General features: G+C 40.1%; 1 protein-coding gene across 1 annotated transcript; it reads left to right on the top strand.

The window, feature by feature from the left end:
* Nucleotides 1–50,121: 50,121 nt before the first annotated feature.
* LOC119656035 lies at nt 50,122–177,613 on the top strand. The gene is made up of 2 exons (XM_038062305.1): nt 50,122–50,703; nt 174,895–177,613. The coding sequence occupies exon 2, from the start codon at nt 174,895–174,897 to the stop codon at nt 175,693–175,695; it is 801 nt and encodes a 266-aa protein (XP_037918233.1). The 5' UTR covers nt 50,122–50,703; the 3' UTR covers nt 175,696–177,613.
* The last annotated feature ends 110,745 nt before the right edge of the window (nt 177,614–288,358 follow it).

The following is a 288,358-nucleotide window of genomic DNA, read 5'->3' as shown; positions in this document are numbered from 1 at the left end:
TATAGCTACTCTCACAATTATTCTTGTTCTATCCAAGTATCATCAGGTGAAAACCTTTGGAGTATAAATGCTTCTCTTCCTGAGAAATGCTTCATTATACCGACCCTATCTATAATGGATAATAGGATAATGGCCCCCTTCCTTTAAGCCTGAATTTTTAGCTTTTGCATAACGTTAGTCCAACCGTCATGTACGTTTTAATTTAGCGTCAGCTCCTGTGGCGGCGCTGGCGTTTTGGACATTGTTTTCACACCCACCGAGATTTTAGTCCCGCAAATTGGAGGCGCCTTTTCGTTTTTTGGGAACCTGCCGGCTTCGCTGAACCCTATTGTTTCTTCGCCCACGTGCCAGTATTTGGTTAGATATCACCCGTGTTACGGTCGATAGAGTAATTTTAAGGCTTAAGGCGCATCCTCCTCTGAATGATTGTAAAAGTCTCTAATGGGGCTCATCATTTACTTGATTGCTTGGTGCACGTTGTGCTTGTTTTTATTAAATTCTGATATTCCGAAGCAAATTGAAGTCGAACTCTTCAAAGTCACAATTCTGTTCAACAATCTTTTCCTCCAGAGTGGCCTCCATTCCTGTTTCCATACATTGTAAAACAAAACCTATAAGTTAAGAAAAGGACTAGGTGTGTTTTCTTACACTGTAAATATTTTTATTTTTCTCTGTATGCAGTTGTTTGGAGACCACATGCCCCCTTCCTCAGTCTTTCGGGCCTAAAAACGGGACAAATTGTACCAATCGGTCTTCAAGGTCGGGGGTTGGGTAGGGCTGACAATCCCACACGGAAAACAATTTGTTACGAAGCCACAACAGGAGCCTCGGACTGGACGGATAATAAAACCCGGCAACGACAACGAAATAACGATTTGCGCTCCCTGTACAGAGACGAAGTTGCTAAGCAGCTAGCCGATACCCTGTCCCAACATAGGGCTGAAGTAACAGCATTACAGGAGAGAGAGGGGCCGGTTTCTTGGAGAAGAGTCACTACACCATATATTATAGTGGCCATCCAGTAAACCATGTGCTCGGAGTAGGTTTCTTAGTCAGCCAAAAAATGAAACCTACTGTTATCTGCTTTGAAAACATAAGCGAACGGCTATGCACTCTGCGCTTGCAAGGCAAATTTAGAAATATAAGCCTCATTAACGTTCATGCCCCTACAGAGGAGACTGCAGAGTCGGAGAAGGATAACTTCTACGAGGCAGTAGAACGAACCCTCGAAGCCTCTCCCAGATATGATATCAAAATCATACTTGGGGATTTTAACAGTCAAGTTGGGAAGGAGCCCGTATTTAGGCGACACGTTGGCTCCCATGGCTTACACTAAAATACAAATGACAACGGACTGTGGATCATTCAATTAGCAGTGCCACACGAAATGGCAATACCTGGTTTGCGCGCAAAGCGGTGCACAAACATACGTGGGCCTCTCCAGATGGGACCACTTCCAACCAAATTGACCACGTGTTGATCGGATGCAACCGACTCTCAGCCTTGATGAATGTCAGAACACATAGGGGGCCAATATAGACTCTGATCGCTATCTCGTTGGCATGGTGCTCCGAACTTGAATAACAACACCACCCAGAATCCCCTCTGACAATCAGGTGAGAGTTAACACTGAAGCCATCCACAACACAGCCCTCCGCAACACCTATAAGAGGAAAATGAATGCCTCAGTAACCGCAGTCAACGGAGATCCTGGAGATGAAGCATCAACAAATGCTCTTCAAAATCACCTCAAGAATGTTATCATAAATACTGCCACAAACATACTTGGGGCCCAGCCGCAAAACGAGTCAGAACGGTTGGTTTGATAATGAATGTAAACTAGAAACGGAACGGAAGAATGCCGCATACCAAGTAATGCTGCATTCTCAAAGAACGCGGGCACGCGCGGAAACTTATCATGTTGTTGGAATATGGACATCAATTGCACCATCTTTTCATCGACTTTAAAGCCGCCTATGATAGCATAGCCAGCGTAAAGCTATACACGGCTATGAGAGAGTAGTTCGGTATCCCAACGAAATTGATAAGACTGATTAGGCTGACCCTGACTAATATGCGAGGCCAGATAGAAGCAGCAGGATCCCTCTCAAGACCATTCGACATCAATAACGATCTACGACAAGGTTATGCCCTATCATGCGTCCTTTTTAACTCCGCCATGCTATTAACATAGTATGCTGGCCTAAAGCCCAGGTAAAGGAGGAGGGTTTGAGGCAACGTACTCTGTACTATACCCAGTAAAACAACAATAAAATTAATAAAAATGAGATCAGGGAAAGAGATAAATAGAGTATAGTTGGAGTTATTCCACTATGCTAAGTCCTACCTGATCTCTCTTGGTGACAGGCCCCGCGACAGGTCGACCAAGAAAATGCATACAATGTCGTTACAAACATGATGATCGCATTGAGTCACAAGCCTCGGAGAAATGCTAGGGCGTCCACCTCAGTCGACGCGGCAGGACGGGCCCCGGTCCTGTCGAGAAATGGGCAAGGGTTCTAGACGCATGGACGGCGTCAGGACGTAAGCAAGTAAGTCCGCACACAACGAACAAAACAAATACGTGTCTACACGCTAAATGTTGGTACCCTAATTGGAAAGACCGAGGAACTCGCAAGAGCCCTTCGGAAAAGGTGCATTGACATCTGCGCTCTGCAAGAAACCCGATGGTCTGGTGCCAAAAGCTGCGACTTTGAACGCGAACGCGGTAAAAATGACTGCAAACTTCTCTATTTTGGTAACCCACACACTCAATATGGTGTTGGCATTGCCATCTCAGAGGGTTTCCGTGATGCCATTAAAGAAGTTGAACGCACTATTCACTTCTTCACCGCGTATGCACTGCAGGCAGGTCGACCTGATGCCGAGAAAGATGCCTTCTGGCAACTTCTCGATGAAAAGACTTGTCACGTGCCTGCTGACGATTACATAATCATTGCCGGCGACCTTAATGGTCATGTGGGTGAAAAGGCAGACGGTAACAGGTGCCATGGGGCAAAGGGGTTCGGAGTGCGCAATGAAGGTGGTGAGCGTATAATCGATTTTGCGGACACCCATGACCTTGTACTTATGAATACATGGTTCATTAAACGATTGTCGCATCTTCCCACATTTTATAGTGGGAACAATAAAACGCAAATCGACTATATTCCCATAAGACGCCAACATTTTACCACTGTCACTGATTGCAAAGTCGTTCCCTATGAGACCATCGCACCTCAACATCGGCAGTTGATTGCCGTCCTGCGAATTAGCCACCGATAAAACAGCGTGAGGAACGCACTGGCCCGCCGCGCACTAAATGGTGGCGATTTGGTGAGAAGAAAGAAGAAACGGTCTCACTCATACGATTGCCAACCATTACGGATGTGGAAGAATCATGGAACCAAATTAAAGGAACGATCCACAAAGCGGCCTCTGCAACCCTCGGCGTCACCAAGCCGGGTAAGCGGTACGTCAACCGAGATACTTGGCTTTGGAATGATGATGTTGAAATGAAGGTCCGTGAAAAGAAACGCCTCTACCACAAATTTCTCGACGATAAAACGCCTGCTAATTGGCAAATTTATAAGAATGCCAACCGGGAAGCAAAGAAAGCGGTCGCTGTCACCCGAGCGAACCATTTCAAAAATCGATAAACTGGACACTCGGGATGGCGAGAGAGATCTGTATCGACATGCTAAAAGCCGTGATGAACGCACACAGGATATTGAACACTTCTGTTGTGTTAATGACAAGACCGTCGAGCCACAACGGATAGATGGTGAGAATACTTCGAGCAGATTTCAACTGAAGAATTTGCTCATCCTCGACTTCCACAATCATTGCCGACATTTGGAGCAGTTCCACCAGTCAGCGCAACTGAAGTCGAGGAGGCAATAAAACAAATGAAATCGGGGAAAGCAACAGGACCTGACGACATCGCATCTGAGCTCTGGAAAGCGAAGAGCTGGGACCCAACACTGTGGCTCAGTGAATTCTTTGACCGGGTTATTCAGGAAGGAAGAACACCATCTGACTGGCAAGAAAGTACTACTGTTGCAATATGGAAAAAGAAAGGTGATCCAGCAGAATGATCAAATTACCGTCCGATCCGGTTGCTTTCCCATCCATGAAGATTTTTGAACGCATTCTTGACAACCGTATTCGCGAAATCGTTGAAATAACCGTGAATCAAGCCGGATTTGTCAAGAACTGCGGAACTACTGACGCAATACATGCTGCGCGGTTACTCATGGAGAAACACCGTGAGAAGCATCGCCCTTTTTACATTGCCTTTCTGGATCTAGAGAAAGCGTTTGGCCGTGTACCACACGAACTCATCTGGTATGCTTTACGACAACACTTCGTGCCAGAAGAACTCGTGCGCTGGGTTCAATTGCTCTACCAGTAGTAAAAGTAAAAGTAAAGTAAAGTTCGAAGTATGGCGGGTGTATCAAAACCGCTTCGTGTCTCTGTTGGTGTTCATCAAGGAAGTGCCCTCGCACCACTCCTCTTTGTTCTTGTTATGGACACCGTCGCACGGGATATCCAACGTCCAGCGCCCTACACACTGCTTTATGCAGATGATGTTTTCCTAGCATCTGATAGCAAAAATGATCTCGAGCAACTTGTTCAAAAATGGACTGATCGCCTCATGCAACTCGGTCTCAGATTGAATTTAAACAAAACTGAATTTTTGACGACCGATCCCCATGAAACAGGCACAATCACTGTCAGCGGCAGTGATCTGCCCAGAACTGAGCGATTTAAATACCTCGTGCCAACGCTATCAGCCAATGGAGAACTGCGTTATGAAATTGCTTCACGCATTAACGCAACCTGGATGAAGTGGCGTTCCACAACTGGTGTCCTTTGTGATCGACGTATCAACGAACGTCTCAAATCTAAAATTTACCGCAATGTCGTCCGTCTAGCCGCTCTCTATGGTCCTGAGTTTTGGCCGACCATAAAAGACAATGAACGGCGTCTTGCGGTAATGGAGACGAAGATGCTACGTTGGACTAGTGGCGTCACACGTTTAGATCACATCCGAAATGAGGATATCCGCAATCGTTATGGGGTTGCACCGATCGTGGAAAAGTTGTGAGAGAGTCGTCTTCGATGGTATGGTCACGCAATTCGTGCAAACGAGAATTCACTTTCCAAGATTGGTTTGAACATCGTCGTCGATGGTAAACGACCAAAGGGCAGACCTAAGCAACGGTGGCTTGATACGCTGGATGGGGATTTGAAAGCCTCGAGATTGCACCCAGATCAGGCATTCGATAGAGCCAAATGGCGAAGCCGATCACGACGAGCCGACCCCGCTTGTGAACGGGACAAAGGCTGAAGAAAAAGAAGAAGATGCGTCCTTTTTAACCTGGCCCTCAGGATCAGCCAAGTTAGTTTTATTAATTTCGCCAGGATACCGAATTCTCTCATGGCCGTATAAAGTTTTACCCTGGCTATACTAACATAGGCGGTTTTAAAGTCGATGGAAAAATGGTGCAACTGATGTCCATGTTCCAGCAGTTTTTCCATCGCTCGCCGCAGCGAGAAAATCTGATCTGCTGATTTGCCTGGAGTGAAACCTCTTTGGTATGGGTCAATGATATTCTGGGTGTATGGGGCTATCCGACCTAGCAATGTAGCCAAGAATATCTTATAGGTGGTACGCATCTGTTGATGAATCGCTTGTTATAATTGGTTGCCTTCTATTTAACCAATTCAGTTGTAATTCCATTGATGCCTGGCGAATTATGGTTTTTAAGCCGGTGGATTGAACGGACGGGGTCACGTGCCCGCGTTCTTTGAGAATGCAATATTATACGGTATCCAACATTCCCCCCTTATAGGTGTTACGGATCCATTTCTCCCTTATAGGTGTTACGGAGGGCTGCGTTGCGAATAGCTTCAGTATTCACTTGTTTGCGAGGATTGCAGGTGGTGTAATTCAAACTCGGAGCACTATGCCAACGAGATAGCAATCCGAATCTATATTGGCCCCCCTATATGTTCTGACATCCATCAACGCTGATTGGTGGCGGCCTTGAATCAACACTCAATTTGGTTGAAAGTGGTCCCGTTTGGGGAGGCCCACGTATGTTTGTGGGCCGCTTTCCACGCAAACCAGGTACTTCAAACAACCATTTCGAAATTATTCGAATTATCCGCAGTCCGTTATCATTAGCATCCCAATGTAAGCGACGTAGCGCCTGAATACGAGCTCCGTCCCTACTTGACTTTGAGATCCCCAAGCATGTTTAACTTTCTTTACAGTTAATTCCTATGAGAATTATTAAGCCAAACATTGTGAACATGAATCATTTTAATAGAATTTCTTTAAATGAACTTTGATCATTTGCATGCGCGTAATATTTAGACTTTTGTATTTTAACTTTAATATTTTGTGTCACCGTATGCTCGTTAGAGGCAGAAGAGAATCTCGCTTCATGTGTTTCTTTTCTGCCCCTAACTCATGGCACACTTTTCTCGCCGGTCCTCCACTCCCGTGGCGAGCTCCGCAAAGTGGATAGATCCGCGCCATCTATTCGTTCGCATTCGCAACATTCGAAATAAATTTCGAATGCTGCGAATCCCGCCGCGCCACATCACTCCGCCCCCAGATGAAACCTAGGGGTTTCGGCGACTGATCCCGGAACTTCGTTCGCCGTCAATCCACAAAACGGACACGACGCTGCTTCGGGGCGGACACGGGTTTCAGTCTGGACAGAGAGACCGCCTTCCTGCATCCACCGATCTCGAGCTGGAAGAAATGTTCTCCCCGCTCGAGAACGCGGTACGGGCCCTCATATGGAGGCTGCAGCGGCTTCCGGACGGCATCCGTCCTGATCAGCACGTGCGTGCATGTGTCCAGTTCCTTGGGCGAACAAGCAGGTATGGACGAGTGTCGAGTGGGTGGTGGCGCTTTGATGCGTCGGAGACTGTCCCTCAGCAGACGCACCAACCCCGACTCCGTGAGACCCGATCTCTTGTCGAAGACCGGATCGCTTGGGAGTCTTCGGTTCTCCCCGTATACCAGCTCTGCGGGGCTGGCAGCAAATTCCTCTCGTCGGGTTGTACGCAGGCCGAGTAGGACGAGAGGCAAGACTTGGGACCAGGACGGATCGTCATGTGCCATAATGGCGGCTTTCAGCGTCCGGTGCCAACGTTCTAGCATCCCATTGGATTGCGGGTGGTATGCAGTAGTCCGCTGGCGTTTAAAACCAAGGAGTTTGCCTAACTCGGAGAAAAGGGTGGACTCAAATTGCATTCCCTGGTCAGTGATGACCACTGCAGGGACGCCAAAGCGAGGTATCCACTCTCGACAGAGGGCTTCAGCACATGAATGCGCCGTAATGTCTTTCAGAGGTATTGCCTCAGGCCACCGCGTGAACCTGTCGATGATTGTGAGGCAATACTTATAACCGTGCGAGTCTCGCAAAGGCCCTATTATGTCGAGGTGTATGGTGTGGAAACGCTTGGTAGTGCGGGGGAATGAGCCCACTTCTTTCCTTACATGCCTGGAGACTTTACACTTCTGGCATGCGATGCACTCTCTGGCCCAGGAATTGACATCCTTATTCATAGACGGCCAGAGGTATTTCTCGGTGACTAGCCGATTTGTTGTCCTGATGCCTGGATGCGCTAAGTCGTGAACTGCGTGGAACACTTCCTTGCGAAAGGTGGCCGGAATGTATGGCCGAGGTCCCTTTTCCGAGTCTTCGCAACAGAGAGAGACGTTTGAGCCGAAGATGGGCAACTCCCGAAATTTGTATTTGGGGTTGGATTTGAGGCTCTGAAGTGCTGCGTCATCCTCCTGCGCCTTGGCAATAGCCGAGAAATCGAGTGAGGCGGGGATGTTAACCTCGGAGACACGAGACAAAGCGTCAGCAACTATGTTGACCTTGCCGGACACGTGCTGGATGTCAGACGTAAACTGGCTTATAAAGCTCAGATGTCGAAGCCGACGAGGGGACGCTTTGTCGGGCTTCTGTTTCAAAGCATACGTGAGAGGCTTATGGTCCTTGAACACTGTGAACGGCCTGCCTTCTAGAGAGAAACGGAAGTATTTGATGCTCAAGTACGCGGCGAGCAGTTCGCGATCGTAGGTACTGTAGGTGTGCAGGAAACGACGGTAGAAGTTTAGCATGCCCAAGAAGCTCCTCAACTCCCTCACTGTCTTTGGACGCGGGAAGCTTGTTATCGCTTGCACCTTGTCTGGGTCGGGCTGTATTCCTTCAGGGGAAATCAAATGGCCGAGGAATCTCACCTGTTTTTGGAGAAATTTGCATTTCTCAACGTTTAGGACTAAACCGGCCTCAAGGAGACGTTGAAAAATGCACTCGAGATGGGTTAAGTGCTCAGACTCAGTGGAAGAAACGACCAAAACATCATCCAAATATACGAAACAGAAGTCGAGGTTTCGCAGGACTGAGTGAATGAACCTTTGAAAGATTTGCGCCGCATTGCACAATCCGAAAGTCATTCGGGTGAACTCAAAGAGTCCAAAGGGTGTACATATTGCCGTCTTTGGAATGTCTTCAGGAGCTACTGGGATTTGGTGATAAGTCTTGGTTAAGTCCAAGGTCGAAAAGATGCGACAATTCGCGAGGTGATGCGCAAAGTCGTGGATGAGTGGAATTGGATATCGGTCAGGAACAGTCTGTGCATTCAGCCTTCAGTAATCGCCACATGGGCACCATGCGCCGTTTGGCTTAGGGACCATATGCAGTGGGGAAGACCAACAGCTGTTTGAGGGCCTGCAGATACCCTGTTGAACGAGTTGTTCAAACTCTTTCCGTGCAATTGCCAGTTTCTGAGATGGAAGAGGACGCACCTTCGAGAAGATCGGGGAACCGGTAGTGATAATGTGGTGCTGCACATTGTGCTTCACTGGTTTGGAGAGACTACACTTGGTAGTAATCTGGCTGAACTTTTGGAGAAGTGCCCGAACACGAGAGTCGGTAATGTCTTCTAAAAGAACGGAAAGATTATTGCCTGGGTGAGATACCATATGTCCCGACGAATTAAGGTTGGTCGAGGAATCTATAAGAGACTTGTTTTGCAAGTCCACCAGCAATCCATAGTGACACAGGAAGTCTGCGCCTGGTATGGGGAAGCTGACATCCGCCAGGATGAAACGCCACGAAAACGTCCTACGCAAGCCAAGACTCACGTCCACTTGCCTATACCCGTACGTGTTTATGCGGGAGGAATTTGCTGCCGCAAGTTTGAGCGGTTGTGGGAAAAGTTGATGTTGCCGAGGTACGGGAAGAACCGAAACCTCCGCACCAGTATCGATGAGGCAGCTGCGCCCGCTGAGGGGGTCGAAAATAGTTAGGCGACGTGGCGCTGCGTTCTGGGTGGCCGTCGCCAAGACCCCCCGCGGACCTAGTTTTTTGCGGTAGGAGAGAATCTACACGGTAGCGTACATCTTGTCGCTTTATCCCCGAATCTGCGGTGGTACCAGCAAATCCCTCGGTTCGCGGACTGTCCTGACGACCTGCTACCTGATCGCCCTTTTCGGGTGGCAGACCGCGAGCGTGCTCGCGATCTGGCGCGCGAACGCTGAGCGTCCAACGTCGCCCGCATCTCAGCCACACTGGCTGTTAAAGCGGCTATCTCGCGGCTCAAGTCACCCACCTCATCCGACGGTGGTTGAACGGCCGCCAAGGTTGGGCGTACGTACACCTCCTGCACCTGGTCGGCCGTCGCTGCCAGTTTCTCCAAGGAACCGGAGACGCAAGCGAGGATCGCCTGGGTGCCCTCCGGGAGCCGTCGCAGCCAGAGCGACTTGATCAGGTCATCGCCAATCTTGCTCCCACCCAATTGCCTCATTTCGCGAAGCAATTGGCTGGGAGTTCGATCACCCAACGTTAAACCCGCCAGCAAGTGGTCTAATTTTGCCGACTCGCTTGCCGACAGGCGCCTGATCAACTCGCTCTTGAGCTGTGTGTACGATGCCGACTTGACTACGTCGGACACCAGAAGAATAGACTCCTCGTCCAGGCCGACCACCGCGTAGTTGAAGCGGGTCGCGTCCGATGTGATGCCGGACATTTGGAACTGCGCTTCCAAATGCACGAACCACAGTTCCGGGTTCCGCCGCCAAAACGGAGGAACGCGTACGGCGAGGGCGGTCACTTGCGGGTCCGATGGGCCTGCCGCGTCTTTGCCATCAAACGACATCTTGTTTCACAAAAAGTACGAGTTGTAATGCAGACGCGGTGAATTTAAAACGAAACGCGGTGAATTTTACTCCGACACGGCAGGCCGCACCCACAAATGCACGCACGAACAGAGAAATGACGACCGAAGCGGACGCTCTCCAGCGCAGACCAAAAACACCACCAAGGAAACGGAGAACCCGCGATGTGAAACACCTAACGCCGTCTCTTGCAGCGATTTTCGATTATTATTATCACAATTTTTAAATTTTAATACTATAATAAACAATTAGTGCACAAATTCAAAACTAAGGATAATGTCGTCGGATCGTAGCGCTGATGGGTTGCGATGCGGCGTCTAGTTCATTTGGCACGAGCACTCAATTGCAGGGAACGATACGATGGCACCAAACTCAAACTAAACCTGCGAGTTGATTGAAGCGAACTTTGATCATTTGCATGCGCGTAATATTTAGACTTTTGTATTTTAACTTTAATATTTTGTGTCACCGTATGCTCGTTAGAGGCAGAAGAGAATCTCGCTTCATGTGTTTCTTTTCTGCCCCTAACTCATGGCACACTTCTCTCGCCGGTCCTCCACTCCCGTGGCGAGCTCCGCAAAGTGGATAGATCCGCGCCATCTATTCGTTCGCATTCGCAACATTCGAAATAAATTTCGAATGCTGCGAATCCTGCCGCGCCACACATGTCTGCAGTTTTTCATTAAGAAATTAGCGATCATCATGTGAAGGTGGAGATAGGGTTTGGTAGTAGAGCTGTTGCTGTTGGTTCAGCAGGTGTTCTCCAGGTTTTATGCTCCATCGGTTTTATGCCGCTTTCGCCCTGGGACCTGTACTACTTTTGACCACCGAACTAGAAATTTAGAAATAATTTAATAATAATAGTAAATTTAGAAATTTACCCCAAACCCTCGTTAAGTTCATCCTAGGTGCACAAAATTTGGTGCGGTAAATGATAACGCGTATAATTTTTCAATGTTGAAAAGTCTAACTATTATTAACAAGGTTATAGAGGGTCAAGCTTGTGTATTCCACGCGAATTTATCGCGCTCTAAGCAGTGTATGACGTCACCATCAAATAAAGTGAAGTCATATGAACGGCGGTCTTGGAGTTTGGAAATACATATGTAAGGTATATTTTGAGTTTGAAGTATGTATATGCGAATGGCAAAAACGTAAAAAAATTAAAGTGCAAATATAATCCATAAAAAGTAGCACAAAGAGACTATATAAGTCTTACTATTACTGTTAAGGTTTAGTTTTTAAGTTTATTGCGACTATCCCGGGCGCGTTAGGTTTTAGTGATATAGTCCCCGCTCTTATTAGTCCGTTTGCAAGTTTAGCTCCTTTGGGATTGAAATTGACGATGGTATCAATCGGCCTGGAGACTTCACTTCTCTATTAAAATAGTTTACCCCGGGTGGTTTTAGTTTTTTTGACTACTGAGTTAAGGTACGTGATAAAGTCCCTGTGCCCTGTGATAGGCATGTAATATTTGAGAACCAAGAACCTTGGCCCTCATCTCGGGTTACCTACAGCACGTGGGTGTTCACGACTGATAAACCAGTCCGGGGTGTGTGGTTGATTGACAGGCTTGGTGACTGTGTTGTTGCCAAGGTGATGCAACGCCATTCTCTCATTTCAACAGAGTTGGTGCCCAATGTGGGGCCACAGTTGTTGTGTACATAACCAAGGAGCTGGAGCGCAAATTAAGTTTGAGTCTGAGTAACTGTGACGCAGTCATTTTTTCATTCTTATGAAAAAATTCGTATGTTCGCATTTGAATTTTAATGTGAATGCGTAATTCCTTTAAATGAATGCTCTCCATTTTTTTGCAAAAAAAAAAATATTGAAAAACTTGTTGTGTGGAGGGTCTTCCCTCCTTGAGGATTTCAATGTTGTTTATCAGGCATCAATGGCGGTGGTATCGAATCAGCAGAAGTGTCAGCATATGACCAAATTAAACCACCGGGAACAATTTTACATTTATTCGATCTTTATTATCGATCACCCTGAAACCGCTAAAAGTTTTCGAGGGCTCACAGGCAGATAGGTACACGGATGAACGTTGAGGTCACTTGAAACAGGTTAATATCTACTGCAAATTTTCTTGTTGACATGGAAGCAGACATATTAATTAAATTTCTGATATTTTGAATTATAAACTTGAAAACTTAACCAGGAAAGAAAGTGGTGCAAATTTTTAAATCGTTTGCGACATTCCTTGCCAACAGGTGGAAGGCATACATTCCTGAAAATCTGGGTTAAAAATATTTTTCTGAAAATTTATCAAATCATGTTGGCTATAAATATTATTCCACTCTTCAAAGTGATGTCTTTGCCAGGCTTTCCAATACCGGAATGCTAGTCACTATTGCATACGGGCATTCTTCGAATCCAATTATAGTCGACCATAAAGTGGTATCGCACTTTATAAATCATTGCTATAGCCGCAGTCATAACGTTTCTAGTAGTCGCGGAGTTTTAAGATGCATTGTCACGTACGTGAAGTGCTCTTCACTTTAAAGCGTTCACTTTTACCGCATTGATTAAGTAGTCTTAGTTATTCTTATTCGCATTTCATTTTTATGGCGAGGCAGCATCGATGTTTGCTTAGTTGCGTTATAGAATCACTGCAAACATTTGAGTTTCAGGTTACTGAGATGGTAAAGTGTTGATTAGTTTCACAACGGCGGTTTAGTGCCACAAAATTGAAATACAATTGAGTTAGTGGAACAAATTTTCCCGAGTTATTGAAAGAATATTCAGAATACTTCCATTTAGTTTATTAGTCAGTACATAACTGGATGAACTGGAAATGCAATGACTTATATTCGCCAACATGCTTAACACCTCAAACATGTAAGATGTTGAACTTGCCTTCGTTGTTATTCGTCAGATGCGATAGGATGAGCAAGAAGTGGAGAGGTTGAGTTTTGTAATGGCTATACCCTAGACTTAAGAAAAGAATTTCTCCGTTTTTTCGAAATAATTGGGTGAAATAACCGAAAATAGTTTAATTTGAGGGTTAGCGAGCTTATCCTGTGTTGAAATAATCAATCTGCTAGTTTGAAATTGGGATACACCAGTTCATTCAACAGCAATCTGCAATTAGGTTATCAGGTACTATCACTAAAGTGTTATTCCTTGTCACTGCGGTACGGAACTCAAATGAATTCATTTCCAACCCTCTTTGACAAACAGCTCCATTGACTTGCTAGGAGATAAGGATCAAAGGGAAGCTATGGTCTGAATGCTGGGAAAGGTAGAAAGAAAGACCCAGATTTATATAGTAGAAGGCAGAAATAACTCTATTGTGGCGCTTGAAAATATGTTGTAGTATCCACCACGCTAGGCTATGGCCAAACTTGACCCAATTATAGTTTCCTCGATCGAGACTCATGTGCAAAACAAAACCTTAACAAAATCGGTTTACTATTTATCCGTCCCTCTTTTTTTGTAAACTTGGGAACTGAAAGCATAATTCTTCATCAGGTATTCCCGCGGAGCGGTCCTCATCTAATCCATTTCTTCACGAGCGGGAAAGCTGACTAAAACCTTAAAACCTCTTCAATGTTCCCCCCGACTTGAGACACCGCTTTGCAGGGCAGGTGAGAGCGCCAGTATTCCAGGTCGATTAAGGGAATACCGCCTTCCACAGTATCCTTCTTCTCTGTTTCACTTCCATCAGTTCATTTTGAATACAGTTGGTGATGTTATTCACTGGATTCTATACGTCGACCCTAGTGTTTTTGCGATAAACGTTTCCGCTCTCAATGCGTCACTAAGCACCGAGCGCCATTCATCTCTATCTCTCGTAAATGTCAGACAAGGGATGAAGATATGCTTTGGATCCTACCAAACATCCGCAACATTCCATGTTTTCATGTTCTATGCAATATGCTCATATGACCGCTATTCCTAGTGATGAACTGTGTGAGGCAGTAATTTATTTCATCATGGCTGCCCAACGGATTATTGAGTAAATAACTGACCTTTACCAAAACTGATACCCCGTAGAGTGGATGTAACAGATCTACGAGTATTTCGGCGTAAGTAGCGAAATAGCTGCAAAGAATTGATTAAAATTAGATAGAACAGTTCACTGTCCTATTCCAGCTTAGATATGTTGCGCAATTGTAGTTGATACCGTCGTAATCTGGGCCGACTTTGCCCTTTGGCCTATTCTTCAGCATTATAATGGTAGTAGTAATGTTGTGTGAACACTTGCAATGTTTGATGTTTTAGTGATTAAGCTATTCGCAACTGAGGCTCTGCGGTTGAATCTATTTCGCTTCTCCACTCCACACGTCAGAGTTATTAGGATTTTAAGGGGCACGAATCCATCTCTTATATAAACTACATAAAGTTACAACATAGCTATTGTGGTCATCATTATCATCAACGGTGCAACAACCAATACCAGGTCTAGCCCTGACTTAATAAGGAACTCCAGACATCCCCGTTTTACGCCGAGGTCCACCAATTCTATATCCATAAAAGCTCTCTGGCGTCCTGACCTACGCCATCGCTCCATCTCAAGCAGGGTCTGCCTCGTTTTCTTTTTCTACCATAGATATTGCCTTTATAGACTTTCCAGGCTGGATCTTCCTCATCCATACGCATTAAGTGACCCGCGCACCATCACCTATTGAGCCAGATTTTATCCACAACGGGATGGTCATGGTATCGCTTATAGATTTCGTTTTTATGTATGCTACGGAATCGTCTATCCTGAAGTAGGGTGTCAAAAATTATTCGGGGGATTCTACTCTCGAAGACGGTCAATAGTTCGCACTTTTTCTTGCTAAGAACCCAAGTCTCCGAGGAATACATGAGGACTGGCAAGATCATTGTCTTGTACAGTAAGAGCGTTGACCCTATGGTGAGACGTTTTGAGCGGAACAGTTTTTTTAAGCCGAAATAGGCTCTGTTGGCTGACAACAACCGTGCGCGGATTTCATCGTCATAGCTTTTATCGGTTGTGATTTTCGAACCTAGGTAGAAGAAATCATCAACGACCTCAAAATTGTAGCCTCCTATCTATATTCTTCCCGTTTGACCAGTGCGGTTTGATGTTGTTGGTTTAGTACTGACATTACTGCTAAATATTTTGTCTTGCCTTCATTGATATGAAGTCCAAGATCTCGCGCCGCCTGCTCGATCTGGATGAAGGCAGTTTGTACGTCTCGAGTCGTTCTTCCCATGATGTCGATATCGTCAGCATGACCAGTAGTTGGGTGGACTTAAAGAGGATCGTACCTCTCGCATATAACTCACTTCATGACTTTCTCCAAAGCCAAGTTAAAGAGGACGCATGATAGGGCATCCCCTGTCTTAGACCGTTTTGATGTCGAATGGTCTTGAGAGCGATCCTGCTGCTTTTATCTGGCCTTGCACATTGGTCAGGGTCAGCCTAATCAGTCTAATCAATTTCGTCGGGATACCGAATTCTCTCATGGCCGTGTAAATTTTTACCCTGGCTATGCTATCGTAGGCGGCTTTATAGTCGATGAAAAGATGGTGCAACTGATGTTCATAGTCCAACAGTTTTTCCATGACTTGCCACAGAGAGACAATCTGATCTATTGTTGATTTGCCTGGAGTGAAGCCTCTTTGGTATGGGTAAATGATTTTCAGGGCATATGGGGCTATCCCACCTAGTAACATAGAGAAGAATATCTTATAGATGGTACTCACCAATATGATACCTCTAATAATTGCTGTATGAGATAGATAATGCCTCTTTGCCAGTCGTCAGGCATTGATTCGCTGCCCCACACCTTGAGCATCAGTTGATGAACCACTTGGTGTAATTGGTCGCCTCTATATTTAACTTATGATTTTTAAGCTGTTGAATTGCACGGACTGTTTCTTTTATGCTTGGTGGTGGCAGTATTTGTCCGTCGTCTTCAGTTGGTGGCACTTCCTGGTTGTTCAGTAGATTATCAAAGTTCTTAACCCATCCCAGACTTCCCTCTTTGTCTCGACAGTTCATAGACCTGTTGGTTTTCCCGGGCTTCTTTTTTCCGTCTGTGAAGTCGTTTCTCCACTCGACGGAGTTCGTGATAAGTCTCCGCGCGTGCCCGCGTTCTTTGAGAATGCAACATTACTCGGTATGTAGCATTCTTCCGTTCCGTTGCTAGCTTACATTCATCGTCGAACCAGCCGTCCCGACTTTTCTTCCGCGTGAATCTAAGTACGTTTGTGGCCGTATCAATGATAACGATCTTCAGGTAATTGTGAAGATGATTTGTTGATGCTTCATCTCCAGGATCTCCGTTGACTGCGATTATTGTAGCATCCATTTTCCACTTATAGGTGTTGCGGAGGGCTGTGCTGTGGATGGCTTCAGTGTCAAGTCTCACCTGATTGTCAGAGAGGATTCTGGGCGGTGTTGTTATACGAGTTCAGAGCACCATGCCAACGAGATAGTGATCCCAGTCTTTATTTGCCCCCCCATATATTCTGACAATCATCAACGCTGAGAGGTGGTGATGTTCGATCAACACGTGGTTAATTTGGTTGAAAGTAGTCCCGCCGAAAAAGGCCCACGCTCGTGTGTGCACCGCTTTCCGCGCAAACCAGGTACCTCTAAGAACCATTTCGTGTGATACTGCTAATTGCATAATCCGCGGTCTGTTATCATTTGTATTTTTATGTAAGCTATGGACGCCGATATATCGCTTGAATAAAGGCTCCGTCCCTACTTGGCTGTTAAAATATGATTTTAATGCCTGGGACAGGCTTCGAGGGTCCGCTCTACAGCCCCATAGAAGGTATTCTTCACCGACTCTGCAGTCGCCTTTGTAGGTTCGTGAAAGTTAATGAAACTTATGTTTCTAAATTTGCCTTTCGCTCATGTTTTCAAAGCCGATAACAGCAGCAGCATTTGTTGACTGACTAAGAAACCTACTTGGAGCATATGATTTACTGTATAGCCACTATAATATATGGTGTAATGACTCTTCTCCAGGAAACCGATTCCTGTCCATCGCATTTCCTCCAATGTTGTTACATTAGCCCTATATTGGAGCAGGATATCGATTAGCTGGTTGGCAGCTTCATCTCTGTACAGGGAACGCACGTTCCATGAGAAAATGCGTAAATCGTAATTGTATTGTTGTCGCCAGGTTCGTCGTTATAAAGTCCATCCTGTCCGAGGCTCCTTCTGTGGGTTCGAAGCGTTGCTTTTCGTGTAGGGTTGTCACCCAACCCAACCCCCAACTTGGAGGACAAGTTGGTAAAATTTGTCCCGTTTTTAGGCGCGAGAGACTCGCCTTTATCCCTCTCCGTCTGCAGCTTCTCGTTAAGAGAGAGTTCTCAGCGGTCACCACGTGGAGGTGAAGATAGGGTTTGGTAGAAGAGCTAGTGGTGTTGGTTCAACAGGCGTTTCCCAGGTTTTATGCTTTATAGTGGGTACCAATCCACGTTTCGCTCAGACACCTACACTACACTTTGATCACCTTTTTCACTGCAATACCTCCAGAAATATATCCTCACTAGGTTATCTTGATGGCCAATTTGTTTTTGCTCTCTTCAGTTCAGTATTTATTGTTCTGGGTTCGATATCAATGGTGGTATACATATAGCGCCTTCGGATCACTATCCACGATGGCGATGCTTAGGCAAAAAAACACTTCGAGTAGGATTCTTTCCCTATCATTTGTTTTCCGACTTCCCCACTCCACTGCCCAAACATTGAAGTCGCCCGCAGCAGTCGCTGTTTGTTTAGCACGTTGCAATACGCTGGTATTGCCATATTTTGTTCGGCATAATAGCTGCAAATGTAGAGGTTGTCGATCTTAATTCCCACAAAGTCGTGTTCGTGGTGCTCTATTGTTTGTTGGAAATCTCGATTTCCCCTGGCCATAGCTAAACCTTTCCTTTTGCGTCCTTTTCCCAGAGGCCTCTTTGGAGGTTCTCGTATTGTTTATAGACAATAGCAACATCAATTTACTTTTCAAAGACTTTTAATGACAGCAGGTCCTAAGCAGCTTGGCGGTAGTTTGAATTCAGTTAGATAACTCTCATTTATGTAACCGATCCTCTAGAATGGACACCAGGTACTATCTGTTATGTGGTTACAATTGCGATCTTAAGTTTCTCTTCAGAGGATAGGTAGGGCCTGCCGGGTAATCTTTCGCCATCAAAAATGCTCTTTTCCCCGGAGCTACGCATTTAGTTGGTTACGTCCCCAAGATATGGTACAACATCTAACTGACTGGGGCTCTGACTGAAGGCTCTATTGACCGCTGCCAGCAATTGAGGCGTGACGGGTTTGATCTGTGATACCATGCAAAATCCCCCGAAGTTCAACATAATGTGCGCTGTGACAAAATGGAATTTGTTATTGCGCTGGGCCAGAAAGCGGAAGAAGCCGCAGGGTGTGATGATTTCAGAAGTGTGCACCGCATCACAGAAGAACTTGCATCAGGTAGAAAACCTGTCAATTGTCGTGTTAAGGACGTTAACGGTTGACTTTTCATCTACATACGATGACGGGCGACTGAAGAGGTGGAAATATCACTTCATCACGGTTCTTAATAGTATCATGTCCTGTGAAATTCACCCTTTGTGGATGACATGGCTAATCAACCTAATATACGGATACGGACTGTTTCTTCGAGGAGAAGAGAAATGATTTCGGCCACTGATGGCTTGACCGCATCGCGGCTACTTCCATTCATAGGGAAATCTTGGAAATCCGAGTCCTTTCCTAGACTGTGGAAGAAGGGAATCATCGCTAAGATTTGAAAGAAGCGAGCCCATTGAGTACGACAATTAGAGGGGGTATCTGCGTGTTTCCTGCTGTTGCAAAGATAATCCTGGAACGTATTAAAAAACATCCCAAAAAGTTGATCCACCGACAGCATTTCAGGACCGACAGGATTTCCGATCCAGAATCTCTTGCATTGACCACATTAAGTTCCTACGTTTAGGTCTCTACTTCAACTGCCCTTCATCGATTTCGAGGAACCTTTCTATAGCGTGAACAGATACGCTCTGTATTTGGCGTGATCTCCGCAGTAGGGGCATTCCGAAGAAATTAATAGCATCAGAGCGACATATGATGGCGCAAAATGTCACGGTATAGTGTCCGGATGGCTCAAGTGGTTGGAGCGCGAAGGTCACGGTTCAAATCTTACTGGTGGCAGAGGGATTTGTTATCATGATTGGATGTCGGATACCAGTCGACTCGGCTGTGAATTAGTACCTGAATCAAATCAGGGTAATAATCTCGGGCGAGCGCAATGCTGACCACATTGCCTCGTACAGTGTACTGGAGTGTACCTTTACGGTCTTCAATGAATTGCTCTAACACATTTCAAGGCCCTGATCCAATTTGGATTGTTGCGGCAACGATTATTATTATTAAAATGTCATGGGGTGCATCGAAGTAAAATCTTAGGGGAATTTGGCGTTCAAAGTAGAGTTCGTCAGGACTGCATCTGTCATTGATGTTATTTCTTTTTGTTACCGGGGATATTCTTTATGCTGCTTTGTCCGAAGGACGTGAGGGGCTTGAATCGACAATGATTTCTTTCCTCAAACACCTCGACTACGCAGATGACGTTTATCTACTCTCTCACGGAGACAAAATGGCCAAATGTCCCTGGATTTGGAAAGAGAGAAAAGTTGAGTTGGACTGGACATCCACAAAGCCAAGGTTCTCAGCCAAGTAATGACAAGTAATCATTCTATCGCTATATGCATTAATGAGCAGAGCATCGAAGCTTTCGATCAATTTGTATATCTAGTAAACGTGGTTTCTGCCGACAGTTGCATCGAATCGTATCGTACTAAAATCGCCCTGTCTGAAATCAGGAAATACTTCAATCTCATTGTATTTGTAAAGTGCACCCAAAAGCTCCAAACCTTCGACGTATCATAGGGGTGCACTTGACTGGATACTATTACAAAGAAAGAACTTGGTCGACGCGCAGACCAGTTACCCGTGGGCGATAGGGCACACAGTAAGAAGGGGCAGTTTATCAGAAAGTGGTCGATGAGTGAGTTCCTCCAAGAGCACATGGCGTAGAACAGTGGAGAAGAAGTGCGGGTGTCTGAGGAAGTCCTGGAAGGGGTTGAAGCGGATCTCGGCGAACTGTGAACGATCGCGCAGGAGTGGTTAACGCACTATACTTCAGTAAGAGGACGATGGCCTAAAGGATTTGAACCATACCTAAGGAAAGGAAGAAAAATGGATATCGGTTTTGTCCAGACTTATAGAGCAACTTACAATCGTTTTTAAGGTTTTGTGTAAAACAAAACCTTATTAAAATCGATTCAATGTCTGTCTGTCTGTCACACGCATTGTGAAATTTGGTGCCAGATGAACTATGAAATCTCACTCATACAGTGAGTGGCATAAATTTAGGTGGAGTTTAAAGGGGGCTCCCCATACATGCAAAGAGGGATTAAAGAAAAATTTTCACTGGATATAGTCGTGTAGGGTATCAAATGAATGGTCTTGATTTGTACTTTCGGAAACTGGCATTAGTTTTGGCATGAATTGCAAAGTTCGTGAGTAAGAACTCAAAATGTACGCACTTAAAGTGAGATAGGACTCATTTTCGGAAACTATCCAGCCTAAAAATACGAAAAAAATCAGGGTACTGCGCTTGGGTGAAATCTAGGCCTCAAAATATATCCCATTCGGATATCTGCTCAAATAAACTTACTAATAGTATATTACTAACTTTTAGAAATTTACTGAAAAGCCCCCCTTAGATTCATCCTAGGACTTCCAAATTTCGTACCAGCATAGAGGATAATATTTTGTATAAACGTGCTAACGTGAAAATCTGGCAATTAACGCCAAAGTTATAGCAGTTCAAATTTAGCAATTTTGCACGAATTTACCCGGAATAATTGACATTCGTGTGAAATATTAAAGTCGCATTTATGAAGAATCTATTTATCTGCAGCCTTTTTTAAGGTTTTGTGTAAAACACTTATGTGAAATCTAATCTTCGAGAGATGCCCCTCTCCGGTATCTGCTCAAATAAATTTAATAATAGTATATTATCAACTTTCAGAAATTGACTAAAAAACTCCCGCTAAGTTCATCCTAGGTGTACTAAATTTTTCTTTTTGGTTGCTTACCATTGACTTCAATGCTCTGACCAATACTGCTTGTTGAATTCTCGTTAGCGTGAATTACGTGACCACACAATCGAAAACGCCTCTCTCACAGTTTTTCCACGATCGGTGCAAACCCATGTCGATTGCGGATATTCTCATTTCAGACGTAATCAAAACGTGTCAGGCCACCAGTGCAATGCAACATCTTCGTCCCCATTGCCGCAAGTCCCGTTCATTGTCATTTATAGTCGGCCAACACTCAGAACTAAAGGGAGCGACAGACGGACGAGATTGCAGTAAATTATAGATTTGGGACGCGCGCTGATACGTCGAGCACAAAGAACACCAGTTGGGGAATGCCACTTCATCCAGGTTGCGTTAATGCGTGAAAAAATTTCATTACGCAGTTCTCCATTGGCTGATAGCATTGACTCGAGATATTTAAATCGCATTGACCCGAGATATTTAAATCGCTGAGTTCTGGCAATGGCAGTAACCCGCCCCTCGAGATATCTAAATCGCTCAATTCTGTCAATGGTAGTAACCTGCCCAGAACTGAGCAATTTCAATATCTCGGGTCAATGCTATAAACCAATGGAGAACTACGTCATGCTCCTCACATAGGGAAACACAAAACCTTTTACACCTGAAGCGTCAAGCTTCCGGTTTGCCGACTTGTTTTATGTGGTTCACGGACCCTTCCTTTTTGGCATATCACCCAAGTATTCAAAAAAGAAGGAAAGAAGACTAATGGTCCCGTCGTCGTCATAAGTTGCTCTCCATTTGGTCTTGTTCGAGATCAAATAGATGTATTCTTAGGATCCCTCATATCCCAAATTAAAAAGTACCTAAAGGTAACCTCATTCCACGTAATAATTAAAGGGGACTCACGTAGACGGAGAGATGGGCAGAAATCCCAATATGCGTTCACTTCAGCTCTGATGTCTGCCATTTCTAAGGTTCTCATACTTGCGTGTCTTAAGAAAAGTTCATTAAAAGTTTGTGCTCCAAAGAATGTTAGAAAAGCTACATCATAAAGGGGAGCCTATTTTCTTGGTGTGCTGAGACTTTAATTTTATTCAGAAAATTTGCAACAATCTTGTCTAGGCGTGGCTGATATGAAAACCATCAGCCACGTCTAAACATCCAGCTAAAATATATAATTACCTATTTTTCCGTTTATAAGGTGTATTCACTTTTCTCAGTGGCTACTTTACGTCAAAAAGAGCCAGCAAAACACATACTTCTCAGTTCCTTAAATATTTACCAGACTTTCCTTTGTATATTTCCCAATCAGAAATATTGAAAACATTTTTAAACGCGCCATCAATTAATAAGTATGATCTCAAGTGTTATCTACAGCATTTCAAGGAAAGCTGACCCCCCAGTTACAAAGAAAACATGCGTCAGCAGGGGCCCACATAATGTGGGTAACTTATTGTAACAATTATTACGCGGCTCAATTAAACCAATGATTGACAACCGTTTACTCTTGAATTTCGAGAAGTGCAGGCACACTTGAAAGTTTCCTCTCAATGGCCAGCATACGTAGCTGCTGTATCTCAATCGTGTGAATTTGTTACATAAAGTTAGTCTAGTTCAAATCCAGCTGATTAACGTAGTACGGTATAATGCACTAAGTTCAGCCCAAAGGTTAGCGTCGAGTGGTGCTTACGGCTAAGCTAAGAAATACGAACCCAGATGCAAAGTTTCATTGGAAAGTAGTGCAAGGTTGCTAGGCCAATATGCCGATAGTATTGGAATTGTTTACAAAACACCACGTCTCTGTAGCAAATTTGAATTGAACGGTTATGAAAGCGGAAAATACTCGCAGTTCGAGTTGAATAATATTTTCCCAAGTGTATGCTAGAATGTATAATTTTTCTATTGCATAAGTGAATTTGTTAGAACTTCGATATGGGCTATTATTAGGCATGATGAATCACCTAATTAGCGTAGACTAACTTAGGTTTCGGTTTAAATATTATTAAATTTCTGAGCGATTTAAAATGTCCTCTAAATGCCTTTCATTGTGGAGGGTTGTTCGCTCATTATTTGTCAGATTTAATCTCTCTTCTGTAGTTAGATGAAGTCAATTTCAAATGTAAACTTCCACAACGGCCGTAATTATTGCCAACATTGGGAATAAACACTACAACTTTCGAAAGGCTTAAATGGCTTCATTTCGTCCAAGTTTTAATACAACTTCCAAGTTTAGGCAAATATTTTCGAGTCCACATGAAAACAGATTTCAGATATTCTCCGTTTGGTTCTAACTCATCCTTTTTACAAAATACAGGAAAGCACGTACTTTTTCTTTGCATAGGACAGCGCGCTGCTACATTCTACTCACTTTCCAACTCGAGTCCTTACAATTCTACTTGTCTGAAAAGCCTCTCAAAACTTCTAAAACAAATTATACGAAAGTTTTCAAGACGTGTCGGCATTAATGATGCCCCGTTTCGACGCGAGATGGTCCTTAGTCCTTACTCAGTCTTGGCTTTTACGCTACATGAAAGGCAGCTAGCGTATCCAGCTCGGAGCCCAATAGCGAATTACGGTCCATTGTAAGCACCTCACCCTGGAAGAATAGTTCCAGGAGAGTTTCTTTTAAATTGGCTTCGTACTGAATGAGGATACGACACTTCATCGATCAACAAGTCCTCTGATGAGGAGAGAAAACTACTTCGTTTTCCACGCCAACGGTGACTACGGAAAGCAACAGTGTTTATGTCACGTTTTCGTAACTATTCATTGCATTTTTAAAAGTGCAAACAAGGAGTGGAAAGGGAATTCTTGTAGTAATAAGGTTAAAGTTTCCCTAAGGGTTGAAGTGCACGAAGGCATCTTTTGAATAGAATTGGTATTAACTTTTCTTCAAAACATTTTCAGACTTAAGATGTGAAATGATGTCAAGAAATGTAGGTGCGTGCCTTCGAAGTCTCAAAAACATACTTAACAGGTGAGTTTCAATGAGGTAGGCCCATCGTTGCTTTCGGTAAAGAGTTTTTTGGATTAACGAAGGTTAGAGATCTTATAGGGAAAATTTCTATAGATTCATGCTATTAAAAGGTAGTGCCATTACTGTTACTGAAAGATGAAAAGGTACAAAGAATTAAAATAGTTCCGATTCTCATTGCTCGTTATGTATTTTGACGATGTAACGGTAAATCATGTCAGAAAGGAGGCGCTTTGTCACTTTTCGCATTCAGGTTTTACCTTATGCTCTGTTTATATTCAATAATAACAACAGTATAAAGAAAATTGCGCCGCGTTAAAAGAACTAGTCTGCTCTTCGATAATTACAGTGTTCCCATTAACTATAGTATATCTGCTAATTCTATAATCCACGCAAATTTTAGGATGTTTTCCACTTCTATGTATTTCGAGGTTATAAGAGATTCTACCGGTGTTTTTTCCTACGTTACACAAGCCCCGAACATTGTCCCAGAGTACGTATGAAAGTTTCAATGCCCCCACAAAATAATAGTTAATTAGGACGGGGAACCGCAGCTCCAAGCATTTAGAACATTTACATTGTACTATCCTCGGAGGTAGCCTATTCAATGGCCTCCCGCCTGCAGCTTCTATTTTATCCTCGGAGATAGCTTATTCAATGGCCTCCGGCCTGCAGCTTTCGCAGGCCATTGTGGAACTAAAAACAATCTCAAGAGGCAGAGAATGTGCAGATTCTTCGCTGAAGATAACCTTACGCAGCTTTCTTTTTCTGGGATATATGGAGACCAGGCAGGGCAGTGCAGGGTCGTCTACTCCTCTTTCTCAAATTGGCTGCATATAGCGGAGACCGCCACTCTAAATTTGTGGTACTTTAAGGAGCACGGATTAATTTGGGGACCCACAATTAAAGCCCCGCTATGACTGGCACACCAGTATGGTTTTATACTGGATGCAGGCTTATCATTCATATCAGTGAATACCCCTCTGCTGCAATTAAGGGGTACGGCGACCGAGTTATACAGTGCAACTCCATGCTTGAGCCCACGAGTAGCTTTTCCCGCGGTATTGGCACAAGCACAACCACCATGAAATTCCCCCAACCACAAATAACTAGACCGGGAGCACATCCCCGGAAATCCCCTGGAACATATGCTTTCAGAGGGCTACCACATAACCTCCGGTGAAGCTTCGTGGCAAGAGCCACATCAGATGGGTCCTTTGCACGGTACACTTCTTAAGAACAAAAATACCTGCAATTTGGTCCTCATTTTTCCGAGAGATCGGGTCAGTTACATAATCCAATTTCCGGAGGAATTTCCGTTTCACCTCCAAATCAAGAGGGGGGATTCAGGATAGCTTCGAGTTCAGCGGTTGGTGCAGTACTGAAGTAACCAGTAAAGGCGACAGTGTCTGCAAGAGCAGGTTGCTGCAGTTAACAAAGTTTAGTCTCAACCACCAGACGATGCATGTGCACATGAAAATGTGATGAAAATCCTCAGGTCTTCCCTGTTTCAGTCGTATAGAGAATTTCTGACAATGTTCCTGGATGTGGTGTTTCCACGTTTTCTCGGAGTCGAGATGTACTTCTAAGCACTTGACCGCGTGTACAAGCTTGATTTTCTCCTCCAGCAAGGACGGTAGGGTGTAGTTACCCCACGTAACGTTCCTAGTGAATATCACTAATCCGGTCTTGCGTTCACTGTGAATCCGTTACGGGGACACCAACGGTGGATTACATGCAGAGTTGCATTCAAGTGGTCACATACTGTGCCTGCAAACTTGTTGATAATTATTACGACTAGATTGTCAACAAATCCTTGTGCGGAGATCTTAGTGTCCTCTAGAAGCAATAGCGAGGTGCTCATTACCAGGAGCCATAGCAGAGGAGAAAGAAGTCCTCCCTGTATGTAGACCCTAAGACATCGTGCCTCAATAGACTTTCGTCTGACAAGTATGTGAATCTTCCTCCACTCCAGTATGTGAAACATTCAACTGACTAACAGCGAATCGATTCCATATTGTCTTACCAAATCGCCGAATGGAGCATGACTGAAGGCACCTTTGATGTCCATGAATTTATTTGGTTGTTGCAAATGAAATGGCCGTTTTGGTACTAAAATTTGAAACGACTGTAAAGCTTACAAAAATTTATTTATTTAATCAAAATAGGTGCCAGTCGATTGAAGACACTTCTCCCAGCGAGATTCAAGAGCATGTACTTGAGGTCGTGCATTGTCGTGAAGAAATATCGCACCATCTCTGTTGACCAATCTCGGCCGTTGAATATTCAATTTTTGGTGCATTTCCTTGAGTTGGGCACAGCATTTCTGTGCATTTATCGTTTCTCCAGGTGCCAAAAAAAGAATAGTGGATAACTCCAGCTGTAGACCACCAAATAGTCACCATTACCGTCTTCGAATGGAGGCTCGGTTTCGGCATATGCTTCGGTGGCTCATCAGCATCTAGCCATTGTGCTGATCGGCGACGATTGTCGTATAATATCCACTTTTCATCACATGTCACTATTGTGTTCAAAAAGGGGTCGCTTCTATTGCGGGTCAGTAAAGAACTGCAAATTTTCATTTGAAGCGCCATGTTTTGCTCCTTAAGGGAGTCGAGCTTTTTCACCTTTCCAAGTTGTTGCAAGTGCCGGAAAACTGTTGAATAGTGTATGCCCAGTTTCTCTGTAATGTCTCCAACAGGCTGACGTGTGTTGGATTCAACTAGCAAACGCAGCTCGTCGTAGTCAATCGATGGTCCTGGATGTCCACGTGGCTCACTTTGAAGGTTTACGTGCCCTGACCGGAATTTTTTGAATCACCGCCGTGTGGTTCGTTCGCTTACCGTATCAGCTCCAAATGCGCTGTTAATGTTCTTGGTCCCCTCCGCTGCTTTATGGCCGAGTTTGAACTCATACAGGAAAAGTATACGTTCTTGGCTCTTTTCCATCCTTTTTTACTTTCTATTCACTGTTATCACAACGATGGTCAAAACTGAAATGACTCCCTGATTGAATGAAGGAGTATTTATACTTCATCATCCTACACCAACAGCGCTAATTGGTGATGGTTTGATACAACAAAATCGCAACTATCTTCAATTGATTGCCAAATCGGCCATTTCATGTGCAACAACCTGCTTAAAGCGTATTCTTTTTTGTACATTTAATTTTTGCCGTGAACACATGGAGTACTGTCTCTGTGGATTTGCCTTTCTGGTTGCCTACAATGAAGTGGTCACTTAGGAGTGAATGTATGCTTTATGAATAGATCTACTAACTTTTCCAGTTTAAACCCCTGAATTCCCCACCAACAAACACATAGTTCTTGTATGTGGTACATAAATGTCTTGCAGCTATTAATTCGACAACCTTCAGATGAGGTTTTATAAAAATAGTTCCTTTGTTTACTATAATTCTTTTTAAGAAAAACTATTAACAGAAAAAGTTTCCAGTTTAACTATAGATTTTATTTAAGGATAGCATGCTATGCTAATTTTTATAAAACTAGTGCCGAAATCACACCGAGTTTCCATCAAGATAGGACTCCCTAACCGAATTACCGGCAAACATACCAGAACACTCGAAAGAAGCCTCATTAAAGAGAGCATTACATCAAAGTTCTCAAAATTGGACAGAATCACTCTTGGCATATGATACCCACCTAAAATTAACGTACGAGATGTCAGCGCAACATATCCCAATAGATACCATACTTTTCAAACTTCACCGAGCATACGAATGCGAGCAAGATCGAAAGAAGAAGATACTTTCGCAGAAACTAATGTTCCAGAGAAAAGTGACCGGAGCATATAGGACAGAAAATAGTCAACAGAATATATAGCAGACTTTGTAGCTAACAAATCGTCGAAAGTTTTTACAAATGATGAATTGATTTTATTGAATAAAGGATTCAACTACGCGACACCGCACTTGAAGATGAACGTCGAAGAAACGATTATAGACGTCGAGGGAGCTATTAAGTTTTTGGAAAAGGATGATCGGGAGAAGGCAAAGTATCTCGTTACAAATATTATTCAACAATACAGCAAAGGGATAAATAAACAACATAATAAGAAAGAACAGATCATTAAAAACTAAACCAGAAACCAGTTGTCTACCTCAAAACAGATAAAGGTAACAAACTGGCAATACTAGACTGAACCATCTACGAAGACCTGGCACTCCAGAAACTAAATAACGGCAACCTCTTCAAACTATGACCAAATCCTCTACCAGAATCGATAAAAAAAGTGGAGAAAACACCTTGACACACGTCTAATCCCTCTTTGCCTAGGTTCAGAATACAACCCAAGGTACATCAAAATGGTAACGAAACACGGGAAGTTATCGCGGACACTAATTCCCCCACCTAAAATATTAGAAATGGTTACTATAAGAAGTCAACGCTATAGGTGATTATCGTTGCAAATGCGTCGTAAAAAACCGCTTCCAGGTGATGGAGAAGCTGAAGGATGCTAAAAGTAGGCAACATGAAATCCTAGTTTGGTTTAATATGAAAGCACTTTTCCCGAGTGTACCCGTCAAACATGCCCTACACAACTTCGAACGTGGCTCAACAAACACCGCACCTCAACCAAGGAAAAGGGAGAGAATCGCCAATATACAAAGCTAGCGTCAATATGTATAAGTGAAACCTATTTCACCTTCCGGAATGAATACTACAAAACCATCGCTGGCATGGCAATAAGTAACCCCGCGACATGTTTATGACAGGTCTAGAGGAACTAATGAAACAACGTGGGATAATGCCCACTTGTTGGGTTAGATATGTTTATGATGTACTAGCCATTGTGGATAAATCGCTCTTGAATGGATTGCTAGGAAAAAATAATCAGCTCCATTAAAAATATTATATTCACCATGGAGACTGAACAAATGGGAGAAATACCATTCGTGGATATCAAAATAATTAGAAACGGGGAAGACTTCGAATTCGATATATTCAGGAAGCCCACAACCACCCAACGAATCATTCCTAGCAGCTCTTTCCATTCCACAGCATGGTACATACGATGCTAATCCTCCTTACCAGATCGAGATATATTGAACAGGTACAGCATCGACATTATAGACGCTATAATAAGGAGGAAACAAGCTGTCAATAAAAGGAAACAATTGACAAGACAGCAGTGAGATCTAACATTACATACGCCTTGTTGTGGCCCAGGACTAATAATGCGCTTAAAGAATTTAAAATAGAGGCTGTCCCAACAAGCAGACATTCGCAACTTAAAATTCGACTTAGGAATGTAAAGGACCCGAAATCCAAGAAGGAAGAGAGCGTGATCTATAAGATCACATGCCTGGAATGCACCATTATATATGCAGGGCAGACTAAGCGGATGATAAAAAATCGATTCGAAGAACATGCCAAAGAAGCGGAACTAGCGGCAAAAAAACCCACTACGGCATGTCAAGTCTGCAGTCGTAAAACACATAGTAGATAACGGCCATAACATTTCTTGGGACAACGTGGATATTATACAAAAAATAAATACAATCCCCAAACTAGACGCCGCACAAAGTAACGCCAGGGTGTTGATCACCGATATGGGCTCCTTCCCGAAACTCCTTAATATCCGATTCAGGAACCCCGATAGTAACGCCTCTTTTCTGCTTTGCTGCCTATTACCATCCAAGTGAAGTTGTTGAGGTTATTTTTGATACCAAGTTGTTTTAGAACCTCAGCCCCACAACGCTCTTTTTGAACGCAGGCAGCTCAGAGACCCTGTTCAGGGTTAGTAGTGTACCCTCCTACATACCGTAGAAGAAGAGTCATTCATTCATACTTTCGTCGGAAAAGTTTAGCCTTAATATTTTACGGTATATACCTACCGACTCAAAGCGAAGCCTAATGCCTCGCGAAGATGCAGTCCTTACAGCTAGAAGGAGTCTACTCCTGAGCTGTCTGCACTAGGCGGTATCGTAATCATATGGACTGAAATGAAGACTTAGCCGTTGCTGCCTGAGCCCTTTTACTGCCCTTTGCGCGGAGGACTTGGGATCATTAGCGGACGCTCCTTTCCCTCTCAACTTCCTGAAGACAGATCCTTACTCGTGGGCGAGACTTGCAACTGCTGGCAGAAGGGGCCTGGTTCGGCTAATCCGGATTAGTTCTTACCTGAGTAAGTAGATAATCTAAGTCTAGACTCAGGTTCTCCATCGATCAACTCAGGGTTGCCTCTTCACTCAACGTGGGTTCGTTACAATCGAAATTTAATGCTCGTTTAGGTTTTGCATTTTAAAGTTTTTCAGATTTAGCTGCCATGGTCTTAGTTTTACTTTGGAAAAAGTAGATCTCGGTAGAGCGTCTTTTTGGCAAAACGAGGCTAGTTGAAACTAGGGGTCACCTGGTACCCAGAATTCACCATACATAGCACCATCTTAATAATAATAATAATCGTTGGAACAACAATCCATATTGGATCAGGGCTTTGAAGTGTGTTAGAGCACTTCATTCAAGACCGTAACGGTACACTAGGAGGCAATGTGGTCACCATTACGCTCGCCCGAGATTATTACCCTGATTTGACTCAGGTACTCATTCACAGCTGAGTTGACTGGTATCCGACGTCAAATCACGATACAAATCCCACTGTCACCAGCGTGATTTGAACCGCGATCTTCCGTACGACAGCCTTGTGCTCTAACCACTCAGCTACCCGGACACACAGCACCATCTTAACCCCTATAACCATTCTGTCCTCGGTACTATGGTCACACCTTCGCTTGTGGTTTTGATTATCGGTTAGCTTCAGGCGCCAATTCTGGTTTCCTAGAGGATGTTCCTTACTGAGCGTCCTTACCACGAAAAAATAAGTATGTAACCGTCGAGGGAATCACTATGCTGCTAAGGCTCCTTTTAGTGTGATTGAAACAACCATGTGAGCGTTTTGGTTCATATTTCAACACAAACTGCCTGGGCTATTCCAATCTTAGTAAGTTCGTAAAAGATCCTTCAATCGTTCCTCTTTGTTCCTTAGTATAATGACTATAAACTCATTTTGCATTTCGTAGAAACATTGTGATCCATTTGTCGGTATTTTTGCTCCTTTTATCCGCTGTTTCATTGCTTTTTAACTCCATCTAGAGTATTCAAACCTTAGTTTCCGAACCAATTTAATTAATTAATTTAATTTACCAAAGCATTCCCATGCTGGTCCAGGGTTTGGTTAGACTTTAGAGAATGGATAATCGACTCTCAAGATTGCAATGTTTTACCCTTTTTGGTTACTTTAAAGATTGAAGTAGGCACATATATCTGATGCGTACATTGCTTCTGAAATATACTGCCACCACCAATTTATTCGAAATAACTTTCTTTCAACTAATGATTGTTGGTTCCATTCCCTTTACTGTGGGGCAAATGTCGGCAAACCAAGTAATCACTTTAGGGTTTAATCAAGAGGTAACTGCTATACTTTCCTATTCTGCCCTTTTGCTAGACCGTGTTTTGTCCTACTATATCAGGAGGGCTACTATCTAGAAGGAAAGCGTACACCCCTCTGATAATCCCGGACATTCAGAAGATGGCCGTCGTGGCCTGGATTTATATGTGAAAATGTAAAGGAGTAAATCCTCGACAGACCTCAAGTGATATCGTTTTTGAACTCCCTGACTCTTGTTCAAGTTTGGCTCTATCCAGCCAGATTACCACTCCATAGGTAATCGCAAGCCTCACATTGTATGTTAGTCAAACTTAGAATTTTCGGTCTGTACCCCGCTTTCTTTCTTGTTGTGGACCTTCAAATCTGAAAAATCTCTAGCAATCTACGTATATTTCCGAAGTGCGTCTTCTAGAGTAGGTTTTGGTCTAGTATAATAATTCCTCTGCTTTTTGTTTAACTTTTATCCCATTTAATCCAATGACTGTTAGGGGATCAGGCTTGTTCTTTCTAGTGAATGCTACTATCTATTACTGTCATCCCTAAAGATTAATACCACATCATTGACGTAACCTTGCACCTTTACTCCACATTAGCGGAGATAGTATCTTACTCTGTGGGCAAGCTCAGGTTGTATTTATCAGAACAGAAGTGGGGGTACTTTAACTTCTCCTATTGCAAAACTTTTGCATACCTAGAAGTCCAGGGTGTAAGGCATAACATCTTGGATACCTAAAAACGAAAGTAGACCTATTTCCTTGGTGATTATTGCACCGCATTGTTCATTCGCAAATTGGTCCCGCGCCGTTTCAGTTGATGTCCCTGTTCGGTATAGATATTGGCAGGGATGTAAAGCATTACACGTTAGAACGTTAGTTCTTATGTATGAGAACCTTCTCCACTGCTTTCAGTATGACGGATTTCAGGAAGATTGGTTTAAAAGGTTGGAAAGGATTGGAAAGAATCTTTTCTGGCTGCATTCGTAATAAAGGCCACTTTTGCCTACCTCTATGCTCGTGGCATGTCTGCCAAGAGTATAAAAGCCTTGGACCCTCATGAGCGAACCCAGTATGAGGACCCTTTATAGTAGTGCTGGGAAGATACCGTCCATTCGGAAGACACTGTCCTGTCCTTGGCTAAAGCCTTGCCTGCTTCTGTAGTTTGTTCCACACCTCCACAGAAGTTCCTGATATTTTTCCGCTTTGCTTTTCTGATCGCGTTAATGTACGTCGTTATTTGATCACCTCTGTTCTATTCCACCAGCATATGTCGCTTGATGAAGCCTTAAATTCAAGATCATTCCTGATGACATCAGTTTAAGATCATGCTTGCTGTCACCTTGCACAGTCCATTCATTGGAGTTTCCATAGAATTCAGTCTATCATGTCTTGCTTGGTGTTTGGTGAATTTCTGGTAAATTCAAAGAGCCATTAACCTCTTCGGTTAGTTTTGCTGCTTCCTCAAATCCCGTTATGTGCATTGGTATCGTAGCTGAGAAGAAATTCAGTCTACGGACTTGGTGAAATGAGATCTGGGTATTGTATCATCAGTCGGATGCTATGACTGCCTCGCGGGTTCTCTCACAGGCTTCCCGTGGGACTTGGACAATCACGAGATCTCCCATGATGTACGTTAACAAATTATATATATTCCAATTAAGATTTGAAAATGTTGTAAGCACCTGGTTTTTTATAAGAGACGTCCCAAATTATTTGCCCACTTCTTCCTTGCAGACCACGAATTTATCCTCGGTATTCCTAGGGATTCTGAGCTAGTACTTTTCCAATTTCATCGTAGGAAGTTTCCCTTGCTATTACCGCATTTTTTGGCGTAGTTGAGGTTTGCCTGACATAGTTTTAAGTAATACGCGTCCTCTTGGATAGCATCCTAAATAAAGCTGTCAATATGTTTGCCGAGCTATTTACCGTATGCCAAAAAAAAGAGTATTTTGCACAGAGTGGAAGAAGCGGAGGCCAATTCTCATTTTTAAGTTGCACATGCCTTTGGTGTATTTTCATCCTACAGGTCGATAAGCCTTCTAAATAACGCTGCCAAGATTACTACTTATTATTGAAAAAGAAGGTGGTTTCTGTCAGAATCAGTTGGGTTTTCGAAAGAAAAAGTCTACAACCCATGCAGCTAGTCGGACGCTAGATTTTCCTAATGGTGTGGCATATAATATCATAGCACTGAACGCGAGAATAGTACCAAATATTGGTGGCTCACGACAAGCCGTCGACTCCTTACTTTAAGGGTGGTTAAGTGGATTATACTATATAAAGCGCCAGCGTGGCCGGATGTACTAGAAAATAAAGCAAATAACAGAAAATTGGGGCTGCGTATCGCATAAGTGCACTTCGAACATCCTGAACAATATCTGAGGAAGCGGACTGCGTAATAGCAGGAGCGACCCCGATTGAAATGCTCGCGAGAAACACGACGTCTTTACAGTTGAACGTATCTCTCCGGAGAATTTTCTGTTTGCCGGCGGCAGTTTGCCCGAGGTGAAACTGTCACTGAATGGCAGGAGAAGAGGAATGAGTTAGAAAAATGCCATGGACACACAGAATCACATGGAATATTCGAATATAGATCGAGCTATCCCACGTGAAGTAGGTTTCGATCAGGCACAAGTTTTGAGCGGATTCCGAGGTTATCGAGGATACCTCTATCGATTTCAACATGCCGATTCGTCATACTGCCCGAAGTGCTCGAACATTGCAGAGGGCGCAGAACAAGCTTTATTTCAACGTCCGAGGCTCGCAGTTAAAAGGGTTGCATTAGAAGCTACAGGCGGGGAGTTTTTCACAATCGAAGACATCGTCGAGCATATGTATAAATGAAAGGGGATATGTAATGAAATATAAAGATAAGAAGCTTAGGCAGAGTGAAGTCAGCCCGAAGAACGAACGAGTACATGAACATGAACACGAGTTCAGGATAAATTCTGGTTCAGCCTCGTGACATGATACCATACAGGAGTTCCACGGAGAGAGTGGAAGGAGATGAAGGTGGTTTTAGTGGGTAAGAGTAGCATGTAATCATCTGGTTGGATCCAAATTTTTTTTTAAGAAACGATTATACCGATTGACTCAAAGATGGGAGAGAGGTTGGAGCTGTCAATGCCCCCGCGTGCATTGAGTACAACACGGCATTCCCTCAAATAAAGTTAACAGTGTGGTATACTACTATACTGTGGAAATTTAGAGAAAAGTTCCGTTGAGTAATTGCTTTATATAATCAAATATTCTTTTAAAAAAATCTAACTTTTCATACCTGAAGCGTCGAGCAAATGGAATTTTTTATTTGTTAGATTTAAGGTATGAAATACGCTAGAATGCATGGTATATTATCTAGGTGGGTACAACTGGCGCTTTTCTTCAGGCCAATATCATTGCTCCGTTTTTCAAATATATAGCCATTTTGCAAAAGGGAACATCCCAATATCTAATTCATAATAGCAGTAGAAGGATATACATATGCATTGTATTAACAAAAGTAATCTATTTCCATTGGTAATTTGGGAATAGGTCAAAAGGCAGCGTTTGTGCTTTCAAACGAAGATCAAGGAAAGCATCAGTCAAAATATGTCAAAAATTATAACCTACAGTGTAGAATTCCCCATTTTTTATTTCCGCCAACAAATACGTATTCAAAAAAGTTTAGTCTTCCATTACCCGTTGTGTTTTATGACATTAATAGCATTTTAAAATTATCCTTGAACTGTATGGTAAATTCAGAACATAAAAACTTTGCCTAACAATAATAAGCCCATTCTCTTTCGCTTTTCATATTTTCAAAAACCTTCCCATCTTCTCACAATTTGCCTTTCATCCAAGCAGGTCATGTTTGCACCTTTCTCAAGGAACTTAGCAGTTCCGTTCTTACTTTTCTGTGGGCATGCTATAAATACTTTTCAAACATGGGAAGGGAGACTCCGACAAACTTTCACTTTTACTCCTGAGATGCGGAATAATACTCTGTCACAACTTGAGTATTTTATTAAGGACTTTTGACTTCTGAAAGTGTGAAGCATCATTCTTCAAACTGCACAGTGGCATTACTATGACTTGACCCCTTTTATCTTGATAGAGGACAAAGCACTAATTTGTGAGATTCCAAAGAATCGGTTTAAGTTGAAAGTTGTAAGGACAAAGTTGGGTTGAACTAAATTCATTAATTAATTTCGGAAATAATTCCAGTGATAGTTCTTGGATTCCTAATTTCATTTGCACTTCAGGACGGGATCTTTGCGAACCGGATTATATATATTTTATAGGATGGATGGATATTTTATACGATGGATTTTTTACAGCACCCATTCTATGTTCCGAAAAACTTCCTCAAATCGTGCAAATTTGTTTTGAACTGAGTATAATAGATGTGCAACAATTTTGAAGTTGAAAGCTGTTTGAGAGACCCTACAAGTTCTCAAAGCACCTTGGCGAATTTGGCCAACAGCCTTCGCCCTTAGGATTGAAAACCAAACTAGATACACCAAAATGTGAATCTTTAAGGTAATTTACAATGACTTTCTAAACCGTTCCGTAATTAGAAAGATCGATTTTTCTCAACTAAACTTTCCCTACTTTCTCATCCATAGTACTGCTGTTTACCCATCCTTTTCAACCACCCAGAAGCGCCTGCATCTCTCGACACATCTTATAACAGTGTCTTTGTCAACAAAGCAACGTGTACACATGTACACATAACAAAAGCTGGTGGCAAAACACGAACCGTAAGAATTCTGAAAGGACACTTCTTTCCTCCTGCGTAGGCAATAGAAATAGGGTTAAGATGACTGCATGCAATCATACATACCTACTACCTGAAGACTCCTCAAGAGATGCTAAATGGATGGATACCACTTGGGCGTTGTAGACAAGATATCATCTCGCCCACATTTCCACTCTTCAGGTGTAGATTTTCTTTATAGGCAAACTTTTCAGATTAATTAAGCGCGGAATCTGAATATCGTCGTTTCGTGGTGATGCCGGTTGAAAAGAGTGCGGAAGGATTTCCACATAAAGGATCTTGTTTAGTGATTTAATGAGGGTTGAACAAGATGGGAAAGTTAAGATGTTTGTTCTCGAAAATGGTTACTGGATGGCATGAATTAAGTCAAAATGTAGATACTTGCTTTGAAGAAAATTGTTTGGAAATCATGGGGAACTTAAGTAGAAGGTGAAATGTTAATGTGATTGAAAAACTTAGTAACTTGGTTAGACTTGCTTAGATTTACCACAGACTTTAGAATGTAGAACAGACTTTTGAATTTGAGAGAAATACTTGTAGCAGGGTATCTATTTTGATGAAAATTTTGTATAATTTAGTATTCCATGTAATCGATCTTCTACTACTATTTTACTCCACCTGGTCCTCGGGATTGAACAGAACACAGCCCCACTCTACCAAGAGAAAAGGTCATCACCTTGCAGTTTGTCAGAATTCATTTTGGGACGAACCGCACTAATGACATAAGATTGATATTGGAACTCTACTTTGCTTTACAAATTTCGGAATTATTTAAAGAAGTTGCAAACTAACACCGTTTAATGGAGTATGTATGCCTTCAGCATATTAATCTACACCCACGTATTAGCTCCCATCGTGACCGTGCGCCGCTGATGGTACCTTTTTAATTTCAATCTTATTTTAGGACATCAAATCAACGATAATTCGCTCGGGGTCACCTTCTAAAGTTTCGAGGAGGCCAAAATGGCTTATAAACTCATTTTGTGCTCTTTGCCTCTGATGGAAGTTTGGTGTCTTTGCTAGGCTTCGGATTTAATCAGACTGGACAGGAAAGTCGCATGGCTAAGGATTTTAGTATCGATGCAACTCGCTTGAAGATTATCAGCTTGGAAAGGTTTGTAATATGTTTGAAGCTCAAAATGTGTGTCGTTACTTTGTTCATGAAACTTTTTGACAGTAAAATTAAGGGTTATTGCTTGGGAAGTTGGCACTGTTTATTTATTATAGGACCAGGTCCCAGGAAGGGTACCATTCTAAATGTCTTACATATAGACAGCGCAGACTCCGTAGTTGGAACCGGCTTCGGCAGCTACTATTTTTTTTTTTGCGGGGACATGATACGTGTGAGCCAAGCCGGTCATCAGCATCTTTTGGAGCTACCCAAGCGCTGTTCTTACCAGCCCTACTCCCGCCGCCCTCGCTAACAAACTGATAGCTTCCTTGAGCAACTAGTGAAGTGGAGCACATAGATCCTTCATGCCAATCTAGATCTTGTCGGTTTTGTGCTGAATACTTTTTGCATGGATGATATATGCGCAATGTTATGAAATATCATGCTGATCCCTAATCGCGGTAAAGGGGGACGGTTTGATGTAACATAATGAACAAAATCATCAGTAAAAGAATCAGTTATCGAGAAAATTGAGATAGGATAACTTTATCGTACTGCGTACTATTTCATCACATACTTTCGTGAATGGGGTCTTGTGCAATTGACCTGGTCCTCCATATTGGGAGTTCGGAGCAAGGGTCCTACTACCTTGTTATGTTTTAGTGCTGAAGGCTAGCAAAAACAACACGCGTTGAGTAACTATTATATTTAACTAAAGCATCACAATGATCACAAGGACTAACTATGCGTCTGATGAGAAGTTCGTTTCGCCTCGATATGCTTTGCTCAGCATCCTCGGCTGAATAATCCTGAATGCCAAAATACAGCGATTCGCCCACAATACCTCCTCTTGAATGAAGTTATCACAATTAAAAGTTGTCACGTCGACATTTCCGAGGATAAATACGTACGAATGTATTGAGGATGAGAATTCAACGGAAGCAGAATGTTGGCTGTCGCTCGCTGTCTGTTGTGTCCTGTTATGGAAACTGGCATCGATAGATTATAACCATATGGTGACAAAGGTGTCTGTGATGAAAAACATCGAAGGTAATGGATTCTTAATAAGCTGGGATGTAAATGTCGATGATAGAACACCCAGTGGAAACTTCTGTTGACGATGGTCTTGTTGGATTTGCGTTGGATGAACCTTAAGTAACACATCAGCGACGTCAGGCAGCAGTTCAATTGGTGATGGAGATGATTGATGCTGTAACGGATTGCCAAGATCGATTTCTGTGAAGCTGGTTTCAGATTTCAGTTCAACTCTGTACAGTGTGGCTAAGATCCGTGTGATGACGCGGTGAGGTTTTGTGAATGGTAATGACAACGGCCTCTTAACAGGGTCCAGTCTCACGAATACGTGTGGACACGACCTGAGCTCCTTGTTTACAAACGGTACCCTGTTGTTGCGATGGACTATAGCTTTTGGTCGATTCTCCCTCAGATAAAGTCGCAATTGGTTGAGGAACCCTTGCGAATCGCTGTCGCCGGCAACCTTAGGGAGGTGCCGAATAACATGTCGGCAGAAGAAGCATTTAAGCGCTCTTTTACGCTAGTGCGAAGGCCGAGTAAAATCATAGGCATAACATCGACCCAGTGTGGGGTTCCTTCACAACAGGTGATAGCAACCTTAAGGAAACAGTCCCATCTTTCATTTGCGCCATTTGATGCAGAGTGATATAGTGAAGTCCTGGTACGTTTACAGTCTAATAGTTCAGCTAGAGCTGTAAAGAGCGCTGACTCAAATTGGGTACCCTGGTCCGCGGTTGTAACGCTTCATGGTCCATATCTCGAAATCCACGTCGAGGGAAAGACTTCAGCAACGGAGTCCGCGTATTGATCGACTATTGGCGTTGCTTGCGACCAACGAGGAAGCTTGTCTAACATGGTTAAACAGTATCGATAGCCTTGGAGGGTGGAAGCGATCCCACAATGTCCGCATAGACTTGTTGAAACCTCTTGTCAAGAACATCGAAATGCTAGTACACGTTCTTGGTAAGCCTTTCCGTTTTGGACTTCTGACAGGTAATGCATGTGCGGGCCCAAAAACGTACATTTTTTCACATTTCAGACCAAATGAATTTCTTTTGCAGCGCCCGCAATGTCACACGATTTCCTGGATTGGAACGATTGGGATAAACGCCGGATTATCGACGTCGAGTTATCGCCGAAAAGAGTTTTTTTCACTTCCAATGCTGATGGGTTGCAGCGCTAGATATGAACGACTGCTGTTTGCAATGAACTTACGTAACTTATTATCCTTTCCTTGCTCAGTTACTAGTTCATCTGTATCGACGTCCGTTGGTAACGTCATGACGTCTAGTCGAGATAACGTATTAGCAACAATCTTCGCACCGCCCGGTATGTAGACTATTTCCATTGAAAACTGCGAAATGAAGTTCAAGGGTCTGTTTTGACGTGGGAATGCCTAATCAGTCCTTTCCGAAAACGTCAATTTTGATTACAAATTGTGGGCCTTTTAGAATGCGACGGAAATGGCGAATGTTGCAGTAAATTGCCAGCAACTTTCGGTTGTATGTGGAGTCATTTTGTTCTGCAGTAATTAACTTCTGGATAGTTGAGTGGTTAGAGCACAAGGCTGTCGTACGGAAAGTCGCGGTTCAAATCTCACTGGTGGCAGTGGGATTTGTATCGTGATTTGACGTTGGATACCAGTCGACTCAGCTGTGAATGAGTACCTGAGTCAAATCAGGGTAATAATCCCGGGCGAGCGCAATGCTGACCACATTGCCTCCTACAGTCTACTGTGGTGTACCGTTACGGTGAATGAAGTGCTCTAACACACTTCAAGGCTCTGATCCAATATGGATTGTTGCGCCAACGATTATTATTATTAATTATTATTAGTAATTAACTTCCCTTGAAAAGAGGCGATTGGTAATCAGCGATTTCCTTGCAACTGTTCTAAAACTGAGTTAATTGCGACGTGCGAGGCATCGCTCGAGAGAGCGAGTAGCTGATTCGGTTGGTAATGAACGACAAGGGTGTGGTCTGATAAACTTTTTGTACACGCGTCGAACGCTTGTTCGATTTGCCTTTCTTGCAGCGTCGAAAGTAATTGGGCAGCGGGACTTATAGATTAGCAGCAAATAACAAATAACAAATGTCCAATAGTAAATCAGTACTCCAAGAAATCGACGAAGTTTCTTTGGAGTGGTTGGCCCCTTGAAGTTTTGATGGCTTCCACGACGGTTGACGGTGGGAGAATGCCATGTTCGTTGATTTAATGTCCTAGAAACTCAACCTCATTAACACCAAATATGCATCTCGTAATGTTAATAACGACTTGATAGTCGCTGAGTCTTAGGCCTAAGTGTTCCTTGGATGCGTCACTCGGGGTAACGATCAGCGGTTGTAATGGAATTTAACCGGCGATAATCGCCACACGGTCTCCACGTTCCATCCTTTTTAGGCACCAAATGTAGGGGACTCGCCCAAGAGCTGCCGGACTTTTGGCAGTCAAACTCCTCCTCTACGACGGGAGGACCGGTAGCCACGATGTTATGTCTAACGTTGTGAGTCTTGTTTGCTTTTTGGCATGACGGTTGGTGATTTCTGCACCTGTGTTATTTAGAAAGCGGTGGCCAGTTGTACGGTCGAATATAAAAAGACGTGGTTTGTTGATATTATTGACGTCTGCCCAGTAAGGCAACGATGCCACTAGTTTTTTTCAATAGTCCTTGGTATTGAACCAGGCGCACGGCGGTTTGCAGTTTCGTGCGGTGGCACCAAATCTAATGTGAAAGAAGGATAATTTCCCGTTTGCATTTCAACGTCTGCGTGGTGACAGTTCAGAGACACGCGGATGGCGGCTAAGCCTTCCTTGATTGAGTTTAGAGGGTCTGGTGCTGGAGAGGTGATGTCGGAAACATTAAGTGGTTCGCGAACTTCTAAGATATAGTTGACCGTCTCCGAAAGACGATCAAGATTGACTATTTCCCAGATGCTGAGGATTGTCTGGACGTTGGCTGGCAACCTTTAAAACCAGAACGTGCGTAATACGTTATCCGACACTTTCGTATCATCTTTGAGTTTCATTGCTCGTAATAACTAGGACGGATTTTAATCGCTTAATTCCTGACCAATAAAGAGCTCGCGTATATTCACCTCCTCAGAAAATGTTTTGTACTTATCTGACGCAGGTGGTGATTTCACAATGTCTGCAATTTGCGCCAAGATGTCAGGATCTAGCTCACTGATGATCTTGTAGAACATCATTTCGGCAACGTTGGCTGCTTCGGCGGAAATGCCAAGTTCATCGCCATTTTCAAGATGGGAAAACTTTTCCTCACTTGTCATTATCTAAGAACTGTAGTAGTCAACTGGGTAGTAAACAGCGTTAAATGTCAAAAAATGAACAAGGAGCCACCACCCTTAATATGAATGACTCGACCTTGAACTGAGTTACAAAGTTTATGTTTCGCTTCCACTCCTTCTTGAACTCGGTCTTGTTACCCATAAGCAGATGAGTTAATTCTTGCAAGTTTTGTAAGTGATGATAACATGGTCACGGTTATCGTGGCGTTCGTGATCCTTTAAATGATTACAGCTCGAAGTGTTGCTTGGAGTTAGCGATGAGCGGGTGGAGTCCTGATTGTTTGGCTTGCTCCTCCGCTTCTTTGGTGGAATTACCTTGACTGTACGATTTTGTGATGGTTCTTCAACGACACATTTGGTTTTCATAGACGGGACTGTAAATCAAGGTTAACCATTAATAAGGGATTCTCTGTGATTAACATCTCGATCTATGCTTCTTGTTCTATACTCTCTCGAACTTTGGAGGATTAGAGAGTCTTGAGGGCAATGCCCTGAAATATCAATTGTACAGCTCCCGATATCGATCTGCTGAATATGATTATTGATTCGCGTGGCAAAATTAGCAAAGATCTTATAGATAATTTTTATTAGGCCGAAACATTTTTGTAGGAAACCGAAAATTACTTACCAAATATAACTATGTTGGGTTCTGTACATTTTTTTGCAATGAATCTTCTGTGCATTGTTGAGACCTGCTTCGTTGATGATTATGGCAGAGTAGCTCATACCATGACTCGAACGTGAGTGTCAGAAACAAAGTCTTAGATGGGGTGGGGCAGCTTTGAGAAATATTTAATTGTTTGTAGCTTAATTGCGCTGCACCGGCAATCCCATCTTCGCCGCTACTGAAGTAACTTTTACTGAGGCAGATATTTAATATTCAAATATATTCTTATATTGCTGGTATATTTGTATATTGCATTTATTTCACAAATAATCAATACAAACTGAGGCGAGTGTACATCAAAATCGCTCAGTGTATCAGTCGATATTTCTCAAGGAAGCGCCCTATCATTACATTTCGTCGTTAGTATCTGTCCAAAGTGATCCTCTCATGTAGTCTACGGCTAAATTTGTACTGGAGGATAATCATCAGTAACTGCTATCTACCCAGAACTGAGCCATTTAAGTATCTCGGACCCGTACTCTCAGTCAATGGTGTGAAATTGTTTCGCAGCTCAATAGATAAACTGGCACTCCACAAATGACGTCCTCTGTGGTTGATATATCAAAATATACTATAACGTCGTTCGCCTTGTCACACACAAGGCAAAGTCCATATCCTGAAATAGTGGTTCTGAAAAGAAGATAATCACGATCGATATAGTGAATTCGCGAGAAACTGTCCTTGTCTAACTGTCACATGACATTACCACGAAGTCAAGGTCAAGTGCTTCTCTCTGATGATAACTGGCTGGTTTCCATACCTACAGAAGTCAGGTGAAAGACTAATTATGGAGTTCACTAAAGCTAATTCGGTTCTTTATGTTCTTTACATACGGTTAGATACGAGACTTGCCTAACAAAATTCCATTCGAATGCTATAGTCAAACATATGAATTATGTCCAAAAGGACTCCAAAATTGTCGTCATAGAAGTTATTTAAGTATATCAACTATGCCAGTCTGTACTTAGCACGTAGACCATATGTACTTACCTAGTCATGCCCTTTGTTCATGCGGCTGCCGCAGCAATGGACTGACAGAGACCTACGGCACTCTTCCGTGACTGCGCTAGAAATGAATATAATTTCAGACTATAAGATGCAGATATCTGGGGCGTTGTCAAAGTTCTTGGCATCACCGATATGACAACTAAACAAATAATTTTCACCACTGGCTAACTACCGAATCGATAGTGGATTCAACTAAATATATTCCTGAGGTAAGTAAGCAATTAAATGAAATGTAAATAATGGGACGCTTTTAATTTCTACCCGCTAGTGATACACTGAAGCAGGAAGCAAACTGTTTCCGAAATATCGGGATGTGGGTACTAGAATAAAAATAATCACCAGCGAATAGATGATGGGTGGTCCTTTGAAAACCCTTGATCCATCTCAGCGGCCCCCTTGTTCTCTTCGGGTAGAATATTGTAAGCCTAGTGTTTTCTTTGGTAACTAGTGTTTTCTTTGATAACTAACATTAAGTTTGTTGAAGGTTGATCAACAAGTAATTGGCCCTGCGCCATCGTATTGTGTCTTTTTACTGGAGAAAGTAGATAATTTCTACAGTGACGAGTGATGACAATTCCAACGGCCGACTTCTGACCTGATTTGTCCCATATTCCAACCGACGGTATATGCTGATGAGCTTTTTGTTCCCCAAATTGCCGATCCAAGGTAGGGCCTTGCTAGTTCTAGTTCTTTGAGCTCCACATGAGTCTATAAACTGGCTCTTCAATAAAGTCTGGAAAATCTATGCATTTCTCTCAGCGTGGAATTCCTTGAGTGTTTTAAAAGAGCTCTGCTGGGTCGTCGCATATGCTGCACTCTAAAGAAATAATTCTCAGTGTGTTCAGAATTTTACCAACAAACCTTTTGCTGGGGATGTCAGAGTTTTGGAAAACTCTTTATAATTTATTTTTCACCCGTCTGCCTGTGTTGTCGGTACTGATTTAAGCCTGAGTAATGTGTTGCCTTAATAAGTCGCGCTAACGTTGTATAGGGATGTTCTATATTGGATCTCTTCGGTCACACAGAACAATAACAGAAAAGCAGGTCTTCTGATCGTACAGTCTGCACCAGCAATAAAATATAGGCCAAAATACACATGTGACTGTAGCTGCACTAGTGACAAGTCAGTACAAAAGCTAGACACAATCGCTTCATTGAATTGAGAAAGAATTCCCAGAGTTACTGGGGATATGTAGAACCCGGTTTATGCAATGGATCGGTGAAGTAGTGCGCTTCGCTAGTACTTAAACTATTCGGTGCGATGGGAGCTGTACTCCAATCGTTCCTTCAGGTCATCATGCCACCTGATGATGGCAGGGATTTTACCGCTGCCTGCGATAAGCCAATAGTTACCTACAACTCGGTGCATGATTGGGTAATACCTAAGATTTTTGCTGTAACAAGTGTTGGTATGATGTTGTACTTGCCCCGTGGTTGTGATTTTGTAGAAAGCCGATGGTAAAGAGGTGCATTTCCGCCGTCATTCGGTGCCAGCCTGTGGAAGTAGTCTCTATAGATTGTGGCAAAGCATATGTAGCAAGTGGAATCATGCTTGCTGTCATGGTGGATTACACTCCACGATTAGCGACGATCAGCACTTCATACCGTCGCAACCGATTGCATATGACAGAATTTCAAATACAGACGTTTCATCGGGGATGACATTGTTGCAGTAAACGCTGTGCACTGTATGCTTTACCCGGTTAAGTGATTATAGTTACAGTAGCGGCACAGAATAATATAGAAATATCATTCTTGGAGTTACTGGAGATACTTAAAGTCTAGAAATACCTGATATATGCAAAGGACCTATTTCCGAATATTCTATTCTATATTGCTGCAACAAGGGCCGGTAAAACAGAGGTTCCTTTCATCAGTCCACTTCATTCGGCAACTTACTGAAGTAGTCGCCACAAATAATGGACGGCACATTTACATCAGGCGAAGTCATTACGGGAACCTGACTCAGTTACCAAGTCAGACAAGTCTCGTTATCCGTACCTAACGTTCAATTTCTCCTTCTCCTCATAGCTTGATAGCTTCCTCAATGCGATTGCCAATAGTCATTCAGACTGAAGCTACCCATCCTTTCTCCTTTCACAACCGAGCTCGGGACCGACTACATTATACCTGCAAATTTTGAAACTCTACTGTTATCGAAACGTCGGACTTAAATGTGCGCACGATCCTCGTACGGAAGCAGGGATCCTCAGAATGCTCGTTTTCTCCTACTTGAGAGGAAATTAGCCCTAAGCGAAGTAAAATGGTGGGACTCAGGCGATAACCCCTCTCCCTCATGTGGCAATGTGCCTTTGCACTGAGAAAAGCGTAGTGGTAGCAGACGCGAGTCCGGCATCAGGTTGCTTTCAATACCAAGCGCAAGGCGCGCTCTTTCGATCTGGGTCAAGATTTCGGTCCCGGTTAAGGAGCATCACAATTGTACAATGCAACCCACCAACGAATGCTTCCAATGTAGTGGAGAAGGTTGCTTTCTCAAAGCAATTTAACCCGGTTCCGGGGAAGCTTCCTAAAAGTGATATCGTGGTCGTGATGGGTGGTCTGAACGCCAAGGTGTTATCTAACAATACCTTACTCGGATATGTGATGAGGAACCACGGTCTTGGCGACCGTAACTGTAATAGTGGAAGGTTCATGGATTTCTGCAATTTACATCGCCTCGGCATTGATGGCACACTGAGTACGAGGTGAAAGGCGACGATATATATTGCATGATTTTCTTTTTTCATTTTAATCCTCCTATTGTTATTTTATCAGCTGTAACTTTACTTCATTCTTTTATTATTGATAGTGTTAATTGGTTCGTTTTTATTAAATGTGCAGAATTGGCAATATCAGCATTTACAGCACAACAACCAACCTAGGCCTGCCTTAGTAAGGACCTCCAGAAATTTCGGTTTAACATCGAGGTCCGCTAATTCGCCATCCACAAATGTTGCCTAATGCTCTAGTTTATGCCGTCGCTGCATCTGAGTCAGATCCTGCTATGTCTTCTGTTTCCACCATACTTCTCTCACCCATACGGTTTAAGGGACACACCCACCGCAACCTATTGTGACGGCTTTTACCCACAACCAGACGATAGTGGTATCATCCGTAAATTTCACCATTTTATAGGTAACGGAATCGGGTACGGTGAATTGGCATGAAAAATAGAAATTGAAAAATCAAATTTGAAGACTTTTTCTTCTTCCTTCAAACTCCCAGTAAAATTGGTGTTGTCAGGGCGAGCCACTCGTCGGCCACCTTGCGAGAGTGAATTTCAATAGCCCAAACAGGTGCTCCCGAATGCTTCGAGCTTTTTAGTAACAGTGGGATTCACTTCCCATCTGCTACTCCTACATAGCAACACAGAAAGAATACTGTCAGAGAACTGTCTTAACTTAATCTTGGTATGGAGATGACTGCATTTCTAGATTTTAGACATGGTAGCCACAGCCAATAAAAACTACGCTTCTTAGATACACAAATTGATCATCACCTTCGATACTCTGTCGATTATTGCAAATAAGGAGAGTGCCATTACCCGTCAGATTGGTTTTGTTAGTGTTTTTTCAGTTTAACTCTACTTGCTCCTCTTCCCAAATTCAAAGCCATTTAGCCAAAGCCCATGACGTGATGGGAGAGCAAACAGATGTCATCAGCGTAGTCGAGGTGGTTGAGGAATGATGTCATAGTCTATTGAATTCTTTCACGTCCTCTGGAGAAGAACGTCATCTGAACTAGACCGTCACCGATAATAAGAAGAAATAATATCGACAACAAAATCCAACTCTGGTGAACTCCGTTTTCAACCTGAAAATCGTTCGGGATTTTGCCTCGGTACAGCATGCTCCCCCTGCGTAAAGCACGCTAAATACCCTATCAAAAGCTTTCTCGAAATCGATAAAGTACAGGTTCCAAAATGATCTGAGCGGTGTTCATGTGGTCAATGCAGGAGGATCCCGAGCGGAAACCATCCTGCTTTCTGGCGATCAATCTTTCAAGATTTTCTTTGATGCGTTCCACGATTATTTTAGCTATTATTTTTGCGACGGCAGAGAGCACGCATCCCTTCCAATTGTTACAGTCAATTTGGGTGCCTTTCTTTTAATGATCATCTCCTTCTTCCATTGTCTGAGATGGATATCGGATCCCCACGATGTCTATATGGGTGGAAATAGCAGACCTGCTGTGACTGCAGATACTACGATAAACTCTGCGGGTATGCCGTCAAGTGCGGCGGCTTTACTCCATTTGAGTGCATTAATGGCCGAAATGATTTCTTTTCTACTTGTACGAATAGTCCATATCTGAGTATTACGGTGAGTAGCCATTTCATATGCAAGCGGAAGAATCTTATCGAATGTAATACGGTTAAGAATCGTGGTGAAATGTTTTTCTCAATTTTTCATTTGCTCGCCATTGTGGATGAAAAGTCGACCGTTGACCTCCTTCACAGGATCATCGAAAGATTTGGAAGAAATTGCAAGCTCTCTCGTGATCCGGAATACATTTCTGAAATCATTGTTGTTGTTGAATTTTTCGCGGAGTTCGAACGTGTCACGGCCGTCATTTCTCGCCGCGGTCAATTGAACCTTCAACCCCTTACGTTTATCGATCTGCTTCCATGATTCCGCAGTTAGCCAGATCTTATTACTCCCCTTCGGGACACGTGGTCGATGGCCGGCGTCGAACCCCAAGCGCTTTTTGATGCTCATCGATATTCTCAGGCGGGTTACTCAGTATAGCCACCGTTCGATCAGCAAGATAGTTCCTTGTTATCGAGGGACAGCTGTTTCGTACAAACGGTTTATGTTGAACTTGGGGGTCACAGCTGCCCAAACCTGCAACATGCAAGCGAACATAAGCGACCGTCAGTCGGTGATCCTTTTCGAGGTCGATGTCAGCGCCTCTCTACGCTTGAACAATGTGTTGTCAGATCCCACCTTAGCATTCAGATTCCCCACCACGATCAAAATGTCACCTTTAGGAAGCTTCTCCTTAACTGCGTGTAACCTAGAGTCCATCCTTTTCTACTATATCGAAAATCGCCGTTGGTGCATAGCACTGCGCTGCGGTGATGCTCCTTAATCTGGATCGGAATCTTCGAGTTAGAAGTTCGTCTGAAACCAAATCTCAGGCCAAGAGAGCGATAGAAGTCAGCAGCAATACGACACTGGATTCGCGTCTGCTACTACTTGGGTTTGCAGAGTACAAAAACACATTGCCCCAAGAGGGAGAGTAGTATCGTCCAGAGTCCCACCATCTTACTTTGGTTAGGCCCAGAATGTTCAGCTCATATTGTTGGAAGCCTCGCTCAAGTTGGAGAAAGCATTTGGAGGACCCTCGCCCCCGTTGTCGTGCAGTGTGTGCACATTCTAGAAACCAACCATAGTCTGCTTTCTATCACTACAGGTCTTCGGCGTCAGGTCAGTCCCTATCCGAGGCGATATTGATATCTCGGTTGCAATAATGTTTCAAAATTTGAAGGTTGTTAACCTACAAATTTTAATCCCTTTCAGTCGCCTCTTATGACAGGCAGTGTATTCTTAACCTGGATCTTCATTATCGTGCAGAGAGATGTACACATAAAAAACAAGACAATTGAATGTTTCTCAGAATATGCAGAATGATGATCCACTGCAATGTTAAAATTATCGAATGGGTCATTTCATATTATGAGGGAAATGACAAGGATCTTCTTTCACCGCTTTCAAATACGGTTCGCGTGAGAACAGATAGCAAATATTAACACTTCAGAAGAAGGGCAGGCAAATGTGGTAGAAATCACTGAATATATATATTTTCTATGGTTTAAGCCGTGTGGCTGGCTGCACAGAAGACGTCATATAAACATTTTAGATTTAATCAGTTTACTTCTGACTATCTTAATGTTGACCATAAATTCAAGATGGTATAGCTATTACCATTCTGAAAATTGGGTAAGTACTCTTGTAACCATCATTTCATTTTATCTTCTAGAGAACTAATCCTTCGTGGTTAATAACTGTTGCTACATATTACTAGTTCCGTTTTTAGAGAATGGTGGCTACTGCGTACTTCGAATCATTTTCCGAACATTTTTCAAGAATCAAATTATTTACGCTAAAGGCAGCAGCATCATCTTGAAGTTAATTTTAACGACGGTTTTATTGCATTCTGGTGCGTTCCACAGTCGATGTGTAATAAATAATTTGATGATGATACGACCTGCAGGTTTTTAAATCTGGTTGTTTCTAACCAAACCGATATGTGGTTGTATTAGATGCAAATACACCTTCAAGATATTCAAAACCAGTTCTGTTGCAAAAAAAGATTCTTTTCGAATCTTTTCTCCACAAAACATGGCAACGTTGGGTACTTGAAACCTAAACTTTTCCCCATCTTTGAGCAACAATCATATTGGAAGCTCGCTCTCTCTCACGAACAGTATCTAACAAAACCTGAAATTTACACGAGCATAAGATTTAACCCTGCAGTAGACCAGCTCTGAAAGTTGCACATGCACAGTGCCATGAGTCCAGCAAAGTAGCTTTTCTTGTGTTTATCTTCATTTCAGTACATTCTTCTTTCAGATACTCGTTCGTATGTTATTTTCAAGAGGTTCAACACCCACAGCAGAAATCCAGCGTTCACATTTCGTCAGTATCTGCTGTCCGAAAAGGTTCGTCGTGTTCGTCGTAGTACGAGTTTTTATCGCGGGCGCGAAAAGTATTTTTATTTTAAAAAATTTGAATTTTCAATGCGATTTTGATTTTGGTTTCGTTAAGTTTATTTTTTAGTTGGTATTTTTATATAAATCGATCGAAGTATTTGAGTTTTTACTCTACGAAAAAGTGCTGAAAGAAGAGGATTAAGAGAACAGTGTAAAGGATGTTCCGGTGAAAGGAGATTTGGAGCGATTGTTTTGGTTTTTGAAATTGAATATTTATTACTGTTTATTGTAGTGAAATTGCAGTTAATATTTTATTGAGTGAATATTGGAAACAAAGTAAAGTGGAAATCACTCATATATAGTTGGGTTCAGTGTTTTTGATATCTGTAGTAAGCAAAGAGTATACAAAGGGATACATTTGTGAAGTGCAACTACGAAATTCAGTGCATTACCAACAAATTTTGAGGATTACTTATTCAACCTATTTGGGATCTAATCTTTCAGGTGTTAAACTTAACAAAGTGAGTAACCCTTACTACTATTCATGTCTTAATTTTAAATTTTCCCAAATTTATTCTGTTTTGTCAACGTTCAAAAATGCTGACATGATTCAATTTGTGGTGCCTTTTGAGATATCGGAGTCCCGGCCAGGGATTAGTCAGCTTAACGATATTGTCAGGAATGTGAAGTCATAAAATCTTCTAAATATGGGCTAAAGATATAGTGATAGTCAACTCTTTTAACAACAGTCATATTAATTACCCAAGATATGGTATCCCACGTTGGGCGCTTTTTGTAACAAAGCATCTGTCGTTGAGAGCATCGAGGCCGGATTCTGTTTTTGATTAATATGGTGGCGTCCATCACTCCTGCAACTCACATATCCGGTTTTGTTGAAATTTGGGATGTACCTTATAATTTACTCCTTTTGTTGACAAATTTTCAGACAAGAGTCCTTTCGACAAATAATTATTGTATCCGATATACTAATATTATATAAAATAATTATAATTATTTATCAATATTTCTCAATAATGAATTTTTTATCAGGGATATTTTCGAATATTCTTGTGGCTTCCTGTCACCCAAGTTATATACATAGTTTCCACTGACCTCTGGGGAAAGCATGTCAACCATGCCTACGCCTCATCGTTGGCGGTTTGCTAAGATACAGTTCTGCTTTCTCCAGGATATTCCAAGAAACTTGCACTTCTCATCCATTGCTCTCGATGATGTTTTTTCGGGCGATTGATTCGTCATCTATCCTGGAGGAGTAGACTCCATTGTGGGGGAGAGCCAAAAATTAAGCAGCCGTCCTTTCCTAATGTTCACTAATGTTGAATCAGTGAAACCCATTTGCTTGCTTTTCACGAACCTAACCCGACATTGACCGACAGCATACTCTGAATCTTGCAGAATCCTTCCGAACTTATGAACCCTATCCAATTATCCTACGAAGAACTTTACTTCAGTTAATATTCCATGTCGCAAGCTTCCCTTTCGCGGAGCTCTAAATATATTTCTGTCCTCCAAGCCTTAGAACATTACGGCACAGTATCCAAAAACACCACCGTATATATATAAACTTTGACCTGCCACGCAAGTCAACAACGGTGATGAATAGGGCCTTATATGCTCGGGCGAATCCATTAAAAACTTCTATTTCCACCCTTTTATTTTGTGTGCTACCAAAACTGTGAAGAAATAGAGGTAGTTTACTCCTTCTTTGATCGTCGCATTATTACTGGGTTGATTATGAGTTCCTTTTTGTGGTCGGTTAGCCAATTAGCGTACGTAAATTGCCTCACCAATGAAAAACTGCTGATATTCGCAGAGAGTCCTTTTACTTTTTCAAAATTCTCATAAGTATTTTATTTGGTTAGAATGTAGATAATATTACACTTTTTTCGCAGAGAGTGGTGACTATTATCCAATGAATCAGAACAGATGGCTGATTGTGCTTTAAAACTTTTGTACTCTGTCTGACAAGTTGGCAACCGGAACCATCAGGAATGTATTAACCTTGTGATTTCATTTCGCAAATTTCTTTTTTTGGCCCAAAATTTATCCATCCATCATTCAAACTTATGTTAGAGCTGGTAAAGTGGCAGTGACTTGGCTGCATTTGAGATAATCCACTTCTAGTTCAATGATATAAGTAATGTGGGTTTTATGCTTTTTATCGGTGTGGCAATAATTAACAGTTAATAAGACATAGTTCTAGAGTAACCAGGAAGACCATCTACCACAAAGAAATATAAGCAATACAGCTGTAAATAGACGGTATTTTGTAGCACATTCAGACCGCACTTCAAGCGCTCCCAAACTCTATTTTCCTCGAGGAGCCCCAGAAGCAATGATATGATGAGCGATGAAATAAACCAACAAAAATCAGTGCATTAGCTAATGTGATTCGCTGATTCTACTCGATCTCCTTAGTACTTTTCAAGTTCACTGAAGTCGTAAAAAAGTGGCCCACAGTCCTCGCTGCAGAGTCATCAGCTAGCCAAAAGAATAAGATAAGAATCCTTCTTATTCAGCAGATTTCCCATTTCGTCCTCAAATAACATAGTTTTTCGGCATTGCATCGGTCCAAACAGCTGGTGTTACCAATTTGAACGAAAGTTCAGTCAAAGTTTTCCGGAGCCGTTATGAAAATGCGGCATTAAATATATCGATGTACGATGCAAATATTTTTGACATAATTTATTTTACTACAAGGGGGGCTCATGTATTAAGCCGATTCTAATTCCTGCAACACTACAGGGGGAAGTGGGCATTTTCCGAAAGCCTAAAATAGCGCAGGTTCTTTATTGGAGAAATCTATTCCGAGGTGGCATTATCTTAGGTCTGAAGTAAAAAAGAAACTGAAATTGAAATGTAGGGTTCGCCCCTTTCCTCACTTTGGCTGAAGGTGCGCGAGTTATTTTTTCGATTTTGCACAGGCCATAGTTTAGGAAGCAGGTGCTTATCAGCTGATTTAAAAATAATTCTCAAAAATTTTGAATAAAGATTTTAAACCAATATAAAAGCCTGACTTTAGATCCGAAAATATTTTGGAATAGGAATAATATTAGTTTCATGGAGGTCGTTACGCCCGGTCCACATGCTTATCGAACCTCAACGAACACTTACAAACCCAAACGTGTGGGTAAAATTTTTGGCTTGGTTCAAAGGGAATTTTCTGTAAGCGCTAGTGGTGCATCCACACATAACATAACCTGTCTATCACGCCTACCTTCTCAAAGCACACGAACGCATTTGCACGCGTGTGGTGGTCATGGAAAACGTTATTAGAGGTTTGGAGTTTGCGGCATGCCAAACGTGTAATATCACGCAGTCGAATCAATATAAAAATTGAACCTGAAGCTCGATGGGTCACCTCAGAAATAGGAAATGCTAAGTTTTAGACAAAAAGATGGGAAGAGTTACGATGGGAACACTTCCTCCAGTGCCAATTATATATGGAGCTAGGTCACCACAGCCATGCAAAAGTGCATCTTTATGAATGCAATGAGGCATTGGCGAGTTGGATTCCTTTTCCCACGCAGAAGTGAAAATTTGGCTAAGTAAATCTGCTTTATTTAGTTCTGTTATCATGGCATGACAATGAGTTAATCAATCATCGCCGGCTCTGCGTTTAATGGAAAGGGAAAATCAGAAGCCGCTGAATAATGAGGCTATCTTGATCGTTAGCTGGCATCCCGTTGTTGGTCAGACCGGTCTTTTCGACTGTTAGTTTCTACTCAATCAATGTTTTTCCGCATAAAACATTCGTTAGTGATATTATATTTGTATAATCCGCGTACACTACTATTTTTTGGTTTGGGATCTTTACGTTAGCGTTAATAAAGCTCTATTCATACGATCTAGCAGCAGGAGTTCCTGATTCAGCGCGGAGTGTGTCCAGCACAGCACTGCACAGAATAGCACAGGAACAAAAAAACTGTTCCATGCATTTACTATGAGAGTAACGAAACTGAAAAGCGTTTCTATTCGAAGCGAAGAAGCATAGACATGTGCATGAGCTATTTTAGAAATTGTTCTTTCGGAGACTATTCTAAATCTCAAGAATTCAAGCATAATTTTTGGAAATATAAAATGGTTCAATGTGTAGAGTGCAATGCTAACTTCTATTTGATCTGTAGTTTCACGAAGATAACTAGTAGTAGTGCGCCAAATGCGCTCGTTTTTCAACTGTCAATTTATCACAATCTTGGGTACATTAACGGATAATTGCAATGTCATGCAGAAAGAATGGTAGTTGCATTTTCCGATACATTAGTATTGAACACACACATTCTATCGGAACTATTGATGTGAACGAAGTAGTTTCACAAAGTCCCACTCGGATCCGCAGGACGCCGTATGTCCGCAATAATTTTTTCCTGAGGGTTTTTGGCTTCTTCGATGCAGTGTCTGATACGTTCCGTGCTGCATCGTATGAATACTCTCATAGTAAGTGCTGGACTCTGCTCCTGGGTCGTATGAATACATTCGTCTGTGCTGTGCAGTGGGTGTTGGATCTCTACTGGATCGTATGGATAGAGCTTGAAGTAGATTACGTGTCTGGTTGAAGAATGCTCTGAAAACTGTATGAAATAATCATAGAAAGAGAGCACCTACTATTGGTTAAATGCCGCTGAATTACAATAATCCGCCCACATAGAGCAAATTCATAGTGACCGAATTTCGAATCTAGCCTTTAGAAGCAGAATTTAAGGAAACCCGAAAGATAGAGCATTCTGTTGACGAGAGAACCTCACAGTCATGTAACAATGACAGACCTCGATATCCAATTGTGAAAAAGGGGCCTTAATCATGGATTGAGGCATGCTGAAATTGGTTTTGGGGTAATTGCATTTGGTTATCTTTGTAAAACCTGCCTGACGCCTACCTTTGAAAATATAATAAAAACCAGAATATCTGTGATGGCCGTTTGTTATCCAGGTCCTACCAGCCTATGATTTCATTTATTCTTGGTTTGTCTATTCTTTTATTTATAAATTCATTGATTTATTGATTGTGAGGAATCAACATTACTGGGTCCCTTGCAACTCTTTTTGACAGCTGGTGGGAAAGATCTTCATCGCGAACAACAGCGAGAGCAGAGATCATAGATGCTCTTATCTTTGAAACGTATGATTAACAGAATGAGAATAAAGACAATTTTGTTTTGTTGACAAAGATGTATGCCTTTCACTCCTTTGTAAATTATAGCGTATTCACACAATCCTTAGTTTTTTGTTGTTATTTTTTAATATTTTATTTCCAACGATATTGTGTTTTTGTTTATTATAGCAGAGGTATATCGTCAGACACTGCTCCACCTCCGCCCTGGAAGCAGCGTGACCGAAGCGGTTCGCAGATGTTAAATGCTCCTTCATATAATTCACAGAGCACAACACGATTACGAATTATATTGAGCGTAAATCCGCCCTACTGACCAGAGCTTAGCCAGAGCTGAGAATATTTGTTTTTTTTTGAGAATTGCCGGGTCCTAAGAGAGAGTTTGGGTGCTAAGCCCTAAACGAAGGATTCGTGGAACAAAAAAAGAGGGAGTAAATTGCTCTCCATTTGGTCCGGTCCGGCATCAAGTTGATGCGGATTTAGAACCCGGCAATTCTCAAAAAAAAAATATTATGTTTTATTATTTCTGCACTTATTGGTAATCAAATGATAAGTCTATAGTCGAAGGCCAGCACAAAGACACACCACAATACATCGCGATTTGAACCCGGAAAAATTAGATCGAGAGGCTGACCCCCAATCAACTCGACCATCGCACAACATTTTCAACAAAAACTTTAACGTCGAATGGAACTTTGCATATCGACTTATTTTTGAATGTCACTAGCATTTATAAAACCAGCTTCAAATATCGAGTCACATAACTGCTTTGTGATAAATTTCTCGATTATGCTAACCACGAGGTCAAAGCTTATTCCACTAAACTGCATTTGGGGCTTGCATCAGGGTGGATCGTAAAATTCAAGTATCTGTCTATATTTTGGAACCATATAACCTGGACGTCAAGCGGAAAGGAATGCGGAAAATAAACAACAAGGCTGGGTGCAAAGAGCCGGATATTTCGCTACCGGAATCCCATTGTTCTAAGAACTAATATGTATTTCATATTTCGCCTGAGGATCACGTTGAAAGCATAACCGAGGCCTCTTGAAGGTTTCGTGTGAAACCCAATCCAAATCGAGAATGCACTATTTTGCCAATCTCTATTTGCTCCCATCAATCCAAATCTATCTCGTTTATAGTCCACTTCAGCCATCAAATGACGGCATATTGATTACGAAAGATTGCTTCAAGGAAGCTTCAATTTCTGCATTGAAGTTTTCGATGTTCATCTTTTCCACTATAGGCTTCTATTACTCTTCTTATACATATTCCCCGGGAGCAATTTCCGGAAACTTTGACTTCAATCCCAGGCTATTAGTAATTGCCGTCTGATCAGTATCAACGATTTCCTGAAAATTCATTCATGAATAATTTAGATATTTATGAATTCAATGAAGAGACCTAGATAATAACTCCCTACAATTTACAGGTAGTCAAAATTGTTCGATAATTCCAAGGAAAATTCTCAAAAGTTTGCCTTAGTCCTTCGTTGATCTTAAGAAATTGTTTCGCTATTATTTTTGCTACCACGTAAAATAATTTAGCATGCACATATCAGCCGGTACATCCAGTTGTTCCAATAATAACATGAGCATAATAGCAGCAAGCTATGTATAAAAAACGTCATTACAAATTTTAGCAAGCGGAGGAGGTTGTTCAGGGTAATTGATCATAGGTAGAAAAATTGAAAAATGGCAAAGTGAATAATTTTCAGCCCAAAATGTTGAAATTGAAGATGTATCTCGCAGTATCAATTTCAGTCGGAATAAGTTTCAGTTTGATCATGATCACACTTAAAACCGTGAAGGTGATAAGCCTACAGCAGCAGCACAGCATAGAAAGGAACACGAGCATGGGATTCGAACTCAGGGTAGTTAGGTCGAGTGGCTAACCCTCAACGATCTCGACTACCAATTTGGTATAAAGGGTATGTGAATCCGAATAATCTGGAAACAGAATGGGATGAGAAGACCGGGGCGAACTTTCTTTTCTTAGCGACGATTGAAAAGCAAAGATTCGGTGTAGACACTATGAGTTCCAGATACTGCAGGTTTACTTTGCCTTTACTAATCAGCACTCCTTACTATAATGGTGTGAGACATCTGTTTCTATATCAACGCGTTGACTAAGAAATCTGGCTGTTATCTTCATATCAGTTTTGACGCCCGCCGAGTCTTTGATTCCAAAGTTTCCAAAAGGGGCGGGATCTCCATCCGTTCATATATAACCAGCTTGCATCGGCACCGCCTACTTTCAGTGCTCGTTACCTCCTGCCATTTATGAAGTGAAATTTCTTGTGGTTTTGTATTTCATGAGCCTTCTCATTTCTCATGTGCAGTTTCGCAAGCTTTAATTTTTTTGTGTCTGCCAGAATATAATGCCATATTGCGAAAGGGTTTTCCTGCGGTCTTTAAAGTGCTAAAAATAAATTTTCAATTGTGTAGGCGGGTCCGGTTCTTATTCAGCAACAACACATCATCTTGTCGAGATGGAAGGAAGCTTTTTAATTTCGTCTGTACAGAAAAATGAAACAAAGTTTGAAGGGATGAATTTAGGCTTAACTTAAGACATTTAATCCAGCCTTATTTGGGCGTAAACGTTATTTTACTGTATTTTCAAATTATTGAATAATTTGTCGGAAAGCACATCCGTTTGCTTAATGGTCGGTTATAAACTTAGTATTTCCTTTGAATTCGACAGTGAGAGCATAAGACTTCCTTCAGGGAGTATGTGTTCGAAGCGAATGCTAAATTACTATTATTATTACTATGTTGTTATTTTATCTAACAGCGAACTAAATGTGTCAATGTGCCACGTTTATAAAATCAAAAAAAAATTCTACAAAGTGGTGTGTAACTTTATACCTAACGTTGTTACTGATATTCGTTCCTATTCCGCCAACGACGCTACTCTCTTTATCTTCAAAATTGCCATTTTCCGGAACCTAAAATCTTTTTCACCTGCCGCCGTTGCAGCCTTGAATGTTAAAGATTTATTGTAACTTCCTGAAGAAATTCGCCAACTACTGAGTGTGAACTTTCTTTTTCGGGTTTTGGCGGTCATTATCAAAAAGATGTTAAGGCTGGTTGCATATGTTACTAACGGGTGACAGAAAATGAAATTTTTATATAACAAGGTAAAGCGGTGACTTTGATTTTTTTCGTGTTTTGATTATTGAGCGTTTTTGAATAAATTGTCGTTTATTTATACGATGGCGGTCATTAATCTTTTTTTCAACTTTTCTAGAGCGCATATTACCGTAATTATTTAAATAGTATACTTGGTTATTACCATCGAGATTTCATATGCCAAACGCCTTTAGGTAACATGACCAACAATTATATCTTTAAGCACAATGTTATTTTCCCCCTGAGTAGGTTCTCAAAGTTTAAATCCAACAAACATTTCCTCCCACTATAAATCCCTGCAGTCTTGCTTGTGGTCTTGTAATTCAATGGTGTCCCATCCATTCTGCGCCCACACATATTTACCCTATTGTTAAGCTGAAATGAGTCCAAAGTTGATTTATTCGTTCTGAAACTTGTACGTCCCAAATGTGTTCCGAGTTTCCCACATCCTTCACGATTGATTGGATATTTTGTATCCGACCTTGAAAGGAAAATGTGTATATAGTACGTTTTGGGATTTTAAAGTTTTCTTTTGGTCGGAAGCTGTTCATCCTTTTAAATTTAGGGAGTGATGTATTTCATCCGTTTTTCATAACAGGATTCCGTGGACGGTAAAGCAGAAAATGGATGGACTTTTTTTTTCTTTTTCTTATTCCTCAGCTTTTAGAAGTACAGATGTAATGATTGTACTATCCACCTAGCTTTGTGAATTGTCCCAGTCAATTTTCCCCACCTTAGTTTTCCCTAAGTGGTTTTAGTGCCATAGTTTCAATTTTTTTGAAATAATTTTAAATGCTAATCAAATAAAATTCTCTTCATTTCATTTTGCTTCACTAAACGTGATTAATGCTATTATATTACTGCCATTCTTGGAATGCGGAATCATATATTTCAAATGAATCCAAAAAAATCTCTTGAGCACCTTATCTTATCTTCAACATTGTAGAAAGTATCTCATCAGAAAGGTATTTCGGGATTGATACTTTAATAATAATAATTAATGAAGCCGACGTAATGCTATTATAAATATAGGACAAAAAATTATAATCGAGGAGCTTTGAACAATTGGAATATTAAGGATTATTTCTTGTCTGAGCAAAATTAGTAGCAATTGCGTTCTCAGATTTTTAGATATTTTCGTGGAACTTACTGCTCTGATTTTGTTCTTAACTTTATTTCAAATAACAAATTGAAATTGCAATAACACTTTATTGCAGACTTGTCCCTTTGGAATCTTTTACGGGTATTAAAAACGCAGCAGTATTCTTCTTCGTCGTTGCGCTATAGTCCATCTTGAATTTTGGATTTCTAGATACGCTGCCTCCAATCTTTTTATTTCAACAACCGTACTTGTCCTCTCCTTATATTAGCGTAATACACTAGTACTTTCAACTGATTAATCCTCTCAAGACGTCCTCGGTTTGGCAATTGATCTGGTTCCATTAATTTTCCCATTGAATATCGTCTTCAGTTTGACTCGTGTTCATTGAATGGGGGCTGCATACTGGAGCTTTTTTCATCAATTTTTGTCATGGGGACTTCTGCCTCTTCATGTATTTTTTCCTACAATTACCTGTTAAATTTAAATTACTATTTAATGCATTATTCAAAAAATTCCTCCCGTGCCCTTTCTTTTAAACGCGTTTACTAATTTTTCAGAAGTCTGAATTTGGGTCAAGTTCTGGAAGCAGCCGCCAAACATGTGTGTCTGCCCAGCGCTTTCGGGGTTTTCCTACCGGTTTCCGTCCTTCTCCTTCGAATACACTTTTATATATTCCAGTGTCGTCAATACGTTGGATGAGGCCAGCCTATTGCAGCTTTCGAGGTTTTTAATTTGGAGTTTCAGAAGTTTGTGTTTGGGTCCAAGTTTCACATCCTATGCTACACGAGTTTTATTATCGTTTTGTGTAGTCGGAGCACAAGTAACTTTCGTATAGCCTGCTCCAGCGGCGGATCAACCCTGATCTGCGCTGTTGCGTGGTACTTTGCCATTCTGGTCTCGCATATCAGTTTTGCTTGAATTTCCAAGTCAAGCCATACTTTGTATGGTACATTTAGGTCAATACTGTCTGTCATATGCTAGCTTGAAGTTCAGGAATATTTGAGGGACATCGATCTTGAATTTGATCGTAAATAATTGAATAATTGTCGATCCTCCAGTCTCAAAACTTCCTTGAATTTTCGTGAAGATTTTGTAGAATGTATGATACAAAGTAGTGAGATGCTTCTGTAATTGTCGCACATGTCAACTTTTCACCGTTTTTGAGGATAAGGCATATTACACCTTTTGACCATTCTTGTGGGATCTGTTCGTGGCTGCAGATGGAGACAACCAAATTATGGATAGCTTTCATGATCCACGGGCTACCTTATTTGATGAGGCTAGTGGCGATGTTGTTAATTTTTTGACATTTGATTGCTGACTCTGTTTCTTCCAATATTGGCTTATGCTTATGCTCGACCATAATTCCTGTGAGTGCTGGTGATTGGGTTGTGTAAGAGGGGTTGAGGAGTTTTTTCAAATAAGATGCCCATCTTTCACGTAATTCATTTTCGTTTCCAATAATTGCTCGGTTTTTGTTTTTACAAAGAGTGGGTTGATATCTACGCCTCAGACTCTTCACTGTTGTTTTGATAGCGTATTTTAGATCATACTGGGTGTCGTATATAGACTTCCCAGTGAGATTCTGCAAAATAGGACCAAATCGTTCTTCCAGTTTTACCTTGCACTTTCTCTCAACTAGTAGATCATTTCTCAGCTTGCCCAATTCAAATTTTCAAAGTGGATTGGTTTTTATTCTGCGGGTCTGTGAAATTCGGCATCTTTAGACAGTCGGAGTCATAGTTTGCTCCCTGATATGATCTCACGTAGAGGATGCTGGATGACCATCTTTTGATGACAAGAATGTAGTCTATCTGGTTGGAGGTAAGGTCATCTGGAATTTGAAGATTGTATCGGCCTTGCCTGAGACCGATCTCAATTTAAAACAGGAAACTCGAACTCAGGCCCAAGCTGTAATGTAGAGTCTGCCAGGGTCGATTACGTTATTTACTACATTTATTGCAATGCCAAATTTAAAAGTAACTTGTAATGATTCGAATTACTATGGTCAGTTACGAGATCCTCAAAGACAGAAGAAAACAGGCGAAGGTAGATCGCGCGAATTCTTCAGTACCTAAACTTAATTCTGCTGATGTATTTCTTTGACATGTGCTTGGTCGCTTTTTTGCTAGGCAGGCCTAGAAAGAGTCCTTTCGATACTTCAATCTCTCTCACATCTTCGACAAAAAAAAGTGCCTTAACATAATTCGTTGGAATCTCATCGAAATAAATGATGAAATTTTGAGACAGGAGCTAAAAATCTGTACAAAGCTAAAATCTAACAACAACAAAATAATGAACCCTAAAATAATCAGGTAGCAGCCGCGATCGAAGAGAGAAAATTCAGGATGAATCACATTCTCATTCGGTATAATATCCAACTCCGTTCTTGTCATCTACTCGTCATTGTATATGGAGATGCCACTTTTGATTTAAGAGAGATCTATAAGGAGTTACGAGAAGTAGCGTCGTCGCATAACAAAAACCCCCGGCTTCACTTGCCTTGGCAGAACAATGATTAGCTGACAGTTGCTTATTTACATTTGCCCACACCCTGCAGCTGACATAAACATTTCTGTATTGTCTAAGTTAACCTTTTAGGCATGAATGAATGTAATTGCACGCTTGAATGGGCAGACGCTTAGCACGGTGGTGCTTATTATATGGGAAGGAACGGTCAGTGGCCATAGTAGTGTTCAAAAGTATGTAGCTGTGCAATTATTTAGTATAATTTAGGGATTGCGAGAAGCTTTAAGGTTGGTGAATTTTGGATAGAAATTTTAAAGAAACTAATACTGTTGGTATCTCGATAATTTATACATCGATAATTCGTATTTCCATAGAATAGGACCATAGAGTTAATTTTATTTATTTTCCACTCCCGATAAATGGTATTCCCGATATTTCGTTCTAAACCATCAGTTTCTTGACCATACGAATTATCGTGATTCTACTGCATTAATAATATCTTAATTTTTACTAATGTGGAGTCTGAATGGGAGTAAAGGAATGTGGAATGACGCGATGGAAATGATAAAAGTTGCTAGATACTTTCTACAGTATGCTGCATTCATGACTATTGCATGCTTGCTTAAAACTAGCCAACCAAACCATCAACGCAGCCCAGAATGTGTTCGTCGCATCAGGGAATGGGAAGCTATTCGCTCTAGCTGAACTTTAGTTATTTTTTATTTTTTTTTCTTTAGGTTGTATACCCGTTATCTGACTTTTCAAATGTTGGCTATCATTTATAGTCGCCCGAAATAGTGGTACCCTTGACATATTATACCATTGTCGCAAATTTTCCTGCTATGATGTTTGTCTTCCTTCGGGTTTTCATTGTCCAGCGATTTTGTCTTTCCAAATTAGGCGATGTAACTGATATTATCTCATCATGCCGTAATACCGCCTTGCGTCTGTATAATCAAATTTGGAAGTTTAATTATGTTTATTTAATTATGTTTTTAATAATGTCCATATTTCCGCACTATACAACGCACAGAAAATACATATCATGTAAATATTCGAACACGGACCCCGACTAGGACCGGACCAACATTAAGGGGGTAATTTCGGACCATGCTCTTAACTTTAAAAACAAGTCGGAATACCGGAAGCTCGCGCTTCGGATATAAAGGTTTTGTGTTCATCTTATGTAAGAAACTTCAACGCACATTTTTCTATTCGTATATGGCCACGAATCCAACATAATCGTTCATATTTTTCCAAACTACGAGACATACGTACATATTACAGCCATAGATATTATCCTCACCCTAAACAAACAAACTACCTATTTCCGAATACTGTACACTTATAAGCACGTATATAAATTGATCGTACCCATATTTTCGATTTATTTCTTATATTTATCTGAATTAGGCACTATCTGCAAAGTTCATTAGCACCCATACACTATATACCTACATACACACGTCTGGTTGACAAATAACTAAAAAATTAAAACAAAATAATTCTCTGCAACCCAATTCATAGGAACTCATTTCGTTGTGCTATTGATGAATTGATATGTGATGATGACGTCATGCAGGTTGTAGAGTGCACGAAATTGACAAAAAATTGTGAAGTTTTACTCCCTATAACTTTGTTAATAATAGTTTGATTTTCTTCAAACTTGACCAAATTGTGCATTATGTTCTTCGTTATACGCATGTCAAATTTTGTACTTTTAGGATGAACATAAGGGGGGTGCTGGGTAAATTTCTAAAATGTGGAAATATACTATTATTACCTTTATTTGTGCAGATATCGGGACCGGATATATTTTGAGGCCTAGATTTCGTAGAGATGCACTACTGCGATTTTTTTCAGATTTTTCGGTTGGATAGGTTCTGAGAACGAGACCTGTTACACTTTTTGGGGGTCATATTTGGAGCCCTCACACTCCCCTATGTTTCACCCAATATTAAAAATTCGTTTCGAAAAGTACTAATTGAGACCTTTCGTTTGACACCCCACATTGCTACATTCTGTGAAAAAAAATTTTGCACCTTGCTTTCACTTGTATGGGGAGCCCCCCCCTTAAACTTACCGCAAAATGGCGTCAGTTGTTGCATGTAAAGGGAACGGTAGATCACATACTTCTACCAATTTTCGTGACAATCGGTCCAGCCGTTTCCGAATAAATCGGCTGTGACAGACAGACAGACAGAGGGACAGACAGACAGGCAGACAGACAGACGGACAGACAGACATCGAATCGATTCTAATAAGGTTTTGTTTCACACAAATTTTGCATTTTATCCCTTAGAGATGATCCTAGTCGTTCGTTAGCCGATACCCCCGATATGTCATTTCATGCACTTACCAATAGTGCATGTTTCAATTTCAGTTGGTTTGAAATTAGCTTTTTTGCTCATTATAATTTCATTTGCTACCTCACGTTCAGATTTAAGCCCTGGTTTTCTTTGATGCGACTTACTTTATTACAATTTCAAAAAAAAAAAATTATGGTGGTCAATGTTTACATCACTGTTTATCTGAAAGGCTAGAAACTAGTATTCAATATATATTTTCTGAATTTTCCATCTACTATGAGCGTTAATATCAAGTTATCTAGGGTTAGCTCCATATAAGAAAGTGCAAGGTAAAGTGGTATAATTTTTATATTTATTGAAATATTGTGAAGCGGCCATTATACGAGTATTTATCAGTCGTCAGATCAATAATTGCAACCATTTAACTGGTAACCTCATACAGGGGTCACGCGTTGTTCATGCAGAAATTAACCATGCCAACAGAAGTATTAAGCCTCGCTTCTCAGTGGGGGTTTCAAAAGATTTAAACGGCTCTCTTGCTTAACGGCCTAGATACGTATATGAAGGCGACAATACGAAAGTGAAGCCAATCATGAAAAGTTAATATAATTCTGTGCTGCACTACTGATTTCCAAGAGCAGGCATGGTGGTAATAGTAGGCTTCATTGTTAATGCCCACCTTTTGGGAACTATTAGAATACCTAGTAGGGATTGAATTGCAAATCCTTAATCTGGGTAATGATGAAGTTCTCAGCGAAACCGTCGCGAAACCGGGCGAGGAGTTATCGACAATACCGTAGCCTCACATGCGATTCCAGCCGAAGAGTGATAGTTATTGAACAATATCACATTCTCTGTTCATAGACGCATTGATTTCGTGATGGGCATGGAACCACCTCCACGCTCTTCTTTCCGTTATCTATGGAAGACAGATTGGACGGGGTATAAATTAGTGGTGAACGCCCAAGGTACGGCCCTATGAGCTATGAGACAAGCCTTCGAAGAAAGCTGGAAGTTCTGCATGCTCAGGAGAAGAGAACGGCGAGGGTATTGCTCAAATGGGCTCTGAAGTCTGATTCAGTCATGGGTTCAGGTCGGTATCAAGAGTCTTAGGCTCAGAAGGAGCATTAATTTGGCTAACCGATCATGGAGACGCTTTTGCAAAGCGATTAACTCACTCGAGGCGACAATGAAGTTGAAGTAGATAGATTGTCACAGAATGTAGCCAGCAGTAGGGTAAACTATATTTAGATAAGTATCTGCGCACTTCCTAAGAAGCATTCAAAATCGCAATTCTCTACTCAGAGAAGAAGAAAGGTCTCCACTGTGGCCGGAGAGCCTCAATTGACTTGAGGTAAGATGTCTTAATATTATAAATGTTCATGGTCCTCCCTTTCTGTAGCCCTGGTCCTGGTTTACTTGGAGATGATCTTGCCTTAATAATTATTAATTGAACACAACTCTGCAGTAATACATGATTCTTTTCACTGAAGCAAGGTTAGTTGAAAGTGAGGGTCGTTTGCTGCCCAGAGTTTTTTTCGAGTAAGCTGTCATCGACATCGAGTCAATTTAAATAAAGTTTCGTTTTATACAAAACCTTAAAAAGAGACTTTAGAAAAAGATATGTTTTCAGCTTACACTCGAGGTAACTTGTAGCGAACAATTTAATAGCCAAGATCAAGATTACATGCTATTATTGAGAATTCTGAAAGCAGTCCAGCCCGTTTTAATATTTTCATCAATTTATAACTCAGGAATAGGATTTTTCCATGATGTCATTGAGTGAGTGTGTGCATCCATCCGTAAATAGTAATTAATTGTTTTTGCTCAGAAAAGTGAGTTTTATACAAATATAGATCCTTGTATGGTATATGTTAAAACGCATGCAGCAATTGTCCTCATACAGTGTTAACCCCATTGGGGACGAAAATATTTGTTCAATTATGTATCACCCAAAAGGTGATTGAGCGATATTCTCAATAATTGCAAGCGTATGGATGGGCTCCATTAATATCTTCAATATATATGCATGACATCATCGGTTACGCATACCTGCTAACATTCTAATCTAATCTACTGATTGTACAATATTAAGTACCATTAGATAAACCACATAAAAAGTTTATGTAGGGTACATACATTCGCATATTTGGTGTGAATGATATTTTGTGATAAGAATATGACAATCAGCACAAATGTGGTAAATGAATATTAGATGTTCATTGGGGTAGATATAACACTTGCATCGACCCTGTGATAACCCTTAAATTTCTGTGAAACCTAATTAGTTCGTCAGTGGAAGCATTTTATAATTTGCGATAGTACAAGTATTTCCGATCGGAAACTTTTATTATCGCTTGCTGCAAAAAAGAAAAAATCCCTACGGGATAGAGTTAGTAATGTATGACAAGTTTCGTTCTTTCCATAAAATTGAAAAGACCCAATGAAACCAAACTAAATGACAAATCCTTCTTATCTGCAGAAGTTTGAGAAGGTTTTATACGAGTTGTTTACAAACAGAGTTCTCCGGATGTATGTATATCGCTAGTTTTCTTTTGGATTATTTGTAGGAACTCTGCGAGTCGTACTCTGGGAGTAATTGATTAATTGTTGGGTTTTATAATGATTAGGCGAAGAATGTAGTTGAATTTTTACTCCGTTTTTTTATATCTTTAAAAAACAATCTCGAGAAATTGCTATTTTAAAAGAAGAGATTATTTTACCCATGGTTTAGATAATGGTATGCGATTATACTTAATAAAACCGAAATATATAAAAGAACGCAGATATTTAATAGTAAAACTGGCTAACGCTGTTGACCTGATCCACAAGTGTGTGCAATTCGGACAGAGAGTCCAATGAATTTGAAAAGGAAGCAGAATGGGCATAATTTGTGTATGTATTTCTGATTCACAAACCTCGAGAGTACCTCTGTCAGAACTCAATAACGACTACACACTACAGGAGTAGAAAATATTCCTAAAAAAGCTTCTCCCATGGTTAGGCATTGTAGTTGGCACTTAATCATCAGATCGAATTTTGTGAGCCTGTCCTAGTAGTAATTACCTGGGAGTACAGAGGTACAACTCAGGCCAGATGCTAGGAAATAGCTTTTAGGATTCTGAAAGATATTATTGAAATATCACATTTACTGAACCATATAGCCTAAAATGTATCAAGGGTAATATCTGGGTTTGCGTATATGCAAAGAGGGTGTAATACTGCTCAAAGAAGTTATTGGTCTTCACATCAATTGCAAAGGGAAGAAATGGTTAGACAGTGCTTACTTATTTTAAGAACCCGTTCCCAGAATTCACCCACACGAAAAACTTGCAAAAATTATGCTCTTGCGTGCATATAATATACAGACTCAAAATACTGTTCATCGATACCTGCCTAAATAAAGTTATTATTATTATTAGTTTCTTTGTATCTCTTACTTACATATATCAACAATTAGCTCATACTAACAAAGTTCTTTGTATTGATTGATCACGTATACACATATCAATCTTGGCGTCGTCTAGTTAGTTATTCCTAGTTAAAAATTTTATTCGATTTTAGGATTGAATGCTTAAATAACGCCATCCAATTTTAAAATCAACATAACTTTATTAAAGTCTTAATTCTCAGGTCCACTGAAAAAACTCCGGCCCTATGGGTATCAGCCTCCTACGCACTCTCTCTCAACGACTTCACCATTAAGCAGAAGTATTTCAAAGCCATGGCTTAGAATTGTTATTAGACGCCCTAAAAAGCAGGAAACTGATGGTCGCTGCTTATTCTGCTAAAAATTGTTGCCGCTGTGTGATTGTGACTAAGAGGTAGGATGCGGAGGATCAGGTCAGAAACAGTTTTCTTGTATCCAAATCGTGGAAATGTTGGAACATTTTTTACTGGCTGAGTCAAGCTTAGACGTAATGACAAACAATGTCTTTTAACAAGGACCCACACTTCCGTATTTTAAGCACTTCACCAAAGTGAAAATTGAGCGTTCCTTGTAAAATTGAACAATAAATCTATTTTTATCAGTCTCCTTATTCTGGTCACCAAGGAAACTTCGGGGGCTGACGGACGGAATTGCCTGCATTTTCCCCGCACTTCTGGATAGGTCTGCTTTCAAAGAATCTTTTGGATGTTCAGTTCGTGTTTCTCGAGGAGTTATGGTTGACACTTAATGACCACCACATCGGGGTAATCTTGTTCTATCCCAGGCTAGTTTTCTTCTTCATCTAAAACAATGTCGGATTTTTATCTTCAGAATCTAAGTTGACTACAGGCTTAATATCACAATTTGTACGTTCAAAGTTATGCATACCTTGAAAAAGCAGACTTACCGAGCGAGAGAGGGGAACTGCCGAACGGAAGGTTTTTAGGGGAGCATGAATGAATTTCAACATTGCATCTCGTTTATTGGGAAAATGATGTTCCTTCTATAGCCGGCTAGGTTGGGTTAAAAAAAGGAGAAATCATAGTTAAAGACAATGAGGCGATAATTGGTTAATTGTATTGTTTTCTGGAAAAAGAAATTTCTTACCTTCGTCTGTCGCGGTCTTTTGTGAATTTGACGACTTTCCTGATATATTCTCGTATTAAGTCTGAGAAAACTAATACTTTGTACAAGAAATGCGGAGCTATCTACTGCGTATTCTCCCTCCTTCACTAAATTTCTTAATCAAATACCCTTCCTGTAATCTATATCTAATCATTAGCTTACTACATCTAATCTAACCATCTAATTTGCTAAAAGTTAAGAAATCACTTGTTTTGGCTGAGCATCCAGGGAGGGTTCTGTTGACGTTCAAAATCGGATTGAGAATCTCAAGGTTTATTTTCGTTTCTCAAATAGGTATGTTCAATTCTCAATTAAGATATTTTTCTTTGAATCAATAGTATGGAAGGACGGAAACCCCAGCGATAACGAATCCCAATCATGTACTACATTATTTTTAAGCTTTTGCACAAAGTCTTATGGGATAGCCGCTTGGAAATGCGCTATTTTTCGACTGTGAATCAAAATGGTAAAGTCCTTTCAAAACAGTTATTAAAAACGTTCCTGGTAACTTCTTTCTCCCACAGAAGAAGATTTTTTTTTAAAACTTTCCTTCTTTTGCTTGCTTTCGAAGATTATTGGGCAGAGTTATATAAGAGGGATCCACCATGCTATTTGTTACGTTTCGGTGGAAAACAAGCTTTTACTTAATATATTTAAAGGAAGAGAATTTGTATAAGTAGCCACCCATTTTGTACCTTGCTAAAAAAAGTTGTGAAATTTCAGCTCCACCGTCAAGTCTATCTATGTATATACTTCCCTTTAATACCGGCAAAAAACGTTTTGAAACTTGGTTTAAATAGCCATGCTAGTAGTAGTAACAAGTCTGCCACATTTTTCTGTGTCTACTGAGTTTGTTCATAGTCACTTCCCTGTACCTTTTTAGGTCCTGCTGCCATCCACACTGTCTCCGCTTGCAATGACACTGTGCTTCAGTTTTATTTTCATCATACTTAATACTGAGCGAATGATAGTCTACGGCAGCAGGACAGTACTAAGGCGAACCAGGGTTCGAACCCGAAGCAACTAGATCGAGAGCCGGGTAGTCGACCAATTCGTCCATCATGCCGCCAATAGTATAATTTTGAAGCATTAAATGCTCGCAACTTGTACAGTTTCGGAAGTGTTTATTTTGTATTTGTCACAGTTAAATTGAGAACATTCTGTCCAACTAAATATCATATTACTCATGGATCCCGGAATGTTCAACTCCTGTAAATTAAGCTATTATAGCTCCAACTACAAAGGAATTCCATAGTATTCTCTATGCAAAGCGTTAATCATGAAGTAGATTCGAAATACCATTCTTGAATAGAATAGAAGACAAGTTGGCGCGGTAATTACAATTTCAATTCAAAACAAAGGTAAGCAGCTTATCAATACTGTATTATCAATACTGTTCCCCTGACCAAGAGATTGGTGGGAAGCCCATAATCAGTCGCTCTTTTCCTCTACATTCTGCTTTCTCAGTTGCAATTGCAAATGATTGTTGACTCCCTTTCATACTTCTTGCAACTCTAACATTTTTGTAATTTTTTGTCCCAATTTTATTTCTGAATACATTATCTGAACCCAGCGTGACCCTTCTCTCTCCCCATAACTTTTGGCAAAAAAGGGAAGACATTGTCCCGAAAACACACAAAAAAGTACTTTCAACTAGGTCACCACCTGGGAGTGCTAGACTCTTTTGTCAAACTACTAACACACCTCCTTCTCCCACTGGACTCTCCAATCTGGAACCATTTCGCATTACTTAATGGTGGCTCCATTTGTAAGCCTGCCGCGGCTTTGCCTTCTAATCTTCCCGTCCTGGCTTTTGCAGTTTGGTTGAAAACTTTGAAGCGAACCTTGCGTGGCTGACTTAGTCTTCATGATGCTTCACGAAAGCACTCTTACGTTTCCGGAAGAAGATTTTGAAAATATTTTGTATTATACTCCAATGTACTTCGGTTTGTTGCTTACATTACATGCGCCAATTTTGGAATGTTCTCCCGCATGCTCAGCCTTATTTATTTCTGCATCAGCCAAAGTTCTGAGCTCGGATGTTCTGCTTTGCCTATGCGTTGAAGGTATTTGATGAAATATCCGGAGAAGAATTGTGTTAGCCTTGTGTTAACCTCATCAGAATTTCTTCTTTCTGTGTAATACTCTGGGGTTTTCTATCGATTTTGCGTCAGAAGTAAATTATAATTCTTACCGAAAATATACGCTTGCTCTACGTAGTACCATAGTATGTTGTTTAATTAGCTGTTGGCAACTTTTTCTGTTTCGGTTACCATTTATTTCATTTGAGCCTACAAATTTTGCTTGGAGTGAGTACTATGTCTAGAAAATTAAACTTTTGGTTAACTAACATGTCGTCCTCTACCTCAACTTCCAACGACATTCTTTATTTCGGTAGAAGTATATATACGATTTTTCTGCAGCAAGTTTCAACCGGTCCTAATCAAGTCTTTATTAACTCCTGATTTAGCTTTCGCGTAGGGTATTCTTATTATTAAGACTCCAATATTATCGGCATATGAGTATCATCGAACAACTTTAGGCGTGGAATCTCATCGAGCGCTATGCTCCAGAGGTCTGGAAATGGATTCCGAAGTAATACTAGATGTTATTTGCTTTCTTCGGATGTCACTACTTCTGAAAAATATAAGTCAATGGTTTTTTAGATACTTTTATAAATATCTGGAGACCTCAAAGGTACACTTTACTAATCAGATATAGGCTGTCGAGAACGGTACAGATGTCCAGTGTTGTAAGAAGGACTTCCCGTTCTGAGAAGTGATTTCCACGTTGAATGTGGTCTGCGCTGACCATTACATCTTCGTTTTCCCCCAGAGTCTCAGAGAGCCCACTAGAATTTCGAATTGCGATTAATGATTAACGACGGCTTTGTCATTTAGCAAAGTAACTTGGCATTTTAATATGTATAAAGAGAGGTAAATTTGTTTATATATTTTCATTATTGCGAATAGTTCTTTCCTGCGAACATATCACTGCGGGGTTCTTCGAAATTCACCATTTAGCTTATGAGTATATTTAGCTTCAAGCTCTTCTTGATCAGCGTTGAAGTAAATATCGAAGCTGTATTTACTTCGGGTGAACCCTGATTTCTCGCTTCTGCTAATAAAAAGGGAGATTCAGTTTCCGCTGAAACTACTGAATGCTCTCAGTCTGTTAGATAGAAACTAATACAACAACAAAGCAGATCCGAAAAAGTCGATTCGGTGTTGATCAGGTGTTCCAATTCATCGCTAAATTAGGCTTTGCCAGGGGACCATTCTTTCTTATGTGGCGGTTTAATTTGGGCCTATATCCTTATAAAACCAAGTGAATGTAAAAATTGGAGCCGGATGACGATTGACAACTCTATAAGTTAGCTAACTGGGCACTGAATTCAAATTTTTGGCATCTTCTCGACGAGGCGCATTTTTGGCCCAGCGGTCATGTAAACCAACAAAATTGCCGTTATTGGACCAATCACAATCCATAAATATTAATGCATTCCCAAAGGTTGACAGTTTGGTGCGGCTAATGACAGATGACATCATCGTAGCTTATTTCTTTCGAAACACAGTCACTGGTTATGATCCTCGGTATAGAGCGACCCTCTTTTTGTGGAAAAGCTCATATCCCAGCTGTGATTCCAACAAGATGGTACTGCATTCCATATAAGTGACGCAATGCTCGATGTTGTAAATGAAAAATTAGGCGACTGGGTCCTCTTGTGGCGAGCGTTCATCATTCGGCGACATGATACCCTTATATTATTTTCTTTAGTGTTGCTGCAAATGTTTAGCCTACGATAAGAAGCCAACCACTGCTGGAATAACGCGGCACGTATTGGAGTCATCAAAAGTTAGAAACCGAGACTCCCGTTTGAATTGAATGATGTGGTATTCCATGCACAATGATATGAATGTACCTTCTATAAAAAGCTAGAGTTATTCTGATATCTCACACACGTTCTTATCTGGTCAGTCAGTATTTTCTCAGTCTCCCGTTTTCTTTGGAAACGGTATTATTCTTTCAGACGCTGTGCTCCTCTACCTTCGCTCCGAAGTTTGGCGTTTTTATTCTGCCAACTACGTTTCCCTCAGGTGCTCTTCGACATGTGCTTTCATATTCCTTCGTGTCTGTCTGATATATACGCTATTGCCATTTGTGCCGAAATTTTGCATATTCCGGACTTGGCCATTTGGTCGATTGGGTCCTTGATTGATCCCAGAACATTTTTGAGCTAGCTGTTCCTGACGGTCTGAGCCTAAAAGGAGTTATTTCCAATTAGTCCGGTCGGCCATTAAGTATATGTTCATCCAGGTTCGTTCAACTTTTAAACAGAAAAAGTGATTTGGGATAAGTGGTTGAGTTAATTTCAAGTTTGAAATTTATTTTAATCATTATAAATCTTATTTTAAAAGCTTAGCATTAGCTTCAAAATTCATTGACGCAGTTTCCGATGCACCAGTAATATTCGATCAATCCTTTGGTGAGATACTTAGTGATTTGGATGGATCTTGGTGATCATAGAACACTGTGTCTAAAAATGTTTACCTCATTCAGATGAGTACTAGCGCAGCTATTATTCTTCTTTTAGGTGCCAGGATCATAAAGAAGGCAGTGAAAAGAGAGTCGATCAGTCGCCTCAAAAAATAAAATTTTCACATTGCTTCCCTGCAACAGCGATATTTGCATAAATCCTGGTAAATAGCACTTCCTTCATTTCTCATGGAATCTGATGATATCATCAGTTTTCATATTTTTTTAATGGTAAAACATTTCAGACAACCTTTATGATAAGCCAGACTTTTCTAATTGACTCAGCACGAATCCACGTTTCAAGTTTCATATCATCAATATTCCAGCTTCCATTCCAGATAGATCTCAAGTCTAATTTCTCAGAATTCTATTGATCACTTGTATTTAATTATAGGCGGCTGTTCTAAACACAGAACTTTACTTCCTTAGCTACATATATGTGATGACTGTGAGTTGCCATGTTTATTGTTTTTTCCAACACAACGCAGTTTTTCGTCCGTTAATTGACGTCTATTAACACGTTTCAATATTTTTTTTTACACACAACACCACATAGAAAAACGCTTGTTTAAGCAAACTTTTATTGTCGCACTTGAAAAAAAATAATAAACTTACGATACAGATACAACCTCGTCGTTAGTGTAAGCGTGATGTAATGTTTGTCGGAAAAAAGTTAGATTTGTTGAACTGAGATTAAGATTTGTGTGAGTAATTTTTTTGAATATCTACTGATCGCACATAATGGAAACATAACCTTTGGTTACGTCGGGGTTAGGTCATAAATTCAAAATTTAATGAAAGGAGGAATGAGTAAGCAATGAGTTTCGTCTTTTGATTGTATCTGAAGTTCAAAGTAAACGCCTTCTGAGCTATAAAATTTTTCACTTCTGCACGTTATGAGTAGAAAGGATTTTCGCAGACTCAGCCAGTATCTATAGGAAACATTTAAATGTGGGGAAGTCGATGTGAAGTATAATCAGCCTCGACCTTAATGACCGCTATTTGAAATCGATACGTGGATACACTACCAAAAATACACCTAACTTATTCAATCTTCTAGATGCCTTTGCAGTCTAGTATACCTTGTAGATTTTAGATAATGCACGTGACACACCTTTTTTCTACTATTGGAAAATGACTTCAGGGTCTATAATTTTACATTTAGATCTTTGAAGGAGATTTCAAAATTTCGGTACTAGCTCTCGGTACGAACCGAAGTCTACAAACTCAGCGTGAAATTAGCACCATTTATTAGCCAAATATCTTATTTTACTAAGATTTCCATTGTTAATTTCTAAGCTTACCTCCCATATAATCATGACGAATTTAATTGCGAATTGAATGCATGGCTTGAGCGTTTATTACAAAAGCATGTGGGAGTGCCGGCAGGTGAAAGGAGCAACCAAGCTATCATGTTTTATAAATAAAGAATTACCAATAACTTGAACCGGTACTTTTCGTAGAAGTATGATGTCAATAATGGCTGGAATCGATTTTTCAAGAGGTTCAGTTTACTTGAAGAAAATAATGAAAATTACTTCATTTTGATTATGTGTAGATAGATGATTTGCGTGAGAGCAACTTGTACTTAAAATTTATGCAATTACCTTGATTAATCGTGATTTTATTTATGCAATTAATTTGCAAATTTTGGCTACTTGTATGCCTATCAAATGCTTGCCTAAGTGATGACGAATGCAGATTGGCTTAAGCAATGGACATCAATGCGGCATCAATTTTGCAAGTGTTGAATTGGAAGTTAATTCTACAGACCGATTTTAGATACGTATGAAAGATACAAGGCATTATTATTAGCCCACTTTTGTCTGATTTGAAAGATGGCAAGCAAGCAAGATGTGCTAGAAAGATAGTTGGACGAGAAAGGATAGTATATGAGTTTTATGTTTAATAAGCTCACACATGCTGATTACCAACCCAAATTGCTATGTCCATACTTTAAGTTTCCCTTGAGGCGAAATTTATTAAATTCTAATCATTTCAGAATATTTGATACAATCAGAGCTGTTCTACTTGTTGGATCGATATTTTAATATTCTGCTATTTACGTGCTCACATATTCATACGTGTGCACAGAGGTAAAGACGAAGGATTTCTTGGAATTTGGTCACTATGATATGTATATGGGTGAGATAAGCATGTTGGAGAAAATATCTGCATAATCTTTAATCCAAAACGAGAGCAGATGAAAGGTTGAATTAGGTACTTCGTCCCTTTTTGAGAGGAATTGCCAGGAATGAATTGTAAAATTATCCTTTACGAAATTCCTATGGGTTTTTGTTTAATCCTTTCAGTCCTACTCGTTCGCAGTAAACCTGGCTTTAAAAATTGAGCAGAAATTACCAGGTTTTTCTCACTACTTTTAGCACTTTTACTAAATTGTATGCATAGCTTTCAATTTATATAAATGGAGGGTCTACCAGTTTTTGACGAACGGTCTCTTATTCCTGACGTATAGAAGAACAGCAGTAGAAATGAGAACCGTGGCCAAGCGTAACTGTTACTTTGGTCAATACCGAAGCTGGGTGGAATGCTCTAATTAAATTTGTTGCTTCGGTATCAGAAGCAGTACACAGTTGCCAGCATTAGGAATTAAAAGAAGAGAAGATGGTGTGTAAATCGTTACGTCCAGTTTAGCAATACTGGTTCTTATGCTTACTCAATGGCATTTAAAGGAAAATTATAACTAGCCCTCGACGTCCTCCAGGTAATTTGATCTTCGCCTGCATTTTCTGGTTTGAAGATTCCACCCGCCTTTTATTGAACTAGTCTACCAAGTCTACCTATTATTTGTGCAACTTTCCAAACTTTAAGAAACTGAATCTCCTCAGTGTGCAAGCGAGAGCGCGGGACAAGTGATAGAAAGCCACGATGGGCGCAAGCGTCGAAATTTATCTCTCTTCTCGCGTAACGTCAGAGCTAGCAGTTTGTCTCCACAACCATGTATTCGATGTATAGCCTCAGGAATGATCTCCCGTTATTCTGGCTAGGGCTGGGGGAGGAAACCGCGTTAGGAGGTTTTCCAAATCGACTTTTCTAATTGCATAAACCATTTATTTTACTATTCTAGGCTACGCTGCAAAAATTTTAAAGCGAAATTCGTGTTCCTTTAGATGTTATAGGGTACAGGCCTCAGGTTCTTATGTAATCTTGTAGATGCATTTGAATAATATGTTTATAAAAACTTGGCATCAGTTTTGACGTAGCCTTGTACGAGCGCATTTGTATCTGTTGTAATTATTTTTTGCTTGTAATCAAGCGTGCAAAACGTCTTCATATCCGAATGGTGGCTTTTCAAGCAATTTTTTTTTGCTTCGTGATGCATTGCTACCATTCCTAACCACTCCCCTATATGCAAAGTGGGTTAACTACATCACCACGCTATCGCTGTCAGTTTCCAGCAATGAGGATCAATTTGCTCAACAACTTTGCAAGAAGTTTGTACCCTTCCTTCACTGTTGTACACTACACAGTTTTAAGGCAGTCCACTTGTCAGCCACCCTGTGGTAGGAAGTTCCGTAGCATCGCAATATCTGACTTATTGATTTGTTTCCTGATCAACACGTTCACAGGTGTCAGGATTGTACGTCGACCAAGTTGTACAGTTCTTGCTTAGGTTGATGACACGGTGTAGGCATAATTTGATAAAAGCTTGGTAGTTTTGAGTAACAGTGGTCACCACTTTCCATATATCATTCCCACAATATATATAGAAAAAATAGAATTCGGACGAGGACCACTCTCAGCTTGATGTTAGTGTTGAGATAGTTTCATTTTCAAATATTGAACAAAATAGCGGAGACGCATTCAGCACTGTTAGTGCGTCGGGGAATATCAAGTTTAATACCTTCATTGATAGAAGCAACTCTTCCAACATATAAAAATTGATCGACGACTTCGAGGTTCAGCCTATTTATGCGAATAGGAACAGTGCGATGACGATCAGATTGAGAATGCCAGTTTTATTGGCATTTATCTTTAGTCGAACACTGCTCGCCTCCTTTTCCAAATCTATAGCCATTTAGTCAAGGTCCAGTTTTAAAGTTTGTGTCGTTTATCGAGGAAGAAGAAAAAAATTTGTCCACTACTGATCATAACTGGATCACGGAGGCAGCTCGTATTGAATTTTGGTGGGAGACTCTCCATTCACCTGCCTGCAGATGCAGAAGCGATATGCAAACGAAGGTAAGCAACAATCAGATGATGTTTTGCGGCGAATATCAGGGCACGAAATTCTCGATCGAGTTGGACAGAGGGAGTCTTCTGAAGATACCGCTATCGAGGAGCGAGGAGCACATAGAAACCAATCATTAGTCGTTTTTGATAGCTAGAGGTTGTAACCATAATCCCGTATCCGGGGTCTTGTTGACTATTTGGTATCAGTAAAATTTTGCTAACCAACAAATTTTTATCCTTTTTAATTGTCATCTACGGTAAGTACGGAATACTTTAAGTGTTAAACTCTGCGGGTTTCGATATAAGAATAAGAGTGGGAAGTTAAACAATTTTTTGTAATCGGAGTTACCAAATTGGACAAGGAAGGGAGATACATTTTAGGTTATATCTAGTCAACAATTTGAAACAAAGAGAGCAGGAGATATTCCCAATTCTAACCAAATGGTGAATGAAAAACTTGTAATGGTTGTCAGTCTATCAAATATATCTCATATTTTATGCTCCTTCATCAAAACACATTCGGGGTCAAGATATAATGATGTAATTTTCGAAGAGGATTCTCGTCATAATCCAACAGAGAGAAGTGATTGAAATTACGAAAATCTGCTCCAATAAGGAAATTCTGCTTCCAGTTACTTAAAAAGCACTTCAAAATATTTCAAGGTTAAAGTACAAGAAAGTAGTCGCCATCGTATCAGGGTCACCTACTGACCGCTAACTCGGGGTGAAACAATATAGTTTTTCTCATAGACTGTTTTCTTTGCATGAAGCACCCATCTAATACTTATGTAGCTCTTGCCTGAACTTAATTGAATGTACTTTCAATGTCTAGGGAGGCACTTCAAGTATTCTCAGTGAGTTTGTTCGAAAAGCATATAACATGCTTGACGCATGAAAAGCATATAACATGCTTGATACATGAAAAGCTATATTGGTGGTTGATGGTACTTCTCGTCTCATCAGACAGACGAAATATCTCCATGTTAAAAAATCCATGATTGAAGAGGATATAGCTTTTAAAAACCACCACTTGTTACATTGCTAGGATTATTCGAAGCTCTTGAGGATATGTCCTTACACCGCAGTTGGGAAATGCTTGGCTGCAAACTTAATATGCTAAATATACATCAATGCATGAGGGATTGTAAAATTTTGTAAAACTCTTTTGGTTTTTCGGTACGTTTAAAATACCTTAAAATAATAAAAGATGATATATTAACGCTTCTTTCCATATTTTTACATTGCATTTAAAGGGATAAGGACGTCAAATAAAATAATTTAATAGCATTTCATACCATTTATTCTAGGAAGATGCTATTTTCCTTAATTATTAGCTTTATTCATTTTCACATTTGCAAAGAATAAAACGAGTTCAAATTGGTGTTTCGAAAACTCCTTTCATACCTGACTAATGATTGAGTGTTTCCTGTTATTAAGTTAGTCATAACGAAAATTGCCAGCTGACCACATCAATTGATTTGATCATTTCAATCATAGCTTACTTTGTTTAATAATAGGTAAGCGATGATAATTACTGCTAACAACATTCCGGAGCCATCTTTTGATGTAATGCTTCTTAGCCTCAAGCAATTTTTTGCTTCCTCAAATGGTCTTGGGTCATTTTTCTGTTACTCATGTTGCATCCATTAGTGCTTCTATGTATAGAAATTTATGTTTTTGGACTTGATAGACTTGAATGATTAGTTTTTCTTCATGTTTACCTTCACTTTTTTTCTGATCAGAAAACTCGAATTTTTACAATAGAAGTATCATTCTATAAGTAAAATAATAATGCAAGTTCTGACGGAAAATTTACTTTGGTTTAATACCAGCAGAACTGGAATCTTTTAGGATAAATGCTTCTTTAAAGTCGAAAAACTTATGGACGAAGGCCTCTTATTATATGGGCACAAGGCTTTCAACTTAGCTAAATTCAAATGTTATTTCTACACTACTTGCGATATTACCTGGGACTAAACAAATACTCTGATTTCTTGCTTAGGAACTTCACTAGAGCATAGTCGCTCCACAAGTGATAAAGTAACCCAAGATCATTTCCGATGCTTTTCGGCGCTGCTATTCAAACAAATTGATCTCTGTTTTGCATAGATATGGGAATCTAAATCTATTTATGTGAGTACTCCAAAATTACCTCTTATGAACAAGAACAAGTCAGTAAGTCTTAACAAACCATGAATTTGCATGAATATAAGTTCATAAAATTCTTCTCGTAGACATTTTAGGGTAACAGAAACAAACAAATCTCTGAATGAATTCCGGTAATTTCCGAAACCAAATTTAAACAAAAATCAATTAATTGGTGATTGTTTCAATGTTTCAAAGAACTTCATGCCTGTCAGGAAAATTATATGTATATGTTTTTGTTGCCAAACTTAATTGGTTATTTACACTCAACCTTCGTGATTCATTCTAGAACGTCTCATCTGAAATGAATCATGATCATCATCACTGCCAAGCTATGCAGACACAAAATTTTAGTTAGCAACATTATAAAATCATTCAACTTTTGTTTACACTGACAACAATATTTTAATTCGAAGTAGCAACGTATAATGCATTTGGTAAACACAATATACTGTTTGCAGTCTTCTTGTTTTCAAATATTGTCCTTTATTATGCGTGGTAGTTTCATTATCAGATCCCCAGTGTTTGAATACGAAATTGCATTTTGAGAATTTGAGGGAATATTTTTGGTAGCGTTGAACTTTTTGGTAACATATATGAACATTTGAATCATATTGCATATACGTAAATTAATCACTGTAATCGGATTGGTCAAAACTTTTTTGGTAAAATGGAGGTTTCAAAGAGGCCTTTTTCTAGATTTTCCTGGAAGAGAAAAAATGAATTGAGCTCAGAAAAATTGTTTGTCTCTTCTAACTTACACAACAGTTAAAAAATTGTTTCCAGTCAAAAAAAAAAAACCTCATGACATTTGGTTGGCATGGGAATTTGTAGAACGCCACAACGCTGGAGTTTCTCAATGGCGTGAATGGTGTGAAAAATCGAGTTTTCATTGTTCTAGGTAAACTGAAAATAAGTTGGGAAACCAGAAGCTGGATGCGTCAGGTATGAATGGTTTTGTGCATTTCTTATATAAATATATTTGAGTGGACATCCCAATCAATTCCTAGCACGTAGTGTACATATATGCATATATTATGTCAAAATATTCACTTTCGCGTGCTACTGACATTCAACGTTTTAGAATTTGCACTGAAGGGACAAGTTTGACCTATTATAACTTTGTTAGTAAGTGCGATTTCCACCAAACTTGGTAAGATTACATATAATGAACTCAAGGGGGATTTTGCAACCAAGTGCTAAAAATTATAGTAACACACTATTATTAACTTTATTTGAACAGATATCGCTATTCCGGAACTTAAGCACCATATAGTGGCAGCTTCACGATTGTTTTCAGATTTTTCGGTTCAGATTTTCTCTGGGTTTGTGAAAGAAATGACCAATTTCCGGCCCCCTCCCTTCGTTTTGCATTTAATGTCGGAATTGAGACTAGCTTTGAAAAGTACTAATTGAGACCTTTCATTTGATACCCGGCCTGACTACATTTTGTGGAAAAGAAATTTGCATCCCTCCTTTGCATGAAAAATTCCACGTAGAACGATGTAACTTACTCTATTCGTAGGCATTGACAGTTCCCTCCTTTCCACCAATTTTGGTGTCAATCGGTATATATATTTCTGAGGAAAATGCGTGTGACAGACAGTAAATCGATGAGGTTTTGTTTTACACAAAACCCTAAAAAGAAGTGTCCGGATAGCTGAGTGGTTAGAGCACAAGGGTCTCATAAGGAAGGTCGCAGTTCAAATCTCACTGGTGGTAAGAGATTTGTATCGTGATTTGATGTCGGATACCAATCGACTCAACTGTGAATGAGTAGTTGAGTCAAATTAGGGTAATAATCTCGGGCGAGCGCAATGCTGACCACATTGCCTCCTACAGTATATTGTAGCGTACCATTACGGTCTTGATAGAAGTGCTCTGACACACTTCAAGGCCCTGATCCAATATAGATTGTTGCGCCAACGATTATTATTATTAAAAAGGAGACAAATCCAAATATTTAAATAACTTTTTGGAGGTTTGAACAGAACAAATGTATGATTTTTCAGAGAAAAAGATGTAGTTCGACTTGATCCAAAATGACATTTTTTTTCAGTTTAAATGGAAGATAAATTAGTACTTAAGAGAACATTCCATTCCATTAGTTCCTTTCATATTGCTCTTGTCTGTTTGAAGAAATTGACTCTGAAGCTTTCGATAATTCCTGGTGGATATAATGTAATGGGTCATTTGACAAAACTGTGTCCTTAACCGATGCATGGGCTCCCAACGGAACCTTAAAAAAAGGACTAACACGCGCACAAAGCTTGAAAAGTACAAAAAAAAAAAATAATGACTCGTGAGGTTCCCTCCCTGCCTTGGTATCCTCAGGTCCTTATATTGGAAAATTGATTGTGATTATAGTGAGTTTTGTGATGTTAGCGAGAAAAAGGAAATCCTCAAATCAATAAGAGCTTATCCAAACTTCATTACAATATAATTATAATTTTTCATGCAAATAAACTAACAAATTTAAAAGAACAATAAAATAGAAGTGATAAAATAACATAAAAAGGAAAGATAATGGGATAAAAAATAAAAGGATAAATAATAAAAAAAAGACACTGAAAGAAAATAAAGGAAAATTCTTAAATAAAAATGACTATAAATGATAAATTATAATGGAATTAAAATTAAAATTATAATTTTGAATAAAAGTACCCACTTGAAAACAAAATGCCATAAAAATATGTATGTGAAAATAAAATCGCCCCCCCCGCATCTAGAATTCTAAGGGAAAGGTTTTACTCTCATGAATCAAAAACGTATCCTGTAACATTTGAGGAATGATACTAATAAAGAGATTTCTAAAACTACTTTGCTGCTCTATAATGCCTGATTATACTTGTAGATTAAAAAAATAGTTATACAATGAGGAGAATCAGACATAAATATTCATAGAAAGCCACAGATGTTTTTCTTTTGATTTTCGTTAATTTTACAACACTAAGATATTCCATCGATTTGGTGGCATTCTTGACCATGGACTTATCTGCAACCAATAAGAAGTCGGACTTGCCTATGTAGTCAGTTCGGTTTACGGAGTATATAATCTATTTAAATAACAACGCAGCATCAAACTGGTAGAGTATTTTTAAAGCCAACGAAAATTATTGACGTCGGGAAGTTTCTGTCTTCTCCGCTCCAAAGGTTTCACTTGATCCACTATCTGCAGGCTTGAATACGTTGCTTAATTGTTTTTGGGTTTTCGCTGAATCATAATGAAGTTCGGATTATGTCATCCAAAAATGGTCCCTTTTCAGCGCTCCTCAAAATCTAAAATGAAAACTTTAAACACATCACAATCGGCAAATGGCAATAGCGTTCCTCTTCTGATGCTAAACCAATTTCTCGGAACTCTCACTCAACCGATAGGAACAAAATTTAATAGGAAATCTTACTTTACTTTTGCATTTTTATTTTTTTAAATTCCAAACCCCAAAAGAAAAATTATCTCACACCCATAGCGGCCTCGAACCAAGTCCTTGATCACCAGTGCACCCTCATAAGCCAGTTCAAGCCCAATTAATATTTGCTTTCGCTGACCCCGACCTTGAACTTCAAATTCGATGCCGACGATGGCAAAAGCGAAAATTACATTAAACTTTTCACATTACGAAAACAAATTTAGTCAAAAACAAACGATGATATGAATATGAATATGTGCACTTAATAATATATAGCATGAACAAGCTTGAATAGAACCAAAAGCTCGACTATCTTTTCGTAATATTAGAATTATAAAAATCACAACAATGTCCCAGCCAAAAACAAACAAGTACAGATTTCTAAGGCACTCACAATTACTGAATATCCGTCATTAAATATTCCTGCAGCCATAAAGGTGGCGATTTGAATTATTGTTTTGCCTGAATGGGGACATGCGAGATGACGGACTCATTTGAACACCTAAGCACCTTGTTAGAAGTTTAGCATTGCAAAAGTCTGCACATATTGGGTGGACATGTCTCTCGACATCGTCATCGATTAATCGATGCTTGCAAAATTTCAATGTTTTAGAGGGTTATGTTTGACAGAATTCGCGCCAGCTATCGGCTCCTGCCGAACAATTTTTATGTCAAAGAGATTCGTCTGCAGGGCAATACTCATCTAATGTTGTCATTATCGCTTTTTTCATCTCTTGGACAGAATTAACATTCCTCCTAATAGATCGTTCACTTTTTGATGAAACCTTCCATCAAGCATTTCTTAACACCGAGCTTTTCTTGCTCCTTTTTGTTTCGCAGTCGTTTACTCCCACGTGTCTGTATTCGCCCCATACACTCATTTTCCGTAACAAGGTAATGGTCACTACATGGCTTTTCTTTTCAGAATACCCGCGGAGGTTGTAGAATCGCTATCTTTGATACAATTATAATATTTCACGCCAAATTGTTCTTCGGATTTCAAAAACATTTCCACAATAGAATCCACCTTCCCTGCTGACACTTCGTGATTTGAAGAGCGTAAATCTTCATGTCCTTCTTACCGTTTTCGGGAGTCGTAATCATATAATTACTTTACCACAGTTGTGTGCAATGAGGGTTTTTACATTATACGGAGAAATAAACCTATGTCAGGAATTATTACTCTACAATTCCAAATTACCATTTTTTGTCCATTGGACGGTTTTTTTTGTTAATCAACTTCGCTGTGTGAAGATGCTGCACGATCTTATCGTATATTGATTTTGACATACTTTGACATAGATTCACCAGACCATCCAACCCATTTACGCCTTCTCATTCGATACCAAGAAACCTCATCATGTACACAACTCGTCTAAGTGCTTCATTGCCGGATTTATCAGCGGTCCTGAATTTATTTCCCTTTGATCGCATATTCACGACAAGATCATTTTGAAACCTAGGCCTCGCTGCTCAGTCTGTACCTATCAAATACACGATTTGAAAATCAAAATATCAATCAAACTGGGAAAAATGTAATTATCCTATAACAGTGGAGTCGGTTCATGATATTTTCGGGGCTCGCAGTTGACAATTTCTTGGCACTCCCACTTGTGCCCAATTCTTCTTCGTCTCCTCAGTTGTAAATCGATTCTTGTCAAACCTTAGTTTACGCGGCTTCGAAGCACAATAAGGATCCGATTTTTCGACTTTCGGAAAACTTTCCGTGATACGTAACTCACCATTGATGATGGGAACTCTAATGTAGAGCCATAAACAGATAGGTATTTTATGTGGTATCATTTCAATCCCGCGACATGACGATGGCACGAACTTTATCTACTATATCAAACGTCCGTTATCCTTTCAAGTGAAAAATCCCGGCTATACTTTTAAAAGGGGACGAGCGTGCTACAGTCTAGCCATTCGGCTGTACCGTAACTACCTGATATTCGTCTACTTCTGGTTTTGCATCTACAGAAACATTGCCGATTAGATTCTGTAACTTTATGTATATTCTCTGTCTCCATTAGGAATCGATTGATGCAAAAAAAATCGACTCTTCCGACGTCATAAGGCACGCTCCCACCTTCAGTCTGAAAAATGACAGAAATATTCTTTCGAAACAGAGTTCACAGAGAAACTGTTCTTTTCTTGAGCTTAGCGATAAAAGAATACGCATCCTTTGAGATGAGATGTGAATCTTCCTAAGAACAGAGTGGTAGTCATATGAATTGCGGGATGACCCCATTTTAGGAAGAATTTTCATATAGAATTTTCATATTGGTGTAGAGTATACTTTCAGCTCTTTACAATGAGGGAAAAGGTTTGATATCTGTCGATATCTGTGAACAATTTTTTTTTCTTCGATATTCGGGCAAACTTGTTTGGTTAATAATGGCAGGATTCCAATTAAACTTACCAAAATTATGTTCTATTTATACTCATGTAAAATTTTATACCAATTAGATGTAATTTAAAGAGCTTTCCTGAGAATTTCAAAAACAGTAATATACTATTATTGACTTAAATTTGATCTAATTGAATTATGAAACTTGTTAGAGCACATCATGCAAGAGCGTACACGTCAACACTACAGTGTCTAATACACGCAAGTGCAAATTGCGGTGACCATGACATCGAAAAAGAATTTCTGGCAGCGAAAATTGCTTTTCGGTGTCAGTTAGGAATGAGTCAGGGCAAAAAAGAGAGTTTATGGAAAATTTTAAAAAGTTTAAATTTATCTGTTGGCACAATATATGGTTTTATTTATTTCGTGTTTCAAAACGAAAATACTTGACGAAAGTGCGCCCTGGAGCTTCCAAATGTGATTATGCATGGTGACTTCCGGCCCGTCGTACAGTAGGTGCAACTAACTTTTGTATCACATTCGCCACCTGCCATAGAGCTTCACTGACCCTAAGATTCTCCTCAGACTGGACTCCCTGGCCTGGTTTATCGTTCTCGTCTCGTTGCCCTAATACAGGATTGGCGAATTATTTCTTAGAAAAGGAAGTACAATTTAGAATATTCCACTTGCGAGCATAACTCGCCCGTTAATATTGTCCCTTTCCTTGCTATCCTTTGTGAGAGTTGCTCAACGGAGTTTGTCACCTATTTTAAAAATGGGGTAAATGGTACAGCATAGCTTCGTTAGAGCAAATGTGTTTATGAGTGCAACGGAGCTCATCGGCCTTGGTCGCAATCTTCAAACTCCTTACTTTTAGTAGTTTCGCAGATATTCAATCCATATACGGCGATTTGTTGTTTCTAAGCGTTTTTATAACGTCCTTCACTTCCTCGAATTTAGGTGGTGGAACCGGTGCCTGAAGGCTCTCTAATCCTTTGATGTACGGACGTTGTGTTTTGACATTAAGTAGCTTCTTGGCATATTTTACCAATCATTTTTTAACTGCCTTATGCCTCCCATAAGATTCTAGCGTCCCACCAAAATATGGTTCTGGGCTGTAATCCTGCTATCATTCGTCTCTTCAAGCTGGAAGCAGATCTTAAATGATGTTTTTCAAAGTTACCATGGAATCCGCAGTTATACTGGTATACTTGCTTGCGTTTCTTTCTTGCGGGTTTTGTCAGCGGTACATCTAAATTCTACAGATTTCGCTCATTTGACTCTTGTGGGTTGCTCCAGATATATCCAATACTTTCCTCATCTATGACGTGGTAACATTATTCGTCTTCTTCGCCTGCAGCCATCTTGAGTGCTTTTTTTGCCAGACCCCACTGCAGGTCAATATTTTGGACTTCCTGGTGTCTGCGTTTCGACATATATTGGATTCGTGTTTGAAAACTATATCTTTAATTACATAACTTGTTTGATATATAAGTTATCTTCTCCTGTGGGCATTTATTGGATGTTAATTTCAATTCAGCGGTTTATAATCAACGTTGAACTTGAAGATGGTAGGAATGACCACAACGGTAGAATCAGAGAATAGAATAGGGATGTTATATTGAGGACAACATAGGCACCGAATGAGTCAGCTGCCTCCGAATGCAGTAAAAGTTGCATCGCAACCATCGCTTTGCCCCGACCAAAAGGAAAGTATGCCCCAATTTCTTCAAATTGATTGCACAAAAAGATTGCCAGTACATAAAAATTCCTACAAATCCAGAAACTGTTGGAAGGGAATTACCTATGTGACTATAAGTTTAAAATGAATGTAAAATCACAAGCTTTCGAGTTACGCTGATGAAAAAATGAAAGGGAAAACTCCACAATTTTGGGGAGAATGGGCTCTAGAAACTCTTGCTTTATTTGAAAGAAGTGTATAGCCAAACATTTAGAATACGAAATTCAGAGCATATGAAGCCAGAAACGAAACTGCGAGATTTATGTAAATATATCCAATACCCAAAACAAGGTTAGGCGCCGTAATAGGCTATCCTTCACGGGTTCCCTGTTTAGAAACCAAAAAAAAAAATGCTTTACCCACATTGGGCGCCATTTGTAAAATCATTTAAGTAGGCTTTCAAAATAGGTGTCCAAATGACTCTTCACTTTCCCGAGCCTGGCCATCACAGAGGCGTGTAAGTGCAGGCCAACGGGACACAGTGAAGCTGCACTTAGATGCTGGCAGACCTGCATTGTCAACTTTCGCTCATTCTTTTATTGTTGGTAAAGCTCTACCCTAGTCATTAGCGACAGTCAATATGGATGGTCAAAATGTCCAGAGGCAAATATGTATTACATGCATACTTGATAAATTGTGTTTTGACGGAATTTTCAGGTAAATATTATTGAGCTTGAATCATTTACCACAGTAGCACCTTCCGGTTAATTCTGCAACAAAATCTACGAAGATATGATGAGGTTCTTTTACGGTGTATTCCCAAACACTATTTTTTTATTCCCTGAGGAATATTTACCACATAATGGCAAAACCACCGATAATGTTATCATGTTTACACTTGATTCATTTTAGAAAAGTTTTCATGCTGCAACTTATCATCCTTATCGTCAATTAGATATGATAGAAGTATATTAGTAATACAAACAAAAATAAGATACAATTGAGTAATAAAGAATGTTTACAGAATATGTCAGCGGACTGCAATTAAGATATGATTTTAGGAAATATTATTAGTTTCACGAGGAATTACGAACAATCGAAATGATTCATGGATACTACAACAGAGATAATTTACTCGAACGAATTTCTTGTCACGTGGTTTTCCAGAGAATCCCACCATATTTTTTCACTCAAAAATGGATAACAACCTTATCTATCTCTTCCCTATGTAATAATTCAAGTTATATTAAGTTTTGATTATATCTATAGCTCCGCTTCGCCACGTGCCAACTTCACTGATCCAAATCACCTTTTTACAGAGTAATTATCGCTCTTTCTTCCGCATTTCATAGTAAAATATATGCATATCCATTCATGAAGTAATGATCATGTAAGAGATATTTCCTTAAAATATACGGATATATCAGTCTCGTCAAAATTGGAGTAACTGGGTAGTACGTTCTAAAACGTTTCCGGAAGTATTCATTTATCTGTACTTCTTCATTCTTCAGTTCTAGAGGTCCTGTGTTAAATTTTAGCCTCCCGCCTATGTTTTGTGTAGAAATGAATTTCTTTTTTTCACACGTCAATATCATCTAGATTGAATGGTTTGCCACAGCCGTCTATAGTATAATATATTAAATCGCAGTTTCACTTTTACTGATTGCGACTAGGGGGCTAACAGAGCGGTTAGTTATCAGGAGTCGGGGATAGCCTTCTCTTAGGCTCCTCGCCAGTATATGTAGCTTTGCGCAAATAAGGATTCCATCGCCCTTCCCTCAACATAATGTACCAAAGGATTGCACATTTTAACTCGATCGTAGGTCCAGTTTGGAAAAGGTGCGCTATTTGGGAGCAGTGTTTCCGCCTGGAGGAGACAAAAGCATGTCATGCTCGACATATGTACACAGAAGGCAAAATATTACAAGGATTCGTACGGAACTATATCAAAAGTGTTAAGCTGCGTGCTCTTGGTGGATTTTCTTCAGAGCAAGGCATCAGTCATGAGAGTGCCCATAGAGTTATTAAAGCATATTGGATTTATCAAATAGCGGTCAGAATACGAACTATCTAGAGATATCATGGTCAACTCCGAGGGAAATTAGGGAGGCGCAAGTGATAAGCTCACAGCAGCGAGACCAACACAAGACAAACACAGACATCTACGATAACTATGATTCGAAGCCAGAGCAGCAACATCGAAAAGCGGACGCTCTACCCCCTCTACCACCGCGCAGTCGCTCATATCCGACTGGAAGGACCATTTATATTAGCTCGTAGTATATATAAGTTGAATCTACCCGATATTCATTTCGATGTAGTAATGATATTTTATCTCTTAGGGAGTAGTAATTCAGCGCGAAAAGGGCAAATTCGACTACCATAGCTTTGTCAATAACAGTGGGATTTATACCATATTTTTCAGTATGACGCCCCATATTAAAAGCCCGTAAAACCTCTAAAAGCTAAATACCATATGCGTGGATCACGGTTGTTGAGAGCCAAGGACGCCCTTGAAATCGGCAGTATAGGTTCCGTAAAGCTCGATCAATCGTCGATGTTATCAAATGGATTACTGGCTTGGCTAAGAATGCGATTCACGGAAATGATTGTACCAGCAAATATTGGGTGGTAGTGACCCTGGAGATGAGGAATGCATTCGATTTGGCCAATTGGAGCCATATTTAGGAGTCCTTGAAGACGATTAGTATTCCCTGTTATTGTCGATAGCTACTTGAAAGAACGAACACTGCCCTCCGTACTGGGTCCACTAGTGTGAAACATAATGTACAACGATGTACTTTATTTGCTCGTTGCAGAGGTGGATTAGGCAGACAACATAGCACTGGTTGTGGTGGCAAAGCATCCCGAAGATGCTGAAATGTATTTATGCGAAGCAATCGGTGATGTTAAGACGAAAGCGGTGTTCATTAGAGTTGAGAATCATATCATCACTTGTAAGCCTTTTTAGCCGGCGAATACGGATGGCGATAGATACAAAGCTCAATTTTAAGCAACGCGTGGAGTATACTTGCGAAAAGGTGCCAACCCTAGCAAGAACAATAACGAATGTAGAAGGGCTACTGTATCCATCTAGATTGCTTATTGCCAGTGTGTTGAATTCACTTATACTGTATGTGGTCCCAGTTTGGTAAGCAGTGCTCTACATTTTATACCCAAATAAACTGAGTGCGATCTACAGAAGAACAGCCCTACAAGTAAGTTTTGCTTTCAGGATCATCTCAGACAATGCGACGTTCGTCCTGTCGGTAATGGTACCGATTGACCTCTTGACAGACAAGATGGCGAACATATTTAACGTCGAGCCCATCTCTTCTCGGTTGCCATCGGGGATGGTTTCAATGGGTAAAAATCCCAGCCCGTGACGTGTCCAGACCAGTGCCTTTTGAAGATTTCACCTCCTTAAAAAAGATTGATAGGCGGGCAAACAGATAGACAGACAGTCAACCGGTTTTGCTAGCAATTTAAAAAAGGAGGTGTTGCTGGGGCAGTTTCATTTGATCGGCGCTCCTTTTTCTGTTTGGAATTCGATTTTTTTGCAAGCGGAACAATGAAGTCCTTCTTCCCGCATAAAGATTTTGATATATATAACTCGTTTACTTAGGTCTCAACTCTTTCTTGTCCGTCTCATTCGTAGTAGTGGGTTGGGTCTTATCGCAATGATCCCAGTATAAATGGCCTTGGTTTTCTTTGGAGTTTCAGTCAAAATTATGGAGCCAGTGTTAAGATTATCGGATAAGTTGCGATGTGATTGGTATTCGTCATAAAATTCTACTCTAGTTAAGTAGGAACAGATCAAGTATTTAATGCACTAGCGAATCGCATCATGAAATCCGATATGCGGCTACAATTTGGAATCCATATCCACATAAATAAAATCATCCAAAAAGCATGTATGTATATAAATATCTTCGAATAATTTTCATACTGATATTATCATACAAAATTTATAAAAGCTCAAATTTCAATAAAAACTTTCACCAGAATTCTGTTTTAAACAGATCAGTATAATCAATAAATCATGAATTCATCAAAAAGTGAGACTTATAAGGCATAAAGCTGAATATGATATCATATCAAACGAGATCCGATCTGTATTCCATCTTAAAGATATTTTTATTATTTAATACACTAATCAACCTAAGTACTCAAATTTTGATGATGCTCGTATATATTATACATATATCGATTTTTAATTGCTGTTGTTATTATATATCCGCATTGATAGTTATCTGGGCTTGCTTTTGTACTCTTTTGGAAACTTAAAAAATTACAGGTGAAAAATCGTGTATCACACGTTTAAGAGTCACCCCACACAGTTTCTTTCACTGAGTTCCGTTTCAAAATATGGCATATATACGTCAGTATGGTGTTAATAACAATCTTTTTGTTTCTTTTCAGGTAAGTGCGGATAAGTATTATTGGCTCCTTTGGAAGATTTTTAGATGTCAATAGGTTTGGACACGTTTTCAAACAGGTATTACGACGTAAGTTATACAAGTGATCGAACGTGAGAAAGAAAGTGTTACGTAATTAAAATAATGTTACCTTTATTGGTTACCGATACCGATCTATAATAATCCATGAGAAAATTATAATACCTGTGCACCAAAAATGCAAAGATAGAAAAACTTAATTGGATTGTGAGTTAGCGTTCAATTAATAATATATATATGTATATAAAAATAAATATATTTTTTTTCGTTTTTTATTTAAAATCACACTATAATCCCTTCACATAACTTTGAAACAATAGAAAACTTGATTATAACTTATAGGTCCATTTATGTGTGTATATATCCTTTGATTGCATGCTTGACTACTTTTGTAAAAGTTGATATCTAAGTATAAGTATACTCTTCAACCGCATTGTTCCACGTTTTTATACTTATCGATTTTTCCGACTTTTTTCTTTATTCCCGCATTTCTGTAATAACAACTTGAATAGTAACTCAGAAAATTAATAGAATCCTCCAACAAAATAATTAGTAGAATATCTTTTTCAACATAATCGTGACTATAATCGCCGGTTACATATCTTAAACTATATTCTATACTAGATAATCAAATCAAAGTTATATAATGTTAATAGAACGAGTCCCTTGCATGGTAATTCGGTTCTAGTTCGAATTAATATTCAAAACATTCTTCCCACCTAATTCTATTTCCAGAGCGCATTGTCGTGAATAATTTCTCCATTTCTGGAATATTCTCCATATTATTGGATAAAATAAATTCCTGGAATTGTATTGCTAGCGCCGCTTAATTCTAGACTGTTAGGATATCATCTGATGAATTATGTTAATTAATAGGGAATATTTAATGGCGGCTGTGAACGTGAGATTGGTTTGCAAATTTTATGCCTGGGGTGCTATTATTTCGAAAGTGCTTGTGATATGTTGGCTGTATGTGATAGGAAAATTTACGAAATTTCATGTCAAGCCAAACATAATCGTGTAATTGTTTAATAACGAATTTTTTCATTCAAAATATCGCCTCTGGTAGAATTTCAGGATTAAATACCGATCCCTAGGTGAAGGATTTTTGTTTTATTTTTTCACCAAAAAGGGAAATTGATAAAATTGGATCGGGATTACATTTCATTTTATTAAAGATGCTTGTATTGATTCGTGGGTGGCTTTAACAGTTGTTTGGTTGACTCGAATTTCGATGTATCTTCATCTGAATTCTATCATTTGTGCCGATTTCTAATGCATTGCGTCCGCTCGTTTTGGTTCTCAATTGTAGGTGTGTATCAAAATTCGTCCTTCGAAAATGTCACATTTTGTCGTGGTTTTCGTTAAGCAAGTGATGCATTTGAAAGTCGTACAGAATTGACCTTCTCATGACCTTAAAGAGCTTAGGCCTACATTTTTACGAAGAATAGAGTAGAAACGACTTACTGCACTAAAGGTTGCAAATGGGAATAGATGGGAACTAACCATCACAAATTTATAAACATTTTCCAATCTTTGATTGTGCATAGTTTGCCCTCACTAATGTGTACTTTTGGTGCTTCTAGCGAAAAAAGTAAATAAATTCAATTTGAAACCGGCACTAGTGAAGTTTTTTGCTTTGCATATGTTAGTAGGGAGCAGCTTGAGAAAGAGAGTGTGTGTGGGAAATTGAACCCTCTTTTAGTAAAGAATCCGAGATTTCATTTCCCTTTGAACCACAATGACCCGGTACCCAAAGTAGTACGAATCTAGAAATAGAGTTCAATCAGTTTTAACATTCCTGAACGATTTTTGAAGTGATCAAAGGACTGCTTAATGCCCTCAATGCAGGTTGACTACCGCTATAGATTGCGATGCGCCTGCCCTTCAACCGCTCGTAAATCATCCAGGATCGCATACACTTTAACCTGAGAGGCCGTTGCGTATCGTCAAAAGAGAAAAGCTCTCCTTTCGTTTTTATTCGGGAATTAGACTGCGGCTCCAGAACCCTGTTCTGTTTTGGAGCCATCAGTGTAAAAAATGTCAGCATATTCTGACATGCATTCTTCCGGTTGATCCTAGTTTCCTCTTCGCTTCAAGATAATTCAATCTTCTACCAAACAGATATATAGAGATGGAAGAATCAGAAGAAATTGCAAAAACTGAATTCAGTTTTCCTTATAACTCTCCCAATGCTTTGTGCCTCCCGCGTTCATTATTTTCCTCTAAGACTAATCGAATTAGTTTATGGGCTCTCATTGCTGTGGTCTGAATAAATCAATCCAAGGGTTCTGATGGAGTAATGCATTTAGAGCTAGGGCGAATCTCTTCCCACCACACTACGGATTCCTCATCTCTGGAAGGTAAAGACAATTCAGTTTCCTCCTTTTTGTAAATAATTCTATTGCTAATTTATTTGGATTTACCGAGTCTATTCCTGAGGCACCAATTGTCAGTTATGTATTCCTACACACGTTATGTATTCCTACTCACCGTTCCGGAAGCGGCGATAGCACACCTCCTTGAGGGCAGCGTTTCATCGCTTCTGTTGTTAAGTACTCACTCACTTCAGCACACAGCAATCCTTTGGAAAGGTGCTCAGTCAAAGGCCCTTCAATGTGCACTAACATCCCCATCGCGTACTCGTCTTTCAGAGTTGTATCCTCTATCTTTGAAATCAAACAGTTGGTAAGCATATTGGTTTTCATTTAGTGGGTGCGACTTTGCTGACTTCTTGCTAATGTGACGCTCAACCAGTCAGACATTTCAGCAAAAATGTTGTTTCCTGAAATTCCTTGGATTCAAATAGTCATCTTTCCCAGCCTTAGGTATGCATCACTTAACCTTAACCTTCTGCCCAAACTGAGACTTCCTTCAAAAATATTTCTGAGAAGCTGCTCTAAGTGCTTAATGCCCTCCTTTAGCATCGCTGGATAGATGCTATCCCTGTCAGGTGCTTTGAAGTGTTCAAATGTATAGCAGCTCTCTCTTTTTCATTGGCAACAACCGCTCTCGTGGTGTTCCAATTTCCCTTGGTATACTTTTGTGTTGAAGGATATGTAGAAACCGACAATTCCCTCCCTCCTTCTTTTGTCATCTGTTCTCCCGGACGGTGTACTTCCAAGAAAATGTGTACATACTCAACTCTGGAGTTCATGAAAGTACTATCCGGTTTTCTAAGAGAATCTATTTTTAAGGACTCTGCACAGCCTGGAAGTATAATTTTCTCCTTCTAGTTCGTCACGCTACGCCCTAAAGGAGGCTCGCTTTGAACGTTTTATGAGCCTATTACATTTGCGCTGCGAATTCCGGAAGTTTAACCAGTTTTCATTGCTTTTGCAAGCACGATTCAGAAGTTGTCTGGTTCACTTTATGAGTCTTTACAGCTCTCGATTCCACCATGGAACCGTTTTGTCACTTAGGCCTCGGCAAACAGGACAAGCCTCTTCAAAGTGCTCTAAAAGTGTGCTATTTTGAGTTTCCAATTGATCTTTTATCGCCAAAAGAGTCTTGAGACGCCTATGGAGCTCCACTTTACCGCCAAGAAGTTCACTGAACTTTATGCAATCTGTTTTCCTAGGATTCAGTCTTTGTATAACAGACTGTTCGCCTGCAATATTCAGACTAAATTCTAAGCAAACGCGATGTAGTCTAGCATTCGCCAGCCTCTAATCAATTCAACATTTCGTTGTGCAGATTGTTAGGTCAATTACTTAGCTTCTTTGTGGTCCCACCAACGTAGGGGCGCCTTACATTCGCTGTCATCAGACCAGCTGTAGTGAAAAAATCAAATAACTTCCCTCCTCTAAGATAGCATTTGTTACCGCTCTAAAAAATCTTGAGCGTTCGCATCAAAATCTAGGGGTTCAAGGCTACATGATTCTGCATACAGTACCAAATTCCTTAGTTCTTTCGTCGACGAACACAAAGAATCATAGGGTAAGCAGGAGGAGGGAACTATGACATTTCTTCTCTTGGCACTAACGTGGTATTGTAAATTAACTGCAACTGCATAGGTCTTGGGAGCAGAATTATCTTAGGTTGCCTCAAACAATTTTGACATCGTTCGGTCTCGAGGATTTATTCCCGAAGAAGATTCTATTCTCCTCCTGTCCAATACCACAGATTTTGCTAAAACGAATTCGTGGCTCTTATACCAGAAATATATAAGCAGAGTTCTTGTTTTTCTTTCTAACTTTGCCAGCCTTGCTGCCAGTAGATAAAAGAGATTTTGGCATGCTGCATATTAATTTGAGTAACCTTTGTGTTTGTAGACATAAGTGTAGTGTAATGTGAAAACCGTTGCTAACTGAAAAGTCTGCTGCATTCAGTGCGGATCTCACCGGGGTTACGAGCATCTCCTCACCATTCGTCAAAAGTTCCACTTTCTTGCGTCCGATTTCTCTGGATATCGTCACACTTGTTGATGTAGGACCGCTCATTCTCAAGAAACTTCGCCTTCTTTCAAAATGCCTTCCGTTGTCGTCGGCTGTGAGTCCTCCCAGGTTCACGGTATCCGGGCTGCCTGGATCTGTTTCCACAGGACGGATATAGGACAGTCCATATCACTAACTTCCCTTTCTCCCGCTTTTCCTAGTAGTATCGGAAGGGAAGTTTCTGACAGGCATAAATGTAGTCCCCTATACTTTGCGGCTGAAGTTTCCTTCGACCGAGCCGCCCTCTTTCCTTTTTTTTTTCTGGAACAATTAGGCAACAGTGTTACCCACACGCCGGCCGAAGCCAGGTTCTCAATTCCTTTCATTAATGGAATTGCTGTACAATCCTTTCTGAGTGCGCTATACACAGGGTACAGGTTTTCCAGCGAAGTAGAGAGCCTGCTGTCTGCTTCCACAGATTTCTCCTAACTTCGTGCGTCGGCACCTGATTTCTCAAAGTCGCGGGTGGGTTCATTCAGGTGTTTTTGGACACCTTTAGTGTAGTAGTCAACTACTACGGGCTGGTCCACCACAAGGTGGTGTCAGAGGGGAAGTACCAAGAGCAAAAAACCTAAATTCAGTAGTAAATGGGAGAGACCTATATTATTTGAAATTGTGGGAGTTACTAAACGTTTTACAACTTTATACAGAGATCTCCAATAGGATAAAAGCAACCATTTACTGGACATTCAACCATTTCTAAAAACAGGCCATTGATAATGTGAAATTATTAATTAAGTTGGAAACTGATCGTTCAGAACGTGAACTGGTATGAACTACATCAATCTCCAGTGATATCTACCGAACCGGAAACCCATATCATTTCCGTCCTGAGAATAGAATTTCTTTAAATAAGTTTCCAATCCCTCACCTTTCAGCTCATATTTTGTGAATTAGACGCTTTTAGCGAGATCAGGGTCCATCTCACTTATCCACTGTCGACTTGGTGTTGAAAGAATTGACCCATGCATGCAGCTCATTACAGAAGACAATTACTTTGAAAAAATAGTCCCAGATAAGTAAAATTGTAAATTGTAATATGTCTAATGAAGAATGTTGGTATAGTTTAAGGTCTGCTTTAGTTATAATGAGAATGGTATTTTCAAGTAAGATAGATCTGAATGTTCATTCAATCTACGAGACTATCAATTCCTTCCTTAGGACACAACAAACTAAAATTCAAACTGAACGTCCACCGAGACTTTCACATCCTTTCAGATGTTGATCTACCAAAATAAATTAAACCAGAAACGTCCCTTCTGCATACTATCCAGTAAAGTATAGTTTTCATGAAAAAATAAAATGTCCCTCAAAGTGCCTCTCAGATTTCACACTTTTTCACACAAGACTCCCGTCAACCTTTGAACCCGCATATCACTTGAGAAATAACAAAAAAACTCTTATAAGAAAATACTATAATAAAATCCTTAACACATGAGAAAGTTTCGAAAGGCAACCATCCGTGCTCAGTCGAATACACAGACGCGCTCCAGACATCAGGACATGATAGCATTGAGCGGCGCGTGTTTTTAAGTTTTTCCGCTCGTATGCCCTAAGAATTTTCCTGGTTTTTTGCCTTAAGGAGTCTGTGAGCGCATCTTGTGCCGCAATCGTTGTAGACGCTGTTAACGACCTGCCAGCGGATGCTGATGGCAATACTGCATGATATCTTTCGTCGTCTCGGTTGCCGGTTACAGCAACCTGCGAGGGTGATAAAAAATAATATGTACTTTTTGTGATACCGAGACTGTTGAAATGGATATTGGCGGTGAATTGTGCTAGAGATGTGGGGTCTATCGCTTAGTATGTCTGATGGATCCTGGGAGAGACAAGTAAAAAAACTTTGGGGAATTTAATGGTGTTTTCTCCCCGAGGAAGATATGCGGGATTCATAAGATTACAGGTGAATATAGATAGATTTCATTCTATCCCAAAAAGGATGGAATCGTTCAGCTTCTATGAAAACAATTTCCATCAAGTCATATATAGGAGTACACATAGATGTAGATGCACATACAAATTTATAAAGACTAAACTACACTACACCAAGTTGCCAGCAGCGTAACCTCTGTTAGAAACATGATACCATACACCGGGATTATATTTTTCAGTACCATTTCGGGGAAAGTAAAATACGTACGCTAACAGTTACATTGAGGATAAATTCGCTTCAGCAATCCTGTCCCTACAAATGTTCTAATTTCTATTTATAGTTCCCAGAAATACAACATCCTTTGCTGACCCGCGGGTTAGGATATTCATATAATCCAGAATAATATTCAGATGTTCTCAGCATATGAATCCTGAAAGTGTGAAAGAAATACTTCCATGTCAAACGATAGCAATCATCTAGGAAATATTATGCGGGATATGGTTTATACTCCACAACCGCGTCTAATAAAGTCGCTCTAATCTGCCAAGAGGTTAGAGAAGTAGTATATAGTATAAGGTTTCATTTCGTTCTTGGACAAAAGCTGCTGACACTGTCGGTAATTTGGATCGTAAAACCAGAAAGAAGTTTTTATGTTCTCAGATGATGACTTCATTTCAGAGGATGATATGCACATCTGTGACAAGGGAACATGTTTGTGGGGTAAAATGAATATTTTATAATTTAGTAATGAGAGAAGATGGGAAAACTTAGATTATCTTGAAACTGTTTAGAGAATAACAATTTGGATTTTTAATTAATCGTAGATACCCTTGAAAAGATATGCAAGAGCTCTTTGAAGGCTTATGATGCAGGCTAATGTACTATGAAGTTTTTTAGCAATGTATTTTGCATATTAGTACACCTATTTCTATGGCTGAAAAATTTAGATACGTTCGAGGGTAGTATTTGACTGAAGATTCTGAGAAATGGAGAAAAATATAATATATGTAATTAACAGCTACTTATGACGAAAGAAGATTTCGCCCTTCTTCAATTCGAATTGTATCGTTTTTTTCCGTTTTTATATCTTCTTTCTTACTTTTGGGGATGGTAGATAAGCTCAAATTATATGCTGATGGGGTTGGTTGTAGTCCGTTGAGCCCTCGTCACACTGGGAGTTTTTTCGCTTGGTGCGGTTGTCGGATCGATTGCAGAGATTAATTTGCTTCATATTTCGAACAATGTAGCCTCGAAGTATGCCTTCTTGAGGCGTTCAATAGAAATCTTGATCTGCCTTCCATTGAAATCAATTCCCGAAACCAATTTTATATGAGGCGGGAAGATTCTAAGTGCGTGATTCTAAATTCTTCCTTCGTTGTCAATTCTGTGTGTACTAGTCATATCCCAAAATCCTCTCCGAGAAGTTACCCTCGATTAATGTAGCTAATTAAACAGTAACATCCAGAAGGTGTCCATAATCTTACTGGCAAAATTAAGGGCATTCTTGACATTAAGTGTCGTCAGCGCGCAGGACTTACCAACCGCGTTTGCCTCCCAAGCCACATCCACGACTATTGCTATCACATCAGTAGAAATTGTTATTCGGAGGGAACCAACTCTGCCTTCCACTGCAAAGGAATAAACAATCTGCTATTCAAAAGTGCTTATGAATCATTTGGGCCTGATCTGTGCAGTCAACTTGAGAACTTTGTTTCAATCCCATAATGGTCCATTAATTCCAAATTCGCTTCACTTTTCGATGGATATCGGAGTAGGGCATATTTCTCTTCTTAGAAATAGTTATTATTTCTGGGAGGATCATTTTTTTTCTTTGATAGCTTTCTGATTCTCAACTTGATTTATTGCGTGGGTTGTACGAGTTTTCAATTGTTCCCTTTTTATTGGCTTGTATTACAGCACTCGGCGATTTTTCAACTCTCCCTGGTATTTCCACCGGCGCAGCTTTCTTTGGTGAACGGGTTTTTGTCTTTTTGGAACCGAAATGGATCAATAATGTCCTCCTTATTCCGTTTCCCATTTTCTCGCTTGCCTTTTCTTGAGGGGATGTCATCCACATAACTTTGCCTCTTGATGCTAGAGCGTTTTTCAAATTCCAGTACTTTAGTAGAGAACAACTTAAAGTTCCTTATCTAAACCCATTTTTTTGTGGTCTCGATAAACTCACACAGTTCATTTATGTATCCTCTGATTTGTTGCCTTCTACATTAACCTTTGACATCAGTAATGTCCATGTCAGTTAGGGAGTCTGTTATATCCTTTTTTGAGTTTCGCAATGGATCTCAGCTTCCGAGGGGCAATAAAGTTCTCGGTGGTGGCCTTTTAAATTCTGAGTTCATGTGGAAAGTGTCACTTCACTATTATCTCTTCCAGCATGAAAAAAATGGAATGAAATGAATGAATAATGAAGCTCTGCTGTCACTAGATTTCAACGGACGGGGGAATATTTGATGGACTGCCGGTACTGAGTTTCCGAGGTCCCGCATCGTTAAAACTCCCCTTTTTCTCTTCCTGCAAATTTTATCCGTAGGTAAACGTTTTGTTTCCACCTCCTTAACCCATAGTACGCATGTCCACGCAAATAGGTCTCCGGGTCCGCAAATGTGTATCTTCGACCCTTTCTTATTGTCACGAAGGGACGTGCCTGATGGGGGAATTGGCAACTCCACACTATGGCGTGAATGAAGGATGAAAACTGAGCAACACCCTCAACGTAGTTATCGGATGCCACAATCTTGTGGAGGAGATGTTGAGGTTGAATCGAGCCTGGAACGCACCATGGAACGTAATTTGATCATTCTGCTGTGATATGAGCGAAAAATTAAGTGAATTTTTAGTAGGTGCGGATTCCACATAGTGCTGAAACTAGGCGCAACAGTGTCTTTCTCACATATTTACGTTACCTCATAAAAAGTATTCTGGCATACTGGCGAATAACGAATATTACATTTTATTCGGTATAGTATCGTTCCAGCTCATCCAGATGTGAACCTAAAAATAAGTTATTAGACTCACACTGTACGCCCACGCTACATATGAAGTCAAAAGGCCTTTTATTATATGATGTCCTTGTGATACTCGAATTTGCCATTATCTGAAAGTTCACAAAAATTTTCTTTCTCCCATTTTTTCCAGCTCTACACCGAACTTTTTGTCTTGACGCAAGTCCTTAATTTGGAGTCTTATAAATATACAATCCCTTATTTAGGTGTCGCTACTTCCGGGGATCTTATTTTTTTAAATACACGAATCCGCGACCATTTTTATCCATGCCTTTGACGAAATTTTTCAATTTTATATATGAAGAGAGAGAGAGGGAGAAAGAGAGAGAAGGTGTCCTTACACTTCAGGTGCATTTTTGGCTAGATATCTATCAATGGTTCAACTGGTGTAGAAAGTCATTAATTATATTTTAGTATGCCAAGAGGTGGATTCTAACGTGGCTTCATTCCATTACTCATTTATCATAGTGACTCGAAGATAGGCAACTTCAGCTTTCGATCATAAATATTTGTTATAGGAATGCAGACTAGTTTCTCTCCTCTCTTCGCTAAAAGAAGTTTAATACCGTTCACACCATTATCCTTTATTATTGACTGTAAGGACGCATTAGGATGCTCCCATTGTGAGAAAAATATGAACAGCCTCAAGCTCCTTCAGGGAACTATTATGGAAGTAATAGAAATCTTGTTGAAGTAAAATTTAAATGCACATTCCCCTAATAAAAGTTAGAGCCGTTTATGTAATTAGTGCTAAATTACATTTTAATGTATTTTTCTGGGCGTTTCGCCGTCCAATAGTTTTTGACGCTTTCATATAATATCTCTGGAAAGTGAATGTATTTCTTATTTCTCGAACCATTAAATCTCAAACCAAATTGAATGCTTTTTAACGCCCTTTCAAGAAATGCCGCCTCTATAAAACATCTTAGCATACGAGTCAGGTGTGCTATCACTTTCTGTCGATTAAAAAGATTTTACTGGGCGGCAAAAGTACGCACACATACAAAGTGGCGCCGAGATATAAAGTGGCTGTGAAGGAAAACCCATTACAGTTTGTGCATACCATAATCAAATTGAATCACTCGTTCATTACGGTCATGAAAGCGATTTCAGTTGGGCGCTTTGAGGGCCCCACTGGGAGACCTTTACTTAATGGCTATACGATAAAGTGCCGCTGCTTGATCCTCCCGTTGGTATCATTTCGCCAGGCAATGTCAGGAAGGCGGAAAGATACACCCGGATGAGTACACAAAGTACCAGATATCTACATCTAGTTCAATTTCCCTTCGTGCGTAAACACGAATACTTAGCCCTGAGAAAATTTTCAAGTACACCATCATACATGAATATTACGTTAGGTTTTAGGTACGAGCATGTGAAACAAGAAAGCGGAACAATTTTACGCTCCCGTGCAAATTGAATTAAGGCGAGAGATCCGTACCGGAATATGTACGGATAGTAATTTTTCGGTGTAGTTATAGCCGCAGTTAAGGCAATTTACGCGAATTTAATTATATACATATGAATTTTCGGATCAGAGAGATGGATGCCTAATTCTATATGAGGTTGCCTTTTCTGAAAATTTAAATGATTTACTCCAGACCCAAAGCATTCAGGAACTTCCTCGCGTTCAAGTGCTGCGTTACTTTCAACTGTATCGTTAAACTTAATTTGATTCAAGTCACAGCATGCGGTTAAATATCTTTCCTCATCTTCACTTTTGCTCCGGTTTATTGCTGGACTTACTTAGATTTAGGTTCTGAATACATAGTGGAGAATATAAATTTTCACTGCAGTACTGAGGGAAGTAAACAAAGTCCTTGCATTAATGTGTGTTGCTATGAATCTTTTTTTCCTAAAAGGATTGATTAGTGTTTAGTCACATTGAGCTTCTATTCCCCGTAATATATGGTATCGAAAGCGGGCCTCGTTTCCCACACAAATCAAACGTTTTGCTCAACAACGTCCCGTATTGAAAGTTTAATTTAAAAATTACGGTAGCTTATTGCGTTCACAGATTCATTATGTCTCGCCTTAAAATCACTGAAATGATTGGCATTTTCCTTGGCTATTAGTGACGGCTATTAGGTTTCTAGCTGAGACGTACAAGTGCTCATGTACTCCTAGGTAAGCACGTATATGGTCCGCATGAGTTACCTATATCTGCTAATTAGTTTCGTATTAAGCATAAGATTTTTGTTTGAGCCGGTGAGCACTAATTACTGGTTTCATGTTTTCCAGCCGGCGTTCTGCAGGAAGAGCTTATTAGCTGAATTAGGCGTAGTTTACCTTCATTTAAACACTTTATTATTTGGAATTTAACGAGTTCTCAAATTAGTAGTCTCGCTTTTTATAGTCGATGGGTAAGACCTTTTTACGTTTCGGCTGGGATCGAGGAAATAAGACCGCCTTTCAATAGCATGTTTTTCTTCATTCTGTGTTAGATGGAGTGCATAATTTATTGGGGTATGGAATGTGGACCGTGAATACGTTCTTAAAGTTTCTATGGTTGGTCTGGTTTTATTTTGTTATGAATAATTGTGCAGTTGACGTAATGTCCATGCAGCACAGAACTTGACGATATACATATAATGGTTAAACATTTCAAAAGTTTTGCTAACTAGCCAGTTTTCACTGATTTTTGAATAAGATTAAAAAAGTAGAATTGTAGGACATGGTTTCATGTTGCCTTTTTCTTTTCCTGTTTGTCTCGACCTAGTAATTATTCGTCTACAGTATTGTTAAACTTAGAACACGTATACCCTATGTACCACTGATCATTCATCGCAGCGGGAATGCAACTTGCTCCTAGAATCACTTTATTTTCGGCAAATAACTCCTTTAGATTAAATAATGTACCCGAATTCATTCTGCAATATTTGTTATTTCTTTTGTTTACAAATCATTTTTTTAGAGAATCTCATTTCAAGGCAACCAAAAATTATAAAGATCTCATTTCAATTATCATCGTGTGATCCAAAGACTCCCGTGAATGTTTGAATAAATCATGGTACTAAGAATTTATTTAGAAGAATACTGCACAATAAATACTTAAACACAAGATGTCGTTTGTCAGTTTTTTAGGGTTTTGTTTGGGTTAAAAATTATTAAAATCGGCTCAATGTCTCTCTGTCTGTCTGACTGTCATACGCACTTTTCTGTTATACCGATTGACACGGTATTTGGTGAAAAGCTGAAAAGTGTGAACACCCAAACGTGCATTCAATTGCATCTTTCTACGTTGTGGTTAAGGGGGGGAGGTCCCCATACATGCAAACGGGGGATGTAGCATTTTTTCACCGAATATAGTCATATTGGGTATCAGATTAAAAGTCTGGATTAGTACTTTTCGATGACAGTCCTATTTTTGACAGTGCTTGGAAAGACGGGGGGTGCGGGATCGAAAGTGATGATTTCTTTAACGGAACCATTCTCAGAAAACACCCAACCGAAAAAAACTGACAAAATCATGAAAAAGCCTCTATATAGTGTCCAGGTCTCAAAATACTCTCTATATCGACATGCGCTCAAAGTAAGTTAATAATATAACAGTATATTTTTGGAAAGACTAGAAACCCCCTTTTCTTTATCCCAGGGATATAAAAACTTGCAGCAATATACATTATACTATGAAGCATGTTATCCACAATTCCCCAATCCCCTACATTTCATCCCACATCGTTATATTCTGTGAAAAAATGCACCCCCTTTCGCATGTGTAGGGAGCTCCCCCTTAAATTCAACACAAAATGACGCCATTCACTATATGCAAAGGGATTCACCGACCACACGTTCTCCGAAAATTTCGTGACAATCGCTCTAGCTGTTTCCGAATAAATAGGGTGTGACAGCTAGGCAGACAGACATACAGACATCGAATCGATTCTAATAAGGTTTTGTTTGACACAAAACCTTAGAAAATCTGCTCTTTCTCTCGTGTTTGAGAAATACGTTCAACCATAACTTTTGAGAGGAAGAAATCTTCTAAAGATGACTGGACTGAAAGTAGCTTCGCGAAGGTGTCAGCCGACGTAGCCAAGTGCGACCCTATATTAGCTAAATTAAGAGGGTTCCTTCCCAAAATTCAGCGTTATGAAACTAAACATGAATTTATCTTATAGATATTGCCTCCGCGATTTTAAATGGTTATGGTAGAGGTTAGACATGCTAAAATAACCAAAGGAGACGACTGTTGTTCCCATGGCAGAGATGACGCATCATCTGATGACTTTCCTCTGTCGACAGTTGTCTATTTTGGAAGAATAGATACTAGCCGAAATCAGAGGGATGCGTGGACCACAAACAGTACAAATTGTTTTCCAATTGGACACAGACTCTCTCAATTCAAGTGGATTTCGAAATTACTTTAAAGTTTGAACAGTTACATCTTCGAAGTAAAGGTGATCTTTGCGGCTGGTAAAATATCCATTTATGACAAATATAATTTCCGAAAATGGTATCAAATCTGGAATTAAATTATTGAAGGAGTGGAAAATTGTAATTTTGTTTGGAAGATCCAGCTTTTGACACTTTTTACGAAAAACGCTATAACTCTGTAAATGTAAAATATAGAGTACCCATTCCAAGGACCAATTTTCCTCAAATAAGAGGTACTATCCACCATTAAAAGTTCTATCATCGTGAACGCCCTGTATAGTAAACGACGATCCTTAATCTGACTTTTGCATATTTTTGGCGGCTTCCTTTTGAAAGAAGAGTGGTGTAATTCTATGATGCCATACGTCTTCTATCACTTTGTCTAAGTCAGCAAGCGATATGAGTTGCTACTTCATGGGGGGATGGGGTTCATATCAGGGCCGATTTTCGTTAAATAATCACAAAAGGTTAAAGAAATATTAGATTTCATTACTTTCTTTTTTGATAAGCCATCAACAAAAAATAGAAGCATTGGTCAGTTTGCTCCGATGGCATAGCATTATGTACAAAATTCGTCTCATTTTTTTGAAAATACAGCCCTTGGATTGATGGAATTAGTTGGTTCCTTTTATTAGTGCCTATTGTTCAACACCGTAATTGTTCGAAAAGCGATCACTCGACTAACACCTCACCCCGCCCTTCCATTGAATCTAAACAAATTTAATTTGGATTTGTTGTAGAATATTATCCCTCCAAACTCGAATGCCGTCCAATTTACATACTTTTACGCCAAAACCTCTCTTTGTTTTTTCGGTCGAAAGTAGGTTTTTGACACGTTTTTTTTAAATACATAAGTTATCCTTCCTCGATTTTCGTGGAATCTTCCGTGTGCTCCATTCTGCTGCATCTTTCTCCACAAACATGTACTCCACAGTTTGGAGTCGGCCCTTAAATTCAAGGTAGAATGATGTAAGTCACTGTATACGTAAGTGTTCACAGTTTCTATCTATCTACCAAATTTGATTTCAGTCGTTATAATCGTTTCCGATAAAAATGCGTGTGACGGACAGACAGAGAAACAGTTAACCGATTTTAATAAGATTTTGTTGTACATAATGCCAGTAAACGAAAGTTAAAGATTTACGAAAAAAGGAATAAAACCTGAAAAAAAAGGTAAAGAGAACAAAATTTGGGCTTACGGTTATTATAAATTATCTGAAAATAATACCAAAATTAAAATTAAATATACCAAAACAAAAGGTACAATAAAATCAACGAACACGAATCTACAATTAAAATAAAAAAAATCTAAATTTATAGAACCAAATATTTTTAGGAACAAATTGAAAAAAAATAAGATTAGGAAGTGAAATAATGAGCAAATTACCTAAAATTAAATCATTTCTTAGGAACTCTGACTGTCAACAAGAATGTTTGTTCAATCATATATAAATGCATGAGACATACATAAAAACAAGGTCCTGGACAATTATTTTTTAACATTTATTTTTTTTATAGAGAATGAAATAAATAACGTAAACCCCAATTATGTATATATCGCCCTCTGTAGCGGGGGAAACGAAAGCCCTGAACCTATGCTTGCTTAAGGAACCAACAGTGAAAAAGGTATGTAAATCGAGAAAGGTTCTACGTTCTTGTAGCAGGTAGAGTTCAAGAACGCAGCGGGGGTTGGGAGGGAGGAAGGTTTCTTAAGGGAGAGGATATGGGGAATTTACCTTGCATGTTTTCTAGAGCAAGACAATCCCAGTTACGAGAGGGTGACCAACTCACGAGCAATACTCGGGGATACTTCTAACGGGCAGTCGAAGAGAGTTAATGAGCGTTGGAAGAAATCAAATTCGAAGGGCGAATGTATTTTATAGCTCGGCAATTTGTCAGCCCAGTTGTTGACTCCGAAGCAGTGAAGGTCATTGATAAAGTATAAAAATAATAGGTGCACAGAATAGAGCATTGTGGGGGCCATAGAATTTGGAAAAGTAACGGAGTATGTAACCATCGAAAGAGACGTGGATCGGTTGGAAATGTAAAAGGCAAGCCATGTTACAAGTGATATGGGAGCCCGAAGGCAACGTGCAAGAGTGCAGTTAATCACTTTTCTTCCCTTGGTGATATAAGGGATCCTTACCTAGAAATCACAGCTTGCTACAACCCAACGCATGAACCCCTGTACACAAAGTACCGAACAACAAAAAACCTTCTCGCTCCTCCTTTATATGTGGTAAGTTTTCTCCTCAGAACGAAAAACATGTTTTCTCCAGCGTTCTCTCAGCTACTTTTTAAAGTGACCTGAAAAATTCCCTTAAACGATGGTTTCTCATTTCATTTGGTACATGATAAATCGAAAAAATTTTCCTAGCGGTCCACCACCGCCTACATGCGAAATTTTGTTACTTGCTTATATATATTATATTGGAAACTACAGATTCGCGATCTTTACTTAGAGGTGCTTCCATCAAAATATTATTTTGAAAACACTTAAAATGAACTCCAATTATCCTGTAGATGTTTTATTAAGCTTTTGTAGCAGTACTTGTAGCAATCACGTGTCTGCTAAAAGATCTCCTCGATAAAACGTCAACAGCATAATTTGAATTCACTTTTAAGTGTGCTCATTATTCAACTGTAGAAAAGAAAATAACTTTTCTTTGTAAAGCCTAGAACAGTATTTTTTACATACTCCGACGAACAATGCTATCCAGGACAAAATTTCAGTGAAACAATTGTTTCGGGTAGTTTAAGGAGGCTGGAAAAAAGACCTAAACAAGGCTTCCTTTCTTGACATACAAGACAACTTCTTCATAGCGAAATTAAATCAATTGAAACATTTGACTATTAAGTATGTGGCAGGAGAGTTTTATACATTTCTGATTAAGCATCTATCTAAAACAAGAAAAAATAAACGCCTAGATCAAACACATGATAACGAACGTCTTTGCCATGGGGATTATACGTTCAAAAGAGCGAAATACAACGATGAATCGAAGTCTAATATGATACCTCTTAGCCAAAGATACGAGGCGCGGCCTTGGCGATCCTAATTTTTATTGGAGCTGTTCCTCGCTGAAAACAAAAAGATAATGTTGTATAGACTTCATTGTTGTCTTTACATTATTCTTAAATTTTAAAACCAAAAGAAAAACTAAGCAACGTTGAGGTGAGGGATAGACAAAATTTAATTGGAATTAATTGATTTGCATTTATTTTACAATCCCATACTCTTCCGACTCACAAAAGGTAAGCAAAGCTATGCATCTTCAAAAGAAAATAGACACAAATGGCCACTGCCTTTTGAGAGGTCTTTCCTGTCTTGTTGCTATTTAGCAGTTCAACCATCCGTTTGGCGCCCAGCGTGGGATCCACCTCCAACCTTATGTGAAGATCTCCGATCTCCGAAGAAATCCGCTATGCAAAAGTATCGAAAAATGTTTGCTAAGACTTTTAAACTTATTCGAATATTTGGCCATGTATAGACAAGCAATAAGGAAAGTTGATATTATTAAGGATAAGGATGGACCGAATAGCTGAGTGGTTAGAGCACAAAGCTATCGAACGGAAGGTCGCGGTTCAAATCTCACTGGTGGTAGCGGGATTTGTATCGTGAGTTGACGTCGGATACCAGCCGACTCAGCTGTCAATGAGTACCTGAGTCAAATCGCAGTGTTGACCACGTTGCCTCCTACAGGGTACTGTAATCATGTAGTGTACCGTTACGGTTTTTAATAAGTGCTCTAAGTTGCAGTGTCAGGCTCTGATCCAATTGGATCGTTGCAGCAACGATTATTATTATTATTATGATGGACCGAATAACTAAGTAGGAGCAAAAACAGATTCTTGCTCATGTACAAGTAATAACAATATATTTGAAAAATGTTTGACCGATCGGTTTCGATCGCAAAGCAGAAGCCGACTCATCAGACGCTGCGTCGCGCTTCTGCGGCTATGGATCTTGTTTGCTCCGTTTATGTTGAGTTATACCAGGTTTCGGCAGAGGTATGCATTATATTCTTCGAAACCATCAAATTTTTTAAAAACATTTGGCATCAGCCCAAGGCAAAAAGTAATCCGTGCCCTACAACGAAGGAGCAAGTTGTTTGTCAAAAAAGTGTGTCTGAATTATAATGAAGACAAAGTTGCCTTCTAAAATTCACGTCTAAGCCGGCCGAGGCTAACCTAAAATTTTGTTCGAGAAGGTATTTGTGATACATCCGTTTGTGGCATATGAATCAATGTTGCGGTTGCTTCTAATGTATGATGGATGTGGATATCGATAAGGATGTCAGGGAAAACTTTTGGAACGGAATATTGTATAAACAAAGCTACTCTTCATAGCTATAAAATATAATAGTAACCTTTAGCATGTCTACCACCAGATAGTTGTTGTTTACTATTGATAGCGTCCAAAGTGGAACTAGTCCTATAATTTTAGTTTAAACTGGCTCTCATTTGACCGACAATCCACCCGTCTTAGACTGAAAATTTACCGAAGAAAAAGTGACTTCGTTTTCAAGAATGAAAAGTGCACGTATGTATGGTAAAGTTCCCACTAATGGGCCTATCAAAGACATGCCAGAAAAATATCAAACCTTAAAGCCTTCTTGAGGTAACGCCGCTAGAAAATCGTCATTTTCTTCAAAGGGAATGTAATGGATGCGACACTGAAACAAGGAAATCTTAACTGTTCAGGTTCGTAGACATTTAAATGATATCCCATCGAAGTGATTGTCAATAATCAACTAGAACGATCATTAGACTACTCCCCAACTTTCGCGTTCGTCATAAATGGGAGTTAAAGTTGGATTCTAAAAATCTGGACTTCAACCCTGGTTTCAGGTCATAGAGATAGCACCAATCTCTCAACTTGATTCCCGGCTTGGCTTTACAATCTCCAATCTCTTGTCTTATTTTTGTAACTTCCTTAATTTCACGTTTTACGCCACGAGCAAGTGCCATTTGCTATCATACCTAGCAGAGTTGCCAGTTGTTTGAGGGTATTGTCCTTTGCGAGTAATTCCTTTTGAGGAGGATTTGGGGATAAATGGCTTCCCAGTTAAATACTTAAGGGTACTTTTCGTACGGACTTCATAAAATTGTTTTTCCTCGACTTTATTTTAGTTGTCGATTCTGCCTCATTAAGAATAATGGAATCAGTCGACTAATGCCATGTCTTTCCGTTTCACATACTTCAGTTTCATTCTGATTTGAAAGCGAGCCTGTTTTTATTTTAATTTTGCGCAAATTTGATATTAGTAATTTTTGAATTACGTGAAGTTGTTGAATTCCATTGGCTTACGTAGGCAATTTTGATATTTTATGGCATTTACTTCAGTTATTTTCGTCTGGTCTTTACACAGCTTCAATGCTTCACTTCTTTTGGCATTTCCTTCATTATTTGATAAAATTCATTTTTGCTTGTATTAGCATTTACGTTCTTATTTTGGTTTGTGATCAAACCTATACGTTTCTTTATCCTTAGTTGGATTGGAATTATTATTAGGCTCGTACTAAAGATATTCCCGCCCTACTTAGAGCTAATTTGGCGTAGTTATGTTCAACATTTCCAGACACACATGTGCTGATAAACGCCTATGGACAGGCTGGGGTTCTTCCGGCCTAAAGAGCTCCACGCATATTCGAAAAACTCTAGGAAAACCCCATGGGTGGCAATCCAAGGACAAGCATCAGTATTAGAGGAGAAGCAAGAGATGCCAGAGTTGTGGCTTACTTTATCTTAGGCTAAGACGAGGGTCAGATGAGAATGATCATCCCATTTATATTGGCTAGGTTATTAGCTACCATGAAGTTAAACATTTGCATTTTGTGATCTTTTTCCACAATGTGCCGTGCGACTGCAGAATTCATTTATGTTCTTCCCCCCATTTTATTAAGTCAGATTCTTTCAAATGCTCCTTAAGCTGAGTGTTGACTAAGCGTTTGGTTTGCCCTATGTAGGTACGTGAGCTATCCTCGAAACACAAGCGACTTATGTCGCATTTTTTCCTACCCGCAAGAGGAGCTTCAGACGGCCTTTTTTGATAAGAATAACTCTTTGAGCAGATGATTCATGTTTGATCCTACCATCGGGTATGTTATACTCGCTCGTTTTGTGTCCTTCTTCATTCTCGCTTTCTTTAGCATTATTGTCAGGCAACCAGTTCCATTCTTTCCTGCTTCCTCCTTATTAAACTATTGGTTAAAGGTGGCCTTAATCCTTTCCACAATATATGCTACTTAAGCGGCCACTTTATATTGGTGTGTGATGAGATGTCCTTTCGTCGTCTTATAGTATTTATCCCTGAATGCGACGTAGTTTTTCGACATGCTGGTCGCGGTTAATTTTATGTAGTTTGGCTTCCCTTTTCGCGTCTCTGGAGTGTTGTCGTGTTTTTCAGTCCATTCTTCTAATTTCCTGAAAGCATCTTTCACCATCATGGCACTATCTCGATGGCTTCTAATCAGTTTTGTACTGGTGTAAACATTGATAATTTTCAGGATTTCGCATATCAACCATTTGTTTTTGTTGTACATCGTTCAGTTCGCCTGGTTTGTTCATTTTTGGTTTCCTCCTAACTTTAGAAAAGGCCGGGTTAGGCATTCTAAGTGTCTTTTCTACTCATTTCATCGAATCAGGCATCTTTCAGATTTTAGTTTTTCATGTACTCGCTTGTCATATTCCTTTCCATGATTACTAATGCCTTGCCTTTTCCCGCTTTTAGACAATATGCATCCTTCTTTTTTAGCTGTTTGACCAGTTTCATTTCCTTGGAAGGCTTTACTACTAGCCTCAGTTTTTATAACTCTTGTCACTTCTCCCCAATATTGTGTTTTGTATCTGATTCGAAATATTTTATCTTACCTTCAATGTCCATCACTGTTGTTTCAATTGGTGTGTGTGTATGGTGGGGGCGAAGCTACAGCTCTCATACTTTCCTGTACCTATTTTTACCAGATAAACCAATATCGGTTCTCTATCTTTCTGAATGACTCGCTAATTTTAGGTCAGCTTCATTCGCTATTACCATTGTTGCATTCAGCCTTGGGTATAATTGGCGTACGTCTGTTTTAATAGCGTGGCGTTCTCACTTTTATCCTGTTCTATCCTTTTGGTGTTATACTAGAGTGTATGTATCCATTTTATCAAGAACCTGATATCTTCCAGCCATTTGCCGTTTAAGTAATTTTTTGGAGGATGCAGGTTTAGTTGCCATCTAAATAGTATAGTAGTAGTATAGTAGTGTTGCGCGCAGCTGGTTTACACTGATTGAACCCGTGGATTCCTATTAAAACTTCTTTATCGGGAAAGAAGATCGGGAGCGCCTGATATTGGAAACTAGTGCGTGGTTGGTTGGTTGTTTCATTGCCACCATACACACGACAGTTAAATTAAGATATAATTAAGGTTTAGTAATTAAGGCAGAGAAGAGATTAAAAATTTAGTATATATTTATATTAGGAGTATTTCTTGTTTCATTCCGCTGTAGGAGGCGGAAGTGGCCGCCGAAATATGTAGACGGTTATAAATAAATTTTCATCGACTATAAGAAAGTTAGAATTTTGTTTTTACTTTAAAAGTATGACTTCAATCAGAGCAAACAGTGCGTCAGCCGGGTGTCACACGCAATACAAAAAAAAAATAAAAGTTTGAAGGGAAAACTAAAGGAAGTCAGTATATTTATTCGAAACTTAAGAATAATAATAATCGGGAAAAATCCTTCATATTGTGATAACAAATCGCATTGTATGGCGGATCTTCTATAAACTGTAACATTTTTTCTTTCCAATAACATACTCTTTTTTGTAGAAAAGATATATGCTATCACATTTACCTACCAATTGCCCCCGCACTTTGGTAAACAGGGCCTATTTAATATACTAATACATATATATACATATATTAATATATACCTGCCATACATATTATGTATTGTAGTATTACAATAATTTTGTTTGTAGGTAAGTTTTAACTTAAAAAGCCTACATCAATTTAAAACTTATTGACCGTAAATATATGTGACATTATGTATATATATAGAGCGACCGCTCTGCAAACGGTCCATTGTACAATTCCCTCAACATTCAAACCTCCCAGCTACATATGATTTATTATAACTGCCGAGAGGACCGAAATACTGCTTGGACAAGTTGGAATATCTTGTACGACGTGAAAAGATTAAATGCTGCTGCGAGTGATATAAATTTAAATAAAAACTAAAAAAAAAGTTGGAACAACCACAAATCAGATGGACAATGGTAAAAAATTAGCATCGTTAAAAGAGCCACGATAAAGTACCTTTAAAATATGATCAAGTGCACACGTAACGTGGGCAAAAAAAGGGTGACCTGAATGAATTTAATTTAAAAGCATTTCATCTATTTTGCGTGAAGTTAAGGGCTCTTGAATTTTTTTGATGTAGCGTGCTTTTATTACTAATTTTTCAAATGCGAGGATAGTTTGTCATGAACCCAAGGTAAACTTTGTAGTTATATCTATAAGGGAGTACTGAACTAAAAGTTTTATTTCAAACTTCTAATATTCAATTGAAACTGTTTTCATATTCGGTTATATCTCGTCACATAGAGGTGAAATATATAGAATCCTTAATTAATTCTCGGCGTGTTACCTTAGTTTTCGTTGCTAGTTCTGCGGTTTTGATGTTCGGTACCACGTCATACGAGAACTGAGCCCTTGCAAGTTGGGACTTTTCAAATTTGCTCGGTTTCATTGGTTCTAAATGGTGAAGTATTATGCTTTTCATGCAGGTACTTTGGAATATCGGATAGTTTTCCTTCTTAAGGTTTTATGTCGATCTAAATTTTATTAAAATCGGCTTATTGTCTGTTTGCGTCTTTGTCCGCCATTTGTATCTCCTCCTAATTTTATTCTATATATACATATATATAAAATTGTATACATATTTATAAATATTTAAGCCACATTCGAAACTTTTCACACCTAAAACCCTTAGCTCTGGTTTCGATTTGTTTTATTATTTCGTCCATTAAAAGTGATAAACAGACTCTATTGCTTGGTTTCAATACACTCAGGATGCATCAGTTTTTAAGGTTTTGTGTAAAACAAAACCTTAATCGGTTTACTGTGTGTCCATTTGTCTGTCTGTCGCGCGCATTTTCCGCGGAGAGGGTTATAGTGGTTAACACTAAATTCGGTGGAAAGGTGGGAACTGTGAATGCTCACGCATACAGTAAGCTACATCATTCCAGGTCGAACTTAAAGGGGGGTCCCCATACATACAAAAGAGGGGGAGCAAATTTTTTTTCAACAAATATAGTCATGTTACACCAACATCAAATGAAAGTTCTCGACTAGTACTTTTCGAAGCCGGTCTTGGGTTTGACATTTCTTGGAAAGGTGGGGAGTGCGGGAGGTTGAAAGTGATCATTTCTCTAACGGACCCATTTTCAAAAACTACCCAACAGAAAAATCTGAAAAAACAAGACAAGAGGCTGCCACTATATCGTTCCTAGGTTCCGAAATACCGATATGTGTTCAAATAAGGTTAATAATAGTATATTACTATAATTTTTAGTAATTGGCTGCAAAACCCGCCTTAAGTTCATCCTAGTACCACGAAGTTGCAGAAATATAGGCTATAATATACAGCATGGTCCTACCAAGTTTGGTAGAAATCGTACTATTACTAACAAAGTTATAATAGGTCAAATTTGTCGCTTCTTTGCAAATTCTATAACTTAAATGTCAATATCACTTGAAAATGGATATTTTCATATAACATATGCATATATCACGCGCTACGTACTAATGGGGTAAATACACACTTAAATCACTTTATAAAAGACATACACAAAACCTTACATACCTTAAGCGTCTAGCTTCCGGTTTCTCGCCTTGTTTATCTTTAGATTCAGCTTTTTTTCTTCTCTGTTTTTCTTCTATTCGGACCCTTATTATGGAGCTTTCTGTTCAGAATCTGTACTTATTCTGCTACTGGACGCTTTGGTATGTGCAGAGTTAACTGCTTAAGATTTATCGCAGGATTGATTCAAAAACAATATTGTATTCCTCCATCGATATCGATTATATTCCGAGAGCACATTGAAATAGAAATCTTCTATTATATAAAAATGGAGTGGACGGAGTATGCAAGAGAAAGAGGAAGGTCTCCCCTCTAATTCCGTTAAAAAATTCTTAGGACCATCCCCGCTTAAAAAGTTATGGCACCCAAATTTAGGGCTAATTTCATGTCAAAACGATTTAACTGGGAACCGCATTCCCCATGTGGAAAAGAGATAGAAGAGCGGAATATCCTCTCTTTCGAAGCCCGTTGGAAAAATCGCAGTGGTCACCTCCCCTTAAAAAGTATTTTGACATTATCATGGGAAAGTTTGAGCGCCGCCGCTACAGAGGGAAGGAGTAAATAGAGTACACAGAAGGAAGAATACGGTCGCCGCTTTCATACATCCTTTCAGAATTGTGTCAGTCATTGAAAGATTATTACGCCCCGAAAAGGGCCTACTTTCGTAACAGTAGGGATTTCGTAGGACAATCATCGTCGCTATATGCACGCTATAGGACGTTACAATCGATCCCTATGAAACAGCACTCAATTATAATGAAGACTACGGTTACAAAATGCGCTGAAATGGCACCGTTGTTGGCTATATTGTGTTTATATTGACGTCCTCTGAAGTTTCAATAAGAAATCCTGGTATGAGTTATTCCGCTGGCAAGATCAATTGGCCACCACTGACTGAGCCGCCAGAGCCACTTCTAATTCATATTACTGGAGCTCCTTAAGAATTCAAACAATTTTTACGGCATATTAGGAAATACAATGCGTGCCTTCAAATGACAAATGAAAACACGTGGCTGAGGATGAAAACTATACGGATATGAGGTGAAAAATATATGGGGCAATTATTAATCCTTTCTCTCTCATTGAAATTTATATTCCGGGCGCCGAGAAAACTTCGGACCAGGGGGAATCCTCCGTTTCCACCCCTCTCTCGTCAGCCCAAAAATGACAATTCCCATGGCTGCACAACAATGACTTTATATGAAATTATAATGGCCAGCACAAGATATAGACAATTTACCGACATCAATTCTACTTTTCTCGCCATTACTTTTTGACATTGAATACTTCTCAAACTTTTCGCTTTACATATGAAATAAGCAAACACACATTTTTAAAAAGAGGAGCGCGATTATAGCTTTAGAATTAGATTAGATTAGAATATACAAGAAGTTGTGGTTGGGATGAATTTAGCTGACAAGTTAACTGCCCTAGGGAATCAAATCATAATAGATATATTTTCGCAATGCATCCTGCTACTACGAGTATTTTGGCCACAATTTATCATCCGTTTCCTATCGCATTGATGTGCCTTTTTATTCAAAAGCAAAGCGCAAAATGGATGGAATCTTTTCCCCAGGTGGTTTCATTAGACAGGTAGCTTCAGTGGTAAAGTCTTACTCTAGTGGTAAAATAATGTAATAATATGGATGAAAACGTGGTTCGATGGTTGGTGTCAGTACATTGCTAAAATGTCACTGCTCATCTATAAAAACAGATTTCTTTGTAACTGAGTTTGAAACGCGGAAAAGCTCTGGCATCCAGAGCTTTGCAGTATAAAAGAACAGACGACTGCTTCAATGGATACTGAAACAGGCATTATGAATGGAGCGCCCCGGATCCTATTTGTATACGTTTCATTTTATTATACAATTTTGGCTTAGATTTTTTGGTAGTGACACCTGCAATGTTGCCTCCTTTCCTGAATATCCCTTGTCAGAGTAATTCAATATTTTTCTTGTGAATCTTTTGCCATTAATTTTTTCACTGTGTCACTCAAGTTGAGCAAGTTGTTTCACATTTTCTGAAGTTGTTACAAAGTCGTTGTCTTTTTAATATGGAAACAGAGAAGGATGAAATAGATTGGCCTTTCATAATAGCTTACCTTGCTTATCTTTATTGAATATCGTTTCGCGTAAAACGGATTCCTAATAGAATTCGTCTGTCTTTGTTAAGGAGTTGAAAACGTTCGAAAAACATAAGTCCAGACGAGCTAGTCTGTGGCATATTTACCTACTAAGCCATCCCCAACCCTCATCCGGGGTTCAGTTAGGTTTTTGGTTAGATGTCCTTTCTTCTATACGCGGGGCTCACATGGCATCTTCACAATTTACGTTGGATAGACTCGATCATAGAGCATTCAAACCTCCTGGCGTGCTAGCATTCTCCGCAATTTCACCTAAAGTTTCTTCTAAATATTTGCTTTTATCTATGAATGTCGGGTAGTGGAAAATTACGTGGTCTGAATCCACTGGGTATTCTTCGCAGTTTTAAAAATCGAATGAGGTGTTCAATTTAAACTTGTAAAGGTACTGGCAGCATCCTTCGTGCCCCGTGAGAAATTAAGGGAGGTTATAATTAATCTGCTCAATCTCCCTCTCCAACCATTCCTTCATTGCAAAGATCAGTCTGTGCATCCACAGGCTTGTCTGTCACATGCAATTTTCTCGAAAACCCTTCAAATATTGACACGATATTTCGCGAGATATTGAAGCTTTGAACTTCGCAGTAAAATAGGTCATAACATGGAGATTATACTCGAGTTTTGTGAATGCTTTGTGGAAGTCATGCCATTATTAACTAAGTTATAAATTTACTCCACCTTACGACATATGTTGAATGGTAGTAGGATTAATAGCACGAAATATTAAGTGCATGTACACTACGAATATAGAAACTTAAAAAATGCAGACTTCAAAAATACACGGAACCTTTCGTACGCCTAGTTTCCGGTATCTGACTTGTTAATGAGTTACTTTCATTATGTATTGAATCTTTATTATAGGAAATCTCACAGCCTTTTGACATCAAAATGATAGTCTCGTTCAGCTTTTCTTACTATTGAAATTGACCCATTCCTTCACGGTACTATCTGCATAAACTTGATTCTATCAACAATCTTCCCCTACATTTCATTTAAAATTTGCTTAATGTTTATTATTCATTCCCTCATGTCACTGAACCAAAGTTGTGTCTCTCTTATGGCCTCCATTGCTCCAAGGTTCCATCATGTGAAGTTCGTCATACTCTCATAATTAATAGTTACCGAGCGAGTGAAAAAAGGGCATGTTAACGTTATTTTTTCTTTAATTAATCAATTTGACCTCAAAAAACCGACGAGCATGGGTATCCGCTGGTCATGATAGTGCGAAGAGTAAAAATATCTTAATTTATGTTAATAAATAGATCAAATAAATTCAATGCTGGACTATTTGTTCATTTCACACGGAGCTGATTAAGTGAGTATTATAAATATGACGTTCATTGTATGATGATTGCTATTTATGAGCTTCTGGTAAGTTCAATGGCGCCATATTTTACGAGTGAGGGCTGATAAGCTTCAGGGTAAACCAGAGAAATTGTCTGAAATCGGTTGGATTGTTAATGGAGAGTTTAGTTTATAGAATACTTTAAGCGATGTTTCAATGAACTTTTCCAATCAATATTATTGTTTACTTGGTGTGGATTGCAACATAATATTAAAGATAAATTGATAACATTATCTGGTGTTTATTAAGCAATGGCTACAGATTTCGTAAGGTTAAAAACATGCTGTCAATTTTATGATGACTGAAGAGTAATACAAGTAGCAATTCATGGTTTTACGATAGCGTCGGTTTCAAAGAAAGAATCTAATCTTATTTAGACTATAACATGACAAGTGATACATTGTCGAGCTATGAGCATAGGAACACAATTAAAAGGCCTAAGTTCATAGATAAATACTTAGAATTATAAACTTCCCTTATGAACATATATCCTGCTTATTTTATGTTTAGTTTGATCTAAATCTTAATCTTCAAAGATGAAGGATTTTCAGATTTTAACATTCGGCCGTTGCTCCTTTTTACAAAGGCGAATAATGCGATTATTTTAATTTAAACTATTTTACAGATCTTTTGAAAAAGCTTCTTCTCTCTTTCGTTCCCTTCTATTATCCTGGTCTGCGTAATTACCCTATCTAGTTCACTACCGAAGTCTGTATTACTCCTCGTCAAGAACACAAAGCTCGTCTGAAGTTTGAATGTTCCGATAATGCCGTAAGTAGGGCGAAGTTTATAATCGTTTTTTCGGCTGCGAAAATTTTAATCAATACATGTTTGTAGTATTTAAATAGTATCGAGTGACTGGAACTCAAACTCTTCTGGCCACACGTTTGTAATTTACACTTTACATGCACTTCTCCCACTAGCAATTGATAAAAAATTTGATGATCATACTTCTTATTCCCGCTTGTGAACTTCTTTGAGATAATTTTTCCTTAGTTTTTACTCCTAACCATTTATTTTACCTTCCTTCCAACATCACTGATGTCTCTTCGGCTAGTATGTATATCCTCTATTCCTCTTCTGAGTCGTTCAATTGTCGTATTCTTTCTGAGAGACGTTAACTTTAGTGCCGGTTGTGGTCCCGGTGGTATACCGAAGGGGAAGGTACGTATGTATATATGTAGGCAACATATGTACCTTCCTCCTAATATCATTTATAACAAGAATTTGTTCGAAGGTATTTTTCCGGATATGCGGAATTTAGCTTGAATTATCCCCTTTCACAAAAGAGGTAACAATACCCAGGCCGAAAATTACCGGCATATATCCATTTTTTCCTCATTCTGTAAAATTTTTGAAAGATTCATAAAAGGCTGTCTTTCATCTCATCTCAGTTACTTCATTATGAAAGACCAGTATGGGATTAAACTCGGTCACTTGACTGTGACCAGTTCGTTAGAATTCATCAACTTTACTACGAACTCTCTAAATACCAGAAACAATGCCCATACAAGTTTTACTGATTTCACCAAAACTTTCGATTCAAACTTCGACCGTATGGATTTCCAGGAAGTATTATCTCCTACTTAAGTTCTCAACTAGATAGTGGAGTAAATTGTGTCTTCTTCAATGGTTGCATCTCGTCACTATTTTTCCCCTCATCAGGAAAACCTCAAGGTTCATCCTCAGTTAATTTCTATTTTCATTTTTCGTTAATGATCGTCCTTTCTTATTTAATTGTCGCGGCCTTTTATATGCAGATGATACCTTCTGTTGTCAATTTGTCCACTAGTCAGTGCAGCCTTAAGTCAAACCTTGACAAATTATCTCAGCAAGTTACCATTTCATGTAGAAAGTTATTATTTTGATGGTTAGCCTTTAATTGTGATTGCCTCTTAAAAGGGCCTAGATAAGACCTTTAACAGCAAGCTCCGATTTAATTTTCATTATGTCGATGTACTCAGCCGCGTTTTCAAAATGTCTGGCTTTATCTTTCGTTTCACAAATAAATTCATGGATATCCATTCCTCAGTCATCCTTTATAAATCCTTCGTCCAGTACCACGTGTATAAATATGAAACCGCCCTTTCAAGGTTTAAAGATTTTGTTTTACACAACACAAAAACAAAACAAAATCTTATTAAAATCGATTAAATCTTATTAAAAACGTTTTACTGTCTGTCTGTCCATCTGTTTGTTGTTTCTCGGAAACAGTTGTAGCGATTGATATCAAATTTGTTGGAAAGGTGGGAACTGTGAACACTCACGCATATAGTAAGTTACAGGATTCTACGTCGAATTTAGGGGAGGGGGGGGTTACCATACATGCAGAAAGGGGTGTAAATTTTTCTTTAACCAAATATAGTCACGTGGGTCATGAAATGGAAGGTCTGGGTTATTACTTTCCGGTCTTAGTTTTGACATTTATTGGAAAGATGGGGATTGCGAAGGGGCGAAAGTAATCATTTGTTTAATGGACCCATTATCAGAAACTACTCAACCAATCTGAAAAAAATCAGAAGGTTTCCACTATATGATACTTAGGCTCCGAAATGCCCTTGATACCAAATTAAGTTAAATACATAGTATATTGCTATAATTTTTTATAATTGACTGTAAAACCGGGGGGTTTTAGGTTCATTTTAGAATCATGAAAGTATCATAATATAGGCTCTAATATAGAGCATGATCCTACCCAGTTTGGTGGAAATAGCACTATCATTAACAAAGTTATCATAGGTCAAAATTGTCACTTCAGTGCAAATTCCAGACATTTTCAAAGTCAATATAATGCGAAAGTGTTTTAAGTTGATAGAACACGCATATTTTTAAAAAAAAAAAACCATCGCTAACTACTCAGTTTTGCCATCTTTCAACTAATTTGCACATACCGTGCTAGTAGAAGCGTTAGTTTTTTGAAGCGCACTATACACCGAGTCATTCTTTGCCTCCTTCGTAAGAGCCGAAGTGCTGCTCAGCAAGCGCGTATCCCATTGATGCAAACAAGTGGAAGTCAGAAGGCGCCAATTCTGGTGAGTAGGATCAAAGCAAAGTACAGCAATGTTGTCCCTGACGTCTTTGTTTCTCAAGTCGAAATTGCCACTTTTGTATGGTCGAAATTATTCATTCCACCAACAAACGATGACTTTCAGCAGCACTTTTCTTGAAATGAAAAAAGATTCATAATGATCTCTGCAAAACGACATTTTTTGGTGGTGGATTCAATATTTTGAAAGCAATGAAAAACTGTGTTATCGTATGAAATCACAACTAGTGTGTGTTATGTGTTGTCTATGTTTGGAAGGCGGTTTCATGTTTATAGACCTGATATGTTTCGTAGTGTGGTCCCCTTGCCATAACTGTGATCGGCATGCAATTGAATATGTGCAAAAGAGCTTTGCTCGATTCATAACTTTTAAAAAGAGCGTTCCCTACTCAACATATCCTGATCATCGGGTTTTCCACAACCTGTCATCTCTGTAATCCCGAAAATTCTTGGTTGACGCATTTGTCCTTTTCAAACTATTCAATACCGAGCAATCATTACATGGCAATCCAGGACTTCATTCGGCGGCTACGATCGCTAATATTTTGTTAATTCTACTTATTTGCCATTACAATTCCAATTTTTTTTTTTTGTCGTTGTGTTCTTCTCCTTCATGCGATTAAACCGCATTTGGAACTTGTCCATCGTGCCTTGTTCAATGTTCTTGGTCCAATGGTTCTTCTGCTTATTCAATGGCATGACAGACCAAATTGGCCCTTGGTCCCCAGTACCAGAAAAAGTGGTAGAAATAACCGAAGTGACGATAGCTAGGACTAAATCCCATGTAAAGGTAGCATCGTCTACTCCCTTGTAAGTAATAGCGACGACCTGTTAACGCCGAATGTATTTATCTCAAAAAAGAACAATCTGTGAACCACAAAAGTAGAAGAAAGGTTCTTCACAATTAATTCGATCCTTATAAACTGGTTGCGGACTTAGGACTTCACAATTCTTAAACAAATTGGCTTTGACTTTTTTGTTGTTTTAGGAACCTCGCCTCAAATGACATTTTTGATACATTTTGTGACAACCAGAGAAAAGTAATAGACCAGTAGCTTACTCCAAACTACAATTTTATTTTATAGCGTGTGCTACTAAAGTAGCTTTATACTGATGAAGGGGGTAAGTTGTTGCCGAAATATATATATACACTATAAAATAGAATTATAGTTTATAGTAAGCTACTGGTCTATCAATTTTAGACTTAACTACAAATAGAAGACAATATCTAACCTCTCAGAGAAAAGTAGTTTTGTAGTTGTAATGTAATTTCAAATAAAAAGATAATGTTTATGATTTTTATCGAAATAGGTCCTATGATTCTTAGTTTTTAAACTCATATCTCGGCCATTATTATTGAACTTTTCCAAGTTTTCCAAGTTGCGAAAATTATCTATAGAACTCCGACATGGTTGAAACCATCTATGGTGACTCCGCGCTGTAACAGCTGTGATTGATTAGGAAACACGTGTTGGTTGGTAATTAAAGCAAATCAATTTTAAGGTCAATTTCAGAAAACGTCGATACATGTTGAAGTAGTTAAGCTGTTCAAAAAGCTTGCCACAATGCCATTTTTCCTGACAATGATTTTTGAGGAGTTAGTCTTGCATATGTTGCCATTAAATATAAGGAGAAAACTGCATATACAGCAAAGTGAAATTTGCATCGTTATGACCAAGTGTCTAAAATCTGTATATCTTCATCGCAAATTGAAACAATGTATGTATGACTAAGACGGTATAAATCTAACAAGAAACATGAAGCATTCAAAGGTCCACACTTAAGTATGTGTATCATAATTTGGGGTGAAAATGAGCTTCTTGCCTAACAGCATTGACTGCAGTCGCTAAAATTTGAAAAGGATGTGAAACTCTGAGATTATTGTTAGAACTGACAAATCTGTAGGAATAATCACGATGACATTCGTCAATCATACTGGCAAATGTAATGAGATATATTGTTTGATTATACGAATTTAACATCTGTCTTCAATAGCTTTTTCCTGTGTTAAAATGTAAGGAGTTACCGCTAGTCCAACCAACTGTTAGTGTCCGTGACGATGCACTATTGGAAGAGAGATAAGGCTACCTCAAAAGGATATACGGACATCTCATTGTCGGCTTGCTGTCAAGAATGCCACGTGACGCGTCTAGTTATTTTGCGACACAAGGCCCAGTAAGAACGGGGGCGAATTTTGTTGAGAAATTCATTATATTCATACCATATATGTACTGCCCTACTTTGGCTTGAACATCGAAGTTGATAGAAAACCACTAAAAGTCAGATCGGAGCAGCAATGGCTTGACAAGCTAGATAGTCAAGAGGCCCTCTCTCGGCCGGACAAGACCTCAATTTGGGGTATCAACCTCAGCTAGCACCAAGCTATCATGACGGGGCAAAAACTAAAATAACTGCAATTATATATGGTATATATAGTGGAATTTCGTTTTTCAGACATAGACTGGTCTAGATCCATATGGCCCAGAGCAGTTACATTTACAATTTGAAGGTTACACTATATAATCCTAAATAATCAACACCGCTAGATAGTATGTGAACGTAGATTGTGAGGGGCAAAAATTGTATGGAAATAACTATTCGCTACATAAAAAAAATATCCTGGCGGCGTTTCAAATTCCTGAACCCAATCTGTGTTCTGACAGACATTATCATTATAATAAGATTTATTGAAAAGGTACACGTCAATCAAGTTACGAATAAGACTAACCAACCGTGCGCTTCCCTTAGACATCTTCTGCTGTTGTCTTTTTTAAGGTTTTTTTTTTTTTTAAATTGACAACTTGCTACTTGGTACCTCCATTTGAAGAAGGAGAAAATGTGCAAGAGAATGCGTCATCAATAAAATTTCATGTAGAACGTGGTGAAAATGTGGAGAACAAGCAATGATTTATGTATTCGTTTTGTTACATGTAGCTATGTAGGAATCTTGTGTTCGTATTTGTGTCACTTTGATATTTTTGACACGCGAACATAAATTTGAATATGTAATAAAAGTTTTACTGTTTTTGCCGAAGGGGGTTAGCAATAATACAGGCTTGAATGCATGTATTATTTGCTTAACTTTGCTTTCTGAGCATACATCTATCTCCATGCAAACGAACTTCCTTCCAACTTTATCGTACTTCCAGATGTGAACACGGTTACGAGATACATTCGTTGGAAAAGGAAGTGCAGTTTGCTATATAATAGATAAATCGGATATGGGGAAGTGGAAAAATTTATATTATTATTTTATGAGCTTTTATTACTGAAAAACTCGACAAAATTTTATGTTATCCCTTCAGACGTTCATACATGTCTTCTTTGTTGTAAAAGTTTGCCTCTATAAGGCATCCATTCAAATACAAATGAATATACTCCTATATATGACATTATTTTATTACTTACAGTTTCTCTGTAGCCCTTTAGTTTTCAAGTCATAACTATATAATTACAGTCATGATAGCCTAATTACAATATCGTATTTCTGAAATTTGGGTGTATCAGTTGGCGTGATACCACCAACCCTTCTATGGGTCATGTCCATATCTGCAAAGCCGAGCGCACCTGTTCGCCTACCCCGATAAAAACTCAGTGAGCAGTAGGAAGTGTTATTTGACCTTCCTCCCAGGCAAGAAAAATGCATCCCTTAAAACATAAATCATGCAAATTATCCAATTGTTGTACTATACCATATGTAGGTAGAAAAAGGCTAATGTTAGTAATGAACCTTTGTTACTTCGTTTCTTTTTTCGAACCAATTCCATTAGTGTCAGTGAAACAGGAAGCAATTTGTCACCCCATTAGGCGAGTCATTATCTTCCGTGAACGGCCCTGTGCACTTGTAAGAGGAACAGGTATTCGACCTAATTGAACCGAATATGTGGGTTGAGGAGAATTTTATCCTATTATGCTTTGAAGTATGTACTTGTGTCTATCATAAGAAAAAAAGGACAACTGCAACGAAGTGTGTTCAAATTTGTCGATACAATGGAATGTAATCAACCCTAAATCCATGGCTCATTCAGAATTCAGGTATTTGCCAAATCATCCGGGGAATGCTTCGGGAACATCATATTTCATGGGAACTCGAATTTCTTTTTGCAGACAATTTCGTACGACTTGGATGCGTCAATCTTTTTTGCCTGATTCGTTTCTTAGAATCCCTGGGAGTTTGTGTGTTTGTCGGAAATAATTTTCAAGGGAATTCGATTCACTGCAAGATTATTTTCTAAAATGCAAACCGTTGTTCTAGAAACAAATAAGTTCGCGGAAAAAGGGATATACATTAGAACATATAAGTGTTTAGCTTGGTCTGGAAAGCTTCAAATATCCAAAGTAATAATTATTGTTCTGTTAAGGGAAAGTCGCGCCGCATCCTTAAAGAAGTAGTGTATCCCCGTAATAAAGTTGAATGAAAGTTAAATTATAGTGAAGATTTTTTGAATCACCCTACATTTTCTTGAAAAGTTGATACTAGGTTTTAGTCGGTTGGCGCTAAGTAATTTCAGGTTATAGCCAGCGTAATTCGCATTACATTACATTGTAAGCAAACAAAGCCGTCCTTCCATGGCCTATGATCTAGCAACTATCATTTTAGCCATATTACGCTGATGCAAATTATTGCCACTTTATTTTTTCTCATTATTCCACGAAATATTGATTTGGTGTTTTCTTTAAATAGATATATTCTAGACTCAAGCGATAGAAGTGCGTCTCGGTAGCTCTATTTCATCTTCTCTTTTCTTCACCGTTCGTTACATGTGAGAGTGGCGCGTCTGGGTCGGACTCGCTACTTCTCTTCATCGTAGGCCGTGGTCCGTGTTTGTAGGACATTGCTTAGCTTATCAAGAAATCACTGTTTGGAGCGACCTTGAAGTCATTTGCCTCCGATTTGAATATTCGGCCCAATCTTACATAGCTACCGAGTTATGCGTAAAGTCAGCTAATGACATTTATGTTAATGTGGTTGATACACGAGGTCCTTCTCAATATTCTGGCAAAATATGAGGCTTGTCAAACTTTTAAATTTATAAAATAGCGACTAATCCCTGTTTAACTGAAATTGCTTTTCCTGTTATCTGTTGAAGTTCTCGAGTGGCTTAAGGTTCAGAAAACGGTGGCTACAGGCAAGCAATATGGTTTTCAATTTAAAAGATGGACGCCTGAACGAATTCGTAATGGATATTAATATTGGGAAAGGGGGAAAATAGCCATCCAGATCGACTACCATCACTCACCAGAGCAGAGCTATCCCAGCGTCAAAATGCAGCTACATTAAAGTGTCTAGTCGAGGCGCACTGTGGAGTTATATTTAGGTACTGGCGTGCCTGCATGGTCAATCCCGAGAGCTATTTCAAAAGCTGGCGAACAGCTTTTGAAATAGCTCTCGGGATTGACCGTAGGTATGTAAGTACGTATTAGGGCGCCGTGGTGCGCCATTTCAATGCCACAAACTCATAAGACTCTAATTGCTTTGGTAAGAGAAAAGGGAGCAGAGTCCAACTGGCTCAGATCTTCACAGCCAGCTCATAGCTTTCACCAAGAATAGAAGCCTGGCTCTAGCTTGAACGGGCCGATCTCAAAGAAGTGCCTCAGGGTTTCACTCTACTCTTCCCATATAGGTAGACCAGCACCCCGTGCAGACGTTCACAATTGCATATGATTTTGCACGCGTCTGGTACAAAAGCTCTTGTGGTAAGCCTTCGACAGCTGAAATCAGCAGTTGGCAGGCTTCCAGTATTGCCGGTATTTGCACTCGGAATGCATTAGAGACCGTACGACCTGGCTATGTTGTGTGTATTAGAAAAAACTATGCAACAACTCCACAGACCATCTTTGATTCGTCGGTGAAATGTACTTTGCAGTATTTCACCGGTCTTCCATTCTACCCTGGTTGGAAAATTCACAGCAAAGATAAGCTACACTTGTGTGTGGTGTAGTCCGTAAGGAATTCCCAGAGGTGTGACAATTGCTAATCATCTCCCCATCCCCAAGCATTTTATTTCCTTTTTTCGAGAACACCTCTTGCCCGTGCCTGTTTTCGTAACTTTTTACGGTTGCTTTAAATTTTCATGAATTTTACATTCACATTGTCAAATGCATATGACTTAAGGTGAATGAAAGTGTTCAAACAGTTCCTCGCGCATTCGCAAGCTTGACTAGCATATCTGTATGTATGCAAATTTCAGCAGAACTACTTTTAAAGACTGATGAACCTGCGCTATCAACTTTCGCTACTTTTGCATTTTTTTGTCCGTATAAATGTCTGAATTTTTTCGGATTTCAAGGGACATTTAAGTATTTCTGCGTTGGTTAAATACTACAAGCGTATAAGAACCGGCTGTCGAACAACTCCTTATTTTGTAAACTAGCTAAATTATGGATTTGGGTAAATGTTTTTTCTGTTGTTCTCGCAATTCCATCCTCCAGTTTGAGCAGTCTTCCTTCCGCTTGCATGGCTTCTCGGATAGCTGAATTCTTTTTAACTACCCTCAATTGTTCGACATTCGTTGCAACTCTCGAAGTTTGATTATAAATAAAATGGTCAGCTTGTTCGAAGTTAAATTTGCCCATGAAGATATTCTACCAAGCTAGATTAATTTGGGCATCTCAACTCTGTGTATTAAATCGCTTTTGTTTTCTTAGAATCCCATTTCGAATGTTGCTAAGCATACTGCGCCACAACTATATCTGTCACTTTGAATACAACGCAATGATTTTCTGTCTGCATCGATATTATAAAGCTTTTCTGTTGTGTTCTTCTAGAAACCTGGCCTTTTATAGTGCATTTGAAAATTCTTTCCTTCGATATTTGCTGGGATTGGTCAAATCATCAAACATCCGTAACTTAAATAGTATTAATACAGCTGGTTGGTCATATATTTTTTAACGACTTATGATTGCGTCTTTAATTTGTACCCTACTTTATTGGTCCCAGTATACAGGACTATCTCGGTTTTCAGTTCTGAGTTAATTTTGAAATTCAGTTTATTGTAGATTTTGTTTTCAAATTCGGTTTCAGTCATTGTGCCTGTGGATGTTTGAATCTTATCCCTTCCCAAGTACCTGATTAATTTAGAATATTTACATTGTTGTAGATTATATGGTCCTCTCTCTCAAGACCTTATAGGACGTATATAATAGCGAAATAATTCTGTAACGATCACAGCGAAGCTTGTCCTTTCATATATTGGACATTTAGGATTTTCCAATAAGCGTAGGTCGGTGCTGACATGGAACCAAACAACTTCTGTGTGAGGCATTGACCACATTCTTTGTTTATTTAAAAGAACCATGTTTTCCAATATGCATCGTTTAAAAGTCTGACGCTACTTCACACCATAATACGGAGCAAAAATGGCTACATAAATCCGACTAATTTGAGGACTAGGCTTAGTTATGCTGACTTTGAAAGCATTCATAAATTAAGGTTTATTGATGAAAATCTCCGTGTATAGAAACCCTCTCAAGAAAAGGTCTGGCGAGGTGAAGTTACACGATCTTAATGGCCAATGTCCGTCACTTTTGCGAGAGATAAATATATGTACCCTCAAATCGGTCATGCTGAATGCCCATAGTGTGTAACCCATAGTTTCATCTTCCTGAAATCACATCAAAGTCATATAGTTCAATGTATGTTGAAAAAAATTGGCTACCATTGATCTTTAGCACTCTTCATTTTGAAGAAGTATGGATAATGATGGCGCGACGCCAAACAGTAACCTCTTGTGGACGTATCGCTGTGTGGTGAACAAAGCCGTGGATTCGCGTTGTCCTATATACGACAATTTTATCTGTTTACAAATATATTCGTCTAGAAATATGGCTTGTTCTTAAAATAAAAAATATTTTTTCAGTTACAATTGGGGTTCCTCTCCAACTCTGTTGCTCCGAAGTTCAGTAAGCGAATAAACGATGTTGCCTATGGTTATTAACTTTGAGCTCTTGGGTCAACTGATCTTGCATGAGAGCAGGCACAGCTCCTGATGTAAAATTCGTCAAGCTGAAACCTGTATCAAGACAAATTTTAGTAGCTACCTCAGGTTTGCCACAGTTTCACGGACACGTATGTTATTCTTTTCCGATATGGTAGTTGTCGACCATTTGACTTTTTGATGCGAACATCTGACAAAATTCAGGGTGCGTTTAATGAAAGCAATGGACGTGATGATATGCCCCAAGAGTAGAAAACCTAGAATTCGTAGCATATGGCCCTTCAAAGTTTCATAATTGTGCTATGGTTGTAAGAATCGGAAAGCTACTCTACTGTTTGTCATTCATGCACAGCATGCCTTTTTGGATATCATACAGGTTCTTTCGACGGTTGGTATATACTGTTGACTATTCTTTCATTTATGCTGAAGTCAGCTGGCAGATCCTACAAGTTCGGGCATATTAGCAATGTCAAAGTGGCTTAAGATCAACTGAGAAGGTTATTGATTAAATAAAATTGCTGTCCAAGTCATCAATGGACAACTCAGAAGCGTTTCTGTTCGCAGATTTCACTTAGGTTGAGTCCACTGTAGATTATATTACTTATGATGCCCATATAGAGGATCTATCTACTGGATGACTGTCCAGTGTATACTGGTATCAGTTGGTCAAATTTGGTCATGGAAAATCATTGAGGGTTATTTGATCGCATGGTAACCATGTTTTTCATGAGAAATTTCGTGTTAGTTGAATGAATATAATACGAATCTCGTTTGATCAGTCTTCCTAATCGAGAGAACACCCAGCTTCATGCAAAATCTACGCATGTAAATAATGCGGTCCACGAAAATTGTCAAAATCGAGTTTTTCGCCGGTTTATGATCAGCAAGATGCAGTTTTTACTTTAAATGTTCGAACCTGAGATGGCGAAAACATCCATCTTAACATTTCGATTTAGATCTTCTCTAACTGGAGTAAGTAACTTACTAAGATTTGCATTGTTCTTCAGGCGACTTTTGGATGATGTTCCCATTATTTTCGCTTCAGATTGTTACCTGAAATCTTACCAAAATTCCAGAAGTACTAAGTTATAAAGGAATATATTTCGCTTTTATGCTGGAATTCTCTGGTTTATTGAAATAGTCTTGTCTGGAACGTGATAGATCCCAAGTCTATATCGATTAGATATCCAAATTAAAGGTTTTTTATTTACTTTCTAGGCTTCAACTAGGCGGCGCTCAACCATTTCTTTCAACTGCTGCGAAGTTTTCATTTCTTCACTCCCTCACTTCCCATTGACGCTTGAATTCTCTCTTTAAATAAAGATTGGCTTTTGTTTTTTTCCCTTCTCAATTAAAACATTGACAGAGTTATGGAGTTAAATTGATAAATATATGTGGTTACCAAATCTTTGTCAGGAACACTTTTACTTTTAAAATGTGATCTCACATCTCTCTCTGCATGACTTCTACTTTCCCTGGCCAAAGCTGAAGTTTTTAATATTGTGGCAATACAACTCTTAAAGCCACGCAAATCTTTTTCGCACAACTGTACCGCATTGCATAAAAAATCCAGAAGAATTTCCATACCTGTTTCTTTTCTTCGCTATATAAAACTTATCGCTTGAGTCGTGGAAGGTGTGCTTGATATCCGATAGACATCTTCTTGCATATTTATGAAGTAGCCATCCACAATCATATCGTAGCGTTCCATTTCACTGACCTGCTTCCTCGGAGTGGCATGGTTCCATATAAGAAACAATTCATGTTCAATTTCGTTTTCCCTTTTCGATGGTAATCACTGGTCTAGAGAGCATTCAACGAAAAATCAAGTTCAAGTCCACGAAGGGAAAGAGGGAGGGAGGAAATCAGTCAGGTGAATAAGAGCCAGAGAAGACTTAGTCAGGTGATATGAATAATGGGCTGTAAGAAATTATGAGGTATTGCTGGTGCCTGGCTGCTTACCTTCCTAGATCGGATTCTATGGTAAGAACGGTTGTAGTGTGGCTACCACTCCCTGCTGTGTGATGCACGCATGAATGAACATTTCGTCATGGTTTTTGAACAAACACTAGTTTGGTTTCGTTTTCCTCTAAACTGAATAGTATATTTATAGTCCATTGAACCGAAGAGTGGGGATGTTATTCAAGTGCTACGCTTGGATTATGACGCCCTTTTCTATCAGCTGCTCGCTTGCGCTGCTTTAAATTTTGCGATTCTTTGAAATAGACAATGCCAGAAAGGCTAAAATATATCAATAAGAAATTCCCTAAAAAATTTGGGACAATTGAAAAATTGTAAATTTAGGTACCTGTAGTGTTGAAATAAAAGTACCCAAATTTATAATTTCATCGTAATTTTTATCGCTTTTACTGACTTCATTTGGAATTCCTTTATTAATATTTATCTTTTTTTGTCTTCCAGGTAAGTCTTCGGAAACATAATTCTCCTCTCCTGTCAATTCAAATCAGCTATATATCCGTACTTCAATATAACAACAAGGCAGCGTTAAAAATTGAACATTACTGGTAAGAGATCCATGAGTACTAGTTGATTTAGGCATGGATATTTTATGACAACTACAGGTAGAGTTTGAAATTGCAGCAGGCACAGAAGCTTTTTGTACTTTACTTTTGTCACAATCCAATTTCAGATTTAACGAACGCAACTGAAATTACGCATGGTGGGAAAAGTTAACTTTAACCTTAACGCACGAACCAATTTTCTCACCTGAAGCACATAGAATATATAGTATATTTCTACCTTTTCTTTGTGAAAGCAATGTGTCAGAGGATGTACATATCTATTTGCGAAGATTCGGAAAATGAAATGCAAATATCTTTTTCTTGAAAAACATCTGCGTCATCTATGTATGTTGATGAAGATATTCTTTCGCTATCCTGTAAAATAATGCGGGTTTCGAGGGATTCGAAGCATTGACTTTCGAATGATGGTCCACTTTTTCATTTTTAATGCTTTTGGGTGGTGTTATCAATAAACCTACTTCATTCCAATATTTTAGAGACCTTAAATTTGGAGGTAGCTGCATGATTCATGCTAAATAGTAGTAGGTTACATAATTGAGTACTAGAATAGAGGCTTCGATATCCTCAGTGTCTAGTTTGTGATTTCCATATCAGTTCTAGCTTTAAACTGCGTCTTTACATCATACAATGTATTCTTCTTCCTGTCCATTACATAAATATGGCTAGTCGTTACGAAATCTGCTTGAACCCTTCAATATACATAAGAATGAAGTGATTCTAGCGTAACATCAAATCCTGTAAACAGTTTATGATATTTTTTATGTGAGTATCTTTGGTTATCTCTACACGTACTTTATGAGTCCTGAATTTATGGTTTGTTGTGGGCTACATTCGTTGGGCCTCCTTTGCTCCTTCTGACAACAACAAGAGAAATAAAGAAAACAAGGCAATTTGATTCCATTGCAAAGGTGATATCTGGCCCTTGGAATTTTAAAGCAAAATTTTTTGGGTTTTCTACAGATAATATAATATTAAAATTTGAGTCTAAGGTAGCGATTGGTCCAATTTTTTCTCACCCACGTAATACTACTTGAACTTTGTATGGTCGCTCCATAGACGTTCATAATCCTGAAAGTTTTCTACATGAAAGAAATCATAGTATTCAATTTCTTCTAGGCAATTGAATGATTTGATGCAAAGCTATTTGGACTTACACTAGTTTATTATAAACCGGAAACCTCTTATAGTCAACGCAGAACAAAGGCATGGTCCTTGAAATCGAGGTTGTCTTCAATGTGCTTTATGTGTTTGACACAAAAGTTATGCACGATTTCTTTTCTTGAAGTATGTAGGAGGCTCATATCCTCATATTTTGTAAATTGGAAGGAGAGCAGCCATGCTGATATCTCCACAGTTGGTTACAGTCACATTTGTCTCTCTTAACAGTTTTATTTCACTTTGTTATGAGAGTATATAAAATACAAATAAGAAAGGAGTTGATTTGTAAAAAACTGATAGTATGAAAAGGTTATGTTCTGATGGTTTTACATTAGTGCCCGTTGGTTTTTAAAGATACGGATTGATTTTGTGACCACAATCAGGGCCCCGCTTTGACAAGCAACAATGATACCAATCTGTACTGAGTGCAGGGCTTAAACCTACCTAAATCTCTACTTAACTAAGGAGTACGGCATCCGAGTTGAAATGCAGCTCCACAGTCCGATCACCCTAATTAAGCCTTGGAGCATTCGCTTACTTCATTACGACCAGCAAATCAAAGTGAGTACAGAGTTTCCCTTTACCACCACGTGCAGATTCTTCTCGGCCACTTCTATCTTCCTCCTCGCCACCTCAGAGCATCAGTGTTAGGAGGTGAAAACCAACCGTTATTGTCTCGGCTCATGAGTGAGAAAGTACATGTCTCCACAGTTCGAGGGATTATAATAAAATCTTCAACTGTGGAAGAGACCTGAAGTCAACCGGCATATTGCAGTGGTTACAGTCCTAATTAGAGGGTAACCCTTGCCTTTGGATGGTAGAAAAAGCTTCCCGGAGGCCATAAGAAGGTGGAGAACATCATCAGTAAATAATCTTTTGGGTTGTGGGGAGGATTGTTTTAGGAATAGATCGAGAATGCAGCTCTTACCTTGATGATTTCAATATCGTGAAAACCGTTGAAGTTAAACGCCAAAAAAACTGGTATTTACTTTTCAAAATATGGGCAGTCGAGGTTATAATTTACGGAAGCCATAGGCCTCGCAATGCTACTTTCAGAACCGAAGCTTATTTAAACCTAAACCAAGTAGGGACCGTGTTTTCCGAGTGCGGAAACGGAAAAATTGTGGCATTAAAAATTGTGACAAAAAGGTACTTAATAGTACTTTTATATGAGCTTACTTAGGATAACAGAAGGAAGACAAAGAAAATTACCATAACCGAGCACAACTAAAATATTAACACAGCAAGAAAAACGAATCGATTCTAATTAAAAAACAACTAGGTTAAGGTTTGCCGATTGGAAACGCATATAGAACATTATATAATAGCCATTCTCGCACCGAGAAGGAAGTATGCTAGGGTTGTTGTAAGGTAGAGTTTTGTAGCAAATTCAAGTATAGCACATTAGAGTATACTATCGTTTCCTATTCTAGCTAATAAATATCAATCTATCCATTGAAGCCCCAATTCAACTAATTCCCAATACCAACCTTGACGGTTGCATGTATATCGTGAATTTAAAGCTCCTTATTGGCCTACGGCGAATTCAAAACAGCCAAGTGAACCTGTCTGCAATGTCGTGACGCTCTTGATCAAGCTTTTGCGAATTGCGAGTGACGTTTTTCAATCTGCCAATCAACGTCACTCGCAGTTGGTAGTCCCATTTTATACCCAACTTCGTGTGTTGTTTTATAGCTTTTATAATATGATGGAATGCATTTGTCGAAATCGCTACTTTCCTCTTGCAATTTTACAGGAATTTTCAAAACGTACTAAAGATGATGAAAAGTACTTAGGTACTGATGAACCTCGAGGGGTATTAAATTTAGTACCAAAGGTACCAATAAGGTGTTACTGGTTACTCACAAAGGTGATTTCTCGTTATGGATTTCACAAATCCTTCGCTTTCTGAGAATTTAATATCTTCGGCAAAAATCAGATGTTTCCGGGAGATTAGATCAAAACCAAAGTAGAGCAAGGGTCAATAAGTCGAAGCCAAGCGAGAGTTAGATTAGAAACAGGTAAGGATTCACTGGAATCATACAAGAATTAGAAAACAGACTAAAAGTGTGTTGGCTCCGACATCTTTTTCAAGTTTGCCTCAGTTTATCGTTAACCAATATTGTGATCGGGATATGAAGGATCCTAAGTGCACATCTACTTGATGTTGGACCGGACCAAATGGAAAGCAACTTATTCTCACGTTTTATGCTCCACGGACCGCTCTTTTGATGCATAGCACCCAAATATACAAACCAAGACGACTACCAGCTTCTTCCAGGGCAGAGGCAATTCATCAGAGCAGCGAGACCAAAAATGGTATAACCCAAACAAAAGTCTAAAAGTCTAAATTATTTCCAGTTTAAACTAATATAATTCGCACCCTTGTGGTATTTTTTTCCGATTATAGAAAAGAGAGTTTTCCACCTGTTGTCACTTTCGATCACGTTGCTCCCAGGGCAGAGGGGAGGCTACGTCTGATGAATTGCCTCTGCCCTGGACGAAACCCACTTCTGATCCACTTATTTGCGATTGTATGCTTATGGGAGTTTCGTCCCGGCTGTTGCTTTTGTCTCATGCATCATGAAGTCCCAGTTTTCCTATTTTCGGTCATTTCTGGTAATAAATTTTAACTTAGATAGGAACCCATTAAAATCTCCCGCTTTCGGTTGCACTGGTATGCGGTATGTACTGCATTAGGACTAGTACACCATTTTTGTGAAGATCCATAAGTGGGGTCATGAAGAAAGCCTTGAGAAAGTGCTTTTAATTTGCCAGGAAAGCTAACCTTCGCTTATCTCAGGTGAATAATTATAAGCAGTTAAGCTAATCCCCATTGACTGAAAGATATTCGAGTATGTTTGATGTACCTTACAACGTCTAACGTTTGCCGGACACAATGAAATGTTGATTCAAATTCAAACCATACGCCCACTATATAAAAGACTCGTGGGAGTAATTTGTTATACATCTATTAGAAAAAGCTGACATGTTGCAAATTTCACCTGAACTGTACCTGATAATGCAGAGGAATACTGCTTGACTGAAATCCAGGTTAATAGCCTGACCTGTAAAGAATATATAAGCATTGTCATCAACTGCGAAAGCCACAATCACGCCTTGCGCAACTATACTGAAATGTCCAACGTTCTCCATTGACCAAAATTCCTAGGGATTATAGGAAGTTGATATGAATAGGTCTCTTCAGATGGCTTATTGGTTTGTGTAGTGAATCAAATTTTCAGTTTTTCTATTGGACGGGGCGCACTTTCTATAAAGAGTCTAACGAAGAGGGAGAAGGGTCTTCATACATCAAATCAAAGCTTGCAATTAGTAGTTTTCGATGCCAGTCTTAGTTTTGACATTTGTTGGAAAGGCGGAGAGTGTAAGGGATCGAAAGTGATGATTTCTTTAAAGGACCCATTCTTAGAAACTACCCAAAATCTGAAAAAAACAACTGTCCAACTTCGTGTTTTCACATAAATCTTATTTAGGTAGACTACATAAGTTTCTGAAAAGTATTGAATTCCCTTTCAACAGATCTGTCATAGAGCCTAGTTTATATTCCCTTTGGCTTCATGTGACTAACCTTGGGCTGGCTTCAATTGAGAATTGGGTTTTAAGTAATTATTTAGAGGTTGAAGCCATAGTTATTTCGGCCGGGCAATTTCAGCCAGTAAGGTAAGACCAATTCGCGCCATGCCCGTGTCATCAATGAGGCTTCTCGCCCAACTTTCCAACCCTGGGCTCAGTGAGCTTTTCGCAAGGAGCACTAAGGTACATGTATCCCGTATGTTGTCCAATACGGCAAATCATGACCTTATTCACATCAATTTTTTTCAAGTTCTTTCAAATTAAACTGGCTCCACGAATCTATGTATGAGCTAGTTCTCCACACTGCACAATAACTTTTCGTCCCGGAAAGGAAATTTGACCGTGATTCTGTGGACGTAATATTGAAATTTACTTCGACAAGTTAATTGCATGACTTAGGCTAGCGGCGTCGTTTCCAGGCCAATAGCCAACATTCTAAACAAGGGTTAATTTAACCGAATTCCTCAACTCAATACATGACCTTTGTCCCATGATACTGTGTCACTGAAATAATAGATTTGTTTTCCCAGTTATAATTCATGTTACAGTTTCTTAATTGTATCACGTTCGCTAAAAACTGTGTCACCTCATATTTCATACTTCTCATTCTTGAACGCTCATATTTATATCACAATGGAGTGAATAAGCAAATAGTTCATTAGTACCCAGTGCGTTCTAGAATTCGCATAAACAATGGAATCGTTAAGCAAATCCACGCCACTTCTCATCTTATATCATTTGCACAATTCATACTTCAGACAAACTAAAGATAAGCAGAGTCTCACAGAAAGTTCATCTACACGTGAATGACGTGGATATATGAGCTGCCTGAAGACATCTTAGTCGGAAAACTAAAGAAGTAAAATTTAATGCAAGAAAGAGCAACTTAGTCCGCAGAAGACAATAGGCAAGGTGAGAAAATTGCTGATGCTGATTAAACAAAGTAAATAACTAATTCTCATGTTGGTTGAATAAATTAGAGGTGAAGTTATACCCTCCAGATTGTTTCTCAGGCATAGCAGACAGATAGTATAAGTGTCTCCAGAGGAACAAGAATACTTCCTGGATGGAAATGCAAATATAATTTGCAGGGGTTTATCTAGGGTTGAGGGTTGCGTGGTTACGGATATATGCAGTTACGATACTTTTTCGAAATTTATATTTACAACGATCAGGAATTGTGGATCGAGAAAAGGGAGGACTAAAGGAGGCTCTTTCGGGCTTGCTTTTCCTCAAGCTTCTAACTATTGACGAAGCTAGGCTCTGTTGGCACATTTAATTGGTTTTGAGACAAAAAAGTTATACCTGGTTTTCTCAAAAAATACTTGGTTCTGGCTGAAAATATGATCTCAGAGTGGTTTGACTCTTTTATTACGGCCGACTTTCCTGTCCTTTAAATGAAAGACACACCTTTTTTGAGCAGCAGCGCTTGTATTGAACTACTGTTCTAATACCGAGTATTGTTCCTACTAGGCACTTTTATCTTTTTGTAAGATTTAGATCCGAAGCATCTATTATACTATAAATTTACTTCCATAATTGCAAAGTTGCTTTTGACTTTATCAATTTTAATTCCCGGCGACGTTTAGGCTTAATGGAGATATAGGTTTCCCAATAGACAAAATTTGGGGTGAATTCGGTGTAGTCTTGGGAGGATCATCTAGAAGAGCATCAACCGAAAAGATAGGCAGGCCCAGGCAAATCAATGAAAACCAATTGAGTTGTGAGAAAATCTCACTTAGCCCCAGAGTGTGAATTTCTGTCAACCTTACTCTTAAACTGTAACACACGCTACGATGAATCGTTTTATAGAGGGAAGCTACGTTTCCAAATTTTGTATTACACTTACGTCTTCCCTCGAAACGTTTTCGTCAATTCAGCAAATATTTGAAAGTGACTACCACGATTTCAGTTGTTCAAGAGGACCTATAAGAGATTCTCTCGGTAGATGCCCTTCAACATCCGCCACCCAGAAAAGTGGATTTCATGTGGAGCCTTGCCCGCACAATTTGGAGTTGCACACCACAGAGTTAACGCGCCCTACGAAGGCACCTTTTCTTCTTTATCGTCAGAAACGTTGTCTCTTTCGAAATCATACCTACCGGGTTGTATCTGTAAATGTAACTTTCTCTTGAAAATGCTCACCAGACTTAAAAGGAGAACTTTAAAAGTTGCTTGCGACACCTTGCGTCCACATTTCAGTGTTTCTTCAACCTCCTTGCAGTCCTAATCCAGCTACCATGGACTTTTCCTGTTTCCTCGTTTGATCGGAGGAAGAGGAAAGAAAACCATTTGGACACACTTTAAAACTTTCAGGGTAATATAACATCAACTTTACAAGACAACTCGGGGAAGGTTTTCCAGAATAGGTCTGGAAACTGACTTCTGGATGTCTATTGATGTATAAGGGTGCAATTTGTTAATTTTTTAAATAATTATACGAAGATGATTTTTTATCAATTTGACCGCATCACTTACGGAGTACACCCTCAATTTAATTAACGAAAACTTGAAGTGATTCGGAAAGGAATTGGGAACGGTTTTCAAAACTGGAAATTTCGTCACATATAACCAATTTTTGGCATTGAAATGTTTGCCCATCGTTGAGAGTCGAGTTTCTAATTATTGAGAAAACTAGGTGCATCTGAATATTTCATGAAAATATCAAGATGTAATTTTCTGAAGTTATTTTGAAGTTGTAATTGGAATATTTCTAGGTGAGAAATTCTGATAGTGACGCTCGAAAGATTTTGCTATAATTTCAATTTTTTAGATGGAAATTTTGTTATTAAATTCAATTTGATTCACTGGAAGGGTTTAGTTGCTTTCCTGAAGCGGGAGTGCACATTCGACAGTAAGTGCAGAGGCTGGCAATGAAAAGATCGCTAGATTTCTTGGCTTTTTTTCCTGATCACGAAATCTCCCATTTCGATCTATGTCAAAGATTTCTGGCCATTATACTGACCAAGGAGATGTCTTTTCTGGGCTTATAGTCACTTTTAGTGAGACTTGGTTCCATCACCACACCCTTTAATTGAAACAAGTGAATAAAATGTGAATCTCACCAATAAAGGCAAAACTCCCTCGAACCACTTATTTGTACATAATTAATCAGATATTCAACTTGCAACCTTTTGGGAGGGGAAATTAGGAAACAGTTCTTTAAAAAATATCTTTCGGAACAGCAAAACTTACTTTAAAATCGCGAGTATATCATATCATATATATAAATATATATACTGATAAGTTATTTTAAAAATGCTTTGTTAAATTTGACTGGTCATCGTTCTTCTTTCTATTTTACCAAGATCTTTCCGAATTTCAAATGTACATTTACCTTGTGTTATAGTAACTTATAAATTTTAAGATTACACATACGCATTCTAAGGCTATCTACGCCTCGGGTAAGGAAGAATTTATCGACTGCGTCTTTCATCTATCTATGGACAAGAAGTGGTTATCATTATAGTAAAAATGTTGAGTTTCTTCAAAATAGTCACCTTATCCAATTTAAGCAAAAATTACAATATTACAGAAATAATATTAGAGAGTTAGGCAAAATACTGGGATTTTAAAAGCCCTGTTTTCCCTCATGTGAAATAGCACTATACTACGCCAGAAACAAACTTTCATCCGCAAGGGCAAATAATTTCAGACAAGATGATAACTGTTATGTGCGCAACTAAGTTCTCGTTGTTTGTAAATAGATGGTTCTAGTTGTAAGTGCTCCTTGATTTTGACATATCCAAAACATCATGAACCAAACTTAGATATATGGCAAATAACCCGTTTGTGATTTTGTTTTGACGTCATATATTTATGGTTCTGTCAAAATATCTGATTTTATACCAAATAATCGTCACTTGCGGGAAGGAACTTGGATTCCCTATAATTTGAAGTCAAGGGGTGTTGAGCGGCGTTTTTTCTCCCTTGAACAAATGCTCCCGCAACAGAAAAGAATGGATTTTCTTTATATCGTCGTACCGGTTGACAAAAAATGGATTTATTACAGCAACCCAATTTCGTGGGAACTGCCACTTCAATTGATGCGATTTATCCGGCCATAATACGAGCAATGGTACGAAAAAGTGATTTTACAGCATTACAACGCTGGATGGCACATTGCTGAAACCGATATTGGGCCGTCTGATTATTACTTGCTCCGTTCAATGGCACATGGTCTGGCTGATCAGCAGTTCCCCTCATATAAAATCATGAAAAAATAGCTGGATTCGTTGACAGCCTCAAAAGATGAACACTTTTATCGTAGCGGCATTCGAGCTCTGTCAAAAAAATGCAAAAAGGTAGTACGCAATGAGCAATACCTTGAATGATTCATTTGTAACCATTTTTTCACAGTAAGATTGGCTTTTCATAAAAAAGCAGTGCGAATTTAGTCTCGTTGAAAATGAAGAGCATCTTAACAATAAAGCGCTGAAAAAACGAAGGTTTCCGATGTAGAGGAAAAGAGAGTTTTCTATACCAGACTGAATACTTTCCAGAAAGATCTCACTAAAATTTTTAAAACACGATTGTCTTTTGATAATGGGAAAACTGTTGCGTTGGTTGGACACTAGATACCGCAACTGCTGAGTGATAAAATATTGACGAGCGCTTCACCACTATTCTGTTAAGAAAAAGTCGCACCGCGTCCTTGAAGAACTTTTGCGGAAACATTGAATATATTGACGAATGTAGGGAGCTGAAGCCTTAATAATCATTAAGTGCCGGGTGATATGCAACGTAACAGATAGAAATTTGCCACACCGACGGTCAGGAAAGTCCTTTTTTGAACGGAGATGCTTCACAAGATGGGACACACACTTCCTAAAAAAATCACACTTTCCTCCTGGTTTATCCAAGCGGCGTTACTGTGAAGTGTTATCTCGCGGGGATGGCTCTGACTTACCCCAGTATGCTCATTTGACCCAAATCGTCTGGCATTATTTTACTGCTTGAAACTTCCTTTAAATCGCCACTATTCATTATCTTCAGGTTTAAGCACCCTTCATGTCCTCTTTGAACCTCAGATAAAGAGGAAACAGCTGGTAGTTCCATCAAACTGAAATCTACGCAAATACTTCTTATTGTTCTTGAAATTGAGATAGTGTTTTCAAACGGCCCATCTCTTAATACCTGGGATCAATATATAGGCCCAACGGCTTCTTCAGGGTTGTCCTATTGTCGCTGCCATCTGCTTAATGGTTTTCTGAAGTTTTAAGATGCATCAATTAGACGGTACACCGTGTACACCCTTTACGGTATACCGGGTACACTCGTCTCTAATTTACGGTGTTGGTTAATACTTCCGACTGAACTGAGTACATCACACCACTTCGGTCACGAGCCGTCTACAGCTGTGTCTTCGTCACCTGATGTTAGGCATTATTCCTTCTAAAAACGAACAACCCGTTGACATCTTCCCTTGAGGATAATCCAAATACCCTTAATGTCGATTTCGAAATGACCTCGTGGTGGTCAACTAACTTTGATAATATTGTTTTTTCTCCGATCGACGATATGGACTGCGCCCGTCTTTTCTTCCGCCAAGTTAAGTTTGATCGCTTGTAACTATGATTTGATAATATGAATGCTTTCAGTTGCATATAGCTACATGAGTTCGTGTTTCGTTGTATTACCACTAGGTCGTATTCAAAAGCAATTATCGTTGGGTCCCGTGGAATGCACCTATGGCACATTCCATTGTATATGACGTTCCATAATAAAGGTGTCCACAAAATATAGGGAAGACCTTTCATCCATTTTGTAATATAGGAGTTTATTCCAAATATAATTCTCTATTAGCCATGGTAAGTAGTCAAGTATACGTACTTTTGCTATAGTGGCTTGAATTCTACTCCCGTTCTCAAATTCATCACGCTTCTGACGTTCAGCATAAATGCTATTTAACTCTCGCTAGGATTTATGTTTCGCACTAGATCCATGACAATTGTTGCTATATTGATCGTATAATGATCTCAACTAGTTTCTCTCTGAATGAGACCATATAACCCTGTTCATGCAGGGAGTATATAGAGAGTGTCTATTGGGGTGTTCACTGAAAAACCAATCTCAATCTTTCCTACTAGACAGTAAATGTCCCTCCCACAATGCATGATTGGGCCTGCGCTCAGTTATCATTTTGAAAGTGGAATTGTTATTATTGGGGGTAAGAGCCATAGGTTAGTCATGCGAGGTGATTTGTGCCTAACTATCTTCTCCATAACAACTTTGTGGAAAGGTACTGAAGATTGGCCCTTGCTGTATTTCAGTTTCTAGCGTCTCAGACGGAAAATCAGGCAGTTTGAAGTGACATGAATAGTGACATCGCACTGCAACTACCCTAATTACGCTGACAGCGACTTACTCTGTGCTATATACCATAAGAGTGGCACGTAAGAAGTAAGACCTGTTGTTATCCCGTCATCGAACATCATTCAGCAACTTAATCACACTTATTTATATTAGGAAGACTGCCTGAAGCCACGAAAAAATTACAAAGGCAAATATAAACATCTGTGCTTTAACAAGGATTAAAAATAGAATATGGAGAGGTGAACTCTGACCAGAAGATACACGTAAAGTAACGGTGGGTAAATCACATACGACTCTGTTATGACGTGCTTCCCTGGAAATGCGTGATACAGCTCAGCAGAAAATAGGTGTGGCGTCATTGCCAAATACGTGTCACAAATCCTCACCGAAGGTGTGAAGACATGATTAATGTCCTATGCCTAACATAGAAGTTTGTAGGAACACATATATATGTGTGAAGAAGCGATGTGTTTGTAGTTTCTTGATTTATTATATAAGTGAACTTCTTACTTATGTAAGTAGGAATTAGTCTCATGACCTCCTCTGAACCCACTTTTTATTTCAACTCATCTAAATCAATTTGAAAAAAAATTGAGACTACAACAAAGATTGGTCATTTTTAGAAACGTTTTGGGAAACGACCATCTGGATTGACTACGATCAATTTCGAACAAGGGCTATTTCGGTAACAAGAAAGTAACGAACGGGACACTTTAACTGCAATTACCCGGTGGCAGACCAATACGAGCCACTTTTGCCGACAGCATAGTTCGATTGGATCTAGACAACTAGAAGCACATTAAACGCTTGTCGATTGGGTGATTTTCTAGAAAAGTCAGGTAGCAAACGAAGGGTTGTGAATACACGCTCTGTCATCCTATTTCTGGAAATAGTTGTTCCGCGTAGTCTACTTCGGATCTCAACACACGGAGACTACTCTTCATGGCCAAGATGTTTATTTGCAAGGTGTTCCTTAATCTGAGTTTGAATAAGTGATTCAAGAAATGTTGCCTTTGAAGAGCCAATGGTTGCGCTTGTAATATCATATTTTCTGCTCAAGGCTAATATTATACTATCGTCGCCCTGGTTAATGTTGCATCCAGTGAAAGTTAGTTTATTTACAGTATATGAACAGGTCTTTGAGATTCAGGCAAAGTTAGGTTTCATAGATTCGAATCTCTCTTGGACAATGTGGGTGTACCGGGAACTATGAACGCGAAATTAAAAGTTTTTAGATTCAACTCCACCGACAAAGTGGTAGACACATAATAATAAACTTTTCTTGTCCATAGGAAGCTGAAATGAAAGCGCCAACTAATTGCTTCATATAAGTAGGAGATGCCATTTATTAGAATGGAATAGGTTGGTAATAATTTTCACAGTCAGTATTCATCATTAAACCAATTCCTAAGTTTTCCCTTAGGTTTTTGACTGTTAGCAAGTTTTACTTCTACATTTTCTTTTATCCAGACCACCTTTGGTGGTTAAATTTCTAATTTGACTGCAATTAACAAATTCTACGGAACAACAGCATACATCCTAAAGCCGCCATATAGAACATATCTATATAGGGTCAGATTCTTTTGCAAGATTTGCTCAAAAATATACAGTTTTCAAAGGTAATGTCTTCCTTAAGGCAGTCCCTCGAAAGTGGGAATGAATAAATCAGACTGCGACTTGACTTCGGCAATTTCTTAGAGAGCATTCTGTTCTTACAGATCACAATGTCTGAGAATTTACAACAACGGAACGAGTAGAATTTATTTTAGTTAATACTTTCGAAGGGTTGATTTCTCTATCTATGTACACCACAGACGAAAACTTAGATCTGCAGTAAGGATAGTGTTGATCTTCTTTTTCTGGTGACCACGCCGCATCCCATTTTATATCGATTGGCAGAAGCAACCATTCCGTAATCTTCCTAAATCTTTCGTCTCAAATCCAACATATGTACATACATCTCTATGCATTATGCATGCCCCTATCTTCAGCTACATAACCCTTTTAAGTAGATTCATGGAAAAACTCCTCCACCTTAACTGTACAAAATCTGCCAGAAACTTGAAAACAGCATGAAAGTAATTAGACATTGCATTAATTTGTATTGTAAATTGCTTCATGGTTAGCTTCGAAGGGTGTCCCTTCGCAAATTGCAGTCGGAAGTGAAAGACAAAAACTAAATAAATAGCTCGGAGATATTTTTCATGTTCGTGTGCTTCTGCTGCAAATGAAATGAAAAAGTTCTTCCCTGCACAATACAAAGTATTATCGTCGCTATGTCGTCCTCGTGTTGTCTGAAGTTAAGATGAAAGTGTAAGATTGTTCTTAAAAGTTGGATGAGATACACCATCCTTGTTTCCCTCGTTTTGTTTTATTGCAATTTGCAATTCGAAATGTCCTGGGGATGTTAGCGAATTCTGTGCAATATGGTACCAAGTACTCTTGGGTTATTGCATGTTCTGTTCGTTGATATCTGTATTGACTCTGTTTATTGAATTTGAATATTTCAAACAAAGGCTTTTGGTTGGGTAAGGCAATAATTACGTTCAGAGCAGGGGCATTGTTCCAGAGCTTCAAAGTTGATTTGCAAGAGAATATGTATTGTCATATTCAAGAGTAGGGGGAATTTCATCGATCACAAATGTAAGAGATGCCAAAAAAACAAAATCAAGTTCCACAATGCAAAAATTAGTCCTTCGTGTGATATTGCGATCAATATAAAAGTACGGGCACACTCCGACCAGGATAATTGATACAATATTTATTTTCAATACAATGAAAGTAAATAACAGAGGGATATGGACATATTTTCAATTAAAACTGTAATTTCCAGGACTATAATGTTGGAGATATTGGAAGCGGTCGTTTTCGGTATTGTGATGCAAGGATGAGATTATACTGATAGAAATGTTTTTCGTATTTGATGTGATGCTTTACAAAATTGGAGACGTTTGTAGAGTTTTTGAGTTTTCGAATTGTAACCATGAACTTGACGTGAAAGAATAGCCCAATTATTCTCTATGACATTTACACATGGAATTCACGCAGACCAATCTAGAAAATGCAATTCAATTTGGGAAAACCAATTTCGATTTGATTGAGAAATATGGATTGTTGCGTTATTTTAATTCACATCCAGGATGAATATTTCTCCAAGCGTAACCATGTGATGAGGCAAACACCACGAAGTCGTCCTATTTCATAAAGAGGTAAAGGTTGAGTCAATAATCCAGGCAGCCCAGCCGTCGTGTCCATTTCATTTTTTTGTAAATTTCGTTGAATTATGGAGCAACAGGTTTTCATGTCAAATCAACAGATAGATTTGTCGCGTAGAGTAACAGTGTAAACTAGCATCCTTATTCTCTTTTCTATTGATTCAGTCACAGTCAATATATCTACCCAATGTGGGAGATTAATTCATTATAATTTAACCTCCCACAAAAACGTCGTAGAATTTCCACCATCCACAGAAATTTTACACATTTTATTTGGGAGACTTTGGGGCTCTTTTTGGAAAGCTGATTTCGCATTTAGCTTCCTCTTTCCGTCCGCTTATTTCGCAGAATCATGACAGCTGTTTCTGGCACGTTATTGAATTCCGTTCTTGTAGGCAGGCAGGTATTATAAGACAATTTAATAATTTATCCGAACCGAATTGAGAAAAATATTTTCTTTAATCACCGTCCCAACTTAGCAATCATTTCAAGTCAACATGACAACATGACAACATCATCATTTGAAAAACGGAGACACTGTGTGGGATGAGCCTATGGATGCGGAACCCAGATCTGCTTTTTGCTCGACTCCACATTGATGATAACGCAGAGAAAGCTTTCGTTCTTTCTATGTGTTTAATTATGTATTCGATCCTTTAGAAAATAACGTAGGTTGACATTATAGACTGTACATACGACATACAAGATACTTATCGGAATCATTCTTGAAGTAGTGGGATCGGCGGCTCAGAAACTTCACCCAGCATATAAGCATGAGATTGGCGAAGTCCAAGGTTGAGTCTGCTTAGCAATAAGGATGATCTTTTGTCATTTCTTTTTCACGGAAATGATTAATTTTTCTAGGCGAACTGTGCATGACAGTTCTTGGTAAGGATTCAATATATACTAAAAACTTGGCTTTATCAACCTCATTTCATTGTGTCAGAATTTATTTTTCAGTGAATATTTGAACATATTTACCTAGTACTCTCATTCTACCTCACCGATTAGGAGCCTATAAAACAGTTGAAACAAAGAGAGAAAAATCCTATCCATATTTTAGATAGACTAGCGATTTCAGGGTATTACATGGGGTAAGTAGGGTAAATAATGTACAGCCCAAACTAGACAGCTAATACTGTTAATCCATAATTTAAATCATTCAAATAATGACCTACGCACAAATATTGGATTAAGAATCAGCCAAATTTTGGCGTAAGGTGCGTACTATAAGAGTATTTTTGTTATCTCGAATAAAGTCGTACTATTGGTTATTCCCAATAACAACACATAATAAAACGGTGTTTTTGGAAAAGAAAAAGAATGCCTTAAAGTAATTTCTCTGGGATCAATTTTTGTCCTGAACGTGACAATCTTATGTTATCACCTCGTACGCCTCTTGTGACCAGGTGGGAACTCGATGTTAAGTTAGTCCTAATGCTGAGTGGGATTTGAATGTTAAGTGTAATTTGATAATAAGATATGATCATATGTATTTCCTTTCGATTTATATCCGCAATTGTTCTGCTTTTTAGACAACTGAAATCTTTAAAAATTTCCCAAGGAATTGCACAGATGTTGGCTACTGCCAACACTGATTGTAAAGAAGTCTGTGCTTCGCAAAAAATCGAACTTATTAATGATCCACTTGAGAGAGTTAGCAACAAATTATACTCCATGATAATGACCTTATTGACAGAGAGATCAGATGATCTCATTGTTGGGTTTCGCGACTGGAATGATACCAAATAAGCCCTTTTGGTTTAATATCGAACATCAAGTATTAAAATGAAGTAGCTAGGTCCTCGTTTCCCCTTAGATCAGTTCTAAATGTAGATTCAGACTACCGCATTAAAAACACTGAAAACATTACCGGACTGATTAACGAGCAATAAAAGAAAGACACAATAATATTAGGAAATCAATCTATTTCTACAACACAATTCTCGGCCACATGTTGCTAAGCCCGTGGAAGCACATTTGGAAACTGTGAAAGTTGTAAGACGAATACTATATTGTGAAATACACTAGCAGAGCTATTGCCAAAACACAAGAAAAGTGACCGGTCAGGTCCACCAAAAGACAGTAACTCGCTGAACTGTTCTGTATTACTTCTGATACAAGAAGGAAGAAAACTCGGAACCAAAAATTTTGTAGCAGGATCAAGCAAGGGAGGATCCATCAGGGACTGCATACTTTTCTGATGCTTGGAGTAAATCTAAGGATTCCAAGATGCAGCCTCTGAGGTAAACACTTGTCCTTTGCATTTCACCCCCCAATTTACGAAGAAGCCCCAATATCACTATTGACAGTAGATGTCCGTGATCGCCGCAAGCTGCGACTAATTACGAAATTCCATTTGGATGGCTGATGAAGAAACTGTAGCGTGTGACGTATATTTTGTGTTTCCGATGCAATTTTCATAACGCTTAAAATTAACCGGAAGGTTCTAACCAAGGAATTTGGCTGAAAAGCATGCATAAAATTGGCATCATTTGTCATTGGCATGGAATTTCTCTAATATGTGATATCTGTTGCGTGTCATCCAAAACTAGTTCATTTCCTTATATTCCCCCCACATTCCACCGAATTTCATTCGTGGTAGATATTCATGGGTGCACGGCCTTGAACCCTTAATATTACCACCCATTTTCAGGAAAATTATATACATAGGGCGTGGGTCGTCGAAAATATGCTGGTGAAGAGAAATATTCACTATTTACTGAAATTGCCAACAGTTGAACTAGCTTTCCTGATGGTCGCCTTTCTTGCGTTTTTATTATTACCCTGTTAAGAGAAGTTGCCCTGCGTTCTAAAAGATCTTTTATTGATTATAGTGTACCTGTTAACTATAATATGTCAAGCGAGCCTATAACCGCCAGGTATTTTTATATATTCCCTCCTTCCAAGTATTTCAGCTTGACATCTGGTATTAAGTATTCCTCCAGATGCATCGACTTAGCTTGCACAAGTGCCACACACTGTCCGAGAATGTGTATGGAAGTTTCGTTTCATTCCGCACAGAATCTGTAGGCAGTGCACTTGCTTCGCCAGGTGATGGTTTAGTCGGCAGTGACCAGCCAGTATTCCCACTATAATCGTGAGATTCTTTTTGGAGAAATTTAAACTGTCTTTTGTGTGCTCGGGTTCGTATCCCCCTATAAGAACCTGGACTGTTTCATTCCTTGTAGGTTCACCCAGTGTAGTTGCCTTCGCCGTTTTTCACGAACCATTTTCCGATTCCACAGAAAGGTTTTGATCCGTGTAAAGGCGTCTTTGAAACCCTCCTTTGAAACCGCCCGCTGCCTCATTGCCTTCTAACCTGGAACCCAGAATATTCAGACCTCGTTGAGCCAGCCGAACGTGTTCTCTTAAGACATTTCCATACAAATTTGGAGTTCACCTGGTTGGACCTAAGTGTCTCAATTGCCGCTTGGCTGTCGGTCAGAATAGCAATGTCGCTCTATAATCTCTTTGTAGATTGAAGGAGGCAAATCTGTCTATGGGGTATATTTACGCCTGGAATATGCTAGTGTGCTTACCAATGACCCCGGCACCCGCTACCTCTGCTGTGCCTAAAAAGAATATCAATTTTCCTTCGATTTAGGCAGCTCCCCACGTGACTGATACTCTCGGCTATTCTGAAGATCGCCGTCTTTTTCTGTATCTGTACGTACAGATGGACTTAAGATATGTGTTTTCCAAAGTAATTTTTGACCGACTGTAATCCCCAAATGTTTGCCTCTGTTTCTCCTTTCAACCCCATGTCATGTAGCCTAATCGTTTTCAAGTGATCGAACTTGCGCTTCGTAGTGTATGGTGGCTGGATTGATACGCAACCCCACCTTATGCAGAAGGCACTATTAACTCTTAGTCCAGTTTGAATTCTACCACAGGATATCCTCATATTTGTATCTATAAATAAAAACCAAGTACTTAGCGTAACCATGGACTTGTATTCCAGTATTTGTTAGCTCTCCTAAGAGTCGATTCGCTATCATACTTCACAATGGCGGTGATAATACCCCATGGAAAGCCAGAGTGTTTTACACTCCCTTGTGTATCAGGGTACTTTGTATCTTTGTGTTCGATGTGTTATTGAAGACTTATTCGATGTCCAAAATGACACACGGTGCTATTTCTTTTGTTTTTTTGGCATCCCGTAATATATCCGTCAGATAATACAGAGCAGTTCCGATTGACCGTCCTGCTCGGTAGGCGTGTTCACACTGATATATGGGATAACGCATTACAACGTTAGTTCTAATATAGTTGTCTATGACCATTTTGAGAAAGATCGATGCTAGGCAAACTGGCCTGAGCGATTAGCTTGAAAAGGATCGCTTTTACCTGCTTTCGGAATAAAGACCACTTTTAGCCCCTCCATGCCCTTGGTTTATACCCCGAGGCTATGATGCCCGTTACTTCCCTTAGAAAAGACGATAAGATGATTGCTAGTCCTCTCTGGAGTAGAGCGTAGAGGCTAACAGTTCGGACGGGATCCTAGGGGCTTGACAGATATCATTTGATAGATTTGGTTAATCAGTTGAACTAAAAAAGTTCGTGAATTCGATCGTCCTTACAAAAAATGGTATGTCGCTTTTACTCCCAACACCGAAACTCATACTTCGTCTTCACTTCCATTATCATCGCCAAGTTTAATAAGCTTGTCTTTGCTATATGCAGTTTTGCCGCCTTTTCCTGAAAGCATGAGAAGGCTTCGAACACTCCCCATGGGTGTCCAGCAATCATTCTAAACTCAATGGATTACTTCCTCAGACACTGAGTATAAGTGTACATCATAAAACTTATATCTAAATCGTTTCATTTTTGGGACCGTTATGAAGCCAACAATGCTAACTTATATAACACTGAAATCTACTCTCACCCCAGCTTGACCTTTCTTGGTAGAGAATGACTGCGTTCAACGGTGTCTACGCAATCATAATATACAATATATCGAATTTGGGGGCAAGATTATTGTGATTTATGATACTTTAATACATATGGTGCAGCATTTGACATATTATATAGTGTCATCCCTAAGTGCCACTCTGCAACATTTATCACTTTCAGACCGCCTTCTTGGGCCTTTTGGGCACTAAAAATGGAGTTCCTACCTGAAGTAGCGGAGGAACTGTAAAGAAACTGAAACCTGAAGGGATTAGTTTAGCAATATAGATCCTGGTAGGCAGTTAATTTGGCTGACTGGAAAAAAAGAAATTTGTCAGCACGGAATCGAGGCAGCAACCCTAACCGCAGATGAAAGCGGATTATAAAAACATACCGAAGATTTGTTCAAAGATTAAGAGCGTCCTGAATCCACATTCGATGAGGAACTAAACAAATTAAGGAGCAACTATCTCGGACTCCAAGTTTGAACAAAGCAACGAAATTTGAAAAAATAGGGCGGATCATCAAACACTCCCTTACCGGTTACCACGTGTTGTTTGTTATCTTATATGTATTCGCGATATAAATGTGAACTATGTATATTGAGGGCAAATCCGCCTAGTTAACTGCTGAATTTTTTGTTTCCACTCATGTCGTGTTTGTGATTATATATAAATTGAGCGATTACCACCTGTCGCTACTCTCGGTCACACTCCTCCCTGGGCACAGGTGAGGCAGCGTCTGGAACGTCAGTCAAGATTGTGGATAAACTTGGATGTTTAACCCAAAAGTAGGAGTCTGTGGACCACAAATGAGGAAGTAAGTTGCTTCCCAGGCCGGACTACCGTCATGTAAAAAGTAGTTCAGTGTGTGATACATATAACTAGGACCTCATTGCTGAAAGGTTGCTGGGCATAAAGTGGCACATTATAAAAATTTCTACGTGCGATCAATAACCCATAATATGAGTTTGGTCAGAAAGCATAAATTTTGCAGCCATGGTAGGGTAATGCTTTGTTTGGGTTTAATCAGCTTCTTTGTGCATCATTTGAAGTGATAGAGGCCGGTACTGACGCAAATTTTGATAAAGCAATTTGTCTCTCTGGCGCCACGTGTGTATATGAGGCAGGGGGTGTGATTAGTATTCCAAGTACCCTGCTGAATTCAAGATGGTTCCACTATTAGGGTAATAGATCCGATCGTAGCACAACTAACCGTACATGGCCTATGCTGTTCGGTCTGTTTCCAATGGATAAGCCGTTTTCCCAACTACAAATATTCAACCTTCTGTGTATTTCAATTCCTGACTTTAGTCTCCCCATCTCAATACAACAGCGTTTTAATTTTATTCTAAAAGGAGAAATTAATAATTTAATTTCAAGGAGTTTGCGATTTCCCATAGTGAATGGATCATCTAAGCCCCGCAAATCGGAACTGATTAACATCTACCTGTCATAAGTTTCTCATTTTACAGTAAATTGCATTGATTACAGTAAACCACAATCGACAACGAACAACTCTACTATCGAGTATCTTTTTCTTCATGTCGTGGCACACCTTGAAAGCGATACCCAATGCAATTTATACCAATGAAAGACTATCGACTTACGAGCGCTTGGAGGTTTTAATCTTCAATCCAACTAATGCCCTCCATAAAAAATGTTCAAACTCAGTTATATTACGAATGAACTTTTTGCTTCTAATTCATTACCTTTGGCCGGAAAATTTGTTTACCTTCAATTAATCGGACTCTGACACCAATTATTTCGCGAAATCAAATAGGCAAACCGTAACAGGTATGGTGCAGCCTACGAATATATCACCTGCGAGTGGGTTTACCTGTTCAGGTTCTTCGCGTCAGGTGAAACGAGTTCATATGCGAGATACAGATTAAGATTGAGATTGAGTGGTTTGCTGTTGTTCATTGGAAAGAAAGATTGCGATTGAGTGATGTGCAAATAAGATGATTTCATGTTTGCACTCCAATTTATAACCGGAACAATCGCGTCTTAACCTAAACTTGTCCACCTCGTTATTATCGAGCTAGAGGCTGGTAGCCAAGGCTTATACGCCGATAAAGTTGTACGGAAGAAAATCATACACAGCATGAGTATGGTAGTTGATGCCTGGGCCTAGGAGCGTGAATATATGCTGATAGACTCAATTCGTGGGTAGCCTGAATTGGAGATAGTTTTTTGCAGTCGAGGTAAAAGTGTTCATTAATTCGAAAAGAGGCGGCTTCTTGTGCTCTGCAAATTCCGCAGGCGTGTAGGAATAGTACTTTTGTGAATTTTTTCGGTTCATTTTGCAATCCACCCGAGAACTGGGGTTAACATCATTTTTACCATTCAGCGAATATTTAATCTCAGTTATTCATCTTGAACATTTGCTTCATTTTCGGATACAGCTATCGAGCTGAATAACGTCTGCCTTCTATTAGTAACCTACTGGCCATGCTAGGAGTTTTTTTTAAGTTTTAAGTAAATCCATTCTATTTATAAATTAAAATTCCTGAATTTCTCCGGGCACGATTTCAGATAGATTTAGATAATTAAATGCATGCTTTATACGATCCAAATATAGTAAGATTGTACAAAGAATGCATATAAACGTGGATAAATGAAGGTAAATGTTTAACTAAGTTGCTTTTATAATATATTGCCGCTGCCGTTAAATGAACGAGGGGTATCGACACCATTCAAAAGCGTTTTAAAACGTATTTCCTGACAGTAAAGCCATATAGTAACAGGCCAATAGATTTAAAGGTCCATGCAATGTCAACGAAGGGGAACCGGAAGAACGAGTCATTATGAGCACTTGTTAAAATTGATAGTTAAGCTGTTCTTCCAAAGTAACCTGGTGACGATTGTGCAAACCAAAGATGTCGTGTCCAAACATAATGTGGACTTATCTCTGAATGCAGTCATATACAGACTTCCTGAAAATAAAATGATGCACAAATGTAGTTATGGAAAACTTGTCGTCTCAGGTGCAGAAAAGCCTGTCTTCCACCATTTTAAGTTTTTCTGCTCAATGTTAACAATTGATACCAGTTTTATTTGCTTACGCCAGTTCTACTCAATTTGGTACGGGCTCTATCATCGCACTCTGGTCAACAATTTCGGACCATCTCAATGCATGTCCAGCGACATTTTCAAATAGTAACAATTGTATTGAACCTTTCGTGTGCTTTGCGGTATTTCGGCTACCATTAATTACAATAGTAATATTTTTTAGAGATCTTCTGTCACAGTTGTAAGAAATTGGATACCTTTTGCAGTTGCACCATTAATTTGGGCCCTTTGTTAGTCAAACTGAACCCCAACATGGTGCGATTATTTTATTTCGCTTCTTGGTCAAATTGCACTTATATTTAACGTAACTTCAGTTTCTTTATCCTTTGGGCTTTGGGCTGCAGCTAGATATTCAGTTGCTAACTCCAATGACTTAAAGTTTTTCGATGTAACCCGCGACTAAAATTGGTTGGCGATGGTAAAAAATTATGCCTATGTGGTTGGAGTCGGCCTAGAAGAGAAAGATATCGCAAACCCTAAAAAATTGAAGAAATTGATCGTGAAGGCCCATCGGCAAATATTGACGCAGCTGTTTCGTCTATACACGCTTAGGGGACATCGCGCGAACCTAGCGGAAGATATCAAGCAACGTCCTCGATCGATACTTCTCCAGCCTCAGAGCTTCTCTGGGATCCCACTCTGTTTTGGCGTGAAATGAAATTGTCTTTTGGGTATTGTGAACTTTGCGGGAGTTAGGCAGGAGAAGGGGAAAAAGTTTTCAAATAGAAAAACCTAATTCAAAATTAAAACAACATACCAGAAAGCCAAGAAAAATAATGAATTAAAAAAAAACAAACTAAAAATAGATTGAAATAAAAAAAGATAGGAAAATAAAAATGGTGAACAAAGTAATTAAAATAACGTAGTGGAGGGCTCTTCCTGATAGAGCTCTAAAAGGTGGTTTTACAAGGAATTATCCTATGAAAGGGACGAATTATTTCTATCATCAAAATTGATTTTTACCTCTGTTAAAAATGTCTAAAGTTTACATTAAATATCTGGTTATCTTGTCAATTTTTTTGTGATCTGATTTAACCAATGAGAGATTATCATGGAAATTAAAAACTCCCTCATTAAATTTGAATAAATTTACATGGATTTGCACATATTGAAGTGCTATAGAAACACGAAACCTAATACATTAACAGATGCGCAGAACGCACTGCAATTGTGACTCAAAGCAGGTGATTCATTTTTGACCCCGCTTTTTCTTACTAGCTTCACTTTCTCTGTGTAGCCTTCTTCTAAGTAATTGCCTCGTCCAAAATATCGGAAATGCCACTTCAACCTTTTTAAGGTTTTGTGTAAAACAAAGCGATTGACACCAAACTTGGTAGAAAGGTGGGAACTGTGAACGCTCACGCATATAGTGAGTTACATCCTTTTACGACGAATTTAAGGAGGGGTCCCCATACATGCAAAAGGGGGGTTTAAATTTTTTTTAAATCACGGATCTGTCCCTAAACGTTTTCCAGGCCTGAAAATACTCTCCATATCGATATCTGGTCAAATAATAGTATGTTACTATATTTTTGGGGAAATTGAGTAAAACCCCCCTTAAGTTTATCCTAGAGTTATAAAAATGTGTTGTAATATAGAATATGATATGAAGCATGCAAGCCCCAAGTTTGAGCAAAATCATACTATCACTAACAAAGTTATAGTAGGTCAAAGTTGACATTACCGTGTAAATTTACTGCAACTAAATATCAATATCACACTAAAGAGAGTAGTCTGACATGCTAAATGCATATACATAACGGGCTACGTACAAATGGGATAGTTCCGCATTCAAAAATACTCACAGAAGAAGCAAACAAAACCTTTCATACCTGAAGCGCCGAGCTTCTGGTTTTCCGACTTGTTAACTAATATAGTCATCGTTGCTATAACTGAAGCTGCTTCCGCAGATATTAAGTTCTAACCTTCAAGTCATCATCAAATCGGCTTTGTCTTCTTTTGTCTCTGTGAATTTACATGTACGAACATTTTCCTTATACTGATGTATACAGCGGTGCGTATTGTATAATTTCAGTTACGAGCTTGGCCTTGTTTCCTCTAATATTTGGTAATATTCTTGTCTTTCGATGGATCAATTTTAGAACAGTTTTGAAGTTTACATCAGTATTGATCACCATCCTTAGATATCCGGCTTCCGATGAATATATGTCCTTCGATTTTGATAGCGTTCCTCTTCTTGCGCTTCGTGGTCATTATCGCTCTAACCTTCACTTCAGTGAAAGTTAAACTACTTCTACTCCACAGTTCCACAGTTTAACTACGTACCTGCTAACTACGTATTTGGTGTGTAACTTGAGGTTCGATAGCAGTAACGGGGAAGTTACCTGAAAAAACAGCAACCATAGCTTCTACTAGGACAGAAAGTGTAAGAATTCTATTCTTCGTCATACTGTGCAGGAGAGATCCTAGTGCTGGGTCTTTTAGTACCTCCATTGGGGTGACTTGGGTTTTCAAGTAATAATCTATTCTATACAGCTTAATTGCCTTTGAATGGTAGTTCTCTATAAGCTTCGCCATGGAGTGGGTTGAAAGCCATACTGTCGGTCTGGTAAGTCACTGTCATTCGCAATGATTGGTGGGAACGTAATGTAAATGACTATTTCCATGAAATTGTTTTCAATAACCCAATAGTGCCACATCATGTTGGGTATGTTCTTGGCTGGGGTCATGGGCAATATATCTTCGGCAGAGCTTGATCAGGAATGTCATTTGAATTCGATGACTTGTGATCCTACAGGTGTACCAGAACTATTTCTCCTTGCGTACATTTGCTTGGAGGCTTGATGACCCCATGCCAATAGCATCTCCAGTTTTTTAAAGTGAGTTGCACAGGATGTCGTTTCAACTTCCTTAAGGTTGTTGAAGCAAAAAAATCCACCGCTCATTGGGATCAAATGAATGAAATGAAACAAGTTCCGGGCAGTATGCTAGATGTATTGTAAATTCGATTCTGTCCGGTTTTTGGGATATTTTCCTTGATCTATCTGGCACGTTTTAGTTTGAAAAACATGCGCTTTCAATTAGTTGGTGGGGGACGTAGAAGTCGTTATCAATCCTACAAGCACCACGAATCCTAGAGAATCACTCATCGGTCCGAAATTTTTCCAGATTCTGACTAATAACTAATATTGCAGTCATGTAGAGATGAGCAGTGAATGGAATGGAATGGAACAGTTTGACATTGCCTTGCGATAAGAACAATACTTGAAAGGAGGCAATCTGCGCAGAAATATAATCCAGGCCGTCATAGACATAGTATATCTTTTAAGTAGAGCGGAAGTGTCTACTGAAGTTACACTCCTCCACAAGTTGGTACTTGTTCTCTAACATGTGGTCTTTCTTCTTTTTTCCAAAATAGGAAAAATACATCCAAAGTTTGTCAGTTCAGTAGTGTAACCTTATTCCAAAAATTAATGCAATACGCGTATCCGCATATTTTTCCAAAAATACATTCGCAGATATTCCACCTTCGCAACTTTTTGAAATGTAAATTCTCGATTACTTATCAAATCAATTGAATCAAGTCCAAGGTGAACACTGCAAAACTCTTCCTCAACAACAATTTTGACCTCCAGAATCACTTCAAACTACACCACGTACATGTTCATATATAATTTATAGTCAATAACATTCCACTTTTTACCCAAACATCCAATAAATCGAATCGAAAATGGTCAGGGCCAGAGAATAACTTTACCGGCCGTTCCACCCACCATCATTAATTTGTTGTTAACAATCCAGACAATCGCATGATAATATCGACGCGTTAATTGGAATCACCTGTTTGATGGCTGTTAGCGAGCTTGATATGCAGTAATTCAGAGGCTCGCCAGCGATGAATATGAAAATGAAATAGAAAGTTATCGTTTGGAATTTGTCGGAACACGGAAACTTTGCTATTGATCTGTCGTCAATCTCTCAATCCATCGACAAGTTATTCAAGGTTTGCATTGTTTGCTGCGTGTATGAAAGATACTTATCCAATTAGAAATAAAAAATAAGGAAATAACAGTATTGCTTCCGTCAATTCGCCTATACCACCAATTAATCGCCAAGCATTTCTTTAAGAAAAATCCAAATTGCAGGAAATCTTTTCAACTAATTGGTGCTTTTGCAGACCTTTCTCTTTCACGACTGATGTAGGATCGACCGAAGTAAGTACTTATAAACCGCGCCATTAAATCTGACTCCGATGAAACTATCTCCTTCGTAGTTAGCCACTAGTTCTTCCGCATCTCCTTCATACTGCATGGTTTGTTTGAGCAATTTTCGGATTAAACGAACTTTTCCATCATTTTCATTTTCTGCTCAACATTAGAGCATTGGTCCTCCTATCTCTTCTAGAGCTGGCAGATAGCGTGCGGTCATTGATTTTAACAACCCGTCCAAGAAAATGACCGTCATGTCCGTGCCAATGCCAAGACTAATAATGCTGGTATGGGCGACTGACGGTGAAAGTTATTAGAAGCAGTGATTGGATGCCATAGTCATGCAATTCGAGATCCCAAACAATTCGGTCAGAAGAATATCTTTTTCAACAGTTTAATAGATTAATTGGATGGTACAGATTGATAGGTATGCGGATCAATTCATGGAAATTATTTATTCTAGTTTTCAGTTTATTATCTTCTAAGAAAAATTTCTAATGAAGTGAAAATGAAAAAATGGGGCATTTCTCAAACTAATGATTAGATACTCGGTAAGAAATTCGAAAATATTTTTACCATTCAAGAAGAACTGAAACGAAAGCCCTAAGAACCGAAGCAACGCTACAGATATTTTATGTTTATGGCTGTATTCAAACCATTCAAATAGTTTTCAGTTATAGCAAGCCTTCTACAGTAGCACTGGTTTAGCCACGGGGATAATCGGTATTCCGTAAGGTCCATCTATCTATCTAGATCCCATTCCAGCAATATTAATGGAGCTGTCTAGTTTCCTTTTTTCAAAAAGTCAATATTCTAAATGCATTTTCTTTTACAGTATATACCTATAGAGATGAGCTCAATAAATGGTTCGGTGACACTTATTTTGAGAGCGAGCGCGTATTACGAATTTCTAACTATATTTTTTTTAAACGCATTTTGGCGAAGCTACCTTTTTTGAACAACATAATCGACATGGTTGCAGGCTTGCAGAGGGTGGTGGAAAGGCGAATTCCTACCCGAACTCAGAGTTGCTCGAAGGTCCGGGGTAGAAATTTCGATGAAAAAAGGATTAATTGGCGGGCCGGCGTAATTTTTATTCCAAATATCCAACAATATTTTTCTTAAGCCTCGCTTTTCACATACTGTTTTTATTGTGAAAAATCTATTCGACCAGTTTGGCTAAAATTTTGAAAAATTGTTGTACAAATATTTAGTTGTCGCCCGTATCTTTCTTCTTTATTCATATTTAACTTTTTTTTTAACAATATAACAAAAATTAAATTAGTATCAATAAGGAGAATGCGGCCCGCTTTGAGACAAGCTGCTCTGAGTTGCTACTGTCTTCCTCAGCGTTTGCGCCATTTGATAGTAAGATCTTCTTTTCCGGATCAAATCCACCTCTTCTTTCGCTTAAAAGCTTGATCCGAGAGGTGTACAGCTGTTTTCAGAACGTGGATTAGCATATCAAGTCATTGCTTTCCCAGATTTTCCCTGCATCGATCTCCTTTGATATGGACATTGAGGCATATTTTGGTCAAAGAGTTGGCAGCACTGTAGATGATATGACCGCATAATCAATATCTTGCAACTTCTCGACAGTAGGCGCAATGTCGTACAGGTAACAAATATCCTCATTTCGCACGTGATGGCAGCATTTACACTGTCAATTCCGTCCGGATGTCCGGATGCCTCAAGTGGTTACAGCGCTGGACTGTTGCAGCGAAAGACAGAGCTTTTAACTCTTTCTTTCTCTCTCATGGAAAACGAAACTGCAACTTTTCCCTAAAAGTTTGCCATTTGGAGAAAATCTGATACCTTCCAAGCTTTTGTACCCAGCTTTCGGTCTTTGACCAAACTCGTTTATTGGAGTCATGATACTACACTTCAACGGCTCAAATTAGCCTTCGCTGCTTTAGAATCGTATATGATAGAGTAAGAAAAAGAGGACTGACGCTTTCTATTGGCAAAGGCCGTACAGATTCTTTATTGAAATCCACGAATTCAGGGCGGACTCCGTATCTTTCTTGCATTAGCTAGAAATAGCAGCCTTCTCCATTTTGATTTTAACAAAACCTTATTGAAATCGGGTTACAGTCGGACTGTCTGTCGGTCCGTCACACCCATTTCCTCAGAAAACCTACTTAAACGAAATTTGTTGGAAAGACTGGACCTGTGAATTCTCTGGTAGGCAGCGAGTAACATTGCTCTATGTTCAGTTTAAGGGGTAACAAGCAAAAGAGGAGAGGGGAGGGGTCGTCGAATATAGTCATATCGGGTATCAACTTAACGGTTTCGGTTACCACTTTTCAAAGCAGGTTTTCATACTGATGGTAAAGGGGGAGTGCGGGGATCCAAAAAGTAACAATTATTTCAAGGACCCATTCTCAGAAACCACCCAACCTCAAAATCAGAAAAAATCATATTGATCCGTGCATATAATATATAGGTTTGAAAGTACTTCCGTTATATTTTCTCATATAAAGTTAATAATAATATATTATTATATTCTCTGCGAAGCCCCCTTAAATTAATCCTAGATCCGTGAAATCGTCAGCCAAATATTCTTACATAAAAAGTCATCTAGCTTCCGGTTTCCCGACTTGTTCATGTCTACAATGTAATCAGAAATTCTTCTTCTACCGTGGAGCTCGCTTCACACTTATCCATTGACCATAAGAATGCCGTTCTGGTGAGAAATATTTTTGCATGCTAGCAGATTGCAATTTTAATTTGGATGAATTTTCGCGACTTCTTCTTACGAAAGAGCCTCCGTCGCGGACGATATGTGGGCACTCTGTTCTGGGACTTTTGAAGGTGTGAAGGTCTTTTCATTCAGCCGGCTCACTTGCTGTAACATAACTTAATATTGTATCATCAACCAATGCTATTTCTTGACAATTCGAAAAGACTCTACCGCAGCTAATCTTTAGCCGTTCTGCGTTTGAAATATGGTATCCATTTTGTCGAAGGACGTAGTCAGTATCCATTTTCAGATTTTCCGAAAATACTTATAGTGTTTCCTGTTCATTCCCTAGTGGAGTATAGAGGCATCCCCACAGTCATGCTGTGTTTCAGTTTTACTATCATCACACTTAACAACGTGCAAGTGATAGGCACACAGCAGCGGTACAAATAGGAGACAAACACAGATACCAGTGACCACTAGGATTTAAACCCAGAGCAGTGAGATGGAAACCCCCTCAACCACCGTGCAACACAAAATATCTATGATTGACTCTTATTCTGGATTTTGATACCTGTGATATCAAAGATATGCGACAATCACCTTGGGAGAGTGGATTCCACTGCATAACGTACCCCACAATGCAATTGTCGCCATTCCCTTCACAGTGCGTACTAGAGGCAGGCCTGTGCGTCGACCAAGTTCTTCGTTTGAGATAGTGTCAGGCTAGCGCACTCCGATGATATTGACAAGCTATTGATTGAGACAGGTATTGACGTAAGGTTGGAACAGTGGAGCTTAGGTAACAGTGGAGTTCACTTTCCATGTGCTACTCCCACATAGCAACACAAAAGGAACACCAACACAGAACAGCCTTAACTTGATCTTGGTGTTGAGATAACTACATTTTCAGATCTTAGACGAGGCAGCGAAAACGGATCCAGCATTGTTAATTCATCGGGGCAGCATCCAATTTGGTCCCACCGTCGGCAGAAACCATCCTCCCTAGATATACAAATTGATCGACGCCTTCCATGCTCTGTCCATTAATTCAGATAGAGAGAGTGCGGCGACCCGTCAGATTGAGAACCTTGGTTTTATTCATGTTTATCTTGAGTTCAACTCTACTTGCCTCTCTAAATGCAGAGCCATTTGGTCAAGGCCCATGATTCCGTGAGAACGGTGAGAGACCAAGCAAATGTCATCAGCGTATTCGAGGTGTTTGAGGACAGAGGTCATCGTCCATTGAATTCTTCCACGTCCTCCGGACAAAGCAGCAGCGTGATGTTCTTGCATGTATTCAATGAGTTTAAACATGCAAGAACTGACAAATAACCCGAAAATTTCAAGAGCTAGCACTATAAAAATGTCAAGCGATGACGGCTTTACGGTTTCTTACCAGGGCAGAGGCAAATCGTCAGACGCTGCCTCACCCTAGGAGCAACGTGACCGTAGCGGCCCACAGATGTTGAGTGCTCCTTTATATCATTCGTAGAACACGACATAACTATGAATTATATTGAGCGCAAATCCGCCTTATTGACTAGAGTTTGGCCAGAGCTGAAAATATTTTTTTTTATTTTCAGCTAGCGCTATATCCAAAAATCAATGCTTCGGTGTTGTTTATAAGCCAGCGGAATCTTTGGTCCATATCTCTTCAAAAATCGATCCAGAAAAAAACTTAACTGTCAACGAAGACCGCTATTGAATCATGACAGCGGATTTGTTACTACCTGAAATTGAAGTCCGTGATCGTAATAAGTTTAGGTTTCTACAATAACTTATCATACAATGAGAGAAATTATGAACTTATTAGGAAATCATTATTTTTCATCATATGATGGACCCTAGATTTCATATTTTGGTTCGCTAAATTGTCCGCCTAGATCGGGCATCATCACTTCTTTGGGCCACTTTCTTCGGAGATTATGTGAAGTCTCTGGTCTTTAGTGACAAGCCAACCCGAATTGAAGCTTTGGAAGTCAGAATTTGTCTTGACAATCAGGATGCAGCCGTTAAAGCGTAGTCATGCGCAAACTTTGAAGAAGATTAATTTTATAAAATACGCAGATTCTTCTTTCCAATCATAAAGAAAATCTTCACCATAAATTGCAATTTCCTGTCTTTTATTTGAATTTAAAACAAGTTGAGAAACCAGAAGCTGGTCGCTTCAGGCATGATAGGTTTTTTGTATTTCTTTTATAAAAACATTTGAGTTTGTCCCCAATGTATATGCATGTATTTTGTCCGAATATTCACTTTTGCGTGCGATTTACATTCAAAGCCTTACAATTTGCACTAAAGCGACAACTTTCATTATCAACGGTACAACAACTGGTATCCTGTCTAGGCCTGCCTTACAAAGGAACTCCAAACACCCCGCTTTTGCGCCGAGGTCCACCAATTACATATCCCTAAAATCTGTCTGGCGTCTTGACCTACGTGATCGCTCCATCTCAGGTAGGGTCTGCCTCGTCCTTTTTTTCTATCATGGCCTGCAACTGATGGCCATATTCCAACAGCTTTTCCATCGCTTGCCATAGAGAGACAATCTGATGCTGACGGTTCCTGGCGGCTTATTATTCTTCTATGCTTTATTGTTTGGCTGTTGAGCAGCTCATCAAAATACTCAACCCATCGTTCCAATATGCCCATTCTGCCGGAAATCAGATTTCCCTCTTTGCTTCGGCAGGGTAAGCATCGAGGTGTATAAGACTTCATCCTCTTGACTTGTTGGTAAAACTCCCGCGCTTATATACCTGACACCATCTCCGATTATAATTTTCAAATCATACTTGGGGCATGCTTCGAGGGTCCGCTCAAGCAGCTTGTAGAAGGTATCCTTCTCCGACTTTGCAGTGTCCTCTGTAGGAGCGCTATGAGGCTTATATTTCGTTTATGTTTTCAAAGTCGATAACAGCAGGTTTTATTTTTTGGCTTACTAAGAAAGCTACTGCGAGCACATTGTTTACTAGATCGCCGTTATAATATACCGTGTAATGGCTCTTCTCCAGGAAACCGATCCCTGTCCAGCGCATGTCTTGAAAAGCTGTTACATCAGCCTTATATTGGGACAGGGTATTGGCCAGCTGCTGCGCAGCATTGGGTCTGTACACGCACGTCCTATGAGGAAATGCGCAAATCGTTATTCGGTTCTCGTTGCCGGGTTTGTCGTTTTGAAATCCATCCTGTCTGAGGCTTCGTAACTTCAGTTTTCCGTATAGGGTTGGCAGCCCTACCCTACTCCAAACTGGAGGACCAGTTGGTACATTTTGTACCGTTTTTAGGCCCAGCAGGCTCGCCTTTATTCTTCTTCATCTGCAGTTTTTTAATTAATAAATAACTCCCAGCGATCAGCACGTGAGATAGGATTTGGTAGAGCTGTTGTGTTGTTTCTAGCAGGCGTTTCCTAGGTTTTATGCTCCATCGTGGCCACCAATCCGCGTTTCACTTTTGGATATATACTACCTCGTGATCGCGACAACTTTGGCCTACAATAACAGCAACTTTGATCTACTATAACTTCGTTAATAATTTTGTGATTTCCACCAAACTTGGTAGGATCATGCTCTATATTTCCATATATTGCTGAAAAATTTTATGATTTCAGGATGAACTCAAAGGGGGTTTTGCAGTGAATTACTAAAAATTCTAGTGGTATACCATTATTATTATGTGAACAGATACCAGAATGGAGGGTATTTCGGAGCCTAGGCACCGTACAGTAGTAAATTCTTAATTTTTTGAGATTTTTCGATTAGGTAGGTTCTGAGAATGGGTCCGCCCTCGTCCTCCCTCTTGTGATTTAAATGTTAATACTGAGACCAGTCTCACAAAGTACTAATCGATGCCTTTCACTTGATACCCCACATGATTATATTTGGTCAACAAAAATTACAGCCCACTTTTGGCTGTATGGAGACCTCCCTTAAATTGCACGTAGAACGATGTAACTGACTGTAGGCGTGAGTGTTCACAGTTCCCACCTTCAAAACAGATTTGGTGTCAATAGGTATAACCGTTTCCAGACAATAAGATTTTGTCTTACACAAAACTTCAAAATAAGTCTGAATGAATTACCCTATGTGAACTTTATTTGATATTAGTTGAAATAATCCATTTCTCATCAAAACTGAACTTTATGGAAGCAGCAAAGTTCAAAGTAATCCGAGCGCATTATCTTTTTGACGAACTGACCGAATTCTCTGCCCTATTTTCACATATTTTCATGCTTTTTCATAGTGATATCTTTCCTGATCATAAATTTTCCCAGACACAAAATCTGTGCTACAAAGCTTCCACGTTTATCGTATTGTTGTCTTTTCTTCAGGTTCCCCTAATCACCGAAAAAAAATCTGAACTATGCACGGCCTTACTGACCTCATAATCGCTTTGTTTGTCACAACACACAATAGTGGCTATCAACCTGTTTAATGTATTCAGTCATCAACAAGAAAATCTGTCCACAGTTATGCGATACCAATCATTAGTGGACACAACCCAACCATGAATACAGGTGTAAATAATAAAACAGAAATTCCGGAAAAAAAGATAAATATTGTGAACCGGAGCACAGTCGTGATTACCACTAGGAATTCATTTAGGACTGGAATGGTATCTGCTTTTAGAAAGTGTTGGAAACGTAAACGAATATGATTAGTAAAGTATGTCTTCAATGCCGAGCGCACATCCAGCACTTTTTTCCATGGATATGGGACATAAATCACAAAGAACCCATTGGATTTATTGCTCCTGCTTTCACTGTAACCATGACTGTTGTCTCTATCAACCAACAGATATAGTTAAGCTGAACCTTTTGTTACAAGTTATGACCATTAACGAGTCCGTCTCAGAAGATAGCCACTGCAAACAGCTAGGAAACCAAAATAACCGCAAGATAAATAGAATTCAATTTCTAGCTCTCGGCGTCAATGAATATATTTAGTGCGGCAATAAAGCGAAATTTCCGTATTAAAATGTGGCCAACAGACAGTAATTCACATGGAGATATGCGGCAAGAAGAAAGGACGGCCGGATCGGTCCATTCTCTTCTCATATCCGAAGCTATTTTCAGGCTTTAACTGCTCTTAGTCAAAAGTGTATCTATTTAATGTAGGGGTGTATGTATGCCCATGATACTTTGCCTGTACGTAGGGCAGGCAGAAGATCTCATTAATGACCAGGCTCCGTCCAGAATGCGGTCCAGTCATCGCTTGGCCGGAAGAAATCCTCAACTATATTTTGAATAGACCGCAAAATGACTATTCCGTATTATCAGTGGGCTTGATTCTAGGTTAAATGACTGGACAGTCCCGGAGGTGCTTTATCTTGTTCAGTACAAAATTACTTTTGCCCAGATATGACCGTTCATAGTCGTCCTTGTTTCTAGAAGGTTTTCGACAATGGGCCAAGCGAAGGATGGACATACACACAATAGGCAATTCATTCCCATTGGAAGCAGTTTTTCACACAATGTGATAGCTGTGATGTAGTTATGGATAAGGGTTGTCGGTGACTCAAGGAAAAGGAAATTTGGGTTTAACGCGGAGAGGAGATTACAAAGAGCAAGCAGGACTCCAAATTAAAATTGATGTTCTACTAGTGAACTTCAGGCCAAAGATATGTGAGTTCGTGTTCAAATACAAAGGTAGAATTTCATATAGTAATGGTCATTACCTACGCTATCCTTTCATGTCTTAACAATCAACTGGTATATTTGCTAAAAGACTGCATTCATAAGGCTAGTCGTTGTCCTGTTGAATCAAATAACTCTAACAGTAGTACCTGCCTAAATTTAATCTCCAATTATCCTATGTAGGCAACACCCTGTCTTTCACCATGATGCAAATCATCCAATAAAGATAGTATGGAATGGATAGAAATAACAAAGCGATGATTGATATCGTTTACATGAATATATCTCCGTAGGCTTAACTTACCGTAATAAATTCTAACTAACTTTCCTCCATAATAGATCTCCTTCCAGCTTATATGTGTACTATACATATATGAGGTCAATGTTTTCATTTGTTTTCACTTCGAAAGGCATCCAAATTGCACAAAAGATGAACTCATACCTCAATCTTAAGATACATAGTATATTTCACAATTCTCCTCTTGTTGATGGGAGCTAACAATGAGATGAAGACATACTTGATGATAAGGTCGAAAACATGCACACAAGAGGTTAAAATGTCAACTGCATTGTAAAATTGAGTCACGTTGCTATTTTCCTTCGGTATTCCAAGCAAAATTTCATAGCAACTTTGCTGAAAATGGAAAGAAGAACGCGAAGAGAGTGGATTCCTGAGAGAGGATTGTATTGATAAAGAGATATTTTGAGACCGGGGAAAAGGTCACGTTTTCTTGTAATAGGTTTCAGTATAAAAGTTTCTGGTAGTTCCGCTCACGCTTAAGAATTTCTCCGAAATATTCACCCAGGGAAATATAGATAAGGTTCTTCAAAGGAATGTTATCGCAAGATGTTCAGAAAGATTCTTTTATTAGATTTAAATCACATTCCTGTTGTGGCTCGTCATGGATTTCCAAAGCATAAAATCTCGTAAGGATACTAAGTATTAAGTCTTGCCTGAATAGATGATTCTGTATGAGGTGTTCAGGAATAGTGCGTTGGGTTTACCTTAAAGCATTATGGAGTCAGTGTACTGTATACCGAACACTTTAGTAATCACGTGCCCGTCGTTAGGTACTAGGTATTCTTGAGATCCATTGACTTTGTTTCCGCTTTTCCAACTAATAATTAATTTGTTTTAATAGTCGTATCAAATTTTTATTGGACATTGAAATTGGCTCTCTGTTTTTCGCAGATGGGAAGGAAGGAAGGTTTAACTAGTTGATGTCGTTTTTATTACGCCCTCAGGATCCAACTGTGCTTCAATGAATGCCCAAATTTGTTAATAATAGTAAAATTGTTAAGCCTACAGCTTCGTGTTGTCTGGCAAATAACTACCAGTTGGAAAATAAGAAAAATTAACTTGAACAATGAATCTTAACACCGCAGCTCGCGATGCATCTGTGTACTTATAGACGGCTAAAATGTAAGTCTACAAGGAAATTCTCTCAGATTCCGGCAGATTGTACAGCACAAGAGGTTAAGATAAGGCAACGTCTAGATTCGCAGAAAACGCGAAAACACCTCGAAACCGACAGGCGAAAAGCATACTGCTAGAGGGATCTAATCCGTGATATTAACAACGATCCATGATGCGGCCTATCTGACTTTGTTAATGGGAGGGAAGTACTAAGGAATGCCCAACTCTAAAGGAACTGAAAAAATTGGTCTTGCTCATGAAGGCTATATAAGTCAGACGCGCGTTCAACGTATGTTTGACAGCGGTTGTTTTAGCTTCGCGCTGGAAGGCTGAGAGGTTCGTACTGATAAGCAATAAGTGCCGTAAACGTATCGTCCTTTCAGTATGCTAGACACTGCATGTAAACTGCTTGGGAAGGTCATCAAACCACGATGGATTGGCGCAATACGTGCTGCGGAAGACTTCTAATGTAGGAGCGGAGCGATCCACAATTGATATAATTGAGTGCGTGAGTGAGATTATTGGGAGCACAGTCGCCCATAATCTGAGAAGCGGTCCTCTTTGTGCCACTAGATATAAGAAACACCTTTAATTCTACGAAGTAGTTCGACACGCTCCAGGCACTGGAAAATTGCTACCATGTTCCAAGCTGCCTACTGCGGATATTGACGGGCAGATATATAGGGAGACCGGGTAAAGGACAGCATAGAATGGAAGTCACATCCGATGCAGTTCAGGGAGCTATCCTTGACTCAGAACGCCTCATACAAATATCTGGTATGATTCGAGACGCCTAATGAATCGTATCGCAGATGATGTTGAGGTATTGATCACCGTGGGCACAGTGGACGCTCAACGCACACTGAGAATTGCGATGAAGCTAGTCATCAGCTAGATGATGAGGATTGATTCTTCTAGCTCTGGAGAAAGCCAAAGCGATCGTTCTGGCCAAAGTTTTTCAGGTTGGTGAAATCATGGTCTTATTGAAACCGGCGATGAATCACTTCAACATCATGATTCGTAGGTGCCTTTTCCACCAGGTATCATTTGCTGAGGAGTACATGCTAGTCTGTTCCTCGTTACAAGAGAGCGTTTTTAGTAAGGAGGTGTACCACAAGCGCCTACCGTAAGTACAACGGCGAGAAGTTTTTGGAGGTGCGTCCGCCAATCGTGCCTCTGTGAGCCAGGAAGTCAAGGTAAGGATGATAGTAAGAGTTATACACATCGCTCTATATACTTCACAAAAGAAGAAAAGGGAACCCGCACTCTCAGCGTATGGGAGCAATCTTCAGAAAGAGAGCACATCTCGCCAAAGATGAGCGGTTATGGTTAAATCTATCTAATCTACTACTAATTGGACATGGATATTTTCAGTCTTGCCTGCAAGCAATCCGAAAATCACGGTCGCCTGACTGCTTTCATCTATTATAATTCGTATGGGCGAAAATCGCTCAACCCGGAAAGTCTATAAAAGCAACATCTATGGCAGTCAAAGAAAGCGTTGCAGTCACATCCTTAGATGAAGCGATGGCATAGGTCACAGGATCACGCATCTACAGGGAGTATAGAATCTGTGACTTTTATCACGCCAGGTCAAGATCGAACGCCAACTGATAATGATGATGGAAGATTAGAAACTTGAATCATGTCTCTGCACCGACCCAAGACTAACTCGAAACCACAGGGATTGGGATTAAGTTTGGTATCCACACATGGAGATCGATTCATAACATAAAAATCGTTACTGGTGACCTCCGTCGTTAGATACGTGAAATCGAACACTCAGCGATAAATCAAATCCACTATGTTTTCATGGATAAACGACCAAACCTATTTACAAACGGGCAATCTTTCAAAGAGAGAGATATATATATTTCAAGAATTAGAAGAAGAAGAAGGAAAAAGAGAAAATTGGAGAAGGGATATAATGATTGGATGAAATAGAGTACGGTGAATTAACTGCCATAAACTATTCAAAATGGGAGCGTATTAAACAATGATCCAATTTTCGACAATGCTTTAATGAACCTAAGGAGGAGCAGCATCAGCTTGTAACCAATTGGAAATCAATAAGCGGAATCAATCCCACAGAGAGCTATTTTGAAGAAACTCTGATAGAATCCTATTAAAGAGTGTGTGGATTATGTAGTCATTTAAATACCTGTGGAAGCTCCCTTTTTTAGATTCTTTTTTTGTCGGGATATTTTGATCGATCCTTATATCCTGATACGATGTCGAATTTTTTAATTCAGTTGCCCAAGCATAAGCTTTTATAATCTACAGATATCAAATCTGCAATCAGAATAATCAATTTAATTTGAAACTGATTTGTTGATGGTGTAGAGGTGATTCATGAAAACATCAAGAAAAATTAAATACTTTCTCGTAACTTATAAGCAAAATGAAGTTAATCTATTTATTAGCGCCCAAAATACATAATGGCTGTAATCATAGATGTTTGCCAATCTTATACTGACTGAAGTTGTCCTTGTTACTCTTTGTGTATTTGTTTGATTTCTGGTTTAGATATTCCTCATCTGTAGATTTACTGCGGATTTCGCTTCTGTTATCCAAAATAAAGTTGTCACAGTTCGGTCTCCGCTGAGTTCAACCTACTGGTTTGCTGGTTTAACAAACGCATAACTACCAGTTCATAAATAAACAAATCTGACCATTTTGTCCTATTTTGATGATAATTACAAATTTCCAGCGTCTATCAACATTGAACCTGTAGAAGGCTCGACTCTCTCTGACAAAAGACGGATACTTTGCCCCATGGGTGATTAAATCAACCCAACCTGGTAGAATTGAATATATTCTGTTTCTTCTTCTTTCCACTTTTCTAAAATCCTGCGACTCTGATTAGTGGTATTTGCAAAAGTATCCGTCAACTAATTGTTCTGACCCGCCTTCATCGTTTAGCCTGACGTGCAAGTCTTTACTTCAGGTGGAGTCATTACCTATACCTAGAGCGGAAGTACACATAGAGCGTCTAAGGAATGACAATTCATTTCGTCCCCGCCGTCGAGGCTGGACAGCTCATTGGCAGCCTTGGCCCCCATCGATCCATCCATTCGAGATCCAAGCAATGATACGCTAACTTCGTCAACAGGATCTGAAGTGGCTCTGCCACGAAGCCTCACCGGAGGTTATCTGGTACGATGGGAACCGGGATGGCCCTCTAAGGGCATATGCTCCAGGAGAATTCCTTTAGGATGTGTTGTCGGCCCGGTTATTTGCAGTTTGCGGTTTCATGGTGGTTGTAGTTATGCCTACGCCACGGGCAGAGCTTTTCTGAGTTCAAGCGTGGAGTTGCGCTGTACAACTCGGGTGCCGTACCCCTTAGTTGCGGTAGAGGTGTTAGATAGGCCTCGCATCCCCTGGTATGAATGCTGAACCTGCACTCAGTATAAACCAGTACCGCTGTGCTAGTCATGGCGGGGCTCTGATTGTGGTATCAAAATCAATCCGGATCTGAAGAGGACCATAGAATTATGCCTACATGGCAGGTACTCACGTTAAAGCCCCCCTCCCCTCCAGGACTTTCATGCCATACTCATTTATGACTTAATAGCAACAACGATAACAAAGTTTGTGGAATCATCATGATAAGCCAACTGCGCAGGTGGCCTGCACCTGATGTTTTTGAAACGGAATAACTGTGAAGGTCAGGAAGCTTTGGTTATTAAAAGCGTTTAGGGGAGTAATTACATATATACAACTCACTTTATCAGAGATGGACATCCAATTAGTACAAACAATATTTACCCCGAATTATTGTCTGAATATCAGGCCAAAAGTCTCGTAGATTGTTCTGGCGATATAGGGCTGCGATAGGCAAAACCTAGAACTTTCGACAATCCGAGTGTTCCCGGCTAATTCGTACAAATTTGTCAGTCCCCGGTTAATTCGCTTTATTTTGCATTCCCTATAGTTGATAATCCCGATATTTCGTACAAAATCGTCAGTCCCATGACCATACAGATTATCGGGATTCTGCTGTATTATGTTAGTAGTTTGACAGACGCTTAATCGTACGGTCATGCTTCCATTTGAATTTAGAAGCAAACACCCTTCATTTTGAAAATGCATACCACAAAACCAGAGGGGCGGATTGTACCTAATGTGGATGCCTGCTCATCGTGAGGAGGCTGGCAGATTGGTTCGCTGGGTGTCTGAGCCGAGTATATCGTGGGATAAGTACCCACTTTTATCGTTAAATCATTGCAGATAAGTTTGCCCTGAAAGTTAAAGTTAAGCCGAATTTTTCCTATCCTTGTTCCTTGAACTACCACCTAAAAAAAATTGGAGTGGCAATCTCAGATATATGCAGTAACGATGATGACGAGGAGGCCTTGATATTCAAATATAGTTTCTATTTTCAAATCCTTTGACGTTTTTCATCTGCATACGTGAGGCTGATAGGTTTCTTTTGTGCTTCCTTCCTCCCTAATTAGGTCGATTTGTTCAATAAACAGAAAGTTGTTACATAAATAAATACGCACGTGTAAATGATCCGAAAACGTTCAAACGCTCAAGCGGGTGGGCGTTTTAATTGGCTTCGCCCTGATGTTTTTCTGGGCTGCTATTCTGCATCATCAGCATTAGCTTTTGGCTGTTCTGGAGTTCATCGTAAGGATGTTCCGTCTGCTTTTAGGAGCTCGTAATGACTTTAATTGCGAAATACAGTAAACTTTGATGTAGAACCTTCATAACTTTTATGACTCACATGAACATGGCCGGCAAGATTTGGAGAAAATTGGGTTATTACAGCAAATGTAATGCACATTCAAAGGATGCGGAAAAGTGAGCGTTAAAAAAACTCACATTGGTTGCATTTAGTCATCGCCTCATAGTACCAGATAAGTATTGGAAATCTTCACACGATTAATACTTAGTTAACATTGGCGGATAAATTATTACATGAGGATTTTTATTTCACCAATGACGGGAATGGAGGTGTGAATACATTGAAATTTGTTAAGGCCAATAACGCCCTCCATGCTCCCAAAATTAAAATGAATTAAATTCAATGGCCAGTATACTGACTAACTTTCTCTCAAGGATATTTGCTTCTGCCGTAGTCAAGGTTGTGCCTACTTTGAAACTACAACATTGTCTCGCTTGCATCTAGGCAGGTGCTGTATTTCTGTTATAAAACCCGCTAAACACTCGACCAAATTTTCAAATTGCTTGCAAGTATAAGAATTAATATTTACGCATCTTCACGTATATAAATCGAGATTCCTACATGTCACCAACATCTAAAAGCAGCTATAGACGTTCCGGAGGGCCTTCAATTACCTTTGAACAACATAGAGGTAACCTATGGCCGGGACGTGCATATGATCCGGCTGGCTTTACAGTTCCGGCAGGACAGACAGCCGGTGATCGATTGAGAAACGATTCTTCCAGTCGACTGGCCTGTAGGAAGTATAGACAATCCAGTACTTGGGTAGGGTGTGACACCAGACTGACACCACCTAGATAAAAAAATTTCTATTTATGGCAAGGAAACATTGTTTAAAAGTACCTAAATACAAAGAATACATGAAGTTTATGTCTAACGCCGCTTCCTGGTACTAACAGGCAGCTCTGGACTGCCAGGTGTAACTGCCGGGTCGGCCGGAATATGTATGACTCCCTTAAAAAAAGCGTAAGCCAATACACCCGCCTGTTCGATACAGTAAATGAACATAGACGAGGACTGCGTGCTTTGGTCGAACTATTTCACCTTCCTGAGTCAAATCAGAGTAATAATCGCGGGCGAGCGCAGTGCTAACTACAATATTTCCTACAATGTACTGTAATGTACTGTTACGGTCTTGAATGAAGTACTCTAACACACTTCAAGGCCCTGATCAAATTGAATTATTTACCTTTATACCGCCAACTAACTTTAAGCGCTAGATATAGTCTGCCGTGAAACCGAAGAGCACCCTCAAAAGAGAAAGTGTCCGATTCAGTACGGAAGAATCCTTAGTTTGTTTCATATCACCATGGTAGATAACCACGACTAAGCGCTTGAGATGCTCTTACAAGAATGGACTATACCTTAATTGAGTAAATAATAACACATGGCGCAGCTTTCTAAATCTTCATTCCCATTTTAAGTTCCTATATAACTCCATCACAGGAATCAAGCAAGCATTTTGCGAAAACTTTATCATTTTTTTAACGAATTTTTCAATTACAATACTACTCCAACTGCTTCCCCTTGAACATATGAAATAAGTCTCAGTCTACAATGGCTACGGGATTTAATCTTTACTGGAACAACAGAATAGATTGCGAATACAGAGGCAGTATACTATAATGAAAGACATTTGGCTCTGAAGATGTTGCTGATTCCAGTGCAATTAGTGCTCCACAGAAAAATCTTTGCTATAAACTCGGTTCTTTTCTAGGTTACTGATAGCATCATAATTTCTTGCTATATAATTAAGTTTTTTATCAAATTCAGAATAGTTCATATCTTCGAATCTTAACCCAATTTTTTCCATTTTTTTATTTCAGATGTCGCATATTGCTCGTCGCCGCTTAGGATCCGTTGGTGATTCTGCTCCGCCCAGTGATTCCTCCGAAGGAACTGCATCAGAAACATGTGAAAGCAATCCAGATTGGTCATCGGTCGACGGTCAGCCACAACAGAACAACAGTCTTTTCATAAATTCAGACGCAGATGATTCGATAAGTCTTGAAACCAGCAGTTTGCTCTCCATGAATGAAAGAGCCCAGGTCGAAAGTTTCTTCAGCGGATTAGGCACAGAAGTTTTCGTCTGCTCTTCCCTGGCTAACTTATATGAAGGTGCTGGCAAAGATGATTGGCGTCTTATCTACACAGGTATTCCAGTCCTCCTTCACGATAAGGGTTTATCACGATCACGAACAATACCACGGGTTGCATTCTGTTTGGCGGAACGAGGATCCTGCTTTTCACTTTGGCGAGACACCATCGACAACTTATCGGACTATAAGGTAGCTGGACCAGCTTTCCACACAATGCATCTATCATCGGACCACAGACAAGTGATTGGATTCAGTTTTGATGCAAGCGAATCGGCACGTGAATTGTGGAAGGTCATTGAGCGCTTGATCAGCGATCCAGAGAATATTGCAATCAACATTCCAAATGCACGCAAGAAGAATAAGCAAAAACGTGTCAAACCACCAGCGTTGCCACCAAAGTCACAAATTTCTCATCCATGTCAATTCCAGCACGTAACAAGCGTCACCACAGAAGATGCTTCGCGCTATTACAGTTTACAGGCATTCGTTGCACCTCAGTCGGCCGTTGCTAAACACCGTTTGCACTGAGTCCACGGTTGTATGGAGCAGAGTCATAGTTGTACAGAACATTCGGAAAGTAATAATTAGGAATTAGCTCTAAGCGTTTCCGAGAGATTCGAATTTGGAGTAGTATCCCAAACCAATATATTAAATAGACTATCAAGATCCTGAAAGAGAGCTTAATTTTTTTCAGGACATTGAAATTTCACAAGGTTTCTATTATACTCTATGAATTCTTATTGTGCAATATAGAACGCGTTGAGGTTTACAGATATTTCTATTAACTCCAATTAAGTGAAAACATCGTTGCCGTGTTTTTCCATAGACAAAAGTTCATGTTTAGGATCCGATCACCACCACATTCGAATCACATTCTGTACATAAATGACGATCTGCTGATATAGTGCTGAGATTGGGATCATTGAATGTGACCTCACCTTTTGGTGGCAGTTCCCATTGTCTAATTTAATGAACACCATGATTCCCACCCAGCATCCGGTGTATGTATGTACTGTACATAATTGACTGTGATAATACCCCTCAACTTTTGCTTATTCAATGTCTAGTTTAGTTTTCTGATTAGTTTGATAAGTTATCAATTAACCTTTAATATTGTTTCCATTTAGTCGCTAATATGTCTGTAAAAGTTTCGCAGCATGATTGTGATTCAAGAGGACAAGGGGTCACCGATAACTTTCACGTGAAGTCATCGTGATGAGCCCCGAAATAAACAGAAGCCTCCAAATAACAACTGATACGCAATATGACATGCTGCTATTAAATATAGAAATGATTTGCTATAGTATTTTTTTACTTAACGAGGATTGATGCTACTCTACGTTTGAGGTTTTGATTTTTACTCTTAGAAAAGGGAAGCTGAAAGCTGATGAATACAAATTACAACTTTCAAAAACCCATTTAAGTTCAAGAAGGACTATCAAGGATTACTAAAGCGCCATAAGTAGTGTTAAGAGTAATGCTTTGAATTCGAGGACATACACTTCACAATTAATCTAGAAACAGCAACTAAGGAGCACAAATCGTCGTGTTCATGAATAGTTTCTCCAAACAGCCAAAGTTTTCAAAGTACAATTTCTTTATAAATTTAGTCTACCTTTAACACTAGCTTCTGAACTATCGAAACAATCCTCAAGGACTACGACAGCGAAATGCCAACACTCTCAAAGACACAAAATCAGTGCAAGCAATACAGCTGAAATCATAATTTTGATATTATTTTCATTTGAATTATTCAGATATTTTGTGCGAATTCCTTCCGTTGGCATTCTGCCTTTCACTGATTATAAACAATTTCCTATTTCTATATGATTTCGGTTTAGTAGTAACATTTACGCAATTTGAATATTTTCACGCATATGTTCCGATTTATTCATAAACATAAGAAATCGTTTTTAAGCCATTTTATTACTTTTGAATAAGTTTAAGGAAATTAAATACATTTTAACCAGGCAAGAATCAGTGTGAAAACACATTTTTTGTAATCAAATCAAAATAAAATGAAAAATACAAAATGATAATAGTTAAGTCCAATATTATCGTTGCAAAACATCATACAACTACTAAATAAGTAGTTCGTTGCGAAAACTTGCAACTAGCGTGGTTGTATGTTTAATTATGCATTAATAAATTAAACTGAAATGTCTTATGGTTGGTTAATTAAATAAAGTTTTTTGCCGGAAAGTAGATAAGTTTGAAATATGACGTAGGTAAGGAATGATACAATTATTATTATTACACTATATAAAATATTAAATTACAATCCACTGGCGTGTATGATGGAAGACCATGTATTATACGAAAGATGTCTCCCAGGAAGATACATACACATGTGTTTAATATTGTACGTATTTATGTAATAATTCAATGAAAAAATATAATTATTATATTTACGGATAAATAATAAATGCGTTATATTACGTGAATATTTATTTGTTTTCATTTAAAAGTTGCGAAGGAGTTACAGAGAAGATTAAATGGTTTCATTTCCAGAGATTTGAATCTTGTTCAACCATTATTTGAAATTCGTCAGGAAGAAATATAATTCATACTTCATTACACTTTTATACACTTTCAAAATTAATGGTTTTTTTAAAATAAATATTTATTATTTGATTCCGACCATACATTAAAATTAGTAAATTATTTACATAGTCCCAGGAAATTGTAGGAAATTTTATATTTTCGCATTAAACTATATTTTTTTTATTTTTAGTTTTTTTTCAAGCTTTTTATGTTAAATAGCAAATTTATAGACATTGGTGAATAATATTAATTCGATTGTTTAGAAAAAACAATCGGTATGTGGGTACTTCGAAGCCTTGAATCCGTGTGGTGGCAAGTTCGTGATTTTTGTAGCTTTTTCGGTTGGGACCTTCAGAGAATAGGACTGTGAAAGAAATGATTGATATTCAGCTTCCGCATGAAAAGGCGAAACCAGGACGAGCATTAGAAAGTACTAATCAAGAGCTTTCATTCGATATCCCACGTGACTATTATATATTGGGTGAAAAAATTAGAGATTGCATACAACATACGAAGGTGTTGTTCACAGCATACGTGGGTTTCTCATTTCCTCTGAGCTTTCCACCAAATTTCGTACCAATCGGAGTAATCGTTTCTTAGAGAAGTACGTGTGGCAGAAAGATAGATAGACGGACAGTTTGACACCAAACAAAAGTGTGCGCGAGTAAGATGATGATTCTCCCAGCCAGCGCCTAAGAAGAAAAAGGTGCACTAACAGTTCCAAAGAACGGAACCAAACGCGCTGGCATCGAACCGAAACCTAAATGGAACGGAAATGAAAATAGACCAATTTTTGTCTCCTGCAAGGGCAATCTGTCCTACGCGGAGATACTACAAAAGTTTAAAGCAAACTCGGACCTAAAAGATCTAGGCAGAAATATCAGCAAAATCCGAAGGAACTCATTTTTGGGTAAAAAAATTCCAGCTTGGACAAAACTGACGGCTTTCGTAACCAAATTAGGAAATTACTTGGAAAGAATGCCACAGTCCGAACAAAAAACATGATCTATATTCAGTGCAAGGACCTCGACCAAACAACAGGACAAGGAGAAGAACTGGAATTGTGTTGAAAGAACAATTTAACTTGAAGGAATCGTGCGAAGAATCTATTGTGAGTGTAAGAAAAGCTTATGGTAATTCAAGCGACCAGAATGTCTCTTCCCGTGGAGGCAACGTGGAAATTATTGCCAACAGGAAAACTTCGAATTGGAGGGGTTTCTATTTGAGAGAGCAGATTTGATTCAAGAGGGGCTTCAAGTGCCAAGGAATGCAATTGGGAGCCTATTGTGCGAAATAGTAAATACCCGGAGTTCAGGAAGGCATTGACTGAAATCAAAACATAAGGTTTATTTAAATAATCAATCAATCAATCATCACAAGGCCGCTCAGGATTTACTTGAGTAGACCACCCACGGGTCCGAGATAGAGGCTGTAATTCTAAGTAAACCATACAGAAACCATCACGGACTAGTGGAAGGGCAATATGGCCTTGCCGTTGGCAAACTATACAATGTACCTAGAGTCAGTCAACTAATGATTTTGTGTGGGTAAAAATTAGCGGTGTGTACATGTACAGCTGCTACGCCTACACAGTCTAATGAATCTCCAAAGCATCTGACGCGTCCATGCCTAGGAGATGCTCATTCCCCAGAGAAGACCCTACTAATGGAAGAATAGAGAACTGGGCAGCATTCGATAAGCCTGCCTGACGAACCGCCCAGATGATAGGTAGGATCTATCAGGTGGAAAAAGGGAATGCATACATGGAGGCCCATTAAAATCTAAACTGGCCCATCCAGCGAAGCAAAATGGAATGTTTAAAAGAGCTCTACTCAGAGGCGGATATAAACCGCCTTATTTTCACTAAGGGCGGATATCACTTCTATGGTGCAATCACCGGCCTTTATTTTCAACCTTGTTAGAATTTAACTTTTAAACCATTATAATTCACAAATTAGCGTTCCGAATTGGTTTTTTCAAACGGTTATGGTAGTTAGGCAGGTCAAACCACTACTTCCACGTAAAAGAGCATATAGTCATTTTCTAACGTGAGGAGTCTATTATGATGGGATGATTCAGAGGCGGGTCATCTACGCAAATCACGTGTCCAAACCTCCCGTTGAAAACGATCCAGGAGCTGCTCCCCCAGCAAGAGAGAGGCGCTGGCATCTTTCAAAGATTTTCAATGTGGCTACAATTCTGGTAGTAATAAAAGACAGGCTATTGGAGATCTCCTGGAGAATAGGCGACAGCAAACCTCCGGGCCTAGACGGAATTCCGAAGAAGCCCTTAAGTTCACCATGAAAACAAGAACAGACATGATCGCCTAGTTGTTCCAAGCGTACATCTCCGGGGGACATTCCCTACAGCTTGCAAGGGGCAGAAATTGGTACTGTTGCCAAAGGCTGGTAAGTTTCCATGTGAGCCATTCTCCTATATAGCCATATGTTTTCCAGACGGTAATCTATAATAGATTGCTCCCGGTTTTCGAGACCCAAGGAGGCTTTCAGATCGCCAGTATGGGTTCCGTAAAGATCGAAAATTGATCCCATCAAATTGGTTACGCGAAAAGAGTAGTACCAGCCAATATTAATTATTAGAACAATCCTAACGGTGTGTTCTACCTTCAGGATTGTCTCAGATGATATGGTGTTCGTCTTTTGGGCAATAGTGCCGCATGACATCTTGGCAGACGAGAGGGGAACATACTCGTATATAAAACAAAGTCCATCTCTCCGTTATCGCAGGCGAAAAAAGCCGCAAGAGGAAAATCTATAACTATATGGCAACTGGGATGAAATCACTGAAAAAAGAGCCACTTCTTGATTGCTATTATCGGGGAGTGGCTAAAGAGAAAGCATAAGGTTATCAATTATAATCCCAACCAGTTTCTCACCCCTCATGGGGGATATTGTCAATAACTGTTAGGGTTTAAATTAGTAACCTCACCTCATTGTCCAAACTGTGATGTGGTCACGGAAGACCCTGGTCACATATTCTTCCAATTCCAATTCCGATTTTAATGAGACTTTGTTTTACACAAAACCTTTAAAAGGGAGAAATAACGCATGCAACCATACGGCATAAAACCCGATCCGAGAAAAAAACCAAAGTGATGTCCAAAACTAGAAAGACTCAAAATAGGGACTTGTTTTTTCAAGCAGGGGAAAGATAGCTGAATTTAGAAGGTTCGTAGTTGAAGTTCGACGCTTCGGGTATAAAGGTTAAAGGTTTTGTGTTTATTTTATGTGTTTCCTGTACGTTCTTCTATTCGTACATGGCTAAAAGTTCAAAATAGTTCCACGTATATTTCCAAACTGCAAAACATACACAAGTACATATTATCCTAAACAAATAAAAATATTCTACTACCGCATGCTGATACATACATATGTATATATGCACGCAATCCGCGCGCAAATTGAATTGCTGTTCAGATGAGCCTACGTGATACACGTCTCAGAATGCAATTAATTCATATAAAATGCAAAACCTTCGCCCTCAATAACTTTGTTAATAGTAGTTGAATTTCCTTCAAACTTTCCATTTTGTTTTATTTCACACAAAACCTTAATGAAAAATCTAAAAAGTAAACAAGTTGGGAAACCGGGAGCTAGACGCCTCAGGTGTGAAAGGTTTTGTGTATTTCTTTTATAAAAACATTTGAGTGGACATTTGTCCCATTAGAACCTAGCATATAATATGTGAGAATATTAACTTTCGCGCGGTACACATGCCTATATTTAGTGAACAATGCGTATCCATGATAGATTTTCCCCAGTCAAAAAAAGAAGGACAGACGCTGAACCGATTTTAGTAACCTCCCTCTTTTCAAGGTCCAAGGGGTCAATTTTTTCAGCCGCTTGAATTTCGGATCAGACAAAATTTATTTAGCCATTGTATTAGTGTGCTTAATAGCGGAACCCTCAATTTCCAGGTTTAGGTCCAGGTCTTTACGGAGATCAGCGCTGCGAAAATAATTAGGAACACTTGATGTACCCCTCCGAATTTTTCACTGAGACTGGTAAAGCAGATTAATGTTGGATGGTTTGGTAGGGCCCCATTGGTGAACCCCACAGGTCCATATAGGCTTAAGCACTGATTTGTAGATAACGACTTACAGTTGGTGGTAACTTTTTGTGAAGCATCCATAAAAATGTTTGAACTTATGGACCGCTTCCAGGTGAATCTTTCATCGAGGTGTATCCCTAGCTCGTCATCCGCTTGAGGTATAGCAATGTTGTTGATCTTCAGGTGAAGACAATTTCCCTTCGTAAAGTGAAAGTTATTTGAACAAACTTCAACTCGGTGATTTCTATCCTCCATATAGAAAATCGTTATGAAATTGTTTCACGAATTCGCGCAACCTGGATGAAGTTGCCTTCCACAACTAATGTTCTTTATGATCGACGTATATACGAACGTATAAAATCTAAAAGTGACTGCGGTGTCGTCTGCTCTGGCGCCCCGGTTCTGAGTGTTGGCCGACTATAAAATACAATGAACGGCGTTTTGCAGTAATGGAAACGGAGATTATGCGTTGGACTAATGGCGTGAGATAGATATAGAGTTACACCAATTGTGGAAAAATTGCCAGAGAAGCATCTTCACTGGTATGGTTACGTAATTCACTTGCAAGATGGTCAATGGCAAGCGACCTCGCGATTGCATCCAGATCAGGCTTTTGATAGAGCAAAGTAGTGCAAACGATTACAACGGGCCGACCCTGCCTGTGAACGGGAGAAAGGCTGAAGAAAAAGAAGATTTTTCTACTTCCCTAAGATGCAATTCCAGGTGCAGAGAAGCCGATTGGGTCTGCATGTGAATTTAAGATAGCAAAATTGTCAGCAAAGCTAGCTGTGGTGGTTACTCCGCTAACAAGGAAATCTGCTTGTAGATAAGGTTCAGTACACGACCGAATACCTTCCCCTAAAGAACGCCTGCTTTGATCTTATGTTACTCACTGAGAATATCATTCTATTTTACCATAAAATTACCAAGACCTTTATACACGGAACAGGAAACAATATAAGAAAACAAATTGACTTCATTAGTATTAATTATTCATACAGAAATACAATTAAATCTAAAGCCTGAAAAATGACTCGATTTGGTCCGTCAAAGGGTGGTTAAGAATAGAGCAAAAATTCTGTGAAACTTATGTTGAACCAAGTGGTAATCGCTGGGAGTTCCCTTCTTAACGAAAACCGACAAACGGAAAGGGTATGAAGGCGACTTTTGTTAATTGGTATACCAATTCTCCTCAAGATGAGTTAGTCTTCTCAATAATAAATTGTTGATTTATACTAAAAAGCGAGAAGTATGAGGGTAATGCATGCGGACAGTCGCAATTCAGTGAAGCTCTGGTGAAAAGCTTCGCATTCCACGGGTCCTCTGGATGTGATTGGTCTATATAAGAGTGTAAGTCAGCACTAACTGTGACGAGGAAGCACGTGGTTCTAAACGACTGGAAACAAACAATCAACAGATTGTGAACAAACACTTCATCGGGGCATTCCGGGCAAAGTTGAAATGTTAGCGCAAACGGTATTAGGAATTATTTGGAACAACTTTTCGTTAGTAGTTACATCAAGAACGTACTAACACCGTGGACTTAGGTTCAATTGACAAGTTGTCCTTCGCTTGCCCGTTGATGCATATGTTAAGCGAGAGTACAGTCGTTAATGCCTATATCAAATTCGTTTCAATTGTAATTGCGCTTTTTTGAAAAGACAGCTTTTTATTGTTTGAACCATTGTCGAATACGATGACACCAGTCCATCAGTCCAGTCATGGAAGCTATCAACCTCCGAATTCTTTCAGTCAAGACCGATTGACATGAAAGTTGGAGTTGGGGCTAGATGGTGGCATAAGGTGTGTGGCATCCCCCTTTGGGGTAGAATTTTTTTTTGTCGGAATAACCACTGAACTCCATTAAATGGCCGATTCCAAGCCAAAAATGTTTAGTGAACATTTTTCGTACAATCAGTAGTTTTCGCGTTATTCATGTTCAAACATGTCGTTTTTTCATCGAAAAAATGCATGTTTTTTAACCGTTTTTTTGCAAACAACTGGAAAACCATGCATTTAATGTAGGAATGATATTAAGCAGAAACGAAGCACATTAAATATGCCACACTCATCCGGGGGGGGGGGGGGGGGGGGGCGCATATCGGCGCTATGTTGTTAGTTTCTTATGCCACTCTCTATCCCCATCCCGAATTTCGGGTCAATCGGTGTTGACTGAAAAAATACGGAAGTTGCACCCGATTTTCGGATTTAATGACTGGACTAAATTGTTATTCAAGGTCAGTGATTGTTTCATCGGAGTGGCTGTGGTCGCTTCCGGGCTGTAGGAGCCATTATATTTTTTGTTTTCCCACAGGGTGCTTTCAAAGGCTCTTCAGTATTCGAGTGCACGGATGGTATACTACCTTGGTCACCTCGTCCAACCCCAGACATACCGAACGAACACCTCAAGGTCAGCGGTTACTTAGCGCTAGGCGATCACGCTAGAAGAGAATCGGCCCCGACAAGAGGCGTGGCCAGCAACCTCTAAGGTATGTTCTATGATATCCCATCAAGCGAGAGGTGATAGGAAGATCAAGAGGCGTCTGGAACGACATCCGCTCTACTTGACAAGAAGCCTATCAACAGCCGGAGGACGGTCTCTTAAAATATAAAAGACGACAGAAGGTAGAGAATTTGGAGCGCCGGCAAATGCAAAAAGAAGCAAAAGCGAAATCCCCTCTCCCTGAAATTAGCACGAATATTTCCCTATTTTATAACAAAATATATTACTAAAAGAGTATAAATCGGAAAATTATTATCTTTAAATAGTGGAGAGAATAGTAACGTATCAGCTGGCCTATGACGTCAATATAATAGATTCATAGCAAGAGTCTCCCGCGTCTAAAAACGGGACTAACTATAATAACTGATACTAACATTGACCCGAGATATTTTAATCGCTCAGTTTTGGGCAGGTCACTGCCGCTGACAATGATTGCGCCTGTTTCATGGGGATCGGTTATCAAAAATTCAGTTTTATTCAGATTCAATCTGAGACGGTGTTACATGAGGCGATCGTCCCATTTTTGGACAAGTTGCTCCAGATCATTTTTGCTATTGGACGCTAGGAAAACATCATCTGCATAAAGTAGTGTATAGGGCGCAGGACCCTGGATGTCCCATGTGACAGTGTCCATAATAAGAACAAAGAGGAGTGGTAAGAGGGTGCTTCCTTGATAAAAACTAATAGAGACACGAACCGGTTTTGAAACACCCGCTAGACTTCGAACTATAGTTTCGAATCGTGGTCGAGCAGTTGGACCCAACACACGAGTTCTTCTGGCACTAAGTATTGTCGTAACATGTGAGTTTGTGCGGTACACGGTCAAGTGCTTTCTCTAGATCCAGAAATGCAATGTAAAGAGGGCGATGCTTCTCACGGTGTTTCTCCATGCATAGCCGCGCAATCTATATTGCGTCAGTAGTTTCGCAATTCTTGACAAATCCGGCATGATTCACAGTTGTTTCAACGAATTCGCGAATAAGGTTCTCAAGAATGCATTCAAAAATCTTCATGGTATGGGAAAGTAGCCGTATTGGATGGTTTGAACATTCTGCTGGGCTACCTTCTTTTTTTCATGTGATACTTTCTTGCCAGTCAGATGGTTTTTCTCTTCCCTGAATAACCCAATTGAAGAATTCACTGAGCCACTGTGTTAGATCCTAGCTCTTCGCTTTCCAGAGCTCAGATGCGATGTCATCAGATGCAGTTGCTTTCCCTGATTTCGTTCGCATACTCAATATGGGGGCCTCTGAGGGGTTTCTTGATGCTATTAAAGAAGTTGAGCAATTTGATGACCGGCTAGTGAAGCTCACCATTATATCAGCCACGATTAGTTTCTTTACCGTATACGCATCACAGGTCGATCTGATTCTGAGAAGGATGCCTTCCGGCAACTTCTCAATGCAAAGACCTGAACCATACCTGCTGATAACTATGGGTGAAATAGTAGACAGTAACAGGTAACATGGGGGAAAGGTGTTTGGAGTGCCCAATGAAGGTGGTGGGGATAGTCGATTTTACGGACACTTACACACCTGTACTTCTCAATACATGATTTATCGAAAATTTGTTTCATCTTCCTGCCTTTTATAGTTGGAACAGTCAAGTCGACTATTTTCTGATAAGACGACGACATTTTACCACCGCCACTGACTGCAGAACCGTTCCTTATGAGACTGTTGCAACATCAATATCGGTCATTGATTGCTGTCTTATGTATCAAACCAACAGCGACTACAAATTACCAATCATTATGAATGTCGAAGAATCGTTGAGCCAAGTTAAAAATGCAATCCTCAGAGCAGCCTATTCAACCCTCAGAGTCAGCAAGACAGGTAAACGGTTCGTCGGCCGAGATACTTTGCTTTGGAAAGACGATATCCAAATGAAGTTCCGTGAAAATAAATGCCCCTGCCTACCATAACCCGACGATAAAACGCTAGCCATTTGTCAAATTTACAAAAATGACAACCGAAGCAAAAGCGATCGCTGTTCTCCGAACCGACACCAATGCACACAGGATATCGAACATTTCTATTGCGTTAGTGATAAGAATGGGACTTTGCTTGCCGATTGACCAGCCGCAAAAGATAGTTCGTGGGGATATTTTAAGCAGATCTCAATGAAAGAATTTGTTCACCATCCATATCTACAAACACTGGTTAGCGCCACTGAATTCGGGGAAGCAATCAAACAAACGAAATTGACGAAAGCAATAGGACCTGACGACGTCACATCTGAGCTCTGGACAAAAGTAGACCTGGGAACCAACGCTGTTGTTCAGTGAGTTCTTCAATTGGGATATTGACGGAAGTAGAACAGCATCTGACTGGCAAGCAGCAAGTCTCCAATGTGGAAAATGAAAAGTAACCCAACAGAATGTTCGAATTACCCACCGACTCGGTTGCTGTCCCATACCATCAAGATTTTTGAACGCATTCTTGACAACCGTATTCGTCACATTGTTCAATTGATCGTAGTTTCGCCGAAAACTATAGGACTACTAATGCAATAAACGCTGAGCCTTTACTCATGGAGGAACACCGTGAGAAGCACATTCCTGGCCCGCATTTTTACATCTAGAGAAGGCATCTCAGAAACTCATTTGATATGCTCTGCGGCAACACTTCGTGCCAGAAGAATTGGTATGCAGGGCTAAATTGCTCTACCACGATCCAACAAGTAAAGTTCGAAGTGTGGCAGCTATATCAAAACCGTTTTGTGTCTCTGTCAGAGTTTATAAAAGAAATCCCTTTCACCATTTCGCTTTGATCTTGTTATGGACACTGTCACACGGGACATCCAACCTCCAATACCGTATATATAAATTATGTTTTCCTAGCGCCTCATAGTAAAGCTGATCTCGACCGATCCCCATGAAACAGGCACTATTACTGTCAGTGGCAGTGACCTACCCAGAACTGAGCAATTTAAATATATCCTATCAATGGCATCAGTGAACTGTATTATGAAATTGCTTCACGTATTACCGCAACCTAGATGTGGCGTTTCACAACTTCGTAATTGTCATACCAACGAGCGTCCCAAATCCAAAATTTACCGCAGTGCTGAGGATATTCACGATCGATATGGAGTTGTACCGATCATGGAAAAATTGCAAGGGAGGTGTCATCGGCCGTATGGTCACGTAATTCGTACCAACAAGAATTCACTTACCACGATTGGTATGATCAAATAATAGGAAACAACCAAACGAAGAACGGTGGTTTTTGATACGCTGAATGGTGATTTGAAAGGCTCGCAACTCCACTCAAATTAGGCCTTTCATAAAGCAAAATGTCGCAACGAATCAGGACGAACTGAACCTGCTGCTGAGCAGCGAGATAATGGGTGATGAAAAAGAAATGGTTGCATAATAACTTAGTATATAATTGTTTCAAAAAATCTGAAGATCACGTCGATATATTCGTATATAAACGTCGATTGGAGTCTATAATCGGACATGTTAACAGAGGGGCCTAATTTCGACTTGAGCTTCGAAAATTTCCAATTGGGTTGGATCCCAATTGAATATATGTATAGAAAATCTGAGTGTAGACTGCGCAGAGGAATCATCTAATTCTTATTTTGATTTTTGCTTTGGTTGTCGGGTTGTCGATTTCCTTATCACTTAAGGGGGTCATCCCGTGTGTCGGATTCGCGGAATCGAATTTTTTTTTTTCCATCAATTGTATCTAGATATAGTGTAGAATAGTGTGCAAAGTGATTTTTTGATATTCGGAGTCGTTCGGAAATTATAGTGTTAAACACGTGATAAGTAACATGCCAGATTTACGTCGATCGCGGTAATAAAGCTCGTATTTATCGATCCGAATGACGTTCGAATGACTTCGCAAACTAGGATAATTGCGATTCGTTCAGTAGTTTTTTTTTTTATTCATTGAAGAAGCCGGACAAAAATACCAAAATTCACAAACAAAAATTTAACACGGTACCGAAAATTTAGTTTTTAATATTTTTTAATAACCCTAGTTTGCGGACTGTAGTTTAGTCTGTACGTTAAAATGCCGTTTACTTTTTTTCGTTAAGGTTATCACAGCGCCCTCTAGCGTGGCAGCAGAAAAGCACCTTTTTTGGAGATGGGTATATAAATTGCCCTGTATTTCAATAACCAACTATGCGATCTGGGTGGAAAAATTGCTGTGTACGCTCAAGATAAATCTATGGTGAAAAATTCGTGTTTGTATCTTCATCCGGTTCTTCACAAAAAAATTTCTAAAGAAAGGTAAAAAAGCAGCCTTCCCACGGGATGACCCCCTTAAAAGCTTCAATTCGTCTTTGAAAATATGAAGAATAACTTTGGGAAACTTTTAAATTCCAATCTTGTTCCCATATTCCATATTTTTCAGAATATTAAGTTTTAGTTGTAACTATCAGACTTTTTTACCAAATTAATAGCCATCCGAAATATTCTTGAATCGTGACAAAATCATTGTTTTTTGATGGAGCTAATTAAACCATGCCACACATTGGTATTTGCTGATCTGAAATAGTTGAAGCTCACACACTGATATTCCTAACATGAAGCGATACTCACTTACTTTGATCATAGACAACCGAGTCCAATTACGAGTCATAATTTCGGATCACCTGCAGAGATCAATTGTTACTGCGAGGCAAACTGATTGTTTCTTAGTACCATCAACACGACAATTGAACGAATCTCACGAGTTTTTTACTTGATTCTTCAATCACCGACCCCCGTTGGACGTCAAGTACTCTTCAAGAACAGGTTTCTTATGAGCTCCATGAGCGGGCGTTAAGAAACTCATAGAAACTCTGGGTAAATGATGGTACTATTTTTTCCGCGTGCTAATTTTGCCAAATCACTTCTCGACCCCCTTCAAAGTCCATGAAATAACCTTAAATCAATTTATTTTATGGCTGCAAAGTTCCTAGCAGCCGCGGATCAATAAGCGGCCTGAAAAGTTTGCAGCTGGCATCATTGAAATGAAAGAATGGGTTCAAACACATGATTGGGTTTAATGTCTTCTGAATTCTTGCATGATGTCAGAGGCGATTAAATGTACTTAGTGCGGCATGCAACTGGCAGCTGTGCACTTCTTAAAAGAGCCGAAAGCCTGGGTGTTTATGCTTCAGAATTTCGGGATGTTAACTCAAGGCGATAATATTCCACTTCCTTATGGCGGAAGACGTGAGTAACCACAGAACGCTGAGTAACGCTCTAATTTGAAAATATGGATCAAAATAAATTTTTTCATTCCAGGACGAGAAAAAAATATCATGAGTTTTTATGAAATTATGAAAATGTGCCCTTCTGTTGGAATTCACTGCTTTGTTATTGAGAAAGCCTCCTTTTTACTTAGTGTATCTTACTCCGTTCGTATCAGATTACATGCAAACGTGGTATGCCTGGGGTTATCATGTATCCAGGGAGGCATTGTTACTGTAAGAGGCAAATCACTACGTGCTCAGAGGTATAGAAGTAGTACATATAACGGAAGCATTCCCAGGAACAATGAAGTAAGGAAACGTAGAACCACATTTAATCAACCTCAACACGAGCTACATCCTTTTATCCCTTACCAGAAACTTCTAACATTCAGCGCAGAAATGATGATTTAGCTAATACAGACTATCATCTCGCAATCAATGTTCTGAACCAAGATTAATTATCTGCATTGAAAAATCCTTGGAGCAGATATTGAACCAATCAAAAATCGATTGCAAGTCATTTGAATGTAGTTTCTCCTGAAAAAGAAACATTTGGCGTTTAAATGTTGCGGATTTCGCTTGGTAGTGGTTGAATACACTTCCAGTGCAGAGTGCTTGCTCTTGCGGTTGGATAGCCTTTTTCGTCCTCCTTCTGGGGTAGCTTGCACCAAGTGATATCCTTTCAAACTTTGTGTGCCACAACTCTTTCCACCCCGACTAAACGAGTGTGCATATGCAAGCATAATTTCCATACGCTAGAAATAATGTTTATCTGATATACGCTTTGAAGAAATATACAGTATTCAGCCATGTGAATGCATTCCCAGGAATCAATTGAGTACGAAATGTGGAGCGAAAACATATGTATTGTGATCGGGAAAGGGGTTTGAATGGGACAAGGAAATTGTTAAATTGTTATTAACGCGTAGACGTCAGGGTCATATTGGTTGGGAGGTTCAACTTAAATTTGTTTGTTCATAGTATATACTTTAATTTGGCAAATTTATTACGTTCTGATGAGAGTATTAGCGTAATCCTCGACATTTCTTCCAAAGGAGGTTCTTATAATATTAAAATATTTTTGCAGAATGAAAAACATTCGCAGTTACTGTTTAGAATCTAACAGCTAGACTAACTTCCTACATTATTTTGACTGGACAACACACCCACCCTCTCTATCCTCTCATAGGGAAATGTTTTGAAAATTTAGTGTGGTCCAGACAGCAGCCTACCATTGTATTACCTTTGGAAACCCACCTAAATTTTAGGTATATTATTGCATTAAACGATTTTATATTACAGACAAGGCGGCGGAAGGCGGCACAGGGTTCCTTTGGGTCCAACTTCCCGTCCCGTTCATAAGCGCGGTCAGCTTGTCGTGGTGGTTTGTGCCATTTAATTTCATCAAAGGCCTAATCTGAATACAGCCACCAAGCTTTCAAATCCCCATCCAGTCTATCAAGCCACAGCTCTCTCGGCTGGCCTTTTGGTCGTTTACCATCGACTTCGATGATCACACCAATTTTAGCAAGTGAATTCTCATTAGCGCGAATTACATGACAATGCCATTGAAGACGTCTCTCTCGCAATTTTTTCACGATCGGTGCAACCTCGTATTGGATATGATCGAGGCATGTTAGCCACTAGTTTGGACTAGTGCCACATCTTCTTCTCCATTAACGCAAGACGCCGTTCATTGTGTCGACTAACACTCTGAACTGTAGAGGACGACTGGGCGGACGACATTGCAGTTAAATTTTAGATTTGAGACGTTCGTTGATACGTCGATCACAAAAAACACCAGTTGGAGAATGCCAGGATGCGGTCGTGCGTGAAGGAATTTGACAACGGAGTTCTCCATTGGCTGATAACATTAACCTGAGATACTTAAATCGCTTAGTTCAGGGTAATTTACTGTCACTGACAGTGATAGTGCCTGTTTCATGAGGATCAGTCATGAGAAATTCAGTTTTATTCGAATTCAATATGTGACCGTATTGCATGAGGCGATCTTTCCGTTTTTAGACAAGTTGCTCGCGATCATTTTTGCTAGGAAAACATAATTTGGATAAAGTGGCATATAGGGCGCTGGACGTTGGTTGTGCCGTGTGATAGTGCTCATAACCAGAACAAAAGATTAGTGGCAAACACACGAAGCGGTTATTCATGACAGCGTCTATAGCGTTACTAGTTCCGCAAAAATCTTCACAGTATGGGACAGCAACTGCATTGGACGGTAATTTGAATATTCTGCTAGACTACTTTTCCTTTTCCATATAAGGACTGTGGTATTTTCTTGCCAGTGAGATGGTTCTCTACCTTCCCCAACAACCTTAACCTCAATTAAAGTATTCACTTTCCAGAGCTCAGATGCGATGTCGTTAGGCCCTGTTTCCCCAAATTTATTCGTTTTGTTGTTTTGTCTACTTGGACTTGGACGAGAGCCCATGTGAAACTCGACGGTTGGTAAAAAAAGTACCGTTCTTGTCATTAACGCCACAGAAGTGTTCGATATCCTGTGTGCGTTGGTATCGGCTTTTGACAAGTCGATACAAATCTCTTTCGCCAGTCGAGAGCTCTGGCTGGCTGGCTGTATTGAATTTATCGTAAAGATGTTTGTAATGGACTGTTCGGGTGACAGCGATCGCTTTCTTTGCTTCCAGGCTACTATTTTTATAAATTTGCATATTGGCTTCCGTTTTATTGTCGAGAAATCTGTGGCCAAAGCCAAGTATTCCAATTGATGGATCGTGTGTTTAACTTGATTCCATGATTCTTCCACATTCGGTAATGGCATTAGTGAGATCATTTCCTCGTTTTTCTCATGAAATTACGACCATTTAATGCGCAGCGGGCCACTGCGTTCCTCACGCGGTTTTATTGCTGGATTTGCAAGATGACAATCAGCGGCCGATGTTGAGGTGCGATGATCTCATAGGGAACGGCTTTGCAATCAGTGGTGGTGGTAAAATTTCTGCGTCTTACGAGAATATAGTCGATTTGCGTTTTACTGCTCTCATTACAAAAAATGAAAAGATGTGGCAATCACATGATGAGCCACATATTCATAAGGACAAGGTCCGGGGATTCCCTGAAATCGGTTATACGCTCGCCGTCCTCATTACGATCCAAACCATTTTTACCCATATGACAATTAAAGTCGCCTGTAATGATGATATAGGCATGAGCAGTCACGTTAGAGGTGTTTGCTTCGAGAAGTTTCCAGAAGACATTTTTCTCGGCTTGAGGTCGGCCTGTCTGTGGTGCATACGTGGTGAAGAAGTGAATAGTGCGATCAGCTGATATAATGGTGAGCTTCACCACCCGGTCATCAAATCGTTCGAATTCTTTAATGGCATCATGGAAAGCCTTTGAGACGACAACGCCAACACCATATTGAGTGTGTGGGCTACCAAAATGAAGAAGTTTATAAAAGTGGCGTTGGCGTTCTATGTTACGGGTATTGACACCAGACCATTGAGTTTCTTATAGAGCGCAGATATCAATGCGCCTTTTTCGAAGGGCTCTTACGGTTTTTCCAGTCAGGGTCTCAATATTTAGCGTGCAGAGACGTATTTGTTTTGTTCGGACTAACTTACTTACTGGGCTAAATTTGGAATTGAAAAGTTTAAAGGCCTCTTAGGTTCTACTTCTGTTGCCGAAATGAGAGTTATATTCCTCCGATATGATTCTCGAATTGCATAAGCGGTGCATTCATCGGGAAATTTTAATCTGAATTTCTGCATTACTGACATGAGATTAAATTTCAGATTCAGAAATCTTGGAGGGATATTGCAGATTCCCAACAATGATACCGACCATAACACTATCCTAAAGAAGTTCTGTTTGAAGCAAGCAGATTTTGTCTTCTATCGATGGACAGATTGCACTTGAAATAAACGCGTTGAAGAAATTCGAAGAAGCGTAAATTCGGCGAAAGACCTCTTGACGGGAGGAATAATCATACAATACAATAAAGTGAGAGGAATTTGAAAAACGGAGGGATAGATTTTTTTAAGTTGGAAAATCTGCCACTAAACTCAATCTGGCAAATTACTTCAAAATTAAACCTCGAAACAACAATGTGAAACTCCAGTGATAACAAAAACAAAATTAAAATTCTTCTGTTCATACGTTTCAATAGAATGTACTACTATCTACTAGGCTGTCAACGTCCTGCATCAGTTCAGTTCAAAGACTGGGTAGAAACTGACATCTCGCGAAGCGAATTCATTGTTGGTCAAAGAATATAGGTTTCAGAGCGGAAAAGCTGGGTTGGAATCACGATGAAGCACACAACTTGGAAAATTTTTGCTGAGACAACTATAGCTCTGCTTACAGATTTAATCTCTCCCCAAAGGCATTCAGGTTAGTGGTTGGTGGCCAAAAAATGAAACCTGCTGCTATCGGATTTGAAAATATTAGCTCTGCGATTGCGATGTAAATTTCGATGTATAAGCATCATAAGCTTCTGTGTTCTTACAGAGAAGACTGAAGAATCGGAGAAAGATACCAGCTGAACCAACCCTTGCAGCTCATCTCCGATAATGATATCAGACTTATACTGGGAGTTTTTAACAGCTAAATAAAGGAGCCCATATCCAACTGACAATGTGGGACGGAATGTCCTTAGGAAACATCTGGTTTACGCGGAATGAGATTAACAGTCAAACTCGGGTCTCTTCAGGCTGGACCATTTCAACCAAACTGACCACTTCTTAGTCGAATATAGCCTCCTTTCAGTCTTCATGAATATTAGAACCTATAGGGGGTCTAATATAGACCCGGATCACTACCTGGTTGGCATGGTGCAATACACAGAACTTAAGAGCTACAGGGAACAATCGCACTAATATCGAATGTCATAGGTCGCAGTAAATACATAAAAACAAAAGGTAAATTCAACCTACTATAACTTCGTTACTAATAATAGAATATCTACCAAACTCTGCAGTATAAACATATATTTATACACATAAAGTGCGTACTTTAAGATGAAATTGTCTTCAAACTTCAAAGTGAATAATACTACCAAATCCTGCACTAAAACAACCTGCCAGCAAGTAAAGTCATTTCAAAAAAGTGTGTCGTCAATAAAATAGGGAAACCGAAATTTTAGCCATTTCATGATTATAACCTCGCTATTAAAAATTCAAGTATTTATCAATAAAACAATACCACTAAACAATAAATCAAAAATATTTATACTACTATGATTATTGACAACTTGTTTAAGGAGGTCAAAGATATTATTAGCCAAATATTTATCTTTTCAGATACAACCCATAAGAAGACCCCATCCAACATTTCTATTACTCTTAGATCCCTTCAGTAATAATTAGAGTTCGACCAGATGAAGCATTTTTTTAAGGTTTTGTGTGTTCTCCAAAACGGCTAAACTGATCCGAACGAAACTTGGTGGATAAATGGGAACTATGAAATCCCACGCATGCAGTGGATGTGGTGCAGTTTCAAGGGGGAAGGATGTGAAAATTTTTTCCCCGGATATAGTCATATGGAGCATCAAATGGTAGGCCCCGATGAGTACGAAACTGATATTGGTTTTGACATAAATTGGGTAATGCGCGAATGAGGAACAAAAATGTGCATACTTAAAGTGAGGCAGGACTCAAACTTCCTAACCCAAAAATCTGAAAAAATGATCTAGAGCCTGAAAGTATGTCCCATTCCGATATCTGCTCAAATAAACTTACTAGTAGTATATTACTAACTTTTAGAAATTGACTGAAAAAAAATCCTTATGTTCATCCTAGGAGTACTAAATTTTGCACCGGCGTATAGGATAGCCCTTTTTAAGGTTTTGTGTGCAACTTTTACATTTCGCGGAAATTAATTGCACTCTAAGTGGTGTATGACGTCATCATTATATAAAGTGAGGCTATATAAACGGCGTGGTCCCTAGGAACATTTTAGATTTCTTTTTCAGCTTTTTTAGCTATTTGAATATCAGTATGAATTATTCGAGGTAGACACGTGTATGCATATATATGTGCTAATTAAGTTTACGGGTAGTGCGTAATAGGAAAGCCATATGTGTACGTACGTAAGTAACAGTGGTATTCACTTTAAGTATATATATGAATGCTTTTTGCCCGGAGTGAAGTGGAAATGCGTGAAGATACGTTAGATCAATTTGGGTTGGCAACGTTTGTTTATTTAGCATTAGCAAAATATTGATGCCTTTGATTTGTACCTACATATGTAGCTATGTACTATGTATGTATGCAATATTTTCTGCTTCTACGGACGATGTACTGGGATACATAAAGAGCAAAGTTCGTTTACTTTCTCCTCTGTCCTGCGTCAAACTGACAAGAGACACCAACACCGACCGGATGATTCCGTCCTTCAAGTTCATTTACCCCCACGAATTAACGTCCTCGACAACCCCTCTTTCGGGCCTGAAGGTGTATTCATCAAGTCATGCAAGCGCCCCAATTTGCGGGTAAATTTCAGGACAACCCACCTGCCTCGCCGAGCAATGTAACTGGATTCATATTTACTGTCCGTCTATTTTATCAGAATGTTAGGGGTTTAAGAACCAATCTGCCATCGGTATCTCCTGGCGGGTTCAGCAATACCATGCCATCTGTATCTCGGAAAGCTGGCGGGACGATGCCATATTAAACTCCAAGCTCCCCGAAGAGTACTCCACTTTCCGCTGTGGCAAGACAAAATAACAGTCAACACTAGCAAATAGGAAAAACAAGTTTTATTATTTCAAAGAAGTTTCGAATTTTTAAGAATGACGAGACCTAGCTCACTCTAAGGCTATGCGCTCCAATATGAAGTCAATGGATAAAAAAGCGCATAAAAAGTACTTATTGAGTGTCGAATTCGCCCTTGCCCGCAGTAACTTGAAACCCTTTTGGTCTCACACTCGCATTTCTCGTAATCCCACTCAGTCTCTCTCAGTTCTTCTATCAGTTTTGCAGACTCCACTGCTAACTCACCACACTAATCATCCGATAGATCTACGGCTTTAAACCTTCTGAGCTTCACCAACTTCGTTGCTTAATGCTTTAGTTCATGACAAGATGTACATGCTACTTATACTGATTTCTCCAAAGTCTTGATACCGTTGACCATACTATTCTCCTCCCTAAACTCTCATTATTCAACTTACCTCCCCCAATCATCTCCTGGCTTTCCTTCTATCTCTCATACCCTTCCTGCAAAATTTCTTTTCTTGGCAACACAACTCGTTCCTCCTCTCCATCCTCTGGCGTTCCCAAAGGCTCTATACTTAACCCCCTACCCTTCCTGTTTTTTATCAATGACCTCGACTCTATTCTCCCCTGCGCGTGTTTGCTTTCCTCAGACGACCATAAATAATTTGCCTCTGTTTCGTTTCCACTGGACTGCGCTCTCTTACGGTCCAACCTTTATAATGTTTCCCGTTGGTGTTCGGCCAATAAGCTAAGACTGAATGTCAGCAAATGCCACTGAATGTGCTATTCGCTTAAACCTTAGTGCTACTGACCTTCCTAGACCTGGGCGTAATATTCGACAACAAACTTCGTTTCAAATTTCACTTCGTTGACATCATCAATAGAGCTTCCAAAATATCTTAAATTATCATACGCTCCTCCTCCTACCTCAATCCAGCCCTCCTTAACACTCTTCAATTCCCTTGTCAGAAATATCCTTGAATATTGCTGTGTTGTCTGATCGCCCTTTCGCATCCGTGACTGTTGCACTCTTGAAGTTGTACAATGCAAATTTTCCCGGACCCTCTTTTACAAAAAGAACCTTCTACGGGTTGACTATCCGTCACGACTCCGAATCCTCAATCTTCCCAACCTGCAGCAACAATCCATCTTCCCTGATATGTGTACTCTTTTCAAACTCTGCAATTGCCTGATAGACTGCTCTGCCAACTCGGATATTACTTTCCGCACCGCCACTCATAACACACTTAGTGCGGAGCTCTTCGCGGAGCTCGAGATTTACTTTCACTCCCCGATCTCGAGGCTATGCCGGTCTTACAACGCCCTGTAGCTTGGGTCCTTTGACACTGCATCCTTCTTTAGTTTTAAGCGTAAGGTAAGCCATTTACTTACTCCTCTCTCTTAGGACAATATGTAATAAGGACTTTGTTTTCTGCATATTATCTTCATTAAATAAATGTGAGGTACTCTCACATAAAATGAACACAAAACCTTTATACCCGAAGCCCCCACGTTCCGGTATCCCGTATCCCGACTTGTTTGTTCAATCTTTTTATAAATAAGTAAACCTTCTTTTACAGTTTAGATTCATCTTAGTTTCATAAAATGGCCTTTCTAGGGAGTGTGCGCGAGGAAGAATTTTCAGTCAAAAAATAAAATAATATTCTAATGTTAACTTTATTTGATCGGATATGGGGGTATTTTGAGACTTAGAACATGGGATATCGTGTTCTAACACCCCACCACTCGCCTCTTTACAACTGATGTCAAAGCCATGACCTTTAAACAGCATAATGTCATTTACTGCATCACATTACAGTTTCACCCTCTCCACTAAATTTAATGCCAATAAGTATCACTTCTTCCGAGAAAAAATACAACAGACAGACGAACAGATAGGCAGATAGATAAACGGAGAGTGAAGCAAGTTTATTAAGCTGCCCACAAAACCTTAAGAGCTAATTCGTTCGTTTGTGAGAAAGTATATGACTCAAGATAAACACAGTTCTGGATACTGAAGGCGAGCTTACATTCTTATGAAATATAAAATGAATCTGCTCCTTTATTTTTGTCGAAAGTTATCCTAAACGGGTAATCTGAGGAACTCACTTTTTACCGAATGTAATACGTACGCTACCCTAGCAAGTACGTAAGTTCATAGTGAGGTTGTTCGGGGACATTGAAGGGATCTTGGAGTATGCGCCTTTCCGAAAACTTTGCGTTGACGCCAGGAAAGCATGGTGTCGAAATCTATGATATGCCAACATAGAGACTACTGTGTGCTGAAGTGGGTGTTAACCACTGCCTGACGATAGAAGCAAGGAAAGGCGGTGTGCCATCGCCACTTCTACGGAGTATCTTGATCGACTCACTACTATGAGAATTGTAAAATTTATTCTTCATGGGGGAGGAACCAGGATAGAATCGCCATTACTTTTTGGAACATCTGAGGTTGAGGCGCTCTACTTGTGCATCCATATTCGCGTGAAAATGCCTCTGGATCAACCATTCGAACGGTCTTTTCCTTGTCAGACGACCGAACGGAAACATCTATCGCTTCAACATCAAGGAAAACGAGACCGGTGTAACTGCGGGCCCATTGGAGCCAACATTCGTCAAACCACACACAGGAAGTCCTGGATTTAGAAGATTTAGCAGATGTTCAACTTTAAGGCCAAATTTAGTTCCAAACTACCACACGAGGCAACTAACGAACTTGAAGAATGTTCAATTCGCGCCGAAGGTCATCATAAGGTGACATCTGTGACATTGTTGAACGGGGGTGGAAAAATGCAGCGGAAATAATGCTACCTTATCAACAAACGCTAACTGTTTCTTCCAGAAGGAGATATTGCAGATGCAGTAGAAAGGATGACTGTTTATTCGCACAAGTAATTCCAGGAGAAGTTTCTCCGGATTAGTTACCTTCGACATTGTCGGCTATCGTCTAAACATTATCATCATCATCGTGGCACTGCATCCCGCTGTTGGGCCCTGGCCGCCTAGATCGCTGTTCTCCAATTATCACCGTCACATGATCGCGTCCTCGAATCTTGGAAGCGCAGTAGTTGCTCGGCGTCCGTACATGTTGTGATCTCCCACCATGCTCTCGGTCTTGCTCGTTGTCTCGCTCCATCGACACATCGCGTCGTCCGTTCATAACCTTTTTAGCCTGCAATCATCGCTCATTTATTGGACATGCTCTGCCCACTGAAAGCGTTGTAGTTTAACGAATTTTGAGACTCCTGGTTCACCGCAAAGTTCATACAACTCATGGCTGTACTGGATTCGCCGAACTGCTTCAAAATTCGCCGAAGGACTTTTCTTTCGAATGTGTTTAGCAAATTTTCGGCACAATAGAAACACCCTACTTTGCAGCTGGCGATCATCATCATCAACGGCGCAACAACCGGTATCCGATCTAGGCCTGTCTTAATAAGGACCCCCAGACACCCCGATTTTGCACCAAGATCCACCAATTCAATATCCCGAAAATCTGACCGGCGTCTTGACCTACGCCATCGCAACATCTCGATCAGACGGTCGTGGCTCATAGATTTCGTCGTTATATAGGCTACGGAATCGTCACCATGTTGGGGGCCAAACATTCTCCGGAGAATTCTTCTCTTCAACGCGGCCAAGAGTTCGCAGTTATTTTTGCTAAGAGCCCAAGTCTCCGAGGAATACATTCGACTGGCAAGATTATAGTCTTGTTCAGTAATAGCTTTGATCCTATGGTGAGACGTTTCGACGGAAACAGTTTTTGTAAGCCGAAATAGGCTCTGTTGGCAACCAACAACCGTGCGCGGATTCCACCATCGCAGCTGTTATCAGCTGTGTGATATATAGCAACTAGTTCTTGGTCGTACGATCCGTGTTTACGTTCCGCTGGACCCAACTTCCTTGAGAACAAACCTAATGACTACCAGCGATAGTTGATCTATGGGTGCTCCAACCGCGAAGTCAGATATTTCTCAGAAGACGGCCAAAGATGTGTTGAGTTTCGAATGAAGCGTAATTTTTTGGAAATTTTAAAAATTAACCTTTTGCTAACCAAAATTCCATTTGCTTGGATTTACCAGTTCTTAAGTGTTTGGCATTCTCTTCAAGTGACGGCTAATATATCATCGAGGTAGGCATAGCAGAAGCAGTATTTCAAATCCACGTCAATGACTCCCTGGAAAGTGTGGGCTCGATTTCGTGGGCCGAATCTTGTAAACTGAATGTTTTCTTCAGCTATCGGAATTCAGTAAAGTATTCTTAACGGGTCCATAAATGAAAAGACATTTTTCCCGTAGGGTGTTAGCGCGAAATCTTGGCTGTGCCGAAATGAGTGCTTTCCGTCGACTGTTCATTATTCTTTTTAGGCATCGTATGCAAGGGTACAGCAAAAGAATTATTTGATGCACCCCCTAATCTTAGCTAGACCATGGCATTAAATCTTTCTCTCACGATATCCGGAACTAATGGTCTAACTTTTAAAGCAACAAGTAGCCCTAGCATAGCGACTATATAATGGTTAGTTCGGTGACACACTATTCTTGCGTTTCTGTAAAGACCAGTTGTTACCGGAAACTCCGGGGGGATGTCATAATACGATGTTTTCCCAGCAATTATGCTGATTGTTGGCATTTTACATTCTGCCATAATCCCTTGGTAGGTCAACTAAATTGTTCAATCTCGGAGACGACCGTACCGTACAACTGTACTATAGATCTAGAAGAGTATAGGTTAAAAACCATACGTTTCAGCTGGTGTCCCTTTTGCTGTTGAAAGCTCAACCCTCGGACTCTGGAGCACGGAAAAACACAGGAACCGTATCGTTATTTTTAACAAAGTTAAAAAAATCGCATCTTCCAAAGTTCAATTATACGATTCCGGGCTTGTCTTTAACAATTAAGTAATATTTAGAGAGAAGTTCACTTCGGTTGAAAAGAAAGGTAATCAATTCAGTTCAGTGGTTCCCGATTTTTTTGTACCAGTTTCATTATATTATAAATAAAATAATAGCAAAATTCGAGGCTGTCCCGCTTCATTAAGCAAACTGCTGACATCAACAATCAAACCTTTGATACATTGCCGAACTCGGTTTTATCAGTTTCAGGCTTTTTCTTCTTATTCCATTCCAATATTATCGTTTTCTTTTTATAAATTTTTTCCAATATATCGTAATTAATTCCTGTCCACAAATATATTAGTAATATATTAGGAATCACGTCTGTTTGTAGTTTTGCTATCCTTTTATGTTAATAAACGCATATTTTAAATGACAGGACATTTTTTTCAGAAGTATACGTAAACCTATACCCCCCCCCCCCCCCCCCCCCCCCATTCGATGATTACGTAATATATAGACGGCCCCATAGGTATTGATCACTACCCTTGATTAACTGTAATGGATGGTAATGAACGTAAAAGATGGATTCCTCAGTCCATTTAACTACTTCCAAAATATGAAGGTATATTGGCTTCAATCGTTGCGGCCTTGAATCAAATAGATGTGGACCCATAGCGTCCACTATCTTCAAAAAAACAATTCTATTACTTATTTGAATACTCATTCAACTGAGAGACTGATAAATCAGCCTAATGTTGAGTCTATTCCCAAAGAAATTATATTCCATTATCTACATTCGTACGCTTACTTTGAAACTTCCCTAGTTTAATCCCACTCAGGTTCATCTAACGCTAAATACCCGCTTTTCCTTCAGCCTAAATTTTATCTAAATTAATGGATGCGCTTAACTGAAATGGCTTAGCCCATAAATTAATCCCTACTAAAAGTCTGAAAGCTTCGCATTAATTTCCATCAAGGCGTAGAGTTTTCCAGAAAACTTACCATTAGTATCCTAGCTGGGTCTCCGCAGCTGATTTTTGTGTCGATATCCCACGCATCTAAATGTAAGGGAGGATAGCTTTTGCTTCGTCTTTATTATGTAAAGTATCTGCCATTTTGAATGTAAGGATGTTAATTTTCTGTTAAAAGTCCTGTCGAGCGTAAGAAATTGGCTATCAGCACTCGATTCATGACGGCTTTCAGTTCGAATGAACTTTCTTAATTTTGTTATGACGACAAAGCCTAGAGGGTAGTCTGTCGCGGAGAAAAGGTTCACTTCCCTTTCAGCACATATGGTCCTAGCAAGCCATAATATATGAAAAAATTCCTCATGGCATCATGGACACAGGAAGAGCAACAATTTTATTTCGCCCCTTCAAAATATTTCTAAACCACATCCTGGGGCTCTAATTCAGAATTTTCTCTCAATCGTCCCTCGAACCGTTCACCTAGAAAAATCTGCTTCCATTTAAACTACAGACTGTTTCTTGCGAGGAAATAACGAAACGCTCAACAACAAGGTCTCTGGCATTCAGCCAACGATGATAAATCCCCAAGCAACTGCCAACGAAATGAACCTGAAAATCTCTAGAATTAGATTTAGTAGATTCTCGACCTTGGAGGTTTTCTCCTCTCGTCCTTCTTTCCGTGAAAACTCCTGGAGGACGAGGGAGGCTAACGAAAAGCCATTTCCTTGGTAAATTGAGTGTACAGGTCATCGACGACCAAGCACGCGCTATTTGGGTACAATTTTTCCCTCTTGAAAAACTGTCATTTTGTGTTTTTCCACCAATTTTTATTGGAGTGGAAGTACAGAGCAATAATAACGAGGCCACTGATTTGCATAACGCCCGAGTGAAATCAAATGAAGAAGCGTTACGCGAAGCGAAATCGAGAGGGAGGTTATCATTTTGTCATTTGAATAGGTCCTGAACTGGTAGAGAATTTAGTGTTACCGCAATCAGCTGTGGGCAGGTAGTCAATGAATAATTCAGTATTCATCAAGGATAAATTATGGAGAACTGCAGGCGGTAGGGGTCTCCCTTAGTAAACAAAAACTGAAATAAGAGAGTAAAAATAACACCCTCGTTCCCGAGTGGCACTGCTGTTAAGATCTAAACTATAAAAAGGGAAGAGATCCGGTTTGCTTCCCTTAGCTTTTCATAGATTAACGACTTTCTAGTACGAGAAGAAGTATATGGGGGACATATTCTGAGGACTGCTATAGAATTTAGCGCTTTGGATGAAAGTTGATTCATGACTTTAAAAATAAATTTGCAATAACTGAAGAAATTAGTAACCGCAAATTCAAATCAAACATCTCGCCTACTTTAATTTAAAGAACTGCCAGTTAGAATATGAGGAACCATAAACTCTCCAATAAATACGAACGAACATGAAGTCCTTAATGGCAGGGCGAAGGAGCTTAGAGTAATTTTTATTAGCTAATCTTTCATTTTTGTGTTGTTCGTTTTTCTCTAGAAAAAGTTTTAGTGATTCCAAATATTGTGTTTTGGAAACCAACTGTTACCTAATTTAGGATGTAATGCCCGCGGCTTCGCGGCATGTGTAACATTCCTTTTGCTTCTCCCAGCGACACCCTGCCCAGAAAAAGCATTTGCTAATATACAACATTGTTCTTTTCCACGACTTTTCACCCCTTAGCACCTCCGATAGGCTCCTTCCTAAATTCCGACATTCACTTAAATGAAAACCTAATTTTTAAAATGCATTTTTATTTTATTTTCTATAATTTCATTTACAAACATAAGTAGGTATCAGTGGCTTCTCAGAGGAGGCCAATTAGGGCTGTGGCCAGCTGTTTTGATACCACAAACCCCTAAGACCGTGACTGCTATTACAGCAGGAAGGCAGAGTCTATCTGCCTCAGTTCTTCAAAGCCAGACCGTAGCATTCACGAAGGAAAGCAACTCTCCCACTTTACAGCTAGAAGTCTCTCTGAGATCCCCAAAGAATGGTTTACCCAGTGTCCGTAAGCTGACTCTAGTAAAAGCTGGACAGTCGCAGAGGAAGTGCCTAAGGGTTTCCCCCTCTTCTCCGCAGCTTCGGCGATGCTAATTGTAGGGTATGAGTGGCATACCCTAATGTCAACTGACTCAAGAAGAATGTCGTTTCAATTGTTGAAGAGAATTAGTGAAATTGTATGACTAATGAGTGATGCTTATCTGAAAAATTCCAACTGGAGAAAAATGGCAAAGTGTTTTGTGCATTGCGCTGCAGCTGGGAGTAAACGTCCGGACCGACCGGAAATCAAAGCAAGGTGCTCCAGGGAACCCGAGTCCTATCAGACCAAGCAAAGACTTCAAATGCCATGAAGATGAACTAGATCTTTTTGAGTTGAGGACTCCCTCTTTCCTAAATTAAAGAGCATTTTCCAATTTTACTGCATGACGATGCCAAGGCCGGGTTGGAACCACAAAAACCGCGCCTCTAAAATCCGAAGCAAAGAATCTTCAGCCTTCATTGCGGCAACGGGGTCCGGAGTTTTATGACTTTACGTGCGCCGTGACGCCATTATTTTTTCTTTGTTTTAATCACCAGCTTCAGCTCGTGTATTCATTTCGATTAGGTATGCACGATATTCCGAGATTTATTCGCTTTCCAAATTCCGTTGTGGACCCCCGCATTGGTATAAGTGGCACGTAACTAAGCCGTTCAAAGAACCTCACTCGGCATTCCTAGCCTGGCTAGTAAAGAGGCAAGCAAACTCGTGTCGACGAAACACTTCGGTGGCGCTTCAATATTTACGATCGGAATTTTATGATCAATTTCGTCAAATGTTTAGCTTTTTGGGGCAGCTCTCCCTCAGTGGGCGTCTCCTCCTATTGAAGATGCTCTTCTGGCCATCGACCAATCCCTTTTTGTCCTAACAAGGACGTATTGAAAAAGAGCAGATAAAAATTATCTTAGCTAAAAACTGAGCATCTCCCTCTGCCTGTATTTCACTTATTTATCATTGAAACATATTTACTGAGACAACCCTGATGACAGATTAAACTGCCACAGACGCGTTTGCCGATCGCGTTAAGGTACCAGAATCCAATCCAATCCGCTGTCAATGAGGTTCGGCCTTACGCTTTGTAACTGGACCCCAATTATTGCCCGGTTTCAAGAAGTTATAGGTTGAGAGAAAATCCGGTTCTCCGTTAAATTTCAACATGTTTTCCGCTTACTTCGATGATAAATAGAAATTCTGCGGTTAGACGATGATGACCTAAATACGGTTGACATAGTTGTTTCTAAAATTTTGTGTGAAACAAGACTTAATTAACGGTGCTTAATATCTGTCTGTCCTTCATACTCAATTGGCTCGAAGACGAACAAGCAATTGTAACGAAATTTGACAAAATTATATAACGAAAAGCACTCTTTTGTGTTGAGTTTATGGAGCACTCCCCAAAGTGGCAGAAGAAAGTGAATAATTCAGTTACTCTGGATATGATCATATGGCGCATCAAACGAAAGGGCTCAATTAGGGTCTTTCAGAGCTGATTCAATTTGCATATTGGTTGAAAAATAAAGAACTTAAGACTCAGAAGGCATGTACGTACCATAAAGTAAAGCCGGTCTAATTCTTAGAATCTATTCAACAGAAAAACAAACATTTGAAAAAATCGTGATATACATAAGAATATGTGGTTGCCTTGAAACTCAATGTAGTCCATAGTGTGTCAAATATACCTAGGTGCCATCGCAATCAGTTAATGCCAACTGACTTCAACTCGTCCACCCCATATTCAGAGAAAATTCCGCTGTTCCTCCACTTTTCTACACTACGTAGTTCTAGGTCAACTCAGTCGTTCGTTTTAAGATACTGGGTTCCAGTGCACAGTGCATAGGCCACAATGGAATTGATACCCTTTCTCAACTCCTAATCAAAATGTAAGTTTTTCATTAATTGTAGCCTTATGCCAGAAACAGCGTTGACAAGACGCTGATTTGAATTGATAGTTTTAAGCATACTTCCATACAGTAGCGCATACAAACTATTTATATTGGTGTTGAGGTCGTTCCGCTTCCAGATTTTGGATAAAACAGCGAAGGCAGACCTAGCGATGCTAATGCATCAAAGGACACCTAGTTTCGTAGAAATAACAACACCTACGAATATCGCTCTGATAACATCTATTAATTTCTCCAGAATACCAGAATAATATTGAAATGCACCTTTCACTTCCACATCTGCTCATTGCTGTGGATGAGAAGTCTACCCTTAACGTTCCTTTCTTGTCAAATGGAATACGTTCGCAAAATGATTACTATTTTGGGGAGCTCCTGCTTTCGTCACCAACGTACAGGTAAATTTGTTTTCATCCTGGAATCAGAATACGAGGATGCCTCAGCGACGGAATGGGTCGTCTCTAAACACAGGAAGTGTACTGCAAGGCAGGACTCCGATTTGACAATGAAGGAGGAATCTCTAAATACTTTCCTTACTTACAAGCTTGTTTCCTTAAGGAAACAAAATGGGACTCTTCTTAGCGAGCTAGAAGAGGCTCTTGGAAAAGTCCTTAGAAGACTTAATCTGTAGCTTCTGACGATTGTCTCGTTAGATCAACTGCCGATACCAACGCCACAGAGGCAGCTGCCCAGTGCCACTGCTCCAACCAAACCTACCAATAAATACTAGGCCCAGCGTCATCTAAGCTGCAGCAGCAGCCGACACTGGCACCTCGGAGGAAACGGGTGAGCACCAAAGTCCATGCAATTTTTGTCGTTGAATTGGCTTAGAATTTCAGAGCTACGCAAAGCTGAGGGTAGTTGTAATCATCAGATACTTCTCAAGAACAAATAGGGCTACGCAACGACCAAACATTTTCTCGTGAAGAACCAGGCAAAGTTCTTCATTTAGCCTTTTCCTTCGAAGAAATTCACATTCATTTATTGGAAATCTCTGTTGTGATGCTTTTTAACCTAAAAAGGAGTCTCACATCATGAGAGCATGCCTTGCAGTAGCTGTTGGCGACAATCAATTCCACCGGGTTTCTGGAGTGCAAAGGCGCAGTCCCGGAAGCGAGTGAAGAGTACCCTTCAGAGTTCCACCGTTTTATTTCACTTATATCTTATTCATCTTCTACTAGTGAAATTCCCGCTTAAGTTGAAAGAAGTGATCGCTTTGGGGGCCCTGGATACGGTTAACGAGGGGTTTGCGCGCATTTTAAAAGTCAACCCGTTTTTGACCGTCCAAGACCAAGACGTAGTTAGCGTTTCAGAAACAGTCAAGTTTCGAAATACGCAGGTTACTATCTCGTAAATTTCTGTCCCTTGCAGTCGCTTTTTACGAAAAGCGGGGAATACTTTGATTAAGTTCGCAAATCCCAGTCTGTGATACTAAAAGCCCACTTATTAAGGAAGTCATATGGTAACGCCTTATTTTTCTTTTAGCTTCTTTTAGTTATTTGTAAATCAGTTTCCGTTAGTGTTGCAATATGCGCACGAAGAGAAGAGGTAGATTCCAATTCAGATGCATATATATTTCTATTCTCAACATGCGGTGATTGTAGGTTGGTAACTGTCAGTAAGTTCCGGTCTGAGTAGCTCGTTTGATGCCACAAACTTCTAAAATCATCACTGCTGGGAGAAGGTCAAGAAGGGCAGAATCTAGTCGACTCAGATCCTCTGAACTAGTCTATAGAGTTTACGAAGAATAAAAGATACTCACCTTGGAACGATAGGTATCTGTGTGTTAGTCTCCAAAGAATTACTCTAATTGTAAAGGAAGTGCCCGCGGGTTTCCATCTCCTCTCTGCAGCTTCGGCAATGCAAATTGTAGGATATGCCCAATCTAACAGCATGGTTAATATAGAAGGGTCAAATCTTCCCGGCTTGGCGCAGATAATAATAATAATAATCGTTGGCGCAACAATCCAATTGGATGTGTGTTAGAGAACTTCATCCAAGACCGCAACGGTACGCTGCAGTATACTGTAGGAGGCAATGTGGTCAGCATTACGCTTGCTCGAGATTATTACCCTGATTTGACTCAGGTACTCATTCACAGCCGCATCGACTGGCATCCGATGTGACATCACGATACAAATTCCACTGCCACCAGTGAGATTTGAGCTGCGACCTTCTGTATGAAAGCTTGGCACAGATGGCCTGAGAGAAAACTACCACGCAAACTCCACAAACCATCTCTGATCCGTTAGTGAAGGATACTTTGTGATTCCCTTGTAAAACGGTCTTCTTCTTCTCTACTCTGGTTAGAAACTCCACATCAAACTTCCTCTTGAAACTCGTTGGGAATGCTCACAGTTCTCAAGGTACTTCCCAAAGGATCAAATTATGGTCGAAGGGATTCACTCGCAAACATCCGAACTGACGGAATCTGAGAACATTGTACAGCGTATTCAATGTAGAGGGCCAGGTTGAGGAGGTGTAGAAGTACATGGAAAGTATCTGTTCGGCAGGATAGCAGAGCCCCGAAAGCACTTGGTATTGTGAATGTTCTGTGGCTTGATTCTAATGTATTTTTTGTTCGGCACCGGCCTGACACAATAGAACCACACATTAGCATGGGAGGAACTACGACCATATACATCCAGAGGAACTCACAGCTCTGGTCTCTGGTTAAAACTTCCTGGATGGCTTTGGTACTAACGTTGTTGAATGCTCAATATTTTTTCCCAAGAAGGCAGCGAGGGTATATTACTTTTAGTGTAGCGACAGCCTCAAACGTTGTTACTAATAATAATTCTTGACACAACAATCCAATTGGATCAGGGCCTTGAAATGTGTTAGATCATTTCATTCAAGACCGTAACACTACACTACAGTACACTGATCAGAATTGCGCTCGCCCGAGATTATTACCCTGATTTGACTCAGATACACATTCACAGTTGAGTCGGATGGTTTTTCTAGATTTTCCTTTGAGGTAGACGTGCTGAGATTTGGAAAAGGGTGGCCTCTCCAGATGAGGGAGATTAGAGCTTCGTAGATGACTTTGGTACTGACGTTTTTGAATTCTACCTATTTATCCAGGAAGATTGCTAGGGTTTTTACTTATTACTTTCAGGGCAGCAACTGCTTAAACATGCTAATTGCCCCGCGAAAGACGGTTTTTATTGATTTGCCTTTGAGCTAGGAGGGCAGAGATTTGGAAATGGATCTCTCCATGATCATCCTTTAGTGAATATCCAGGACGAGCTCTAAGGTTTTCAACGAGAATGAAATGAATTATAAATGAGGGCTCGCATAAGTACATAACGAGGGTTAAGATTTTTGTACGAAATATAGCGGTGTATATCACATGGCTGGCGAATTATATATAAGATCTTAATGAGTGCTTTTCGGAATTGATGTTAGTTTTGAGATTAAATATAAAATTGATAGGTGTAACGAGGGTTAAGTATAGCACCCTTTAATCAAGGACTCAAAATCAGAAAGTGCTCATTTCGAAAACCTGAAAAAAGTCGTAATGATACACTTGCATGACATCAAAGATTCAGAATATTCCCTATTCTGATATATGATAAAAAAAGTAATACTTTTAACAATATTTTGTAGATTTGTTCATTATGGAACCATAAAGCTTTGCATATTGGCCACGGGGCACGACACTGGAAAGTTTGGAAGAAATCTTATTATTATTAATAAAGTTCAAGATCAAAGTTGCCATTTCGTCGTTAAACATTAAATGTAGAATATTGGTATTATATTAAAATTAACAGTCTGATATGCTCAATGCATATACGCTTGTTAAACGTCAGTACCGGCCGTGTAGGCATAATCCCATGGTCCTCTTCCCACACGGATTGATTTGACGATCACAAACAGAAGTCTATCGTGACTATCATGGAATTACTGGTTTATATTGAGAACAGACTCAGCAACACCTTTACCGCAAGTATAGGATACGGCTCCCCAAGCTATGAAGCATCACTATACGCTTCAACCCACAAGGAGTTCTGCCCGCAATACAGGCGCATCCACAATAAACACGGGACTCCCACAAAAAGCCCAACTGGAATTAACCGAGTAGAAAGCACATCCCCCAGGAATTCTCATACGCTCTCAGAAGGCCATCCCGGTTACCAAGGTACCAGATGCCAGATGAGGCAGTATCAAAACGAGGGAGTATTAATTAAAGATGTTTTAAAAGAAAATGCAAGAAAGTAGAACAAAACCGAAGGAAACTACACCTGGATAGTATTTACAATCCTTACCATTTAATTCAAACCGTTGTAGTCCTTGTATTATCATAGGCTGAATCGATTTTTGGAGTTCCCGTTGGCAACACTCCCTAAATTGCTGTTTTTTCCTAAAATTCACTATCCTCAAATTCGCTCTGGGCTTTAGGCTAGGAAACTCTGCAGAAATTCGGTCACTTGCATATACATATAGCGCTCTTTATCCTGACCAGAATTCCCAAGGCACAAAACTTTTTTTATGAGTGCAAGGATCCAACAACAGAGTCAACCGATTAACGAGCTTCGATTTTTACTAAAATTTATTTTCGATTACGATAATGCTATACGAAAAGAAAAGAAGGAGAAACCCTGAAAAATCCCCGGAAGCAGTGATGGGATTTTAACAAATTGCTAGCTCCTTAATATTCTTTTATATTCGTTAGAAGCAGTCATTGTAGCCAATGGCGAAGGAATGGAATGGAGTGCAAAGTGTTTTGAAAGAATTGATTATGGCAGAAGATGAAGCATTCATTGCGGGTACCTTTTTGGTCAAGTACTATACTTATATGTATATGAAAGGATTTCCAATTTACGTCGGTAGAGGTACTTGAATATTCACTTGCCACAAATTGGATAAGTAATGATTTTCGCTAATTTACATAGATAGTATGCAAGCATTTTTAAACATACAAAATGAAATAGGGTTTTCTGGGCAAATGAATTCAAAATAGTTCATGGTATTGTAACTAGACGATTTCGATTTTAATGCAGTTTTTCTGGTAATTCTATACTGACAATACGTTAGCTTACATTCGGTCCCTGCATTGAATAACCCGGTCCCAGAAAAAGATTATAAGCCAAAGAAGGGTCAAAACGCTTTCTTGCACTAATATGTAGATCCTCACTGACTGAAATGAATGACAAATAGCCTCAAATTAAAGTACATTAAAGTAATGAAAGTATTACACATTATAAAAATCGGTTCAATGTATGTTTGTCCATCTGTCTGCCTGTTTGTCAGTCCGTTTTTTCCGGAGGTAGAAATCTTCCAAAAACATCAATACACATGCTCCAGTGTTGGGAATTTTACCCACTAAAACTACCCCTTAACGTCTTCTCCACGGAACCACCATAGAGCATTACTTTGCGGGGTGGACATGGCTCTAGCCTCTCCCTTCGTTCATCGAGTGCATTCACAACGCGTCTTTCTCGCCCTCCTCTGCATCTTTCAACCTGCATTGAGTCCGCCCCACCATGCTGTTTACTGAATTCCAGTTCTCCTGACATGCAAGCTTTCTCCTAATTATATTTTCCGGTGCTACTGTTCACGATAATGTCTCCTCTAGGCTCTTATTTCCTTCACGAATCTCAGACGATGGAAGAAGGCATACTCCTGGTCCTTCGGAATTCCGTCGCAGCTGGGACCGTTTGGTGAGTTGTCTAGTTTAAACCTAGAGAAATATTTACGGTATCTGCCATGTCTCGTAAGAAACTGCGTGAGATCATAGTTTATCGCACCATGCGTTTTCTGCGTCTACTGGAAATCAATTTGTGGGTCCATCGACTCTTTTCCGTCCGTCCTTTCCTATTAAGCTTTCGCAAGAATAATCGACAGTGCTCCCACTCGGCTTATTTTCGAAGTCATGTGCCCAGTTTCAGCAGTTGTCACTGTGAGTCTCTCCGCAACAACAGCACTGTATGGTACTTTCTGGGTTATCGTCTGCTTCGCAGGTACCGCATCACTTTGGGAGTCTTCTTCTCTGTTTGCGTATTCCAATGTCTCGTCGGGTATTTCAAGCTTCCTTCGCTGGGCGCTGGGGCGAGCGACATATTTTGGTGCTGCGTACAAACGCAGCCAACACATTCTCCATTGCCACTATATCCTCATTCATATTGTTCCCCTCGAAGGCAAAGCCCCTACTCCAGTTCCCTGAGGCTTGATCTAATCTTCGCTGATGATCCCTAAGACCACTTCGTCCAAGATTATGCAAGGAGAGGTCCTGCATTGAGTTCTCATGTTATCCATCCAAAGCTCACACGTATCTACTTCGACGAAGCCATCTGCATTCTGTTGTCAATATCTAATAGCTGGACGGAACAAAGGGAAAAACTCCAGGTTGCTAAAGTCTGCCTTCACTTTAGCAAAGCAGAAGATGAAAACGGTCATGATCACGAATTACAGGGGAAACAGCGAGGCCATGTTGCAAGTTGGTGGACATACAATTGTCTTGAAATTAGCTATTAAATATTAGGAGGAGATAGTCAACGCTCAATTGAGATTCAAGGGGCGCCAGGAATATCTCTACCAAAAGGTGTCCAATGTTACTTCAGCGCTTATAAAAATGTTGCTGAATATCGGCTGGCTGAAGTACAGATGTCAAAATGGTACGATATACTCTAGCCTATGCAACAGAAGTGCCTACAATCCTACCAAACTTAAAAAAAATAAACTCGGTGTCAAACGTATAACGGTTCGAATGTGGCAATTCTCTGATATATACAAAACTCGGGAGCACACCGAAAGACCCAAAAACTTTCACTGTCGTCGATTGAATGGCAAGAAACATGCCCTGAAACTTTAGTTGGAAAAATATCAACCAATAGTCTCTGCAATGATTGACAATTGAGGAAAACCTATAGATTAGAACGAGGGAAACTGATGGAAGGCAAAACCATCCTATGAAGTAATAAAAGGGTTAAATTTGTGGGCGAGTTTTTACACCACCATGCCCTGGAAGAAACTCACTGAGTCATTAACATTCTAGCATTGATCGAACTATGGACTAAGATCGTCATTCCGAATTTTTGGCAGGAAAAGTAGCCGGTCCGTAGCCCATCTATACAGTAGGACACAAAGGTGTAGCTGGTTCATCGTGCATAGAATTTCATCACATTATCTCACACCTAAGGCGCCCATAGTTTTATATATTTTCCTTTTCAAATACGCATTTCTTTTGGAAAAGCTAATCGAATTTACATTAAAGCAAAATTCCTTTGTAATTTAATAAAATTAAGAGGTTGTCGTACGGAAGGTCGCGGTTCAAATCTCGCTGATGGCAGTGAGATTTGTATCGTGATTTGACGTCGGACACCAGTCGACTCAGCTGTGAATGAGTACCTGAGTCAAATCAGGGTAATAATCTCGGGCGAGCGCAATGCTGACCACATTGCCTCCTAGTGTACCGTTACGGTCTTGAATGAAGTGCTCTAACACACTTCAAGGCCCTGATCCAACATGGATTGTTGCGCCAACGATTATTATTATTATTATTATTAAGAGGTTGAACCTCTGAAAATTAATTTATTCCATTTTATTCGATAATCTAGTGGCCCAAATTGAAATGAAGCCGAAAAAATAACTAAATTGGAAAAGTAGGTCTTCGATGTCATCCCCCGAGCTGGGATTCAGCCATCACCAGACCCGAAAACAAAAGATAGAACACAAAAGCTATAAAAATCGCGCCAATCCCTAACCCAATTTCACTTTGTTCCCGTTAAAATAGCATTTCGCGGGCCTACCTATCCTTTTCGATTATAACATTCCCAGAATAACTTTAGAGGGAAGCCATAATACATATCCAGACCGGGAAAATTAATTTCTTTCGTGTTCAGCGCAATATTTTATATAAATGTCTGTCTACATATGTATGTACATAACAGTTAAATATAGGCTATCCGTTCCCGTTCACGCTCCTAGTTTTCGGTTGTCCTTTCTGTTATACCGCTCCCATAATTCCCGACTCTTCTGCGTTTTCCCGAAACGCTCAACTGGAAAATCCAATTGGCGAATTCGTGTCCCATAGGCTGATGATAAGGGTAAACAATGTTTGAATTTCAGCGACAGAAATTGTACAATGTTTTTGTGCGTTCATCCCTTCCTCGTTCCTGGTTTTCCACGACACGCTCTTGCCAGCTTTGTGGTTGAGTTCCAGGCATGGAACGGCCTGTAGTATACGTCGTATTATTTATGTTTCTTGATCCAATTCGCAGCAACATTGACACGAATCTGTTGAGAGCGACCTTCGTCCCTTCATTGTTCTGAAAGCGGCTTTTTAGCTTGCTCCTATTGTTTTTCCCCGGTTTGTGGTGGTTGCGAAGATTTAGGATGGTTTAATGCTAAATTCCTTTTTGCAATTTCAAGATTTGTTCACCTAGCGGAAAAGTCTTGGATCTACAAAAAGAAATATAAATTGTGGAGGGTGTAGTTGCAAGGGCTATGGATTTAGAAAAAAATGGTTCGAGTTTAAGTATTAACTGTTTAGAATGGAATCCGTGACGGTTAACGTATCCGTAGCTGTTGAAATGAATCAGTGTCTGGACAAAATCTGAAAAATTTACAACTCAATTGCGCATTGTACTCATCAGAATTGCATGGTCTTCCCTTTCAATCCCAGAACATCCAACGGAATCCTCGATTTGGAGCCCGAAGCAGTGCTGAAAGCTTCTAGCGAGCAATTTATTCATGATGAATGGACGAAGAGCTCCTTCCTGTTTTCACAGAAATATCGATTTCCAATATTCATTGCAAACGTTCACATGTTTGCATTCCATCTAAAAACAACTCAAAACACCTCTGAAACAATGCTCAGCCAGAAGGCTTTCAGCACATGAAAAAACATTCACTGAGCATACAGAGGTGGCTCTCAAGGTGAAACAGTTATTGTTGGTTTTTCTGTACAGTAGAAAGCAGGACGTGCATTCGACAAGATAAGCATTTCTTGTAAATCAGTCACGTGCATGAATTCAATTATGGCTTTTTTGTCTCCCGGCCGTCTATATTTGTCCATTACCTTGTAATAGTTGTCGGAATGACATTTCAGTCTCGAGGTGACAGGATTCACTATTATTATTATTTTAGAGCTAGATTAGTCAACGATTGCAATAGAAATTCCAATAGATTTTTATTCATTTTAGAAATGCCGTAGGCGTTGGTCCAGTGATGGTTGAAAAAGTAACATATAATGACCAAAATTTTGAAGATTTCGGATTGAATATGCGACTTGACTATTGTCAACCGCAAAGTCCATATTCAATAGTCGACAAATAAATGGCGAACTTGGAAAATTCAGGTCCATCCACACCTATATACAGCGCAACTGTAGTCCTCGTTGACTCGCTTTGTGCTCCTCTATGCTAGCTAGTTTGGGAGTTAGGATTCAATCTTTTGGAATTACACATTCTGATTCTATAGAAACTTTTAATTGAAAGCCTCCAAACGCATACCAAATAATTTTCCTTAAGTGTGTCACCAACGAGTTCCGTTTGTAGGTAGGTCGGTATGACAGCCCACTCGGAGAAGCCCAATTAACCCAATTGGTTCGCCGTTTTCTTGCCGGAAACCCCCAAGGGTGCAGAATTTAGTTCCTTCAGCTCTTCAGAGCCAGCCCGTAAATTTCAAACAGCTCTCACACCTTACGACCAGTGAAGCCCATAGTGTTTTACGTAGGCACCTGTCGTGAGACTTAATCCTACGGTCCTCTTAAGACACGGATTGATTTTGTGACCACAATCAGAGCCCCGCTGAGACAAGCAACAACGGTACCAGTCTATACCAAGTGCATGGCTTAGCATTCATACTGGTGGATGCAAGAATTACCTAAATCTCTACCGAACTATGGAGTACGGTACCCGTGTTGATACGCAACACCACGTCGAGGCCCGAAGGTCTCTTCTCGTTTGAGCATAACCACAGCCACCATGAAACTCCCACTAGGGGGGCCAACCGCAAATAACCGAGCTGAGTCCAGGGGCTTCCTATGGTACCAGTATACCCCTGGTAAGGTTTGGTGACCAATTTCCCACTTCAGATGAGTCCCCGTGCAGACTCCGGTCTGATCGCCCTGATTAGGCCTTTGGAGCATTCGCCTACTGAATCACGGCCGGCAAACCAAAGTGATTACAGCGTCTCCCGGTGCCACCACTATGGATGTTTTCCTCGACCACTTGGTTTTGGTTTGGCCGATAGGGTTGCCGCTCCATCTTCCTCGCCGCCACCTCTGAGCACCTGTCTGTCGGAACAGATTCGAATGGTGTGACCCCTCCATTTTTATCGCAAACATTCTTCTGCTACCGTCAGGAATATAATGGTTTTTCCGAGAGGTCGAGCCGGTTCCATAATCGGATTTCCCGAGAACAGTCAGTCCTGGTCACCAGACGATACATGCATACATGAAAATGAGTTTTATTATGGATGTATATATCCAATGAATCCGTTTTGGTGAAAGTCCCCGGACTTACCTATCGAAATCTTGACCACCTCATGGGGTGCTGTCTCCGTGGATTTGACGTTCTGGTAGGCATGTCGCTTACAGTGAAGTGCCTACCTATAGATGTATGAATCCCCTAAGAACCGATTAACCAGCCTTCCTATCCATTTAGCAGAAAGGATGTTACACTGATCAGTCGGAAGCTTTTTTCGTCTGTGGAGGTTGATTTCCTTGGTTGGGGAATATATGTTACCTTCACATCGCTTCTTTGTGCCGATTCCAGCCTGTGGCCAGTTCGGTTGTGCAGCACCCTTGTTGTTTCATCAAATCCCATTTCCACCAAATTGTTTTACCGTTCTTTGATATTTTTTCTCACAGAATATAGTTATGTTGAGTATTAAATGAAAGGTTTTGATTAGTACTTTTCGATGCCAGTCTTAGTTTTCACATTTGTTGGAAAAGCTGGGAGTGCGAGGAATCGAAAGTGATGATTTCTTAAACGGACCCATTCTCAGAAATTACCCAGTCGAAAAAATCTGAAAAAATCACGAAGCTGCCTCTACAGGGTGTCCAGGCTTCAAAATACTCTCCATATCGATAATTTGAGTAGTAAGTTACTAATATTATGGTATATTACTATATTTTTGGAGAAATTGGCAGAAACGCCCCTTATCCTAGAGTTATACAAATTTACAGTAATATAGACAGTAGTATTAAGTATGTTATCCCCAAGTTTGATTAAAATAATACTATTATTGAAACAAAACAAACAAAACCGTTCATACTTAAAGCGTCGAGCCTCCGGTTTCCCGACTTATTCCTTCCTACCTTAATTTTTATGTGAAAAAATCAGAACATTCCCACAATTCTAGCTAAACCTATCAAATGTTAAAAACTTTCAAAATTTGTTAAAAATTTTGAACTTGAAACGAAAAATTGAGAATTTTAAGTAAAAATTGAAATTTTTATTATTTTTTTGAAAAAATATTAATCATATTTCGCATTTTTTCGGGTTAACTACAGGGTGCGGCAGCATAACTTCCTTTTTTGAAAACTCAATAAAATCTATTGTATGCATCGGAAAATATTTATTTATTTTTTATAATGTAGGTACATGTCTTAAGTTTTTATTTACATTGTTTTGAAGATCAAATCTGTTAGGTGACGTCCCCCATTCTCCATACATTGCGTAAACCGATTTCTGGCGTTCGTCATGACTCTTGTTAGCATAGCAGGTGTTATGTTGGCAATTTCTTCTTGGATGTTGGTCTTCAAATCTTGTAGGGTTCTTGGACGGTTCACATAAACACGGGATTTCAAAAAACCCCCCGTAGCGCATGTTTTGTTGGTTAACCGACCCACACAAATGAAAATGGGCTTCATCGCTAAAAAAACAATAGCACCCTCGGGAACGACATCAAGAAAAAGCTCACAAGCGTTCATCCGAGAATTGAAGTCACGTTCTGAAAGTTCCTGCACTATCGCCATCTTATAGGGATGAAAATGAAGATCATCACGAAGAATTCTTCTCACAGAACGATCGGATAGTCCAAGGGCAGATGCGTGTTTGCGCGCAGAACGCCGTGACGATCGCAACATTGACGCTCTCAATGCTTAAATGCTCTCAGGTGATCTAACGGGCCGAGGGACTCCACTTCTTCCTTTTGTCGCACTTGCAGTTTTCTGAATGTAGTGACCCATGTAACAATTGATTTGCGGTCTGGGACGGGAGCCAACGGGGCTAAATTAAAGTGATTCCGAAATGCACGCTGTGTTGCAATAACCGAACATCCGCTTGAAAAATAAACCTCAACGGGAAAGGTACGCTCCTCACTATTCCAACGCATGATGGCGACTGAACCGTGTCGGGACAAAACTTTACAGTATCCCCTCTTGAACGAGACCACTAGCGCTCCGCTATGACATCAACTAACTGAGTGGCGCGCATTTTAAAAAACGAAGTTATGCTGCCGCACCCTGTAGAAGATACTTTTGTATAAAAGATGTATACTACATTTTAAGAAGATTAAAAAGTAAAAGTAAAGTAGAAGTGTGAAGTTTCAATAACGGAAAATCGATAATTGTAAGGACTTACAGCTATTCCGCGATTCCATTCCATACTGTAATCCTTTACCTTTCTTATAAAGGTTGATATGTATGAATATACATGTAAACTATAATAATTGTATGCATATCGGTATATATAACAGTTAATGGTCCAAAACGAATCAGAATGTGGGAGATTATGACAAGGTCAGCACTCTCACTCCATTAGAGGCATGGACACTTCAAAGGCTATAGCTTCAAAATCGTTTGGAATTTCGATTTAAAATTTTCAGGATTTGTTAATGGGGAGATTATCAGCATATCTAGATAAAAGAAACTCTGAGTTTCTTAAATCAGTCATAGGTATCGCCCGCCCCCCTCCCATCAACCATTGAATGCAATGCGCTGAACCTTCTTGGCGGTCTACTGTTTATCTTCTTATAATTTGTTTTATGTTATGCTTTTCGTAATCGATCTTTTCCAATCTGCCCATCAGTTTTTAAGGTTTTGTGTGAAACAAAACCTTATTAGAATCGAGACGGTGTCTGTCTGTCCGCCTTTCTGTCTGTTTGTCTGTCTGTCACACCCAATTTATTCGGAAACGGCTAGACCGCTTGTCACGAAAATTGGTAAGAGTATGTGATCTGCCGTTCCCTTTACATGCAGTAAGTGGCGCCATCTTGTGTTAAGTTTAAGGGGGGGGGGGGGGCGGCTCCCCATATATGTGAATGGAGGGTGCAAATTTCTTTTTCACAGAATGTAGCAATGTGGGATATCAAATGAAAGGTCTCAATTAGTACTTTTTGAAACTGGTTCAATATTTGATGTTGGGTGAAATAATAGGGGAGTGAGAGCTCAAAATATGACCCACAAAAAGTGTAACAGGTCTCGTTCTCAGAACCTGTCCAACCGAAAAATCTGAAAAAAAAATCACAGTGGTGCATCTCTATGAAATCTAGGCCTCATCTGGTTCCGATATCTTCACAAATAAAGTTAATAATAGTATATTTTCACATTTTAGAAATTTACCCGTGAGTTCTTATGAATTGGGTCGCAGAGAATTATTTTGTTTTTGTTTCTTAATTATTTGTCAACCAGACATGTGTGTATGTAGGTATATAATATATGCGTGCTAATGAACTTTCCGGATAGTGCCTAATTCAAATAGATATAAGAAGTAAATCGGAAATATGGGTACGATCGATTTATATACGTGCATATATGTGTACAGTATTCGGAAATAGGCAGTTTGTTTGTTTAGGGTGAGCGTAATATCTATGGCTGTAATATGTACGTATGTCTCGCAGTTTGTAAAAGTATGAAGGATTTGTAGCTATATACGGATAGGAAATGTGTATTGAAATTTCTTACATTAGATGAACACAAAACCTTTATACCCCAAGCGCGAGCTTCCGGTATTCCGACTTGTTTTATTGACTTTGGGTACTGCCGTTGACGGAAAGCTCATAAATTAGGGATCAATCCAGTTCCTTATCATTCAGTCAGTGTCCTGACTTCCTGAAATTCCGCCTTCCTCAGAGTGCTATAATTTATTTAAAAAAATGGCTGCTATTCATTTACCTTAACTATGTACAGGAATTTTTTCTTCACTTGGAAAGATTTCTTTACTAAAAAAATAAGCCATCAAATAGACATAATTAAAACCGAGTGCTTTTATCTTGGGTATTAGTATACAATAGGCTCTTATTAATTTTCAACGTAAGCTATTAACAATTTGAATATCTTTCCACAATACACGTCTACCGTAATCTACAATTAATTCTCGTCATGTATCAGCTAAGAAGCAATAAAGCGACGCTCACCGCCAAGATGAAAGAATAATGACAAGGAAAATTCCAAATTCATCATCTGTCCAAGATCTGGCCAAGAAATGCACTCAAGAATTCATGAGTTACTATCTACTTACTCTACCTGAAATAAGAATCCCTGAACCATTCACTCTTTGCATTCACTATTAATAATATTCGTCGTGGTCAGTTCAACAACCTCTTCTTGCACTTGGACTCTTGGATTACTCCGGCAACCGGTCTGCTGACGCTCGGTGAGCCCTTCTTTCTTTAGATTCGCGACCATTTCGAGTGTCTCACATGCCCATTTCCCAACTCGGCAATTACCTGTCCATACTTAAGGTAGGTGTCTTCTTACGTACACAACTCCTTGGCTCCTAACTGGATACAGAGATGAAGCAGACAAGTTTCTGCCTTTTACCGATTCCTCGACTGCAGTTTGTCCGTGATTTTTTTTTTGGGAAATGAATTTATGTTTGCTCCTACTTTTCTTCATTTTGGAGTCCAAGTCCAATGTTGGTATGAGGAAACAGAGGATGGTAACTTTGTTGATATGAATTTCAATGTGCCGATGGGTCGCCTTGGCCCCAAGGAGCTATCATATAATCATGGTGCAATAAACACGGCCACTACCCTTGCATTACTTCCCCCACTCTTCAATACTGCACTATTCTTTGAAAACAATGAAAGATATCTTATCGTTTACATCGCCAGTGGGTGAGGCATATCAAATATTTACCAGAAGGGATACGTTACAAGTCGTAAAAGCAGTGAGTCAGACGAAACTTCATTTGAAAGAAAAGTTCCCTAAGCACTGGATGGCCCCCAATTAAACCTACGGGGATCTACCTAGCCATTGCCTTCTCCCAAGTGTCTGGTATCGTTCGCATTTAATTTTCTTGAACCGCATGTCCACCTGTTGTAGTATGAGTTATGGCGTGCGTTCGACACGCTGGCGGAAGATTAGAATCTCACCATGGTCGTCGACCGTCCCGGTCGAAGTGGTTCCCAATTAAATTGGTTGTGGGTTTGGGGAGGCAATCATGGCATACAACTGCATTGCTGCCATACAGAAAGTGCATTGCACTCAGTGCATGAGAGATGCGTGTGCAAAAGTAATTGAAACTGCAAAACTTTCCAAAAAAGTTTAAACGGGTTTTCCCGAAGGAACATTCGGTGATGGAAAGAACTCCTTGCTTTGACTTTTCTTCAAAAAACCATGTTATAACCGAGTATATATGTATACTACCTTCACTAAAATTACAGGTAACTGACGCCACTATAACTTGTAAAATGAAAACTCGATAAAATGTTTTAAGTGGGTAGATATTATGCGAACCTTGAGAATCGGCCCGTCAATTAAAATAGCAGCCTTGAGTGGGAAGAAAGCGTATATGTTTCCCTGATTTCAAATTTCACGTAGGATTTCCTGGCAACATCTTAATCGAAGGACTCCAAAAGCTTTCCGGGCGATGAATTTTCTGTGAAATGTGCTCAATCCTCCAGATAACACGAACAACAATACATATATCGAGTTGTTTTTGCTGATGCTAAATTTAGTTTAGACCTTGAATATTTGATTTAATTTCATCTCTCAAGGGGTGAAACTCCAGGAAGGAAAATGGAGAATCTTTGAGTTGAAGTATTGATTGATTTCCTAAATACAGTCTTATTCTCATTGTGTATGACTATTATGTTACTCTAATTGGTGCTGATTACTGATTTTCTCCTTTTGATTTTGAAGTGTTGCAAACAATACTCAGTTTCTTCCCAGTAATTATTTATCGTCTTATTACATGGTATCTCTCAGTAAACATTTTTGATGAGTGCAAGTGAAAATGGTGTCGCGTTAAATTGGAGCAGTAAATTTATTAAAACTCTCACCATATTCTCCTGCTCTTATGGTTTTGCAACTGCCATATAAAAATACGCCAACACTTGTCAATGCTAGCTGCTCAAATCAGGAGAGACGTTCCAGCATTTTCATCATATACCGTGCCACTCCTTCCTAGTGCCTCTTCGAAATCCTCAGTTCTATTAGAAACATTTTTCACCCTTCTTTTGACGACTAAAAACATATGTATGGTTGCTATTTACCCCCTGGCAGGGTGTAGCATGTAAATCACATATACACAACATCGGTCGCCGTTATCTGCGCGCGAAAATGCGCTTCACAGCACAGAAAGAATACTAGCACAGAACAATCACAACTTGGCTTTGGTGTTGAGATAACACATTTCCAGATTTTAGACAGGGCAGCGAAATTATAGCACGTGAAGCGAACATCTAAACTCCACCCAATATTCAAAAATGATCCCTAAGGTGTTGCTGTGGTCAATGCAGGAGGATCCAAAGCAAAAACCTGTCTGATCTCTGTCGATCCACGGAGCACACAGATGCTCCTCCAATTGTCAATCAAAACGGGGCCCCTTCTTCGGGATCTCAACGATAATCTCCTTTTCCCACTCTCTGGGAAAGGTATTGGATTCCCAAGATTCCGTACGAGTAGTACTAGCAATTATGTAACAACTGTAGGTGCAGCGATAGGTAGCTCTGCTTGGAGATAGTCGAGGCTAGCGACTTTACTCATTGATGCGCGAAATGATTTCTCTTCTGCTTGGAGGAACAATCTGTATCCGGATGTTGCAGTCGCAAGCTATTTCATCCACAAAAGGCGGGACTCCACCGGTTAAGAACCGTAATTAACGTTAACGCCTTTGACAGGGTCATCAACAGGTTTGCAATGATGCAAGATACGATATGTACTTCCACTTCTCAAATAATTGCGACTTGTAGCATCTGCGACCTGCGCAATAGCTTTTCTCGGAGTTCGAGCGCGTCAAGCCAGCCTTCACCCGCAGTGGTTCATTGATCCGCTTCTATGATTCCACAGCCAGTTAGATCTTGCGACGCCTTTTCGGGATGTTGCTCGGTGCATCTGTCGTCTGATCAACAAGATAGCTTTCCCATTGTCGAGCGACAGCAGGATAATGCATGCCATCGATGTTGAACTTGGGGGGTCGCAGCTACGGTATCCTGCGAAAAATAGCAGACGAAACACGTAAGCGAACGTGATCGACGATGGTTATCCTTTTTGAGGCCGATTCCAGCTTCCTTTTTGTGACGCACATTCAGAAGACAACTCATAAATCTACTGCTGATGACAAAGTGGTCAATCTAATTGATCGTATGTTGTCTTTCAATTCGCGGGCTCAGTGATCGGATAGCTTACCACCAATGAAACGATGGAAACTGCAGAAATCCACAAGGTTCCCACTACTATCGTTACGGTCGCCATGGCCGCGCATCGCCGTCCCATGTTCAGGCAAGATGTCGTCTGAACGTTGGCATTCAGATCAACTGTCACAGTCACAATTTCACCCTTATGAAGCCTATCCTAGACTACGTGCAATCGTAGAAAATATCCAGATCGAAACGCTAAATTGGCGAATAGCAATTTACCATTGTGATGTTCCTTAAACTGAATCGGAATCTTCCAATCAGTGGCCGTATTCTTTAACCCCAATTTATAGGTCAATCTACTATCTGTTTTCAATTGTAGGATTTGAACGAACATTGACTATATTATGATTGTGTTTCGCTAGTGAAGAAAGATCGTTAGATACGAAGGGGGGGGTAATGATCGATGCCAAATTGAATTTCAAGGCAGAGGTGATGAAATCCATCTTGCTATATGCGGCTCCTGTCTGGGTCTGCGCAATGGATAACGCAGTGAATCAGGGAAGAATAAGTTCGGCATATCAATTACGCGAAGGGTGTGCAGTGCATATAGAACAGTATTTGCTGAGGCAGTGTTTGTAATTGCGGGGACGATTTCCTTGGATCTTCTAGAGAATGAGGCACACTGTCTGTACCGGAGAAGGAGGGTGAATCCGGCCGAAGTGACTATGGGCTTCCGAAAAGCCACTTGAAACGAGCTGTACAGGTGATGGCAGCAACGGTAGTTAATTCCAAACAAGGCCGCTGGACCCACACAGTTATCTTGTATATTGAGGGATGGGTCGAGGGAAAAGATGGAGAATTGAATTATCACGTAACACAGTTCCTTACGGGACACACTGGATACAGGAAGTACTTGCATCGCTTCGGATTGGCTGAGTGCCCACGCTGTCCCGAAAGCGCCGCGGCATCTGAGAACCCGGAGCATGTTATGTTTCACAAGATTCACGATTGGAAAAGGAAGGTAAAACGACGCCCTCAGCTCAGTTATCGGATCCCATAATGTCGACGATGCAGTAGACTACATCAGCTCCACGAACAAACAAGTCGGGAAACCCGCAGCTAGACGCTTCAGATATGAAAGGTTTTGTGTATTTCTTTTATGAAGAGATTTGAGTCTGTATTTGCCCCATTAGTACGTAACACATACTATACGCATATGTTATCTGAAAATATCCACTTTCAAATGATATTAACATTTAAAGTTTTGAATTTGCAAAGAGGCGACAGCTTTGATCTATTATAACTTTGTTAGTAAAAGTGCAATTTTGACCAAATTTGGTAGGATCATGCTCTATGCTGTAGCCAACATTGCTTCGTAATTCGAAGATGAACTCAAGGGTAGTTTCCCTACCAATTACTAAAAATTATAGTGGTATACTAATATGTTATTAACTTTATTCGAAGAGACATCGGTATGGGTGGCAGCCTCCTGATTTTTTCAGATTTTTCGATTGAGTAGTTTCTGAGAATGGGTCCGTTAAAGAAATGATCATTTTCAACCCCTCGCGCTCCCCACCTTTCCAACAGATATCAAAACTAAGACCGGCTTCAGGAAGTACTAACCGAGACCTTTCGTTTGATATCCCACACGACTATATTTAATGAAAAAAAAGTTTACACCCTCCTTTTGAATGTAAACGTAACGACGTAAAAGAATGTAACTCACTGTATGCGTAAGCGTTCAGAGTTCCCACAATTCCACTAAATTTGGTATCAATCGCTGTAACCATCTCCGCAAAAAATGCATGTGAGAGACAGACACACAGTAAACTGATTTTAATAAGGTTTTGTTTTACACAAAAACTTAAAAAAAGAGAATCCAACTAAAGTCGCCATCAACGAAGAAGGCGTGCCCCGTTCGAATGAGTGTAAATGTCTAGGTATGACACTCGATGCTAGGCTCAGTTCTAAAAAAGGGTGAAAAGTTAAAGACCAGATACACGCAGATGTACTCGCTGTCGGGAATGAATCCTCAGCTCATCATCGACGACAAGCTACTAATTTCAAAGCCATATGGACGTAGGGCATACAGCCCTGGGACCGCGCAAAGAACCAAGCTTGAAAGTCATACAAACATCCCAGACAAAGTACTTAGAATCACTCTAAATGCTCACTAGTTCATTCATATTGAATATAAGGGAACATAGGAACATAAGAATACAGGTTGCAACTAAGCATAGTCAACGATTAGCTTCACATGTAAATGACGAAGTGACAAAATTGACAAGCATGTCAAATATGACAAGACGATTGTAAAAAGTAAAGCCAAATGACTTACTAACATAAAGAACAACCCGCAAAAGAACTTAAGGGGTCATCCCGTGTGTCGGATACGCGGAATCGATTTTTTTTAACGTCAATTGTATCTCGATTTAGTGTAGAATGTATGAGCAAAGCTAAAAGGATAAGAATTGAAGCCAAGGCTGTAGATGTGCTTTTCGAAGAAAACTAAGGTTTATGGACTAGGTATAGTAAATTAATGGTCAGTTAGGGTTTTATGGCTTAAAATCGCAGTTTACTTTTTAAATGCGTTTTTATCGAAACTGTATGTTGAAAATCGGCTGCCACCATAGTTCAAAATTTATCCAACGAAATTCTTTGAAATTTTCACAGCTTATTTAGAGCATATTTCTACGGTCCGCAAACTAGGATAATTGCAGTTGTTGTTTTTTATTAATTGGGGAAGCCGTGAAAAAACACACAAAAAAAGTTTAAAAGTTTTTTTATATTTTTTAATAATCCTAGTTTGCGGACTGTACGTTAAAATGCCGTTTACTTTTTTTCTTTAAGACGACCGTAGCCCCCTTTAACCAGGCAGCAGAAAAACACCTTTTTTTGGAGATGGGTGAATAAATTGCTCTATATTTCAGTAATGAACTGTACGATGAAGCTGGAAATTACTATGTACCCTCAAAATATTAGTCAATCTATGGTGAAAAATTCGTATTTGTAACTTTATCCAGCTCTTCACAAAAAAAAATCCAACAAAAGTCAAAAAACGGCATTCACACGGGATGGCCCCCTTAAGCTTTTTAGGAGTTGGCGTTGACTACAGGGCCTTCTTCCTATAAATGCGAAACTGAAATTTGCAAAGGAAGCTGCTGGATGGTGAAATATCAGTCGTAGCTCTGCGAGAGATGGTTTCAGCGCGTAGAAATTCCCCACTCTTAAAGAAAGTAAACCCTAAGGTTAATCTTTTGAAGATTTCCAGTTCTACTCTACATATAAATATTTTTGTTAAAAAAATAAGAAATCATGTCACGATTTATTGCCATCTTTGGATAGGAATGTTGCCGCAATTTCTTATAATCGTGATGCCACACATTCAACTCTTAATTATTATTATTCAGTACTTTCCATCGAAAAGAAACTTTTTCGTCTGATTAGTACGAGGAAAATTCATTTTCGTTGAGATTAAACACCCGCTTCAATACAATCAGATTTTGAGCATTTTCTCTTAACATTCCATCGCATAATCTCGTTTTTTACCCAAAATTTTGAAAACAAAAATATTTTCAACAAAAATTCTTTTATGCTTATTCATGCACATTTTCAAAAACAACGTGATGTCATTCAAGATAGTTCAATTTATTATAGATTTCTATCTTTCCCACGATTATAGCAATTTGTCTGTTTCCGATCACAGAGTTTTGAATTCAGATTCACAAACCATGCCTCGATGCTCCCTAATAAGATGAGAAAATTGCCAAACTCGGCATTAATGGCACAAAATCGCCGCACAATTTTGTCAATTGAATTACAAAATGCTTTTTTGTACCATGACGAAATCGAAATCGAAAGTTTGCTATTCATCTAAATCTTATCTAGCATCGTTGCCGGTATGCAATTGGCATGATCTGCGCTTCTTCTGAGACTCTCCAGGGAGTGGAAATCGTGCTCGATCAATTACAAATAAGAAGATTGTACGAAATTTTAAATTAGGAAAGTAGTGGTCCATAAACGCAATTTATCGGTGGAGTATTTTGCAATTATGATAAATTAATTCAATTGCGATAGTGAGGACAGCTAGGTGAAATCTATCAGATCAAAATAATTAAACGAATTAATTTTTGTTTTATTTTCTTTTTGTTTTGAATTTTCTTACACTTAGATACTATTTTATGGTGGTATTGAGGTATGCTTAATCGTCGTTAGTTTTCTTAAAATAGTATTCACAAGAAGAACTTTGCCGAAAACAATATGAAAGCTTTTCACTGTTATATTCTATCGACTATTAGAATTTTATATTAGGTTGGGGAAAAGGTAATATCGCATCGGGTCATACTATACTACGATTTGAAGACAACAATCTGGGCTACAGGTGTCTTTTTGACAGTTTTATGATCGTACGTTTCAGTCTCAAGTTGTAGAGCGTCAAAGATGGAGTCCACCAAGGAAGAAATTCGTCATATTTTACATTTTTACTACCTGAGAGGTAAAAATGCAACGAAGGCAGTCAACCAAATTTGTGAAGTTTATGGGTCTGATACTGTAACGATTCGCATAGCACAGCGTTGGTTCGATCGACTTCATTCTGGTGTAGTGGATGTCGCAGATACACCCCCTACTGGTAGGCGAATCGTCGTAGAAACCGATAAAATCGTCGAAATCATCCAAGTAGACCAGCATGTGAGCATTCGCTCGATTGGCGAGGAAGGTAAGGACCATAACCGTTTGGAACCATTTGCAGAAGATTGGATTCCAAAAAAAGCTGGATGTTTGGGTGCCACACGAGCTGACGGAAAAAAATCTCTTGGACCGAATCAACGCCTGCAATGCACTGCTGAAACGGAACGAATTCGATCCAGTTTGGAAGCGGATGGTGACTGGTGATGAAAAGTGGATCACGTATGAAAATCTCAAGCGAAAAAGATCGTGGTCGAAGCGCGGCAAGTCGGCCCAAACCATCGCCCGGCCAGGAACGTTTTGCTGTGTTTGGTGGGATTGGAAGGGAATCATCCACTATGAGCTGCTCAATTATGGCTAGACCCTCAATTCGGTCCTCTACTATGAGCAACTTGACCGTTTGAAGCAGACTATTGATCAGAAGTGGCCAGGATTGGTCAATAGGAATGGTGTTCTATTTCACCAGGACAACGCTCGCAACCCAATATTTTGTAATGACAAATTGAAATGGGCAACGCACTCGATGTCATCAATCGAGCAAATTGTCAGGCTTTTTATTTCGCTCCTCCTCTGATTTTGGCTCCATCCAACCCTCGAGTATTGCTCCGTGATCTGGTCACCCTCCCGTAACTGTGATTGTTTTGTCCTTGAAAATGTGTGTGTATTTCAGCTTACAAAAACTGTTGCTCTCAAAACGTCTCATCACAGGGTCAACGCTCTTACGGTACAAGACAATGATCTTGCCAGTCCTCATGTGTTCCTCTTGACCGCGTTAGAGAGAAGAATCCTCCGAAGAATTTTTGGCCCCCTACATGAGGATGGACGATTCCGTAGCCTACACAATGACGAAATCTATGAGCGATACTATGACCGTCCGGTTGTGGATAAAATCCGGCTTAATAGGTTACGGTGGGCGGGTGATTGATTCCTTATGGATGAGGATGATCCAGCCCAGAAAGTCTATAAGGGCAATATCTATGGTAGAAAAAGAAGACGAGGCAGACCCTGCCTGAGATGGAACGAAGGCGTAGGTCAGGACGCCAGACAGCTTTTAGGGATATCGAATTGGTGGACCTTGGCGCAAAACCGGGATATCTGGAGTTCCTTATGAAGGCAGGCTTAGACCGGATGCCGGTTGTTGCGCCGTGATAATGATGTTTTCAAACAAAATCTTCTCCTAAATAGTTTGTTCAAAGGGTGCTTTTGTTATAGTGCCGGACTCTGCCCGGTATTGAATCAACGTTTTTTGAATAACACGTTCTCTGCTTTTACAGCTATCAAAAAGATTGTTCCTGCCTTTTGAAGATAGGATGATTTTAATTTCTGCAGAAAATAACTGTTTAAAAGTCGACTTCTTGTACTTGGCTATATTATGACATTTTTCTGTTTATAGGCCCATTCCATCTTCGAGAAATGATTCGGAAACAATTATTTAATTATATATAAAAAAACAGAAGTCTCAAATATTAACGAGAAATTGAACTATTTAAAGAAATACCTCCTAAACCTCGGACCGTTTTCAATAGAGGACACAGTCAAAGTAAAAAGAGATATTCGTCGTTTGAAATCCGAAATTAAGACCGGAGTGTCAAACTCAAAAAGAAAGAAGAAATATTTGTGAAAAAGCATAAACTATGGTTAAACGAAACATTTGTTGGACCAAAAACTACAACCCCATCTGAAGGATAACCACAGATAATGTTTTCCGATTCAACCGGGAGAAGCAACAGAGGAAAAACGGAACAACTACCAAAAAAGAATGAATTGGAAGTGCTCAAATTCGCCGCTTAGTCTAAGTCTTAGTCTCGGGCGAGCGCAATGCTGATCACATTACCTCCTACAGTACACTGTAGTGTACCGTTACGGTCTTGAATGAAGTGCTCTAACACACTTCAAAGCCCTGATCCAATATGGATTGTTGCGCCAATAATTATTATTATTTTTATTATTATCGAAAGAAAAGGCGCAGTTGACACCACAACAAGCTTTGTTTATAGAAGAAATAATCATAAGAACAAGCTTTGTTTATAGAAGAAATAATCATAAGAAGCTATTATCCGGACATGTATCCTTGCTACAGTCACATACAGCAAGCTAAACAGAAACTGTAGCCGAACTTAACCGTGATCTCTAATGGGAAACGGTTGACAGAAGCTCCAGAGTTTCTTGGATCACACAATTTCCAGACTGCTGACAAATTTTAAAGAAAGAATGAAAACACTTCAAGAAGAAGAAAGGAGCTCCTTAATGCAAGTAGGGATATGATGGCACACAACAACCGCAATACAAGCAAAGTTGCAGTATGATTCTTATTCAGATGCCATCAAAGTTCTTCTGTTTCCCTCCGTCTGATTTATTTTAACAATAATAGAATTTTGTGGCAGAACCCGACTTTCTCATCCCTGCGTTATTGCCGCCTAATCAGAGTCAAATTTATGGAGGAAACTTCGGATGTGACTAAAGAAGAAATTACTTACATACAAAACGCCATAAAAGAGTTGCAAAACACTGAAGTGAAAATCGAAGCTAAATCTTTTATGAAATCTTACTCCATGATTATGATACCAACAACGATAAATTGATGGAAAAATATACAATACTGGCTGGTCTGCCAATTTTTCATGCCAGCATACGCCTTTTTGAATCAATATTGCATTTAGCCTACAAGTTTCCTGTAAAAAAACTGGCGGTTCATATCCTAAAGAGAAGAGCAAACTGTCAAATAGAGGGACCTATGCAAGGTGAATTTAAAAGGAAGAATTTCATCTACCACCTCAAAATAATCCTGAAAATATTTTCTAGAGGACACAATGTAAACAAAGAATTCTTTCGAGGAGTCTGCAATAGGTGAAATGCAATCTATATAAATTATGATGTGCTTATCTACTTAATTTACATTTAATTCAGAATGCTCAGTAGTAAATGCTTAATAAGTGCCTTAATGTTCAACCAATGTTGTTCAATTAAATGTATACCATCTTACCTTATTTACAGATTGCTTTTGAAATCTGAGCCAGTAACGACAGGTATGAGGTCACAAAGAAGGACATACTCGAATCTAGTGGTCATGACTTGCCTGACATCCTATCTGATGATGATTTTTAGGTTTTGAGAACTAAATTTGTGACACATATGAACAATGACCATAACTCAGCTACCCGAAGCAAGTCAGAATCTGCGCAATGTGTATAAGCTAAGTTGAATAGAATTGAAATGCAAATAAACAAAGAAAGTTGACTGGCAACATAATTGAAGGTAATTAACACTAAAAGCAGTATTGGCCGGCTAGATTGATCAAATATCCTTCTGGGCCTAATAGACTAAAAAGATGGCGAAGTTAACCATGAGGGGCAGCTCTCAAATATTTAAGCTGCACCGAAGTGTCCGTCGACACCTGCTTGCTTGCCGTTATGCTAGACAGGCTGGGAAATGTGGGGCGGGGGTCCTTTGAGCACTTCGGTTTGCCCACCTCCCCCTCGTGTCAATCTGCAAAACTCACGATCCGCACCAGAACTTAATGATTCAATCAACATGGGAAGTAGCCATTAACTCGTAAGCTGAATTGGTCGAATGAAAATAAAACAAGTCCGGAAACCAGAGCTAGGCGCTTCGCTTCATGAAAGGTTTTGTGTGTCTCTAATATAAAAAGATTTGAGCGGATGCTTGTTCCATGTCTACCTAGCACGTAATGTATATGGATATATTACAGTACAGTGCCACTAAGAAAATTTTGATATATTGCGTTTTGAACTGTGAAATAAAATAAATTATGCTTCAAAAAGGATGAAAAGGTAATGAATTTATTAAAGGTATAATATAAATATATAACAAAACATAGATATTTTCATCTAAAAGTCATTAATATTTTGTCCATCCAGTTTTGTTTCAAATTAAACTTTAAATTCTGGGCCGCATATACTCAACACAGGATTTAATGCATTAAGAGATAAGTGGATTGCCCAAGCATATCTCTGGAGTATGTTGTGTTAAAACTTTCTTTGAAGGGATTTGCCTCTCATAAATCTTTTGTTTTAAAGTGTTCCAACCATTTTCAATTGGGTTGACATTAGCAGACTTAGGTGGTCAAGGCAAACCGGGGATGTTTAAATGACAAAAGACGATGGCCTTTTTAATACTTTCAAATATTGATGCTGGTTCTTACGGTCTCCCACAAATTGCAGGGATCCAGGACTTTTGTTCACTGCCACTGAATAAACCATCACATTCATTCATGTCCTACCTTTTCTCAGTCAATTACAGTGAATGTTTTGTGCTGCCTTTTGAAATTCAAGCGGATCTTTTTCATCGTCGCTGATTAATTTTGGCCTTTTTGTTTAATATTGAATGAACAAAAAGGCCCCACTAGCCTCCAAATTTTTTCGACTTTTTTTCAGGTGGCTTTGCAGCTCTTCAACTCCAGAGCCTCAGCTTTTTGCCCATGTTGTGATGCTACGGAACACTATAGGCAACGATGCTCCATTACGTTTCTATTTAGTAGCACTTTCTAGCCTAAAGCAGAACGTAAAGGTACTTTTTCTAGCGTCAACCAGAACTTCAGAAGCGGGTAAATAGTAAGAAACTGGAGCGTATTAAAAAAATATACATATCAAAACTACATAAACTAAATTTCACAGTGGCTTTAAATCAGCGGTATTCATAATTCGCTGGCAGTATGTTACATTGTATGTCAGAATACTCGCTTTAGCGTTATATTCACATTCCAAATCTTAAAATTTGCACTGAACAGTGCAGTAATAGTGCGATTTCCACCAAACTTGGTAGGATTATACTGTATATCAGTCTATAGTCTATTTTATTGCATACTGCATTTCATAAATCTAGAATGAATTTACCATCAGTACAGAGTGTATTACTACAATTTTGTTCACTTTATTTGAACAGATAACAATATGGTGGATATTTCGGAGTTTTGGTTGGTTGGATAGGTTCTGAGAATGAGTCCGTGAGAGAAATGACCACTTTGCAACCCACGCCCACCCCCTTTTCCATGAAGTGTCAGAACTGAGGCCAACCTTGAAAAATATTAATCGAGACCTCTCATTTCACACCCCACATGGCAACATTCGGTGAATTTTGCATATATGGAGACCCCGCTTAAGTTCCACATAGAACGAAGTAACTCACAGGAACGCTGCATAGAAGCAAAACATATCAATAAAACTGCAGTAGCGGGTTGGACATCGAAGAAACTTAACAAGCAAATATTCGAGGAAATGCACAAGGATAGGTTACGTAGATTTTTGAAAGGATACAGAAAGTATGCTGCATTTCATGGCGCATTGTGCACAAGAAACGAATGTCCAACTTATGGTAGAATACCGAAGTTGAAGAACTTCTATTACTAACCCTGATTTGCTGCGGGATATTATTAGTATTTCCTTCCCACAAGTTTCAAATGAATCAAACCTACCCATTGTCGGGTAGATTCCAATGAAACACCCGAGGTAATCACTGAAGAAGTCTTCGAAGCCGCGTAGAAGATTGTCGAAAATAGAGCCCCAGCCCGCAGGTACATGGTATTCCGAATAAAGCTCCGCTAGTGGCCTTCAAAACAGTGCGAAGGTGATGCATTTACAACATGCCTTAAAGAAGGAATTTTCCCCGAAAAAACTAGATCCGACTATCCTAGAAGACTCTGATCTTACGCCCGCAAAGCATAATACTGAGGTAGTTTTGATCACCAAGTGAAAGAAGCAAACGCCAGAAATCCAAGCCCATCTTAGGAATTTAGCAAACAGACGTCAAACACCAAGTGGCCGCAGTCAAACATAGGGGTGGATACAGTTGGGCCAAAGTTTAAGGTCGTGGGTGTAATAATTGTAGGCAAATACTGTAATTTATTATCGGAAACTTTGCTACCTCATTCTCGTGGCAAATTGGGGAACGATTGAATTTTCACACATGACAATAATCTAAAACTTTCTGCACGAATGACGAAGAGTTAGCTAGCTGACAAGCATGTAAACGCCCTTGAATGGCCTGCGCAAACCGTTGACTTGTATTTCATCGAATATCTTTGGAAATCATTGACGAAAAACTCAGGGAATGTAATTTCACAAAAATAACTGACCTATGCACCGCCAATGCGTAAAATTGTTTCCAATAGATCTGATGTTTTGGTTTGCTGATTCCGTGCTTTAGCGCTGTCTTGTAGTTGTTATTTCAGAACAGGGGAAAGCAATCGACAGGTTCGGAAAGCATTTAATTTTCTGTCCCTAGACATACGACAACATAATGTAACATCAAGAATTCATAAAAAACAAATTCCATTGCGAAGTCTCTCTGCAACTACTCTCTGATTAGAGCCTTTTTGTATTACTTTAACCATTGGCAATTGTTTTCTTACACCACTTTTCTTCTTTTCTTCATAACAACAGTTTTTTTCCGCCAAACAAATTGACGAGAATGGCAATAATGAAAGTGGTTACTCTATGACAACTTTTTTCAAAAATTGAAATTACACATCTAATATATAACATAAAATACATTCGTTTTTAACAGAAAACCTCTTCAAAAACTTTAAGCACGTTTTTTTCGCCACTGTAATGTTGGGATATTTTTGGAGTGAGGCGCAAATGCAAAACAGGAAGTCTACGCCTAAAACGGTGAAACTGATATCAGCTAAAATGAAGCCCCACGAAAAAGTCCTACACAACCCAAGACTCATGTTTACTTGGTTGTAGCCATAACTTATGATGGGAGTAGAGTTTCATCACCATCAAAGGCGCAACAACCGGTATTCGGTCTAGGCCTACCTTAACAAAGAACTCCAGACATCCCGGTTTTGCGCCGAAGTTCACCAATTCGATATCCCTAAAAGCTGATTGATTGTGAATATCATTTATTGTGAAGATCATTTGTTGATGCTTCATCTTCAAGATGTCTGTTGACTGCGGTTATTGCGGCATCCATTTCCCTCTTGTAGGTGTTGCGAAGGGCTGTGTTGTGGATGGCTTCAGTGTTAACTCTCACCTGATTGTCAGAGGGGTTTCTGGGTGGTATTGTTATTCGCGCTCGCACCATGCCGAGTCTATATTACCCCCCCCCCCTATATGTTCTGACATTCATTAAGACACGTTTGTTTGTGGACCGATTTCAGCGCAAACCAGGTACTTCCAACAACCATTTTGTGTGACACTGCTAATTGAATAATCCGCAGTACATTATCATTTGTATTTTGGTGTAAGCTATGGGAGCCAACGTTTCGCCTGAATACGGGCTCCATCACTACTTGACTGTCCAAGTACGATTTTGATATCATATCTGGGACAGGCTTCGAGGGTCCGCTCAATGAAGGTATCATTCTCCGACTCTGCAGTCTCCTCTGTAGGGGCGTGAACGTTAATGACGCTAATATTTCTAAATTTGCCTCGCAAGTGCAGAGTGCATAGCCGTTTGCTTATTTTTTCAGAGCCGATAACAGCAGGTTTCATTTCTTGGCTGACTAGAAACCCTACTCCGAGCAGATGGTTTACGAGTTGCCGCTATAATACAGGGTGCGGCAGCATAACTTCCTTTTATAAAATGCGCGCCACTCAGTTAGTTGATGTCATAGCGGAGCGCTAGTGGTCTCGTTCAAGAGGGGATACTGTAAAGTTTTGTCCCGACACGGTTCAGTCACCATCATGCGTTAGAATAGTGAGGAGCGTACCTTTGCCGTTGAGGTTTACTTTTCAAGCGGATGTTCGGTTATTGCAACACAGCGTGCATTTCGGAATCGCTTTAATTTAGCCCCGTTGACTCCCGTCCCAGACCGCAAATCAATTGTTACATGGGTCCCTACATTCAGACAAACTGCAAGTGCGACAAAAGGAAGAACTGGAGTCCCTCGGCCCATTAGATCACCTGAGAGCATTGAAGCAGTGAGAGCGTCAATTTTGCGATCGGCACGGCGTTCTGCCCTTGGACTATCCGATCGTTCTATGAGCAGAATTCTTCGTGATGATCTTCATTTTCATCCCTATAAGATGGCGATAGTGCAGGAATTCTCGGATGAACGCGTGTGAGCTTCTTCTTGATGTCGTTCCCGAGGGTGCTATTGTTTTTTTTAGCGATGAAGCCCATTTTCATTTGTGTGGGTCGGTTAACAAACAAAACTTGCGCTACTGGGCTGACATCAACCCTCGAGAATTGCATCAAAAACCTTTGCATTCACCCAAAGTCACAGTGTGGTGTGCAATTTCCTCAGCTGGAATTATTGGTCCCTGGTTTTTTGAGGAAAATGAGGTTACAGTGACAGTGAATTCGGACCGGTATGTAAACATGCTACAGATTTTTTTTTCCCACGGCTAGAAAATTTGGATTTGGGGGACACTTGGTTCCAACAAGACGGTGCTACAGCACACACTTCAAGAGTATCGATGGCTGTTTTGAGGGAACACTTTCCAGAGCGCCTTATCTCAATTAGAGGCGATTTGGAATGGCCGGCACGCTCTCCCGATCTGTCCCTTTGTGACTTTTTTCTATGGGGTTTTTTGAAATCCCGTGCTTATGTGAACCGTCCAAGAACCCTACTAGATTTGAAGACCAACATCCAAGAAGAAATTGCCAACATAACACCTGCTATGCTAACAAGAGTCATGACAAACGCCAGAAATCGGTTTACGCAATGTATGGAGAATGGGGGACGTCACCTAACAGATTTGATCTTCAAAACAATGTAAATAAAAACTTTAGACATGTATCTACATTATAAATAAATATTTTCCGATGCATACAATAGTTTTTATTGAGTTTTGAAAAAAGGAAGTTATGCTGCCGCACCCTGTATATGGTGTAGTGACTCTTCTCCAGGAAACCGGTCCCTGCCCAACGCATCTCCTGTAACGCTGTTACATCAGCCTTACATTGGGACAGGGTATCGGTTAGCTACTTGGTAGCTCCATCTCTATACAGAGAGCGCACGTGCCATGAGAAAATGCGGAAAGCGTTATTCCGTTCTCGTTGTTGGTGGCTAATTTCAATTGCCGAGTGAAAATCTTGTTGGGACTGGAGACAAGGAGGAACGAGACTTCAGCGTCGTATCTATCAGATAATAGCACTTATTAAGGGGACTAACGGGACGTACACCGTAGGGAGACGTATTATTGCGCTTCAAGTAGACATCGTTGCGTTTCCCAGCGAACTCATTTTCTTGGAAACGCGAGAAAAGTGAATGGGCTCGTACATTTAGTGAAGTGATCCTCAAATCTACGATGGTACCAGTAAACTCTCTAACGTAAAGCATTCACCACCACTTTTAGACTACCGCTGTCACACGCTAGTATGCCCTACACGCCCTCCGCAGGATTTCCGCAACTCAGATCCAAACTTATCCTTACCCAGCTGATTCGTATCCTGAAGTAGTCGGTTGTTACTTCAGCATCAGATCCGTCAGCAAGTTATTCTGCTTAGCTGTTTCACTTACTAACAAGCGCGTGATGAACTGATTCCACAGGCGAATGTAGGAGCCCTCACTAAAAACGTCGGCTACGAACGCGATCGACTCCTTTAGGCCGATCAAAGGGTGATTAAGTTTAGTGGTGCCCGTCGTGACTACGCCAGTGCGAATTGTGCAACTGGAAGAATCACGCCCCCGGGTTCCGCCGCCAAAACGGTGGCACCTTAACAGAAAAGGCGGTTAGGATGGTAGAGAGTAGGATGCCCTGGCAAAGTAAAGCCAGTAAGGTTGAATTTCGCAAAGGCGGCACTTCTTCGGGTGATTTTCTTCAAAATTTATACGTTGAACTTCATATGGAATCAGCCAATAAAGTCTAAGTAGCAATGGCAATTATGCTGACTTAAAACGAACTCAAGAAGGGCTCGTTTTCGAACAAACAGAAAAGTAAATAAAATTACAATAAACACTTCAATCGAAAAATTAAATACGGAATAATCGAAAATTTTGATTTAAGGGGGTCATCCCGTGTGAAGGCCGTTTTTTTGCCTTTTTTTGAAAAATTATTTTGGAGGACTGGATAAAGGTAGAAACGTGATTTTTTCACCATATGTTTATTGATATCTAGTATCTAGTATATGTGATAAACTTTTCAGCTTGATATCGTATCTGGTTTTTGGAATACGTGTCAATTTATGCACCCATCTCCAAAAAAGGTGTTTTTCTGGTGCCATGCTGGAAGGCGCGGTGTTCATCTGAGGAAAAAAAACTAAACGGCATTTTAATGTGGACAATATTCTACGGCCCGCAAACTAGGATAATTAGAAAATATTAAAAGGTAAATTTTTGGTGGGCTTTTAAACTTAATTTTTTACGGCTTTTTTTATGAATAAAAGAAAACGACCAGTCCGATAGCAATTATCCTAGTTTGCGGACCGTAGAAATATGTATTAAAGAAGTCTTGAAAATTTCAAAGAATTTGGTTGGATAGATTTTGAGCTATGGTGACAGCCGATATTCAAGATGGCGTTTCGAGAAAAACGCATTTGAAAATTTAAATCTGATTATCAATAGTAAAATTTTAACTGACCATTAATCTGCTATACCTGGTCCATAGAGAGCATCCTCCGTTTCTTCAAAAAAGTCTTGTAAGGCCGATTGTTGCTCTCTGGTTTCAATTCTGGCTCTTTTAGTGAGGTCAGTCGATCGTCGCTTCGCGCTTTCGCTTTGCGCCATTTGCGCCAATTTGATGCTGAGGATTTTCGTCTGTAAAACATTTATGGAAGAAGGTTGGCCAAATTTCTTGCTTCATTCCTTCTATCGAATTTGCGTGTCGACGAATAGCTAGCCCAAAAAATGTAGTGAGGTCGTTAATAACCTTATTAGTAAGTTTTCCAACTCCTTTTCCACCAATGCCTTTGTGATTCTTCTTTGCATTTCTAAGCCGCGTTTCCATTCTTTTTTCGACATGTCCTACGCATTCGTTTTTTTACTACTACGTGTATTTTATTATTTGCAGAAATTTGCAGAAATACCGGAGAAAACTCCAGCAAAATCCAATATACAATATACAAAACTTGTCGTAATTGGAACATTCATGTTTATGCTTGCTAAAAGTTTCTTTGCTGATGTTGATGCAAAGTCCTTTTTCTTCCCTGAGTATCGATTCCCATGAAATACTCGTTTTTTAGTGCGAGCATGACGTTGAACGTTAAAGCGATCTCCCTTCGTACGATCCATTTAAAAAAATCACTGAACATACAAACAGCACAAAACTTACAACAAAATATAACTGAGTATAACTTGAAAGCCTTTCAGTGCTCTCTCTAGACTGGATTATCCTTTTTATTCCAAACAGCAAATAAGTTTAGACAATTGATTGGTTTTCCATCCTTTTATATTTATACCTGTGTTCGAATTTATAAGACTCAGGTAAAAAACTAACAGGTAAAAAAAGATTCGATGCTCTTTCTCATCGAGTACTCTAGCCGCGGCTGCAAACTCCTTACCTGGTGCGGACCGTGGAATATTGTCCACATTTAAATGCCGTTTAGTTTTTTTTCCTCAGATGAACACAGCGCCCTCCAGCGTGGCAGCAGAAAAACACCTTTTTTTGGAGATGGGTGCATAAATTAACACCTATTCCGAAAATTAGCTATGAAATCAAGCTAAAAAATTTATCACATATACTAAAGATATCAATAAACATATGGTGAAAAAATCACGTTTCTATCTTTATCCAGTCATTCAAAATAATTTTTCAAAAAAAGGCAAAAAAAAACGGCCTTCACACGGGATGACCCCCTTAAGGACTACGATCAATTCCATGTATGTATTATACATTGTATTATAACTATCAACTGGATGTAGTTCTTACATTTCTTGTGAGTTATTATCATCATCAACGGCGCAACAACCGGTATCCGGTCTAGGGCTGTTTTAACAAGGAACTCCAGACATCCCGGTTTGCGCCGAGGTCCACAAATTCGGTATCCCTAAAAGCGTCTTCTAAAGGGTTTTGCCCTTCAATTTATTTTCATATTTAGTGTTTTCACTAAACATATATGAAGTGAAGTATTATAGTAAAGTACTAAAAACCAAGAAAAACCTTGCCTTCGATACCTCATACGACACCCACTTCCACATGACCTTTCATTTATTGTACTCCTGTGATATGCAGCATCCCTACATCATCATCAGAATTCCAAGTTGGAAAGAATATCAAGAAGAGCGGAAGCTAGTTTGAATAAGTAAACAATCTGAGGTCGTTTCGAAGAGAACTTCTTCCAAGATTACAACAATATAAGAAAGAAAGAAAAGGGAGCAGGCATGATTAATGACTTCAATAAAAATTGTTTGATCGATTACCATTCCATTACGTAATATTCGAATTGATTAAATTGGTATGTTGGGCGGCACCGCCTATTTGCGCCTTGGGAAATCTACTCCAACTTCGTAAACTGCATTAGAATTAATGATTTTTTCATTAGCGCTAGATTATGGCTAATTTTATTGACTCGATATAATCTTACAGTGTATAAAGCGGTTCAGTAGTTGGCAACGGTAGCCTGCGTGTGAAAATAGTATTTTTATTGTATCTACATGAGCATGCGATATACATGTGTACATATGGAAATATGTATCTATTACGATGAATCTATTATTTTCCTAATATAGTGGAATGCAAGATATTTGAAATTGATCAGTTTCTGTGAAAGTTCACTTCAATTGTTACTCTTCTTGTGCTAGAAAAATTATTCAAAACAATAGAGACAAACATTCCGCTTTTCTGGCACATTTACCACATATTATGACGATTTCCATTATGCGCGGTCAAAGTGGTATTTGCTGAAATAATAAAAATGTAGAAACTGAAAATTCATTGGAAGCCAAAAGAAGTTAATTCGTAAGCGGTGTTTCTTTTCAATTATCCGCCACAGCTGCACACTCGATTCATTACTGATGAACGAGAAAAATAAAGCACTTGGAAGTTAAATTGGCAATAATGTGACTTCTTTCCATTAAAAAACCAACAATTTTTCTCATCGCCATTTAGGGTTCATCTGGAACATCAAGATGTGGTCTTCTAATTGCTTTGTAGCTGCAACTACCAGTATGCTCTCTATCATTATCGGCATCAATGCTTTTACTGCACCATCATACCGCCTGCGAGGAGAATAGATGCAGATTCCAGTAAATTCAGAGCATGACGTTATATTTGTGTACTTGATAATTAGTCCCTTAGGAGTAAGTACGAGCGTTCGCAACCTAGACGTAGTTACGACAGTACCGCACAAACTGTACCCTTTGCGGGATTATAATCTATTATGAGTCTTCTTTATCGTCGGTTGGGCCTGGGACTTGTGGAGAATGTGGGATCCATGTTGCTCAAGCCGTGGCATCTCTTTTCCGGTGGAGACCTTATGGCTGCAGAATGATGACGATGGTGATGCCTTTTTTAATTACATGGTTGCTAAAGAGGAAGATATGAATAGCACTATCAAGTTCGTGATATAGACATATTAGGCTTTCCTACTGTAAGATGGACCTTCTCTCTCATCTGTTGCTGTGAGAAAAGATAAACATTTGCTTTGAGATTGCGAAAATTTTGTCTTGTGCTGGATAAAAAATGTTATGATGGTGGATAAAATGTTTCCTAGATAGCATCTGCAGCATCTTCAAAAGAAGTAAAAAAATACTGTAAATTTGTTGGGGAAATTTGTGGTTCAGTAACTTCATTAGATTTGTTCATTTATATTTTGTTTGAAAAATTGACACTTTATGGAGACAAGCAGCATCTTCCAGCAACCATGGAAACTCGCAATCCAGTCGTCAACATCGATGTCGGCTGGTGGAAATCCGTTCCAGTCTCATTAGGAATTACTGAGAAATTTACGACTGTTAGACATATCGGTAACTTTCAATAATATAATAGTAATAACTGCCGTAAGCGACGGAAAAGTTCACTATTCTCTATGTGTTCCGGCTTCCATCGGGAAACTTGAATGATTATGTAACGCAAGTACTACTTAAAAATATAACAAGGATGCTTGGAAATCATTGGTTACTACAATGTTAATTTTACCATTGATATTTTTACCACCGAAACCGTTCCCTAATCTAAGGTAGCTTTTACCGAAAAACCGATAACATTATTTTTGCGAAAAGAAATTGGATTTTGGCGGAGAACTCCAGTGGCGAAAGCAACGTGAACCTGGATCAGCCAGCAAACCACCTGTGAAATGTTAGGAGCCAAACCAATCACTACAATTCAAAAGTAGCAAGTTCACAACTTATTTATGAGAAGCTCTGCCCGGAATGAACAGACCTAAGCTGAAAATTTCTTTGAAGTAGCCATTGAAATGGCTTCTGATTAGAAAGCGCCAGAAATTGACAAAATACACAACATCAGGTCTAAGTGACTACAGAACACCTAAAGAGGATCTAATCTTCAAGATATTACAAATGGCGCCCAATGTGGGAACCTTAAGGTAGGGTGACGCCCAAAATATTTTTTTTTTTTCGTACGCTATTAAATTTGAACATGATTCTAATATAATCTAGACTATCAAAATTTTATCGAAATTTCACCATCATTATCAACAACGTAACGTTAGTAGAGACCTGAATACCCTAAAAGCTGTCTGTCATTCTAAACAACGCCGTCGCTCCATCTGAACCAAGGTCTGCTACGTCTTCTTTTTCTACCACAAATACTGCCCTTATAGACTTCAGACTAGATCATCCTCATCCATACGGATTATGTCACCCGCCAAGGCAAGCTCTTCTTCTTCTTCAGCCTTTGTCCCATTCTGAAACGAGGTCGGCTCGATTGTGCCTTTTTATTCTATCAAAGACCTGATCTGGATACAGTCGCAAGGTTTTCAAATCACCATCCAGCATGTCAAGCCACCGTTGTTTCGGCCGCCTTCTTGTTTGTTTCTAATCGATTTCAATGTTCAGACTAATCTTCATAAGTAAATTATCGTTAGTGCGAATTATATGACCATGCCACCGAGGCGCCTTGCCTCTCTAGCGATTTTTCCATGGTCAGTGCAATCGCATATCAACCGCGAATATCCTCATTTCGGATGTAACCATAACATGTAACGCCACTGATAGGACGAGAGCGACAAGGTGTACGACATTGTGGGAAATTTTCGACTTGAGATGCGCGTTGATACGTCGATCGCAAAGAAGACTAGTCGTGGAACGCCACTGTATCCAAATTGCGCTACTACGGCAATCAATTTTCAAACGTATTTCACTATTGATAGCATTGATCCTAGATATTTAAACCGCTCAATTCTGGCCAGACCAATGCCACTGAGAGTGCCTCTTTCATTAGGATCGGTCATCAAAAGTCCAGTTTTATTCCAATTCAATCTGAGATCATGAGGCGATCATTCCATTTTTGAACCAGCTGCTCGAGATCAGCTTACCTACGAGACGCCAGGGAATCATCATCTGCATAAAGGAGTGTATAAGAAACTGTACGTTGAGTGTCCCATGTGAAAATATCCATAAGAAGAACAAGAAAGAGTAGTGAGAAGGCGCTTCCTTGATGAACTCCGACAGGGATACGAAATGGATGTGATATGCCTGCCACGCTTTGCACTTTACTTTTCGGATCGCGGTAGAACAATTTAACCCAATGCAGGAGTATTTCTGGTACTGCCACAGAGTATACGAGGTGAGCTCGTGTGGCATACTGTCAACCGCTTTCTTCAAATCCACAAATGTAATGTATAGGGGGTGATGCCTCTTACTGTGTTTCTGCATGAGTGATCACGTAGTATGTATTGTGTCAGTAATTCTACACTTCTTCACAAAAACGTCTTCATTCACGGTTATTTTAACAATGTCGCGAATACGGTTATCAAGAATACATTCAAAAATCTTCATGTTATGGGTCAGCGACCGAATCGGACAGTAATTTGAACACTCTGCTTGATTACCTTTCCTTTTCCATATTGGAACTGTAATACTTCTTGCCAGTCAGATGATGTTCTACCTTCCTCAATAATCTGATTGAAGAACTCACTGGGTGTTAGGTCCCAGCTCTTCGCTTGCCAGTGCGCAGATACGGTCCCTTTTGCTTTCTCCGATTTCACTTGTTCTATTGCTTGCACGACTTAAGTCGCACTAATAGATGGACTTGCTCCAAATGTCGACAGTGCGTGAGGAAGTAGAGGATGAACAAATTCCTCCGTTGAAATTCACACCGCGAGGCCTGGAAGCCTCGTTGGACGTGGAGACATATGGGGCTATCCGGCCTAGCAAGATAATAGAGGATATCTTATATATGTTACTCAGCAGCGAGGGTATGGCACAAATGTTCTCCGTTTCCGGTCATCATTGGCTGTCCCAAACCTTGAGCATCAAGTGATGAGCCACTTGCTCTACTTAGTCGTCTAAATATTTACCCAGTTAGGGTGTAATTCCATCGGCCCTTGATGAGTTATGATTGCATCGACTTTTTCTTTCATGTTTGATAGTGGCAATATTTATCCGTCGTCTTCAATTGGCAGGATCTCCAATTTGCCGGTATTTTGGCGTTTGAGCAGTACATCAAAGGAATAATATCTCTCTAATATACCGATACGAGCGATAATCAGATTTTTTTTTTGTTTCCTCCCTCTAATTTGTTGGTGAAAGTTTCGCACTTGACACGGTTTCTATCTGTGCTCCTCGAGTTCTCCGACTTGCCGGCTCTCCCAGGCTTCCTTTTTCTGTCAATGAAGACGCCTCTCGAAAGAAGTTCGTGATAGGCCTCTCCGTACGCCAATATTCTTAGAGATTTTTGCATTGCACTGTATGCAATAACCTTCCATTTCTTTGCTAGCTTACATGGTCGAAATATTTGTTCCAACTTTTTGCGACTGGGGCCAAATATGTTCATGGCCTTAGGAATGTTAACATTCTTCAGGTCGACGCTTCATCAATGGAACTTCTGTTAGTTGCAGTTATTCCGTACTCTATTTCCCCTTTATATATGTTGCGAAGGGCTTTCTTGTGGATGGCTTCTTTCTTTACTTTTATTTGCAGCAAACGAGATGGTGCTCTTATTTGAGACTAGCTAGATAGTGAACCGACCCTATATTGCCCCCCCCCCCCACCGTATATGTTTCGGCATTCATTAAGGCTAAGAAGAAGCGGCGTTCAATTACCACAAATCAATTGAAGAAAGTGTTTCCATAAATGGTGCAGGCAACACTGCTTATCAACTCGAAGAATAAATCGATCTGATAACAATGAAAATGCAAGAGGCCGCAGAAAAAGCACTCCTGCCTTTTACGAACTTAATAAAAAATATATTGGCACTCATGGAGAGGATAACGAACTAAATGCAGAAAAACATTGAACACGCAAACTGTAGTAAAGAAAACGACCAATGAACAGAAAAAAACCTTAAACTTCATGTCAAACATGCTAAGGTCCTTAAGAAACAATTATAAAAGTAAGTCTTTCAGCTGATATGTTTCAAATCTGACCTCAGAAAATGACGCATATATGGACATATAAAGAGACCCATAAATCCCATCTATAAAACAGGAAATGCTAGTAAATGTCTCTCAATCTCTAGATACATAAGCGTTATAAGCCTAACCTCAATCTGAAAAGCTAACTTTGAATGCAGCATATACAACTTAATGAACTGAAGACAAAAATTAAAACAAATTACGCGCCTGGCTACGAACTTACTGCAAAGAGAATACTAAAAGGATTGCTAGAAAAGGACCTAGTCAAGCCGTCGACAATGGAAAACGGGGCAAGTTATTGTGGTCCTAAACTATAATAGAAAACTGCCAAGCGGAAACGACCTATCGGCTAACGTCGCTGCTTTCAATTTGCGCCAAGTTATTTGAAAGGTTTCTCCTCAAGGAATTTAAGGGAGTCATCCCGTGTGAAGGCAGTTTTTTTTGGAAATTTTTTGTGAAGAACTGGATAAAGACACAAAAGCGAATTTTTCACCATAGATTTATTAATATCTTGAGCGTGCATAGTAGTTTTTTTCAGCCCGATCGCATAGTTTGCTATTGAAATACAGAGCAATTTATACACCCATCTCCAAAAAAAAGGTGTTTTTTCTGCTACCACGCCAGAGGGCGCTGCCATCATCTTAGAGAAAAAAGTAAACGGCATTTTAATGTACAGACATAACTACAGTTATTAAAAAATATTGAAAGCTAAACTGTGTGAATTTTGGTGTTTTTTAAAGACTTCTTTAATGAATAAAAAAAACTACTGAATGAATCGCAATTATTCTAGTTTGCGGACCGTAGAAATATGTTCTGAATAAGTCGTGAAAATTTCAAAGAATTTCGTTTGATAGATTTCGGGCTATGGTGGCAGCCGTTTTTCAACATGCGGTTTCGATAAAAACGCATTTAAAAAGTAGAATGCGATTTTTAGGCATAAAACCTTAACTGACCATTAATCTGCTATACCTAACCCATAGACCTTAGGTTTCTTCAAACACATGTACAGCCTTGGCTTCAATTCTTGTCCTTTTAGTGAATTCATTCGAATGTCATTCCGACCGATAAATACGAGCTTTATTACGGTGATCGATATAAATCTGGCATGTGACTTATTACACTATAATTTTCGAACGACTCCGAATATCAAAAAATCACTTTACCCATATACTCTACACTATATCTAGATATAATTGATGCCAAAAACAATTCGATTCCGCAAATCCGACACATGGAATGACCTCCTTAAACAATATTGTAGGTCAACATATTATATCAGCTTACCAAGATTTAATAGGTGCACAGGATAAAGAATTTCATTAAAAAGCAATGGTAGAAAAAAGGTGGACTCTCGATACCACCCAGGCGCTCGATAAGGTGTGACATCAAGCTGTATTATTGTAAAAAATTGCATAGAGGCTTCCCGGAAGAATTCTTTGAGATCGTAAAATCGGGTGGTATCCGAGCGTCTATTAGGAGTAAAACACAGAAAAAAAACATTTTCTGTAGCTAGTGTACCGCAGGGCAGGGTCTTAGTCTCGACACTGTTTCCTTTGTATGCCAACGGTATACCTTCCAGTGATGAAGCCAAAATAGCGACATTTGCAGATGACATTCAGCACGGGTTAGAAAACTAAGGAAGTAACACTGGACCTGGAAATGGAAAATTAAATCAAATGAAACCAAATCAACTTATGTTCATATCATCAGCAAAATATTAAAATCATCATCAACAGACCGGACGTGCATGAAGATAAACATTTAGGTATGACACTTTAGGTTAAGTCAACTAGAAAAAAAACCAAAAAAAGGAGGAACAGTTAAGCGCCAGATGTACTGGTTGTTGGGGAGAAATTCCCAGCTCACTATCGGCAACCAGATCCTAATTTATGTGCGGATCCTAAAGCTCATATGGATGTACGGCATACAGCTTTGTGACTGGGCAAACGAAACTAATTTGAAAATCGTACAAACTTTCCAAAATAAAGTGCAAAAAATAATAGTAGATGAAATGAGGATCTTCATAGGATCTCCAGATGGTTAGTGAAATCACCAAAGAACATGCAATTAACCATAGTCAGCGATTATGCACACAAGAGAATAACGAAGTAAAAAAATTGGCAGACATGACAAATATAATAAGACGACGGCTGAAAAAAGCAAAGCCGAATGACCTGCTGCCGTAGTAAAGCCACAACCAGGAAAAGGCAGTTGATAGAAAGATATATGTTGTTCTTACAAACAAAATATATATGCCTGCGAATCAATAAAAGGGAGTGACCGATATCTGAACATGACTTACGGCTACACTGCTTGCAGTGATAAATGTCAGTAAGTCTTTGATGAGTTGCCTTTGCCGATGGCGAAAACGAAATAAAATTTTTTAAGAGTAGAACTCGGCGATATTGAAGTGATTAAATAATATGGTGAATTACCGATTAGCTTATTATAGTTAATTGTTTTGCAGTAAAATGCATATCCAGCTTCAGTTAGCAGCTCCGAATATTCATCTATTTAAATAATTTCCTCCTCTATGCGAAGCTGCACATAATATAGTCCAATATCAATAAAATTTCACGACTTCATACCACTTACATCTCTCGCTACTTTACATTATGTATGCCTGGTTGAATAATTATTCCCATTCACCAACAACTCCATTGGAACTATAAATCAAAAAGAAGAAAAACTTTTCGTTTTATTAATGATGCGGAGAGGCGGATACGGAATATTTAGCGTTCGATGAAATGTCTTTGGTCGATAATTCAACCATTGAACGAGATTAACATTGACACTAATTCTTGAACTCGACATTACCCTCAAGAGGTTTTACGCGAAATTTAGTACAAGTTGCGGATAGAAATAGATAAATCAAATTTATGCCGAAGTGATAGAAGTCACAATGCCAATGTGGAAGATTAGCCTGGCAGAAAATAAAGCGACCATTCCGGGCTTGATTATATCTACTTTGTCGGCATAAATGCAAGGAACTTATTTGATGTATGGATATTAGTTGAAAATCAATGCAAAGGAATATAATGTGTTTCGGAGTGGAACCAGTTGGGCTTTAATGAGGCTAACAGCAAACAAACCTGCCTTCAATTTATTATTACTGATTTACGTATCCCCCAAATGAAAGTAATTAAGGATCCGCATAGAATATTCACTTCTTCTATCAAAGTTATAGGAAGTTGTGTACATTATCGCAACAAATGATCAGAGGATATAAATGACTTCATAGTTGGTAATTATTTTCACCTGGTACATTCTTATCGCATTAAGAACCATTTAGAGTAAATTGCAAATAATGATAAATAATCCAATCTGCGCCACGTATTACCAAAGCGATACTGATTTCCAGACAATAAATTTGGTATCCATTAAGGCTACAGCAGCGCTCAGTTCCAGACTTATACCAAATGAAAATGAAAGTAAATAGCCTTCCATAAGCGCTCGATTGCCTTAGCAAATGGAAGCAAGTTTAATTTAAAATTATTATTCGTGGTTGCTGCCAGCTCGTAAGTGGAGTATGACGCGCTATTTATTCAAAACGACCACATCTTCCGTTGCAATATGCTTTCATTTTTCTTAAGATCTGGTTAGTCGTTCTCTATCTTCCTTTACAGGGCTTGCTTAGTGTGAGGTCGTAGACAAGGAGTTGTACCTAAGGGAAGCGAATACTCGAAATGATTATTTGAGTTAGCCATTTAATTTTAATTAACCATCATTAATATCGCAAACACAATAACTAAAATAAATCTGAAATGCATCAAGAAGATCTTGAAGATTTGATCGACAGAGACCAAGACGGTTTCCGCTCTGGATTCTTCTGAACTGACCACATCAACCTAGTGAATGATTGTGTAGCAACATCTTGTCACCGATATTAATTCTTCTTGTTATCGGAAACCTTGTGCACGCTGCTTTGTCTGAAGGACGTGAAGGGCTTCAATGAACCCTGACATGCCATCTTTCCTCAAATACCTACACAACCCTGATGACATCTGCACGCTCTATAACCGAATAATCGACCTTGACAAATGGCTCTGACGAGTTGGGTCGGACTGAAGATCATTACCAAAATAAGTCGGAAACCGGAAAAACGGCGCTCAGGTATGAAGGATTTATTGATTTTTTTATGTAAGAATATTTGTATGCACGATGGTTCCATTTATACATAGCTCTTAGTATATATACAGATTTTACCTCTTTTTGGCTAGTAATTTTACGTGAAAGAAGCAATTTCGAACGGTTATAACTTTATTAATAATATCAAGATTTCAACTAAACTTTCCAGTATGATGCTTCATATTAAAGCCTAAACGTAATTTTATAGATTTAGGATGGACTTAGGAGAGATCCGCAGTAACTTCACCAAAATATAAAAATATACTATTACTAACTTTATATGAATAGATATCGTAACTTGGGGTATTTTTAGGTCTAGATAACATGACAACCAACATTTTCAATAGTTTTTAGATGCGTAGTTTCTAAGAGTAGTTGACCATTTCGAATCCTCACACTCCTCCCCTTTATAACCAATGTCAAAATCAATATATGCACCTTGCTGCTGCTACCTTATATGGCTATATTCGGTAAAAAAATGTCTCCCCTTAAGTTCAACGTGTATTAATGCAATTCACCACATGGTCTTTCGAATTTCGTGCCAGTAGGTAGTAACCATTTCCGAGAAAAGCGCATGTGACAGACAGACAGAGGGACAGGCAGACTCGCAGACACTAAATCCACTTTAATAAGGTTTTATTCAGAACTCTCCCGTACTCTCCCTATATGCATTAATGAGCAGAGCAAGGAAGCCTTTGATCAATTTGTATATTTAGAAAGCGTGGTTTCTGTGGATTCAGGCACCGAACCTGATGTCGCTTACCGCATTAACAGCACTAGATCCCCTTTCGTTGCCTTGTCCAAAATCTGAAAACGCAAGCACAAAGAACTAAAGCTGCACCACCATAAAGGCTCAAATGATGCAAAGGTATAAACCACAGGCTGCGATTCAGAGGGTAGAATTCGGATGAAGCTCATTTCAACCTTGATGGTCACGTAAACAAGCAGAACTGTCACAGAACTGTGGAACCAATTCCAAACGTTCATTCGCGGCTGCGAGAAATTATCTCCACTTCCTTCTCTAAAGATGAGAGGACTGGTGACCTTTTCTTATGAGGTTTCCACAAATCTAAAACATAGATTAATAAGCCTACTTCGCTGGCACAGTTAAAAGAGAATATTCGAGACGAAATGGGAGAAATCACGGAGCTTACCTGCCAAACTGCCGTCAGAAATTTCAGTGTTAGATTGCATGAGCGAGGGACGATATTATTTTTAAGAAATAAATTCTCAAAGGATTTATTTAATTAATTAATAAATAATTTTTTTCTATCGATTTTCCAAAAATATAAACTTTTCTTAGAAACACCTTGTAGAAGACAGTGCAAAGCTAGAATAGAACCTTATATCAAAGTATTGCCAGACAGGACTTCCGGACTACAGCACAAGTCGCAAGGATGATAGCGTTTTGTATCCCTATGATCCGGCCGAGCGAAATCAAGCGTATTCGGACCCTTATGTAAATTTTATGGGACCAATCGCGTAGTTAACATCCCATGATTCCCTGCAGTCTCAAGATTTCCTGCGGAATATACTTATAAAATGGATCACAGTTTGCCGCTAACTGGTGAAGAATCTTGTAGTTGGAGTTATCACGACGGGTGGTACTACTCATCATCTTGCACGTTGATGTTATTTGCTGGATGATCTTCTTTGCATATTTGCATAACCTACAAGTTTGAAGAAGATGATTTATTATCTATAAGACAGTAGCCTCATCTAATTGGCTAGAGGATTATTTCTCACAGAAAACTCGCTCAATTGTAGTGCAAAGTTTTCAATTCAAGCACCGTCTTTCCTTCCAAGTGAAGTTGGGTGTTTGTAAGAACTATCCTTACCGCTCTGTTGTCAGTTTTACTCCATTGTATCACACAGAAAGTATATAGAAGGGGAATGGCGAAGGAGTTGGTTGCTATGACTTTATTTTTTCCGAGCAACTTCGATTTAATAATTGCTATAGCAGATATAGATTTAATAATTGATATAGCAGGTGTTGTTGCTTGCAATATGTTGAGATATTTGTATACGTCGTACGGATCCATAGCCTGAATTTGGATATAATTGTGGCTGTATCTGTCATTCAACTGCACCGATACCCCTACTGGATGGTGATGTCCAGCATGCAGCAAAATTTGATATCATCAATGTAGATAAATTGATATTTAAGCAATATGCAGGTGAGGTCATCGCGAAAACTGGTTACTAAGAATCGATGGGAGCAAAGGCGGCGCATCAACGATACCACGCTGCACTGCGTGGAATGATTTTGGTGCATGCCGAAACACTTCACTGTCCGGCTGAAGTTTCCACTGAGGTTCGGGACGAATACCAAAGAGCGTGTATTGAATTTTCGGAGATGGATCCCTTGCATAGCCCACGTATTCCTAGGCTCTATGCATCTCCAGCAACTCCGAGAATTGTACTTCAAATCAATGCGTCTCGAATGGGGACTGATATGTCCCTAACGTAACAACAATGACTTGTATATTGTGGGGTAGTTACAACTGTCAAATTGCACAAAAAAAAATCCGCTTTAGCGTCATTGGTGTGAATGGCCCAAGAGATCCACTATGGAAAAATCGTCCGGAAAGTCAACATGGCTCACTAAGGCTACTCAAATCAGCAGCGGCACGGAGGGTTTACCGGAACCACGCCATCGCCAGTGAGACACCCACTGCAGAAATTATTCGGTTGCATCATATGGCGAAAGCCACCCCAGGCGGGCGCAAAGTGTAACGTACGCGTGCAACCAGCGTAATTTTTTCAGATCTTTCAGCAAATCCCAACAGAGCCGTCCAAACTGTATATTTTTCGGTAATGGAATCAAAAGAGGATTGGAGTGGAATTTTGGAGTATCTCGCCCTGAGTACTGAGTGGATTGCTGCCGAAAAAAACGATCATACTATTACGCCCCGTGTCATAAACTGGAGGCGTTCTAGTCTATATCGGATGCAGAATTTCTTGTCTAAAAAGTTTACCAGTATACAGGTCATTAGCCATCCTGAGGAATTTCCACCCTTCCTCATTGTCGGAGCTGCCTACCTTGTCAATAAAAAGGACAAGGTCGATTACTTGCTTACCAACCCTCTACAAGTTTAAAACATAGGTTATTAGTGGAAGAGGCAATGCGCATCTCGAGACAACATTATGTCTGGGGAGCAGAAGGGCTTCTCATTATCGACTCCATGGTTGCAGGACAGGCAACTAGAGACAGAAAAAATCTCTTTAGTCACTATATCGATCATTCCAAGGCTTCTGATAGCGTGTCCGGATAGCTCAGCGGTTAGAGCACTGGGTTGTCATACGGAAGGCCGCGGTTCAAATCTCGCTGGTGGTAGTGGGATTTGTATCGTGATTTGACGTCGGATACCAGTCGACTCAATTGTGAATGAGTACCTGTATCAAATCAGGGTAATAATCTCGGGCGAGCGCAATGCTGCCAACATTGCATCCTGCAGGGTACTGCAATCTTGTAGTCTACCGTTACGGTCTTGAATGAAGTGATCTAACACACTTCAAAGCCTTGATCCAATATGGATTGTTGCGCCAACGGTTATTATTATTATTATTCTGATAGCGTCCTGTACATTTAGCTAATCGATGTCCAACATCTGCATCGCATTGTCCCAAACTAATAAAGTTTTCGACGAAGTTGTGGAAGGGTGGCATACCACCTTGAAAGTGTGCTGATCTGATGTTACTAACACGCAGAGCCCATTCACAAACGCAGAAGCACTTTTGTTTTGTATAGCACTGACCTTCATTTCATGGCTTCTGAATGATGCTACAGGACACGATTCTGCAATCAAATATAACCTACATTCCAAGTGACAGTTGACAGATTCAATGTACTTATTACCCGGGGACGATTACGCGGGAAAGAATGAAATAAGCGCATTGGATCTCTTCGCTATCCCTTCACTGGCTCATGCATTCGGAATATTACCGTGGAGGAAAATCGATGTTGAAAACGTCCAGCGGCGGATACTACGTCAAAATTCTGAAACTCTGCCATGGAGCGGATGAACTTGTCTCATGACATCGCAGACAGGGGTGTGCTTGACATTGCGGCACAACATCACCGCAAAGCCAACCCGCTGTACGCTTATTTTTACAGCAAAGAGCAGACGGGTCCCTTGCATGCGGCTATTTGGAGGGCGGACTGTGCGCTGACTCCATTTAACTTGAATGGTAATGAACCGGAGTCTTCTGGTTCAATATTATTGGACTGCGACGGGCACTGTGCGAAAGCATTCCATCTGAAGTGCTTGGGTATTCCTCCATCGTTTTTGGATATTCGCACAAAATTTCCAAGTAATGCAACATGTCGCTGCAATACCTGCCGCGATTACACGATCACTGATGGGATTCCACTGTTGAATCAACCCACTGAGGTGGTAACTACTGTTCAGCAGTTCGTTAATTCGTCATCATCAACAGCGCAACAACTGGTATCTGCTCTGGCCTGCCTTAGTAAGGAACTCCAGACACCCCAGTTTATGACAAGGTTCACCAATTCGATATCCCTAAGAGCTGTCTGGCGTTCTGAACTACACCTTCGTTCCATCTCAGACAGGGTCTGCCTCGTCTTCTTTTTCTACCATAGATATTGTCCTTGAAAACTTACCGGGCTAGATCATCCTTATCCTTACGGATTCGGTGACCCACCCACCGTAACCTGTTGAGCCGGATCAATCCACAACATGACAGTCGTGGTATCGCTCACTGAATTCGTCGTTATCGAGGCTACAGAATCGTCCGTCATCATATAGGAGTCTAAAAAAAATTCTTCGGAGAATTCTTCTCCCGAACGGATACTGAATGGAAATCGGCCACGACAAATCAATGGCCACAGCGCCAGTTCCGACTTTTCAACATACGCCATGAAAATGGTCCCCATGGAACTGGTACTGTACCCAAAGTGCGGCCCCCACCTTCTATAACATCTCGTGACGCGTCGTGCGTCAAAGTACTATATCTGAGGGTTTGGTTGTCGCTAAGCATACACCTTCTGCTGCGTTAAGCAATGCATTTTCAACAGTCGTCAGGCTCCCAGTTAAGGGTCACCGACGCTGCTACTAATTTCGACTTACCTGATCTGCCAGTGACATTAAACAGCGATGCCTTAAACCCCTTAAACCACCTTTCAACTGCTGTACATCACCGGTGCAGCAGTTTTCAAAGGATAAGTTGATAACATATTGTCCTACTCCTACGTCCGCACCTGATTCATCTTTACGCATACCTCCCAAACAATTGTTTGTCTAGAGATTTACCTTCGAAACCTCCTCGGATGACATACTGAACCATGTTAATGATAAACTAAGATACTTGTCGACAGCGTTTGCTTGTACTAAGTTAACGAGGGACAACAATCCTGTGTCATTTAAAATTACCTGCCCACATGACTTGAAGGGATTAAAACATTTGTCGTTTAGCATCCCGGTATTTTCATCAAGGATTTTCAGCCACAAACTCACCTTGTAAATTTCCGGAAAAGTCGCTGCAATCATTGTCAATGCCTATTAGTCTATACTGATACTGCCCCTGATAGTTCCGGGGTCTATATTATGAGGGGCATCAGGACCATGCAGCCGAATTTTAAATTATCAGCAATGCATAATATCATCTGTATATCTGAAACTTTGCTCAATTCTAGTGTGCACAATGGATCCTGTCATTCGTTGCGATCGCGATTTACAAGTGTCAGGTATACTCACGGGGGTGGTGTTTTCATTGCCAATAGGCAACATCTTTCTATTACCCTCATCATATCCTTAAGTACCCGTCCTTACGAGTCGCAAATTGCCCTTATTTCTCCTCCAAAAAGTGCCCCGTTTATAATATAATGTATCTATCTTCCATGTTCGTGTCCAGCTTATCATAACCAGGAATTTCTCGAAGTACTTTTGAATATCCCCTTAGTCAAATATCCTGGTTTACCTTTCATCCTCTACTGAAATGATGCGGTAGAAAATCTATCATCCAGCCAGGTTGTTTTAGTATTTCATGACATATGATATTTTGGAAAATTTTCTTCCCTGGTTCGTTTCCCTCTCCTCTCTCATTCTAGTTTGCACAAATATCCTGCCTGATTCACTGTAGAGGTCTGTAATACCCTTCGTGGGGGTCAAGCAGTGTACTGCTGGATAGACTGATGCGGAACATAGCTCCCTGAGGCCAACCTATCTTTCTCTAAGGATGAGTTGTCTCTCCTCTGGGACGGTGTGTGCCTTTTCAAGGGCCAAGCCTCTCGTCTATCAAGACCGTTAGTGAGTGGTGATAGCCACACCCTGTACGAGGTGACCCTACTATTAACAAAACGCTACGGATCTAGACTGGGGAGTCGAAAAACACCTCCCCCAATCCAGGGTGTCATGCGAACCGTGCCCATTGGATAGTTTGCAGTCGGGGGTAACTGACTGTATTCGAACGGAGCCTCACTGATACCTGGTCGCCTCAGTGAGTAGGTTAGATCTTACCGTGCTACGGGGGGCTATGGCACGGCGGACCTCTTAACCCCCATACTCGTGGGAATCAAATGAGTACAAAACTAGAAAAGAAAACAAAAACCAAAAAAGCGGGGCCCCGTACCGCACCAAAACTGGTTAATCAGGCGGAGGCACGTCTCCGAATTACTGAAAGCCAGGTGACTACACCCAAGAAGGGAGAAGTTGGGACGTCAAGCAGTGGATCCAAGGTGAGCATTGGTATACTGCGTGGACTACAGCCAACAAACACCACTGAGATAAATATAACAGACGTCAGGAAGGAGACAGGTCTCAGTGGCGCCGGGGTTAAATGGTACCTGCGCTATCTGAAGGAAGGCCTGAAACCCGAAGAGGCCCTTAAGAAGGCTCAGGGCAGACCTAAGCCATCTCTACCGGAGCCGAGAAAGCGGGGAGCAGCAGAGATCAGCCCGCATGAAGGGAATGCTCCCAAAAAACCCAGACCTGAACCCACGGAAGGAGAAAACCCGGGCAGGTCAGGAGTGAAGGCAGGACCCAGGAAGCCCGGCATTAGCTATGCTAGTGCGGTCAAGGGCATTCGACTGGCCATACTGCCAAAAAGGTTTCCCGAGCAAATACTCACTCGGGAGGAACAGGAAATCATTGAGGAACTTGTCGTCAAGCAGATGATCAAGGGTTGGACGTCGAAACTGGTGTTCACCGGGATACGAGAGTCTTCAGAAGCAAGGTGGAGGGAAAGGGTAAACTCCTCACGATCGGGGTAGATGACCGATCCCTAGAGGCAATTAAACGTGAGAGTTGTCATATCAACTACCGATTTGGCAACATACCCGTGCATGTGCATAAGGAAAAGCCAAGGAAAGAGACCTCGGAGGAGGCATCGGGTGGAAAACTTACCGAGGTCCCTGAAGAAGTCGCGGAAACCATAGAGGCGGAAAGAACGGGATCAACCAGGGAAATAGGCCTGCTGCCCAGTGAAGAGCAGAAGCTGGGCGACCTAGACCTAGGACTCCTAGGGCTCGGGGTGGACAGCGACGCGCAGAAAAGCGCCATGTCGGAGGAGGAGGGTGACACTCCGACAGTGGAGAAGAGCTCCAAACAATAACGGAGCCAATGGCCAGCACTAGGATAGCCCAGATAAACCTCCACCATGCGAGAGCTGCATCTGCAGTGATTGCAAGGGCAAATTCCAAGGAGAACATTGGAATAGTGCTGGCTCAGGAGCCCTGGATGTACCGGGGGCAGATTCGCACTCTGCAAGGAGGAGACATGCAGGCAATTTCGGACTCCTCTTGTGAAAAACCAAGAGCTTGCATAATTCTCAAACGTAATTTAAAATACATATGTCTTTCAGAGTTCTTAACCGGGGACCTTGTGGTTATCCAAGTCTCATTGGAAGCCGGGAGAAGCACTCGAGAGGTAGTTGTAGCATCGAGATACTTCCCAGGAGACGAGAGCCACGCTTCACCGGAACAAGTCGCAAAGCTGACGGAGTATTGCGAGGAGAGGGCGTTACCACTTCTTCTCGGCTGCGATGCCAACGCCCACCACGAAGTGTGGGGAAGCAGTGACACTAATCGTAGAGGTGAGTACCTTCTCGAATTTATTCTTAGTAATAAGTTAGAAATATACAACGTAGGGAACACTCCAACATTTGTGACCAGCACCAGACAAGAGGTACTAAATTTAACTCTAGGAAATACCCTAATGAACTGGATGGTCAGGAATTGGAGGGTGTCGAATGAACCCTCAATGTCTGATCACAGGATAATCAGATTCGACATTGAGGGTAACTCCGAAATAAAAAGAATAATAAGGAATCCCAAGAGAACGGATTGGGAATCCTACACAATGCACCTGAGCAACAACATTGCCCACTTTCAAGGGGGCGGTGACATCAGGAGCGAATTGGAATTAGAAACGGTGGTGGAAGACCTCAACACAATCGTCATTGACGCATATGAGGCCAGCTGTCCGGCCAAGACAGTCAAGTCATCAAGGGATGTACCATGGTGGAACAGGAACTTAGCCAGAATGAGAACGGAGGTACGAAAACTCTTTAACCGGGCAAAACGAACCGGGGACTGGCGGAGGTATAAAAATGCACTGACTGCGTACAGCAACGCCATCAGGGAAGCGAAACGGAACAGCTTTAGGGAATTCTGTGAAGGGATTGAACAGATCACAGAAGCAACCAGGCTGTACAAGGCTGTAGCCAAAAGGAAGATGGGACATTCACCGAGAATGAGGAGGACAGGGTACACCTGCTTCTCAGAACTCATTTCCCGGGGTCCTACCCCTCGGCGGCAGGCGACAATAATCTGTGCTGACACCCCAACAACGAATAAAAGGGGAAGGAAAGAGAGCTGGAAACTAGCAAAAAAGGTATGCTCAGAAGCTAGGCTAAGATGGGCAGTAGGAACTTTTCAACCAATGAAATCTCCCGGAGCAGATGGCATTTTCCCAGCACTTATCCAGAGAGGCCTAGGAATTATCTTAGAGTCTCTTCTGAGGGTGGTAAGGGGGAGCATAGCACTGGGTTACATACCAATGGCATGGAGACGGGCAAAAGTGGTTTTTATTCCGAAGGCGGGTAAAAAGGATCCTTTTCACCCTAAATCTTTCAGACCAATCTGCCTAACATCGTTCGTACTCAAAACGGTGGAGAAGGTCATAGACAACTATATTAGAACTAACGTTCTAAAGCGTAATCCCTTACATCACTGTCAACATGCTTACCGGGAAGGACGGTCAACTGAAACTGCTCTATATCAGCTGACAGAGGTACTACGGGACGCCATAGAAACAAAAGAAATTGCACTGTGTGCGTTTTTGGATATCGAAGGAGCATTCAACAACACATCGTACACAGAGATACAGGATGCCCTGAGCCGCAAAGGAGTGGGAAACACCCTGGCACTCTGGATGGCCAAAATGCTAGAAAGCGGACAAATAGAGGCACAAACACGTACAAATTCTATTATCATGAACACCACTCAAGGCTGTCCACAGGGTGGAGTACTATCGCCGCTGATGTGGAGTATGGTAGTGTATGAACTCCTGGACGTGTTAACTAATATTGGAATACAAGTCCAGGGCTACGCGGACGACAGTGTTTTAATCTGTAGGGGTAAATATGAAGATACCCTATGTGATAGAATCCAAACTGGATTAAGCGTTACTAGAGCCTGGTGCAGGAAGGTGGGACTGCGGATCAACCCAGCCAAAACCACCATAGTACCATTCACTAGGAGACGTAAGCTTGATCACCTGAGAGCCATAAGATTGCATGATATGGAGGTGAAACGAGAAACAGAGGTTAAATATTTGGGAATTACGCTAGACCAAAACTTACTCTGGAAGACACATGTCGGAAACACTTGTCGGAAAGCCACGAGGGCTCTGATGACTTGCAGATCCATAACAGGAAAAAAATGGGGTTGCAGCCCGAAGATGCTACTTTGGACATATACTGCAATCGTAAGGCCAATGATAACCTATGGCACGATAATCTGGGCAGAAGGACCGAACTCAGCACACAAGCCAGGGAATTACGTAAGCTCTAAAGGCTGGCTTGCGTGTGTATCAGTGACGCAATGAGGACATGCCCAACGGCATCCCTGGAGGTTCTTCTGGGATTAACCCCACGCCATCTGCACATACAGATGCAGGCAAGGAGATCAATATTCAGGATGGACGGTAGTATGAGTGAGCCGGGGAGCTGCCTAAATTGAAGGAAGATTGATATCCTTTCTAGGCGGTATCCCGAATTACTGATACCGAGGGACAACATGACAATGAGGTTTCACTTCGATAAGAAGTTTGAAACACGTTGGAGTAACAAGGCAAACTGGGAGAGCGTGGCTGCGACATACGACTTAAACCAGCAACTGATTACTTGGTACACTAACGGATCCCTCACAGCAGAGGGAACGGGTGCCGGTGTCATTGGTCCAAGGAAAATGTACTTTAAGCCAATGGGCAGGTACACTAGCATATTCCAGGCGGAAATTTACGCCATAGACAAATGTGCCTCCTTTAATCTGCAAAGGAACTACAGGGAGCAGAACATAGCTATTCTCACCGATAGCCACGCAGCGATCAAGGCACTTAGGTCCAACCAGGTGAACTCTAAACTGGTATGGGAATGCCTTGAGAGACTGAATACACTCGGCTCATTCAACAAGGTCTGGATACTTTGGGTTCCAGGCCATGCTGGGCTGGAAGGCAATGAGGCAGCGGATGAACTAGCCAAGAAGGGAGCAGGGATTCCTTTACACGGGCCAGAACCCTTCTGTGGAATCGGAAACGGTTTCATGGCTATGAATCTAAGAAACGAAGAGAAACGGTTGGAGGAACTATATTGGGCGGGCCTACCAGGGATGGAGCAGTCCAGGGTGCTTATTGGGGGATACGAACCCATGCGCACAAAGGATTGCTTAAACCTCACCAAAAAGAACCTCCGAATCATAGTGGGAATTCTCACTGGTCATTGTCGGCTGAACTACCACCAAGGGAAGCTAGGGATATCTACGGACAGTGCCTGCAGGTTCTATGAGGAGGAGGACGAAACCTCTATGCACGTCCTGGGACAGTGTCCGGCACTTGTGCAAAGTAGGTCGATATATCTGGGAGAACACTTAATACCAGATGCAAAGCTGAAACTTCTGGAAGTGGGGAACATACTAAAGTTCCTAACGATTACAGACCTGCTTGAAATACTATGATCAACTGGTACACTATAACCAGTAAAAGGGGCACAATAGTTCTTCAAGGACGCGAACTTAAACTTCACGTCCGTAATTTACGCTCTTCGCCCACTTCTCCCGCTGTTAATATCAAATTGGTTGATCGTACTTCTTATTCCTCTAAATCAGCTTGTGAACTTCTTTGGATCATTTCTCCTCCATTTTAACTCCTAACAATTCATCTTACCTCTCCTTCGACGCATTCGATTCCTCTTCGGTTGGTATACCCACCATTCCTCTTCCGAATCCCTCTATTATCGAATTCTTTCTAGGAAACGTCGATGCTAGTGGCGGTCCCTATGGCATTCGGTATATTTTCTAAAAAAATTTAAACCGAAAATCTCCCTTACCCTTACTATAATTTATAACAAGAGCTTGTCCGAAGGTATTTTTTCGGACATGTGGAAGGAAGGTGACAATACCCGAGCTCAAAACTACCGACCTATATCCATCCTTTCCTCGTTCTCCAAAATTTTTGCAAGATACGCAAAAGACTGCCTTTCGTCTCGTTTCGGTCACCTCATTGTGAAAGAGCAGCATGGGTTTCAACGCGGTCGCTCCTTCCGAGTGTTCCCGATCTTAAAGAGAGGGAAGGATTCATCCAGTACTAAGAGCTACCGCCCAATCAGTTTGCTGCCTAACATCAGCAAAGTGTTTAAGGGTTTGGTTTGAAAACCTTGAATGGGCATATCAAGAGGAAGGAATTATTGTCGAATACGCAATTCGGATTTTGATCTGGACATTCGGCAATACATGCAATAACGAAGGTAACGTCTGATATCTGCTTGCGGATTAACAATGGTGAGTGCGTAGGCGCTTGCCTTATAGACATGGAGAAGGCCTTTGATACCGTCTGGTTGGATGGACTGATTTTCAGGCTCCTGAAGAACGAGTTTCCCAGCCACCTCGTAGCGATGATGTGCAGTAAACTGCATGGCAAGTACTTTGTTATTTCGGACGGAAATCTAACTACTAGTAGAGAATTTCATGTTCTGAATGGATTACAGCAAGGGACAGTGACTGCGCCTAAACTTTTCGCAGTATTTACTGGCGAGTTACTCAGCTCGTTTGAGTTTAATAAATCTCCTTTAAGGAGACCTTTTGGTCGTTGGTTGCTTTTGCTGACGATCTAATAGCTTACAAGGCACACAAGAAGATAACTGAGGTGAAAGTTGAACTTCAGAGATTTTCAACGATCTTCTGTTCTTCACGAACGGCTGACGCCGCATTCGTCTCATTAGGACGTAGCACGTATGAATTATGTGAAAATATCCACCTTCGGGTGATATTGACATTGAAAGTCTTAAATTTGCAAAGAAACGGCAAATTTGAACTATTACAACTTTGTTAGTATTAGGTTGTTGCATATGAAATGGCCGTTTTGGCAATCAAGTGAAGTTACTTGCGATTTTGGTGTATCAAACCATCACCAGTTGGCGCTGTTGGTGTTGAATGTTGAAGTATAAATACTCCTACATTTAATCAAGGAGTCATTTCAGTTTTGGTCATCGTTGGGATAACAGGGAATAGAAAGGAAAAAAAGCATGGAAAAGAGCCAAGAACGTATACTTTTTCTGTATTAGTTCAAACTCGGTCATAAAGCGGCGGAAGCGACCAAGAGCATTAACAGCGCATTTGGAGCTGATACGATCACCGAACGAACCACACAGCGGTGGTTCGAAAAATTCCGGTCAGGCGACGTAAACATTCAAAGTGAGCCACGTGGACATCGAAGACCATCGATTGACAACGACGAGCTGCGTTTGCTAGTCGAATCCGACACACATCGGTCTGTGAGAGACATTTCAGAGAGACTAGGCGTACACTATTCGATGGTTTCCCGGCACTTGCAACAACTTAGAAAGGTGAATAAGTTCGACAAATGGGTTCGGCATGCCCTTACGGACCAAAACATGGCGCCTCGAATGGTCTAGGCCTACCTTAATAAAGAACTCCAGACATCCCGATTTTGCGCCGAGGTCCTTCGATATCCTTAAAAGCTCCATCTTAGGCAGGGTCTGTCTCGTCTTCTTTTTCTACCATACATATTGCCCTTGTAGACTTTCTGGGCTGGATCATCCTCATCCATACGGATTAAGTGGCCCGCCCACCGTAACCTATTGAGCCGGATTTTATCCACAACTTGACGGCCAAAAATTCTTCGGAGGATTCTTCTCTCGAACGCGGCCAAGAGTTCACAATTTTTCTTCTTGCTAAGAACCCAAGTTTCCGAGGAATAAATGAAGACTGGCAAGATCATAGTATTGTACAGTAAGAGCTTTGGCCATATGGTGAGACGTTTCGAGCGAAACAGTTTTTGTAAGTTGAAATAGGCTCTGTTGGCTGACTACAACCGTGCGCGGATTTCATCATCATAGCTGTTATCGGTTGTGATTTTCGACCCTAGATAGGAGAAATTATCAACGGTCTCAAAGTTGTATTCTCCTATCCCTATTCTTCCTATTTGACCAGTTCGATTTGATGTTGTTGATTGGTTTGTTTTCGGTGCTGACGGTGCCACCATATACTTTGTCTTGCCTTCATTGCTATGACTACCTCCGAGGAAAATGTGTGTGTGGCGCGACTTCTAGAAACGGCACAGAACAAAGAAGCCAGACTTAGTGCTTTTAATGGGCTGAGGTTCAATGCCATCATCGCCATATATGACAATATCAAGATTTGTGGTACAAACTCTTGGAGCCCTTCGCTATCATCTGAAGGATTTACAATAGCTAAGACAGCACTGATAAAGGGAATAAATGGTTCCCGAAGCAAAAAACAAACAGTATATAAAAATATAATAAAGAATACCAACGAAAAGCAAAAACAAGTCTTTATTATTTCAAATAATTTAATCGCTAGAAACACCGCAAAATTGCATTTAAATCGAAAGGGTGTTAATACTGCCGCCAAGAACAACAACAACCATGTACTTTACACATTACTATTTTACGAGTATATTTTACAATACTTTTACGACTCAAAAGCTAGTTGAAACAACGGTGGCTTGATACGCTGGATTTGGCGATTTGGAAACCTCGTGACGGCATGCAGATCATTCCTTTGATAGAAAAAAATGGCGGAACCGATTATGACAGGCAGACCCTACTAGTAAACGGTACGGGCTAAACAAAAAGCAGACTTGTAGTACACTACAGTAGGAACAATTGTCAGTGGTAAACTAGGTCAAGCGTAAGTGACAAATTCAAAACTTTCTTTCAAACTATAACGTCCACCCTTATGATGTTTCTAATTTGCCAATGTTGACGTTATATTAAATAATAAGGGTACAACATCGATATCATTGGGGTGGACTGAAATCCTCTCATCATTTCCCAGAGAAAAAAATTCAACCAACCAGGATTATTGCAATTAAGACCTTTGAATGGTACGTATTTACGGGTATGCAATGCATAAATTGGTAGTTGCATATCTACCTACAGACAAAGGGATGCAATTTTTTCAGGATTTTTCGATATGCAGAAGCAGTTTCCAGGGAAACGCAGAGTGCATAGTTTTATTATGAAATACATATTTTTTTATCATTACTGGCGCGTAACCTCCAACTCAGTCATCACCCAAAGGCAAGCGGCTACTATTACATAATTCATATAGAGAATGATATTTCGGATACAAATGTTTACCTTAGTTACGGTTATCTTTCCACTAATTAAAGTGCTAATTGAAACCACGAGTATGATGCACGTTGTTGTGTAGAATTTTCTCGTTATCGCGATAAAGAAAGATGGTTCTAATTGCTCATAATTCCCACTGTCAAAGCGCGTCAATGAAGTTATTTGCCGCGTACACATATTTAATAAAACGTTTATGACCTCATGCGAACTTGGACTTGTCGTCGTGGTAATCAAATTCAGTTAAAATAAGATTCTTTTCGAATAGATATATAAATGTATTCCAAAATAATATTATGCATAGATTTATTTCCAGCGAAGAGCACTTCGGAGAAAATACCATTTCCATCAGCACCCACTCCATTGAATAAACTCATCGATTTGCGTTTCAGTACTGAAATCGGAACTATGATTTGAAGACTTGTTTACATTAAAAATACTGTGTTGACGCTAAGCACCATCCTCCATAAATATTGTATAATGTGGAGGCTGCTGGGCTTTGTTTTCTTCAAGACGATATCGACGAAAAAGAGAGCTTTTTTGGTGTCGAGTCGAATGACGCCTCTAAAAGATAATGTTCTGCCATAAACTAACTGAAATAGACGCTATCGAAATTTGCAAAATCGGCAGGCAAACCTTAGGCGGAAGCACTCATATAACTTGCGGAGTTATGAGGTGACTCCATCTTTTAGAAGCCACTTAGAGAACGTTGGTACTGAATATGGTCAATATCATCTCGTTTTAAATAACAATAACTGGTGTTATGACTCTGTGCAAGGTTTATGGTGTTATCGTTTAGGTAGTAGAAAACATTTACGGATTTGAGAGGGAAATTAGACCATTTTAGCACTAAAATAAAAAGCTAAGCGAAAGTTTGTGGAATACAATAATTTGTTAACAAAAGTAATATATCACAAGTTGCTAATTGTATCCCAACTATTGTTTTTAAACTAAGGCCACCGAAAAGGATGTCCCGCATAAATCAATGCTCACTCCCATTTTCTTTCTTTTTCGCCTTTAGTTGGTTACTTTTGATAGGCGACCACCTTAGGAAGATGGGTTCTAAACGCTAAAACCTGTTCTAATGTTGCCACTGATTGAGCATATCCATACTGTGCAAGGAAACAGAAATTTCAAAAATGTCTGATTTCGTTCCTCTGTACAGAATTCCTTCAATGTATACACATATATATACATCATATGGCGCACATAGAAATTGGTGTAAGCGGCCTCGTGCGGTATATAAAAGACACTGAGAAAAGATAGTTCGCCAACCAGCAATGCAGAATAGGGTATATAAAAGTCAAAAAACAATAATTCTAGCCAAAAATAAATTCTCCAATCGCCGAACATAACAACGTGAGATGCGAAAGTTTGCTAAGAGTTCAGATATTCACGGTCTTACTGCAAAACTACCCAAATTACTCAAATTTCTGTAAGATGCGGAAAAATTAAAAAATCCACTAATGTGATGAGGAAAAAATATAAGCCAATGATCAAAAACGCAGTAATTACAATAAGAGCCACACTTCACACTTCAAATCAAATCGGCAGAAGGAAACTTCAGCCAGGCAAATCATTCATACGGAACGGACACCGTGAACTTGGAAAGGCTATAGGACAAACGGTTTCGTCCAGGGCAGAGGCAACTCACCAGATGCTACCTCACCTCTGCCCTGGGAGCAGCGTGACCATGAGTGGCATCAAATGGAAAACGCTCCTTTATATATTTGTAAAAACACGCCAAGGGTGCGAATTATATCCAATAGAAACCGCCAATAGTTTAAGCCTAAGTGGACTAAGGATCCTTCATTTATCCTAAACAATTGGAAAGGCTCCTAGCCAAAAGTAAAGAAAGGCCCGACGAAAGAAGCCGAAACTCTTTTTTCAATGGGGCAGGAACTTTAAAGAGTTGAGTCTAACTGCAAAGGATCACGGAATCGCATTGTGCATCTTTCGGGTAGCGACGAAATAGGTAAGTGATATTACTGTGTACGTACACTAATGCGCATAATTTTGCTCGCGCAACTCCCGTCGCGTTCGGAAATTTGCAAGATTTTCCGTCTCCATCAAATTTCGAACAATGTGCTGGGTACATCCAGAGGGATGGGGAACAAAAAATGGAACCGTCGGCGATAATTAAGGGCAAACTAGTAATCCCAGTGTGACGCACCACACTGGACGCAGCAGACTCTTCAATGAACACCGATTTTTCAGCACATATAAGACATAAGGGATAGATTTTAAGCACTGAAGAAGGAAGCTTCTGGCTCCCGAAATATCGATATATGCTAACAAAAACAATACGATTGTTTCAATCACAAAAACAATCTTTTCATTTAGTTGAGACACAGGATAATCAAAAAGCTGCAAACCACACATAAAGGATAGCCAACTTAGCTTGCACTTGGAAAAGCCATTTCCGTTTTACTTGCATTTTGCTTGGTATAAGAGGCATGGCTACGGTTTAGTAACCTGGGATCTCTTACGATAAAAAATCTACAAGACCGAGAGCCTTTGTTATGGTATCAAATTTTTTAAAAGTAACTATGATGATAAACTTATTTAAGTAGGAACTGGCCGTGGTCGTCTAACCCTATCAGGTTAATTGCAATTGGGAAAACTTCATAATAGGATCTGTGTACTTACTGTATAATTCTCTGTGTCCTCCGACGCCATAAGAGGTAAGGGATCTGGAAAAATAGGCTAAGTTAAGTTAATAAGTCAACATACTTTCTGGAGTGGAAGTTCGATTGGAAATTTTGAACCACTCACATTTAAAATACTTTTTAGATTTGCCATTTGGTCCCATTTCCTTAGATAAATATGGTAAACTAGTTTTCTGGTGGAATTGAAAACTACAAAAACTCAACAAATAAAGTAGATGATTTCTGAATCTCACTTGTAAAAGCAATAAGAATGAAATCTAATAAAACTGCAGAAACTCACAACGTGAAGATAAGAAAAAGTTCAAAATGTATCTACTTCTTTTTTTCTGTTGCCTTCGTCCCATTCACAAGCGGTGTCGGTTCGTCGTGATCGGTTGCACCACTTTGTTCTAACAAAAGCCTGATCTGGATGCCGGGGCAAGGCTTTGAAATCCCCATCCAGCGTATGAAACCACCGCTATTTCAGCTGGTCTTTTGGTCACTTACCACCATCGGTGTTCAGATTAATCTTGGCAAGTGCCTTCTCGTTAGCACGAATTACGTGACCATACCATCAAAGACTCCCCCCCCCCCTGACAGTTTTGCACGACCAGTGCAATCCCATATCGACGCAGAGATCCTTATTTCGTGATCAATACGTGCAACGCCACTAGTCCAATGCAACACCTTCGTTTCCATTACCGCGAGTCATCTAATACTCAGAACCGTAGAGGGCGACATAGATTTGGCACGACCTTCTGTAGGTCACAAAGAACGCCAGTTGTAGAACACCACTTAATCCAAGTTGCGCTAATGCGTGAAGCAATTTCACAACCAAGATCTCCATTGGCTGATAACATTGACCCGAGATATTTAAATCGCGCAGTTCTAGACAGATCACTACCACTAATAGTAATAGTGCCTGTTTCATGAAGATCGGTCGGCAGAAATTCACTTTTATTCAGATTCACTGTGATACCGGATTCCATGAGACGATCATCCCATTTCTGGACAAGTTGTGCAGGATCATTCTTGCTATTAGACGCTAGGAAAACATTATCATTATTATTTTGTAGCATCGTATATCGCTCTGACAATAGCTATTAGTTTCTCCGGAATGCTCGTCTTGCGTAAAGCACTCCCGATACACTCACTCTCCTCGCTGTCGAAAGTTTTCTCGAAATCAATGAAGAGCATGTGCAGTGAAGATCTATGTGTGTGATGTGGTCAATGCAGAACATTCCGAAGCGGAAGCCAGCCTGCTCTCTGTCGATAAAGCTTCTGAGACGGCAGGTAGCACGCAGAAAAATCGACCGCTGGCGTCCTTAAAGGACCACGTGATGCGATATACAATTCTGAAATCATTGCGATCTGCCGCATATCCCGCTTCACTAACCAAGGTTCGGTATTTGAGTTCGAGAGTGCCATCCCTCGCAGCGGCCAATAGAGCCTTCATCCCCTTCCATTCATCAATCCATTTCCACGACTCCAGAGTCAGCCAGATCTTATAACGCCTCTCCGTCAAAAGCAATCCGACACCGTATTCGTGTCTGCTACCTCACAGCATTTCACAGCACACAAGCACATTGCCGCTAGAGTCCCACCATCTTACTTCGCTTAGACTCAGAATGTCCAGTTTATATGACTGGAATTCCCGCTCAAGTTAGAAAAAGCGAGTATTCTGAGGACCCTCGCTACTGTTGTCGGGAAGCGTGCGCACATTTCAGGCCCAAGTCCCGTAAGGTCAATCCCTATCCGAGGCGTTGGTGACGTTTCGGTAGGAATAAAACAAATTTCTATCCCTTTTAGTCGCCTCTTACGACAAGCATGGAATGCTTTGAGTGTATTGTTAAGCCGCAACTAACAGGGAAGAATTTTGATCGGACTAATTTACTTCCGTCATGATGCCGTCCATACGTCAAGAACCTATGCCCATTTCGTTGGCTGAGGTGATTGCCCTAGTATGTCTGTCCTCATTTTTTGTCGCGGGTTTTGTCACCAGGAGAAACCAGGTAGGATTTAGTATAGCGCAAAAACTCCAACAATACTTCCCCAGATTTCATTATTTTATTTTGCTTTACTGAGGATTGTACAAAGTAAGTTGCCTCAAATCTTTACCAGGCTTGGCTTGGGTAAATAACATGGCGGATTTAAGCTCGATCTGATTTAGAAAATACTGTGGGGAAAGGAGCGAGATGAGTCGGCCAAGCTGTACTCTCTTTGGAAGTCGGACGGAACTTTCACAAATTCTAGAGTTGAATAATTGTCCTATTACTTGTTGCTTTCTTCAATGCTTGAGTTTTAACACATATCTGCAAATAAATAAAAGACAAGTAAAGCAAAAGCGAATGGTCGCGAATTTTTATTTCAGTTGTTCTTGGGGGATTTCAGAACACCTTGCATAGATGGCATTTATCCAGCGAGGCTGAAGTATGATATTAAGCATGCTTATCTATTAGCAGAAGACTAAGATAGTCTTCATACTAAAGCCTAGGAAAGATGATTATTCAGACCCAAAGAATAAACAAATTAGTACTAAATATTTGAAGAGACCGGTAGAACGTCACACTTGCTAGAAGGCACTAGGGGGCATAAGTACACGACGCATACGTCTATAGTTTCTACGCTCCTCCAAACCTCACATTACTTGAAGACATGCTGGGCAAGTTGCACTCGATCACGAAACTATGATACATAAACCAAAAGTCATTGCATCAGTTAGACATCATCTTGATTCACGATGCTCTGGTTAATACAGGTCCGAAAGGAGAATCCAGTACGGTTGTGGAAATGACTTTCGAGAGTCCCTTACTGGCTTGCGATATATCGTGGGACGTCAGTGGACACATCACTAGGCAATTTGAAAAACGATTGGAGGACTGCGCGTTGAAAAATGACAAGCACATCAGGCTAGTCTGTCAAAGCAATTGGCAAACAAACATTTATGGAGGTATGGTTAGAACAGGACACAGTACGAGAGACATCCTCCCGAAAATCCTTCTATATTACGGGATGCATCATGCAGCTCATCTATGCAAGTAGAACAGTGAACATGAAGGATGTTGGAAGAAATCACAAGATATAAGAGCTTTAAGAGCGCTCCAAACACTTTTCCACCGAAGTGAATATAAACCCATGGGGAACGGTATACGGGGTTGGAGTGAAAGGATTTGAAGGTTGGGCAGCTCTGTAATTTAGATGTTTCAATCTTTCCCTGGGAAAATTGTTCAGTTTTTATTGTTTCATTCATTCATTCATGTTTCATGGTGGCAGGCGCCACAGCAGGGTTTAGTTACATTAGGACGGATTAGTAATACACAATGTAACAAGATACTATGGTGAAAGAGCTGGCGCGCTAGCTTATGCTCCCTATTGTAGCGAGTCTGAGAGGGTCGTCAGACTAACTATTCGAATTTAGTGCAATCAGATTAACCATCGACTCGTTTGCACCGGCTACTGGGCGGGACTACTCTTGATGTAAAATGCAAAATGTTATGGACACCGTCACACGGGATATCCAACATCCAGCGCCCTACACGCTGCTTTATGCAGATGATGTTTTCCTAGTATCTGATAGCAAAGATGATCTCGAGCAACATGTCCAATAATGGACTGATCGACTCATGAAACACGGTCTTAGATTGAATCTAAACAAAACTGAATTTTTGACGACCGATCCCCATGATACAGGCACAATCACTGTCAGCGGCAGTGATCTGCCCAGAACTGAGTGATTTAAATACCTCGGGTCAACGCTATCAGCCAATGGAGAACTGCATTATGAAATTGCGGCACGCATTAACGTAACCTGGATGAAGTGACGTTCTACAACTGGTGTTCTTTGTGATCGACGTATTAACGAACGTCTCAAATCGAAAATTTACCGCAATGTTGTCCGTCCTGTCGCTCTCTATGGTTCTGAGTGTTGGCCAACTATAAAAGACAATGAACGGCGTCTTGCGGTAATGGAGACGAAGATTTTACGGTGGACTAGTGGCGCCACACGTTTTGATCACATCCGAAATGAGGATATCCGCGATCGTTATGGGGTTTGATCGTGGAAAAGTTGCGAGAGAGGCGTCTTCGATGGTATGGTCACGCAATTCGTACTAACAAGAATTCACTTGCCAAGGTTGGTCTGAACATCGAAGTCGGCCTAAACAACGGTGGCTTGATACGCTAGATGGGGATTTAAAAGCACCGAGATTGCACCCAGATCAGGCATTCGACAGAACCAAATGGCGAAACTGATCACAACGGGCCGACCCTGCTTGTGAACGGGGCAAAGGCTGAAGAAAAAGAAGAAGAAATGGAACTTAATGACGATGATTGATAAGCTCGGTTAATTGGCTGCGTTGCCAAGGAACACATTGCCTTCCCGGATATTCCACAGAGAGCTCTGTGTCAGGACTACCATTGCGAAACATAATTTACATTTATTCTAGTTGTTAGGGAGGCTACTATATTTTGGAGGGGTGATTGTAACTGCGAAGCGATATTATGGTAAATTGCGTTCATCCGAAGCAATGGCTGCTATAAAGGAGTAGCGGAAAAATGCTGGCCTTGCATTCGAAGAGGACAAAGTGAAAGTAGTGCTTATAACCAATTCAAACTGTGCAGCATCGGAAGCCGCGGTGACTTAGTAGATAAAAATCCCAGGTACTGCAAAGCCAAGTCAGTATCTTTTGAAGATTTGCACCCCAGGCAAATAGGGTAGGCAGACAAACAAACAGATAGACATATAATAAATTTATCCTTAAAATATAAAGAAGAGAAGGTAACTATCATCTATTAAAATTTAACTAAGATAAATAGGTAACCTGTAAGCATTCGGTAAAAGTGAACCAAAAAACGCTGGCATGCTGAAGTCTTTTTAGCGATATACCGGTGCTTTCTTACATATGAAGGGTATTTCTATAAGGCCAATCTTTATTAACAAGGATACCATTAGAATCAAAAGCAGCTTATATATACCAAACGTTAACATGTCATTAAATTGACGATATGTAAAGGACGGGAGGTTACCTAACGTGGACTGCGGAAATTTACAAGATCGAACTACTTTTACTGTCATTATCAATATTTTATTCTATTCTTTGAGTAACAATGAGGCAATTCATGATGCATTCAATCAACTTCTCAATAAGCCCCGCCTAAATAGGCTTCAAAAATTAACATCCCATTTGTCTCGGCAATATCAACTCCATACGTCTCTCAACTACCCTGAAACCATCAGCACATTAATTTCACTTAGTCTATATGCGCGCATATCCACATAATTACAATAAATTTCAATTTCCTTTGGCCTGTGGCTGCAACCATCCCCTCCAGTCCTGGCAGTTGAGTATTTCATTCGTTGCCTCTCGCCTTCTGTTCAAGCCATTTGGAGCTTTTATCAGCTGAAATTACCTCGATAATTTTCGACATTGTGACGCTAATAGCAGACAAACGGTCCATTGGAATGCGCCTGATGGAATGAAGTGTCCACTTGGTCGATTACGGAATTGCTTTCCCATATGCGTGCACCTATGAAGGGTATCCTTGTCTGGAATTTTTTACCCAGTCGCCTGGTTCAATTCAGATGAAATGTAGAGAACGCTCTTTCTATCCATTATCAATTTTAGAATGGTCCTTGAGCACTAAGAGATTTCGTCGAATCGTTAACTGCGCATTTAAAGTCAATGCTATTATGGGGTATTTGCGGTATTTAGCGGGGAGACATGTTGCACGGCTTTTCAAGTGAAGGTCATCATCTCTGTAGGGGGTAAAAGCCTGCAAAATTTATGAATACTTTTAGATGGGTCAATTCAAACATTTTAAGGAAGACTTTTTATCGCTGGGAAACCATATAAGGAATTAAAGAAAGTAATTAAACATTGCCAAAGATACTTCGTATATTACCCTTCTAAACTGATGTTGCTAGTTTTGCCGTTACAAGTATCTATAGTAATTTTTCTGCGTTCAGCAAAACTAATTCCCATAATTGATTTCAGTTAGGGCCAATTTAACATAGAAGTAATCCATTCTTGAAATGAATGTATATTAATGCAAATCATCGCGCCATTCAATTACACAGATAAGAAGTCCTCGTCTTCTGTATCTTTTTTCATGAAATCGCATTAGACCCTTTAACGAGAGAAATCTGCTTCGCGCTGGTATGCTTTAGAATTAATTAATGCCTATGGTAGAACTCTCATCAATTCAAGGAATTAATTTAGCTACACTTCTATGTGCTCTGGAAGCATTCAAGCCCTAATAGTACAATCGCTAAAAACATAGAAAATATATATTTCCCTCTACACATATTCACTGATTGCATAGAATGGAATTCATACCAATAAAATGAGCTAATTGGCGCCATTTCATCGAACGTTAAGTGAAGCTGGCTAATTAGTGACTGCGAATAATTTCACCCAAAGGAGGAATTGTCAGTAATTTATGTCCTAATTGTAGCTTTTTTATTGAAAACCATAAAATATTTTGAAAGGGTAAATGAAGCGATAATAGGCACCGTTCATGGTCTAATCCTTCAAACGTAGATGTAAATGTATTTTAAAGCTCAAAGAGGACGCCCTATTAAATAATTAAGTATTATTCTTTGTTCTTGAATTGCGACAGTTATGTGTCTGCATTGTAAAGTATTTCCACTTTGTAAAACTTTCATATACATACATAAATACATATAGATAGAACACCAAGGCGAAAAGCTTTTGTAAAAACAAAACCGTATTAAAATCGGTTCACTGCCTGTCTGTCCTTCTATAACACGCACTTTTCTCAGAAGCGGTTAGACAGATTGACATAAAATTCAGTGAGAAGGTGTGAACTGTAAATGGCGACGCATGGAGTGAATTACATCGTTCTAAATTGATTTGAATGGGGGTAGACATTCATGTAAAAGGGGTGTGTGCATTTTTTGGACCGAATATGGTCGTGTGGGGTATCAAATGAAAGGCCTCGATTTGCCGGTGGTAATTTTGACATTTGGTGGAAAAGCGGGAAGTGCGGGACCTATAAAGTGATCGTTTCTTTCGCAGGCTCATTCTTAGAGACCCTCTAGCTGAAAAAACCGAAAAAATAAAGAAGCCGCCTATATGCGACGTCCACGCCTCAAAATACCCTCCATACCAGTATCTTCTCAAACAAAGTTTTAGGGAATTGACTCGAAACCCCCTTAAATTAAACCTTGAGTTATACAAATTGACCGTTTATGAACGATCTTGGAATGAAACAACAGTGTTCAGTTAAGGAATGCTAAGCACCAACAAAGATTTCCAAAGTAGTGGAAATTGTGATTGGTTATCTGAATGCCATGGTGAGTTCTGACAAAACCTCGCTCGAGTATATGATAGGCAAGTATAGTCTCGTTGACCATGATGGCAACGATTTAAGGCTTGTAATTTTCGGAAAGTTTCACTGCAACGTCGGTCGTCGACTCCATACTTTTTAAGCATATGCCAACGACAAGATCTCTACGATTTCGACTGACAGGCAAAGAACATCTATTTATATCCACCACATTAAATGTGCATAACAAAAGAGGCACTGACCTTGGTCTCAAAGAAAACTATCATCTGACGAGCACTTATTTTCTACAGCTTTCAGGAGAACAGAGCATAGGCCCCCAAATTCAATATGGGCAGTTCCCATGGTCGTGGTAGCAAAAGAACGAAACTCTGAACAACCCTAAAGAGAATATTGATAAATACTGGACCGCCAACAAAATCTTTTTTCTAACGCCAACGAAATGATTGACCACGACCCAAAAAGAACGTCGAAAAACCTACTTAACTGCAAAAAACAGAAGACGGATCAATGAAGGTAAGGAGTTAAGAACTCTGCTCATGGCTGCAGTGGGATTAGGTGCGACACACTGGAATTCCTTTACCGTGAAAAGAATACGAGAAAAGCAGCTTAGTTTACACTATAATGAAAAGAATTCCACCATTGCGTTTGTAGGGAAAGCAGAGGTTGTTGCAATAATTTTCACCGTGTACCGAATCATGAAAAACGTGTAAATGATGATGTTGATAATTTTCTTATCCTCGATAATGAACAGCTAAATAGAAGAAAATAAGTCGGGAAACCGAAAGCAAGACGCTTCAGGTATGAAAGGTTTTGTGTATTTCTTTTATGAAGAGATTTGAGTGTGCATTTGTCCTATTAGCATGTAGCACGTAAAATATGCATATATTACGTGAAAATAGCCAGTTTCGAGTGATATTGACATTCATAGTCTTGAATTTGCAGAGTAACGATAGTTTTGACCTAGTATAACTTTGTCAGTAATAGTGCGATTTTCACCAAATTTGGCAGGGTCATGCTCTATACTGTAGCCTACATTGCTGCATTTGGTGAACTTAAGGGGGGTTTTCCTGTTAATTACTAAAAATTATAGTAATGTACTATTATTAACTTTATTTGAATAGGTATCGGTATGGAGGGTATTTCGGAGCCTAGGCACCATACAGTAGCAGCCCCCTGATTTTTTTCAGAACTAAGGCCGGCTTCGAAAAGTACTAACCGAGACCTTTAATTTGATACCCAACATGACTATATTTGATGAAAAACAAATTTACACCCTCCTTTTGCATGAATGGGGACCCCCCCCCCCCTTAAATGCGTCGTAAAAGGATGTAACTCACTATATGCGTGAGCGTTCACAGTTCCCACTTTTCTACCAAATTTGGTGTCAATCGCTAGACCCGCCTCCGAGAAAAATGCGTGTGACGGACAGACAGACAGACAGACGGACAGACAGACAGTGAACCGATTTGAATAAGGTTTTGTGTTTACACAACATTTCACCATGATTCCGAACCGTACAACATCCAATGAAATTCCACCTCTTGTGAATCATATGCCAATGACCCGCTAAGCCAGAGTAGAGCCGCTGGCCTCGGTGGTCTCCCGGCGAAACTTTTCCATGAAGCCCTTACAGTGCCTCCATAGTTGCTACTTTCACCCATTTGTAAAACCTTCGGTTTTGAAATTGATCCGAGAAAGGGACCCGTCTTTAGTACAACAATGGAAAAGCTGTTTCCATGTTTCCATTTCCACAATGATACTAGCTACAACCATTCTTCTTCTATGAAGCTACACTCCAATCTTGATCCCAACTTTTCATTTTTAAGGTTTTGTGTGAAACAAAACCTTATTAGAATCGATTCGATGTCTGTCTGTCCGTCTGTCTGTCTGTCTGTCTGTCTGTCTGTCTGTCTGTCTGTCCGTCTGTCTGTCTGTCTGTCTGTCTGTCTGTCACAGCCGATTTATTCGGAAACGGCTGAACCGATTGTCACGAAAATTGGTAAGAGTATGTAATCTGCCGTTCCCTTTACATGCAGCAACTGACGCCATTTTGCGTTAAGTTTAAGGGGGGGCTCCCATACATGTGAAAGGAGAGTGCAAAATTTTTTTTCATAAAATGTGGCCATGTGGGGTATCAAATGAAAGGTTTCAATTAGTACTTTTCGAAACTGGTTCAATATTTGATATTTGGTGAAACATAGGCGAGTGAGGGCTCAAAATATGACCCCCAAAAAGTGTAACAGGTCTCGTTCTCAGAACCTATCCAACCGAAAAACCTGAAAAAAATCTCAGTAGTGCATCTCTACGAAATCTAGGCCTCAAAATATATCCGGTTCCGATATCTGCACAAATGAAGTTAATAATAGTATATTTCCACATTTTAGAAATTTACCCGGCACCCCCCTCATGCTCATCCCAGAAGTACAAATTTTGGCTTACGTATAATGAAGAATATAATGCATAATTTGGTCAAGTTTGAAGAAAATCCAACCATTATTAACAAAGTTATAGGGGGTGAAACTTCACAACTTTTTGTGAATTTCGTGTACTCTACAACCTGCATGACGTCATCATCACATATCAATTTGTCAATACCGCAACGAAGTAGGTTCGTATGAATTGGGTGGAAAAGAATTATTTTGTTTTAGTTCTTTAATAATTTGTATATGAATATCAATTATTCCAACGAGACATGTGTATATGTAGGTATATAGTATATGCGTGCTAATGAACTTTGCGCGTAGAGCCTAATTCAGATAGATATAAGAAGTAAATCGGAAATATTCAATTCAATTCAATTCATTTATTTAAATAGTGACTTACAACTAGACAATGGTTACTTAATGCTAGCTTAAATAATGGCTAATTGATCTTAACTCTATCAAACGGGTGACTATTACATTGTTTGGCCAACCCGACCTTCTCTGTAATTTACTTTACTTAGTATATAATTTTTTACATACATGGATCTTGACAATTTGTTGTACAATCTTGACTTTTCAATACTGCGCCTGCACTAAAGACGCGAGAAGGTTGAAATTTACTTACTTAACCTAACTTATTTTAACTTAATCTAATATATACAATAAGCACTTACAAATGACTGTGCTTAGCCTCTATCCACTCCTACCAGGCAGGGAGTTTCAAAAAGGGTGCGGATTTTCGGTCTGTGGGATGAACTCACGATTTGGCAGGGCCTTAAGAATGTGGCCAATGGGGAGGTTTTACCCTGTTGGTAGAGATGCCGAATTAATGGGTTCGGGTGGTCCTCCGTTCTTTCGAAGAACCTTTCCATTATCGTGAGAACGTGTTCTCGAAGTGGTTTGACTTTGGCTCGCCTATACACTTCGGCGTTTTTGCCGATCTTTCTGGTTTTCCAGTTGTAAGACAAGCCTGTGCAATGTCTAAGGATTCGGCGTTCGAATGACTCGCATTTTGCCATGGCTTGGTTGGAGCATGAGATCCAAGTTGGTGCTCCGTAACAGATAACGGGTCTAATCAGGGTCTTATACAGTGTCAGTTTGGTTTTGGTGCTGAGACCTACTGTCTTGCGAAGAAGAGAGTAGATGCCACTGACTGCACCGCGTGCCTTGCTGATAGCGAGCTGGAGGTGGGGTTTGAACTTGAGGAGTTCATGCAGGGTTACTCCCAAGTATTTGATTGAACTAGATCTGCTCACTGTGGTGTTCCCGATTCTCATTTTCAAGCGTTTAGCTTTCCTGTGGATGCTTCTAGAACCAAAGTATCTAGATTTTCTCCTAAAAGTGCAGATTTGCGTTTTTCCCTCGTTTATCTTGATTCCCCAACTACGGTAGTACCTGCAGAGGACTACAATGTAGTTCTCAACCGCTTTGGCTGCCCTGTTGGGGTGGAGGTTTGAAGCGAAGATAAGCGTATCATCGGCGAATTGGATGAGGTCAACGCCATCATCGGGGATTGGAATGTCAGCCGTGAAGATGTTGTAGAATGTTGGCCCTGAAATGGATCCTTGCGGTACACCCGATGTTACCGGCAAGAGATCGGAGAATTCATTCCCCACGCTGACATAAAAGTGCCTATCTTCGAAGAAACTTAACGCAAGTCTAATTATCGGGACTGGGAATTCATTGTCTATTAATTTGTATATAAGTCCGTTTACCCACACGGAGTCGAAGGCCTTTTCTAAATCTAACGCACATGCTACTGTGGGTTTGTTGTTGACGTTAAGTCTTAAGACAACAGTGTCGTGAAGGTAGCTCAGTGCGTGCTGGGTTCCGTGTTTGGAGCGGAATCCGAACTGGTGGTCAGGGATAATTTTGTTGAGGTTGCAGTGCTGGACTAGCCCAACTGTCCATGCTTTCTCAAACAGTTTGCCAAGGTTGGATAATAGAGAAATGGGCCTGAAATTGCTTGGCTCGTTGGAAATGCCTTTTTTACGGATCGCAATTATTTTTGCAACTTTCCACGTGGATGGAAAGTAGCCATTATTAATACAGTTGTTGAAAACTGCTAATAGGAATTTCAATGAGGCTCTGGGTAGATTCTTTATTACAAAGTTCGGGATTTCATCAGGTCCGGCTGACCTTTTACCGTTGAGGTTTTGGGTTAAGTCGGTGAGTTGTGGTAAACTCAGAAAATGTTGCGATTCCGTTGGTTTGACTGAGGTGTTGGTTGTGGTGAATTTAGTGAGTTTCTGGGAGTTCTCAGAGACGAAGGCCTTGATTGTTGAATCAACAATCGATGATATAGCCGGGTTGTTTTGAGGCGGAGGGGAATTGAGCTGAGTCTCAAAAGATTCCGCGAGAACTTGCGCTTTCCTAGCGTCACTGCAGATGTGCTCCCCGTTCTTGGAGAGAGCGATATTACGAGATTTGTGTCTGCCGGTTAGCCTATTGATATGCTGAAACATATCTGGGCCGGGCTTAATATCTGCTAGTTTCCTTGTTAGTTCTTTGTTGCGGAAAATCGCCACTCTTTGCCGAATTATTGTACTCAGACAATTAATCCGGGAGAGTAATGCTTTATACTCAGCATTAACTTTATTTCCGTGTTTGTGGAAAATCCGTTTGAGTTGCCTACGCCATATTTGCCTGACTTTCAAGTGGAGCATGATATCGTGAGGGACTGAGTTATATTGTAACTCGTCGACTTTGATAAGCCTTGTGTTTCTGCGTGTAGCAGTATTAATGGCATCAGTGGCCAAGGTGACGGCTTCGTCGATCTCTATGTCCGATAGATTGCGGTCAGTTGCGAGTTTTTTCAAGTTCAGCCTTGGTGCAAGGTCTGACTTGAATTTGTCCCAGTCAGTGTGGGCGAAGGACCTTACGGTAGTCATCACTCGCTTTCGCAGTTGGGAGGACGAGGAAAGTTTAAGTAGTACTGCGAGATGGTCAGACATGCCTGGTAAAGTAGTGCACGATATCACTTGAAAGTTCAGTGAAGTTTCCTCCGAAAGGAGGAAGTAGTCAATGGTTGATTGACTACTGGGTCTTGTCGGAGTATCTGGTAAGACCAAATCGACATAGGCTGGCGAGCAAGGGTCTTGGATCCATTTAAGCAGGGTTTCCCCATTTTTATTTACTGCCGTATCGCCCCAGGAGGTGTGCCTAGAGTTGAAGTCGCCACCGAAAATGAGGTACTTGTACTTTAACTGGAGATTGCCCAAGATCTTAAGATCTTGTCCCAGTTGCTCATTCCGAGAGTTGCATTTGATGTAGACAGAAACTACCAAAATCCGTCTACCATCAGTGGTTTTTACTATTGCCGCCGCGGCGGAAGAGGTCAGCAGGTTTTCAATGACGACTTCCTCAAATTCATAGTCTTTCCTGACTAAAAGGGCAGCGCCAGTGTTGTTGTCATTCCGGATAATATTATACCCGGTGAATTGCACGTTATGCCTGCTGTTTAGTTTCGTTTCTGAAACGCAATAGAAGTCTGCTTTCAGACTGTTAATCAACACTTGGGCTGTGGCACGTTGGGCGTGTGAGATCAGGGACGCGGAGTTAAAGGTGACGATTTTTAACTCCATAAATTCATAATGAGTTTTATAGCGGCGAATTGCCGCTGCTCATTAGTTGAGGCCGACGCGAGAGATTGCACCAATTCGCGGAAGGCATTTGGTGCGGGGATGGGAGCAGGTTGTGCTGCCACTCTTGGTTGAGTGTTTCTGGCAGCTTGAGCGTACGATACGCTGGGATTGACCAAGCTTTGTGACAGTTGTGTCACTGTGCGCTTGACTTGAGAGCTTTCATTGGCTCGCTTTTGTTTGGCAGCTTCCTTTCTGGCTACCATTTCTTTATAGGCTGGGCACCCGCGATAGCTCGCTGGGTGGCCAGCTTGGCCGCAGTTGCAGCAAAGAGGCCCTTCGGTCGCCTGTCTTCCGCATTCCCCGCGAGGATGGGATTTTGTGCACCTGACACATCTGTGCACAATTGAACAATTTTGGGCGATGTGCCCAAAATTCTGGCAGTTGAAACACTGCACTTCCTCGAAACTTTTGACCTTTTCCAAGGTTACTTTTTGATGAAGGATATATTTTACCTTCATCACCTCGCTGAGCTCTTGAGAGGGCTCGAAAGTCGCGATGAACAATCCCGATTGCGATTTCATCGGGAGGGCCGGATTTTCGCTATGCAGAAACTTGTCTCTGCGCGTAACCAGGTTCGCAACTGTCTTCAGTTGGAAATCTGGGTGCTCTGTTTTAAGTTCCTCCAGGATGTCCACGGGGTCCGTTTCCCTGTGGAGTCCGCGGATAACTACAGACTGGGTGCGAAGGGAGGGAGGCGTCCTAGTGGTAGCATTAAGCCCCTGTTCTTTTAAAAGCGCGAAGACCTTCCCGTGATCTTCTGCCGTTTCCGTAAATATGAGGGTCCTGTCAGCCCTCGTATTTTTAAGGGACGCTTTTAGCCCCTTATTTTTCAGGAGTCTTAAAAAAGATGGTACGTTTAAACCGTACCCAGTTATAGCGGGGATTCTCATTTTCTTGGACTTGGTAGGTTGGGGAGCTTGTGGGGGGGTAGCCTGTTTAGGAGCGGTTACAGTTTTTACACTAACCTTTATCTTGTTACTTTTCCTCCTCCGCACGAAGTTGAACGGGTCACCTTCGTCGTTGACTTCGGGGTTTGGTGATGGTCCCACGCTGTCTTTCTCGCACTCTTCGTTGGCTCTTGTTGAGTCCTCTATTGCTGCTGGTGCTCCCCCGCTGTCGATGACGATCGGTTCACTACTAATTCTTGCTACACTATTTTTTGCTACACTGGTTCGCATCGCCTCTTGTAGCGCTGCTACCTCCTGTTTTAGCTGAATTATCAGCTGTTGTTGGCATTCCAGTTGCTGTGCGAGGGCTGCTTTCTCGCCTCTGAGCTCTTCAAGCTCCTTCCTCAGCGGGTAGTCATAATTTTCTGAGGGGCCCGTGCTCCCCTCCTCCTCAGACGATAGCTCACCAGGGAGTGCCATTTTAGACCTCTTGGCGGACATTATTGTCCCCAAGCCCGTCCTCAGCTCTGCTCCGAATCTTCACCAGTATTCACTGAAATTAAAGAAAAACAATTAACAATAATTGCACTTTGGTATACAGTGTCTCAATAATATTGAGATGCACTGCATACTTTAATCAACTGTACTTCCTTTTGAGAGTACTACACTTAACACTTCACCACTTTTTTTTTTTTTTTATTTACGTTACTTGTTTCGTTTCACCGTGCTCCGTGCTCCGTGCCACGTCTGTCCGCTTCGATGTCTCGGAGCGAACTGCGATCGGAAATATGGGTACGATCAATTTATATACGTGCCTATATGTGTACAGTATTCGAAAATAGGCAGTTTGTTTGTTTAGGGTGAGCGTAACATCTACGGCTGTAATATGTACGTATGTCTCGTAGTTTTGTAGCTGTATACGGATAGAAAAATGTGCGTTGAAATTTCTTAGATAAGATGAACACAAAACCTTTATACCCGAAGCACGAGCTTCCGGTATTCCGACTTGTTCTTCTTGTGGATAAAGCAACCGCATCTAATTTCAAAGACAGAGCAGCGTGTAAGTTGCGTTATCCATTGAGTCGTGTTCGTTTACCTTTTTGCTTGCCTTTCAGGAAGCACCTGGGAATTTTCCTCTCATCCATACGCTCTACATACCTTCCCATTGGATGGATGGAATCTTGTGATTCACCATGCAAAGCACGTCGTACTGGGGCTTTGACAGCTACAGAGAATGATTTTTCAATATGTTGGCCTCCTCTCCTTTGAAACAATACTAATTCAAGGTTAGTGCATGAGAAAAATGAATATCCAGCCGAGATCCGCGCCATCGTTGACTACCTCGTTGCAAAGGGGAAGGCTGCAGTTGAGATGTTTAATGAATTAAAAACGGTTCATATCGGTGGCCCACTAATATACACCCCTGAAACCGAAAGACGGCGTCTACAGTGGCGTTCGACGTTCAAAAGGATTGACTTTTTAATGCCGGGCCTGATTTTACGTCTTCTTATCAAAGGACAAGCAAAATTTAAGTTTTATATATTCTGAATTTTGTTTGCCTGTGTACACTTTTATTTCGTAGGAATAAGAGTAAGAAGTAAAATATTTTCTTGGCAAGCATGATCCGTCTATTTTGTTTCTCCTCTATGCGAGTTATGACTACACCCACAAAACGATTGCGGCTCTTTCAGTGTAACGTTTTGTCTGAATGGCGTCTTTCAAATGTTCCTAAGGTCTTGGAGCTTTTTGGCGAGATTGGGCTCACTTTTAATGTCCTACTCGCATATAACAACACAGAAAGAACATTCGAACAGAACAGTCTCAACTTGATCTTGGTGTTGAGGTAATTTCATTTCTAGATTTTAGACAGAACAGCGAAGTCGGATTTAGCACTGTTAATATGTCGAGTAACATCCAGTTCGATGGCATGGTCGGCAAAAACCGCACTTCTTAAATATACAAATTGATCGGCGACGTTCATGCTTTACTCGTTAATGACTAAGAGCCTTGGTTTTGTTGGTGTTTGCCTCCAGCCCAACTGTACTTCCCACCCTTCCGAAATCCAGAGCCATTTGAATAAAACCCATGACCCTGTCAGAGAGTAAACAAATGTCGTCAGCATATTCGAGTTGTTTGAGGAAAGATGTCATAGTTCACTGAACTCCTCCACATCTTCCGAACAAGCAGCAAGGATGTCACCAACAATAATAATCGTTAGCGTCACAACCCATATTGATCAGGGCCATGAAATGTGTTGGAGCACTTCATACAAAACCGTAACGATACACTACAGTACACTATATAAGATAACGTCGTTAGCATTGCGCTCGCACAACATTATTACCTTGATTTGACTCAGGTACTCATTTACAGCTGAGTCGCCCAGGATCCGACATCAAATCACGATAACAAATCTCTCTACCACCAGTGAGATTTGAACAACGACCTTCTGCTATGGCAGTCCAGCGTTCTAACCAATTGAGCCATCCGGATACACGCCACCAATAACAAGAAGAAATAATATCGGTGACAAGTTACATTCCTGGAGGACTCCGCTTTGTACCACAAATTCCTTATTAATGTAATGTAGAGTAAAGATAGCATTATTAAGGGAAATCTGGGTGAATACCAGAGATGTAACGGTAATTGAATACGAAAGCAACCATAACACTATTTCTCTCTCCCTAAGAGTCCAAAGAAAGAAGTTGATTAGCTAAAATTCGGTACAGAGGTTAAAAATGATTAGCATTGTTTGAAAAAAATGAAATCATATTTCAGAAACCACTAAACCCTTAGTTTGCACGTTTCCCTCGTCGTAATCTTAATCCACTAACTTATATCAGCACCTTACTGTAAGGAGAAAACTCAGCCTTGTTCTTGGGCTTGGATACCCAGTCGAACACTTCATCCTCCGTGCGGGACCAATTCTAAGAATGAAGTTCCGATTGTCCACATCTGTTTTTCGAAGTGAGGATTCTGCAGTTTTCCACCCAAAATGTCAATTTGAGGGCTTTCCTTCATCTTGATAGTGTAGTATGGCGGGGAGCGTGCTAAAACGAACCAAGTCCCCTCTTACGTGAATTTATACATCTGCAGCACAAAAGGATAGAATATTTTTTGGATCGATGAAAATTTACTACTTCCGACAACCACATAACCATGCAAATTTCACGAAAACTGACAAGAACGTTTACGGTATTTTTCCACCCAAATGGCACGGTAGTTCTCAGTAAGTACTTTGGAATGGGGCAAAAACCTCAAACTCATTATTTTATGCACTAAGCTCGTAATTTTCAATGGTCCTAACTCTTTACATGTTAATCCTTCAAAATGAACCAATATGAAACTGAAAAATGAAATGTTCTCCGTAGCAGAATTCTCAATGGGAAATATATTTCAACAAGCATTGATATTTCCGCTCTACAGGAAACCTCAAAAAGCTCCGACATAGAACTCGAACACAGTAAAAATGACCATAAACTTTTTTATTTTGGTAACCCATACACATCATAGGGTGTTGGCAGCGCCATCTCTGAGGGTTTCCGTGATGCCTTTAAAGAAGTCGAGCGAGATGCTGGCCGGTTGATGGAGATCACTATTATATCAGCCGATCCCGCGATCCACTTCTTCATAGCAAACGCACCGCAAGCCTCATGACCAGAAATATACCTTCTGGCAATTTGTCGAAACAAAGACCTCTAGCGTGCTTGCCGATGTACCATTGTGAGTGAACTTAATAATCATGTGGGTGAAAAGCAAACGGCACCACATGCAACGGTTTGAAGGATTTAGACCACGCAATGAGGATGAATAGTCGATTTTGCGGGCATTCACCACATTGTAATTGGCAATACATGGTTCATCAAACGATTGCTTTTTAAGACGCTGACATAATGTCATCATCACTGAGTGCAAAGCAGTCCTCTATAAGACTCTTCGACATTGTCCGTTGATTTCCGCCTCGCGAATCAAGTAACCGATAAAATATCGTAAAGAATCGTAAAGATTTCAGAGTGACTGAAATCGAAGAAGCAATAACACCAATAAAATCAGGGAAAGCGACAGAACCTTAAGACATCGTATCTGAGCTTTGGAAAACGAAGAGCTGAAGCCTAACCCTGTGTCCCATTGAGTTCTTCAATCCAGTTATTCAAGAAGGTAGAACTCCATCTGACTGGCTAGAAAGCGCCACTGTTCCAGACAGTCCCGTAGAGTCTTTAAATTACCGTTCTATCGGGTTGCTGTGCCATACCGTGAAGATTTTTGAACATCGTTCAAATGGGGTTTGCCAAGAAGGACAGAACTTCTGACGCAATACACGATGCTCGGTTAGTTATAGAGAAACACCGTGAGAAGCATTGCCCTCTTTTATTTGCATTTCTTGTTCTAGAGAAAGCGTTTGACGTTGCCTCATCTGCTATACTCTGCGACAACAACTAGTAGCAAAAGAGCTCTTGCGTTGAGTTAAATTACTCTACCTTGACCCAAGAAGTACAATTGGAAATGTGGCGGGCATATCAAAGCTGCTTTACGTCTGCCGGTGTTCATCAAGGAAATGCCCTCTCTCCACTGCTCTTTGTTCATGTTATAGATACTGTCACCTTTAGCATTCAAAGTCCAGCACCCTATACACTGATTTATGCAGATGATGTTTTCCTAGTGTGCCATACTAAAGCTGATCCCGAACAGCGAGCAGTCCAAGATTGAATATGAATAAATTTTTGAATTTACCGGAACTAATGGAACAGGCGCTTGTGGTAGTAACCTACCCAGAAAGGAGTGATTTAAATATCACAGATAAATGCTATCAGCCAATTGCGCCAATGCGTTATGAAATTGCTCCACGCATTAGCGCAACCTGTTACGTTAGACCAATGACGTAACACGCCATGATCACAAATGAGGATATTCGTGGTCGTTTTAATGTTGCACCGATCGTAGGCGTCTTCGATGGCACAACTGCGCATACTACAAATCTTTCACTACACCGGTTACTCTATTCTCTACATCATCTTGTCCTTAAAGTATTTTTCATTCGATCGATTGTGTTGTTAAGGATGCCACACGGAAAAATCAGGCAAAAGGTGAAAGTTAGCCCAGTCCCGCCCCGGATTGTATGGTTAGCCTATTTGTGTTAAAATCTTCTCTATTTTGGGGAGGGGGAATCCCACTTTTCCTAGCTCCCTCTACGCCCTAACTTCTCTCAATGAGTCTTGCTGTTTCCATTAAAATATGAGTACGTAAAAATATGCATATGGAGAGTAGTTGCAAATTGGTGCAAGCAACGTGATGCTAATATATAATAATAATAACTATGGGAGCAGCGTCAGCGTGCTCCCCCATAAAATTATCATCTATAATTAGTCCAATTATTTCAATGTCGATTTTCATCATCTTAAAAGAAAACTGAAAACTTACAACAATTTCGCCCAATTAACACCCAACCGATAATTGACAACTAAATTATTTTAACCTTTTTTGACTTAAGGAAATGCAACAATTTGTAATGAATGTCTCTACGCCCGCCTCTGCATCTTCCGACTTTTAATTGAAACCGTCATTCTTTATTCTTTGGGGCTCTCTTTTTAGATACATCCAAATTCAATTTCTGATCTAATGGGGAATTTGTCGTGAAGGGAGACGATGCAATAATAGGCATCAGTAGGTTTTTGTTACAGCTCTTAAAGATGAATTTCCTGCGCGCTGTGTGGTCTGGCAGTTTCTAAACTAATGAGTCGTGAAAGACGATTGAATTGCGAATAAACTGAAATTTCGATCAGATTTACACTGCGCGAAAAATATTTATGGTTAGTAAAAAAATTATCATTAATATATATCCGGACTTAAATATAATACATATGAATTTTTTGTAGCTTGCACTACCTGACAAATATCTCGCCAAAAATTTCGTCAATATCTGGTGATCAATGGGTAGTGTAGGTCCCAGGGCGAAACGTGGATTGGTACCCACGATGGAGCATAAAACCTGGGAAATGCCTGCTGAACCGACACCAACAGCTCTACTACCAAACCCTATCTCTACCTCCACGTGGTTACCGCTGGGAGCTCTTTCTTATCGAAAAGCTGCAGACGGAGAAGGATGAAGGCGAGCCTCCTGCCCCTAAAAACGGGACAAATTGTACCAACTGGTACTCTAGGTTGGGGGTTGGGTAGGGCTGACAACCCTACACGGAAAACAACTTGCTACGAAGCCACAACCGGAGCCTCGGACTGGACGGATAATATAACGACGAACCCGGCAACAACAAAGGAATAACGATTTGGGCATTTTCTCATAGACCGTGCGCTCCCTGTACAGAGATGAAGCTGCCAACTATGCACTCTGCGCTTTCGAGGCAAATTTTGAAATATAAGCCTCATTAACATTCACGCCCCTACAGAGGAGACTGCAGAGTCGGAGAAGGATACCTTCTACGAGGCAATAAAAAGAACCCTCGAAGCCTGTCCCAGATATGATATCAAAATCATACTTGGGGATTTTAAGAGCCAAGTAGGGAAGGAGGGAGTATTCAGGCGATACGTTGGCTCCCATAGCTTACACCAAAATACAAATGATAATGCACTGCGGATTATTTAATCAGCAGTGTCACACGAAATGGTTGTTGGAAGTACCTGATTTGCGCGGAAAGCGGTCCACAAACATACATGGGCTTCTCCAGACGGGACCACTTTCAACCAAATTGACCACGTGCTGATCGAGCGCCGCCACCTCCCAGGCTTGATGAATGTGAAAACGTCTAGGGGGGCCAATATAGACTCGGATCACTATCTCGTTGGCATGGTGCTCCGAGCTCGAATAACAACACCACCCAGAATCCCCTGTGACAATCAGGGGAGAGTTAGCACTGAGGCCATCCATAACACAGCGCTCCGCAATACCTATAAGAGGGAAATGGATGCCGCAATAACCGCAGTCAACAGAGATCCTGGAGATGAAGCATCAACAAATGATCTTCACAATCACCTGAAGAACGTT

Source organism: Hermetia illucens, chromosome 1, assembly GCF_905115235.1.
Source record: "Hermetia illucens chromosome 1, iHerIll2.2.curated.20191125, whole genome shotgun sequence".
Lineage (NCBI taxonomy): Eukaryota > Metazoa > Arthropoda > Insecta > Diptera > Stratiomyidae > Hermetia > Hermetia illucens.
Note: the sequence above shows the minus strand (reverse complement) of the source record. Positions and strands in the feature narration are given on the sequence as shown.

What these genes read in the sequence shown, in the direction of transcription:
- LOC119656035 (XM_038062305.1), top strand. Translation starts at nt 174,895, where the DNA reads ATGTCGCATATTGCTCGTCGCCGCTTAGGATCCGTTGGTGATTCTGCT.